Source organism: Astatotilapia calliptera, chromosome 20 (genome assembly GCF_964374335.1).
Source record: "Astatotilapia calliptera chromosome 20, fAstCal68.1, whole genome shotgun sequence".
Classification (NCBI taxonomy): domain Eukaryota; kingdom Metazoa; phylum Chordata; class Actinopteri; order Cichliformes; family Cichlidae; genus Astatotilapia; species Astatotilapia calliptera.
Window position 1 is genome coordinate 27,583,056 of NC_137441.1, and position 288,358 is coordinate 27,871,413.

Below are 288,358 nucleotides of genomic sequence, written 5' to 3' on the forward strand. Positions count from 1 at the left end.
GGTGTTTGCAATGAAGAAAAGTGAGCACAGACTTAAATGAATGTAAATCATTTGCTAATGGGTAAATCAATTTATGCACCTCCTATCTTCCAAAGGTGAACACAAATATTTACCCCAGTAATGAAGAGAATCCTCTTAAGCTGCTTAGGCAAGACTTTGTGCTGAATCATGTGACTTAAAGGATATCATTTAAAAATCTTTCCAAAACTTTTGCAGAGTATATGAGTATATAAGCATGTATGTAATTGTCTTCTCTTCCGGTGAGCCACGATGACATTACCTGGTGGATTACTATTTAAAACAGCATCACACACGCTGATCTTCAGGATGAATGCCCTCAGCAGCTGCTCCACGTGTGACAGCAACGTGTCTGAGCTGTGAAAACACAAATAGCAGTCAGTGACCAGTGTCACAGTAAAAATGTATTTCAACGGAAAGATGCTTCTTTTTAGTAAACATTAAAATGTGGAGGGCAACCTGATGGAGAGCAGTGGTGGCTGGGAAATCTCGAAAACAAATCTCTCTACTGGATGATGCTCTTTGTCCATGATGACCACAACCACCTTCTCTGCATCGTTCTAAGAGGCGAATGGAGGATATCAGAGCAGTAAGAGGAGAAATGAGAGTACACTTTGTGTGACATTGACCCGTCACTTTCAGGACATAGCTTACCTTTTCAATGAGTGGCTTTATACAGTGTAGTGTATCTTGGATATACTGATTCAGCTCTGGGTGACATGACATCTGGAATAAAACACACCAACAGAAGTCCTGTATTAGAGAAGCTAATATGCACACACCTAACAGCTGCAAACAAATAGTAATAACACATAAAACAGTACCTGCACAGGTACGTTGTACTTCTTTCGCTTCTGAAATATCCCAGAGGGATAAACCTCACGGACATACAGGATGAGATGAATAGCGACCTCCAGGAATTCACACAGAATGTCAGCAACCACTGGAAAACATGCGAACAATAAAACCTCTTGTGTTCTTGCTAATGTGACAAAGTCCCGCCAAACCCAATGCAAACATTCAGCAATATAGCGTCGCCTACTTAGCTCACTTTAATTCATAGTAAAACCCAGGCAGACAGTGACAGCATGGTTTATGTAGGTTCCATATGCCCATGACTTTGCAAGGGGGACAACTACCTATTGGAAAATTAACAGTAGTCTCGCCGAGCTGACCAGACCTGGTATATATATATTCCTTTAATGGCCTTACCTTGCCCAAAATTGAGATCTTGCCTCGTTAGAGTTGTCATGTTTTACTCCCCTGGTTCAGCAAAATTAAATTTAAATGCTTAATTTTCTGTACGACTTGCTAACTTGTGTAAAGCAGCAGTCTTACCGGTCCTCGTATTGATTTTAATGGTTCAATATCTCGTTTTTTGTTGCTGCTGTACCTGACAACCGAAGAGATAAGAAGTTCAGTTTTTACAGAATTTTACACGTGTTTAAAAAAACCCGCAACGGTCCACATGAAGACACCCGGAGACATTAGCAACCTGCCGACCCGAACCGCGGCATTTCTTTTTTTTTGTACGCGAAGCTTCGTCGCCCGCCGAGGTGACGTCACTCGTTGTTTACAATTGCGTACTCTGCCGTCCACTTGTGATGACGTGATATGGACCGTTGGTTTTATTTTTAGTTTCCACCTTTTTTTTCCGCAACAGTTATTACAAAATAATAATAATAATAATAATAATAATAATAATAATAATAATACCGCGAGGTGATTGGCAAAAAGCACTGAAACATTTATTTTTGTCTTATATTATATTATATTTTATTATATTATAATTGATAATAGGCTTTATTTCACTAATTAATTGAGTTCACAATTTTGTTTTGATAATTACCAATTATTAGATAATTATCAGATTTTTTAAAAGTTGGTTTTAATTTTTTAGTTATGGTTTTATACTTGCTATGACAGCTTCATGAATGAAAATATCCTTAATTATCAGTCTTGCCGAATGCAGGTATTCTGTCTCCTCGGCAAGGTTATGCCATCCCGAGGTGTCCCATTGCTCATAAATATGAAAACATACCAATTACGCATGAAACATATTGAATTAAAACAGTAAATCATATGCAGCCTAACTAAGGGTGACTAATGTTATACCTGGTTATTTAGACAATCACAACAATCTGTTTATTACGCTTATTCTTTTTCTTTTTACATTTTTTGGTTGTTTGAATTCAAATGCTAACTTACATCAAAAGTCCTCTTCACTCTCTCTTTTTTTTTTTTTGCCTGTCCCGTTTGGCTCTTTTGCCATCAGAATTATTGTCTAAAGGCGAAGAAAGATGCCCAACGGATTTACTTTACCAAATGGACGATCCCAGCCTTGCCGTAATGGTCTATTTGATTCACCTTTTATTGTTTATTTTATTTTTTATTTTCACTTGCTAGATACGGGACAGACTTGAATGAGGAAAAGAAAAGGGAGAAAGAAAGAGGAAAAAACAGCGGAGAAGAGGGACGGGGATAAAGGGCAAAAAACAAAAACCAACAAAATAAGCAGACAAAAATACATATATCAATCACCTGGATCACCTGTTGAGAAAGAAAAAAGAAAACAAGCATTTAACAAGGGATAAACAACATCATGATGATCTATGGGAACATAACAGTAAATACTAAGTGTTAAACATTATTGCGCAACACGTAAGATGGACAGTGCAGTTTGCTTTGAGGCAGGGCCGTGCAGAGAGGTTTAAAGGGGCGGGTGCTCAAAGTTAAAAAGGGGCACATTGAACCAGGTTGAATAACAACAACACACATTCATCAAGAATCTAATATGGGAAGGTCAGGGCTGTGTTGATCTGAGACTGTAGACATTAAAAAGTCCATAGGAGAGATGGTAGCTGATTAAACAAGTGTCATGAGATAATAACAAAATACAAAGATTGGTGACAGCGCTTGGAACCATAAGGCAACAAAAAACTGTGAGAAATAATTTAGGCTCTGCCTGTGAATCACTCTTTGCTTCTCTTCTTCCTTCCATCCCATCATTTCATATATCACTCTCCACTTGCTGTCTATCTGAGAACAAGGCACAACTTGTTATTGCAATAAACTATAATCTAATTATCCACACCTAACAACTCTTGCACTTAATCTATAATAAAATGATGACAGAAAAATGTTATAGCCCTGCCTTTAGCAGCCTCACACAGCTCCTACTGTTTCCTCCTCATGTCCTTACCAGCCATGTCTGGACAATGTTATATCATGAGTAATAATTTAAAAAAACCCATATACATAAAACACACACATGCACACACACACAGTGACATTTTAGACCTTCTTCAGAATACTGTATATACTATGAGCCACAATAATAAAGCAATGAGGAGGGGGAAGTAATAAATATGAAATAATGGCAAGGCAAGGCAAGGCAAGTTTATTTGTATAGCACAATTCAACAACAAGGTGATTCAAAGTGCTTTACAGAGACATTAGAAACAAGAACAAATAAAAAGCATGATTTAAAATTGAATAAAACAAGCAAATAAACTAACTAATTAACAAACAAACAAACAAACAAACAAACAACAGTATATAAAATCAAAACAGATAAAATCAGAACAGTAGATAAAATCAGTAGTTAAATGTAAGTTTTGAAATTTAAGCTTAAAGTGTGGATTTGGTCTTTATTCAAATGCAGCTGAGAACAGGTGAGTCTTCAACCTGGATTTAAATAAACTGAGTGTTTCAGCTGATCTGAGGCTTTCTGGGAGTTTGTTCCAGATATAAGGAGCATAAAAGCTGAATGCAGCTTCTCCGTGTCTGGTTCTGACTCTGGGAACTGATAAAAGACCGGATCCAGATGACCTGAGGGATCTGGATGGTTCATACTGGGTCAGGAGGTCACTGATGTATTTTGGTCCTAAACCATTCAGAGCTTTATAGGCCAGTATCAGAACTTTAAAGTCTATCCTCTGACGGACAGGCAGCCAGTGTAAGGACCTCAGAGCTGGACTGATGTGGTCCACTTTTTTGGTCTTAGTGAGGACTCGAGCAGCAGAGTTCTGAATGAGCTGTAGTTGTCTGACTGATTTTTTAGGTAGACCTGTAAAGATGCTGTTACAGTAATCAAGCCTACTAAAGATGAATGCATGGACTAGTTTTTCCAGGTCCTGTTGAGACATCAGATCTTTTATCCTTGATATATTCTTGAGGTGATAGTAAGCTGATTTTGTTATTGTCTTAATGTGTTTTTCTAAGTTTAGGTCTGCATCCATCACTACACCCAAATTTCTCGCCTGGTTTGTGGTTTTTAGATGTATAGATTGAAGTTCTCTGGTGACCTGTAATCGTTTTTCTTTGGCGCCAAAGACTATTACCTCAGTTTTGTTTTTGTTTAGCTGGAGAAAATTGTGGCACAACCAGTCATTGATTTCCTCAATGCATTTACCAAGAGCCTGTACAGGGCCTCGGTCTCCTGGTGACATTGTGATATATATTTGTGTGTCATCTGCATAGCTGTGATAGTTTATTTTGTTGTTGTTTATAATCTGTGCCAGTGGGAGCATGTAGATGTTAAACAGAAGGGGTCCCAAGATGGAACCTTGGGGAACTCCACATGTGATACTTGTCTGCTCAGATGTGAAGTTACCTATTGATACAAAGTATTTCCTGTTTTCTACGTATGTTTTGAACCAGTTTAGTACAGTTCCTGAAAGACCTGTCCAGTTCTCCAGTCGTTTGAGTAATATGTTGTGGTCAACTGTATCAAATGCTGCACTGAGATCCAGTAAAACTAGGACTGACATTTTTCCACTGTCTGTATTCAGACATATGTCATTAAACACTTTGGTCAGAGCGGTTTCAGTGCTGTGGTTCTGTCTAAAACCTGACTGGAAGGCATCGTAGCAATTATTCTGTTTTAAGAAGTAACTGAGCTGTTGAGAAACTGCTTTTTCAATGATCTTACTTAAAAACGGGAGATTTGAGATCGGCCTGTAGTTGTTCATTTGTGTCTTGTCAAGATTGTCCTTTTTCAGTATAGGTTTGATTACAGCAGTTTTTAGTGATTCTGGAAACACACCTGATAATAAAGAAAAGTTGACGATCTGTAACAGGTCTGACTGATTCCATTTGTTTCAATATCCACTCTGTGCAGGGCAAAGTAAAATACAGCGTGTGTTTTTTAATATATTATAATTATAATAATGCATAATTATGTGGACATGCATATTAGATCGTTTTTAGTGAAAAATAATCCCTCCAGAAAGGCAGGAAAAGCCCGGAAACTTACTTTAAAACTAAATATGTTTCTAAATACTTTAAAACTAAATATGTTCCCTAAAACGGTGACAGAGCTACAGACCCATGACAGCCTTACACAGGTAGCCAGCAGCTATGACCAGCACTACTTGTGCAGTTAATAAAAGGACAGGTAATGTTTGTCGCGCTGTTGCACACACAGCACGCTCGTTTGTTTCAATTCATCAGTTGCAACAAGACAGCTTACCAACGTGTACGTAATAAGCTAATACTCCTGGGTGCTATACACTACAGTTTACGCTGTACACCTACTTACTGGTTTTGTCGCATCAGTCTGTGTCTCTGAGTTAACTTGTGTTTCTCCTACAGCTCCGGACCGCTAAAAATGCGCGTGCTCTTTGTGAGCTCGTTCCCGTCTCGTAACTAGCGCGTTCTGCCGTCAAGGGCGATCATTGGTTAAATGTGATCATGTGACTGATGCAAGCCAGATCCTTTTATTTAGCAAAACTGTGATTAATAGTTAAATATTATTGTTGAGGGGCACAGACAGGACTCCGCACGCACACACACATAAAAAAAATACTGATAATTTTTTTAAAAAAGTTGCCCTATCAAAAGGGCACCTTGGGCACCCATCAGGAAAGGGGCGGGTGCTCAAGCCCCTCTAGCCCCCCCCCCCCTCCCTGCACGTGCCTGCTTTGAGGTAGGAGCCAAAAAGGGTGTAGTTTGTGTGTGTGAGCACCCGTATCCATGGGATACTCTGACCGCAGAGCGAAGAATGACATGAGTTGTGAACAAATTTATTCGTAGGATGTTACAGCTCTAAAGGTAGGCAAGGTGCTGTTATTTTTTTTTTCTAGAACTGGATATTAAAAAACACCATGCAAAAGAAGAAGAAGAAAGAACTGGAAAGCGAACTGTCCTCCTGAACACGCTATTGTATTTTAACCATTCCACAAAGATTAAACCTGGCTAAATTATAAGGTTTGGTTACCATTTACTGTTTTGGCAACCCTAAAAACCATCTTTTATGTTCATTTACTGAAGCATAATAAATGTTTTTGTTTGTCAGATGATCGTAAATAATAATAGATTGTGAGGAATGTGTGTGAAATGCCATACTGCCTTAACTCAGGCCAGAATCCATATGTTTGTGTTCTCAATCACTCCTGAAAATTCCATTTTCTGAGCCATGAAAAAAAATTGTTGTGGGATTTTCACCTTGGACTTTGATTTTGATGCAACCCCTATAGAGTACCATTTCTAAAATAAGTCACACATTAACCTCCTTGACTGCCAGACCAATCAGCTTCAGTTATGACAGCTGTAAAGCTGCATCTTTAGGTTTTATCTTTATGAGTTTTGAAACACTGTGGTTTTCTTGCAGATTTGAAACTGTAAAAGTCATGCCTCTCTTGGAATTTTTAGCTGGGAGCATTTCAGGTAGGAAAATCCTGTTTTTAAGAGAACAACAGAAAATGTAACACAGAGCAGTAATTGTCTGATTGTGGAGAAATAAAATGTTGTTGTTGGTTGTTGTAGGTGCACTGGGAATTGCAGTAGGACATCCGTTAGACACTGTGAAGGTTGCATGACACTTTGAAACCAATAAATATGACTTAATGCACAAATTGTTTCTTATTTTTTATTTTACATCTCTTCTTACATTTGTAGGTACGTCTCCAAGCCCAGTCTGTGTATAAAGGGATATTTCACTGTGTGATTAAAACATACTCTCATGAAGGGGTGGGTACCACATTTTTCCTACATTGTTTTGCAAGAAATACTGACGTGAAGTAGTGTAATGCTCCACTGGGATAAGACAGCACTGATCGTTTATGCTTTAATCACATCAGCTCCATGGATTCTTTAAGGGCATGGCATTTCCTGTGCTGACCACTGGCATCACCAACTCCGTTGTCTTTGGCAGTTACAGTAATGCTTTAGGTTACCTCACTAAGTCTCAGCGCAGTCGAGGCAAACCGGCCTCTGCTGCACAGGTCTTCACTGCTGGCTGCTTCTCAGGCCTGGTGCAGGTAAGATCACCTGATGTTCTGTGGTTGCACATGTCACTGCCATGCAACTGTGTATGCACAAAGCTTCATCTGTTAGAGCTGCAGGAGACCACACACGTTGCAAAAATCACTGCTCACACCAACATTCTAGCTGCAAGCCACGAGATACAAACATACCTACAGAAGAATCTCAACCAAGTCCGTTTGAAGTACTTTATCAGCCATTACTGCATCAGTGTGACTGCATTAGGACAGACTTTGGCGCTCACAAGCACCTACCACCAGCTTGGGAGTATTTTCCTTTGCTGAGGCATGCGCTGTGCAGCAATTTGAAACAGTTGCAGTTGCGGTATTTGTCCACCAGGTGGCTCCAACTATTCACAAAGCACATCAATTTTGTGGAAATTCATTAAGCTATTTTCTAACTCTGTTACACAGAGAACAAAAGAAAAAACAAACAAATAGACAAAAACTGTATTAAACAATTAAAGCTGGTGCTCTTGCCAAAGTAAATGCTGAAACAACAGGATTATCACTGCTTTCACAGAAATTCAGGTTTTCTTCATGCAATGTTACATCTGACCACAAGGGGGCCTCCGAGTGTTCACTGACTGCAGCTCAGAACCAGATAAGAGATTTAAGGAAATTAAAAACCAGCTCATGTTTCATAACTGAGATTTATTTACACTGCAGATCATGACTCGGCTTTACGCTACTTTAATCTTTGGGGCAATCTGTTTTCAGGTGTCGGTTTCTGCACCCATTGACCTGGTCAAGGTGCGTCTTCAGGGTCAATCGACGTCAACACGATATCGCGGACCCGTGCACTGCGTCGCTGTCATCGTGAGGGAGGAGGGGCTCAGGGGTCTGTACAGAGGAGGCCTGGCCCTCACTCTGAGGGACGTCCCCTGCTATGGGCTCTACTTCTTACCTTACGAGGTCACTCGTAAGGTTCTCACTCAAGATGGCAAAGAGCCAGGTCACAATCATAACATAATACTGGATATCATAGTGAGATAGTTTCTTGTATTCTGACAGATTTTAAAAGGACTTCATCTCACAAAAGCTGCTCAACTGGAATTAGTCATTTAAATCTTTAAGGCTTTCAGTTTGTAGCGCATGAATCCAGTAATGAGGTGAACACACATGATGAAGCTGAATATAAATATCTAGTTACTCATGAAAATTCATCTTTATTTCTTAAGTTACTTTTATGTTCAGGGATCCTGATTTTAAGGTCTCATTAAAATCTTCCCTGCACACATTAACCCACATGGATATTTTACTATATCAACCTCATATTTGGCTCTACGAGAGAGTCTGCTTTGAAAACCGTTGGCACATTTTTTGGCAAATAGTTTAATGAAAACTATTCGTTTAGAAAACTCCTCAGTATTGTCTTAGTTCTGCCTCTCTGTCCTCAGGCACCTTTGTGATATTGGTGGCAGGTGGATTCGCAGGTGTGGTGACCTGGTCCTTCGCCACGCCCATGGACGTCGTGAAAGCTCGGCTCCAGATGTCGGGGGCCGGCGGGCGGGAGTACGGCGGCGTCCTGCACTGCATGAGAGTGAGCGTGAGGGAAGAAGGAGTGAGGGTGTTTTTCAAAGGCCTCCTGCTGAACAGCCTGAGAGCATTTCCGGTCAACGCTGTCACATTCCTCAGCTACGAGAGCCTGATGAAGATTTTTTATCCACCACGAGCCAGTCACTCTTCACAGTAAAGGGATGGAGACACTGACTTCAAGGATAAAATATCTTTGAGACGATTTCAGTATAAAGAGTGTTCTCAGTTACTAAATGCTGTTTTTAAACTGCCTGTAGAATAAGTCAAAGCATCAGAAACCTGGGAACACTTTAAATTCAACCTACTGGTGAGGAAAGATTAGCTGCTGCCAGTGAGCCTCCTGCTACACGAGTATACACACTTTAGATCAAAACTGCTACAGTCAACATTTCTGCATTAACAGCATATCACAATAAAAGTGATGACTTGAAATGACTCCATAAAAAAGACCTTTTGAGTTTGTTTTTTGGGTGAGTGACAGATGTTGTATAAAACGTTGAGTCCACAAGTACAGTGCTTCAAGGATTGGCCCGAGAGCAGAAAAGGCTATGGCAAGAAAAGTAAATATTGGCGAGGAAAGATTTAATTATTACTTTAGGAGACGATGCTTTAGTGCTCTGTCAACATATTTCTCAGTGTTAAAATAACTATCAAGAAGAAATCTTGTGCACACGTGCAAAAAGTGGATACACTTTACATACCGGAAACATATCGATTGGGCAACGACCTGGAAACTCTAAGGGATTTTGTTCCAGATTGATGTGATAGCATCACGCACCTGCACATCCCTGATTTCAATCTCCCGTTTCCCCACATCTCAAAGGTGCTCTGTTGGATTGAGATCTGGTAACTATGGAGACCATTTAAGTGCAGTGAACTCATCGTGTTTAAGAAACCAGTTTGAGACTGTGATATTGCTTTATCCTGCTGGAAGCAACCATCAAAAGAAGGGTACGCTGTGGTCATAAAGGGATGGACATGGTCAGCAATACTCAAGCTTCTGTGTTCATGCCTAATTCTGGATCTGTCATCCGAATGTTGCAGTAATCTCAGCAATGTTTTTCCAGTTTTCTAACGTCCAGATTTGGTGAGCAAGTGCAAATTGTAGCCAGGAGTGGCCCCAACTATGGTCTTCTGCTTCTGTAGCCCATCTACTTCAACGTTAGACCTGTTGTGCATTCAAAGATGCTCTTCTGCATTCATTGGTTTTAAATTATTAGAGTTACTGCAGCCTGCCTATCCACTCAAAGTAGTTGGGCGTTCCTAATAAAGTGGCTGGTGAGTGCATTACCATAATCAGGATACGTGTACACTGTGTGTAAATTAACAGCACATGATACTATTAAACAGGCGGCATAGTGAAAGAAAATACTTTAATCTTCTGCACAGTGTCCATCAAACATTTTTACATCCTCTGCAAAATATTTTACACCTTTGATTTGCACAGTTCCAAACACAGCTCATCATTACCTCAACACTTTGAACCTGGTCAACAGCCTGAAAAAAAAAGCATCTGCATGTTGAAAATTGCCTCCTGAAGCAGCATTTCAAAGACTCAAAGTGGAAGGTTAGTATAAAAAGATCAATTCTTAACGTCTGAATGTTCAATCAGAGCCCACACGGGAGAAAAAAAAAATGTTTTCAATGTAAAGACAAAAAGTTCAAGTCAGTTAGCTCTTGTGGTTAAACTGTGGCCACAAACATGTAAGAGAAGAAGAAAAGCTGCTTCTCGAGGCACAGCAAGAACGGTCAAACTGGAACTGAATAAGACAGACATGTCCTGGGTACGGTCAGAACGACTTTCTACATACGGGTGGAGGAACTTCCACTTTCAGGTCGGATGCTGAAATTAGAAGTAGCGAGGACAGAAGGAGGAACTGAGATTGTGTAAATTTGTAGTGACAAGCACAGGATGACTTTTGTTTTTACTGCAACTTGGGTTTTATTTTTGTTGTTTGTGGGGTTTTTAAATGCTAGAAATGCAAAATGTGGAGTAAGTTCTACAGGAAAAGATCCACAAAGAAAAACAGAACGCCTGGAAAGCATCAGCTGTTTTCCACATATGGTAAATAATTCCTTTAGTTTGAGGAACAATCAAAAGTGAGCATTTACAAGTTTCTGTCACCACATAAGAGAACCGAGTGTTTACAACTGCAGCAAGCAGAGCCGAACCAGGAAGTTTGCCATGTTTACGGCAGATGATTAGCAGGCACACAAAATATGGTGCCCACCGAAGAGGTTCCGGAAAACTACCGCAGCTGTGGTTCTTTTATTAAGTAGTGTTTCATTTATTTCAGTTTAAAATTCATTTCTGTTTAACAACTCACCAAAAATAACAAGATGCATAAACATCTGTTAACCAAGTGATCAAAGGAACATAGTTACACTCACAGTAACGCCTCAAGTGCTGATTTTACAGTTTATTTAAAAAAAAATTAAATAAAAATACAGCTGGCGCACTGCTAGACACAAAGCTTGATAGCCACTGGCAAGAACTACAGAAATAAAACTCAAGTTGTAATAAACTGTTTTTTAAAAAGGTTATAAATGTATAAAAACAGCAGCTTGTCCATTTATTCCTTCTTTCAGTCCTCTTTTCCTGATTAGATTAACAGGGCTGCCGTCCCAGCGTGGATCAGTGGTCATGTCAGCTTTATGTGTACACAAAACAAAAAAAGTGAAAAAAGCTATAACGTTATAGAGGATGAGCATTCTCAGAATGCAATAATGTGGCATCCAAGTGTTTTACACATGGATTACTAATGTGTAAAGCAGTCTTAAGCTTTGGCTGGACAAGCCTCAAAAAAGGCCTCCTACCTCGGGCACTGGAGCCCTACACTCAGACGCTATTAAGATACATTTTACACTGGATTATACAATGAAGATTAACATTACTACAAAATTTTTAATCTTACAGTGTCCGAGCTTTGCAGTTCCCATGCGTTTAGTAGCTGCTATACCACAGATGAGAGATAAACTAGCCTGTAATGGAATGCAAATGTAGGAAAAACACCCTGAGCTTCCTTTTACTGACCAATAAAAGACAAAGAAAGGATCAAAAAGGCTTAAAGTGGTAATCCGGTCAGGTACAAAGAAATACTGGTGAGAATGTTCCACAGGATGACTGATGGCTGACTGCTCGGTCACACACCCACAGCTCATCAAGCCATCAAATGGTTTACTTCAACAGTGACACTGAAGGAACCCTGAAAGACAGAAGCTCTTGAACGGGAGTGAACTATTGATGCTTCCAGTTCATTTCAGGCAGCACTACAGCTTTAAGAGCGGGCTACTCAGTGAGACTGAGAGGCTTTGAAGTCCTGGTCGTGGAGAAGGGGTTTGTGGTTCTGCTCAGCAGCCATGGCCTGTAAGGTTGCTCTTTGGAACTGCCTGGCTTTGTTGTACAAGAAGACCCCGATGAACACGAGGACGGTCCCGGTGGCGCTGAGGATGGTTACCTGGTTGCTGAACACAATGATGCTCAGCCACACAGACAGGGCGTGCTTAACAGTACTGGCAACACTGAGGAAGAATGAGGATGATTATTACTGGGGCTAACAACAAATTCATCCAGTTTAAACTTCTTAATATGACTTTTATATGTTCATCCTTATGATCTGCATATAAATGTTAGAACGGTGAATTCTCAGATTAAACAGTCTCCAATCTTAATTTCAGCGTACATATAAGTTATCTTCATGACATATCAGACTGCTTTAAAAGCTCCTTCTCTCATTTTTTTTTCTTCTTTCGGCTCTGTGTGATGTCAAAGAAAGGAGCGATCCCTAACATGTTCTCCAAGCCTCACCAAGCTGCTGTTAGTGGGGCACAACCAATCAAAAGAAAAGGGCTAAATCAGGGGACGCCTTAGAGAGATGGAACTAAAATACCTGCACAAAGACCCGCTATAAACAGTGAAGCATATACAAAATAATCAACTCAAGCCCAAGGAAAAATATATGGAGCTGGAAATGGGCATAGTAGGCCCCCTTTAATAACTTCCAGCTATAGAATCTAAAAGGTCTATATTGGGAAATATACAGTGATATGTGCACGAGCTCATTAAGAGCATTCCCATACTGGGCACGCTCCGCCTCAGCATCTCTGCTGCTGCCTCTAGTGTTCTTGTGCAGAGCACGGTAAAGTTTAAGCATTTTGTGGTTTCACTGAAGCTATTTTGGAATCTGCAGCACACATCCCATCTGTCAGGTGGGATAGGGAGCCAAACACGCTGGACTTTGTGGATTCAGATACGCTCACTAATGGATTGGTTTGTCTATTGTAAATAGACAGCACTGAGGTGCAAATCGATGCTGTGCTGTACTGTACTAGTACAGCAGAGAACAGACTTTAGTCAGTGCCGGTGAGATGATAAGATAAGATGATACTGGTGTAACTTGAAAATCTGCAAATGCAACAAGTGGTTATCTACTAAGCTAAGCGTGGGCGGTTCAAATACATCAATTAATTAACTGTAGCAGGAACTATGGCCTCCAAGAAACTCATGGCATGCAGGATAAAGTGCTTCTGACTTTGTGTCCTACCTGAAAGTAACAGGAGAAATCCTTCCCATGAGCGCATAGGCAGTGACGCTCTGCAGGTGGAACAGGCAACCATCGAAAAGCAGCAACAGGATGATGTCCTGACTAAAGATCAAGCTCTGTCCGCTCTTCCCAACCGTGGGGATATCCTGGAAATTAAACAGAACCATCAAGAAAGTTACCCGCTTGTTTTCTTAAGCATTGTAGGGCCTAACAAGTCTGGAAATTAAGAACTTCTGTTTTGCCTCACCAAAAGGAACAGCCAGGCAGGTATGAGCATGATGACTGCTGCCGCACTGGTGTAGAACTGCAGCTCGGGAGGGCTGAAATAACACAACCAAGTTTAAAAAAAATAAAAAAAAAAGAGCTGTGTGTTTACCCCATCAGCCTTTTACAGCTTAGAGTCAAAAAGCTGCATTAAATGCTTTCACTGAAGTCTTTTAAAGGGTTTAATTATCCATTTTGCACTTGTTTTTCTTCAGTTATGATCATGTACAATGTGCCGTTTGTCTCTATTTGTATGTATGTGCTTTTTGTACACAGGTCTCTCTTGAAAGGCAGACCTCGCTCTCAGTGAGACTACCCGTTTAAATTAAAGCATGATTTTACCTGAATTTGTATGTGTCTCCACTTAGCAGTTTTTTGGAGAATACATTCTGTAAGCTGAGATCAGAGAGACAAGAGTTAGGGCAAAGTAGGGAATACACCGCTGGTGGAAAAGCTGTGCTGTGTGCTCCAGTACCAGTCCATGATGTTGGTGGAGAGAGCAGCGGAGAAGCCGAGCATGTTGAAGCTGATCTCGGTGGCTGTGCAGAGGCCCAGGCCGGCCATGACTGGGAACAGGGACAGATTCACCCACAGCCCTGCACACAAAAGGGATAGGTGAAATGAATCCCCGTGTTTATCTAAACTAAACCAGCAACCAGAGCTGCGGCTGCCTAACTGGTCTGTGCTGGCTTCAGGGCGTGTCTTTCATATGCGAAGGAACAGTGAACGCCTTATTGGTGTTGGCGTGCCCAGGCACGCCCTGAAGCCAGCACAGCAACGTGAACTTTACCCGTGTACTCCCCGAGGATCAGTCTTGACATGATGACTGTGAAAATGGGCGCCGAGCTCTTCACTGTTTCAGCGAATGACACGGCAACATTCTTCAGGCTCACCAAGCCCAGAACCACTGTGGTGAACCTGCAAGTGGAGACAATGATGGCGTCTGTGCTGAACTTGCAACAACAGTCAAGAGTAATTTCTTATCAAGCTGCACTTATAAAAAAAACAAAACACAAAATTCTCAATGAGGTCTATTTTCCTTTCAAATGCATGCATTCAATCTGTTATTAATCTGCATATTTACAGGATAGCAAACAATCTCACCTCATAAGTCCAACAAACAGCATAATCATGATGAAGTTGGAGGGGTACTCGTTTCTGGACTTGTGCTGGTACAGACAGCAGGGGACAAACATCTTTAAGCAGCCTATGACTGTGGTGGAGAGCATCTGAACAGCACCTAGCAAGAAAATGGCAGTTAAAAAACACAAAAAAATACAAAGGCAGACATTAATTTTCATGAGGGAGAAAACACTTCAAAATACTGCTGTAACGAATATGTTTCCTGTCTGACTATGAGGGTCCATTCATGCCAAAAATGCTGACATCAGACTGATGTGGGATAAACAGTTGTCTATTTAAACTGAACTTCAGATCACCTGATCATTTGTGTCACTGCAATTTCACTTCTGTCATCTTGTCACACTACCTTTCACTTGGCTGTGCTGTTCTGCACGTTGCTTTGGCATGTTGTAACGGCCTGTATAACAGCTCAGGCGCGGTTCATAGTTGAACAAACAAAAATGGTATGCACATGAACATACAGTTAGCACACACAGACAGTAGCGGTTTTTGATACGGGCGACACGGGCGGTTGCCCGGGGCGGCATCGTGGTGGGGGTGGCATCACGGGCATCGGCAAAAAAAAAAAAAAATTGACATCAGCCAGCGCATAGTGGGAATGGCATAGGCACCGATCGGTTTTCTACCGCCCATTTGCTGGGAGTAAGGGCGCCCTCCGTTTGCGAGGTGCGCCTGCTGCTTGCAGCACAGGGAGGAGAGGGCGGGGCGGCGGGGGATTCTCTGGCTGGCTGGAGCAGCATCTAATAACCAACTCGCAAAGTAAAACAAAATAAAAACAAACCAACAAACACGAAAACACCAGACATCATGATACAGACTTGTAATTTGCACCGATGTTTTTTCGAAATTCTATACGCGAAAAGTGAGCGCGAGAGCCCTCGGTGCGCCTGCTCGCTGCTGAAGTCAAAGTAAACTTTGTCATCTCCGCTACATACAGTCCAGTATATAGAGAGACGATACGACGAGGCTCCTGTTACAGCAGTGCAAGTAAACAAACAATATATATATATAAGAAGAGTAAAAAAATAAATATACACTTTAGGACCAGGGGTAAAGGGATCAATAACAATTTAACATTTAGAATTTAGAGTTTGATGATTTAAAGTCTCACACACAACCCCTCGAAAGGGGAGGGGCCCGGCTGCTTCCAAATAGAGCACATTTCATTCATAACGTTGTAAATCCAAGTCCATCATGTATTCATGATTTGAATCCTGGGTTGTGTGAAATGCCAGAAATAAACCCTAGACAAAGCGAATCTGTGAACTAAGGTGTAGGTTAGGTTATTAGGTTATGTTGTGGTGATTCTCGGGTTGGGGGATGGGTGTTCATACTGGAGCGCAAAATTAGGGAGTGCTCGCCCAGGGCGCCAAACAGGCTAGGACCGCCACTGCACACAGGTCCTCATTACTGGTAAATTAAAATCTCCTTGAATGCACCAAACCACCTACCCACAGCTGCACTGGTAGTTTTACAATCTAAAACAATAAGTATTGTCTCAGCAAGCCGTTCTTGAGTTTTATGTGAAAGTTGCCCTTCATCAATCTGAATCACAATGGCTTTTCATTAATCTTAAGATTCATGACTGAGGTGCACTTTTCTTATCTTGTGATTATTGCAGTTAATCAGTGTTAGAAGCAGCAGAATGATTTTACTACTTCTTACCGAGCATGCTGGGCTCTCCTTCCAGCAGCGACAGTATATATTTGTTCAGAAACAGGGTGCAGAAGCTGAAGAAGTACCAGAGACCCAGATAGGTCATGGAGCGCCAGTTGGACACCCCGGACTCTGCCTCGATCACCGTAGTCTCCGTTACCGTGATCTTCAGCACCTGCTCCCCCGGGAGGCTCTCACTGCGGGTCAGCACCACTCGCTCCTGGCGGCTACGTAACTGCGACAAGAGGCACCAGAGTGGCTGCTTGCTGCCCGGCATTATTCCTGCTGCCTGAGGGCCCCCCGCGGGCCCCACCAAAAGGGGGACTCTTAATGTGGCTCAGTTTTTTAGGGTTTGTTTGCTTGTTTGTTTTTTGGTTCTTAGTCCATCCTCTGAAATGTCCAGCAAGCTACCTCTCAGTCTTGCTGTGACTATTGGAAATCACTTCCTGTTTTGGTGTTTCCTTACTAGTCCTCTGCTGCAGATACTGGGGGGGGAAAAAAGGAAAGATCACAGGGAAGGGAAAAAATCTTTAAATAAATCACCCTGCTCTGTAATGCTGTGCCCTACTTTAAAAACCAAACAAAGCACATTTATCCCACACTGCTCCAATAGTTTACATAGAAACACAAGTGCACAGTGAAATTACTTCATAAACTGTTCAACACGGTAAGCTGTGTTATGTTATATAAAGGCAATTCACTGCATATAACGCGTATCTACTGTATCCTCCGTTGATGAAAACATGAATATAATCAGCTTGTTATTAATTTTTGCACGACTAACCTTCAGCGTTAAAGTCCTGCAAGTGAAAGGAGCAGCTGTACATGTGGCTAGGACTAGGACGGAGGACAGACGGTGAATGAAACCAGATCAAAGTTCACTTAAACCGATGATAACACTGACTTACAGCGAGGCTTCAAGGACCGCCAACGACACACAAACAAGGTTGACACGTACAAGGTTGGGGGTGGCTACTAGCTTCTTCCCGCAGAAACTCGCAGTGACGAGATAAAACTACTCAAAAATATCACGTCACGAGGAAGACCCAGCTCTTACCTCTCTCTGTAGCCTGACTGCCTAGGCTTGTACAGACAAATACTGAGAAGACAGTGGTTCAGCGAGGCAACGGACTTATCACAGGAGGAAGTTTAGGTTAGCTAGCAGCCGTTGCTGGTTGTTGTTGCTGCTGCACTGAATATAACAAGGCGGGCGTCACCCACAGAGGACGCTGCGCTCTCATCCACACCGGACAACACCCACATCGCAACACCCTTCCCGCTGTTAAAGAGAATTTACCTTTGTTTCTAGGTTACATACAGTTGTGCACCTGGCTTCGAAACATGGTTGCTAACAATGCGCATGCGTCAAGTAACATCGAAAGAGCCACAGATCAGAAGTTTCAAAATAAAATCTCCAGCGGCGAATGCAGCGGTCTTCCAGAGGGTCAGGAGTTCAAGTTTGTCTCATTATAAATATCTCTCTAAACGTCTTTTTCAAACTTATTTATAGTCTTTAAAAAATCCTGGCTTTTTCTGGAGAAAAAATAAATAAATAAATTAAATTGTGCTTTTAATTTCATACTGCCATCAGCGTGTTTCCGGTGGGGCTCACGTCACACTTGACACTTGTCAAAACATTATACATTCTCTCAGCTTTCCGTCGGCACAAGAGGAATGACTTCTGCAACAGCACACGTGGTGAAGTTTGTAAAATGTTGAGAACAACATATTTTTTAATCTAATTTCATTGGTGACTATTAATACAGACGTATTAATAACCAAATAAACAATAAGCAAATAACGCCTAGCACTGTTACCAAGATGGCTCGGGATGGACAATAAAGACAGAGAAATCGGCATATTTAGAAATAAACAGTGTGTAGGAAACAAATGTGTGGTGTCAACATAAAGAAATTTCCATATAAAGAGGTAAAATATCAAGTCACAGTTGACCCTGACCTCTCATTCAAGCTCAAATAAGGTCAAACATTCATAAAATGCTTTTTATCTTTAAAACTGTACTTGAAATTCTGCTGCCTTTGATTTTAATGACAACATTATATTTGACATCCAAATATCATGTTACATTTGACCGCTCACCTTTATATTACACATCTGCCTTTCTTTCAAGTTCAAACCAAAATGTGTTTTACCTTTGAAGGAATTATTCCCAAGAAAAATAATGAGCTGCCCAGTTAGTTAAAAATATACTGTAGTATAACATTACACAATAAGATATTTATTTCCATTTATTTACAAATCAATATCTATTGCCCATTACCTACTCCTCCATAATGTCTGTAATCAAAGTAAACATCTGTCATGCTACTGTAAAGTAAATACTGCACAGAGAGTGAGCTCCATTAGCGGATGTTTGTGCTCTCAAAGTGCTTTTTGTCATGAATGGATTCTTATATATGGTGTTTACAGCTTTAATATCAGACCTGGAGATGACTTCAACTACTTACCGTAATTAATGGATATCAGCATATCACATAAGTAGATTTATATTTTAACACACGTGGCTGTGGTAAGATCAGTAGTACTCTAGCCCAGTGGCATGTGTAGTTTTCATAGTTTTTGTGGTTTTGGTGGTTTTTAGCTTAGAACTGAATGAGCTGATGGGTTGGAGCTGACAAACAGGATATGGTATACCAACATGAAACCATGAACCCCACCTTGTTCATTCAAACAGTCCAGGTTGTTGGTGATGTAAAAGTGAGGGAAACCTTTTCTTGCACACACTAGGCCACTCCAGTGAATCATGAGTTAGAGGTCGTAGTATCTTGCTGGATGTGCTTACCAGTTCATCATTACTTTAAGAACTGACGATCAGTCAGTCCAGAAAATTACTAAAACTTTGAATGTGTCCCCAAGTGCAGTCAACCATCAAGCCCTACAATGAAACTGGCTCACATGAGGACTGCCCCAGGAAAGGAAGACCAAGAGTCACCTCCGCTGCTGAGGATAAATTCATCTGAGTCACCAGCCTTAGAAAAATCGCATGTTAACAGCACCTCAGATTTAGAGCCCAGATAAATGCCACACATAGTCAGAGTAGAGACACATCTCTACATCCACTGTTCAGAGGAGACTGCACGAATCAGGCCTTTATGGTCAAATAGCTGCTAAGAAACCACTACTAATTCCCTTTCATGCTCCTGCACTAATTGAAGGGTGTTTCTCACAAAGTGCAAGGCAATATGTCTGTGAAGGTCCTCAGTCATTCAGGTCACTGTAGTCTAAGGAGCTTGGAAAGAAAAGTGTCTGGACTTCTTTGAGTTTCCTTGAAGACGTTTCACCTCTCATACGAGAAACGTCTTCAGTTCTAAGAGCAATTGATGGAGAGTCCAAGATTTTTAAATCCTATTGGGAGTGTCCCTAAGAAGGTCATGGACCCCTGATTAATCCTATGCCTAATCACATGAGCGAAGGTGTGAAACTGGGTGTGGGTCACAATCAGCCAAGGTTTTGGGTGAAACCTAGCCCCACCCTATCATATTATTTACTTAGGTCAAATGGCCCAGGATGTGAGTGGGTGTTAAAGCGTCTGGCGAGGGATCTCAAATCTGGATTATAGATGGCAGACAGTTGGTGCCGTAAGCCACCCCCTCTGTTCAAAGATGGTCGCTCACAATGGCCATTCACACCTGTGTTCTCTGTCCAAAATGTGAACATTGGCATCTTGACAGGGCAAGACTTAGACTAAGTCTTAGAAAACCACTTCTAATTAAAAGCAACAAGCAGAATAGATTTGTGTGGGCTGAAAAACACAAGGAATAGACATTAGACCAGTGGAAATCTGTGCTTTGGTCTGATGAGTCCAAATTTGATATCTCTGGTTCCACCTGCCATGTCAAAAAAGGTGAACAGTTGGTCTCTACATGCATGGTTCCCACCGTGAAGCATGGAGGAGGAGGAGGTGTGGGGGTGCTTTGTTGGTGGCACTGTTGTGGATTTATTCAAAATCGAAGGCACACTGCAGCGGTATGCCACCCCATCACATTTTGTGTTTAGTTGGACCATCATTTATTTTTCAACAGGACAATGACCCCAAACACACCTCCAGGTTCTGTAAGGGCTATTTGACCAAGAATGAGAGTGATGGAGTGCTGTGCCAGATCTCCTGGCCTCCTCAGTCACCTGATCTAAACCCTGTCGAGATGGTTTGGGATGAGAAGAACCGCAGAGTGAAGGCAAAAGGGCCAACAGGTGCCCAGCATCTCTGGGAACTCCTCCATAACTGTTGGAAAACCATTTCAGGTGACAACCTCATGAGGCTCATCGAGAGAATGGCAAAGCAGTAATCAAAGCAAAGGGTGGCTATTTTGAAGAATCTAAAATATAAAACATGTTTTGAGTTATTTTGCACTTTTTTGTTTACTACATAATTCTAAATATGTTCATTCATAGTTTTGATGCCTTCAATAAGAATCTGCAATGTAAAAATAAAGAAAAAGCATTTAATGAGAAGATGTGTCCAAGCTTTTGACAAGCAGAGTATATAAATTATTAAAATATATATTTAATTCATAAAACATGAAAATGTGAATATCAATCTGTGCAAGCCTCTTTGTGGTCCACGAGGGGGCAGCATCACTTTCGCGCTGCAACAAATGAAGCAGTAGAAGAAGAATTTAGCCAGGCTACTGTTCCCGTTGTTTACACTGCAAAATGTGAAACTGAAGTTGTGTGGGCTGGAGGTGGAGACGAACTGAAAAGGTTTCGGGAATGTAAGCTGCTGCGCTGTAGTCCGCCAGGAAATGGACGAGATAAGGTGAGCAGCTTAATTCGTGCATTTAACTGTAAAAGTTACTTTTTATTTCTCTCTCTGTTAGTCACCGAGCTTTTGTGTCGTGATAAAATGTAATCAGACAGCTGGTACATGTACACCTTATTATCTCGTTATAACCGGACACACCCATTAACATCAATAAACGGGTTATTTATTGTTATTTATAACTGTGAGTCTTCACCTGACAAGCTTTATATGGAGTCTGAGCTAATGTAGAGGCTTTATGGTTCAACAAGTCTTCTGTATGTGGAGGACTGAACCTGGCACGGACGACTGTAACCTCTGTAGAAATATGAATAAAGTCATATTTATGCAAGCCAAATAAAACAAAGACAAACGACCAGAGGAACAAAACAGGAAAGACACATTAATGCTTAAAACGTATTTTGCATTCAGTCTTTTTAGTTGCCCCAACTAAGGGGCACGATTCATGTTCAGGTAAATTACTAGTTTTGCAATCCTCAACTGTAGAAATTCTTGGTAAGTCACGTGGTTATGATCAACTGTCTACAAGATGGTGTTTCTAGACAGTTTCCCAACCAATGGAGTAATTTCACCTGGCTGGGAAATATCTGTCTTTGTATTAACTGTTTAAGAACCTATATAAGCAGTAACAATAAGGACTTCTGCATTTTTATCTGTATATTTTTAATTGGGACAATGTAAGTACTTAAATATAAAATATTTCTTCAGCACCTTTCAAGATAAAACCAAATGCAAATCTAAAATTTTTTTCGCTGCATTTTGTAAGCGACCCTTGAGTTTACAGATCTGAAGCTCAGAGGGAGAGACTTCCAGAGTCTGGGGGCCACTGCTGCAAAAGCTCTGCCTCGTATAGTTTTCAGCCTGGCATGATGCACAACCAGTTGGCCCTGATGACATGACCTCAAGGCCCTGCTGGGGATGCATGAATGTAAACTGAAATGTAAAAGGAGAAAAGTTAGACAGATGTATTAAAGAGAAACAAGATAAAACCACCTCAGTGCTGGCAATTCTGGTTATCGATTGGCCATCTTTTTAACTGATATTTAAAAATATTGTATGTATTCTGTGTAGTTTGGTTTTCTATTTACCCTAATAGTATGGTAATGACTAAAAGGTGGAGGATCCAAATTATGTGAAAATTTATAACACATGTTTAACACATGAATATTTGTCTTATTTATAAATTTTCACATAATTTGGATACTTGGATTTTCAAAGCCACGTAAGCTGTGCTTCTGTAAAATTAAACAGTAGTGATAACAATAATGCTATTCTATTAAATATTTCCAATCTTCTGTTATATAAAGACTGTAATAGTTTTAAAGTATTAAAGCCAGACTGTGACCGTGTAGTAATACAATAATTAATATCAATTAAAAAATCACGGATGTTTGGTAGAACATTTCAGTTTCATTATTACTGTATGCATATATAACAACATCATCAGCAAAGAGTATTAGCTCCAGAACAAGCCAATCAATATCACGACAAAGCATGTTATAGACACGCCGGTCCACTGTGTCCATTTCAAATTTTCTTCTTCAAAATGTGAAAAGCACATGCATGCACAAGTTGCAGTGGGAGATAATACATTTAAATCCAAGGGGTGTGTTTGTCGTCTCCTGGGGTCCCTTTTTATAGACCTCAGCATTTGCTGAAGTAAGGTGCTGCAAACATATTTATTTTATGATCCGGTCGTCTGATAAGAAAACCTTTGATATTTTGTAGGAGGAAATGCACAAGTAGACACAGCTTTCACTGTGACACCGAGCAATCATTAATGTTGTTATCGAAACCAGTGACACATTCAAATGTTTGCTGTGATAAATATCTGTTATGTTTGTCCTCCTCTGTGGGATGTTTTCTGTATTTGAATGTGCAGCATGTAACAGGAAGAAGGATCCCGGCTTATTTAGAGTTTCTCTTTTTATCAGTGAGCAGTGCTTTTTTTAAGTTTAGTGACCTGAATGAATATCATCTTCTGCAGTTATGTAAAATTTGTTTACTTTCTCAGTCCTCTGTTGGGCAACCAGCCACATGGCTCGGACCTTCCGTCTCCGAACCTGAGGCCGAGACACCAGGAACTGATCCTGACACCATGTGGCCCGGTGAGATACTGGTGCTGCCGTGCCGGGAAGCGAAGCACATGTTTTCATTCCTGTCGTGCTTTGATTGTGATTTTTTTTGTTGTTGTTGTGGCTATCACAGGTTGTCTCACATTCTTTGTCCTTTCCATGCTGTTGCAGATAAAGCGCTGGTCGGAGCTGCCGCGCCTGCTGCAGGTCTATTTCTGCTTCGCCATACTGTCTCTGCTGGCGCTGCTCGGCCTCACCGTGTCCAGCCTCTACAAGCAGCACACGGACACGGACGTGTCCGATGAGGACAACTTCACTGTGTCGCTGATCCAGCTAGTTGGAATAGGTGAGTTTGTTGAGGGCAAGAAAAAAAAAGACATTTGCAGCATTCATCATCACCCCCACCGCCTCCTTTTAAAAAGCAGAAGTTCTTCTGTTGCAATCATATGATGAAAACTTCAGTGGAAGGAGCCAGTTCCAGTGGCTTATGTGTTCAGTGAGGATTTATGTCAACTGAGCTAGCTTTATTTCCTCATAGCTCAGGTTTACAGCTCGCTGAAGCATTTCCCATAAAAATGACTTGAGCTGCACTCTCTACCTGCCCTGTAGAGATTTGAGGAAATGGTGACTTTTGCTTAACCTCCTATGACCTTTCATCCACATATGTGGACATCACATTTTGGGTTATTTAGACCACAATACTCAATTTTGCTCTACAAGGGCCTGATATCCACTTACAAGGACATTATACTGCTACTGGTCTATCAAAATTTTAAACGAATATCCTCATATGTGGCTCTCATTTTTCTTAGAAACAAAAATCAGGTTAAAAAACATCAGGTAATTCTTTGTTTTTACTTTCATCAGGTCCGAATCAGCACAAATATCAAAGAGAAATTAAAAATACATGCTGTGGAAGAGTTTGGGTCTTAGGAGGTTAAAGTCGCTTTCGAAGCGTCATTTCCAACAAACACTGGGATGCTGTGAAAAACCGAAATAAAAGCAAAATGCAATGATTAGCAAATAAATTGTGGAGCTTAGTGCAGAGTAAACGTTACCTCTGAGGAGATGTTTGATGAACAGAGTAGCAAAGTAACTGATTTTGTTCATGATCATTAACATTTTTTACACAGAGCTTCATTAAAAGCTTTGTATCGTATACTTATATCCTTAAGCTATATGATTGAGAAACGGTGTGCACACACAGTACAAATACTTCATCTTTATTCAAAGTGCTTGTCCTGCATGTGAGCTCTGCCTGTTGTCTGGCCCCTGCAGTGTTCTGCATCTACTACATCATCCGCGGCGTGCTGCAGGAAAACCGACAGGAGCTGGTGGCGTTCGTGCTCAGCGTGCTGGTAGTGATGATTCGGTCGGTGGTCAACTTCTCCGTGCTGGGTACGAAAGGCCAACAGGAGCTGCTGGTGAGGAGTTTGGAGGGAATCGTGAATATTTCTCGTGCAAAAAGCAAATAGAACTTTGACTGATTTGGATTTGCAGAACAAAACCAGAAAAGATACTAATGTTAATATGAGCAATGTGAGAAAATGTAAAAAAAAACAACACGGTAAAACATCTTTAGCACGACAGAAGTATATTAAACTTCAAGATATTCCATAAGTCCTGCGTGACTGACCGATGGCTGCAAAAATGAGACAGTTGTTGTAGTTTTCGCTCTGTACACCACCACAGTGGATTTTAAATCAAACAGTTAACATGCCTGTGATTGAAGTGCAGACTTCATTCAGCTTTCTTTTCACAAAATATTTAATTAACTGTAAGAAATTACAGCCAGTTTTATACAGTTTTCTATTTTAAGAGGCCCAGCAGTGATTGGACAAACAAACATAATTTGAGATATATATGTTTTATGTCTTTTGACTTCCTGAAGTCTGAACCCACGAGCATCACCAAATGCAGATGTTCTTCCCAGTCTTCACTGCAGCTCCCTCCCATTGCTAGTTGCTGTGAGTCTCTTTGCCTTCAGTTTTGTTTTCAGTAACCGAAAACGTGCTCGGAGAGAGCTGTTCCAGCCAAGCACGCTGGGTTGAGATCAGGTGACTGACTTGTTCATTCAATAATGTCTCGTTTCTTTTCCTTGAGAAACTCTTGGGTTGATTTAGCAGTTTTGCAGCATTTGGTTGAATCTCAGCAGAGAGCACAGCCCTGTACACTTTTCCATTAATCGTACTCCTTGTGTCAGTAGTCATCAATAAACAGAAATACATGCCCACACTATGTTTGACAGGTAATTTGGTACGCTTCAGATCATAAGTGGTTTCTCTCCTTCTCCACACTTTTCTCTTCCCATCATATTTTCATCTGTCCAAAGTGTCTTTTAGATGTTTTCTTGCAACGTCTAATCTCACTTTCTTATTCTAGAGTGTAACCAGTGGTTTGCACTTTTCACAGTGATATCTTCTTGAGCGTGTGGCTTGCTTTGAGGTTATGAAGTTATTTTTAAACTCTAAGGAAAAATTTGCGATCATCCACTCTAGTTGTCTTCGGTGGTTGCTCAGAGTTAGCCCGATTGTTGATTAGGACACACCAAACGTTTTTGCTGTTTTTCTGAAAGCTTCCTTTGATTTTTCAGCCTAAAGATGGCCTCCTTCTGCTCCTATCAACTAGGCCTGTGCGATATGATGAGATATATCGGATGACGATATGAAAACATCTGTCAAATTATACGTTATTGTTTGTTTTGTGGTGTTGCAAAATACACTGTTTACAGCAATGTGTCTGTGAAGGTTCTCAGTCATCCAGGTCATCGTAGTCAAAGGAGCTTGCAAAGAAAAGCGTCTGGACTTCTTTAAGTTGCTTGAAGACGTTTCACCTCTCATCCGAGAAGCTTCTTCAGTTCTAAGGTCAAATGGTGGAGAGTCCCAGATATACACCTAGTGGGAGTATCCCCCCACAGAGGGACAAAAGGAACCCCTGATGATCCTCTAATCGCCTGAGCCAAGGTGTGAAACTGGGTGTGGGTCCCAATCAGCCAGAGTTTCGGGTGAGTTCATTGTGAAACCTGGCCCCACCTTATCATGCGAATTCCTGAGATCAGATGGCCCAGGATGTGAGTGGGCGTTAAGGCGTCTGGGAAGGGATCTCAAAACTGGATTATAGATGGCAGAGAGTTGGTGTCGTAAACCACCGCCTGTGTTCAACGATGGTCGCTCACAGTGGACATAGATGGCTTCTTTTACTCCTCTTTCAAACCATCTGTCCTCTCTGTCCAAAATGTGAACATTGGCATCCTCGAAAGAGTGTCCTTTATCCTTAAGATGCAGATGGACTGCTGAGTCTTGTCCTGTGGAGGTGGCTCTTCTGTGTTGTGCCATGCGCTTGTGAAGTGGCTGTTTGGTCTCTCCAATGTAGAGGTCTGGGCATTCCTCGCTGCACTGTACAGCATACGCCACATTGTTAAGTCTGTGTTTTGGCGTTTTGTCTTTCGGGTGAACCAGTTTTTGCCTGAGCGTGTTGCTGGGTCTGAAATGCACCGGGATGTCATGCTTGGAGAAAACTCTCCTGACTCTCCTCAGAAATGTCTTGTTTACAGCAATATTTTTTCATCGTTTTGATGGTCACTGTAGTGGCTATATTCATTTCTTAAAGTTCTCTCTTTCTCTTATATTTTATATAACCACACTAAGGATGGACGGACAAGCACCTGTTTTTATGCGTTGTGGTTAGCAACAACGTAAAACTATCGCGTGTCCGCTTGTTTATGTTCCATATAAACCTTTTACAATAAAGCTCAAGATCCTGTTGAGACTTTTCAAAATAAACTGAATCACGTGAAAGAGCAGATTATTTACGGATGAGAAGTAAAAAAGAGCCGCCAGGTGCTAAAATATAAACCTTAGACTCAAACGTTAGAACAGGCTTTTCCCCGCATCACGCCGTGTAATAAATACTCACAAAGAAAACAGCGGCCGTTACAACTCATGTCTAAAAATGTATAGTTTCATGCATCGGTTAAAACACTAGACTCCAGCTACATGACGCGCAGCTGGAAACACTGCCCACAAGACGAGCTGCCCGAGATTCACAGAATTTACAGAACATGTTACATTTTTGTGATTTATATCGTTATCGGGATGATAGAATTCTTATATCGGGATATGAGATTTTGGTCATATCGCACAGCCCTAGTATAGCCAGTAAAAATGAGGCAGAATACGTTAGCTCCAAACAGAAGGACTGTTCAAAACAAATCGAGGACCTTATTCCTAAATGAGGGGCTACCCCTGTAGCACGGACATGGTTTGGTTATGAAAGTATGACACGGACCAGAAAACTGTACTATGCAAATTCTGCCGCAAACCAGTCCCCAGCACAGACTCAACCACGACAAACCTCGACTACTACGCAAGAATCACGAGAAAGAGTGTGAAGAGAGCTTATGGATGAGAAGCAAAAAATAGCCGTCAGCTGCTCTAAATAAACCTTAGACTCAAACGTTAGAACAGGCTTTTCCTCGCAGCAGTTTCATGCATCGGTCAAAACACTCGACTCCAGGTACACCACTCCCAGCTGAAAACACTTGACACAAGTGGGGTTGCCAGAGATTCACAGAATATACAGAAAAAGCCCTATTTTGTGATATATATGTATATATGTTCTAAGGATGAGAAATGTCTTTTATCGGGATATGAGATTTTGGTCATATCAACATGCTTTCAGGCCTCATATTGAGAGATTTCCACAGGGAAATTCACCAAACACAAGTTAAACACTTGGAATGAACTCCTGGGCCCTGTTTCAGGAAGCCGGTTTAGTGCAAACTCTGAGTAAGTAAACCCTGAGTTAACGAAAACTCTGGGTTTTCGGTTTCACAAAGCGAGTTTAGATGAATTCTGAGTGAGTTACTATGACGACACACTCCGTGAAGCTAACCTGCCCCCTAGCAGGTTTACTTCAACTAACCTTGACTTTCTCCGCCTCTTTGTCAGAAACCTGACTGTAGGAAGTGTCAGACATGGCTTGCTCCTTCCTTGAAGAGCCAGTAGATGTTGAAGCCCAAATTCTCCGCAGAGCTCTCCACCAGGAGAGAGTGATTAGAGCACGTTCGGACATTTTATCATTTCCTGATGATTTCCTGTGTGAACGTTACCGTTTTTCAGCACAATCTATAATTCATTTGAATAACATCCTCAGGCCTAATATTGCTCATGTGACACATCGCGGACATCCTCTCAGTTCTGTACATATTATTTGTATTGCACTTCGGTTTTTTGCAAACGGGAGCTTTCTGTATAATATTGGTGACGCTGAGCACGTTTCCAAGGCTACCGTCTGTCGGGCAGTCAGGAATGTTACAGTTGCACTGAAACGTCTCCTGCACTCGTTTGTGGTGTTCCCCGGTCATAGACCCACAAGATTTATCAAAGAGGGATGCCACAAAATTGCAGGTATCAGGATGACCAAAACTTAATTCATGATGTGGTGATACTTGAACTACTACTTAAATTTTACATTTATTCTCACGGTTCCCAGGCGTGATTGGCTGTATAGATGGCACTCACATTCCAATCAGGAGCAATGTGAACAGGAAGTCTTTCCACAGCATTAATGTACAGGTACATAGTTCCCTGTAGCATTTCAAACTAACAAATTATGTCATTATAGTAATGGATGCTAATTTGTGTTCTCTGCACTGTGAAGATCATATGTGATGCTGCCAACATTATCACAAATGTGGAAGCCAACTGCTCAGCCTCTGTGAGTGGTGGTGGTGGAGGACCCCCACCTGTTTTTCGGGCCTCCGCTTTTTTTCTGTTGGCTATAACGGGCCACATTTGAGCATACAGAGTAAGCAAATATGTACTTGTAATGTGCTCAGATAATTGCAATAAGTGCTTACAGAGGGGAAATTAATGTAGCCTCTAACTGCAATTGATTTACATCGGACAAACAGACCAAGCACTATGGCTCATAATACAATTACACCTTACCTGTTTGGACTATATTTTTATATTTCATTTTTACTTGCTGCCAGGAACGTTTGGGGCCTGTTGGGTTGCACCTGCGCTCAAATCACATCACGAAATAAAATGTATGAAATAAAAAATAAAATAAAATATAATAAAATAACGTGTTAAATGGGTGGAAATCCCTAGATCAATGTTTAAATTAACACTCACGCATTGACTCTGTCGGCTATGTTTTGCCATGCATGCTCCCTTTCTTTTGCAGCTGAGGCTGTGTTACTTTTTTTCCGCGGAATTTGCATGTTATCGGCATATGCTGCCATCAGAATTTTGGCCTCAAGCGCTGTAAGATACATTGACCGCGCCTTCTTTCCCTCCGTCTCCATGGTGACTCGCTTAATCTGTGCTCCACTAATCAGGGCTTTATGTATCCTCGTGCGCGCCCTTAACTCGGGGTTAAAGCAACTCCGCGTTGATTGAACTAATTGTTATCAGCCTTTCTGAAACCGAATATTCCGAGTTGGACAGTTCGGGGTTACTCAACCCTGAGTATCGTTTTTCACTCTGAGTTTTCTAAACCGGCTTCCTGAAATAGGGCCCAGAGCTTTTATCTGCTCAGTTTAATTTTCCAGGTAGTTTTGACTCCTTCAATTAAAGCTGAAAGTCTGCTCTTCAAACATGCTTGATTGGACAATTTAAAATCCACTGCCATGGTGTACAAAAGAAAAAGGAAATCAAATTTGTGCCGTCATCCAAAATCCTTCTGGACCCGACTGTGTATACGTCAGCTCTGAATAGTGTCATCGTTGCTTCCTGCTGCTGCTGTTAAGACACGAAAGGAAACAAAATAAACAAAACAGGTGTCAGCAGGCATCGTGAACGATTACTTCCCGTTTAGATGATTCTCAGTTCCACCACTTGATGTCACTGTGACTGTATGTGTGAATGAGTGATCCAACGAGTGAATGTTGAGACTACATGTTGATGGTTATTGCTGTGTGTTGGTGTTTGCTGAACATACATAAAAGCTAAGGTGGTAAACCTGTTACAGCTCCACCAGTGTTCTGTTTAAAAGCATGCAAAGCCCCAGGAAGAGCAGTTCATATCACAGACAGTCTACATGCAGCTGAGTGTTGAGTTACTGAATAATGCCACATTTCTGCAAACTGAACCATCTTTTTTACTGGCGGGTGACTGATATGAATGATAGAGAATAATTTGATGTAATAACTGCCTTTAATTTTTCACCGTGCACAAACCTGAAGCACAAACTGAGTGAACAGCGGCGATCTGTTTGTGTGGCAGGTGCGTTTCGTGTGCATCGTCACCCTGGGCGTCGTGCACATCTTTTGCACCACGCTGCTCATCCGGAGACCGAACATGATGGCGTTCCGTGTGGGCGGAGCCTTGGAGTGCCTTCAAGAGCAGTATTTCCTGCTAAACCTGTGTTTCTCCATGGTGACCTTTGACCTGCAGGCTCAGGTACACGCACGTTCTCCTTTTGTTTTTTACAGTGGAAATTTTTGGCATTTCACGCGCGCAGCATGTCGCCCTGCACGTCGCCCTGCACGTGCTCCTCGTCATATGCTTTTTTTCCTTGGTGTTCAGCGTCCAACAGTGAGGTGAGTTTGTTTTTAACAGAGCTGATGAGCGGCTTCGTGACGTTGTGCTGTTGGTGTGACCTTTTCAGTTGTGCCTGTGTGCCCTGATCTTAACAACGAGCCTGGCGGCGACTGGTGCCAACAACATAATCGTGGGTGTCGGAGTGTTCTGGGCCATCCTGACTACAGTTGTGGGCGCTGTTGCGGTGAGACCTTTTTATACATCCTCTGGTCACACCAGAGAGTCACAAGCGACAATAAACCAAAAAGGACAAGAAACATAGATGCACTTTAAACAGTCACAAGCTGAAGAGCAGCCAATTGTAACCACTTGTTTTTGTTTTTTAGGTTTTAAAGGAAAAGAAAGTTTTGGTTTGGATCTTTATGGCGCAGAACGTTCCTCAGGTGGCATTCTTTGTGTATCTGATGTACACGGTAGGCTGAGATTTCCCTCATTTATTCAGATATTTTATTTAACTACACATTTTGTTGTTCCGTTTGTGTGAGTGTGCTTTATGAAGTGAGTCTTCCTAATAATAATCCTGCTTAGGAATGACTGTCCCAAAGTACGTCACACAACTCGCACTTCAAATATGACCGACCGGTGCCTTTGTTGGGGGCTATCTTTCTATTGAGGATCAATACACATTTTATCATATCTGTGAGAATTTATAATTTGAAAATTGTGCCAGTGTGACTCAGTGATGAGTTTTTTGGGACAATGTGGAAAATGTAAATAAAAACCAAATCCAATGACTTGCAAATCTCATGAACTTTATTTACAATAAAACAGGAAAGTTTGGACCTGGACAGCAAAAGTCTGTAAAAGTAAGTGGCACTAAAAAGAAACAGCTGGAGGAACATTTTGAAACTAATTAGGTTAATTTTCAACAGGTCAGTAACTTGATTGGGTATAAAAAGATATTCTTAGCGAGGCAGCGTTTCTCAGGAGTAAAGATGTGCAAAGAAATTGTATCTACAAGTTATTAAACAATTTCAGAATAATTTTCTGCTATGTAAAATTGTAAAGATTTGGAACATCTCACATCTACGGAACATAAAATCATCAAAATATTCAAAGAATTTGGAGAAATCTCTGTGCGCAAGGGACAAGGACTAAATCTTCGTCCGTCAGGCAGCACTGCATTAGAAACAGGTGCGATGCTAGCATGGAAATCACTGCAGGGGCTCAGGAGCAATTACAGAAAACTGTGAACACATCCACAAATGTGAACTTGATCCAGAAGGGCCACTATCTTCTCCTCGCCAAAGCTCATTTAAAATGGACTTATGCTCCCATCAAGGCAAGAGATTTTTCAGGGAAGGCCTTGGATATTTCAGCATAGTAGAAGAGTCTGGGTGCGGTAGTGACTTTCCTGCAGTCCAGGTTGTTCCCCAGTTTGGTACACGATGAAATAAAAAAATACAACTAAAAAGACCCACAACTGTGGAGGTGTTGTTAAAAGAAGAGGGGATGCTGTAGAGTAAAACACGGCTCTGTCCCAGCGATTTTAAGACGTGTCGCTGCTGTCAAATTCAAAATGATTTCATTTTCTCAGTTCAAACATCAAATATGATTTTTCTATTATGGGATTACGAGATTTGCAAATCACTGGATGTTTTTTAATTTACATTTTACACACTATCCAAAATTTGTTGGTGCTGGGCTGTAAAAGTCCTTGTAGTTTCATAGACTGTATATATCAGATGGCAGAGCCACTGATGTCACCTGTTAGTTTGCTGGCTACCTTTTTGAAGCCTCAAGGTTCAAATCTGGACATGACAATCAATGGATGATAGTAGATGTAAAGCTTGGGTAGCGGAGTGCACTGTATTATTAAATGGGATGCTAACATGGCTAGCATAACAGGTGACATCTTATACAGTCTTTCTGTCACTACGAAAGTCACTCAAAGCAGAGATTTCCTTTCACAGTGAGTCCTGCACAGCAACACAGTGGAAACAGCTATAAACCTTTTTTATTCCAAGACTTCAAATCCGTTTATTTGTGCTGTGAAGTTGGGCATTTGCTCATCAGGGAGTGATGTAGGTGCAGTAATAAATGCAGTTAGCGTAGCACTTGAATAGTTACTTTCCAGTGTTTTTCAGTATTTCCAGTAGACCCCCCAAAAAGCACTTTCTGACACGATTGCTGCTCACATCACAGAGGACAGCGCCTCTGTGATGTGAGGATGACGCCGCATGTTGTCGTTCCCTTCTTTGGCTGAGCCGTGCACTCAGATACAGGCGCCTGCGGGGAAACAATGATTTTGCTTTAATCGCAGGTGGCAGAGAAATGGTTCCAGGACACTACGTACACAGTGGAGGCAGCTGCTATAACCGGGGCTTTGATTTCACTGGTGATCAAAGTGGTTTTATTCTGGGGCCTCATCAGACTGGTACACAGCTTTGGACAAGGCCTGAGAGAGAGAAGTGAGTTTACTGCTTCAGTCCCTTAAGAGTTACTTTGAGCACAACACTAAACACACACTGCATCTGCAGAACACCGAGTTAGCAGTTTCTGTTTCTTCCTAAATACCCTGAATTTGTTTGTTCGAGATGTTGATTGTAAGAAAACCAGAGTTTTCCTGAATCTGCCAAACTTGAGCATCAGAATACTGAAACCCTTGTTTTTTATTGCTCTTCACAGTGTTTGCACATAACAGGTGATAAAACATCAGGACCAAGGAAACAGCTGCACGCTGTGGGCTTAAAGCACCGTGCTGCTGACCGCGAAGCTCACATTTGTATTCAGCATCAAGTGTGCCAAAATCATCACTCAGCATTGTTTTATTTTTCCATGTTCTGTATACTGTAAGAATGTTAATGTGTTTCTGGCTTCAGCGGCGTCCCTGTTTACAGAATTTAAATGAATTCTCAGGGGGTTTTTGGGTTTTTTTTTTTTTTTTTTTTATTTCAGTCAACAACAACAACACCAACAGATTATAATTTTACATAAAAGTACTCAAACAGTAACCGAAAAAGGAATCTGATCATATCAGATGCAAACATCTGATATGATCAGTCTGTACCTGAATACGTGCATGCATCATGACGTGCGATGCAGCTCTCTGTATTTAAGTCCTCACTATCCAGGTTGTGCCAACACTTTTATATTAGTGCATTACGTGTATTAGCTAAGCATGGCTCACTGAGTCTATGAGCTCCATTGTTTTTACCCCTGCTGAGCGTACGCTCTGTCGCTCTCTGTGGCACGACTAAAATATTTCCTTTGAATGTCGCCACGCAGGTAGATTGTTCTGGTATCCTGTCAACATGCGTTTGTAAACCAGCTTCATATAATCGTTTTTACACCAATATGCATTTTAACACCTAAATCGAGTTTTGTAGCGTTGCCAACATCCTCCACTTTTTAAAAAATGTGATTTCTTCCTGTAAATTGTATTCACAGTTATGACTGATTTAAGTTTGCTTTTTAAAATTAGAAATGTGTAAATTAACTCGTGCAGTCGACCACCACGACTAGCCGTGTTTTTATTGACATATTTTTTAAACTGTCTGCTGCACTTTCATGCGCTCCTGTTTTTTTCATCCAAAGTTCTTAATAAAGTATTTTAACAAAAACTTTGACATTTTGATTTACTGATCTTTTTGGGACATGCAGCTCTGTGCAAGTCTCGATCCACTCCTCATATTTTGCTTTCAGTGAGCCAGACGTTGTTGTACTTCTCCAAAGGGAGGGAGTGTGTAATCCTTCTGTTTGTCCGTCTGTTCGTTAGCAGTGTATCGCCCAGTTTTCAATATATCATTTTCAAATTTTGTGTGATGGTACATACCAATAACAGCTCGAGCTGATTTAATTTAGGGTCAAGTTCAAGGTCAGACCAAAAGTGAAAATCACTAATAACTTTATATTACCCACAATTCTTAGTGGATTGTTTTCAAACTTCACAACAATATACCAGGCCTTGTATTTGACCTTGACCATAATTGTCACTGCCCAAGAAACCATGTATCATATGAAAGGGCATGGAGAGAAGTACAACAACATTTGACGTCACAATAACAGGCTGACGTCAACGTAACTTTTTAAAGTGGTCTTTTCAGTCACCTTTTACACGAGGATTTTCAGAGGAATGTTTTTGTGTATGTTAAGCCACTTAAAACTGAATCATGATGAATCATTCAAGCATAAAAAACACCTTATCAAAGGATGAACCGGTGTTGTGTCTCTATAACAGGCAACTGGGCAAAGTAGCTATTTTAAATGGTTTCTTTAGGCTCCTTGTTGCTGGAAACGTCACAAAACAGAGCTATCGGGTGAAAACTTATAACTTGGCGTGATGTACTTGTGTACGTGTGTACTTAAACATTTTGGGGAAACTGGACAGGACGAAGGACAAAAAAGTGGCAGGACTTTAAAAATAAAATAAAATACTGATCTACAGCAGGTGAACATTATCTGAAAGTTACGTCCTTAAGAAAGAGGGGGGGAAAGTCAGCAAAGACCTGACACGGGACCAGCTGATCCATCTACTTCTCACTGAAGCCTGCACTTCACTCCATGGCGTTGGGGGATCTCGAGTACCATGTGACTCAGGACTGTACTTAAAGTAACTCTGTGCAAATGCCCGTGATTTTAATCATATAACTGGTTTCATTTGTCGAAGCACATGATCAGACGGTTGTTGGTTAACCCTGTTTATTAAATGTTTTGGGAAAAATATCAGACTCCATATTAGAAACATTAACAAGTGTACTCATACAAAATTCCCATTTACAAAAGTGAAAAGCACTTTGAGAGTTGACAATGCTTCACAGAAGGGTCGTCAAAGCCTGGTTATCTTACTGAACTTCGCGTGTGTGTTTTTAAACTGAGATTAAACAGTTCAGACCAACATTTGAAATAATTCTGCCACCGTCCACGTCAGAAATGACATTTTTCACTTTGTCCTGGAATGCATTTCAAGAGATATTTAACTCAGTTTGTACTTCTGTCCAATGACACCGTGCTAGAAATTCAGTTGGATGAGCAGAACTACTAAAAGCAGATTGGTCTTCATCAGTGAAACAGAATTTACAACCAAAGAATGTAAAAGAAAAAGTACTAAATAGATTTATTATCCATTAGTAATACATTAGAAACTGTTAATAAACACATGAACTTTACAAAATACATCTTATTCAAACATTACATTTATATACATACTCAAAGGTTTAAGGAATAATTAGCTGTTAGTGCTCGGGTGGTTTTTGTTTAGCGTTACAGATGAAAGCTATTCATCTTTTCACCCTGACACAGTTTGTTGAGCCAATTCACAACACATATATATTAACTTCCGGGCACTAAGCCCGAACAGACATGTAAGGCAGGCCACCTCAAAGTAATCACGAAAGGCAGCACAGGGGTAAACTGATAAGAACAGATCCAAAGTCTCACACACAGACCATTAAACCACCCACAGCCCACAGACATTGGTCTATAAAATATACTATGGCTTAAAGCACATTTTAAAAAGCAGACTTTAAAAATACAAAGTATGAAATACGAAGACTTCCAATCTGTGTTCTCTTAGCCTGGAATGGATACCGCCTCCTAGTGTTCACCCCGTGGTTGATAGTAGAGATATTACACAATGTAATAAATGACACAAACGAGTGACAATCAAGTGCTGTGAACAGCGCAGACAAACAGTCACAATGTGGTAACAATGAGAATGCACAAAAACACAAATCTGTGATTTTTGTTTTTGTTTTTAAAGTGTGGTGTAAACCTTGAAAAATATTACTTCTTTACATGAATGATACCAGTGTTTAAGGCACAGTCTGTAATGTTGTGTTGCTAGGTAGATGTACTTTAAATCTGCTCCTCCATGAGACGCAACTAAAAAAAAACTCTAAAAACAACATTTGCCTTTCATTGATAGCATTACATCCATATTTTTTTTTTTACCAGAGTTGGATCTTTCCTGGAAGGTGCAACTCTGCCGTCACCCCCACAGAGAGCTAGTTTTTACCCTGCCATCTGATTAAAAAGTGCTACGACACATCTGATAACCACCATCTGATAACCACAACTGACCTTTAAGTTTCAGTACAAGATCACTTCAAGTGTTGCATTTCCTTTTCATTTTTAGTCAAAACACTTTGTTAACAAGCTGAAGTTTCAACTTCAAGAAAGGAGAGGTTTTCACAGCATTCAGATCCTGGAGTAATAGTGGAACCAAACTCCATTCAAAAATCCATCGTTTTAAAAGTCTTACACACCTAATGTCCAGTGGGAACATTTGGGAAATTGTATTAATGCTTCAAAGTTCACAAAGAAAAAAAAAATTTATTTGGTTTAATTTTCTTTAACTAATGCTTTTAAAAATGCTCATTTGTTTTTATTTATTAAAGTCATATTTTGAATTTTAAGGGCATGTCGCAGCGTCCACATTTCAGCCAATTGCAGTCGTTACAGGAGCTTAGCTTTTTACTGTCGTGAACGAAATGTTTACCAAAAAACAAGAATGATGAAACAGTATTTTAGAAAGTAGGACTTAGTATTAGTTGTTTGTTTGTTTGTTTTTTTAATTAAAAGGACCTTGAATGCTTGTCCTTATTTTCTATCATATATGCACAGTGGTACACTGGTAGAGCTTCAAACTGCTCAGTCATTTTTTTCCTTCTAGTTTTGGGTATTTATGATGTCAGTGAGAACAGACAATCCCTAACCTTCTGTTTACAAAGCGCAGCCAATCAAAAGAAAGCTGTCTTCATGAGGGGGTGGGGGAACTAAAACTGTTGCCATGAAGGTGGATGAAATGAGGGGCTGTAGCAACCTCGTTTTACTGAAAACTATTATAACAGATTTTTTTATTTTTTTGAAGAGAGTTTGGTGAGACCTTCTATCCGTAAAAGATGGAAAAAAAAGAAAAAAAAATGGCACAGAGAACGGTCAAGCTAAAACCAAGACTTTAAGGAGACCCCGAAGAAGGCCTCAGAATTCCTCATCCTCTGAGCTGAGGTAGTTCTGCTTCTTCCTCACGTTCCAGTGTAAGCACTGGGCCAGGCTCTCGAACCAGTCATTAACCGGGTCCCGGAAGCAGATCGATGGAACGGGGAAGCAGGAAGTGGTGATGGTAATACTGGAGCAAGAATTGAAATGGGAAAAAAATAAATAAATAAATGAAAGGAGTTGTACTTTTTAAGGACTGAACAAGGAAAGAAAATGTTCATTGTTTGCAGTCTCAACAAAAGAGGTGTTGTCTTCAAACTTCCTTATAAAAAAAAAAAAAAGAAGAAGAAAACAGCAGGCACTTACTGAGGAATCCTGGCAGCTCTCTTCCAATAACCAGAAAGCTGATTATGTTTTTGCTGAGTTACATAAAGGAAGAAGCTGGATCGGACTCAGGAGACACTCATGGACTCAAGCCCATTAAGGCAGGTTGATAAGGTTACATAACAAAGCCTTTAAGTGTTGAGGCAGCTGCAGGGGCGTTAAACTTATCAAGTGTGTGTCTATGTCTATATCATGGCCTCGGCATCCAGACTAACCTGTCCCCGTGGCAGATCTCTTGTCTCTTTCGTCCATCAAACGACACCCATGCTGTGTTTCTGGCGTCACATGAGAGCATTATCTGAGAGGCAACGCAGAAAAAAAATGCAGAAGTCACAGAAAGAACATGCTTCATCTTTTGTGTGTGTGGCGTTACCGCTCAGATTCAAACGAGATCTACTTGTAAGACTTGCCTGTTTCTTGTTAAAACAAATAAATAATAGCAAATGCACGTGATGAATGAGCTTTTTTGGCAAGTTCGCCAGTACCTTGAGCTCCACCCCGGCCGGCACCACGATTGGTCTGAAGGAGAGAGAGTGCGGGCAGATGGGGGTGATCATGATGGCTGGGACGTTGGGATGGATCATGGAAGCTCCTGCTGCCACTGCGTACGCTGTGCTGCCTGTGGGTGTGGAGACTATCACACCTGAGTGGACAGAGATGCAAAAGCACATTTTCACTGAAGCCCAGGTACTTAATGCACTGAGCCATCAAAAGAGTGTAACGAAGGGCAAAGTTCAGCCTGCATCTCTGACTGACCGTCACCCCTTAATAATTCTTGTGCAGAAGAAGAACTTTGTGCAGAAGCTTCTAGACATTTTTCTTCCTAAAATAAAAAAGCCAAACCTTTGCAGTGACTCATGGATATCCTGAACACTTAAGAGTCCCAGAGAGCAGCCATTTGGCTTTTCTACCTTTAAAACCCACCATTTCTAATTCCATTGTTTTGATTCAAATTCCATTGTTTTCATTCAAATTCCGTTGTTTTCATTCAAATTCCGTTGTTTTCATTCAAATTCCATTGTTTTCATTCAAATTCCATTGTTTTCATTCAAATTCCATTGTTTTCATTCAAATTCCATTGTTTTCATTCAAATTCTGTTGTTTTGATTCAAATTCTGTTGTTTTCATTCAAATTCTGTTGTTTTCATTCAAATTCTGTTGTTTTCATTCAAATTCCATTGTTTTCATTCAAATTCCGTTGTTTTCATTCAAATTCTGTTGTTTTCATTCAAATTCCATTGTTTTCATTCAAATTCCATTGTTTTCATTCAAATTCCATTGTTTTCATTCAAATTCTGTTGTTTTCATTCAAATTCCATTGTTTTCATTCAAATTCTGTTGTTTTGATTCAAATTCTGTTGTTTTCATTCAAATTCCATTGTTTTCATTCAAATTCTGTTGTTTTGATTCAAATTCCGTTGTTTTGATTCAAATTCCATTGTTTTCATTCAAATTCCATTGTTTTCATTCAAATTCCATTGTTTTCATTCAAATTCCGTTGTTTTCATTCAAATTCTGTTGTTTTCATTCAAATTCTGTTGTTTTCATTCAAATTCCGTTGTTTTCATTCAAATTCTGTTGTTTTCATTCAAATTCTGTTGTTTTCATTCAAATTCTGTTGTTTTCATTCAAATTCCATTGTTTTCATTCAAATTCCATTGTTTTCATTCAAATTCTGTTGTTTTCATTCAAATTCTGTTGTTTTGATTCAAATTCCATTGTTTTCATTCAAATTCCATTGTTTTCATTCAAATTCTGTTGTTTTCATTCAAATTCCATTGTTTTCATTCAAATTCTGTTGTTTTCATTCAAATTCTGTTGTTTTGATTCAAATTCCATTGTTTTCATTCAAATTCCATTGTTTTCATTCAAATTCCATTGTTTTCATTCAAATTCTGTTGTTTTCATTCAAATTCCATTGTTTTCATTCAAATTCTGTTGTTTTCATTCAAATTCTGTTGTTTTGATTCAAATTCCATTGTTTTCATTCAAATTCCATTGTTTTCATTCAAATTCCATTGTTTTCATTCAAATTCTGTTGTTTTCATTCAAATTCTGTTGTTTTGATTCAAATTCCATTGTTTTCATTCAAATTCCATTGTTTTCATTCAAATTCCATTGTTTTCATTCAAATTCCATTGTTTTCATTCAAATTCTGTTGTTTTCATTCAAATTCCATTGTTTTCATTCAAATTCTGTTGTTTTCATTCAAATTCTGTTGTTTTCATTCAAATTCCATTGTTTTCATTCAAATTCCATTGTTTTCATTCAAATTCCATTGTTTTCATTCAAATTCCATTGTTTTCATTCAAATTCTGTTGTTTTCATTCAAATTCTGTTGTTTTCATTCAAATTCCGTTGTTTTCATTCTAATAAGCACATAGTGAAGCAAAACTGTTGTTAGCCTTATCAGCACGCAGCACTGATCTGATTTCACTGTCAGCACGCCCTGATTCTGGACGGCCTCGAAGTCTCCGCGCTCTCATGCCACTCACCATCTCCCTGCACCGTAGTAATGAGGTGTCCATCCAAGAACAGGTCTACGTTAGAGAGATAGGAGGAGGGTCCTCGGTCCACCACCACCTCATTCAGTACCTGCAGATTTGTGGGAGGGAGGAGAAAAAAAAAAAAGAAAGAAAAAAAAAAAAAAAAAAAAATAACACAATTCACACATCAAACGATTTTCAATTTGCCACAACCCCCATGTCTGCTGATATGATGTCACCCACTCGCACCACATTGTTGGATTTGTGCCAGTACAAATATTTGTCAGAAGCCATTAACCTCATACGTGCGGTCAGAGCTACATTTCGCTAATGACTCAGTTTGCTCCTGCCGCTCTTTAAACAGCAGGTTAACAGCCTGCAGGCGCCTTCTTTGAAGACGGCCGAGTCAGGACGAGCAAACTGCATTAGCGAGCCGTTTTGACCTATTTTTAGCGCGGGCTGAGGCTGCGAGGGGAGCTGGACCCTGCAGTTATGTGACAAAAACTTTTATCGGAGAACCAGAAGCTCTAACCTACAGGGGACAATCGTCTGTGAATCTGCATTCTGCAGCAGGAACAGTTTGAATGTCTATGTCCCAATGCGAGGTGGACACATTACCTGATACTGCATGGCTTTGCGGCTACTTTCAATGTCCCCGTTGGTCAAAATGATCCCCTTTTCGTCCACCCTGGACTTCTTTTCCCAGTTCTCTTTGAGCACCCGCACTTTCAAGCGACTTCTTAAGACAATGGCAGCGTTACCTGCAATCAGTACAAATGCTTTAAGCTTCCTTTACGGAAAATAACACACAAAAACTTTCAGCTACGCAAAAAGAATGGAAAGATTTGTACAAGTAGGTCATACAAACATGGAGGCTGAAAGACCAGTTAGAAAACATTCATTACCTTCAATAATTTGGTTGACCTGAGACTGGTAGTTTTCAAATTTGAATGGGGTCAGAAAGCCCAGGGAACCCAGGTGGAAGGACATGACTGGTGGAACGCTCTCCTACGATGGGAGGAGACGGTTATGTTTACAGCAGCAAAAGCAAAAACGCACAGAGTGCGGCGTGGGCAACCGGCTGAATACCTGGAAGAGCGAAGATGCGTACAGCAAAGTTCCATCTCCACCGAGACAGATTATAAAGTCTACACGGTTGGAGATGTCGTCGAGATCTAAGAGATATGTAGACAACAGCTCATTTAAATCTCTTATTTTAAAAAAAGAAAAGTTATAAACACTTCATGTAACTGGATCAGAGATGACTGGTGTCCCTACCTTCTCTGAAAGTGCAGAATTTCTTTGTAACGGCCGCAAAGTTTTCATCGCCTGAAATGGCTGGGTCCTCCAGGACTTTCTTTTCCACGTAAACAATCATGCTTTTCACCTAAATGACACACGACAATCGAGAGCCTGTTATTTTTACTGGACATGCGGTATAACATTAACACTCAGCAGCTTCCCACCAACAAACGCTGCCCCCCGCCCTTCGGTTTGTGGTTACCTCGGTGAGGAACCTGCAGAGCTCTTTGAAAGGCTGTAGCAGACTGGCATCTCGGATCTTCTTGATGACAAGGACACTTTTTGGTGGTTTGTTCCACGTCAGCCTCTGGCTGGCGGGATCCTGAATGTGCCTGAACAAAGAAACAGGTCCGAACAAAGACATCGTCACTTGGTGCAAAACGGCACCGAGCTGCATCACCGGCTTACGTAAAGGGCCTGGGACGTGAGCACCGAGATCTTAGTCAACACATCTTGTATCAGCTAACTGAAAATTCCTCTTGTTCATCGCCACCAAGGCTGCTCAGAACCTATCCAATTAGACATGTCGGCTTACTGTCTAGCTCTGCTGCCACACACTTGTGAATCTGTCTGCAGGGTTCTGACTCAACCCCATGATCATCTCGGTTATTAAAATCCTTACAAAACTGCAAAATATGCAAGAAAAAACAAACAAACATCTGATTAAAACGTTGAAGTAGAAACTAACAGGACGGATGAAACTCTCACAGGTTAAAAAGAGATAAGTCTGCTGACCTGAGTTAGTTACAGCTCTGCCATACATATTAGGAACTTAATGACTCTAGAATCAGCTGATTCTAGTTTCTGTACAAGCAGTTCCTATGCAAGAAGCTGGTTTTACAGCCCTGGAAATATATGCAATTAAAGTTACAGGAGTGGAAAGTCAGAAATTATTCAGGCTCCGTCACCAGTAGCATAACTGCACAGTCAAACATACTCATTATTTTTTATTTATTTTAAAAACACACTTTCATATAAGAGCTTTTTAAAATCCTTCCTTATTGATTTTAATCAAACCGCATCTACACATTTCAGTAAATCCTTTAATAAACGTTTGGATCAAACCACTAAAGCCACTTAAAATGCATGATACAATAGGAGTATTATGCACCGACCCAGCATTAGCTTTGAAACAAAATGAACATTAATTAGCTTAGCATCAGCATGACTTTTTGTGGGGTGTTGAGCCTCGTTACAGTCAGGTGGCTAAATTACCGAGAGGAATAGATTTTCACAGAACAACTTCTCCCTTATCTGTTATCAATAAAACTTCAACATTTCAATTTCAGCTGTAGAACGAGCATAGACCTCAGGAATGAAATAAAATCATGTGGCTATCCTGGTGCAAAAACTTCCAAAACTACTCATGACAAGACTTCAGCGCATTCATGGATACAGTTGGACATAATAATTATTAAGTAATGCATTAACCTACATGAGTATTTCTGTGAAATCAGCACTGAATGTGTGGGTGACCACAGGAATCAGACAAAGTACCAAATCATATCTGTGGTGCTGAAGTTGTTCCATCAGCCTGTAACGGTTCTTCCCTCCGTGAGTGTGTTGAGACCTTACATCTCTACATATAGTTTACAGCTTTCTGTCAACAGCAAATGCACATGACCTGCTATTTTTTTTTAATGCTAAAAATTTGGAAGTTGCAGCAACAACCACACTGACCCGCTTTTTCACTTCTTCTGAATCAATGTCACAGGAATCAACGCAATAGATTGACTCAACATCCTTAAAGCTTTAATCCTCACCCGAGGACATATTACATGCTTCTAAAACAGCTGCCACACTGTTAAAGCAACACACTCCGACTAACCCCATATGATAAAACAGTGACCAGTGTTTAAACCCCCCCCCCCCAAAAAACCCCCCACAGCAAACACACCTACGAAACTCCCACCATAACAGATGAAAAAGCAATGACACATTCAGTTCCCCTTTCTTTAAAAAACAAAAAAACCCTAAAATGACGTAAAGACAAAATACCCCCAAACTCAAAATTAGAACAATCACAGATTACTTACAAAGGCTGTGAGGGCTGGTACATTCTTTAAAACAAGAGGACTAGTTACATGTAGTAAAACATTTCGAATGATTTGGCTCTGACTGACCTGAACACACACACACACACACACACACACACACACACGTGTCCAAACATCTAAAACTGAGCAGTGCAGGCCTGCTTTTAAACACAATCACATGAGACAAAAGCAAAACTTCATTAGCATTTGAAGCAGCGACAAGCTGTGATCCATTCATGGACAGTTTCTCCTCTGACCACCTCAAAGCATGCTCAGCCTGACCTTCCCCTTTCAATCAGTAAGCCCGGCACACATAAACAACAACTTTTAAATGTTTATTTTTGTTACCGAGCCGCAAAAATAAAGTGGAATTCTCTGTCTAAACTTAAGAAGCAGTTTAATATTACCTACACTGCAGGTCACTGGAGTGCAACTCTCTGAACATCTGTCTGGCAGCGGTGGCATGCCAGTTAATATTTCACCTATTGAACATGTTCTCTCTGTTGAGAAAGACAGAAGATGCTAGAAAGCCTTCTCACCATTTCCAGACCCTGTTCTCGCTGTGGCTCGCAGGAGCGTCCTGCAGTACACACTGGTTGAACTTCATAACTGTACACATGTAACGGAGATGCTGCTTCAGGATGACTCAGCTGGAGAACGGGGCTCTGTCGTCGTGGCCCTTTCTGACAAAACAGTTCATTCCGCTTCTAACTACTTCCTTGAAAGCTGCACATTATAGCAGCTGAATCAGTTTGCTTCCTGAAGTCCAGTCGCGAGTCAGCCACCGGCAGTCTGAGAGGCTGGAAGTGTCTCCATGCGCTGAAAACAACTAACAACAACAAGCAGCAACGCCACCCCTGCTGATGGATCCTCTGTGGCTATATTTGGCCCAGCGAGGACTTAACACTAAACCTTCCTGTTGCATTCTGCTGCTGAATCAGACCTCTCACTCAATCTTAAAGTTGACTTCATCGCAGACTCCGCCCACTCTGCTGTACTGAACCCGCCCATTTCTGGGAAGGACCTTCCTTGTCAGACAGGTGTGATTATCTCAAACACTGAAACCACGCCGGTACAACTCGGAGCTCATAGACCTGGTACAATGCAATGAAAGGCCTCTTAGACCAATGGGCATGACAGATGACTAATGTGATCTGTCAGCTTAAGAAAGGAAACAATCAAACACATCAACAGAGCTTTTGTTAGGAAATTATGCAATTCTGGGTTATGATATTACACCAGGATCTATTTGAACTTCCTCATGCTCTACGGTAAGCAGAGAGAGACTTAAACAATATGGACTTTATTGAGAGGATAAACATTATAGCATAAAAATCACATTTCACACATGATATAATGGGAACCTACAGTGTGACTGTAACAGGAAACACAAATAAGTCACAAACCAAATAAGAAGTTGCCTTCAGACATTAGCTGTCCTTAGTCTCCCCGCTGACATTTTCACATCAGTGTACATTTATATAATTAGAAAAAACTGAGCTGAGTCAAAGTTTATGAATAGTACCTGCTGTAAAATATTTTTGGGGCATTTCTGGGAGTCCTTTAGAAAGTGATCATCCTCAATCTTCCACTAAAACCTAACATTACAGTAAATTTCTATGAAGCAAACAAACAAAAAACCCAACTAATTTGAACTCTTCTTATTCTCTGCACGCTTAATTTAGCCCGTTTTTGCAACAGATGCCCTTCCTGACAACCCTAAATGGATTTGTGTCTCCTCCCAAAATCACAAATGTGTAAATCACTACACCTGTTCACTGGTATGCTAGTAATGCACACTCTGTTTCTTATCTCTGCTTGTGTGAACTGCTCACGCTTGGTGCATCTCATTGGGCTTTACCTCAAAATAATATATTAAACATATTGTCACTACCATTGGGCCACTCTGGATAATTAAGTCGTTTTGATCACAAGGAATTAAACGTACTTGTAGATTTAATAAAAGGCCAGGTTTAATTTGGTTCAATTAAATCTCTACTTAGTGGGAAAAAAATTAACATAAGTTCTGATTATGTTTTAGCACATGTAGGCATGACATAAGCACTCTGTGTGCATTCAGCGGTACTTCGGATTTGACTACAGTTGCCTCAGCTCTCGTCTTTCAAGTGGAAGTCAACAAAGCAATGAGGCACAACACAGAACAAAGGGAGTAGCATGGCTGGTCTTCAGAACAATGCACTGTGAAGTTTTCAGGGTGTATTTAGGGTGTCGGGTATCAATGTGGCCACATGTGTCTGCAGTTCCCCGAAACAAGCCGACAATGAGTGAAACAAGGCTGCATCCATCTGCTTTGAGCACTCACAGCCTCACCCTTCCACAGAGTGTGACGTAAGAGGCGAGTTTCCAGTTAGGAAGGTCTAAACTGGTGCTGCTTTACCTTTAATCACATTTCCTTCTTCCTACTGCCCTAAAGCATAGCACCTACTGGTCACAGCAGCTGAGGGTCCACAGTAGGTGCAAACATTACACTTGTAAACACTGAATATGTGAAACCAGGTTATCCTGAAAAGAACTACAGTGCAGCCTTTGGAATAAAGATAGTCTGGTTTTGCTACTTTTAACCTGTCGAGCAGCTTTAAGGGAGCTAATCTGCCTGAACAAACGCAGACACTTATGTGATTGATCGAGTCAAGAGATCAACAGTTTGAATGTCAAGACTTTCCTAACTGCAGCACGATGAGTGATCTAGGGCACAATCAAATAAGGTGACTCGTGTATATGACAGTGATGCCACAGTGACTGTAAGAAACAAGTAGTGCTGACGCCTTGAACAACATTATCAAAATATGTTGGATTGCATGCTATCTTTTATGCAGAGAAACTACTGGATTCCTGTACATGAAAGTTGAAAAGGTGATTCCTTTGCAAATTGGTGAGCATCCAAGATTTGAGGAAACTTTGGCTTTTTAAAAAAAATGTATCAACAAAAAAAAATGACCAAGAGACTGACAGCAGAAAAGATGGACGTAACCACGGCGACATCACCCAATCTGAAGCCGTGACATGATCGGTCCTGCCGCCTTCATCTTTGGTTGCAAACAACAGGATGTGACAAAAAGGGGCAGGAATGACCACAAAGCTCCTACGCTTATTCGCTAATGGTTTGTGAGTGATCACCTTTTGGCCAGTGAGTGTGTAGATAACACTATTTTGAAACATAATGACAAGGATTTACAACAAACAGACTTCCTCTCTTTTTTTTTTTTCTTTTTTTTTTTTTGTAAATTGAGTGGGACGTTAAACAAGTGACCGAGCCCATAAACTCGCTAGGAAAGCGTTATGTTTTCCCACAGACGTCTATAGGACCACAAAGGTTTTTGCAGCCACAGCTATGACCATTTTTTGACCTTCAGGTAGAATGCAGGTTTAAGACATTTACACTCTGGCTGCTTTTTTTTTTTTTTTTTTTAATTACGGTTTATGCTTGTGTCCATGAAACCAGCCATTACCACAGGAACATAAGAAGAAAAAAAAGAAAAGCATGCTGTTGCAAGTTGTGTTACTAAATAGTCAATTAAAATAATTTTTAATGTTTATGGAGGCTCAGAAAGACACAACGGTCAAACGGTAACAGCTTAAACATAGTGAAAGTGTCACATAGCCAAGTAATTATAAAGTTCAGCAATGTGAAAGGGACCCATAACGCTTCTCTTATTCTGGGTATTTTGCTCAACACACAGGACACAAAGAACAGTGAAGCTGTTTTCAGCCACACGAGAAGAACTGAACAGAAATCGTTGTTGATATGCTCAATCTAAACAGTTGTAAAAGTCATTATTCGAACCTTCACGTTCCCTTCTTTCTATTTGACAACGCAACACAGCGTTCTTCGATGCTACACGTTATGTTTAAAGGTAGATGCGCAGCAGGACACTCACTTATCATCCAGACACGGCAACCAAGAAATTTATGAGGCCAAACAATCAAACACTCTTAAGTAGTCAAGGCACATGACCTTAAACCTCAAATAAAGCATGGAGTGATCTGAGGTTAAAATTAAAATAAAATAAAAGAATTAAAAAAAAAGAATTTCTCAAACCTGCAGCTAGTCTGCACTTTTTGCTTTTCTAAATTTGCATTTCACAGCACACTAAACCCAGCGTGCCTCTGACAGATTTGTCAGACAGATTCAAAAAAAGGAAAGCAGATGCGCTGATGTGATCCAATGTGTGATTATCACGAAGCACCCAACAGACTCATAAACACTAATAACCAAGCTCTGTTTAGAATGAAATCACTGATGACAAATTAATAAATGCCAACACAACAATGAAGAATGATGTTAGTGTAATGCTAAAGCTCATTTTGGATTCAAGGTTCCACTTTAAGCACTGAAACCGGCTGATAAAGACTAGACGTGAAGTACCAAACGATGTGCAACATGCTGCGTTTACACTTGGAAGTTACAAAAGAGGAAATTGGCACATTTACATGGAAGACTTGTTCTCATAAACTGATTATTTTAAAGAAGTGAATGATAATGATTTTTAAGCTGTGTTAACTAGTTTTACAGCAAAATTGCACTGGAGTTCAGAAACAATGGAGCATGTCAGTCATGACACCGACACATGCTTAACAGTATTTTTTCTACACTTGTTTCCTCATACTGGCGTGTCCTGCACAATGTGGACGGCTGATCAAGTTACTGATTAGTTAGTGTGCACATGGTCTTCAATCTTGTGCAGAACATTTAGCTAATCATTGTTAAAGGCGTTGGCTAAAAAATAAATATATATATATATATATATATATATATATATATATATATATATATATATATATATTCGGCACGTTGGAGTATGTGCTGCATGTGCACGCGTTCAACGACCTGAGCTCTGAGGAATTTACCTGCTTTTGAAGATCAGCATGAAAACAGCCTCAGAGCATCAAACTCAGCTCAGGCTTTATTCTAGATTTAAAGTAAAACCTGACTCGAAACATGGAAACCTAAAGTGACTGTGTATTAGCAGTCAGCTGTATTAGCCCTGCTTTGCTTGTGTTAAATCTGTCTTAAAGGATTAAAAACAGTTCTACTCTTTCATTTATTTTATTTTTTTTTATTTTTTTAACTGAACAGAAATGCATTTCTGTTTTTTGTTTAAAAAACAAAAACAGAAAAAAAAAATTGCTTTTTTAAGTGTAGAGTAGATCTATATGGGTCATTTAAAAAAAGAAAAGAGATCCAACAATAACTGAAATGAATGTGTACTTTATGACACTATGGTGTTGCTTTTATTATCAATACTGAGCCCACAGCACTTCCTTAGTGACAATCACTTATTTCAGATTATTTTTCTTTGTGCCTCTCCAAAAAAGGCCAGAAAAACAGACTCTGCTGCTAGCTTTAACTAGGCCTTAAAATCATCCAGATCTGAAAGGACTTGCAAAAGTTCAGATGGCACAAGTCTCACCGTGATGCTAAAAAGCTCCTTTATAGCCTTTAACGCTAATTTGACTGCAGCATTTAGACCCATTGTGCTACGAAAACTACACAAGACTGACATGCTAGATTAGCGTCAAAGTTAACTACAGGATTGCATAACTGAAGGTAAAAGAACTGGTCCAAAAGTTGACCACTCATGTCCTTATTGGCTATTGCAAATAAGGACATTAGCAACACTGCTCTTTTCTCTGCTCCAAAACCCTTTACAGGCCCAACCGGATTTCAAAGCAATGACACGATGCTTTGTTGTACAGGTGGGTTTTAGTGATGCAAAGACACACTAAACTCACTACTGTTCACTGTACAATGACTCACACTGAAACTAAAGCTTAGGAATGACTTCCAAAGGTGGACAACAATAAAAAAAATAAATTAAAAAAACTCTCCCTGTTTGACTTACATTACTGCATGTGGGTTCTGGAGCATGCATGCCTTGGGGCCGAATGTCGTCACAGGGCTCGGTCCATGAAGTGATTGAGTCCTCCTAAAAGACAGGATAAAAAAAAAAAAACATTCACATGTAAACACAGCAAGTAGTTGGGCAAGAACGCAAATGAAGACTCCAAGGCATTTTAAAATGATCTCATCTTACTCGAACTGCGCATAAGTTGACCCCACAACCTCTTCTACTGTCATCTGTTCGTTTACAGGAAACTGGAAGCTGAGCTCAAGACCAGATGATGTCACTCACCCTTTGATGCCGATGCTAGTCTCTAGAAATTCCCAAGTTACCAACTCTTTTTGTCAAAGTTTTCACCAAACAAATTACACTTTTAATTTCAGTTTTCAAGACAAAAAAAGAAGAAAAAAAAAAAGGGGAAGCGAAACAAAGGCTGTTGGAGACGTCTACAAAACAGAAGCGGAAGTTCAGAATTTACAGAATTCACAAATCAGCCGATATTTGCTTATTTTGTGTCTACTTAGCTTCGACACACCACTAGAGTCTCTATTTGTGTCACTGCGTCGATCTGGAAACCTTTCATTTGATAGGTGAAAGTGTAAACTGTGGCGCTACAGCCCAGTGCTTGAAATGTTCTTTGTTCAGATTTAGACTTTTTTGGGGCGTCTGTTTGTCGTAGGTGCAGCGTTAACAGTGCATCGGTGAAATTAAGCCCGACAAGCTGTTTTATAAGCCTTACTTATCCACTTACTTACTCTGGAGCTCACAGAAATCTGCTTTCTGCGCAGTGGAAAAAATGAAAATCTTAAGCACCTGTCTGTATTAGGCTTTGTTAACGCATTGTGACTGGAGTGTGGGGTCAAAAGGTCAGCGGTGGCATTCACTGACGGCGCAAACGCAGCCTTCATGCTGAATCACTCAATCAAATCCTCTTAGCCGTCTCACTCTGCGAATGCACCATCTGCCGTTTACGCGCTCTTAAAGCTGCACTGAACGATATTTTCATACAAACATGTAAAGAAACTAACGCGCAACGCCAGAGCCGCTGCTCACACTGACAAAAGCACTGACAGTTATCACCAAGTCTGCAACTCTACAGAGTCTGTTGCTGCTCTTGTTTCGCTCACTGCTTTGGTATTTGTCAGAACGCCAAAAAACTGGAGTCCAATGGGATGATGTGGAGAAAAGGCAAATGTTTTAAAGTGACAGCAGTTCGATCAACGATAAGCAGTCGTGAGCTTGTTTTAGGGTCATTTTTCCCCTCCAGTGGAGAAAAAACAAAAAGTAATGCAACTTTAAGACTTTTACATTCACCAAATGGGCAAAGGAAAAAAGAGAAGAGAAATAAAAAGATGAAGCTCTGACACTAAAGTACAAAAACAGAGTAAAGCTGTGTGTACTTTGGATTTGTGGTGGTAGCAACCAGAGAGCATAAAAAGTAAATGGCATTTAGTGACTTCAAGCAACTATGGGCAAAAAGACTGCTCAGGTCAGTCTCAGGTGAGAGACTGACGAGACTACCAATGAGACTTAAGCATATCGTTGATTGACATGTGACCAAACATAAGGCCAGGGGGACAGAATTGGCCTGGAAGGCTTTGGAAGATGCTTTACAGCTTTTCCTACTGACAAAGACCTCCACATGACCACTCATACCACACCAAACTAGTTAAGTGTTAGATAAACAATTAAATAATAGAAAGGTTCTCTATTATAGAAATCTATTTTTTTTTATAGTGGGTCCAAAAAAAATTCTGTGAATTAACCAAACCCGAGACTTGCTGCTAAAACTGTACTTGACCTCTGACTAAATGTTTAGTTAAAGGGCAGTTTCACTGGTCCGGCCCACTTGAGATCTAAATGAGCTGTATCTGACCCACGATGTAAAATGAGTTTGACATCCTTGCATTAGACGGTCACCTAGGTTACCAGAGCCTACAACGTCCCCAAGCAACCAGCTGTGTACGTAAGCTTTACTTCTGCGTAACTTCTCGAGCAATCTGAGAATGTATCAATATTTCAGTCCAGCACTGGATCACAGTGCAGGTGGAGTCACAACATTTTTTTAAAACTACTCCAACAGAAGATATTGTATTGCGTTGTATTAGTAAAATAATACACAGATACCAAACTGTGATCCGCTTATCGTAAGCTCTGGTCTTATTGTAAGCTTTTAACTAAACTCACGTTAGTTACTTTTCAGCCAAGGAGGTCCACTTCACTTTTTGCTTTGCTACAATGAAAAGGGTCCTTTCCCAATTAGGATAAATTCCTCCTAAATCTTAATGCTTCTGAAAAAAAAAAAAACCTTGCAACATGAACAGTTAGCAAACCAAAGAGGTGAAGTCAGATACCCACACAAATCCATTTCACAAAAGTCTCAGCTGCTGCAACTGTGATTGTGTCTCAACATTTTCCAATCTGCTTACAAGGTGGTAGCGCAGTAATGCAATCAGGTTAACCGATTGCATTACTGGACTATAGTCATGGCAACATGGACCATTTAAAAAAAAAGAAAAAAACATCTGGATGTTTCAGGCTGAACACTTGGCATCGTTACATGTAGCGGGCCTCTTCGTGGCTGTTTGTATCTGTGTATGTGTGTGACAGAGTTACTGCAAATTTAGTGAGAAGTAATGAATTAATATCTTGACCTTTATAGCAACGCTCTGTATGAAAGTGAGCTGACCAACTGGACAACAACTTAAAGCATATTGTAAATCCAGCAAGCCCTGGTTTGTTTGCTTAAAGGTTAGTCTGCACCAGGGTCACGTCTCTGATAAGCAGGAGGTTTTGACCAGTGAATCAGCAATTTTTCACTCACACTCACACGACCATAACCCTAAGGAAAGATAAAAACGAGGGGTTGAAGTTATAAGTAATACTGTTCTTCTGACTTTGCACTTTAAACATGGCTCATTACCACCTTAAAAAAAAAAGAAAATCAAGTTTCATGTGTGGACAACTGCTTTACCTGTATTCAAAGGAGGTGCTGGCTGAGGAAGTGCTCAAGCTGCGGACTTTTCTGTTTCTTCGAGTCAGGTTGCGGGCAGGCACCTCCCCTCCATCACAGGTGGAGCAGGAGTATGGGGCAGATTCCACTCGCACGTCCTTTCCGCCCTCCATCTCACACAGCCAGGCTGGAGGTAAACTGACATGACACAGCAATCTTTCATGAGTAGAGCGATCAGGTGTCACGCAAAGTGTGACACCTGATCTGTATCTGTATAATATACAGGATATAAACTGCGACAAAGGAATGAAAACTAAGTGACAATAAATGCTGGGCGATGACGCACAACTGTGTGAGGCTGGTCGAAGATGATTTTCAAAGCCTTTTGTTCAAGTTATTTTGAATGTGGGAAAAATACAACAGTATGTATGTTTCTCACAATCGGCTCAGAATCAAAAGAAATGTGCCAATTTATGTATTCATCCCCACTGACACCCAAAGAAAATGATCACACAAAAGAGCTGCTGAAATAACATTTAATCGCAGCCTTAACAGATACAGGGACTATAGCATAAGAACTTAAAAATAGACTATAGCTAGTAATATTTACCTAGTGAAAGAGCTGGCAAAGTTGCACACATAAAATATATTTGTTCTTCAATTGCTAAATGCCAATTTTTTTAATTTGCGCCCTCTCCCCTCAATCACACTCCTCCCATGAGGTGCATCAACAGCAATGAGTTTGTCCTGATCTGCTCACTCTGTTCATTAACACCCTAGCAACCATTAATCAGCTCAGCTGGCAGAAACAACCCCGGCTCAGTGTATTGGCTGCATGCGCCAAACTTCATGTAATAAAACCAGCTTTTGTACTGATGGTCCAAAAGAGGCAAAAACTTACAGAACATCATTCCAACTATTATATACATAAAGAAAACACGAGCGAGTCTACAGCTCGGGTCACATAAAATCTACTGACGCGCTCAAATATTTCTATTCATTTTATTTTACTTCTATCGATCTTACAGATTACATCTCCCAGTAACCGGCGTTCACCAAATTACATAAGGGTTAATATGCACTCTTTTCTAAGTCGGTATTAAATTGAAATAAAAGTTTTTGTCCAAACAGTAAAAACTTCAAGTTAAGCCAAAATTAAGCTTCAACTAAATTATATTGGCTAAAGTTTTTTCCTTACCGTCAGCCAGCTAGAGAAAAAGATGCAACCTAGCTTACACAGGTTAATGTTTATTTTGCGCTTAACAGCCTCGTCTTTGCGATTTATCACTTTTCTAATGGTCGAACTGTCCCGTGTGGTCTACAACAGGACCTCCACCGACTTGCCTGACTATATAAACGGATGAATGGTGGCGACCACAGATATATCACCGGTTAGGCAACTGAGCTAGTTCCCAAGCTAAGCTAGCAGTTAGCCGTCCTGATCACAGAGCGTCACATCATCCAGCTGCACGGCTACCTATTTACTCACAACGTCACGGGAGACGACGCAAATCTGGCGCGCGGCAAAATCCCGCAGGATCAGAACTTCACCATTATTATTCGCTTTGATAATAATATAGTTACACCATCTCACTACTCAGGAATCAACAATCGCCTCGCAACTTCCTCATACTGACCAGCCAATCACGGGCTCCCTCTGCGCCGACGTCATATTGGACTACCACTCCAGGCTACAGCACCACAGGTTATACAGCATTCAGATTATATTACAGGACCAAACTACATTGTAGGTAAAAAATTATACGGCAAAGACATAAAGTTATAGCTGCTGCATGAATTAAGGGATTATTTTGGATTAATGATTCCACTATAGCCTCCAGGTTTAAATTTCTATCACCCCTCTTAATGATTAAACCGCAAAATAACCTTTATTCCGCTTTATTCTGTTTCTTTCCATTAAACAGTACTGTGCGGGAAAAAACATCCCTCATTTCTTTTATATTTTCCTTACAAGGGACTAGACTCTCCTTGTCATTTTTGAAAATGGTCTTTAGCAATGGTTCTGGTCTTTCATGGTTTTTCTTTGGGCATTGCTTTTTTACTCATTTTCCAGTCCGAGTACCTCACCATTTTGACAGATGCTGATTTTTTGTTTTGTTTTTTAGCCATTTAACATTCATATAGTCATTCAGCAATAAAAAAAAAGCTACCTTACTTGAGGGATGTACCAGGTGATTCTCAATTAGCTATTATATGAAAAGTTAACATGCAGCATGGTGTGCATGGTGTCTTTAAAAGAACATAGGAAAGTGGACAAGTGGGAGAGAAATGATAATCCTTCAGCAAATGAACAGTGTCTAAAAGTTGTGTCTTTAACAAATAGAAAAATCCAATCTGGCAAAGGAGAAATGGTCTCGGTGGAAGGGTGGCTGTTAAGAATCCATTATTAAGGAAGTGAAACTGGGAGAAAAGACTTGATACAGAACAGAACAAAAGCCAGCCAACATCCAAACCAAAGCTTTGAATGTGCGTCAAGAATCCCATAGAATTCAGCCTATTCCTGAAGATTACTTAAAGAAATTACAAAAACGTATAATATTGACTTTCAAGCTCATTAGAATTGTACAAACTCCGGTTTTGCCTTATTTCCGTGTATGTTTGAAACATGTTTCAAAAATCGCTGCACCCATTTCCCATTTTCTTAGAAAAATATGAAGAAATGAGGTGTGGCTCAAGACTTTTGCACAAAAACAAAAAATAAAGAATACTGTGGCAATTGTTACACACTTCAGTGTGCTTCAGTCAATCAGTACAACTTTACAGAGGTGGGAAATAACGGAGTACAAATACTAGAATTCACATTACTTTACCTAACTTTATGTTACTTAGGTTTAACATGTTTGAGGGAAGTTTTTATTTCCATCAAACATCATTGAGCCTAAATGGAGGGAACAATAACACAGAAAAGACAATGCTGTTGGTGTAGCCATCCCCGGAGCTTATCACATATGCAGAGATAAAATACAAAAAACAACAACATATTATTTATGCATCATTCACAGCACTATACTTACCAGTGGCTAAAGTGGAGCCTGTGTTGTACTTCAGGATCTAGTTCGCACTACAGAGACACATGCTGCAGCAGGTCATTTCAAATGCAACATTTCTAACAGCTGGACAGATATCAGCACACACACAAGCCGTTTGTATGCAGTTTGACTCACGGTGTGTTGCCAGCTAAAGGTTCAGCTGCTGCATTTCCCAGGGAGCGAAAAGAAAGAAGCAAAGAAACCTCAGAGATGGAGAAAGATAAGAAAGACAGGATGGGAGGCAGAAGAAACGTTAGATTTAAAGGTAAGAACTGCTCAGTGACACCAGATTTAAAGATCATCATTTTAATCACATATTGGGTCCGTATATGATGGTAAGTTATGGTGTATAGCCTACTGTGTGTTATTCGAAGACTGAGCAGCTTAGTGCATATAAAGAGGTTGGCTCGCTGTACTGTGGTGAATTTAAAGTAAAGCACTGCTTTGGACTTAACACCACAGTGACTGTAGTGTTCATGGTCAGAGATTACATCAAGGGTACATCAAGTGTAGCAGAGATGAATTTAGATGTAAGCGATTAAGCTTCGATTCATTTACTGAATCTTTATACCAACTGTGTGCTGTGTAGTAAAAAGACAGTATAAACAGTATACCATGGAAATCAGCCAAGACAGCTTGTGAAACATTTGCTTTAATTCAGCTGTGTAAATCCACAAAGAGCAGTAAACCTCAGCAGCAACACACTTCAGCTGATCACAGCCTGTACACAAAGAAAATGCTGGAGATTACAACAGAAATTATTGTGGGGTGTGATTTTTTCCCCCCACCCTGAGCCACTACTTCCGATTTTAGATCCCCCCCTCCTCCCACGACTCTAGTAACAGGAAATACAGCGAATTTGAAAAAACAAAGCTCTTAAAAAAAAGTGATTTTACCCAAGAGGCTGAATCAGTACATTTTGATGTAGTGGTTTTTTTATCTTTATTTTTGCCACTTGTTTATCAAGTCCTACATGTCATCAGAAAGACCAGACTTGGTAATTTCTTTGGAGTTGTTACAGATGCGCTGACCATCTAGAAGGAAAGCTACTTGCTCATGGTCATGCATTCTCTGCCACATCCACACAAAATAATCTGTATTTGTATTTCAGATGTCTGCCCAGTAGAGGGCAGTAAACATCAAGGATTATTACCAAAGCATGTACATCATTAGAAAGGACTCTGATCATCCATCGGTGAAGCAGGGATCAGCAAGTGTGAGAATATACCGAGTAAGCAATATGCAAACTGCTAACACTGAGGGAAATGCTCTTTAGCAAGGCACGCCAGTTAAGATCGGCGTGTATAATTACGCTGATGTTTTCAGCAAGCGTGGACACGTATGCTGCTGTTACTCAAGCTGGGAAGTCAGTCTGCAATTTCATTTTTAGTCTTCACACTCATTCCGTAGAGTGGCACTACAAGAAGGTGCCTTTACACTCATTGTAAGTGCTGATGAACAAAAAGAGTTAAGTGAGTGCGTTAATGACTGTACAGAAGAGGCAGGCTGATTCAACAGTGGATAAGAAATTGTTTATTGACTTGAACATAATTACAAGGAAACCAAACAGTCTGCAACATTCTAGCTTCAGTGGGAAATGCTCTAAGTGAATCACACTCAACACAGTAGGTCATCTCAAACTGCTTTTTATTACATCTTAAATAACAGTACATTTTAATATAGTTTCTATCTTGCATCCAGCTTTCGGTTGTACACTGACTGACTTTAAAATTAAATACAAAAGGTGAAAAGGGAACAGTGGGGGTGCAGAGCTCTACAGTTATTTGATAGAGAAAGAGAGAAAAAGGAAAGGGAATTTAATTAATTTGTAATATTTTTTTTATTTTGTTTTATTTTTTGCCAACTCCAGGCCTAACGCACAATTACAGCACATTTTTTTTGTACAGAATGTCGCAGAGAAAAAAAACAGAATGGAAAAAATGTCACTACTGCTAAAGAAAGAGCGTTTGTTTACAAGAAGGGAACAACAGAAACTTCTGCCATTCAGATGCTGCAAGATTTTTTTTTCCCGTTTTTTTTTTTATTAAAGGACAGAAAAAACCTGTTATAAAATGTTTTCCTTTGTAAATGGAATTTCGTTTGCTACAGAAGGAATGAAAATTTTATTTTGTTCCATTGGAGATTGTGTATGTTTACGTGAATGAATGTACGTATGCATGTGTGTACAATTTAAACACTTACATTACTTTAATTTTTGTGGAATCCCTCCCAAGTATGGACCAAGTAACCGTTAATGTCGCAGGGTTTGCTTCTCGAGTGCATAGCTTTGACATTTTAGTTGAATCGTGTATGCACGGAGTAGCCAAAAACAAAGAGGAAAAAAAAAAGGAAAAAAGGAAAAAGAAAAATATAAATACCATCGTATTGATATATTCAACAGGTTATTTTCTCAAAGAAAAACATCAAAAGGACTTAATTTCATATGCACCTTTTAAGCAATTCTACAGCATGCGATTCTAAGAGATAACCCACCCATGGCAGACAACCAAAAAAATTTTTTTTTCGTTTTTAACTTAAAAAGTTTCAATATCATTATTTTCAAACATTGATTTATACAACATGTCATTCACAGAGTAGTAACTGCATTTCCAAGCACGGAATGGGCACCTCTGTTAAAAGAGAAAACGTCCGGATTGCAACCGGGCTAAAGTGGAGGTACTCTCTACCTGACCAAATCACATCACCGGTCCCAACCACGGGCAACAGAAACCAGGGGAAAAACAAAGGATAAGGAGGGGAGGGCATGAACAGAAAACAAACCAAAACAAAACGAGGGGCAGGGTGGATTATGATCTGATGGGTTAATCTTTATTCTACATTGTTGCCAGACAAAAAGGTGTAAGAATGGTTAAAATGTTTGGGTTTCTTTTTTTGTTGTTGTTGTTGTTTTCCGTTTTAAAAACGAGCATTCGTCATCATAAACAGCATGTGCTTGGTTAATTAACTTTTTTTCCTTTAGACAGTATATATGCAAAGTTTAATTTTTGTGCAAACAGATTTGTGGACTACACTGGGGTGTGGTGTGGGACAAACAAACAAACAAACAAACAAAAAAAAAAAAACCCAAACAAAAGACAGTAAAAGTATTACGGGGCTAAATATACAGAAGGGCCAGAAGTGGCTTTGAGGACTCCCTGTTGAAGCTGAATTCTCTCGCTTTGTTCTCCGGTGGGATAAAGCTGGATTTAAAATGACGCGATCTGGAGATTCTTTTATTTTTCCCAACTTAAAAACATTCTCTAAAAATGTGTAAAGACTAGGAAATAAAAGCTTTGATCCTCATTTTAAACATTAACTGACAGTTCACTGATCTACCTCTTCAACTAAACAGAAAAACAAAACAAAGAAACAAAAATAAACATGGTCAAAAAGCTATCAAAAGTTAGATCACTGCCATGTAATAACCTTCACTCAGACCTGTGCATAATGAGGACGCAGGACACATTTCGCTTGGTGATGGTGGTGGTGGCAGCGGTGGTAGGGTTTTTGTATTTTCAGTTATAACAATACCAGACCATGGTCGTAGGAGGAATGCACAATTTTCCCCTCAGTTCCACTCTGAAAGCACTAAATTCCCCAAGCTTTTTTTTTTTCCTTTCTTTTTTTGTAGCTTAATGAGTGACAGACAATTGTGCTCTTTTAAATGAGAAGGAGACAGAGAGAGAGAGAGAGAGAATTTTTGCCCTTGATAGTTTTTTGGAGGGGGTGTTTGGAGTCAGTATCATGGTGTGTTTTCGAAAAGATTGGATATGCAATAAAATTGAACATCGTGATGTTGGAATGGTCTTCCACTCAACTTTGGAGTCCGGATGCCATCTGGAAAAAACAAACATTTTATCGTTATTATTCTGCAAAGTTACTGACTGTGCACAAAACTAAAATCATTTAAGCCGGTGCCTGCAGTTTCAATCTAAACCCCCAGATGGCAGTAAAGATGAACTCTGAGGCGCTGGTGCTAACACCTACCTTCAGACTCTAGTTCCAGATCTTGAGGAAGCTGTCCCAGGACCCTGTTGCCACTGCCATGCCATCGTCAGTCACACCCAAGCAGCTCACCCGGTTATCATGACCGGCCAGGACACCTGCCAAGACAGCAGAGGATGAGACAAGGCACCAAACCTGCTCTGTCTGACGGGTACTGCAGGCTAACATAGACTCGAGAATAAAGATGCAGGTTTGGAAACTGATTACATGATGAAAAGGTGAAAGAGGGCAAGATGAAACTTGTTTCAAAACCATAAAGTGCAGAGTAGGCTATAAACCAGTTAGTAAAGGCTGATGCTGACCCAATATACTGATAATCAATACTCCATACACCAGTGGATCGATATATTTAAAAAAAGAAAAATTGTCTGCTAAGATGTTGGCTCACTCAATAGACCCCACTATGCAGTCAATAGATCAAGTATGCAGTCAATAGATCAAGTATTTATGCCTCCATGGGGGCTCTTCACTACTCGAACAGGGGATGATTCTCCTCTCTCAGCTGCTTACTATTGGCCTTGGGCTACAGTTTGGCTTCAGATCTTTAATGGGGAAATATTACTCCACAAAGTATTCACATAAAGCCAAACATGCTTAACCAAGACTGCAGATACACATCGATACAGACATATGATACACTAATAACAAACATGTTACACGTTGCACATTTGGCTACAAAATATTTATTCCCACTCTGCTTAAACTCGTCAGGTTTCACAGGGACAATGTGCAAGTGCAATTAGACCAGATTAGCATCTACCTTCACAAGTAAAGCATTGCGCAGGAGTAGTGCATTTATGCTGGTTTGCACCAATAGTGTTAGGTTTAATAGTCAAAGTCATTTCTAATAGGCATTTTAATACACTCTCTTCCTAGTTTCCCCAGAACGGCCTTATGATAGTGTCTCCCTTTATAGCAGCTCCTCAACAGTGTCTGCAGGCTATAAGGTTATTTGGTAGCTTGAACATATCCATCATTCCCTGACAACTACCACACAGTGAACGCTTCACCGCCATGTTGACAGAACTAAAACCCTCAGAATAGATGCAGCTGTATAAGCTGTAAGACAAATGCTACTTTTAATGCAACACAACAAAAGAACAAACATACTCCTATCAGTGTTTTCACTAACAGTTGCAGTAACTTCAACAAACTACAAAAATTTATGACGCCAAGACAAATCTTCTGTTTGCCACACAGCCTGATCTAGTGATAATAACAACTTAAAACTATTTAAATCACTTTATTGCTACACACGGTGAATATGTCAATACAATGGTGATTACTGACTCTTCAACAAGAACTAACTGTAAAAGACCAACTGACAAGTTTGTGCAGGTACTGGCCACACCAGCAAAGTTGCAAAAGTGCTGTTAGCATGCCGGCTACTTTCATAGAATAATGCTCGACATCAGAAAATTTTAATTGCAAATATTTCTGAAACTGAAGCAATGCCACAACAGGTACCTCCATATTGTGAATGAGGAGTCCTGACCTTACCCTTTTAAGTGCTGCCACTCTAATGCAGCACATGTGGAAATATTGACTTCATGGCATATTGGCAACTCGGCATCAGCAGTGAATCAAATCATCAGCAATAATAATTTTAGGTTTTGTTTTTTCCTTAAAGGCTTCATAATGTGAATATTTCAAATTATAGTGAAGTATAATCACATTCACACAGCTCCAGTCTTTTGCTCCGTATGGTGCCTACCTGCACGGTCGGCCTTCAAAGTGTCCCAGACGTTGCAGTTGAAATCGTCATAGCCAGCCAGCAGTAGGCGGCCACTCTTAGAGAATGCGACAGAGGTGATGCCGCAGATGATATTATCATGTGAGTAAACCATCAGCTCCTGGTCAGCACGCAGGTCAAACAGCCGGCAGGTAGCATCATCTGAGCCCGTGGCAAATGCGTTGCCATTAGGGAAGAACTGTAACAAAGGGCAGGGGAATCTAAAGTATTCTTACTTTTGTGCGATTTTTCAGAGTGAAGCTAATTATTTACACTTAAGGGCAGATATCACATACCAAATCTGTTTTTAGTCCGTCTAGTCATCACTTTTAGAGCAAAGCATACTGAATACTACTTGCAGTACTACTATGTACTATGAAATCAAGATCGTTCATTTAAAACAAAGTCTCAACAGTTAGCGTTAATTGTTTTTTCAAATTGCTCTGTCTCAGCCTTTTTAGAAAGAGCTTTAAAGTTAAACGTAGCAAAAAGGTCAACACAAACAGAGCCAAGTCATCCTGTCATTTTAATCGACTTGCTCAAGAACCCCAGACTTGCTGACAGATCTGACTGTAATCTGCTGAGTGGCTTTAAGACTTGACACCCTGACATGACTAGTATATAAGGTTTCTGTTTGTATCCTTACGCAGATGGCATTGATGTCCGACTCGTGGCCAGTGAAGGTCTGTCGGCACATTCCTTCTCTGATATCCCAGAGCTTGGCCGAGGCATCACAGGCTCCAGACACAAACAGCCTGGTGTCGGGCGCCAGCGAGAGACTCATGACATCGCCGGTGTGACCAGCAAAAGTAGTTGTCTGCTGGCCAGTCTCAATGTCCCACAGAGCACTGCAAGAAAACGCAAAGATGATTTACTGTCATTTACTCTGCAGAGTGACTGTTGACCTATGAGCAGAATCTAGCCCAGAAAGATGTATTAATTAGCCACCTTGTATTTAAACAGTAGCTCTCTAGCAGAAAGCACTACACGAGTGTATGAAATTAGGAACACTTGTATTTCCATAAATATTGTAGACAACCTAAAGAACTTACAGGCCAATGTGATGGCCCTGAAACCAGTAAAATATTGAAGCTCTTGACAGGTTGAAATTCTGACCCAACTGTTTAAAAGAAGAAAAAAAAAAAAAAAGTGTACTTGATTGAACTGATTGCAGTGGGTGCAATATCCCAACTCACCAGGAGGTGTCTCCAGAGCTGGTGACAATCTGGTTGTCATCCAGGAAGCGACAGCAAGACAGGTAACCTGAGAGGAGTGAAAGAAACTGAATCAAAAACTATAATATGATATATTATTTTGCAGAGCTATAAGACAAGTTTCCTCCCCTTATACTATGCACAGAGAAAGAAATCTCATCCCAAATCATCATCCCACCCTCAGAGAATGTTATCTGAGCTGGATGTGGGGGAGATGAATTGACTAATTCACAACCAGATAAAAAAAGAAAAGAAAAAGCTGTAGGGCATCTCCTGGTTCATGACTTGCTTCCATAATTCTTCCTTTACTAGTTGGCAGAGTTTATAAACCCCTCCCAATAGCGAAGGAACTGGAACTAAAATGCTGACACACTTCCTGCATCATGTGACACTGATCAGATGAATGCTCCGCGCCCAAGAGCTCAACACTTTCATTAGCTTGAGCTGGTATATGACACAATGAAGACAGATGCACAATATGACTAGTATCTTTTGGATCTGAAAAAAATAACTGGGCTTCCACAATTATATAAGGGCTACCTTAGCAACATAATGGCTTATAACCGACTGGTTGTTTATAGAAGGACTTGTATGTATGTATAAATATATGCATACATACACACACTTGTATGGCTACATCCTATATGGCTGCAAAGTCTTGCTTTGACAAAAGACTTGCCAAATATTCAAAAGCATGTTACCATGACCACACACCGACAGAATCAGACTCACAAGATGAAACTACCAGTCTCACAACCATATTTAAGCCCAAGCAACAAAAAGTAAAAAAAAAAAGAAAAAAAAAGAAAAAAAAAAGTGAGAAATATGAACTTCCATCTACTCAAACGGAGGGCCAAATTGAAACCTAAATGAGGAATGCAGTCTTAAAAATCAAGTGACTTGAGTCCTGCCATGACCTATACTGCCCTTGTCAGAGATTGCAGAACGCTGACAAATCAAAGCTACTTTGGGCTGCACTCTTTCACAAGGGGTTGCTGCAGCAGGTACGGCCACATGTTTCACTTGTCAGATTTTTACGCCAGATGCCCTTTCTGACATAACCCTTGAGGGATTTGTCTCTGAACGGGAGACTTTTCCCAACATCCTGGGACTGACGGGTAAATGGGTACAAGCTAATGGAAGCATCCTGCCTACCTGTGTGTCCGGCCAGCTCGCGGCTTACGCGCACATTTCCTTCACGGGTCTTCAGGTTGTAGATTGAGCAGATGTTGTCCAGGCCACCACAGGCAACATAGTTCCCAGAAGGGGCATAGGCGCACGTCATCACCCAGGAGGAGCGCAACGGGATGGCATGGACCTGAAGGAGAGGAGCAAGATTTAATATTAGATAGTATGCAGTGACAGATGGAAGAGAGGGAGAAGGGGCAGGCATGTGACAAAGTCTGTCTGCAGTATTAACTTAACATTTCAAGGGCACAGTATTCACTATAAATAGCATTACTTGACACAAAACACTTGTGAATTGTATTACAATGAACTTAACCTTTTGCAAATGGAAGTCTGGGAATTATCATTATTTCTATTCTGACTTGATCTTGGATGAAAGGGAAAAGACAACAGTTCATTTGGAAATTTGGTGAAGGATGACTGTACACATCTTATGTTTAGACTACCCCGACCTCATCAGATCTCCTGGCCCCACTTTATTGTGTTTTTCTGGGTTTTATATGTCCTGGTGACATCTAAAATCTTCTGCCCGTCTGTGTTTACAGCTCAAGATTAAAGGATGGTTAGCTCTGGGTCAACAGAAGTTTTGTTTTAGCTTTCTGGTTTTTGAACAAGCTAACCAACTATGTGACATTTTATGACATCATGTCATCATTTCACAGTGTTTTGGTGTTATCAGTTTTAAAATATTATTAGAATGTATTGCTCACTGATCAAACCACAAGGAAGAAAAAAAAACCTCCCATACCAACGTAAGAGAGGATGTGTGTCTTTCTTTGTACATTTCACTGGTTAAACACCAGGAACTTAAAAAAGCACCCCAAATTACTGACCATTTAAATTGTTTCAGTTACCTTGTTTGTGGTGTAGCTGTCCCAAATAATGAGTTTGCCATCCTGGGAAGCACTGACCAAAAGCCTGGTGAAAAGAAAGAAGAGATTAATAAAGGGAAAGACTGTCATCAATTTGAACTAGCAGAGTGTGATGCATATGTGTATATATAGTACAGTTTTACCCAGAAAATGTTTATCCGTGACCTTCACAATACAAAAACACTGCTTAACACACAGTACGCGAGGATGTGGCTTGTCTTACTTGAACATTTTTATTCTATTTTAAGGGGTTTGAAGTGATAGAACGGAACATTTCAGATGGTATTTAGACAGTTTAGATTTACTTTTTGAAGGCGTTTCCAATTTATTGCATCCATATTTTTGTTGCGCTTTAGGAATTAGGGGTAACAATGAGCCATCATTTCAGAGCCAACACAATAGGAAAGATATCACTTAACCATGTTTAGTAGTGTTGCCAGTGCTGTCACTTTCCTGTGAGCAAACAGGACAAAAGATAGGAACCAATGCAGGTCACATGATTCAATTTACTGTGTAAATTATGTGGGTGGTGAGATTCGGGGGGGCTTGTTCAAGAACCATCATGGAAGCTAAGTGTTGCACTGTTGAGCAAGTGAATAGACATTTTCTAGACAGATAAAAATAGATCCATAAGCAACCAAACAAATGAAAAAGCTTGTGATACCCGTCTTAAATACATTTACATAATTTTACATGCAGAATGGATGGTGCTAATCCCAACTGGACTGATCTAGCAGCTGAATTACACCAATACTTTCAAGTATGTTTAGAAGAGCATCTTTAAAACAAACAAAAACCCCACTGAGATATATCCCAGTTTTTGCTTTCAAGAGAAAGCTCCTCAGTACCTCTGTGACTGCTCTGCTATCTGGGTGAACCCAACAGGAGTAACCACAGTGATGGTCCCAATGCACACAGGACCAGGAAAAAGAGTGAACACACCAATGACTGCTGGGAATATGGAAATCTTAACTACTGTGCTGGCAGGAATATGCTCACATACGCACACCAGCAGATAATAAGTCGGGGACCGAAAGGTTTGTGCTGGGAATTCTAGTCTAGGAAAAAAATAATTACCAGCTTCTTGGTCTTAAAAATGACCACATTTGATCTGGGAAAAAAATGTTAGCTTCAGATCAGGCTGTGACACTGAGTGTGTTAGCAGACTGCAACACAAGACTTTGCCCTAACTTGAAAGGAGCTCAGAGTTCTGAGGGTTGAGAAGAAGCCACCAATATTTTCAAAGGCAAAAACGTGGTTTTTAAAGAAAACACTGAAACTATTTAAAAGTTACCAATTGTGAAACTCGTAGTTCTTCGGGTCAGAGTACATGTCAACTGGCAGACAAGCGCATGCAGCAAAGTGCACGTGTTTGGCAATTTTTTAGTACTCTTTATGAACAACTTCGTTTTCATGGCTTCCCAGTCATGTACCCACACCTCATTCTCATAAGATACACTTTTGTGGTTGTCTGATATGATACAATAGGAGGTCTGAAAATGCAATGAGCAGCAATAAGAAAGAGCCTAATATAGATGGGTAATACAGATGTTTTACATAAAACAACAAAATGATCCAACATGTGTTTAGGTAATGTGTTTGAGGATCGTCTTGTGGGACGAGTTAGTCACATTTGAGTACTCAGGATATTTCATAAAAAAAACGCAAATTGCTTTGTTGAAGTCAGTACAAACTTCTACTTTAAAGTTGTTTAACAAATTACTTTATTTTCAACATGAAACCAGTGCTTTGTGTTCTCACATGCACTGACAAAAAGAAAGAAAATATACGGGGATGAATTAGCTCTAAATTAATAACTGAGGTGTTATTCTAAGAACGTCTAATGCCTTAATATTTTGAAGAAAAAAAAAACTTACATTTTTGAGATGCATTTAGGCTTTTGAAAAAAAATATTCATGCTATTTCTGGGATTTAGCATCATATTCCTTATATTAAACTTTGTCTTACAGACTGCTGGTGTTTTATAACAGATTCATAATATACTGAGGACTGCATGCTGAAAAATTACACATTACTGGCTGGTAAATGAAAGTAAGGGAAGGCTTTCTTTCTCAAAGTGTAGAAAATTCACCCTAGTCTGGCACGTGAAGAACCAACTCTAGCCTAGACTGCAGCTCAAAACATCTTTTTGATTGGGTAAAATCCCACAAACACCTCTTGAGGATAAAACATTGAGATTCAACAAATAGTAAGCTCTTACAGTGAAAACACTGTGTTAGATTTTTTTTTCTTACTTATACGACGACCAGCAGGGTGATGAGATGAATGAGCACTTTGCAGTGGTCTCTCTGTGGACTGACGCACGGCAGCGCCACAGTGATTAACTTGTTGATTGCTGAGGTGAGAGGTGTGTACAGCTCTGGGGAATACACTTTCTGAAGTGAGGACTATTGCTTCATCTGCCATGGCTATGAGGCTCAACACTTGTTTTTAACAAAGACTGACTCCATTTTGAGTATTTTCCCTACCCACATACCACACCCCCAGTGCACACAAACACAGGCACAGCACAGTAGAAGCACTCCAAGATACAGTGATGCACCTGAAATAACCAGTCATGGTAATGAGTGTGTTAATATTGTGCATGTGCACCAGTACAGTACACCACTGTTAAAATTTTACAACCGTGAGTACATGGTAATATAACAGACTGCAAAAGACTTGCTTTGGGATTAAGAGTGGGGTGAGTTACTGTGGAATGCCACGGTTTGAAGAGGACCCTCAGGAGGAAGTAAGCAGCACAAAGACAGCCAAGCAAGCTTTTATATCCATTTCCTGCATTTAGGCAGTGGGGGTTGGGGCTGATGGGATAAAATATTTAGTTAATGGACAGAATGGAGTTGAATGAGATTACCTCGAGTCAGAGCCCCAGTGCATGGCATAGATTTTAGCCAGATGCCCCCTCAGTGTCCGTCTAGTGCGCATCTGAATTCGGCCAACAGGGTCAATGTTAGCTGTGATCTAAAAAAGGATCAAGATGAGAGAGAAAGTCACCTTGAGACCATCATGTATTAGTCAAAGTATTAAAACCTTCCAACCAAACATCAAGCATATTGTCTTCATTTAAGTTTCAAAATAATAAATTATGTCAAGTCAACATCATAACAACTATAGCGCTTACCTGAGACAGGGTAGCATCTGCACACGCTTTCCTGGCATCCTGAAAAAAGCAGCCAGTAAAATTAGAACGTCATATTTTATGTGCAAATGGCATGCTTTCATGTTTGGGGGTTCCTTACTTTTAAAGCACTCTGTAAAAAAAAATTAACTACACTATAAATGTCTGACATCTTAAATGCACTGGAATGACGACATCCATTTAATAATAGTAAATAATAAGAAACTATGGTGCAATACAAGTGAGATTAATGTAAATCAAGTTGGATTCCTGCTCAGTGGCATCCCACTGCAATGATGCTACTGAGGAACCTGAGCAAGCGTTGGCAGGCAGCTTTAACTTCTTGCCCACAGCAGTCATGTAAAATGTAGTAGAGGCTCAATGCAGAAATACTGTCATCCCACAGCTATTTTTGTTTGCTAGTGTTAGTGGTGCTTACGGTACATTGATTTTGATCATGTGACAATATGCATTACAGTACTGCTACAGGTGATAAAGCCTGTAAAAATGTATTGAAGCATTTTAGGACAAACCAAGAAGTACATAACCCCTATTATCACTACTAGTGTAAAACCTGGAGGTCACTGACAAATGTTATTTGGATTTATAAATCTACTTAAAGAAAACAAATGCAGGTTACTTCGGGGACTGAAGGACTTACTCTGATCTGGTTCTTGAGCTGCTCAGCCTCCTGGCGTAACTGATCCAGTTCACTCATTTTCCTCAGCTAATGGTGCGCTTCGCTCCGCCGCCTAGACTCTTGCTGATCTGAAGGAGACAAGCAACGAGATGCTCAACATACATTTCGCATGCTGCTTTTAAAAAAAACAAAAACAAAAACAAAAAAAAAAACAGTATTAACGCAGTCAGTTGTAATACAGTACATGTGAATTAAACATATGGTGCTGACAAATTACTTTGGCTAGTACACAAAATTTACATGTGATTCTGGCCAAAATGGAATTACGTTTTGTCTTCTCTAATGTATTTATGGACATGTTATCATTTTGTTAGTTACAGAAAAGCCGGGGATCACACAGTATCTTTTAAATCCAATCTGTGAGGCCCAGACAAAGTCTCAGGGAATCGCTTTCTAGACATCTCAAGACTTGTCCTCGCCAGCTTGAAACTGTTACCTAGCAACAAGCACTAGGCAGCTACTTTAGGCTTAAGATAACAATTTTGAGGATGATGCTGAATTTGTTCTCTCTCCCCTCCCAAACGACAGCAAACCCTTGGGCAAACATCTGGCCACAATGAGCAGCTGATAACCATTTCTTCAGAATCAAGGCAAAAATACATTAAAACAAACAAAACAAAAAAAAACAAACAAAAAAAAAAAAACACTAGGCCATGCAGGCCAAACACATACCCCCTACTGACTGACAAAACGGAGCAAGGATCAAAAGTCCAGATATCAAGAAAGGAACAAGACAGACCAAGAAAGCAGCAGTTTCACTGCACTACTGAAACCCCAAGGTGCTGAGATGATGGGCTGGGACTGACAAAGCTGTCAACGTTCTGGCCTCGGGACTCTAAACTCTCCTCCAATGTCATCCCTGTAATCCTGGGACACAGTTGATTCAGCTCCTCAGCCAAATCCGGTTAAGACAAAACCTGCTGATGATCCTAAAAGCAGTGGCTATCTTGCTGACCCCAATCCTCTGGTTAACACAGACACTTTCACTATCCACAGAAAGATGACAAATTCGACTTCAAAGAAAAATACTATAACAACAATGAACCCTAGCTCAGAAATTCTACACTGACAGAAGATTAACTGAAGTGATACAATCATTGCTACTTTCAGCACCAATAAAAATTTAGGTGCCAACACAAATCAGCAGACCAATTCACCTGCTTAGTGGGGAGGAAAACAAACAAAAAAAAGACCCCATTTCATTGAAATGTGTTATATTTCAATATGAAGTGATTGTCTTCATTAGGGTTTCTCCTATCTTCACTTCAAAAATACAAACTCAAGATTTTATAAAAATTAAATATTTAAAGACAACAACGTAAGCATCATTACTCCCTGGTGTGTCAAACAAGCTAACGAACACTACCATCTGCACTGCAAACACATCTTACCTTCCTGTTTATCTGGGTTTCGGTCCTTTGTCCTAAAGAGTGTCGAGACCTGAATGAACACTTTACCCTTCAGGCGCCTGACATCTTAGTAGCTACCTGTCACCTGATTGGCTAGTGCTGTAAATGGGTCTGCATCTAAGCAAGTCCTCTTAGCCCCCTAATCTTGATAAAAAGGTCTCATGGTAATATCACAGGCTAATTCTTGTCTTCTCTGCACTAACTCTTTAAGTAATCACAGGTAAAGAAACTAAAACTACCAGTGGACTTTTTGCAAAGATATTGCAAGTTCAGATTTTGCAACCTGAGCATAACTAAACTGTAAGACAAGCATTTGAAAAGCGTGAGGAGACAAAGGATGCATCCCACTGGTTGATAAAGTCTAGGTTATGGTTAGTGGATGCACAACTGGCAACACAGCTGAAGAAAAATCAGTCCAGCTGCGATTAACCTTCCTATAAAGCCTATGAATTATTTAAAAAAAAATTCCCTCCATTTACTTATTCTCATTTTAGTCATTTCTATAAAACCTCATGAAAGATCCAATTCCCTTTAACAGCTATTGCAGTAAAACATGGTGGGCACTGAGTTTAAAAGAAAGGTTTTTAGATTCAATCACTGCTGTTGGATCGTCCTTTTCTGACCCTTAATGTTCTATTTTTTTTTGTGTGCGTACAAAAGTGTTCTTCCTTTGTTCCTTTACAACAGTCAAACACCATTGTTGTAAATCAATACAATGAGCCACAGATCCTGCCCCCCCCCCCCAAAGAAAAACAAACAAAAAAAAACCCAAAAAACATACTAGCTCCACTGCTTTCCCATGGCCTAGGAACTTTTGGGGTGAGTCTGCTGTGTGAAACATTGTTGGCTGTTCACACGAGCCTTCTTGCTTCCAAATCATTCACAACATCTATTCTAGCTACAATAATTGTCCAGATTTTAAATGAGTGTAAGACAGAGGACAATCCGGGGGGGAACTCTGGAGCTCTTTGTCAATCTTTAACACATATTTTTAAGCAGTTTCTGAATTAACTTAACTTTGTTCCTGCACATTTTTAGATGGGAACACAGACGATGTAAACATATTAGCCTTTTTTCATAATCATTACAGTGATATTAAATTTCTGCAATCTAAAAAAGGAACCTACAGGTTCAGATTTAAATACATCCATGTAATCTACACAGTATACCGTTTTAGACTACAGATAACATATTACATAAATAATATGCCTGTATGTGTAAAATATAGAGCTGTACAAATATGCTAGAACCATTCAAATGTGCAAAAGCTTGAGTTTAGTCCTGATGTTGCTCTCATGTGAGGCCTACAGCTATTGTCATTTCTTTCTTTGTTTTTAGGGGCTTTCTGTCTTTAGCAAGTGAAACACGTGGAGTTGCCAGAGGTCAGGGGATCAATGTAGCGTGTCATGAACATTTCACGGTTTGATCCTTGAAAATTTTGTGCATGAATGAATTAAAATTTTGGTGTCTGAGCTCCAAAATAACAGCCTCTGAAATGCTAAATTTATTCAAATGGTAGAAATTTATAGAAGTCTATTGGCAAAAACGTAATATCAAGCACTAGTTGAGATTAGAATTAGCATAAAAAAGGTGTGATTCAGAGGACTCTTTTCCCTTTTGCTGGTGGTGGGAGTGTTGAAACCACTGGCAGCCCAACAGATAGAGCCTCGACTTCACTGCCTTCTCTTTCTGCCAGCTATTTTTAGAGAGGTGGTGGGGGAGGAGGAGTAGAAAGAGGAGGAGAGAAGCAGACTTCACATTTTCCAGCCACTCCTATCAGCTCCGACATCTCGAGCACAACACATTGACAAGGAGAGAGGAAGTGTAATTTGACTCCATACACAGAGACTTCATTGGTATTTCTTCTTCCCATACACAATGATCACAAATACAGCATCCATTTTCACAGCATACACATTTATAGGTCTTTATCAGATGTCATCTCTGCTGGCGTTTCATTAAACAGTATAATATACGATTCCCCCCCCCCCCCCCCTTTTTAGTTGGTAAGCCTATATCTCAAAACATTTCAAAAATATTTCTTGAGAAGGAACGAATTTGTGGATTTCAGAGAGCAAATTTGAGTTTGCTCAAATTTTGAGTCCGAGTTAAATTTTAAATACAAGAGTTACCTCATTAAAAAGGCCATCATCTTTTTACTCTTGAACATTTTTCCCTTTGTGATTTTTTTGGAAGTGACTATGGCAATATTAAGGAAAAAAAATAAAAAAAGTTGCTAGTATAATTTATGCCAATGACACTTAACACTAAATACAGAGAAAACTAATCAAAACATCTGATAAATTATCAAGTGTATATCTTAATTAAGACATAACAAAAAAAGTAAGGCATCACAGGTGAAGGGACATGCACAAAATGGTCTAGTGTGAGGTGAGGCAGCAGATTTTGGGGTAGACAAGATAACTCCGTGTGATGACAGTGTCCTCGTGCACAAGGGGATATAGACAAGAGAGGCAAACAGGAGGACAGAGCCAGATTAAACTAATGAGAGTGAACAAGCAGAGGACAATTGGGAGGGTAGCTGCTAATTAACCGCTTGGTAAAGGGGAGCAAGGCCCAATATGCTTCATGGCATCCAGGACTAACAAAGAAAGATTATACCTATCCAGCACTAGGGCTGCACGATTAATCGTTAGAAAATCGCGATCTCGATTCATACTTATGTGCGATCTCATTTCCAAATGACAACGATTTTAAACAAAAAAAAAAACAAAACAAAACAAAACAAAAACACAACAACAACAACAACAACAACAACAAAAACAAAAACAAAAAACAAAACGACGACTGTACCGCATTTTGATCCGGGACGTACTCTGCATGAAAACAAGCGCTCACTCTTCCTGCTCAACAAATGACAAGGGCGGAGCCTTATACCACGTGATACAGAAGCTGTGCCGTGTGATGCTAAAATTAGCAGGGAAAAAACAACGGAGAACACGTCAGGGATGACGAGAAAGTGACAGGAGAAAATCCGTTCCGGTCAACCACCCAAACATCAATAACGGGAACCTTATACACCGCTTCCCTATACCCGTCGAACTCAAAGAAATTACGGAGGCTATCACTTATCACCCGACCAAAGATTATGGCTCCCATCAACACTGTGCAAAACGAGGGATTTAGGAAAATGATCAACACCCTAGACAAACGCTACACAGTGCCGTCCCGCAACTATTTTTCTATTGTTGCACTACCTGCTCTATACACGCAGTGTCGAGCAACGGTGGAGACGGAATTTCAAGCAGTACATTTTGCGGCAACAACAAAACGTGAGACATTTGTTGTTTTTATGTTTATTTATTGTTTTTATGTTCAGTCTCAACTGTTACGAAGTTGATGTGCAGTTAATAAGTGCAATAAATATTTATACTGGAAAAGAAAATCGTGAGAGAATCGTGATCTCAATTCTAAGCCAAAAAAAATCGTGATTCTCATTTTATGCAAAATCGTGCAGCCCTATCCAGCACTGGGTTGGTTTTTTTTAATCTTTCCAAAAGCCAGATATATTCCTATAGACCTCATATTTTCATTCACAAATAAAATGCCAAAAAAGACAAGTGAATCTTATAAATAAAGACTAATGCACATATAAACAAATAAATAGAAACAATGTGGAAAGCCTGTACACTGGTGCAACAACAAAATACCTCTTCTAATTTCTTAAAAATGAATAAACAGGTATTCCAAATATTTAAAAAAAAAAAAAAAAATTTTTTTTTTACATTTCTAACTCTTGCCCAGCTCGGAGACCAAGACAAAAAGCCATGTATTAGGCACAAAGGCAGGGTGGTGGGCTAAATAATTTACACCCTCCTGCCTCGATACCAGCTGCCCTACCCTTTTATTCCTTCGGGGCTGCTCCCATCTCACTTGTCTGATTGTTCCTGCCAACTTGTCTCAAGGTTTTTTGTTTTTAAATTCTTGACCTTTAATGTGCCTCTTAGGTTGAGCCAGATTTGCTGCTAGTAGAAACAAACCGTATGAGCTGCAGCACGGTATGGATGGGGGCTGCTCTTGCTCGCAAGCCAGTTGGTAGCTGTCTAGCTGTTGCAGTGCCTTAGCTACTGATCATCTGTGTCAGCATGCAGCCTCCACCTTGATACAAATGCATAGATTCTCTAAGCAGGCGTTTCCTTTTTAAGGGTGTTTCCCTAGCTGTGCTCGTCTCTCTCTTCCCTTTGTCAAAACATTTAGCGGATGTGGCGACAGCACACACACACACTTACAAATACACTTGCTCGGTGGTTTCTTCTATTACAATCGTGTTTGCCATTGTCCATTTATGTTTTTGAACCAGGCTATGGAAACAGGTTACTCTGGAAATAATAACTGGCAGCATTATGCTAAAGGTGAATATAAAATCGAAGAAGAAAAAGAAGCAGATCAAAGAGACCGAGGGGAGGGTGGAGATCCAGCAGGAGGCAGTGTGTTGAGAGTTACAACACCAGAGGATAGGCTAGCACTTCACACAGAATTAGGTCAGTCTGACTTAGATTAGACCTGGCCCATGCTCGTAAACAAATAATCAAGACCGAGGATGCAGTGGGACAGGTCACTTGTAACCATCATGTCAGTTTCTGTATTTACTCTTAGCTTGGCAGCCCATGGACCCTTCCATGTAATGTCACAGAGTTATTATTGTAACAGCCATTACATTTAATGTTATGTTAACTGGCACTATAAGACCTACTAGTTTAGAATAGTGTAACCTGGATATTTTTTGTAACTATAATTTACACAAATGGCCATTAAACATCCCACATGCAGGACTAAACAAACAGATACAAATTAATATGTGTTATAAAGACTTCTAAAAAAGAAAGAAAAGACCTAAGATTGGGCTAGATTATTTTAGCATCCGCTGAGTCTAATGCTTAAAATCGCAAAGGAAATGTGCCAACCAAGGACTGAATTGTGTGTGGTCCATTTATTTTTCCCTTTTTAAATAATTATGTCTGAATTTTAGTACGTTTCCTACAAAAAGAGAATTTAGTAATGGTGGTGCATGCTGCAGCTATAATTCACACATTTTGCAAACACTTCCCATGCAGGTATGGTAGTTGTGAATAAGGAGGTCACCATTCAATACAAAAATTCTCTAAACGTGTTGTACTCATTTCCTTTGGTACTGTAGGCAGCATATAGGCAACAAGTCTACCAGAACTGAAGACATTTGGCTACAAGTGTTCTAAGTCTGTCCTTAGCTGTTGGAGGAGAAACCACACAGGCAAAAACTATACATGGAAGAATGCAGCTGCCAAGATAGCTCTACTCATTGATAAGTCAGAGTCTATGGAGGGACTTTGCTTTGGAGGGGGGTGGTGGGGTGATGAAAGTATGACAACCGATTCAAAAAGGCAATATACAAACGATATTATCCAGTACTTCAGATGAGGAAAGGAAATATTTTTAGCAAGCATTTAAAAGACTGGCTCCCAAACCTGTTCAAAGAATTTAAGCCGAGTGAACTTCAATTCACAGTAACAACGCCCAAATCCTCAAATCCAACGCCCCAAATCCAACGCCAGGTCCTCAGCACAATATCCAACATGTTTAGTGTGAACTGGACAGAAAGATTAATTAGTCCGATACTCAATATATGTAAGTGGTATTTGACAAATACTAATGAACGTTGTAATTTTACAACAGTAGAATGTGTAGCTGAGAGCATTAAGACATTTCTTTGCTGCAGTTTTATTCTTACTGGGTGACAATGTTACACTACAGTCAAACAGACTGAAGTGTTTGCATGAAAACACATGCAACATTACGCCAACAACCCATTTCCAGTTATGTGCTTTGCATCATTGTGTTTGCGGATAGTTTTACATTGCTAAAAATCACACCTGGTTTAAAAACGCAGGCTGTGTAAAAGAATGTCACCGTTGCTTCTGCACAAGTGTGTGAAACTAAAAATCTGAAAGTTAAAAAAAAAAGGAATATTTTTCCCCCTGAAAATACACACTAAATATGCATATCATACCAAACCTACTCCCCCCGAAAATGTGATTAGATCCCTCTCTGATTTCGACATTTATATCTGGAAGAAAGAAAAAAAAAGGTTATGTGGTATTTTATCTGGGTTCAAGTCAGAAAACGAAAATGGCAGATGGTTTCCCTAAAACCTGGGGAATGCACTTCTAGGAACAGCAACGGCTTTTAGAAAACTATGTGGAGAGGAGCTACCTTATTTCTTCCTGTCTATTCTTTAAACTTTACAGCATTTAAAAAATCCTAAACCTTTGCTGTTTGACATCAAGTTAAGCCATGACAACTGGTTACACTGTAGGAGATGAGCATAATAATTGAGACATGCTTCAAGACTAATGTTAAAGGCTTTGGGCCATATCAGAATGAAAGTAAAAGCAAAACTGAGAATTTTAACGTTCCACAACAGTCAAACATTTGTGTGACTGGTATGTCTACTGAAAAATGTTTGAGGATTGTCGCAACTGACTACCATCACAGTACATCTTGATTATTTCTAGAACATTTGTTTCATTTGGATAACCAAAAAACAAAACTTTATGAATACCAATTCAAATACGTATATAACTGTAAAACTTTCTATATTTAAATGTTATAGTTCAATTTGTTCGAGTATAAAAACAGGCAAAAGATACAGTAAGTGCATGATTTCTAAGTCTTACTGGTGGGCGAGTGCTGTGAGGTAGTGATCCATTGTAAATGTAACTGAAACACAACCAGGTCACAAAGGAAGAAAGGACAAAGGGGGTGATGATGCAGTAACACAAGACATAAGGGAATCGCTCCTGGACATTTTTTAAAAGCTCCACCAATCTCATCCACTTTGTCATTTTCCAACACACCATTCAGCTCTGAGCGGCTTGTTTACAAGGCAGCTACAGCACTGTGGAGCAGGAAGTGATTCCTTCCCCTTCCCTGACTAGCTAGCATCAGTATGAATGAATGCACTATGAAATGGTTTTCACACCGGTGACACGAAATACCAGAGTTTCAATACCATATTATTATTTTTAAGACCATTTCTGTTATTACTGCACTGTTGTAATTTATATGCCACATTCAACTTTCAAGGATTTAATAAAATGTATATAACTGTACTGACATCACATTTGATAATTTGACTTGGGAAAAACTAAAGTGAGATTTTTGCATTTTTATGACCATTCATTTTACTTTTACCAATATAGCCCACTGTTTTGTAACAGTAAAGGGACACTCCTTGGTTAACACAAACTGTTAAGCACCTTAAGTGCCTTAGTTTTTAAGTTGTTAATGTTTTCTTTGCCATTACCATTTTTTGAACATACTAGAAAATAAGTCAGAAGGTCATGTAGCATGTTTGAAGTTGAATACAAACATAAACCGCTGAAACATCAGCAGAGTCACTAGGGGAAAGAGGAGAAAACCCCAAAATAAAGTCAAGTGAATAAAATGCTTAAGCAGTTATAGTGAAACCCACGACCAACACAGGACTTGGTACTAGAAAAAAGAAGGGGGAGCATAACCACTTTTTATGTTTACGCAACTAAAATTAACATGAAAGATTAACTGTGGATATTTCTGCACTTTCACTTTATACTGTGCCACTAATGATATAAATTAGATGACGGGGAAAGGTTGACAAGATGGGGATTAGTACTTAAATCACTGTTTGAGAAGGTGGGTTGCAAATCTTTCTGAGTCTCAAGAATGGCTGAACTAAATATGAATAGCCTTGGGCCTCATAACCCATTTTGCTCCAATGAATGTAGAGTAAAGTCCTGAGGCTACAAATGAGTATGCATAAGATGGCACAGTTCTGATTAAGTGAGCAAGTGGAGGTGCAAAAATCAACTGTAAGATTTATTGAAAAGAAAAGAAGTACAGTACACAGACTTCAGTTACCCCAACAGTTTTGGAAATGTACCACAAATTCAACTATTCACTATTATCCATACTTTTTCGCCTCTGAAACACTCATACTGGACGTTAGGGCTGCCACGATTTGTCGACTAGTCACAATTACGTCGACTATCAAAATCGTCGACGACTGATTTAATAGTCGACGCGTCGTTTGAAGCTTTGTAAGATCCCAAAAGACGCAGGAATAAGTAGCAGGATTTAAGAGTGTAATAACGGACTGAAACAGAAGATGGCAGCACTGCATGTACAAGGATGCCAGCTGCCGTTAAACCCCGAAGAAGAAGAAGAAGAAGCAGCTGTGTCCCAGAATTCATAGCGTGGCCCAGCTCAGTTTCCAACAATGGCGGCAGCTAGTTAGTTTTAATATTACTCTTATTATTCTTTCTGGGTCACAAAATAAACGTTTAACATATTTTCAGCCGAGAATGTAGCTGTGTAAACCTCAAATATCGGCTCAGTTTATCAGGACACCACATATTTTCAAAAGCGCTCCGACGTTTTCGGAGACGTCTGTTACCCACTAGCTCGATAGCTAGCCGGGGGCTAGGTCACTAGCGCGGTGAGAACACCGGACTCCCGGCAAATTGTTTTCAAACCCACCGCCGTCTTTCGCTACTCAGGTTAAATATATATGAGTCACTTAGATAAATTAAAAATGTTGTTGTTTGGCTTTTTTTTTTTTTTTAGTATTTTATTTGTTCCTGAGTAAATCGGTTTGTCTGAGATTAAAGTTATAGTTTTTACACAGCTGAATAAACGTCAAGCAGACAGCTGATTATCAGAAGTGTGAGATGCTGGAGAATATACTCCGTTGTCCTGTTATATTTTAGATAGCAAGGAGTTTATTAAACTTCACCGAAACAATCTGTAAATTTCATTAAAATTGAATAAACTATCATCTTGTCTTTATTTTTAGTTAGCACCTTAAAAGCTTAAAGCTGTAAGCTAATGATAGTTATATAAGAGCAGATGCTGCTGGTGCAATAAGCTGTAGTTTTACGTCCAGTGGATGATGATCTGATTAGTCGACTAATCGCATAAATAATCGGTGACTAGTCGACTATCAAAATAATCGTTTGTGGCAGCCCTACTGGACGTACACAGACTGATATCCCCACAAACAAGATATTTCTCTATGTATGCTTTAGAATTATAATATGTACCAAGTCCACTAAAGCCAATTTTAGATATCAATTATTTTAAGAAACCCTCCCCCACCAATACTGTCAATGGCACAATGCACCATTTCCTTGCTTCTGTTACTCAAAGTATACTAATCAATGCAATCAAAAAACCAACACTTTATGGAATTTATGTTCTGCATGAGCATTACACTGTGACCAATCTGGAGAAGTGAAGGCTCTGGTAGTGTGAACAAACATCTTACAGACAAATTTTCTATCCAGCTTAATCTCTATAAGATAAAAATGACCACTGCACTACCAACCCATTTTGGGTGGAACTCAAGTTTCTATATCCTGGATTTCTGGCATGTAGACATAAGAATACCATCAATCACAGGGGGATGAACATGTGTGACTCTGCACAGCTGCCAAAAACAGATGGCTTTATGATACATTTCTATGACATGAGATGGAAATCCATAAGCACTCCATGTCTCAGGATGCTATGTCCAACAACATAATTAATTACTAGGTAAGCTATGTTATTTTAAAGCAACCCCCCCCCCCCCCCCCCAACAACAACAAAACACAGTTAAGTTAGTTGAAACTAAATACTAGCCCCATCTACTGCTTTCTTTCAGCCTGAATGCAGCAGTCAAAGTGTTAATCCTCAAGAGCACTTGGAGATTTTTTAAGCTAATTTGGATATGAATGAAATTTTATAAACACACCTTTTTGCATTGTAATAGTTTAGACTAATGTTCGATTATTGGCTCCAACTCCAGCATGATCAGCAATGTCTGAACTGGAAGAAAAAGCTCATCACCACATAACAACCCCACAGCAAACAAACGCTGTGGAGGTGTAATTACAGAGTGATGTTGAATAAAATGCCTAACCTTATTTCATTTGTAGAAAAAAGGTTTGTCTAATATCCTACACTTTGTTTTTTTTAGATCTTGGACAAAATCTAATTGAAATTTCACAAAATAAAAGTCTGAAAACCCCCCCCAAAAAACCCAACAACAGCAACTATGACGTCTGTAATAATTTGTAAAAAATTGTAAAGGAACTATTTTTATTATTATTTTTAATTTGAATCAGCTGAGAAAACTTTAGCATAATTGGCTAGCTGCCAATGTCTGTTGGTAAAGTTACTATTGCAAAAAAAGAAAAAACATCAGTGGGGTAACCCTAACCTTACTGAGTGAACAATCCACTGTTTACTGGAGGTTTGTGGTTTTAGGGTGCAGTGCTGAAAAGGGAAGGGGAAGCCTAAATTAAAAAAAGAAAAGAAAAATCGCAAGGCATAAGAAAACATATTTCCTTTTACAATGATTCATCTTATTTGCACAATCATTACAATGAAAAATTTACAACAATACAACTCAACCAATTACCCAGCCCTACATTTGAGTGTTCTTTATATATGCTGTGTGAACCATCCCTTTTACTGGACACGATTTTGTATGCATGCACCGTCAGTGTGGTTGGCCTGTGCTGGTAATGTCTGATGATAGGGGACATAACATCAATGCGACTGACAGTAGTGTTTAATTGATTGATTAGTGAAACATTCCATGATGCTGTGTGCTCTTTTGCTAGACAGAAAACATTGTTGGTAGAAATAGCAGGCATTTTTCAGACCACATTTCAGAACAAGATGCTCTCAAAAGGCAAACCTAGCCAAAAACAAAACAAAAACTCAATGCACATAAGCTGCTCTGCAATATAACTGATCATTACTAACAAGAAAACAGAATTCTAACATGAGGCTCAACCTTTAAAAAAAAGAAAAAAAAAAAAAAAGAAGAAAAAAAAAAGCTATTCCTAATGCTCAGAATTTTTTCTGACAATAGCATCGAGAGGAAAAAAAAATATGCCTGTTAAAAAGATAAGATTGTATATGTCAAGAAAGTTCATGCATTTTAACATTTACTTGCTACAAAGCTGCACAACCATCTTTTCATACTTGGATATAAATGAGTTAATAGTTAATTAAAACTGTAAGGGGGGGGGGGGGGGGGGGGAAGGAAAGGGAGGGAAGGTCAGGCTAGCCCAAAGCCAAAAGCATGACTTTATTTAAAGCATAAAATACACTCCTTTGATTGCATTAATAATCACACCCCTCCCCCTGTGTTTTCTCCCCAAGCTTCCAAGAGAGGAACAAGTGTGTGAAGAGTCACATGACAGCTACCCCACTCTTGCTCAAGTGACTGTGGCCTTTCTTGCTTTGAAGAGGAAGAACACTCACTAATAGTAGCTGTCTTTCCCAGTCATCTCGGGATTCAGGTTTAGTCACATTTTCCCTTTGCAGTCAAATATAAGGGCGAGAATGTAAATAGACACAGAGATGGTCTCTATTCAAACCAGATCAGGCGGTGAAATCCACATGCAAAAGACGGCCAGAGTTTGTTATGGGCTTGTGGGAGGGTTACGGTGTAAGTGATGACAGTGATGGCCAGTGTGTGGGTCACCAAGCGGCTCTGGTGCCACTTACTTTGAATATTCAAAACAGTGGCTAAGACCTTTGGGCCAGCGGTGACAAGTTATGTAAGCATAACAGCACCTACAGTCAAACTATACACAAATCTAAACAGTGGGAAAGGCTTAGGAAGAATTTTCGCTGTAATATTGACACTTGGGAGTGCCTGGAGCTATAAAAAAAAGACTAAGAATGTTTGCCAAGACACAGATTGAGAAACAAATCTTTATTTGTTACTGCACACCTTTCATAAGTAATCTGTTCTTGCCACTGCTTAAAACAATCTTTACTGATAAATCAATTACAGTACCAAATAAACTTTAAATGTTCTTTTATCCAATTGGTGAATGTTATATAACGGATCATGTTCAATATAACATAAATAATAATAAATTTGTTATGTTTAAAATTTTACAGTTCTGTTAGTGAGGTTAGCAGATGGCAACCTATGTCAATGATTCTGTTAACAAAAATGTATGAGACTTCTGAGAGGAAGATCTGAACTGAATAGAATACTTTAAATTGTATAACCTATAACAATGTATGGCATTAAAACCAACTCCAATATGCCTTTGATTTATTTATTTATTTTTAAACCATGACTCAAGAAAAGCAAATCATTTTGCGTTTAAGTTGTGATTGTGTTCAGGAAATGTAACATCCTGGTGTAAACCACTGTAGCTGCCACTTTAGGGTAGTGACACTTTTGAGAGAGCTGGCCTGCATTGCCACTAAAGGTAGCAGAACACACACACAAACAAACACAAAAATGTTCAGTTTGCAGTCTTAAAATTCATTTTTTAAATTGCCCTTTAAATTATAACTGAGTGTCCAGTAGTGTGTTTCCAATGATGGGCAAAAAAAACCAAACAAGAAAAAACAAAAAAACAAAACAGATGTTTGATATAAGTTACAAGTGCTACATTAGATAAGGCACTGGATTACCTGTGACCTGTTTCTGTACATAAAACAGGAAACTGGACTCTGGATGACATGGAATTTGCTTCATGTTGCCATCGCAGTTCTTAACGCAAACATTTTCTACATGTTGACAGTTTTCTCTGCTATGCATCAGTCACATTAATTATGGCAATACATTTAGATGCATAGCTCACTGAAAATACCTGGCAAGCAGCTGTACTAGCAGGGCGAGTAGCACAGAACAGATCTGGGTTTTGTGTATAAACAATCAACGACTACCGTACTTACTTCCTGGGCCATTACCAAGTACTACAACTTGAGCAGGGACTTTTTAGACAGGAAAATTGGCTCAGAAACTGAATATAAACCTAGGTTCCTCCAGATGACATGCGGGTAAAAGGCCCAAGTTTCAAAAAGGCTTTAATGGCTGATGAAAAATTCCTGCAACTAGAAAAGGCTAAAATTTTCCTCTTTGAACTATTCGAGGAACTTTTAATGCAGATGTTTTTGATTCTACTGTTGGGCTCCCTCACTATAAACCTTGCTGTGGTAAAGAGGGAAAGCCCTGCTGTTGTTGTGGGTGTGCTGGCATTTGCACTCAGTGCCAAGTTTCATAATCTTTGTGAATAGCTCTAAAATTTGAATTTGGAAGTTGTACATTGTAGCCTTGAGACTTCTATTAACACTTAGTGTTAATGTATGCCTGCATCTGTGCTCATATGTATATGGCTGAAACACATGTGTGGTGTGCATGCAATTAATAGTTAGATAACTTGCACCAGTGGATGCTAAGAAACTTATTATCTTCTGAAAGATATTGTTAGAACAAAGCTGTACTAGCACAGCGATCCCATCACAGTCTTTAGCTGCACATTTGCTTATGGATGATCAACACACCCTGATGAAACTGCGCTTGTGCTGCTTTCAGGAGCTGTATTACACAAAGAAGAAGAAAGGATTTAGATTTCTCAACCAACAAGACTTATGAGTATAGTAATGAAGGCATACTGCAGAGGCTGCGACTAATGGTCTTTTAAAATTAATATTCACAAATAATGTCGCTGATAAAGTCACTATTGTGGATGAAGAGAAATACTTATTCAAGAGCTTGGCATAGTACAATGGATAACTCAAGTTCCATGCCCATACTGTTGAGTATTTTCCCATCAACTCTTACATGAAACGGTCTTGTGTTAGAAACCAGAACCCCAAAATGCTTCGCAGAAAACTGATTTGTTGTGGCTTGTAACCAACAGTTAAATGGCATGCTACCAGTTTCCCTTAAAGGAAACATTTTACACAGACCCCGTTAAATGTGTCATGATTCCTTTTTATTTTGAAGAAATTGAGATGAATATACAGGCACAGTGAAGTTTTAAGTCAGATATAGGTAGATAGAAATGTAGGGTTGTTATGCAACAGGAAATAATTATTTACCCAAAAATTGCATCTTCAATTAAGTGCAAATAATGCATTATTTCGTTCTTATCTTGAATCTGAAACTCAAACTTTACATAATGTATCCTACGCTTTCTATCAAGCATTGTAGTATACCTGAATTTGCATTTGCACAACTAAGCCTTTTTGTAGTAATACTTGTGTGGCTGTTGGAAAACATCTGAAGTTGGATCAGGCTACAGTAGTTGTATACTTATAACTCCATAACTATATAAAAAAAAAGGGGCAGTTTTTCTCACTTTTTTTATTTTAAAAAACTATCATAAATTTGTACAGAATTTAGGAAACAAAATTTCAGTTTTGCAGCAGTACTGTGACTACTTGAATAACACTTGCAATGGCCATGCTAAACAGGACCAGTCCACTGGAAAACAGTGAAAAAGCCATTACAAAGTCGGAAGAGTTCCCCACTCAATAAAACCAAAACTCCTGAACATTCAGCCATTACCCATCAGCTACAACAATCAGGGAATTGCTCAAAAGCATTATATATCCTATATTAACAGGATATAAAATTATCTTGTTTATTAACATGCAAAAAACTTGGGGCTGATATGCATAACTCTAACTACTGAACCAAGGCAATTTCATTTCAATGCAGGCCTTTTATTTCAGTCTAGATGTGATAGGGCTTTACTGACTAAATGTATTGATTACCAACCATAAATGTTATTAAAGAACCATTATTAAACATGTTCTGTGGCACTGAATTGGGACTGGTATATATTCATACTACAGATCTATTAGGAACCTCAATAGAAAAGTTATGTTGTCATGGTGTTCACACTCACTGCTACAATTCTGGATTGAACCAGCTTGTCTGAAGCAGGTTTAAGTTTGCATGTTCTCCCTGGTCTTGTGTGGGTTTACTCCAGGGGCTCTGGGTTCTTCCCACAGTCCAGCACCATTAATGCTATTCTAATCTGTGAGTGCATGCGTCTTTTCATTGAGTAAAAGAAAACAAAAACTAACAACAACAAAAAAAACCAAAAACAAAACCTGAACCTACCAGATGCAAACCAAAGATGTGGAGACTGTCACTAACTAAGAAATCATAATATACCATAATGGTCAATGAGACAAAACCACCACCACGTTGGATCCAACCACTCTTGCTTTTTGGTCTCTTGGAGCCACAAGTATATAAAATTTGCATCATTTTGGTCTGGTCAGAAGTTACGTTACAGCCAAGGCTGTCACAAACATACAACACATCTTGCGAGTTCAGGTATCCAACACTTGAATGAAAAAGGTATTTTATCAAAGAGAGGGTAGAGGGGTAATCCTGTGAAGGTATCAATCACTTGTATGTACTTATATGTACGCCCATATTTATTTGGCCCCTCAGCACATCTGCTTTTTACAGTGGACAGTGAAAAGCAGGATCATGCCTGATGTGAAAAAAATAAAAATAAATAAGCACTATCACTAACCAAAGCCACATAATCCCAAAGACTGAAATCCACATATCTAAGAATTTAATCCCATTCATATACAGTACTCCCAGATTAAATGAGGGAAAAAATAAACTGGATGACAATCCCCCCCCCCACCCACCCACCCACCCAAATCCCAGGCCAACAGGATAATTATTCAGGTTTTAAACACATGGTCATTATCTTGTGGTGCTACTCACTCACAGCTAAGCTACTGACAAGCTACACTGTGCACAAACTCAGTCTCCAACAGACAATTCTGCAATTAATGCTTTTAGGCAGGCCTGTCGTATATGACTTGTTTCAAGGCAAAGTCATCAATAAAATGCTGGAGAAATTCATGCAGCTTTTTCTATTGCTTTCCAACAGGGCCAAAGAAAAACAGTGTTGGATATATTCAGGGTGCCAATATAGAGTGGGTCACATCCAGGTCATGTGAGCTGATTAACAATAAATAGAACAATGTTTTATGCTTGGTTTGATAACTGGATGCTTTTGGGCGTGCATACAGGTTGCGCTTAACCCAAAAGTGCTACAGATAAAACCTTAACTATTCACAGTATACTGTTCTGCATAAACTTCCTCTTTTATTTGTAGTTTATTACAGGTCTGGCCACAAGCCTAGAAAACCAGACCACTTCATACAAAAACAAATAATGCCATAGATTTCTCCCAAACTTAACTTCCATCAAATCAGTTGTGAGGTATGATGTGATTAGTATGAAGAGATTAGAACTGGAAGTTTTGGATCAGTGTTAAAATAAATCTAATTGTGACTAAGAAATGAATAGGCATGATTAAAAACAAATAGACAAAATGTGTCTGATATACAGGCACACAGAAACAGAATAAGTTTTGGAAATAAGCAGAATACCTGTTACTGCAACAATAACAAAATGTGAAAGAAATAACTTAAAAATCTAAAGAAGCCATTACATCTTTCTCTCTTTAAATTATGTAATCTGTTCTATCACATCCCTAAGCAGCTGTGAGGATTGAGAAGAAACATCCCATTCCCTAAGGTGTGGTTAAAAAATTCTAAAAAAGAAAATAAGTATAATATTAAAATCTAAATAAAAAATACATTTCATATACAGTATTTAAAGATATAATGTAATTTTCAGATCCCCTGATGTTCAGGTTCACAGTCAAGATGTACAACACCCCTTCCCCACCATGTTGTCCTGTAAGTGAGGTGCACATACTGGATTAATCTGACCAGGAATGCTATGAGAATGAAAACGTTTTTAATGAAAATACATTCTGCACATTTTTAGAATGAGGATAATCAATGAGATCTAGCTTGCCAAGCCTAAAACCATCCGATGCTCGGCAGCTGCCTCTCTCTGTCTGAGAAAAAGCGGTGATGAAAAAGGCTTTGAACGCCATCTTGTTCATTGCAGCTGCTTGGGCCCTGAATACAGGAACCCATTCATTCGAGGAGGCGGAGGGAGGGGGCACACTGGCAAAATGAATTCATCTTTGTGAGCCATTAAAAACGGCTAGCTCTCTTAAGAAACACCACCAATTTTCCTAAAACGGTTGAAAATAGTCTACGTGCGGTCACGGATTTTTCTAATGCAGTATCTCAATACTGCTGGCCTCAAAAGTCCGTATAAGCGCCAGGCTTCATATAGCTCGTCTCGGTGCTGTCGGAGGCGCACAGCACAGCTTCCTGCGACAGCACGTCCAACCTCGCCGCTGAACCCACTTACGAAACATTTCCCGCCGCTAAATACAACTGTTCCAATTCATTTCTATCTTAACCCTCTACGACAGTGTGCCGACTGGGATATGCTGCTTCACCTTTGAGGAAGCATGCCCGTTTTCCGGGCTAGAGCTTGAGATACTATGGAGCGGCGCGGCCCGGCTGGGCACGGTTACTGTAGCTGCTAACAACTTGCACTGCAATGGAGCCGTGATTGAGATAAACAGATTGTCTAATTGGATCTCGTCAATCTTGTTTCCACGCCGTTAAAAGAAGAAGTCTAAAATCAACCTAACTGTGTTCAACCTAACTGACGCTGGGTTAACTCTCATGAAACTAAAATGGCTATGGCCACAATCAGATCCACAGCCGTGCCTGCCCTTTTCCTCGCGATCATACAGCGGCCCTACGGCTTGGTAATCGATGCAAATTCATATTACTTTAACGCGCTGAGCATTATAACGAAAGGCCAAGCTGAAGAACTGGGTGGCTGACTGTTGATTAAACGTGGAATTTGTTAACATATCTGTGCCATACAGTTGCCATCATCTCCGGCGGTTTAGTTTCGATTCACTCACATAAATGCTTTTAGTTCAACTACCCCGTTTTAACATAGCTTTGCAAGTAACTGTGTTTAATTTTTGTTACATTATGTAAATAACAGTAAATGTTGCCTCTAAAATACAACCAACGTGCTTAAAAATCATAAATCAGCAACAGCACCAGTGTTCAAATTCATTATGGATACAGGCATGTTGTCGTCGCTGCCATATTCGTAATTCACACACCCAGATGATCCATACCAGGCTGCAAACGTAGGCTGTGGCCACTGCTGGCTTACTTGTATGGACTGGCTAGGGAATAGTGGGGGTGGTAGTGATTCTGTTGGTGAAGTAGCCATTTTTAGACTCCCTTCGTTGTCAGTTTCATGATGCTACGAATTTGCAGTATGTGTAGTGGTAAATCCAAAATCTGCTCACGCCCGTTTCAGTTGTGTAAGTTTGAGAAGTAGCATTGTGTTTCTTCTTAAACAGCTGGCCAAGGGTTCATCAACAATAAACTGATAGTAGCAAGTGTGCCACCAATTAGCCTATCAGGTAATCCCAGGCTACCCTATAGAGGAAATATGTGGGGGGAAAGGGCCCTTTAAGAGCTTAAAAATGCTGGTAACAACTGATAAATTTTACATCCCGATTGCTGAGGGAAAAATTGCTACTTAGAAGCAGGTTAACGCAGGTAGCTAATTTCTTCAACGAGAGCGAAAGATACCCGGACGTTGGAGAGGGGGTGCGGGCTAACTTAACGAGCTGTCACAATTCACCCTGCTAATTAAGGTTAGCATTGGCCATTAACTCCAACATTGCCGGACAAAGCCATTAGATATATATTATTTGGTTAAACGACACTTTGTTTGAGAAACTTAACCAGTGACCCCCACTCACCGTCTTGGCAGAAACGTCTAGCTAGCTGCAGCTAACTCTAACGAAGGAGCCACTCAACCCAGTTTAACCCTTTTCGTTCCCCGTCCCTGCTTGGCAGCTAGTGAACTGCAGACTTACTGTATTTCCTGAAGCGCATTTTCAAATATCAATACATTTCCTTACCCGCTTTCAATCAAGGGTATCCGTTGTTTATATCACATTGACTGGAAACAGCAAACTCTTGCCTCTCCTCTCTCCGCCCAGGCGCTCAGATTTAGCTTGTTTAGCCACCGAGGAGTGGCACTCCCCGAACCCAGTTTTTGACCCGCCGAGGGGGGAGACACACCGGCACAGAGGCGCAGAGACAAGACTGTGTTCACCCAGACAAGGCGTGTCAGAGTCCCGGTTTAACGTTCCTCCGTCTCAACACAAATTCCAACTCAAAGCAAAAAAATCCCTTCTCGTCTTTCCCACCGTCGTCGTCCCTCTTTTTCTTCCTTCACGCCAGGATCTCAGTCGCTTCTTCCTCCGGCCATCAAACAGCAGAGATGGGCGCGGTAACCCTGCATTCAGGTCTGGGAAACCCCACGTTACGGCAGCGTCACAACGCACGGCGGAGGGGTCGGCGACCACTTCAGATCAGGAAATGCTGCCATCTTTGGTATCTCCAACGTACCTAGAGGGAAGTTTACCTGCTAAAACACTGCTTTTAATTCTAAAACTCGATTAATGTGAAAACTTAAGATAAAATTGGAAAAGCGAATGAGAGTTTTCGAAACCAAGGCAAGGCTGAATAGTGATTTTCACCCTAAGAGAATGCAGCTGCTGAAAGGTACATGGAAAGTTGTGGGGCAACTAAAGAGTGTACATAAAGAGAAACGAAAGTACTTTGGAAAAAAGTAACATTTGAAAATGTCATAAAACAACAACATACATTTCGAGTGAATTTAAAACACTACAGTTGGAAGCAAAAGAGAAAGTTAACTAAAAGAAATGACTGAAAGATTAACCAGGCTTCAGATGATGTCTAAAGGGATTATTTTCTAAAAGCTATAAACAATACAAATAATCTTAGATTTATTGGCGAAAAAATGATGATTGAAAATTTATGTAATTACATATACCTTTCATAATAACTGATGTGTTGTTGAAGTAGAAAACAAAATATAGCATGATGGATATATAATGGCTAAAAGACCAGTTACACTTATAATAATAATGGATTGCATTTATACTTACTGGTCTTACTGGTAATAACGTAAATGCTAACTTAAGGCGATTAGGCATTAACAGCAATACAGCAGTGTTTATCTGGCAGGGCGAACAACCAACTACACGCCAGGCCATGCTTGTACCAGAGGATCTGTCACTTTGGAATACAAACTTGTACAGATTATTAGTTGCTTTATACTGAAAACTGACCACAAATTAATGGATACATTTTAGCAATAACATAAGTGACTATTGTATTCACTGCTATGTTGTTATACACAATGAGCAATGTAAAAAGTTCAAATAAATGTGCCCCTGGCATTTTATTAGACCGGATGCATATCCAAAAGTGTCATGTATTTGCAATATGAAAATGTTATCAAATTCCATTGAAATCTGACCTTCATGCCAGTAAAGCAGCTAGTGTTTCAAATGAACAACACGCTTTCATTTGCAATCCAAAACAGGCAAATGTTATGTTTACTTTCCTGCTAGCGTGCGTGACTAAGTACATATCACGATTTTGCTACACCAACATCTGATGTTTATATATGTTTAACATGTACATTTGACCCTGTATTTTTTTGTGTGTTTAACAAAAACTAAGTATCAAGTAATATGTTCTCTTCTGCTGATCTATCAGTAATGTCTTATGGTTAGTATAAGCTGGTCCTGGAAAAAATCTTGTTGACAAATTATATTCTCTGGGTATTAACTTCACCACAATTATATAAACTGAAATCATTGGGGGTTTGCTTTCTGCTCAGTGCTTATGGGTGGGCCATCACTGCAGCACAGAGATGACTTGATCGTTATCACCAGTAGTCTAGGTAGAGTGCTCAGAAGAGGGGGTTAATGCTCAGCGGGTTAAGGCGTTACTTGGAGACGTGGAACACTTTGTCGTCCTCTGAGACAACAAAGTGTGCACGGGCTCGGTCCGACAGGGGAAGACAACAGCTACTGTTACTTGGCTTGTAAGAGAAATGTTCCCTAGAGAGAGCTACTCTCTCTGTTTGTGCCAGATCTGTTTAGTGCTGTCTTTTCAAATGCACATTAAGTTCAGTTTAAATTCAGTTTAATTAAAATGTGAGCTGGACAAATGTGTGCATGTGTCACATTCATTCTGAAACACTGATGTATACTTTTACATAAAAACAGACTCTTTTGTATGAATGAGCTGATGGAGTTAGAAATGTTATAAGAGTAGTTGTGTCTATTAAAAAAATCAGTAAATATGCTCTTTAAAAATGTGAATTTCCACTAGTGTGTGTATTTGATTCCATCTCACTTTTGTAAACCCTAAAACCTGTGGTGGCGGGACAGGCCTGCTGTTCTGTGTGTACACTTTCTGCTCTCTGAGCACACATTAATTTCACAATTTCACCAAAGTAACCATGCAGTATTGTATAGAGATGTGATTTAAAACCCACCAAAAGCTTTCCTTCAAGTTCATAGGTGTACAAAAGGGCGATATTGGTATTAATTGTTATCTTAAGGTTATGGATTTGATATCTTCATTTAGATTTCTTTTTATGTAATAAAACGCATTGGCAAAGAGGACTGTCTGTCAGGTAGTGTTCAGGGTGTGGGATTCCACTGGGACTCATCTACCCAAGTTAATGCTGCTGAGATTTAGTTGCCCCTGGATACACCCCTGCCTGTCTCTGCATATATGTGTTGTGAAGCTTCTTTAGTAGTGCTTCAGAGCACCCAGGGGAGAAAGCTTATTGTCTGCATTCAGCCTTTTGATGAGGCGAACAGTCCAAAGCTGGATGTGCTTTCTGTTTCAAAACTAATTCTAATTTAATTGGGATAAATTGGACATGGTAAACAGTGCTGATAAGTGCAAGGATTGACAAATAATAGACATTTTAGTGTATTATGAAGGCATGAATTTGCCTTTAAAGCCCATTAGAAACACTTGTTAAAGTGGTTACAAATAACTTCTGTGGTGTTTTAATGTAGTCTAAATTGTAATTAAGGACAGAGTGATCTGTCCTGCTTCTGATTTGATTAAAAACAAAAAGTCACATTCATTAACAGACAAAGAGGGACACATGAACTCCACCCGTTAGCAGAGCAGGGACTGTAAGTAGCACTATCCCACAGTATTAACAAGAGATCATAGGAGAAATCAGATTAGAAAAAGAGGCAAAATAACAACACAAATATTGCCTAATATGATCTCATGCATTTCATAAAACGGGTGACATTACATGAGGCTAAGCTCATAATGACCTTGCTTTTTATAGGCAGGTTGGGGTACAGTAATCTGATTTAGCATAATCTCTTACAATCTCTGATAAATGCTTACAGCATGTATCTCTCAGAGAGGGCAAATCCTATTGGTCCACTGTGAGGCATTACTGACATCTGCTGTTCACATACAAAGGGCCTGCACTTCACACTGTACAACATCCTGTGTAGTTTATCAAGAGAGAGCTTGACTTGACTGTAACAGAGCAACTGACCGATGTGAGTGTTGATTATTCATACTGCACTGAGCCCGTTTACCTGCGTCTCAACTAGCACTGATTTTGAAATCCCGTGGATGCATACAGTAAGTGTTCGTGTATATTTCACAACTGAAGTCTGTGAAGTCTAAAGTGGAGAAAATGTTTGCAGGGTTTGTGCGATCTACTAGCCTAGCCGCAGGACAAACCAGGCACCTGCTATGGATTAGGTCTGAAATATACACAGCATTTAATAATTAAAGAATCGGTGAGCAAATCATAGCTAGTGCACTAATATCAACACTGATATTATTACTTGTGTGCTCAGGCACGGCATTCACCCGCACAAAGACACATATTACTATTAAGATGGATAATTACTTGGACAATTTCCAAAAAATAATGAATGAACGGTTAAAATATCTGGCTACAAGTATTTGATACACTGTTGGTGGATAAATGTTTAAAACACATTGCCAAAGAGCCGACTTAAACATTGACAATTTAACTGCATGAAGATGTTATTGTATTAGAAGAGCTGGTGGGAGTTGGTGCTCTGCAGTAAATCAAACCTGTAATCTGATCGTCTTTGACTGACCAGCCATCCTGATGCAAAATGAGTTTACTTGCTCTTCCTCTTCCAGAAAATAGAACCGCCTGTCATTAAGTTTAAAGTTGGTCGAAGATTCAGGTTTTCTTCGGTCTACATTCTTTTTTATCATGACATGTTTTAATTTTGTGCCTCAAAATTGACAAAACCCACCATCTAATATATTTATATTTGATATTCTGTTGCATATATAAATATCTGCGCCCTTTGCAGCTATTACAGCTTCAATTTTTTTGGGAAGGCTTTCCACAAGGTTTAATTGATCCTAAAGGTGATCTGTGGGGTTGGGTGAAGGCCAGTCAAGTACTTCCACACCAAACTCGCTCATCCATGTCTTCATGGACCATGCTTTTGTGCACTGGTGCACAGCCATGTTGGAACAGGAAGGGCCATCCCCAAACTGTTACCGCAAAGTTGTGCGGTAACAGTAGCAACAAATGTCTTGGTGTGGTGATATAAGGCAGGAGCTGATCAGTCATGAAATCACATTCTGTGTGTACTGCTTTTGAGCTACTCTGAAGGCCACGTTAAGTTTGGAGGTCTGTACTGACTGACTGCAGAAAGCTGACGATCTTTGCACACTATGAGCCTCAGTATCCACTGACCCCACTACCAATTCATGGCTGAGATGGTGTTCTCAATCACTTCCACGTTGTTATGATACCACTAAAAGTTGATTGTGGAATATTTAATATCGAGGAAATTTCATGACTGGATAGGATGCAGCACAGGCAGCATCCTATCAGTGTCATCATGCTGGAGTTCACTGAGCTCCTGAGAGTGACTGATTCTTTCACCAATGTTTGTAGAAGCAGTCTGCATGTCTGGGTGCTTGATTTTATACACCTGTGACCATAGAGCACCTGAACTCAATGATTTGGATGATTGAGAGAACACTTTTCATCATATCGTGTATTTTTGGATTGATGCCTCTATATACACTTGGCAAATAATAGCAATGCTACATTCACTTTTATTGTTACAACCACTGTTAATCAGTTAACTCTTCAAGTACTGTTCACATGCCCAGTTCTTAGTATCATTTTCATCCTATTTTATCATTCATATGTATTAATGTGTGCCCATTTAGATCCACTTTCCCTAATATGCTCCTTGTGTGACCTCGGTGTGAACTTGGCCTCCTTTCACTTCATGGGTGTAATACCAGCAGTGTTACTGAACATCTGCTGGCTTACATCTTCTGACACACCCTTTACCATGTTGGTTTTAACACAGCTACTTACTTCGTGTTACATACACCCCCTAGTGGTGAAAACAGGTGTACACTCAGGTGTAAAGCAATCGTTTAGATACAGTATATCTCTGCAACATTTTATGCTCTATTGCACTTTGTTTTTGATAGGTTTGCTTCCATGTTATATTAAGGAGAATTTCAGTTGTAGCTGTCCAGGACAAAGATACACGGGGCTGTAACTTGTAATGTTGTTGCTGTGGTACTCTACACAGGAAAATATACACATAACAGAAAAAGCAAAAGCAAGTGGACAAAAAAACTTTCCCTCATACAGATATTATTCTCTCAAATATATACTGTACATCTGGAATGTCCATATTTACATTGATGTAGTATAATCAGATGAAAAAGTTAAAAGTTTTCAAAACAACTCCTGTTCCTTTTTTGATTGTTAGCTTGTCTGTCAAAATTAGTCATGAAATGTGAGTAAAAAATACAACCTTAAATATTATATTAGATATTCTGTAATTTTCTGTATAGACAGGAGTTTACGACTGAAAGGTGCCAAGGGTCACAAGTCTTGTGGTTGTTCAGATGTAGTTTTGCAAAGCTAAGCTGTACTAATAAATAATGAATATGTGTGAAGTACAATGTGTCATCTGCTGTTTGTATTTACCCCATTTTAAGACCTACTAAGAAACAGATGATTATTAATATGCTCTAATATGTAAAACCTTGGAAGAGGGCGGTGTACCTTCTTTTTTATGTCTATATTTTATTAGACGTTCTATTTTTGGAAGTTATATGAGATTCTTAACACAAAAACTTAACAAAAAACTGAGAACTGTGTTTTTATTTTCTAATATGACAACATTTGAAAGTGGAAATTGCAATAATCTAGTCAATACTGGTTCAGTCCTCTACATCCATTTCAACGCAAAATGAAATCGCTCAAGTTAATGTTCAAACAAAACCTTTAATGATCTCATTATTTGTTAATGCTGGCTCTGCACACACACAGAATATGTGTATTTGTGGTTAGTCAGAGTATGTGTGAGCAGAATTCCTGCTGGCCATCATCCAAGTCCTTTAGAGGTCAATCGGCGGTCGTGGAGACCAAAGCCATCAGGGTGACTCTGTAAACATTCATCCTGTCGCCCTTTAAAGTGAGAGGCACGCACATCTGCACCACCTCATAAGGCTGAAACACACAGACGTAAACATGTTGTCAGACAGTATATACATACAAGTATATACACGTGTTTCACACAGGAAGACATTTTAAACCTAATTCTGCTGAAAGTCTTAAATAACACTTTTTTCTCGTGCTGAAATCAACAATATTCCCTCCACATTTTGGAACCCATTTTTCACAACCATGCTTTAACTTTGCTGTACTATTCAACTACAATTTGAGTTCCTTGGAAGTGAACTTTTATGACTTTTTTTTGTGATCAACAGCAACACAGATCACCAAAGACAACCAAAGACCAAAATCAGCACTTCCTTACATTGTATCCAGTGTGGGGTGTCCATGTGATCCTGATGGCGTGTCGCTGGCCTGTGTCCACATTGCCTTTGCTCGGCTCCACATTAAAGCCCTGCTGCTGCAGGGATGCCACATTATCCCAGTAAAACTCACCACCCTGGTAAAAACAGAAATGTCTCTTTAAACCATGATAGTGAATGCTGTGCTAATGTAAATTCAATCCCCGTGTTAAACAATGAAACCTGTGGCAGCAGTCGGTTTTGTTTCTGAAAGCTTCAGGATGCTTGAACATCAGCACGTTACCTTCTTACTGGTTTGTGTGGAGCGGATACAGCCCACTTGCAGCTCCCTGACTGCAGGCGTGATGGCACCCGAGCTACACCTGGCCTTCAGGGTCACCAACACAGGAATGGTGGGGCTCTCCGTCACCTCTGACTCTGCTAAAGAGAGGCATTTTGGAGGCTTTAGTTCTTTAACTACAAGTCATGGATTTTCTTACATCTCTTTAATGATCATACAACCATCAGGGAGAATTAACTCATAAACTTTTCTGTCTTGAATCACCTTCTGTGTGGTTAAAAAAAACTAAACAAAATTAAAGTTTTGCATATCTGGACTTAAATCAGGTTGAGGTTGAGATCCTTTGGTATGAACTTAAACAAGCCGCTCATGCTGAAAAACCCTACAATAAAAGTTCCTCCACAGCGATGTATAAGATACACTATCAGTTGTCACAAACACTTGATTGGAGTTCTTGCTGCTAAAGGTGGCACAACCAATTATAAGGTTTAGGGGGCAATTACTTTTTTTTTTTTTTACACAAGGCCAGGTATGATTGGATAAAATGTTTCCCTAAATCATTGTTTAAAAACTGCATTTTGTATTTACTCAGGTTATCTTTGACTGATGCTGAAATCAATCTGTGACATTTAAGTGTGACAAATATGCAAAAAGCGAAGAAACCACACTGCAAGTTCACACACTTTTGGCACATACTGTATTTCTGCTGCACAGAAAGATGACAAAATGTAAAATATAAAACCTCTTGCACTCTTTAAAAAGTAAAAACATGCTGTGTGAGCGTGCTCGCATTATTCCCATTTTATATTCTTTACATTGGCTCCCAATAGATTTTAGAATTCGCTTTAAAATTCTTGTTTCAACATATAGAGCACTAAATGGCCAGGCCCCAGATTATTTATCCAAGCTTCTTATAAAATACACAGCTGCTCGTTGTCTTCGCTCACAGGCTCAGAGTTTGTTCGTTGTTCCCCGTACAGGACTGAAGACGAGAGGGGACAGAGCCTTTCAGTCTGTGGCACCACGGCTGTGGAACAGTTTACCTCCACAACTACGTTTGGTTGACTCTGTGGAATCCTTTAAAAAGCAGTTAAAAACTTTATTGTTTAAACTGGCCTTCTGTTAATCAACACTTTTGAATTGCTTTGAATTTGCATTGTTTATATTGTCTATTTTATTACTTAATGTTTTCTTTATTTTAATCTTTGTGTACAGCACTTTGTGACTGCCTGTCTACGAAAAGTGCTTAACAAATAAACCTTACTTACTTACTTGAAAAGAAGAAAAAAAAGAAAGAAAACAAATAGCATATGTGTGAAAATTATTTAAACACATAGCTGGAAACGATGAAACTGTATAAATTACACCATGGCAAATTGCTACTTCCTTATTCAAGACATTTAGAATATGCACATTTCATCAAGTCAATTTTTGCTCAGTGTCAGTGAGAGGCGTTCAGAATGCACCAACACCTCTTGGACTCAGTACAGTTTACTACTACCTCACTGAGGAGGTGCAACTATTTCACACGTGGATTCGGTGGTAAAATATGATCTGACTGCTGGTGACAAGCGCACGGGCTGTCAGCAAGCTATGATTAGCATAAATGACTTCATCACATACGCTGGCCTTGCTCGCGTAAATCATAAAAAGTGTATGCAAGATATTAGTCATCTTTACAGTGTCAGTGTAAGATTTTCCCAGTATTTAAGAGCATATTGGAGAGAAAACAGTGAAATTGAATCATGCCACCTGTGAGCTGAGGTTCACTGGTTATGACTGGAGGGAGCAGGGATTCAACAGGCACTGTCAGCGGATCTCCGCCACACAGATACATGCTATGTGAAGAGGCTGCACCCTTCAGCTCCATCACACACACTTTACTCTGAGAGACAGAAATGGCACAGGGTTAAGGTTGTTATATCATCAAGACCAGAGAGGACGTCCAGGCTGCAGTAAGGACATCTAAATAACATGAATGCATTAGGAACAGTGTTTTAACCTTGGCCATGCGATCAGTTTTTATAAGCAGTGATTGAGGACAAGGACAGGGTGAGAGCACGCATGCATTCACAGCTGAAAGAGCGTGTAAATCTGTACACGTGTGCGCCCCTCTGACCTTATTCATGAGCTCTATGGTGAGTTTGTCAGAGTAGTTGACAGACGGGTGGTCAGGCTGAAAGGTGACCGTGAATTCTTGGCTCTGCCCTGGAGGAATGCTGCCCTCTACTGGCACCACACTGAACACACTCAACCCACTGTAGTTCTGAGTCCCTGCACAAGCCAGAAAACACGTTGCTAGGTCAGTATGAAAGAATTGAACTGTTGGAGCACATTACCCTCCTGTTTTTTTTAAGCAAATATTCTGACATTTACAGCATTATTACAGTTTCAGATGTGTTTGTCTGTCAGTGGGATTATGCAAAAACTGCTAGTTTTAATTTATGAAACTGTGGAAATTTAAACTATTGGGCTATTTGGTGCACATTTGTGCTCTCTTATACAATACTTCTAGTAGGTAATACTGTATTAAAGTCAAGTTAAGGTCAAGTTTAGTAGTATGTGTAGTCAAATACTACAAAAACGTCTACGTGAGCAGTGAAATACGGACAAAGTGTTAAAAATACAAGCTGCAATCTGTTTTCCCTTCTGGAGCTCCAAACAAATCTTACCCACAGCAGGGTGGACATGGGAGTTTGCATATTCTTCTAGCAGAAAGGCCACCCGGTCAGCTCCACCCTGAGGTCTGAAGGGAGAGAGACTAGCGAGCATCACCCTGAAGCTCACTGCCACCGCTGAGCTGTTCTGCAACTGCAGGGAGAACGAGATTTAATGCCAGTGACCGAGGCTGTTTTTCCCTCATTACTCTGTAGTCTAAAAATATCTTGCATGGTGCTGCCTTTGTTTTTCTTAATGGTGACGTGATGATGAAAATGAAATAGTCCAACAAATACGGGAACAATCTGAGAGGAAGTGAAGTGCAAAGAAGGGATGGGAGACTAGGAGAAAAAGGAGGTAGAGGAGGGTTAAGGAGAGATCTATATGGAACGACCCATTTGAAAGAGAAATAGAAAACACCCAACACGTTTTTAGCATCAGCTTTAGCTGTGAGTGTTTTCATATGGCTCAGAGTTATACTAACGCATCCATGACTATAACCATAAAACCTGTGAGTCTCCTCACTATGATTAACACATGAAAATGGCCCCTTTTACCATTTTTACTCGTTCCACTTAGTGTTTACATGAATCATAAAATATGTTTAAGTTAATGTACTTAAATAAAATTACATCAAAGTTAACCAAGTGAGTTTTTTTCAGTCCACTAAGAAATTAGTATTCAAAAGTAACTAGCGACAGTTTTTTGTTTTTTTTTTGTTCGTATTAACTTTCACACACCTTCACGACTTGTGAGGCAGTCTCCTTCTCCAGCACATAGCCAAAGTCAAGAACATCTCCATTGTGGGAGGAGGTGACAGCAGGGACTATTCCCTCCCCGAGAAGAGTCATTTCCAGGGTCATTTTCTGGCACCGCACCTCCAGCATGTCACAGCACTGGAACAGTACAGGTTAGATGAGTGTGTTCATCATTATACTTGATTAATTTTACATAAACAGGTACAAAGAAGACTCAGTGTATTAACACAGATGGTCGGCTTGTCACTCAAAGCTAAATTATAATATTTACATAGTTAACCCACCTTTTTTTCCAAAGTTGGACTGAAGGCGAGAATCAGAGTGTGTTTTTCTCCAGGTCTTATGGATCTAAGAGCATTGAGCAGGGAAAAGGGACTGTACATGTCCAACACCGACGAGCTCAGCTTATAAAGGGTTAAAGAAAAGCTACGGTGAATATTATAGTAGTAGAAGCAGTGCATTGATTTTGTTTTTTGTAATCTTTGATTTGTGGACATGAAAGTAAAACATGTAAAGAGCTGCCATTCATAAGGTGAAGTGGATTAAATGTCCAGGTACATCTGAAATGATGGAATAATCTCAGGTTTCACTGTAGAGTGTTGGTGGTGAAGTATTTACATACATGTAATCTGTGCTATCGGTGGTGATCCATTTGAACACATAACATCTTTTTCTTCAACTTGTTGTTGTTCACATGTCATCCCTGATAGGACTTTTCCAGATTGTTGCAATTTCTTTTTTATTTAGCATGAGCTAAATAAGATCTGTTTGTCTCTGGCAGAAAGTAGAGACAAACAGAAATTATGGTGAAACTAAGACAGGAAATGAAGTGAAACAAAAGCCCCAAAGCCAGACTAGAAATGTGGATGTTGAGATTAATAGTTAGCATCTTCAACCCCAGAGACACACCAACAGCCTGCTTCCATCCTAATGCAATGATGGTGAACAGAATTTCATTTATGATGCTGCTGGCAAATGTCACAGTGCGCACTATAAATAGTTTTCTCCAAACCACAGTCTATAAACCTTGTAATCAGTGCGATACCATGGTGTCTGAGAGTTTGAGAGATGGGCCATGAAATGCACCTTTCTCCAGATTTTGATATCCTCAAATCACCACCTGTCTGTGATGATAAATTCTTCTGGAGATAACAAAGAAAATGTGCTTTATTTGTCTAATTTGGGTGACCTGACTCTTTCATGCACAATTATTTAGTTCTGAAAGTCAAAATGGAACTTTAACACCAAATATCTGAATTCTGCTGTGTATAAAGCAACACAGTGTGCACATAATACACATTACTGAAAAATCCTTCACACAGATAAATTCAGAAAAGGGAAAAAAACCACATACATATGTATTATGAATATCATGAGTATCACAAATGTTTAAAGCTGTCAGCAAGGTAATTAATAGTTTTGTAAAAAACAAAAAGAAAAAGAAAGGATACATCCAAAGATTCCTGTGAAATGTTCTGAACTGTAAACCTTTTAATCACTCTTTCTCCTACAAATGGAAGACACAAATACAACAAGGTAGATAAGAATAAAAATCCAGCATTATTTAAGCGTTTTTAATGTAACTATACATTTTTTATAAACGACTCACCCACTGTCACCTGATGGAAGTTTATGATATTGCAGCCATTGTTGGATATCACCACTAGAGGGGGTTGTACAGCAGGACACTGAAGCTTCAAGTAGAGCGTATTGAAGGGACTGAGGAGGTAAAGGACATCTGATGAATGCAGATCCATATATGTTGTTGTTGGTTTTTTTTTTTTTTATTAAAATGAAGCTTAAATGACATAAGAGATGTAGAAGTGTAATATGATCTTCACCATAGAAGCTGAATACCTTCTTGTAATATAATTATTCTAGCACAAAACCAACCTAGAAAACTGAGATGGGGCCATTAACAAACTTTTTTTTAGTGGAGTATTAACTTTTTTGAAATGCACCTTTTTTGAACTATTTCTGAGATTTATACCAGCTAAAGAAATCTTCTATTTCTTGGACATACATGCTCCCTTAATAGACTATTAAAACTCTAGAGGCATTTAGTTACGCACACTTATTTGTATAAAAAGAAAAGTGGTAAATGCTCCACAGGTCAACAACCACATTTTGTCAGGTCTTGTGCTTGAAGTCAGATGTCAAATAATTTTGGTTATTCAACTTATCAAAAACTCCACATGGAAACACAGTTATCTCAAGGTAATGTCACCGTCACAGAAATAGGAAGAAACAGAGGTAAACTGGGAGCCTAACTGTTGTTATGGTTGTCATTTTAAGCAGTCAGGTGGGGGGAGCAGAATCAAACCCCTCACAGCACAAAAAATAAGTGACAACAAACTTGACAAATATTAAATCAGAGACACTACGAAACGAGGGCTGGTGTTGACGTTTGATATTGTGGGTAGCTTAAAAAGTGTTCCTTATATGCAATAGCCAGTTGTATATAGAAGGTTTGTTGATAATACAAAATAAGGTATGAATCTAATACCAAGTAAAATACCGGGGTCAGGATTGCTGATACCAACACAGATACTGATACTTTTAACCTATAAAGGCAAATTATATAGTGGAGACCAGTGTGTGATGATGTATGAGACCAATCATCATCAATCTGCAAATTTTTTAATGACCACTAAATAATTTTTTCTTTCCACAATAAATGGTTAATACAAATAAACACAACTTTAAACATTTTCATGCATTTTGAAACTAGGTTTTTGAAGAGGTGGTATGTCATTTAATTAGAAAAAAACAACACATAAGACATTTCAGTGGGCTACATACTGAACTTACAGGATAAAAACAAAGAATCGATCCTATTGCACTAGTATTAATCTGATATCTATATTTGGATGGATCTGCCCACCTCTACATGACAAAAACCTAACATGACGGGGCCTACAGTATGCTGTACACGTGTATATGGAAGCTGATTATTGACCTCCATGCTGGCTGGACTAGTTTGTCGTCCTCTGGAGGGTCTCCATCTGACACAAAGCAGGGAATGGTGTACTCTCTATAACGTTTCCTGAAGGAGTATAGTAGAGAGGCCTTGGCCTCCTCGTACCAACTTGACCTTAAAAGGAAAAGAGTAACAATTAAACATATAAAAAGACTCCTTGTTGCGAGCACTTTTTTTGTACAATTCCAACAAACCTTAAAGTCAATAGTTGGTATGCCCTCGTTTATTCTTGAACACAGCCTGAACTCTCTTAGAAAACCTTGTAGTTTATTTAAGTATCTTCAGGAATAGTTCTCCAGGCTTGAAGGAGATTCAACATCAGTGACACTAACTCAATATTTTCCATCTGGTCAAAAACTCGTCGTCCTCCCTGCAAGACTGACCGGGCTGTTGACCACAGTGTGCTGGCCCACCTGGCTAGATCAACTAAGCCTACTGTCAGGCATGGTAACTCCAGCATCAAGTTTGGTCTATTAAACATCCGCTCTCTCCCTGGTAAGGGACATCTGGTCCATGATCTCCTCTGTGATCGTAAGTTGGACTTTCTTTGCTTGACTGAAACATGGCAACAGCCCAATGACTTTGTTTCTCTCAATGACTCCACTCCGTCTGAGTTTGTTTACACCTGTCAACCTCGCATCTCGGGGAGGGGCGGAGGTCTCGCGATAATTCACCGGAAGCACTGGGAATTACTCCCTGTCTCTGCCCCTCCCTCCCATTCATTTGAATACATTGCACTACAGCTCCCTGGATCTACCCCACCATCATATGTACTGTTTATCGGCCACCTAAGCCAAATAAGGAGTTTTTAAATGAATTTTCTGCTCTTCTCACTCATTTCTCTGTACTTTCTCCAAATCTGATCATTGCTGGTGACTTCAATATTCATGTGGACAATGATAAAATCCCTCTTTTCAGAGATTTTACCTCCTGCCTGGAAAGTTTTGGGCTTCTACAGTACATAGAATTTCCTACCCATTCTAAAGGTCATATCCTGGATTTGGTCTGTTGTTCTGGCATTACCCCCACCCATTGTAAAGCCACATTGTTTCCCCAGTCTGATCATATGTTTATTTCTTTTGATGCAAACATAACCGCTTCCAAAACCTGTATCTCTCGTAATATCACTTTTAGGAAAATTAGTAATATCAACCCAGCTGTTTTTTCATCTGCCGTCCATGACCACCTTCCATCTATCCACAGCTCCTCAACCCCTCTGAAAGGTGCCCTCAAATAAAATGCATTATTATTATTATTATTATTATTATTATTATTATTATTCAAAGCTCTTCTTTGGATGTTGGCTGCTTTTTGTTCTGTTCTCTGTCAAGATCATTTCACACTGCTTGAGGTCTGGGCTCTGGGGAGACCAATCCATGACTGATAATGTTATATTGTGTGTTTTTCTATCTGTGTATCCTTTTACTCCATTGGCAGCGTGTTTTTGACAAGAGCTCAAACATCACAGACTAAAATGCAGCCCCAAACCATGACAGAGCCTCCACCATGTTTTACAGATGGCTGTAGACACTTACTGTTGTACTGCTCTCCTGTTGTCCTTCATATATACTGATGAATATTTGGACTAAAAATTTAAAATTTGGATTTATCACTCCATATGATCTGTTGCCCCTGATTCTCAGTGCAGTTCTTGTGCAACCTATTCCCCCTGTTTCCCTCCCTTAAGAATGACATCTTGACAGCGGACCTTCCACTGAGACCATTTTTGATGAGGTTTGGGTGAACAATAGACGAATCAGCTGAACGGCCAGATGCATCTCTCAAAGTGCCTAAAGATAGAATTTAAAACTAATCCTTTGTGTAGACACAACAATGGTTCAGTGGCTTTTTTATCCTTGAATGATTCATAAGTCAGTGTTAAGTGGCTTAACAAACACAAGTGCATTCCTTTGGACTGGACAGAAAATGAGTGAATAACCAACCAAAGTCTGTAGACAACCTTTGAAAGACCTTCATAAAGCCTGGAGAACTACTGCTCAAGTCCACTTTAAAAAATTACAAGAAATTCTGACTCCTTGTAAGGAAATGATGGGTGGTTCATGAATTTTGTAAATGAATATATTTTGTGATCACCGTGAATGAAAAGAAATGGGAATGCTGCTGAAATCAATTAGTCACTGGAATAAGAAGAAAAAACCAACAACAACAAAAAGAAAAAGAAAAGCTTTGTTAGTCGTTGATATTCTAGTGTTGTTGGATCTCAGAAGGTATTAATTAGATTTAGCCTTTTGAAAGGAAGTGCAATTAGAGAAACATTTTTTATTTGCAGTCCAGCAAACTGGATCTGTTTGATTAGATTGAGTAAATAATCTGTAGAAACCTACCCTGGTACTATGTTGCCAGGATCTGGTGATTCACTTTTCTTTCCTTTCTCTGCTTCATTGGACACCTTGCTGTTTTTTGGATTCACTGACGCCTTTTTCCCCTTACTAGGTTCCAGTGGGATCTCCAGTTTTGCCTTACAATGCACATGAACATGAGTGATGGGTTCATACTAAGGTAGATGACTGAAGGGACTACATCTTGCAAAAAAAATGTTCTGTGTGATTATGAAAGTAAAAAAAAAACCATTTAGTCACTTAAGATGTGTTCACATTTAAAAACCCTGGCACAAGCGGACAGTGGCTGGAGTGGGAAGGTGGGTGTGAAGCTGTACCTCCTGTTCAGCGAGTCTGTTTCCCTCGAGCTCACTCTCATAGAGCAACTTGGCTCGATGAAGATGACGGAGCGCCTCTTCTTTGATCTCCTGGTCCAACAGTCTGGGTTTGAACGTTACCTGGACAAGACATCTCTGGGGTAGAGGAGAGACGGTAATATGTCTGAAATTGCTCAGATTTAGAGGATAACACGGGATATTTCTGTGTGTTTCTTTCACGCTACAGTGTTCCTACACCATATCACTTTTTAACTTCAAACCTCTGCTTCATATTAAGGTTGAAATTAGCTTTCAGCAGTGTCCTGTTTTGGGGTTACTGGTTTGTAACAATTCAAGCGGACTGATATATTACCCTGGATCTCTGTGCCTTCTAGCACTTGTGAAGTTGTCACTGTAAATATATTATTCTTAATATCTTGCTTGGAAAATAAAGTTTAAATAAAAAAAATACTGGAGTCTGGAGGTAAGTGGTCATCTGGAAAATAAGACTTAAAATTAGACTGTCAGAACCAATAGAAGTGATTTTCATTGAGCTTTTTTCCCCCATTTATATCTATAAATAGTGGTTGTTCACTTCCATCAGGTGTCCAGCAGAGAGCATCATTACACTTATAATTCCCTCTGAGCACAGATGGTTTGGTTCCTTAGCTCTGTGCTTATTAAGATCATTTTTAACCAAGATGTAGTAAATAAAAACTAACCGCTTTCTCTAATGTTTAATTTCTTTATAGAAACAAAAGGTCACACTATCTTGTCCATTCAGGTTTATAAATGCATTCAGAAGGAGATTAATCTGTTTTTGGGGCTGATGTGAGATTTTGGATGGATGGAGCTGGATGATGTGTACTCTTAAGTGGTAAGGACAAAAAAAACAGATGGCCCACATTGTATTATTTTACAGATATTATAACATGAAATTATTCAGTTAATAATTACTTTCAGCTAACTCTAGAATAAGCTACTAAGTAGATTTAAATAGACTGTCTAACTGTTATAAATCTGAAGTCTTCTTCACACTAGCAACCTTCTATGTATAAAACCGGTGGTGTGTTCCTTTAACATAAGTGTAAGCTTAATAAGACGTGTTATACCGCACCTCTCCAGGAAGAAGGCGTCCTGCAGACGGACTGATGTCGATGTCTGAGTCCTCTGGCAGGGCGAAGGAGAACAAACGGGGCATTACAGGCGCCTTGACCCCTGGAGAGACTGGTTGTCTATTTTGGTCACGGCCCGTTTGACGGTTGCTCAGGAACAGCATGGCAGTGGACTGGTCACCTACTGCTGTGGCTCCAAACTGAACCAGAAAATGGGAGAGCTCCAGTGGTGGGTGGACACCCACTGCTCGGCAAGACAGCAGAAAATCTCTGATGACAAAATGAATGTTTTTGCTATGGATCAGTAGGTATTGGATTTAATTGAATAAACGGGATCACAACATTCAGTAAAGGCAGTGATTGTCCTATCAACAGGTAAGTACAAAAGACTGAATGTTTAAGCAGACACAATGATGCCATAAAGAGTAAATGTCCTTCATTTACACACAGTGTAGGATTTAAAACTAACCTGTTAATTCCAGACTTGCAGCTGAGCTGAAAGACGTACTCTTTGGCAGTTTGGGCACTAAAAATCAGATCAACCTCCAGGGTTTCTTGTGGGAGCAGAGTACCAAATCCATCATTGGGCTGAACCTCAATAAACTTGATTTAGAGAAAAAACAAAAGCTTTAAAGTTATAACTCAGGATGTTTTCATGAAATCTAACTTAGACTCTGATGCTGGTTGCTGTAGCCATTTAAAGCATTTACATTAAGTAATTATCCCTCCGTCTGTTGTTGCTTTTATTGGTAGCAGCAGAATCTGCCAATCCAAACACAGGATGCACATTGTCTTCTTAAGCACGGGGGATTACGAGGAAACAATGTAGGATAACAGCCTCTCTGTTTACTGTTCACTCTCTTTACACTATAAGAGCTATATAAAGTTACTGTTTATGCAAACCTAACAAATTTTAATAATAGGAGGAACCCTGTGGAATGGAACAAACAGTGAAAGTGGGATGTGGACTAAATATGATTCTTCCATAAACATAACATTATCTGCAAAGATAGCAATGCTTGTATCTGGATCCACGCAACTCTACCTCACTAACACATTAACACTTAATAGAAGAAAAGGTTTTCACATCATTCATGCAGTACCTCAGGCACACCCAAGAAGCCAAAGTCTTGGGGTAGGAGGGACAGATTGGTGAGGCGAATGCTGCTCTTGACTGACTGGTAAATGGAACAGTAGCCAAAGTCCACCTCGCTGTGGTCAAACTGCAGGTCTGAGGAGGTCACAATGGCGTGGACGGTGAAATGGGCAGGCTGCACCTGCACAAACATGAAGCATCTTTACATCTTTGTTCTCCAGACAAACATCTTTATATCAGTGAAGGTAAATCTGTCTTTCTTTTTTAAGTACAACATGGAATTTCTTTTAATTTCACTTTATCATAATATTGCTAACCTGCCCCAGAAAAAGTTTGGCTTATATAATACAACTCCACGGGCTGTCCTGAAAACTGTTCTGGTATCACTTTTTAAATCTTAATTATACATTATCATATTCTGAGTCAAAAACATGGGCATATTACAGACTGATGTTGCTTTAATTTACAAAGACTTCTCAAGTCTGTGAATTAACAGACAGATGCAGTTGAATTATCGAAAGAATCAAATTGATGTTTAACATCAGTCATGGCTAAAATCGAGCAATTTTTGTGCATTCGGTCATTTTTCATTACCCTGCACTGATAGAAATGCGTCTATGTTTGTGTGTGTGCGCGCGTGTGTGTGTGTGCAAGCCAAAACAGGGCTGTGGCTCAGAGTCGGCTTTACAAAGCACCAACCTAAGTACATTTTTTACAATTAGTTAGTCCTAGTCTATAATTTTTGAGGTCTGGTCATGTCTTTATTTCTCTTTCATGAACAGCTGAGCTCTCTAGCTTTTACAGGAAATGTTTCTCAGGCAGGAGTAAAACAGAACATTTGTTCGAGACTATTTTAAGCAGTGGATTAATACACATTTCATGCTCCAATGAGTATTCATGGAGGCAGGGTGATGTGTTTGAGATCCACTCAAAATAAAATTTGGTGTCACGTTTTTGTGAACAAATCAATGTGTATGAATTTGGAGCTCCTCGATGCAGAAAACTAAGTTTTGGAGCTCATTAGCCTCGTTAGCCTTATTCTCTGACAGCATTTAATTCATGTGAATTGTACTAGACAAGAGGCAATTTTGTTAAATTTTGTCAGGTTTTGTGAATTTTTCCCCCCAGCAGTATAAAGCAGATGAGCTTGTTTACTGCACCATTGATTTCCAGGCTGCTGTGATGTCTGGTGACCAGTTGGTGTATGTATGAATGTGTGTGTGTTTTCATGGTGTAATGCCAGGAGCTCATGACTAGGGGCTGGGGGCAACAGCTTTGGTGCATCACAGGAACATCCTGGCCCGCTCTTTGGCTTCTCGTCAGAGCTACACCCCTTCCATGCCCCAGCCCTCTCCTCTCCACGTCCCAGTAAAGTCAGTGAATAGTCGCTGGCTGGGGAGGTAGAGGAAGGTGACAATTTGGCAAGTAGACTGTCCAGATTTAGATTTACTGAAAAAAAGCTGGCAAAAGCACAGCACGAATGTCTAAGCAGCTGCTCTGTGTTTTTAATAAACACTGTCTGATGATATGAAGGAATTCAGCTGCAGTTTCATTTCCTCTTGAGAGGAATGGTCCAGAATTTCCACTTATATCCTTGTAAACAGTAGCTGCATTAATGTGAATATATAATGATACATTTATGAACTAATGTCTTAGTACAATCCCCCAAAAGAGTGACAAAACAGGCCAAGAGATCCAGTCAAATACTGCCAGATAAGTGATTTTAAAATCAAAATCACAGACACCTGAGTCTCATTTATGCATCACACTAAGTTACAAAAAACAAGCAATAGATAAGATGCTGGCATCTTGTCTGTAGCGAGCATCACTGAGGCTCATGAATATCTTAGTACGTCACCCCTACTTGCGGCCCATATATTGATGTAAAAAAATCGAATTCAATTTGGCCCATGAAGTTACTTTTTTTTTTTAGGGTGGATTTGTTTGTTGTTGAAGTTCTTACAAATAAGTTCTTTAAAAAGCAAAAACTTATTTAACATGAAGGAAATATGAGCAGAGAGTACAAACATGTTGAGGGATTGGCTGTGTTAGCGTTTTTATTTTGTTAAATACGAACAAAGTTATAGCAGAAGTGCTGCCACGTGTCTGGCCAGAAAGAGAGTACCAATGTGTTTATTTGGTAGTTCAATGAAAGGCTTCAGTTGATTAAGAGTGAGAAAAAAAATGTGTTCACATTTGCAGTTTTGTCTTATTATACAATATTTGAAATGAAAAAACAAACAAAACACTATATGTTCGGAAATATTTGTGGGTATTTTCTTGTTTGTTTTGTACTACTTGGACACTAAAGTGGCCCTTCAGTGAGATGACAGGGCCAGCAGTGGCCCACAGCTCATTTAAGTTTGAGATCCCCGTCTTAGTATGTAGAATCATGTACTAAACCAACTATATTTCCCAGCAAACAACATTCATTTATTCAAACACGCTGCCAGAGCAGAACCTGAAGCAGAAATGTTAAACTCATTTTACACTGAGGGCCACATACAGCTTGCTTTGGTCTTAAGTGGGTTGGACCAACTTTTTTTCTGTAAGTTGAAAGATGTTTAACTACGTGTTTAATCGGTGAGATATTTAATATAAGAAAAAGAAGTGTAATTTCAATGGTATGTCTTAGTTTTTGTAGATGATGTAGTCAGTAAAAGAAATCTGTCAGCATGACTTAAACTGCAAGAAATAAATGTTTAAAATGACAGAAAAAGCACTGGCATGTTTTTGCCTAAGTTAATTAACAAAAAGCTTTCTTTTTAATTTACTCTGAAATCACTGTAAATATATACAGAAATTTCTCTTTTAGATAATGAAAAAGTTTTCTGTCATTTGCTTATTTGCTTTTACTTAATTACAATGTTTTTGTATCAATTACCATATGGGAGGTCTCCCCTCCTTCACATTTCCCAAAGCACTGCAATGGGCTGGATTGGATTCTTTGCTGGGCCAGTTCTAGCTGCCGGGCCTTATGTTTGACACCCCTGACCTAAAGCATCAGAGTACTACATCAACATGTGTACTGCTCTATATGTATGTGATGAAATCAAGAAAGATGACAACTGCCTTGGCTGCTGGGCAAGAGGTTTTAAGGTAGTCAAATTTTGCGCACAACAGGTACTCCATAATAAAAGAAGGGGATAACAAATACATCTGAAACCTACTTTACCATTTTTGTGCTACTGCAGACAGTTTCAGCAAAACTATATGGGATAACCTTTATGCTTGGCTTATTAGTGTCCATGGAATAACTGGGCCTTGGGGGTGGGAGATAATTTTAGCTTGTTACAAGCAAAATAGGTTACAACCTTCGCTAGCTGCGCTTCTGTTTAGGACAAAGTAGGACACTAGCACTGCACTACACGTTCAAGCCCACTGCTTTCAGGATCACATTGCTCTTATCTGCAGTATACGTGTATAGTACGTAACATGACACAAACCTGGCCTGCTACTTGCACTGTCATTGGAACCTCCAGGACTCCTGTGTCACTGTCAAAAAACTTTGCATCTTTGGACAGGGAGCGTCTGTGAGAAAGCAAAAAGGAAGGCGTGAGGAAGTCGCCATTTGTCATAAAAACAGCTTTATCTTCATGTTCACAAGCAGAAAAGAGCAAAGACATCAAGTAGAGGCTGAAAACAAACACGTAATCGCAACAGTGATTTTGATGCGTTTTTATTTGTTTTGTTAAAATACAAAAAATGCCATCTGTCAAAAGCCACAAGCCAGTGAAGAAAGAAAGAGAAAGATTCAGACCCTGAAGACCCATTACTTTACTTTAACCCACGACTGTAGGATCGGCACGCCGGGGAAAGCAGGAGAGAGATGCAGAGCGCGCCTCCACACTACTGTAGGTTGTAGCCATGGTGATGGGAGACGTAAGTATGATTCAAAGAGGACCAGTAGTCATGCACAGGCTTATGTAAAACTCCAGTCCCTCAATATCCCTCAGTGTCAAGAGCTGCTCTCGTGCTAGCACCAGTAAAAAACTGCATATATGCACGTATGCAGAATTCATTAGCATGTAAAAAAAAGAAAAGTGGTCAAATGTCAAATTCTGTTTGTGTCTTAGATCCACCCACCACCTCCTCTCTCCTTCTCCTAACATCCTTCAATTTTCTTCTCTGCTATTCCTCGCTTTCCCTCCCTTTCTCTCCTTTCAACTGCCTCCCTCTGTCTTTTCCTCTTTACACTCTTAATGCCGGTTGAAGGCTTGAGAGCTAATGCTGTAAATGTCATTGGTTTTAAGGCTCCCCAGATGCTAGTGTGTCTTTTCAAAGCGCTACAACCACCCTCGCCTTCAGCAAATCTGTCAGCTTCAAGTTCGAGGAAAGGTTTGTATTTCGTACGTCCCAGAAACTGCTCTACGACAACCCCATTCATGACTCAAAACCCACAAAGGTCACCTCCTCACCCATCAAAATTAAATCTCTGCAATTACAAAGTCCTTTTTTTCCCCCTGTATAGGTTGACCAATGAGTGCAGAGGGAGTATTTAAGGAAGCACTCTTGTTCTGCCTGCTAATAGAATCGCTGCTGGAGAGTCACTCTTGAATTAGCTTGGCAGGGCAGAGTGGAAAAGCCTGGTGGGGCGTCGCCAGGCCCATATGCTCGGGAGAATTTTGTCGATGGATAGGCTTTCAGATTTGTCAGTGTCCTAAACAGATTTGCTTGTGTGCTCTTCCTCTCTGCAGCCAGATTATCCACAGTCCAAAAGCAATTCTCCTCTATAGCCTTTATGGTACTTCAGAGATTAGTAGATGCAGTAAAACTCAAATGGTTGTTCTAACTTCCGAGCCGCAATGCAAATAACCAGAGTATTTCAAGTGAAACTACTGATATAACCTGTTCAATCCAGCAGGTGGTTTTTCTAATGACCAGCTTTAATCTATAACAGTGAGGAGGAAAAAACCAGAAGGAAGCCTGTTTTTCAGGGGACTTTATGAGCTTACAACACAGCGCTTCCTTTCGCTTGAGTAAAAATAATGTATTCACATAGAAAATATATACATTCCTCTTCAGTCTGCACTCGTATTTAGACTTCTCTTCACCATTAAAAAAAGTGATTATGAAAGGGATTACAGATTAAGAGGCTTAAGGATTTTTCACTGTGCAAAAACGGGCGGACGAGAATTACAGTAAATGACCATTAAGTAAAAAAACATAATGATGGGAAAGAAATAAGTTACGGAAGTTATTATGTTTGCTTGTTATCTTGAAACCCACTGCAGTGTGAACGTTTCTGATGAGAGTCGTGCGTTAGCAGTTAAAGTGCTGGCAGAACCATTCAGTCTAATCTGCAGTAATCTATCCTTGTAATCTCCCTTTTATCAGCTGGAACTGCCAGGGTTGGAGACATTGCCTGCTCTTCAGAGATTACACCTAAAACCACTAATTCGAGTAGTCCTGTTCAAATGATCCTGTCATCAGCAAAAACAGGGAAACAAATTTCCATGAGTTAGATTGAAATTCTCCACAGGCACAACCTAAGAATGTGCTTTCCTTTTCTGTGGGACAGATTTTAGAAGAAGCCAAAATTTAGGACCAAAAGAGCCAGCTCACATGGCATGGTAATGCATCTATAACGGTGCGGCGTGTAACGTTTCAAGACATATTTAGTATGTTACAATAAAGTACAATATGTAAAAGAAAGGGAAACTCTCAAATTCAAAGCAATTTTGATTGTAGCTTTTGTGCTGGCAGTAAATGACAAAGTAAAAAGACTAAACAACCCTCCGCCGAACAGAAATGAGCTAACACGAACCGAATATCGGGCGGCACAAATGTCACGAAACAAAATGGCAATCACTCTGATTCCGTCAGCGTCCATCTGAATTCAAACGAGCAGCATTCCTCTTCATCGAGCGGGATCACAAACATGTGAACCATTAGATTTAGTACAGTACAGAGGGGATTATGCTGCACATGGAAGAATGTGAGGCAAAAGAGTGAGTGGGCTAGATGTGACAAATAAAGGTGGAGGAAGACAGGCAGCGAGGGCTGAAGCAAGAAGAGATGCTGAATGATGTGGGCAGGCTAAGCACAATCCCTCGGAGCAGGAAGCAAGAATGTGCTCACCCTCTCCCAAAAGCCTGAGGAGGGGAGGCAAGAAGGAAACACCTGTATAAAGAATGAAAGCTATGAGTCATTTGTGAATCCAGATTTAACAGTGTGTGAGTGTGTGCGCGGATTAGACAGTGAGTGAAAGCAGTGCTTCTAATGAGGATTTGGAAATCCAATGATAATCCCTGGCTGAAGGAATTGGCAATGCCATCTTAAATGACACACCGCCACTGCATAACACAAAAGCAAACCTACCAAAAATCAACAGATTGGGAGGCGAGATCCAACCATGACAGAGATGACACATACAGGGACACAGCTTGATGACATGCTGGAAACATACTTGTTTTCCAATCCCAGTGAGAATCATGTGAGTTTCTGCTGTGGATGAAGGACACTGTTTGGGTCCTTGGGGTATCTTAAAGGAGAATTAAAATCTTATTTTGTAAAGCTTTAGCCACCTTTTGAGACCATACTTACCTACAGAACGGGTTTATGTCTTTGAGAGACATAAACCCCTGATAATCTTTTAAAAACCCAGATCATCGTTTAATAAAACTCACTGGTGTTTTGAAGATACATACAAAACCCTTAAACACTCAGTTTAAAATTGTATTTCATGCATTTAGCTCACAAGTGGAAGTGAGACATATCTCTGTTTCCACCTGTGTCTATCACGTGTGTCCAAGGTGTCCAACTGACTACTCGTATTCAGTCTGTCTACGTCACTTCCAGTGAAAGGGCCTCCACGCACAGCCCTTTGTCCATCTGTCACTGGTCAAGCTCCAGATTTGTTTAGTAAGGGCTAAGCACTAATAGACATATATTCCAACTGCTGAGATTGTCAGGACTTTTTGTGACACATACCAAAACAAAAAAACAAGATATTTTCCTGATATGTCCTTGTTGGCAACACATCATAGCACAGTACAGTTCACACTACAAAAAGAGATGTGTCCAAATATGTCTCACAACACCTCATTAAGTTTTTTGATTGGTCTGATCATAAGTAGGGTTCCTACATATTAGATTTAAGACTTTTTAAGGCACTTTTTTTGCCACTTCGAATGAAACTTAGTGTCACGGACCCAGCTCTGGAGGACTCGGGGGTCCGTGAGCAGTTTGTTGTTATTATTATTATTATTATTATTTGGGGATGTGTGTTTTTCTGCACTATGCTGTGTTATTCTGTGTTCCACTCATTATATGTATAGGCAGGGTGTGGGTGTATACATGTATTACTGGGGGTGTGGCCACATGCAGGCCTGATGGGTGTGGCCCTGCAGGAGGACTGGCCACACCTGAAGTTCCTGCCACACACCTGTTGTTGATCAAGGCTCATCAGGGGGGAGCTACTTAGGAGAGTGTTGGAGCTCCCACTGGTGTGGGGTTGTCTTCTCAAGTTAGTGTGTGTGTGTGTGTGTGTGTGTGTGTGTGTGTGTGTGTGTGTGTGTGTGTGTGTGTGTGTGTGTGTGTGTGTGTGTGTGTGTGTGTGTGTGTGTGTGTGTGTCAGTCAGTCAGTCAGTCAGCGTATGACGGTGCAGTTCGTGTATGCCTGCCAGGGTTGGTATTAACGGCTGTTTCTGTGGTTTTTCCGCAGGTGGAAGAGTGGATCAGAACGGCGGCACGCACGGGGTGTGCGAGAACACAACAGCAGGGAGCACGAGCACAGACGGGAGTCAAGGGAGCAACTGGGATTTATTGTGTTTACAGCTCTCAATGTAAATAAATGCACTGTTTGCACACAGAGCTCTGCGCCTGGGTCCTCTTTCCCCATATCCCCACGGACTGCCAGCCAGACCGTGACACTTAGGGTTAGAGCCACAAATTGTTTTTGTACTTCACTCAACTTGCAATCTACTTGCACATTATACCAAACATGTCCTTGTTAGATCTGTAAAAAAAAACAACTAATTGAGGCCACTTGGTTGAAACTGCCGCTTCCAATTGCACCACACTCTTGCTACAAAAAACAATACAACATGCCTTGTATACAGCTGGCAGTCAGGTTTTGGCTATGCAGCAAAATCTTAAAAAATGCACATACCATCTGCTACCTATCAATGACATAATACAAGTGTACATTCAGTAAAAGGTGTATTCATTTTGTCTTGATCTGTGATCATATACCTTTTTCCTTGACAAAAATAATAAATAAACACATTTAGAACTGATTCTAAACAGGATATTACCTTGTTAATATACAGTCTGTGTATCAGACTGTGACATAATTACCTGAGAGAAAATAAGGATAATAAACACAGGATGTTAGACTGAAAAATGAAGCAACACAGCAAAACAATTTAATGCCAGACTTACACTTAGTGATATTCTGTTCTCAGAATTTACCGTGCTGAGCTTAATGTTCTAATAATGGATCTACAATCTACAAATAAACAAGATTTACCACTATGAGAACAGTGAAAACAGTGTGGGCCACTCAGAGCACATGGATCTATGTCTGGTGTCTTAGGTTATATAAGCAGATTCAGGACCATCATATAAGCAGTGGTGAATCGTGAATGCATTGAGGGATGAGAGGAGCTTGATACTAACAAAAAGAGGCAGAATAAATGCAGAGTTAGAGCTGGAGAAGTGAAAGAGCACAGAAACACAGAGGACTGCAGAGAGAGAGAAAAACCCAAAGAGAAAGAAGTATAATTAAGCACAGAGGTGATAGGCCAGGAAAAAGAGAAGTATTTTTGAGCGAGTGGGAGAAGACGCCACAGAAGCAGGAGAGAGAGACAGAGAGAGAGATAGAGTGATGAAGTGTGATACAGAGCGAGTAGGGAGGGGGTGAAGCTGTAGTTGTGTTAGTGCTCATGAAGGATGCACCATCTCAGCAGCAGCACAAGTAAAGCTGGACTCTAATCCTCGCATTAAAAACCTCTGCTGATTCGCTAAGCCAGATTACTGACATTTTCCCACTTTCCTCTACTGCCACCCTACTGTATGATGACCACTGCATGCCCTTAACTTTTGTCATTTGCAACGAAAATGACCTCCTGTTATTTATTTATTTATTTATGCATACACAAATGTCTTTTCAGTTATCAATACGCAAGGCTGTTGAACTGTGAAACGAGAAAAAAAAGGAGTGTGGGCAGAAGAATACTGACACCCACACAGAGTTTTTACCGCACGCCTCTCATATTTGCCCTGGGGGTCCCCTTGTCCGCTCTCCTGGCATTCAAACCACAGTTCAGCTCCTGGCTCTCCATCTAAATATAGAGCCTGTATTGTTCTTGAAAGAATTACCACATCCTTCAAAGTCATTAGAAACCATTATCACAAGCCTTCATGCCCCTGCGATTAGAGGGCAGGTGTGTTGTACAAACTCTTTTATACCTGCTGGCTGCTGACAGGCTTCAGATTGTTGCCTTTTGTAACTCTGTAAGACTCCTCCGTTTACTTGCTTTGGAAAAGGGAATTGTGTCAAAAAAGCGTTGTAGTAAACTAGTAACAATATCACAACAGATTTCTGTAGCCAGCCACAACACAGGGAAACACGATTTATAGACAAAAAGTAAGCTAGCATAAATTGTTGTGTAAAATCGACGCAGTGAGTGCTCATCACAGCTTCTTTAACTATTTTGCTCATTGTTTTCCGCCACAAAAGCTATTAAACCAGGCGGCTTAAACTGGCAAATGAGGGTTGAGATGGTGGGCTGTTATACTTAATAATTGTAGTGCACATTAATCCACTATAGCACTGACTGTGAGGCACAGATGGAAGCTAAGTTGCCCAGGGTACATGGATAGTAGTTGATAAAACAGAGTGAGAGAAAACCGGTAGTTTATTTCCCACTTTGCAGCCTGGAGAGCAAGAGAGCACTGTTAACATTGTTCACTTCAACAACCTGTGATCTAGCTTTCTATAATCCCTAGTCAGTGGGCATAAGTGGAAGGATATCAGCTAAACAGGTAAAGCAGTATTAAGTAATAAGATTTATCTGGTTCACAGAAATTGATATGCATGTTGACTTTTGTTGAACTGTTTTCGTATGTGCAAAATAGCTAACACCAACAGTAGGCTAATATGATAAGTTAGCTAAGTTAACAGTTGTAGTTTTTGTTCTTAGAAGCTTTTAAAATGAACATGAACTGTCCTGTCATAACAGTGTATCGATTTCTTCTTTACTATAATCACCTGCTTTTTTAAAACATTAAGTGTGCAGCGTACATAATCTACAGCAGCTTTTCCACAGAAAAACTGTTTACCCTTTTTAAGAAGCAGATTACACAAAACTGTAAGCCAGGATCAAAATATATTACAACTTCTCTTTGGGGTGAAACAGTTTGCACTTTCATAGAAGGCTGAGAGAATCTTAACAAGGTTATTCTAAAATAAGATTATCACTGCTCCAGTGGTTCCATTATCATTGCATCCTCTTTGTGTCCTTCCTTACCTCGGGATGAACTTCAGTTGGGCACTAAAGCTTGATTGAGCCTGGATGAAGCCGGTCTTTGGTAGGATCTCCATGTGCTTCCTCATGTCCTGACATACCTCAAAGGTCAGTTTCAAAGCTGTGCTGGCTCTGCCATGCAAAAAATATACATATAAATACATAATCCATGATATATAAAACACAGGCAACAATATACAAGAATACTTTATTTTACTGACATAAAGGTAAAGATGGCAGTTCCACATTATCTGAAGCGGATCTCAGATGTTAAATACTCAGAATGGACAATTAACTGTTTGAGCATCCACATAAGAAGCAGGGGCTGTTGTGGAGGACCACATTAAAAAGCTTATAATGAGGTAAAATTAATAATGAGCAAAAGTGAGTTGAGCTTATTGGTTCAGTCCTCCCCAATGTACATATATTTTACATTTCGCCCTAAAACTTCTTCTGTTTGAGGTTAATTCATTTTTTAGTTAAAAGCTAGATTCTTTTTGTTTTCACACTGTCACCAAGTGGTTGCTCAAAGGGGAATTGTTGGGTTTCTCTCTAAAAAATGGAGTGAATTGCACTGAGATATCCTGTATGATTTGGTGTCAGATGAATTAAAACTGAAGTTAAAGACTAGGCTGGGCTGATCATAATAAGGAATCCAGATTGTATTGTATCGTCTGTTAATGTAAAGTTTGTCAGGTAATTTTATAACTTCTAGTTTTTGGATTCCTCAGACAAACATGCCTCCAAATGAGTCCCTTTTTTTTGCTCTTTCAAGTGTAATAACCAAAAGTATGATGAAACCCTGTTTAAACCTGCTATCCTTCGAGGACTCAGCAGGTACTGAAAGAATTTGGTCTCAGTGACACCCACAGAAAATGTCTTTTATGGAGAAATCTACCCCAAATCAGTATAATTTAAGTGACCTAATTTCCACAAGCTTCAACAGATGGTTGTGCCCGTGGCTGCAAGCCTCAGTTATAGCTGAGGCTTGTGATATAAATGGCTCGTCACCTTGGGAATTTCTCCAACACATCCAATACAGCCCACACCTTCAAAAAACAATGACAGTACAGACAAGCTGAAAACACAGTTTGCTGGAGGTGACACGTGTATACATAATATTTTGTTGTGCTTGCTTTCATCTTCAAAAGACACAAAGGTGAGCCTTTAGCGAGCTGTGGCCAAATAGACTGAGGGACCCGTCATTATTTGATTCTCCTCTCAAAAGAACTGGCCCACTTTGAACAGGGAGGTCAGCCAGATGGTTGTTTCCCCGAGGCAAGGACTCACAGGGACACTTGGGGGATATTAAGTTGCTATCTTTATGCCAGCTAAATGACAGCCTTCAAATTGCTGGCAGAGGCATAATCATGGCTACATAACAATTTAGGGTAATTAGGGATTTTAATTAACATGGGCATTTAACTCAACCTGTCTTGATTTTACTGGCAGGCAGTGACCAGTTTATTTTTGAAGCAATGCTTAGTGGAAATCCACAGAAGTATTAATACTGTGTAATGCAGTGATATTTTAGGCAAAAAAGAAGTAAAGGTTTGCATGTTATTGCATAACAGCAACTTTAAGATGCACATGATCAATTTTAAATATGTACAACAGTTTGAAGAAGTGAAGGAAGGTCCATAACAAAACGGCATTCCCATTTTGCGTGAAAGAACTTGACGCACAGACCTAACCTCCACACTATCAAACAACATCAAACAACAGAGTGAAGACAAAGTGAAAATAGTGTTGAATATATGACTATAGATATGATATTTCCTCTGGGTTTGGTTTAGTTTATGCAGGTGGTCTCATGCATGTGCTGTGGGTTTAACAATAATGCATTCTTTATAACAAGTTAAATAAAAATCACTGGAACTACTTGCAGTTGGATGCCTGCCTGGGCTAGTTTTAGGCAGTTACTATATAAATTAATCTAGCTAGTAACTTTTTTCACGTTCTTTCACTATATTTAACATCAGTTTCTACTCTTCAGTGCCAAAAACTTTAAGCAAATGCTAGGTTAGGCGAATGGACAAAAGAGCTCATGTCTCTTATCAAGAATAATGCAGCAAAGAGAGGCAACATAAAAACACAACCTTTTACTGCCTTAGTGATTCACAGAAGCTCCAGCAGGCTATGAAACGTCTGTAAAAAACTCCCACTGTGACCCTTTGGGGGCTCCGTAAAAATAGTCCTAAAAAGTTAAACTTTCTTTTATTAGAGCCACATAATAATGCTACTCATTACAATCATCAAGGTTTAGTGGGAATGATATCAGGTCATGTTGCAGAGAGGTTACTCATGCTGAGTCTACATAGAGTGCTGAATAACCAAGTGCCTGGACTCCGAGTGCCCACGGCTGCAGCAGTGGCTCTGCCTTTTCTTAAAAGAGACAGGTGGCTGTGCTTGCATACTCCACATGTACTCCAAAGCCCCATGGGAGACCAAGCCTTCATGGCAAGCGCTCTAGGCAACTGTCCCCATAATGCAGCACTGTCTCCTTTTATCCCACATAATATATATAAATAAAACTAACCTGCCAGAAGAACTGTTTTCTTTATAAGTATTTACTGTATGTTGCTATTTTCACATAAAAAGTAAAGAAAAAAGGTTAACTTGATCTCATTCCTCAGGCCAAACTAAACAGGTCTCAGACTGAGACTAAGATAAGGTACAGTTGGCGCATTAGAAATATAGAAAAGGGAGAAAAATCAAGGACAGAAGGCTTTGCGAAATAAAGAAGCAGGGTGGTTGTGTTTTTGTGGCTGGGTTTGGGCAGGAACGCTCAACTCCCCATCTGGTGCCAGCAAAGGAGTATTTGAAAGTCGGGGCTGAGTGTTTGAAATATTAAAAAAGAAAACACCCTGCCAACTGTGTTCAGAGTATTCCAATCACCGGCTCACAAGCCAAAGTCAAACACTGCACATTTTAAAGCTTCCTAAAAAAATACTTTCAATTAGTAGGAGTGATATTCCAATCACTGGCTCACAGACAAGATGGACATATTCAATTATGCTTTGTGCTTTTCTCTTAAAAAATCTGTCACAAACTTGGGAGGACTTGTGGGATATCTACTAACTACTTAAAGAAAAAAAAAGTGACAAATTCCATGATGAAAGCAGCAGCTCTCCTATTGTTTTCCCCCCAAAAGCCTGCCAAGCTATTTTGTGTTCAAATTATTGTCTTGGAGGCAGAGTGACATATTGCACGGTTTGCTGGTGCAAGCATTAGCATTTTTTTTTTAACTTTAAAAGCTGCACTTCACACTGACACTGTCATCGTCATGTTGTCACACGTGCTGGTGTGCCAGCGGACCAGATGGCATTTGTCACAAATCCCCTACCCCCACACATGCACTACCTCCCCCACATGATGTGACACAATGACTGGCTAGGTGATGGACCTCACTGCTGCAAATGCTACTGCCCCTGGTGTATTCCTAACCTCATGTGCTCATCATAATGCATCACATCCATAATCAAAGAGGATTTACTTCTGTTCTGTGCTACAGTATCGGTCAAAGAGGACTGTGGCGATGCCATGCTTTGTTTAGGAACATTTATCCGTTAATTCATCTCTATTATATTTCATCCACGCGTTGAATTGTTAAATGTCTCAAAGCGCTACTTGGCTGTAAGCGTAGTTAGGCGGAGAGTTTGATGTTGGACTGAAAAGTAAGCGGGCCCTGTCAATTTTAAGGGATTTCCTTGAGCCGTTTTGCTGTGAAAATGTCTGTTTTGGCAGAGACTGAGTATATGAGGGAGTTTTAGTAGTGCATTCAGCAGATAAGCCAGCATGCTACATCAGCAGTCCACGCCACTTTCCAAACTCTATTTCAAGGATGTTTCTGAGCATAGCAACAAATAAAATGGGAATATGACATGCACCACTCATTTCTAGGTTGAGGGTTTCGTATATCTTGTTAAAAATATAAAGTTTAAGATGCATTTCATTCCTTCAGTTAAAATAATATTCTAACAATATAGGCAACAGTTAAGAGACTTATATGGGCTGGGTGGATGAAAGGGCTATTTAGTAAAAATCATTACCCTGCTGGCCTCACTCTTGTATGTATTTTGTAAAACACTGAGGGGACAACCACTTTTTAGGATTTGGTGTTCATGAATTTACTGAAGTTATGTTGTTTTTGTAAACCCGGGCAGTGTACTTCTTTTTGCATGACTTGTTTCCTAGAAACACATGTCTACTGGCTGTGCATTAGGCAATTTTCACAGTAATACGCTGCAGTACAGAGAAAAGCATTGGTTCACATCACACTGACTTTGCACAGCTCTTACAAAGACAGCTATGTGCTTATATAGTGCATCCACTGACTTTCAAAAAGATAAATTCCACGTGCTTTTTTTTTTTATCAGTCTGGGCATATATTTGAAAAACGTCTAAAGAAAGAAACACAGATCTTTCCCTCTATGTATTAAATGCCACCATAATGTTAATTGCATCACATACTGGAACAGAGCATAATCTGTTTCTCTGCCATATGCTGTCATGGCTATCTATATAGTCTTTCTACCAAATTAGACATTTTATTGTGATGAAGACGCTTTAACAGGCCACCTGTTGCATAATGTTGCATTGGTTAAATGTCTACAAAAGTGGCTATTATAATAACACTCTTAACTGACATGCATATAAACATGGTACTAAATTGTTTCATATTGCACTTTACCCAGAGACAGGTACCTTATATTGTCATATTACTATTGTATGTCTAAATCTGTCATATTATTGTTATACACTGTTCACACAGTGTTTAGGCTTTAGTCTCATGTAATTAAAATGACTTAAACTAGTATTACACACACACACACACACACACACACACACACACACACACACACACACACACACACCAGCCTTTTATGACTGAAGGGTAAAAGCCATTGTTTATCCCACGCTGAGGTCAGCTTCACAACTCTTACACTTAACTTTTCTTGAGACTCTAGTTGTCATTGGTCATGCAGAATAGCATGCCTTGTTAGCAATACAACACATAACGCTGATGATTATTACAAAGATATGGATACAAGTAGAGCTGGGCGATAGAACGATAACGATATGTATCGCGATATAACTTTTTCTCGATAGAAAAATTAAACTATCGCGATAGACATCGCCGCTCTTGTCCTCTTAAAAAAAAAAGAGCAGCCAATCCAAATTACGTACCGCAGAGCCGAACCAATCACAGCCGCAGCGTCACGTCACGTGACTTGTTACGCACAGCACAAGTGCCAAGCTGCACATGTGTATTTGTTTGGGAAGCAGCCAGCCACCATACCGCCCGGGTAATGGAGGAAATGAGTGTGCCGACTAGAAAAATCAACCGAGCGTGACCGAAGGTTACCGAAGAGAAAACAGATGATGGTTCCAATGCCGGAGAGATTGTCGAACGGAAGAGCCATAGAAGTTCCGTAGTGTGAAGGTATTTCGGCTATTTCAAGTCTGACAAAAAACAGAGTAGCGTGCACTGTAAATTGTGCCGAAAGCAAGTCTGGAAATACAATAAACTGGTGCATGCGCTACGTCCACACGTACCCGGGTATTTTTGAAAACGCAGATTTTTCTATGCGTTTGCACCTTTCGTCCACACGTAAACGGCGTTTTTGGTCACTGAAAACGAAGATTTTTGAAAACTCAGTTTTTGCATTTACGTGTGGACTAGAAAAACGGAGAAAACGCAGCGTCAAAGGTGTGCGCATTTTTTGACGTCACACTGTGCGCCACGTTATTGTTTCGGTGAAATGAATTTCTACAATACTGTTACTGTTAATTCTACTCTCTGCAGTGTTTAAATGCTTACATATACACACAGTTACTGTCCCTCCACACATACGACTCAGTTCTGCTTCTATGCCCCAGCTTTGTTTACTTTTTCCCACCGAGGCTTCTAGACTTCTGATTGGCCAACATTTCTGCACGGTTAGGAATCTAGCTCCACCTGCTGCTTTGGCATGTTCATAGCAGCGTTTTCCTTCATTTCTCCCTTTATGTGTGGACGGGATTATTTTTTAAAACGAAAACGGAAAATCTCCGTTTTCAAAAATACCCGTGTACGTGTGGACGTAGCCTCAGTCTCTGACTGGAAGCGCTAATTTGTCATTCGGCTTTTGTCAGACTAAAGTAACTGTTAAAACTGTTTGAAAAGCTCAGCTATACAACAAGGAGAGATTGAGAATTTCCTTTTAGTTCTCAGTTTATTTGATATTGACAAAAGTTAGTCAATTTTGTCTGTTCTTCTGTAAAACAAACTAAGATTTATTTTTAGAATTAATATTTTGTTTCTAAGTGGAATTGACAATTTAGTAGTCTGTTTCATTTGTTCTATTTTGAAACTTAAACGCTTTAGTGGCTGCCTTTTGTGTAGTTTGCAATATTTGCCTTTATTTATCTGAAAAAGTCTCATGTTCCTTAAGTACATCTACCCTGTTGAACTTATTATGGGAAATAAATATTTAAATAGAAACAAGTTGCTGATTATTTCACATTTTACTTGTGAGCAACGGCACATTTAAATCTTACAAATATAGTTATTTGGCTTATATCGTGATAGATATCGTTATCGCCTGAAATGAAAAAAACATATCGTGATATGAAAAAATCTTATATCGCCCAGCTCTAGATACAAGGGTGCTTTAGTTTTCTATAAACATTAAATGTCTCAGATACAAAACTATTTGAGATGTCCTGTACTTAACTGAACATTATTATCCTTTAAAAAAATGTATTCAGTTATGAAACTACTCTATAACATTTCCTTGTTAATTCTTACAAACTCTAAAGAGAGTGGGGAAAGTTGTAGCTAAGTTATTTTTTTTGCAAACAAAAAACAAAAAATGTGTTGTTTTTTTTGTGCTTTTTTTTTAAATACACGTAGAACTAAGATATAATGTAAATCTAATGAATTCTGAATTGGTCACTGTTTTAACTTCAGATGCAAATCACCTTGGAAACTAGTGATAACGAATGGTTTTATACATTTTGTTCCAATACTTAGCATTAAAGACCACTACATTGTGTAAGCATTCAACAAATTGTAATAAACTGTCACTTGTGCATAAGAGGTTGATGTGTAGACCTTCTGAATCAAAGTAATGAGCTCCTTCTAAATGTGAAACAGCTGGACATCAGCTTGACCAGATGAGAAGGTTTACAACCATCTCAGGCTCTGGGACTTACCTGCTTTGGACAATGATGGTGTCTTGATAAAGGCGGTCAAACATGCAGATCTTTAGGTCAATGTTGGGCTGAAGTACCCATACAGGCATGCTGACTGCCACACCTCTCACATGGATGGGTATCTGTTTGAATGAGTCCTCAGTCACATGCACTAAACATATCATTTGATTCATTTACTCTATGGCTTTGTAAACTATAAATGTGTCTGCTTCCTAAGTAATTCACAAGACTAAAAAACAAGCTGTTTCTTACTGGTTTGCTGGTTTTATCAGAGAATTTAAAGGAGAAGTCCAGTCTGGTCTCTCCTGGAATGGTTGGAGTGAAAATAATTTCCAGTTTGACACTTTCAAATGACCCGATCTCTCCCCCGCGTACCTGAACATGGACAGACATACTGTTGATACTGCACTTCTCTTACATTAAATGTGTAGTTACACATCTTTATACTGACAAAAGTTTAGTTTTACCTGATGACACAAAGGTATTCCTATACATGAAGGAGAAAGTGAAAGCTGTGGTGCAGTTATGTAACATTAAAAGGTATGCAGGCATACACTCGTGTACATACAGTGAAGGCAAACTGTCAAGGTGGTGAGAGCGTAATAAACGAAAATGAGTAATAAACCAATGATGCAGCAAGTGCCTCAGTACTGTGGCATCATGATAGTTTGATGGATAATCTGCCATTTAAGACACCAGCCTTCAACCACACAATGTGAAAATATCAGTCAAAATGACAACGATCGAGCCGAGGGCATGCAGGCGCACGCAACACACACAGTCGCAATAATAGCAGAGGGAGAGGTGATGCACCATTAGCCCCCCACCAGAGAGACGTAATGAACCCTGAAAAGTCTAGAATTTCACATGGGCCACAAGGCACACACAGCATCCTTGCTAAAAACAAAACAGAGAAGCAGAGTCTTTCAACGACACACAATAGTGACAAAATGTCGACTTTCCACTCAAAATTTTTCAGAATCTGGGCAGATTTCTGGCACCTCAGCTATAAAAATGCAGTCCCTTTATGATTTGACAAGAAGAAGATTCATGCTCCAAAGAAGATGGACCATTTTTGACTGACTCACAGCCCTCACCCTTGACTCAATACTTTAATTTAATTCAGCCTGTCGCTATTAGAACAGACATGCTGACTTTCTTCCTACAAGACTATCCTCAAGTCTTGTTCTATCTTCCTAAGAGCAGTCAAATATACAATGTTATTTACTGAATCTCAAAAAACAACATATTGAAAAACTACCAGTATATCATAGTCATGAGGGTTTTTTCTATGAAACCACAGAAACACCAAAGCTAGATTACATAACAGTACTACTACTAGCAACAATTGTATACCAGACTATAAATATTAATGTATAGCTGTAACTAGCCCAGGCAAAATGTGTTTCAGCACAAAAGACCGGGCTTCTTGCGACCTCGTAATGAGCTTTTGGGGTATGACTTTGCAAAACTCTGTATAGTTACCTTACTTAACAGAAGTCTATGCATTTTCCAGTCTATGCTATTTCTGGATATTTAATAGATAAAAGAATACTTTAGAACAGCGGTCCCCAATCCCAGTCCATGAGGGCCGGTGTCCTTTTTGAAGTAGGACTGAAAACTTACATCTCTTAGTTTTATGTCACTGGAGTCTGAGGGGGTCTGGTCTGTCTGAGTGTCCAAATCAGATGAAAGACAAGCTCCAGGAACAGTTTTCACACCCTCTGACACTGCCATACACACAGATAAAAGTCACAAATGCAAGTCATCTCAAAGTTTTATTGTTGAGCAGTTACTCTAAGTGGGCACCTTGTACGGACTAACACTAAAACAATAATGGTGAACCTGTAATTGGTTGATGGAAGAGCAGAGTAATAAGTGATAAGTAAGAAGAAGTAATACTTGGCCTCATTGTAGCAGTATTTTTAGTGTACGCTGGAGGAAAATTAGAAATATCATTTAAATCCAGACAAATAGGCCCTCTGACAAATAACACTGTTTTTCCTCTTGGACACGTGTGGAACATTTTTATGCCAATCTGCAATCTGACCTTTATTTACTAATCTGTGACACAGAAAACATATTGGACAAAATGTACTACAGTCAGCTTCAGAAAGGAACATCAACAGCCTCAAAATTGGTCCAACATCCAAGAGCCTTTCTCGACAATAGAGATAAAATAAAGAAACAGAGTCGGAGCCACTTCAACACAGAATTTCCAAAGCCAGCAGAGCAGAGGCAAAAGACTGAGCAGCTTATCAAAGCATCAGCAGCAGGAAGTGCTGAGTGCAGTGATGTAGACTTCAGATCCGCGAGAACACGAAAGAGAAGATGCCTTGTTGCCACCAGCTGTAAGAGCAAGGTGAACCCTCCGCTTTGTGTGTGTGTGTTCTTTTATTTTCGTTCTTACAAGGACTCAATGTCCTAACAGGAATAGAGAGACAGAGGAAAAAAGAAATCATCTACCACGAGGAGATGTTGTCAGTCCTCATTTTCCTTCCAGAGACTGTTTCAGGGTAACACTGTCTCTCTGTCTCCCACATATTATAATCACTCACCAAGGTGGTGCTGTGTTTGCACAGCATGCTAATGACAGAATACAATATACTGATTTAACCTTGTTCACCATCTTAGTTTAGCGCGTTAGCATGCTAATACCTGGCGAAAACAGTACTAAATACAAATTAGCCTAACTCTGTGGCTAATAATCAGAGTCAGAATACTTTGCATGTAAGGACATAATAATAATAATAAGATCATAAACAAATGCATTAGACAAAAAAAATGAGCTGATTATAACACTAGGGGAAGTTTTATCACCAAAAAGCAGGACTAGAGCACAAATTAACCAAATTAACTAAAATCATTACAGTCTCTCCAGTCAACATTGGGGCACTTTTTACTCAAAGAATCAAAAACTGCTATTCTGGTATTTTAGCATGTCCTGTGCTTATCATGAGTAAAACACACTGACAATCATTTGGGAAAAGAAAGACAGAGTGCCCAGTTTTGAATTCATGCTATTATGTATTGTAGTTTAGATTTCAGTTTTTCTAGTTCAGGACACAAACTGTGATGGATAATCATGTCATGTGTGTGTCCATATTTTACCTGATTGTTCTTGCTGTTCTCCTGCAGAGAGCTCCCGACTCTGTAGCTTTGATTGGACATCTTCAGCATCAATGGATTCAGGGCTGTTCTGGTTGTTAGTTGCTGTGTTTTGACTGGATGCCTTATTCAGATAAACAAACAGGCAAATATATTCATTTATTTTTACCCATAATATCTGGTATGGGCATCCTGAGACAGAAGCTTTGGAATTCTCTCATGTGAAAATAATGAATGCCAATTTTTTTCAGTGGTTTCAAAATCTTTTGCTTGTTCAATCTACAGACAAAATAGCAGTATAATGTATATGGAAAAAAAGCAGGAACAATTGACTTTTTTATTAGCTATATTGGAGTTTCTCCTTTAATGTATCCAAGAAACATTAGCTCTTACAGTCCACATAAACAGCTGACCTCATATGTGTTGGTAGAGACCTGTGGTGGCATCTGGACGTAGCTCGTTTCTGGACTGAGACATGTGGAGCTGTCCAGGCTGAAATGCGTGGCCAGTGCACCCTTGTTGGTCAGTGTGATGGTCCGTGAAATAGTCTGGCCCACAACGTGCGAACCAAAGTCAATAAACTGGCTGTCAACCTTCAGCTAGAGAAAGAGTATAGTCACATCCTGTAATTAGCAATGTCAGTGAACAGCTGCCAGGCAAAGTACATAGTTTTACATACATTAATTCACAGAAAGCTGATTAAATAAGACAGTGAGCAAAAATAAAAAGGCAGTCAGTGTTTTTTTCTGTGGTGTGACCATGCAGTGTGATTGGTTTAGCCACAAATTCATTTCCCTAAATAATTATTAGAGCTAAATTTATAAGGGTAAAAAGCTACAGCAAGACTGGACAAGAAATTCACATCACAAAATACACACAAGACGCAAGCTTATGAAATCAGAATTAGCAGTTATCTGTAATTACCAAAAACTTTGGCTATAGCTCACTACTCACAATACATTTCTTTACAGTGCATCTGATGGGCACAAAGAAGGGACCCAGAGCTGATGCAAACTGGAGCTCTCCTTCCAAGTCCTCGTTGATCTGCAGAGATTAGATAATGATTTTGTGGTAAGCAAAAACAAAGGCTTCATGTTTGATCAAGCGGCAGAAAATTTGATGCTAAAACAAAGAGTGGGGCAGTGGAGGAGTTGTATGAGTTGTTTGCTGCAAAGGATGTGGAACCAAATCTTAAATAAGATGACTCATCTTGAAGGAAGAACACAACATTTTAAGAAAGACACTTACAGAGAACACTTTTGCAGGAAAGATGATAGGATAATTAACAACCTCACGCCATTACGTGTATGGCAAATCGGGAAGAAGCTACTTTGGCCAGCAAAAAATATCCACCTGCTGTAAAAGACTCATTATTTAGCATGTTGTGTTTAAGTTATTCCATGTGATAAAACAGGGAAGATACCACACAATTAATCTTCAGAGAAATACTTAATTTCATCCCTATTATTGAGTATTTGTACAGTAAGTATGATTTCAAAAGTTAAAAACAAACAACAGGTGATAACCACTGAAATAGTTTTTGATGAAAATAAAGATTAAAGAAAAAAATAAGTATAGATGTTTATAGGCAGTGGTGATGCTACAAACCATTGGCTGGAAAATAGCCTGCATGTCAAATGACATCCCGGTGGATAACAAAGTAGGAGGCTGGAAGCTGAAACACAAATGCCAGAAAGTTGAAGATTATTTTCATTTCTTGATCACAGCTTAAAAAGTGAGTCACATTACAACATGATATTGGATATTACTGTTTAATGCAAAGCTCTGGTAGAGGTATAAAGAAGTGTATGATTAGCAACAAAATTTAAAGTATAACAGCATTTGCCTTGAAGGTAAAAACCCTACAATGATACAGAGGATACCCCAACAATCAAATGACTCCCTTTGAGCAAGGAAGAGAGAAAAACTCCCTTTTAACAGGAAGAAACCTCCAGCAGAACAAGGCTCAGGTAGGGGCAGCCATCTGTTGTGACTGGCTGAGTATGACAGCAATAATATAGTACAGCAAATTTGCTGTTTTCAACAAACAATTAGCAGCTCTAAATAAAATACTAAACTATAATGAATAAGCTAATGTCAAAAGTAAACCTGATGCTCACTTGACAAGCCAAAGAAAACAAAGTGAAACAAAAATCTACTATTCTATATGAAAGCCATGTAAAGTGGAATCCATAGTTAGACAAAATATAGCAGTTAATCCTTATTATATTGCAGGGGAAATCATACAAGTAAGTAAAAATTCTATTTCCAAATAAGAAAACAAACATGAGGACTGTGAGCTATTTCAAACCAACATGTGTATCTCACAGCACATGTTCGCACAAACCCTAATGCTGCCCCGAGGAGCTTGATAACTTGCTGCCCTTTGAGAGACACGAGAAGAGGCCCGATCAATATAAATATAGCAGGCAGGCGGCCAGGGAAGCAAGGCGAATTCTCAAAATTCAATAAATAAACAAGAAGTTGGAACCGCGCAACTATGAGCATAATTAGGAGTCAGCTACAGTTACAGAATATATACCAGATCCTAAACGAACTGTTGTTGGGCTTGAAAAATACTATGATCCTGTTGCTGTGATAGTAAACTTTAATCTACATTTAAAGACGTAGCTGGATTTTTGTTTGTAGATGAGAGCACCTTGGTGCCAAGTTAACGTCTTTGTCTGAAAAGAGAAGAGCTGAGTCTCTGAAGAGATTCATACAAGTTTTTCTCGCTCTGCCTCACATCCATTTTTTTAAGCTCTGTTAAAAAGCAGAATGAACATTACAGCTTTCTTTCTGTTGACACGAGGAGTACAGACCCAAAACAATAAGAAAAGAATATGGAAATAAGCTTATGTTGAGCTTCTAGTTTTTATAGCAAGTTTCATGTGCCGTTACTGTTTTGTTTTTGTAGAATATGTTCATGTTGTTTTGGTTGTTGCATTGCTTCGTGAATAAGAAACATAAGCATTCAAGCCCTTCAGCTTCTATTTGATGAACTAAAAAGAGAACATCTGTGTTTTTGTTTGTAGGATTGACTGTCTCACACGCACACACGTCAAAAATACTACACACAAAAAAACACAGTTAAACGGCAAACAACCTATAACCACAGTATAATAATGTGCACTATCATCAACTCCAGTGAGCAAAGGGACATTCAGTTTAGCTTAAGGCAGTTGTTTGAAGTTGTTGGTCCAGTTGCCAGGTAAAAAACTTGGAGCAGCCTGGCTGAAGCTGCCATCCAGCTCACCACTGTGATCTGGAAATCTATGAAAGAACTCCACCTGAGTAAATCTGGTAGTAAATGTCACATTGCACATTCATCTTTTTTTCCCTGGTCAGATTTCCTACTTTATTGGTGCTATTCTTCCTAGCTTCAAGACAGCTGGTATGAAGGGATATGAAGGAAAATAGAACAGTTCACTTGGGATTAAATTCTGAATGAGGCAGTCTTTGAAAAAGCCTGCTACAGCCCTATATAAATCGCTTCAAATGAGGCCATACTGTACAGTTTTTATCCTTTAATATCTACTGAAGAGGACTGAGGTGGTGAAGCTTTGTTATACAGTAGTACTGACTATACTCTCGGTTAAATTATACATTCTTGTCCTCATTGGCTTCTACTATAGTAAATCAATAAGGAGTCTCTGTCCATAATTCAGTTCAGCATAGCTAAAACACCCTCATAGTCACACTCAACCACTTCTGAAAGCAATTTACTGAGAAGCATGAAAACTCTGTCTCATGTGTGTCAATAGTACTTGAATAATCTTTCTCTCGTGCTAATTGTTCTGAAGTGAGATCTGGTTCTCTTTATATCAGGTGGCTACAAAGTACAATAATGCACAAATCTTTTCACAGTTTTAGACAACATATAAAAGCTGCAACTTTTTAAGGCTGACTAAATCTTTAGATTAGATTAGATTAGATAGAACTTTATTAATCCCTCGGGTGGGTTCCTCTGGGAAATTCGAGGCAGGTTATACTTTTTTAATCTATCAAAAACCAAAGTGAAGCTGCTTGAAAAGACACTCAGGCAGATGGCTGAAATAAATATGGGCCTGTCACAGAACTTAAGTCTAACTGCAGCGCTGACTGGTGCTCATATTTGGATGTTTTTAAATGGACAGACACAGACAGACTACCAAGAGGGCGATTAATAAAACAACAGACTCAGTTAAGTGCAGTGTGGTTTTCTCATGTCAGTCACTGAAATGAACTTTGACAGTTTTCAGGCAGTTGAGAAGACGAAACTAACTTTGTCAACTTGATGGTTTCATTTGGATACAAGCATAATACATAAGGCTGTCTAAGGATCTTCAATTATACAGTGTGAAAAAATCTTTTACAGAAATCAAACGGGTGATAGAGCCCTTTAGAAGAGCAGGTGAAACTCGAAGTTTGAGTTTAAATATAAGAAAGACTCCACGTTAATGTTCGACTGACACTGACGGCATTCTATAAACGTTGTTCTGGCATACAAACGTTTAAGTGTCCTTGGAAGATAAAACCTACTGACTTTTGTGACTTTTCACACCCATTGTCACCATACATTTGGCATTCATGGGTGACAGTGGGTGTAGGACTAGTTTTTGCTTCCGAGTCTGGATAAACTGTCCCCAGAACCATTGGATGATTTTCCATTAAGTCCACAGACATTTTTTGTCACAGCAGGATGTCTCTAATGAGTTGGCTCTCCGATTCAGTAACTTTTCCAGTGCCATCCCCAGGCCACAATTAAATACTATGACCAAAAAAAAACCTTAACTTCTGCAAATTAGACATTTCTACTACTTGCTTGCTTACCATCAGCAGGTTAGTTTAGACCTTATTAGTATTTGCTCAAAGATAAGTACTGCTGACTATGCACAGGTCTTAGAACCGCAGCTGCTCCTATACATGCATATACTGTGTGTGTAAAAGACAGAAAACTAGGCTAAAGTAAAAATATGCTTTCGGTAGCCTGCGTTGACAGCAGGACTGATTAATTACTTGTTAACAGGATTCTATGTTAGTCTTGCTGTGTTGTGTCTCAGGCTGCAGCCTGTTAGCGAGTGTTACCCATATGGAAAAGATATATATAAATCTTATAAAGTTTGCATCTGTCTTGTGTGAAACTTGTATGAAAAGCATACAAGAGTGAAAACAGATATAAGATCCCTTGAAAAATTATATAAATGAAATTCTTATGTTTTGGATACTTACTAAAACAATATATGAAAGTAATGAGAAAGTGGCCACTTTCATGAGAAAATCATATAAGCCTTACATGATTCACTATATGAAGTAGGCCACATCTTATGCAAGTCTTTTATAAGTTTCTTTTCCATATGGGTAATGTCAGTCATATGCGTTATGTTGAGAGCTACTGTTAAATGCAAATATAGTAACAAAAAACAAATGAAATCAAACCGAAGCCACAAAGGACCATATTTTATAGAAACAAAATGCAAGAGAATAACACTGAATACACCAAAGAGAACATATCACATCTATTAAGTAAAGTTCATTTATTAAGGTCTTTTCTCAGACAGCCAGGATTTTTTTTTCTTGGATCATCTTTTTTTTGTTTCTTAGAAAATGTGAATAAAATTTAAGCCTGGATGGACCAGGACTGCGCTGAATTTGATCTTACTGCGGTAGGATCCTATTTTTCCTGTGTAATAACTTTCCCTCTCACTCTGAATGATAGCTCTGATTGTATGCTGCTGTATGATAATAGGCACAAGAGAAAAATTAAGGCTAATGTTTCAATGCATGGGAAAGCCCAATTTGGCTCATCTGGACTTTCTCATATTTTGGGGGGTTTTTTTTGGTTTTTCCACAGAAGATAGAAGACAAAGATGCACATGTGCCTCCTAAACAGCATGAAAGCAAACTTTGCTTCAGAAAAAAGGAGAGAACAAGACAACAAGCAAACAAGACAAAAGCATAATATACAGTTAAACAATAGTACAGTTAAATCCATTACAATGCAGTGTAAATGAGACTTCAGGTTTTTAAAAACAGTTTGAGTCTAAATTGGGAAAAAAAAAAAGGTCAAATGACATATAAAGCAGTACTTTTTGATCTGGTTATTAATTAGCAGTGCAAGTGATAATGTTGTCTCTGTATTTATGGCAGTTCTTGATTTAAATAGACCAAATTTCAGTTTAGGTTTGATATGGTTTTCAGTGTTTTCATCAGATTGGGTTTATCAGGATTGAGGAAATCTCGACATTAAATGTAATTGCAGTTGGGCTTAAAGGGTCCTCTTTTACTTTGTCACCACTGTGAATAGTTTTGTCAGTAACAAACTTCCAAACGACTGAACCAAATGAAACAAACCGTACGTGTGATCACACCCTCAGTATCTGCCGAGTACCACCATTTCTACGACAGTCCACGGCTTTCTCTCACAACTGATCTCAGGAACATACACGCCACAGAGGGGTGTCTTCCTCTAAGCCAGTCATTTGCAGTAACATGCTAGGATGTGGCACTAACTGCAAAAACACAACTTCTATGCACTGGCTTTTCACCAAATGTGGCAAGCCCAGGCTGTTGTGGTTTTTGCACCAGTAGTGAAAAGATACAGCAGAGCCCATTGTGGCACAAATGCACCTACGCTGGGCAGGGGGTGTCGGGGGAAACGAAGCCAATTTTAGAAATTCAGGGGGCGTACAGGGAACCATGGGCTGGTGTGAAAAAGTCTAGTGTGTTCCTGGTTCCTGGTTCTCTCTCTAGCTGTGCTAATGTTTTTAGCTGGGTGAGCCATGATGATTTTTCAGTTGTCACGACTGATCTCAATACTGTGTGGTTTCATGTGTGAATAATTACACACAACAGGCACTGAAAAATACAGGGAAGGTGTATAACAGGTGCATTCATTCGTCAGGATGTATGAGCGTGACTCAGTTTGTAAAACCGAGGATTTCTGACACCACTTAGCATTTTTTTTCTAGGCTGTTTTGCTTATGATCCTGGTGCAGTTTGTGATTCTGATAAATACAGTGACAGGGTGCTTACAATTTACAGTAGTACCATGTAAACTTGATATTAAATTTAACGATCATTCCAACCATTTGATATCACTTCTGGGACTGCAGTATGATGTAACCAACAGTGCTGTAGTAAAATTTTTATTATAATGTCATAAAAACTAAGACAAGAACATTTTTTTGTTGGTGGCGCTTTAAGCAGTAGACGGGGGTCAGCACGGACACCTTGACTGCTCCGTAGCTATACAGCCCATAGACAACAAATTGTGATGCACTGTCTATTCTGACACTTCTCTATCAGAACCACCGTGAACTTCAGTAGCTTGTCTGTTAGATCGGACCACACGAGCCCACTCCCCTCTCATGACCCTGTCACTGACTCACCACTGTTTCTTCCTTGGACCACTTTTGTTAGATACTGAGCACTGCAGTGCAGAAACACCCCACAAGAGTAGTTTTAGAGATGCTCTGACCCAGTCATTTATCCAGTACAATTCCTGCTTCTAACACATCAACTTTGAGGACAAAGTGTTCATTTGCTGGACAAAATATATTTCACCAAATAATAGGTGCCATGATGAAGAGATGATCAGTGTTACTTACGTTACCTGTCAGTGGTGATAATGTTACGGATGATCAGTGTATGATAACATTTATGTCTTCACAGGTAAGGTACCTTTTGAGCATGTATCATTAAATTGCCAGAGAGAAAGTAATCTAATAATAATAATAATGCATTTTATTCCTGAATTGTAGGTTTAGGGTTAACATTTGAATGAATGAATTCGTACAGAGCCTCACTCCAAGTATTTTTATTGTTTTGCTGAAACTCTGGCCATGATATACTTTTACTCACTTTCTACCCCGTTGCCTACAAATCCCAAATATAATGTAAACTTATTTTATTTAGTTGAATTTTTTAAATATACACTCAACAAAAATATAAACGCAACACCTTTGTTACTGCTCCCATTCCCCATGGGATGGACGTAGAGACCTAAAATTCATTCCAGATACACAATATAACCATCCCTCCCAAACAGTGGTCACAAATCAGTCCAAATGTGTGGTAGTGGGCACATCTGCTATATTGAGATAATCCATCCCACCTCACAGGTGTGCCACATCAGGATGCTGATCTGACATCATGAGTAGTGCACAGGTGTACCTCAGACTGCCCACAACAAAAGGCCACCCTGGAATGTGCAGTTTTGTCTCACAGCAAAATGCCACAGATGCCACAAGCAATGAGGGAGCGTGCAATTGGCATGCTGACAGCAGGAATGTCAACCAGATCTGTCGCCCGTGCATTGAATGTTCATTTCTCAACCATAAGCTGTCTCCACAGGCGTTTCAGAGAATATGGCAGCACATCCAACCGGCCTCACAACCGCAGACCTCGTGTAACCACACCAGCCCAGGACCTCCACATCCAGCAGGTTCACCTCCAAGATCGTCTGAGACCAGCCACCCAGACAGCTGCTGGAACAATTGGTTTGCACAACCAAACAATTTCTGCACAAACTGTCAGAAACCGTCTCAGGGACGCTCAACTGCATGCCCGTCGTCCTCATCGGGGTCTTGACCTGACTCCAGCTCGTCGCCGTAACAGACTTGTGTGGGCAAATGCTCACATTCGATGGCGTCTGGCACGTTGGAGAGGTGTGCGCTTCACGGATGAATCATGGTTCACATTGTTCAGGGCAGATGGCAGCTGAGAATGTCCCAGTTCTTGCATGGCCAGCATACTCACCGGACATGTCACCCATTGAGCATGTTCGGGATGTGCTTGACCGGCGTATACGACAGCGTGTACCAGTTCCCACGAATATCCAACAACCTTGCACAGCCATTGAAGTGGAGTGGACCAACATTCCACAGGCCACAATTGACAATCTGATAGACTCCATGCAACGATGTGTTGCACTGCATGAGGCAAATGGTGGTCACACCAGATACTGACCGGTTCTGGGTCCCCAGACCCCCAATAGTGCAAAAAACTGCACATTCCAGGGTGGCCTTTTGTTGTGGGCAGTCTGAGGTACACCTGTGCACTACTCATGATGTCAGATCAGCATCCTGATGTGGCACACCTGTGAGGTGGGATGGATTATCTCAATATAGCAGATGTGCCCACTACCACACATTTGGACTGATTTGTGACCACTGTTTGGGAGGGATGGTTATATTGTGTATCTGGAATGAATTTTAGGTCTCTACGTCCATCCCATGGGGAATGGGAGCAGTAACAAAGGTGTTGCGTTTATATTTTTGTTGAGTGTAGTTTTGTAAAGAGCATTTACATTTTTCTAATTCAAAGATTCAAAGATTATTTTGCAAACACCAACCAGCAACTCCTGATCCAGGGCTTTCCGAGTATGTAACACAGGTTTGGACCTTATAACCACATAGCATTCTTCTATTTGTAAAACCACAAAAACAACACCAAACAGCTGTGAAGTAACTGCTATTTTTTAAACCTTGAGAGCTCATATTATTATTGCTCTGCATATGCCTGAATACATTTTCCTCACTTTATACAATAGGTTGCTATGCGGATTGCCTACCATCTGGTTATTTCAGATTTTCAGCTGTCTTCCTGTAACAAATTTAATGAGGCATCAAGTGATTAAAATGTCCAGGATTTGGGGGATGGTCATCCAACAGCATGACATGTAGTATCATGATGGTTAATGGGAGGTTAGCCACAATGAGTAATAGAGCATATCAGACCTTGTAAGGCTGTATTAACAGAAAGCCTGAATGTACTGAATTGACTAGAGCTTTGTGTTACAATTTATGAATTCAAAATTTTCACACATTCTTATTTTTATTTTGTTGTGATTAAAATGAACGAAAAGCAGGCGCAGCATTTATTATTTTAGTGCTGTAGAACTAATCTGATGTCTGCAAATGTGAAGCTAATGTGAAACTATAATATGTGCACCTACAAGTAAAATCAATAAAATCAAAGAGACGACCAACTTTACTTCTCTCAAATAAAAGGAAGATACTAGAAAAACAGTGAGTGTTATGCTTTGTATACAGTATGCGTGCATTTACCCATTTGGTATTTAAGTGCATTTTGTACATGTGAGTTTGCAATTGAGAACTCGCATGTAGAAGGTGATACGTTCAGACAAGTGGTCCTGCACTAAAGCTCAAGAACGGCATCAGTAGTGTTCAAGCTGACCCTGCTGTAGCCTGCGAGATTCTTCAACTCAGTCAGGCAGAAAGAAAAGAGATGAAGAAACCACATCAAGCCATGGGAGAGCTGATGGGAAAGTGATACACAGTGAGTGACCTGGAGAACAATGCATCTCTGCTCGGCCTGTGAGCTGCTGGCATGCTGATAGAGAGGAGATAGAAGAGACATGGACTGACTCATGTAGCTGAGCCTCGTAAGAGGAGCTGTGAGCGTGGTGATCCAAGCTGGCATCCATATGTGGGAGGATAGGCTTTTCTTTCACGACCACTCCACATCATATTTTAAAAAATGACAAGAAGTGGTTGCTAAATGGTGATGCACGACCAGATGTTTCAATGTGACAACTGAAGCGGTTTAATACATATGGGAGTTTATCACAACAGACCTTTAATGCTTGATTTCTGGAATTTTATCCGTTTCTGGTGCCACACTATCAGATGTCTGAAACCAGATTTCCCGACCACTTCAATACTTTAACCCGCAAACGAGCACAACCATGAAGCAACACCGCTGCGTTAATGCAGTCCCCCCCCCCGGTGTCTCTCTCATCTCTATGAGATAAATATATCTATTTTGTCCTCAGCTGGGATTCAGTAGGGGTTCTAGTGGGCTGCGTGATGCTATGCTATGTTGGTTTTCCCTTCAGAGATATTTACTTTGTCTGTCATGATTCGTAGAACTGGAGTAATTGGCTCTTCCTGAATCAACTTCAATATGGTAATATTGCCTATTGAGAATTTTAGAAAGATTTTCCTAAAATTGTTGCCTAAAACAAATACTTTAGGTCTTTGTTTACTGTTATAGCTGTTATAATTAATAAAACACAAAACTTACTTGATGGTGAAAAAGTTCTTCAAGTGAGGGGAGACCCCGAGAAACTTGCAGTTAATAACTGCGTAGCTGATATTAGTCAGGACAATTTTCTTCTTGTACATTTTTCCCACATCAAAGTCCTAAAATAGACCAAAACATTTAATATAATAATTCAGTTCAGTTCAGTTTTACTTATATAGTGCCAAATCACAACAGCAGTTACCTTATAGCACTTTATATTTTAAGGTAAAGATTCTACAATAAAATAAAGACATACATTTTTGTGTTTTGGGACTGAAAAAAACCCTCATACCTTGAAGAGGATGACCTCTGGTTTACTAATGAATGGAGGCCCTTTTAACTCTTTTCCACGATTTCTTTTAGCAGTCATATTGAGCTTTCCACTCGCTATTGGAGGTTTTTCTTGCCTCAGTTGTGTTTGCACCAGTGTAGTATTCTCATTGGGCATTTTCTGTAACCACACAAGCAAAGCAACAACTGCTAATTAGTAATAATCTACTATAAGATACTCAAAGATTGCAGCCAAATGGATCCACAGTACAAAAAAAAAAGAAAAAAAAAGAAAAGGGAGATCATTTTTCTGGATCATAATTTCTTATAATTTAAACCCAGAGTCGTCCTTCATTTCTCTGCCATGTAGAAAAACTGGGAAACTACTGTTGAAATTGCTCTTCTTTTTCTTATTTTAAATTATCTGAAGGATTAAATGTGGAGTTAAACTCATTTACACCAACAGATAGAGGAGTTTCATGGTCCCGTCCACTTGTAATATGTAAAATGAGTTTGACATTCCTGGAATAGAACATGTAGGAGTTTGTATGGTGATAAAACAACAGGTAACTTCATCATCCAAAAAGTTTTCTTAAGGTGCTTTTGTTATTCAATAGTTGGAAGTTTAAATCATTTTTAGGCTTGGTCTAACACATCCAACATACTGTATAGCGAACAGGTTTTTCTAGTGTCAGAAATTAACTTGGGCACAAGGTTATTTTAAAATACCTTCACCTTAGGGCACAGGCATGTACACAGCACTCTGGCTCCAGTTTCTCTCGCCATCAAAAACATGCTAAGTTAATTCTCCTGTCACTGTGCCCTTGACCATATGCTTACAGCTGGAGCACTGGCTGCAGAGGCACTGCCCACTGCTCCTAGTAAGGATGGATTAAATGGAGGGAATGAGTTGCTCTGTCAGGATTAATAAAGGATATCTAACCAAAACTTGATTTTCAAGAGTCATACTTACTACATGTTATCACAGTTGTCTAAAAATAGTGTGTGAGCTTTATGTCATAAATAATACCCTTCTCCCCCAACCCCCTGACACTGAATTAGATAATTGGTAGAAAACGGATAGATACTGTATCATTATGGATCAAGATAGTGGATTTGATACTAGTGGTATTGGTGTGGTTTACAAGGCTGCCTTATTCAGCGTTTTGTATTTTTATTCCGTCCATGCTTTATTCTGCACTGTAGAGCGCTTTTATAACTTTGTTACAAAGTGACGTGTTGACATTTAATCACTGTTCTCCCCCTCATGAATCATCTCATTAGCTTTATTGTATCGCTCTGCTCTGCTGTTGTGCTGGCTGTGTTGAAAAGTACCCTTTGATGAGGGCGTCAGTCTGATCTGTATTTTAGGAGGAGAGATCACTTCCACTTGGCTTGTCACTCGCTCAGACCTCTGAGCTGCAACGCTACGCTCGCTCTGGGCTCACAGGCACCGGCACAATGAGAAGTGATGTCCGTCGCCCCACATTTCAAGAGCGCTGGGGCTCCAGATTAGACACAGAGGCTTCTCATCTTCATGTCAGTGAGCTAGTGTAGAAACTTTCACCTTTAACGTCAACTCCCATGGAACGATCTCAAAATTGTCACTGTAGGCCAATGCTGATATGATCAACACAACTCAATTTGACTTATTTTATATATATATTGAAATAAATGATCTCTATATTAAAATATTAGCTAAGCTGTAGTTGTTGTCTAGAGTATGATGGATGGAAAGTCTTGCAATTGCTTATGTACAAATGGGAAAAAATTGGCTAGCTGTCGATTTCTAAAATGTAAACAGTGCTCTCTTTAATGTGACTAATCACATTAATGCTTTCAGAATCATTATTAATGCCAAATAAATAACACAAGTTTTCAAAAACAGAGCTCTACCTTGTTCCCTCAGCACTGAGGCCTGACTGCTGACTCTTTGTACAGAGTTTATGTGTATGTGTATGGCGTCTCTTTTCACCTGCCTGAAACAAGCTTCACTGTGACCATGCTGAGTTATTCCCATTCCAGTCTAATGCATATGCTCCAACCAGCAGGAGTCTCGAGTGCAATCTTTAGGATATTAATGTGCCTGCTGAATGGTACGTGATTTATGGCCATTTAAATTTAGCAGGTTGCATAGGTTTGCTTTCGGTCGGCTGTTGTTTTAGTCAACCTTGATGTGTTGGTCCCACAGTCCGGAGAATTCAGGCTCAGCCAGGCTGTCAGTAGGGATCTGGTGATTCACTTTCTCCTCGTTATCCTCAGTCCCCTCCAGGTCCTCAACATCAGAGCAAGCTGACGATGACGAGGAGCTGCTGGTGTCACTGAAATCTCTGAACTGTTGGACAAATACAAACACACACGAACGATTCATTATAAATTGCTCAAAATGCCCTCCAAGCAATCATTTCATAGTAGGCATCTCAGATCTTAGATTCCCCCTCACGATTGTGGCTTTCTCCTCAGCAGCTGATGGGGGAACAGAATCCAGGTAGTACGGGAGCTTCTCACTTGCCCTCCTCAGAGATAGGAACTTCTCAGTGGCTGAGGGTTTGGGCAGTAGCAGTGCCGGCTTCCTCTGCCTCCTATTCGTCAGCTGTTCTTCCTGAAGGATTTTTGAAACAATCTCCACTCTTTTTGACTTCTGGCTCTCCTGAAATTCCCTGAGAAGGGTAAATCGACAACACTGCATTATCCTGAAATGGGGTCATGCATTCCTCAGCACACAGTGAGAGAAAACACCCACACGTTGCTGCATGGAGTGGGAGTGGAGGACATGCGTGTGGGAGAGGAGAGGATAGGAGAGGAGAGTAGAGGAGAGGACATACCCTTCTTTACGTTTTGTTTCCTGCTGTTGTTTCTGCTGGTACATATGTTTCATACTGTTGATTCCTTGGGCCTGCAGGGATTCTCTCAGTTGTCTTTGTAGCTGCTCCTTCTTCTGGGCATTAGCTCTGGCTCTGCTTTGCTGGACCTGTAAATTCTCCTAAGGAAACAACGGCAGATTAATAAAGCTATACTCGACCACATGCAGCTTTAAGACTGAACTGACTGTTTGAAGGCAGAGACATCAGACAAAGAGACATTTTCTCTTTAGACACACAATTTGCCTTGAATCATATGTTTAATCAGAAAATACAGCAATAAACAGAAACAAAGCATTGTCAACAGTACATATCCACACACAACTCAAAGTGAGCCTAGTTGGATCACTATGACTTCATAGCTTCATTGCTAAATAATTCATAATGCAAATGTTAATTTAGGCACTTAAAATGATGTTATAGTAACCAAAAAGCACAGTAGTGATATAAAAAAATAATAACATATAGGCTTTTTTTTAATCTCATCATTAATGAAACAACCACAATGTTATGCTGTTCTTTTGCTTACTTGGGTTGCTTCTATGTTAGTTTTCAATGACTTTACAGCCTGTAACCTCTTTTCCAGTAACTCTTGGTTCTGCCGCTCCCTCTCAGCCTCCTGCTGATTCATCCTGAATGAAATGGGGACACCAACTAAGCACGCAAAATGTCAAATACAGCACAGAGAGAAAACAGCAAATGTGCTATTATTGCCTGGCATTAAAAACCCAAGGTTGAGCCAAATTTACACTGGTGACATCGTAAGTAGTACAAAAGGACAGAATTCAAGTCAACTTATAGGTGGAATAAACTTGGAAGTAACAGCAAATATTTTCAGATTATCTTCAGCCACAGACAAATACATATTTGGTAAGCATACATACAATTGTATGTGTAGTTTTTACAACCTTTAATAAAATTGTGTGTTCATAATGTATAAATGGGATTTCCACAAGGTCAACTATTGGCTTATTGGAGTTTTTATAGTTTTTGGCTTTCTAGGCACCAGCTATTTCTGTGTAGAATTTGTTTCCATTAACAAATAAAAAAATATATACAATAGGACCTATGATGGTCTCACTACATTTCCACAATGGGTTCAATTGAAGTGTAGATTGTGCTAAAATTTACATTTGTGAAATATCATGCAAAATTATTATACACCAGAACAGACTCTAATGGCTTGAGTAATTAGTGATTTTTAGAAAAATCAAGATTTGAATAGATTTTTTGTCTTCTCAGATCACTTTCAGCTAGATCAATGATGTATAAATCTGAGCTCTTTCAAGTGTCATGTCTACTCTGCTTGTAATGCAATTTGCCAGGATGTGCGAATGATCAATAGGACGTGCCAGCTCTCCAATGAGTCCTCTGAGATAATTCACATCTTTGTTTTACCCCTCTGACACTGTTTATTGGTTTGAAAGCTGATTACCTTTTTACAGTCTGTTTCAAGTACTTGGCAGCTATTTTGCGGCTCTCTCGGCCCTCTTCGATTTTCCTCTGACATTCAGTCTTCTCTTTCTTTAGCATGGCTGCCTGTTTACTATCAGAAGAGAATCACAGACACTTACACACAGAGTGTTATCATCACATGGCTATTTTTGGCTTGTGATAGAGGCTTCTCACGAAAATAATCACATGCTTTAAATATAATGGATACACAGGAACAAAATGTGCCTACAAGAGTCATTTCACTCAGGTTATGTGCAACACATCACTCTTAGTTATTCACATAATGACAAATCGCTTTGAATTGTCTATGCATAATAAGGACAACAAATCAGGGGAAAAAGCAAAGCTTTTAGGAGGGTAAATATGGCTGTTTTCCATACTCCCTCAGATTCTTCATCTTGAGTTGCAGGTTTTGGCTGGCTTCCCTCTCCTGCTGCAGCCTCGTTGCTGCCTTCTGGGCTTTAAGAACCTGGAAGAGCTGCTCCTCTTCCTGCACCTCCTGCCGGAGCAAGGAGCATCTGCCAAGCTCAACTTCCACCTCACTCAGCTCCAGTCTGAGGAGCAAGGACAAATGCATGCAGATGGAATAAAATGAATGGGAGAACTCTAAAAACACTAAGTATCTGTAGAGTCAATACGATGAATATTACCACCTCAATATCAGCCAGCTGTCAGCCCTGAAAACACATGCAATTAAAAATCCCCGATCCCTCTACTTTAAACTATAAACACGCCCTTTTCTTTCAATGGCAGTTTCACCAAGAGGTGACACTTTTCATACAAAGTTTTGACTTTAACAGTTTCACACTGTTCTGAGACATTTCATACTGACATTTTTTAACTGACTGAAATACTCTCATTACAAGCTGTAAGCTTATAGTCAGCTTGACCACGCAGAGATTTGCACTGCACTGTGAAACACCCAAAGTATTCCTATTCTATCCTATTTCTAAACTGTTATTTTTTTTTATCTTATAAATGTTGTTCAAATAAGAGGCCAGCTTAAACCTGGCTGTATGATTGTTTAAAAAGCTTCTAAACCTGCACTGAAACCATTACAGTATTTTATTTCCCTCTAGAAAAACCCACACTTCCTAACAGCAGAATGAGAAAGGATTCCTTACAGATTTTTTACACAGCAAAATTGTTTACAGCCTTTATTACTGTATTGAGTAACCAGGCTTTATGACTAAAAAGTGCACAAAAAAACCCACAAGGGGCTGCAGAGCTGTGGGTGTGTTTTCTAGGATACCACTGAAGTGCTGAAATACAATCCATGAAGACCAGTTAGAAAAATACATTTTTGAGTTTGAAGCTTTATCAGACACCCAAACACAGCAAATCCGTTTGGTTACATGCTGACAACTGCAAAAAAACCAAAACACAAATACACTGTTCTTGCAACAAAATTATCTGCCACCCTCTGTGTTTGCTCTCAGTGTCAAAGCAGTGGTATAATTGCGGCAAATAAGGGTGCTGGCCTTTTCTAGCAGTACTAATGCCTCTTAGATCAAGACCTGTTTTCTTCTTGGACTCACTCTAGTTGCTTCAGCTCAATGTTGATGTGGCCCTCGAGCTCCTCCTCACTCTGCAGCTTTTGACATAGGTGCTTATGCTGGGCTCGCAGTCGAAACAAAGCCACGCTGACAATTTTAAACAGAAAGACAAAAAAAATTAGTCAAAATAAAAGTACCAAAGACCAGTTGGTTTATTTTAAACTCACCTGTTGTCTGTTACCTTCTGTTGTTCTATCTCTCTCTCCAAGTTATCCCTCTGCTCCAACAAACTTTGAATATTCTGTTGACAGAGTTTTAGCTTTTCTCTGAAGAAAAAAAAAACACAGGATAAAGAAGACAAGCTGCAGTGCTGACAAACACCAAAAACGTGAACATTTTCAAGGCACTTAAAATAGGATGCGTACAGAGCACTGGCTAATGGATTTCCTTGAGGCCACTGCAACAACAGGGAGGTAATTCTGTGTCCTAACAAGGTAATCAAATGAAGATATTAGAAAGCTGAGAGTGGACACACACTGTAACAGCTTTGAATTGCCCAATGTTCCTTTTGCAGTCTAATGGTGTGCAACACAACAATCTGCGGCTGTGGCAAAAGACCGTCATAAAAAGAAAATTGTGGCACGTGGTATGACAAGGCCTGCAGACAGGTTGAAAGATAGGTGCATTTAGGTTCCCATTAAACACACGTTTACTGTGGCTGAAGTATAACTCCACGCTGACCGCTGATGCTCTGTGCTAAAGGAAGATGACAGACATTTTCCATGGAACTGCATCACAGTTCATCAGGTGCTCAATGGCTCATGGTCCAGACAAATAAAAAGACGGAAGGAAAGTGGGGAGAAAGGACATTATAAGAAATGTTCTGTCCTCGGCTGAAATCATTTTCTACAAATTGCCGAATCAGTTGGAACAGATATGATTGGCCTTGTGTGAAAAGGGCAGGAGCAGAAAAAAATGGAATAAAACAGGGGAACATTTTTGAAAAGACTGGGCAAAAGCCTGTGTATTTTTAAAAAAAATTCTCATAAAAAAGCTTTTCTACTGGTACTGGTTTGTGTGGAGTCTAGAAAGGTTCACAAAATGTAGGTAAGGAGCTTCTGTAGCTCTAGAGGTCTGTCAGTGCCAGGTTCAGACCTGGCTTTCAACACGTCATGCTCCTTCTGTCCGTGAAAGCAGTCCAGCTGGTCGAGGTTTCGTCTCAGCTTGAACATCCGTGCTGTCTCGGCATAACTCCTCTTCTTACAACCGTCAGCCATAGCCGCAAGGTCACCATCGTCAACACCATCATCCTCTCTTGGGGCAGATGCAGAATTACATTTAGAAAAGGCTCCTTATGTGATGCAAACTCTTAGATACACACACTATTATTCACAGACTGTCTTTCATGTATGGAAGTATATGATGTAACAGACTTTCAACAGATGCTGAAATAAAAAACAGAAATTGAACTTTATTGCTTTGTATAACAATATCTGACCGAAACAAGCACCGTGGTTTTGAATACAAGACACACTGCCATTTGGATTTAACTGCCCAATAGTTCTCAAAAAAAAAAAAAAAAAAAAAAATAGCAAACACCCACTCAGACAATTCTTCTAACCAGTCCAAATCAGCAGGCACATCTGACTCTTCAGCTTTAAAGGTTTCATCACTTGGATCATCTGAAATAAATCAGCATATCTCAGTCTCAAGCTAAAAAAGGGCTGTTTTATATAGGTGTAGTTATGGATAAAGTAATGTATATCTGTGAGACTTAAAGGCTTTTTTTTCTGAAAGCTACATGAAGCAGCAGGATCTGGTATTTACCATTTACTCTCCTCACCTGGACTGAGGTGGACATCCAGCTGTCCACACCTGTCAGGCTCCACCTCTGCGGGGCTTCTCCTGTCTTCTACCTCCATGTCACCTTACTTATGAAGGGCACAGGACTACATTACCGAGCAAGCCTTAATGATAACGGCATACAGAAATAGACATAGCAAATCTGTTAAATCCAGGTGAAGTCATTCAATGACGGAGAGCCAGTTCTTTCACGCAACAGGAAAATAAATTAATATTAAAAACTGGCCACTATTGCTGAAATTTAAATGTAGTTTTAAGCGGCTCTTTTTGGCGGTTTAGTAGGGTTAGGTTATATTTCCGTAGTGCCAGTGTAACATTTGTCCCAACCACCATAACATTCAATCAGAATAATCCTAAAAGAAAACTGATCTGTCTTTTATTCGAGCTGAGCTAGCTTGAAGAGCAAGAAAGTGGGGCCAGCTAAAGCAAATAATAATAATAATACAGTGTTTGCTCTGTGTCACTCTTACGATAAAAACAAAACATTAAAAAAACGGTTACCGTTTGTAGCTCGTCTTTCCTCTTATAAAAACGGCTTCTCAACATCACCTTTTCTCAAAGCAGCCATGTTTGCTGGTGTTTCCAAGGAAACGTGACGCGAGGGGCGGAGTCGTACTGCCCGCTGAAACCTTGCAGGTGCGACAGAAATTAACCGTTGGTGGCAAAATAGTACCGACAGCATCAAAAATCGATTTACCTGTCGAAATGATCCAAAAGAAAAGTCTGTCGTTGTACGGTAATGACATGGCAAACTGTGACAGACATTATAAGACTTTAATTCAACACGAAATATAAAAATGTAAAGGTTTTAATATCTAAAATGACTTTCTTTCGTTCTTACAACATTGCACATTGCCATTCACCGTCTTTTTTTCTCTGGCCTGACAACAGTCAAGAAGCCAGAGAGCACAAAACATCTCAGCTGATTTAGAGAGAATGATATGTCTGTGTTATGCAAAGTCTTTTGTCAAGCATGCACAACCCCACGGGAAACAGGCGCGCATTTTCTAGTAGATTGGTGGGTTATTGCACCATCACAAGGCTTCTTTTTCTTTTTGCCATTATTAAGCTTTCATCGAGCTCATCATAATTTTGAAGTGGAATTCACAAGAGGAAGGAGAAATGTGTGTTCTTACTGTATATCACACTGAAGTCATGTGACAGGCCTAGAGGAATAAGTTGTATTACCATAGGAGGCCTGGTAAATAAATAGTGTGAGGATGCGTGACTGTGATGAATGGGAGGGAGACTTTTTTTGTTTTGTTTTTTGAGATAAAGGGAAGAAAAGTGACTTGAGTAGAAAAAGGAGCTCGGCCGATATTAAGGAGGGATCAGCTGGAGAAAAACAGAAAGATAAGAGAGAGAATACATGATGGTGAAAAAAGGAGCCTAACAGGAAAAAGGAGGAGTTTATGGATGAGGAATCCAACAAATGCAGTCCTGTTAAATGCACTGTAGTGTGTACGACAACCTAACATTTTCCACATCAAAAGCCCTTACAGTCCAACTCCAAGAGAAGGGGTGGCCAGGAGGGTGGAGTGGATCTACAGCCCCTGGCCATGCTGACCTTTATGGTGCGGTTGACAATAAATATAAGCACCCACCTAATGGAGAGAGCTTGAAAAATAATTGAGTTACAAAACTTTGGAAAAGTGGACTCACAGAACAAAAACAACCACACTTCAGGAAAAATGTATCAACCAGATTCAGAAAGAGACTAATGACTAGTTCAACTTCATTAACTTGTATTTGATGTATATATTATCCTCTTAAACAGCATTGTTTCTGTTTTGTCTGCATGGCAAGGATTACTGCATCACATTCGAATCTGCTTTGCCTGACCATATTCGCAGTTGCTGCTTTGCTTAATGAGACATAATGAGTGTTTTTCCAGGAATTTTTAGAAATCCGTTACTCGAAAGTAGGTATGACAGGAAAGTAGAGGAGGAGCAAGACATGAGGAGTGCCAGTGTAGGAATCAACAACCTTTATTTATAGAGCACATTAAAAGCCTAGGCATACCAAAGTGCTAGGCTTTTAATGTGCTCTATAAATAAAGGTTCCTCATCCCTCCCATCCCTGTATTCTCTAATATGACTTTTCTGTCAACTTACTGTACTGATGTCTTATCTAATCTCTATTCAGTTCCTTTAGAGGCTAAATCTCGTGAAACTGTGGCCTTTGATCTCATACACCAGAAAATGTTTGATCCCTGAGAAACAGTCTGATCTGCATGTGCTTTAGAAAAGAATTATATAACAGTCTGGGGTGGAGGCGTGGATGTAAAAGTGTACATACTGTAGGCTTATTTCACAAAAACCTAGCAACACATGCAACCAGGTTTTGGAGGGCATATTCCAGATCCACTCTATAAGGCTTTTAACAGCTGGGTTTGCAACACAACAAACACAGTCTGTGATTACGTTTACACTGCGAGGGAGGACATTACAAGATTAAACTAAACAGTTGTTCTTTTATGCATTAGTACATGCATTTTGTTTTTGTCACTCCTATACATACAATATGTCTTTTATTTTTAAATTTCACAGTTAGAGAGGCAATACTCACCATAAATTCAATATGCTGAGCGAATTGATGGAAGGCCCCAAATTTTGGTGTTGGTCCGATACCAAGTAAGTACAGAGTCTATTGCATATACCAATATATTTAAGCTATAAAGGCAGCTTGTGTAGAGGAGAGCATGGGTCATGATTTGTGAGCTCATTTTTTAAAACTGTTTTTGTTTTTGGAGACCTGGAATGTTAAAGTTTCTGTCTCTAAAGCATGTTAGTTCAGCTTATGTGCTACAGGCTAAAATAGACATGACAGTCAACACAAAAAGTTTCAGACATTTTTCATAGTGCATGTTTGAGGTTCATTTCCAAGAAAAAACATTAATTACATTTAAAAAAAGAATAAATAATTTATTTAAGACAGTTGAGTGGGCTTCATGCTGAATTTAGAAAAGAAAAAGCAAAAACAAAGTATCGGTCCTATCGCGCTAGTATCGACTCGGTAACAATACTAGCGACACTATTGTCCACCTCCAAAGAAAGGACCTCTGCGCACACTTTGGGCAGCCCCCCTCCCAGTTTGATCTTATTCCAACAGAAAGAATCACAACTTTATGTGAGCCACTAATTACCTAATGGAGATGAGTCAAATGTGTCAAACATTACATAATATATTGAAGTCCTTTGCTTATGATGCCATTCCTGCCACCCCCCACCCACCCCCGCCTTCTGTGTCCAGATTCAATCTGACGTTTAGAGGCCAAGCGACGGAGGGATCGACAGATTAGCGAGTCTCCCTCCCTCCCTCTCTCCCACCCTCCCTCTCTTTCTCTCCCTCTGCCTCTCTCCATCCTTTTCTCTCTCACTCGCTTTCTGCGCTGTTGGTGGATGTCAGGCGGTGGATCGGCTCCTTGTTTCGGTCGGACCCGGAGTTTTGTCTTCATCTTTTTCATAAGCGCGCTCTTCTCTTGTGCGCTCCTGGACGCGGAGGAATCGGGGAGCTCACGACCATGGGGTCACCATCACCTTCACCACCACACTTTACTTTGTTCTCCGCGGCGCTGGATCTGGAGGAGAGCGCACTAAAATAATAATAACTAAAAAACAAACAAAAAAAGCTAACAAAAAAATCCTCTTGTGGGCTTTGTCGTCGAATTACATTGCGGGGGAACTTTTCTCTTAGCATTACGCATATATTAATCTGACAGCGTGTGGAATGGAGATCCCAACTTTCCTGTTTTCGAGTCTCGCTCTGCTCTTCGTCGGAGGAGATATTTTCACCAGGTGAGATCAGCTGTGCTTTTGGTTTTTTTTTTTAACTTCTTGCAGGTGTCTTATGTGCTTCCCACTGCGGAGCGCTATGAATATTCCGGAAGAAGTTAGCCGTCAAATTATAAACGGTGTTAATAATAATAAGAAAGCAACAAACTAGAACGATAAAACAAGGAAAGGCACTGTGATTTTCATCTATTTAGGAGCAATAAACTGCTCTTCTTATTGATTTAAAGTCTCGCGTCAGTTGAAGTCCTGCTTGTTGTGCAACCGCCTCCCACGACTCAGTGCTAGCAAAACTCACGTTCACGTTCACTCGTGGATAAACGGACTTCTACAGGCTTACATAAAACTACTTATAGACACCCACAATCTGAAGTCTGCTTTCTTCCCCGCTTGCATGAACCTGATGACACCATTTGCATAATGCATATGCATAGTAAGAGGTGATTGTTTTCTATCCCCCCTCCCCTGGTGATGAATACCAGCTGAGTGGAAGCGTTTGCGTGCGCGCGCGCGTGTCAGATAATGTCACGAACCTCCAGGGGGTGACATTATCTGCCACGTAAGGGATCAAATACATCAGATGATCCCATGATGCAGGCCTCATACTGCAGTAAACACAGTACATTTAAATAGAATATCACTAAGGTGCTCAATTTGGGAGGTTAAAAAAAAAAAAAGGTGTAGGTGCTGCTGGGAGCTTCAGTCGTGAATGCGTCTCTGAAGTAGGATTATTCCAGGTTGTGTATTATAAGGTAAAAAAAAAATCTTAAGACTGATCCAGTCCTATTCAGCAGCGGTTCAGATTTCAGCCATTTGAAAAGATTTATCAGGACCATTGTGCTGACTCTGAGGATAAATTACCTTCTCACCAAGGAGCAGGTCAGGTCTGTCTAAACTAGTTTACAGTGCTTCGTTTTTGACAGAGGCCTGCATTCATCGGCATTCAGTTCGCGGGATAATCAGCATCTACTACAGAGCTTCAGTTTCAGTACTTGCTTTCACACTGAAAAGGGCAAAGGGTGAAACTCTGAGGAAAATTGGGGAAATCACCTCTATTGTCCCTCTTGGCTGTTCACCAGTAGAGGGAGTAATAGCTATTGTAATTGGATTTTCCTGCCTCCAGTCACTGCTGTTATTATTATTTTGTTCTCAGTACAATGCAGAGTGTAGGCTTTTTCTTGCACCTCATTATGTGTCATCTCTCTCTCTTTCTCTCTCTCTCTCACACACACACACACACACACACACACACACACACACACACACACACACACACACACACACACACACACACTTTGCAGAGGAAACCTGCACGCCGCTTTCTTTCCTCGCTCCTGCTCTGCACAGAATCACCCTGATTCTCTTTTTTTAGCTCCTCGTTTATCCATTTCACAAAAGTTGCTTAGCTAAGTTGCGCCTCACCACCTTTGGTGTTGCATGAATTTCACAGTTTTTTCTTTACAGCTGAAGTGTCACTTACCCTTCACTTTACAGAGTACAATCTGCATCTAAATGGACTGTATAATGTCTGTAACAGAGGAGTGGGCTAGAAAACATGCTATTGCGTAGTAGAGAAAAGCATCATCCTTTGGTCATCAGTAGCCCGAGATAAAAATTGTCTTGAAATGGTAACTGTTAAATAGAGTGCCAGATATGTGTTAATCCATCCCTGAAAGTACTGCCCAGTAAATGCTTTTAAAAATCTATCATGCTTAATCTTTTCAGGGATGATCTTAGTCGTTTTAGAAAAGTAAAACTATAATGTACAACTTGTTTTTAAAGATTTAGGTCTTCGGGTATTTCACAAAAAGTGCCTGGTAGTATTTAAACCATTGCAAATAAGTTGTTGGCCTGTACTCTCTCACACATATCTCTCATTAATAATATCAAGTCACTTTAAGCCAGGGAGAACATTGCTGTCACAATGTAGAAGCTGCACTTTACTAAAGTGACATGTCTTTTTTACACATTTTTTATTTCTGCAGGTGAAAGTGTCACTGATATTAAAAGTGTTGTTTTCAAGAGAGATTTGACAAAGAGGGCAGCAGAAATAGGAAGAAACACAACACTTCAGTTCTATAAACGTACTTTAAGGCACCAAAAAGCGCTGGAATAACACACAGTCACAAAGATACCTGCGAAACAGCTCATTTTTTTCTTTCCTTCTTTATTTTATATTTAACTCATTTTGTCAGTCATGTTGTATACAGATATGTACCAATACAAGCAAATATATTAGACATAAAAACCACACCGAAACATCAGGAGTCACTTTTTGGCACGACACCTGGAATACAGAGTGAGTTAAGAAAGCGACTAACGCTAATCCCCACCTCATTCACCTCTGCCTCAGTGCACGAATATTGCAAATGATCGACTGTATAATTTTCTGCAAGTGTTGCATGACAGTTTAAATTTTCATGTCTACAAATTGCAGATTTTTGATTTTTGATTGGATCGGGCTTGTTAGCAAAATGCAGTGAACCTGTCATAATGGGCGATGCATTGCTTTCTTCCAGTGTGGGAAACATTAAGACAACTGTACAGAACTGACATTCATACAAGATGGCAGGGAGTTAATTTACCGCACTACACTGGTTGAGTTGATTCAAACACAGGCTAAGCCTTTTCATTAGCTTTTGTCACTATGAAAAAGGATTAATGTGTTTTAGTCTTTTTTGTACCAGCAAAGGTGTGACTAATATAATAATGGTGGCTCTGTTATATGTATGTCTAGTCATTAATTCCACCCGTGTTCTTGCTGCTGTCACAGTCCACAGTGGATTTCTATCACAAGGGCCAAAGATCATGTTTTTAAAAAGAAACGAAACCTTGAAAGGTCAGCTAGGTCATTATTTCAGAACTGACACTGACAAAAAAAAAAATCCATATACATGATTAACCTGACTTCCAGTGGTTTACCAGTTGTAAGACTTTATTGTGACGCAGCAGCTATATAAAGTGTCGAGTCTGCAGTGTTATTATAATTAGACTTCATTCAGCTCTGATTGCAGGAGATAAGTCAACAGCGAGGCTGCTATCTGGTCACAAAGACAGGAACATAAATCAAAACTCTAACCAGACCCGACTCCCGTGACACGCAGGTGCTACTAAAGATAGCTGAACATACCGACACAGGTGGCTGCACAGCCAGATTACACATAATACTTTCATGCATGTCGGTGTGTGGTTATCACCAGCTGACTGGAGGTTGAAAGGAGATTCACAGATTGTGCGCTACAACAGCGATATCTCAAAGACCAAGAAATGTGACAATAAGAGTGCGGGGGAGAAAAAAAATACTGATTAAGTCCAGCAAAGCTAATCTTTGAAAGAAATGAGGACCAAAAGAGATTTAAGCAGTCCTATTATGCATTACATTTTCTCCTCTCTTATTTATACTGGTAATTGTGGTGGATTCTCATATTAAATAATGAAGTAATGCACACATAATCCCTGTGAACTCAAAGTTTAGGCTTGATACTTCTCAGATTTTCTACTTCTCAGAGTTTAATGTCCTCATAGAGGGATATCCTTAATACAGTGTGGCTGGCTGTGAGCGCAGAAGACCCGCTGACATGCTGTTCAAACCTAGCCAATTGTATAAAAGTTAGCTTAAAGAGAGTGGGAAGTGAGTTAAAATGGATGATAAGGATCTGATGTAAGGATTAGTTTGAGTTGTAAATACAAAGCCATTTTAGTAAACTCCAAGTTATGAGCAAATGGTAAATGGATTGGTTTTCATGCAGTGCTTTTCTACTATACTTAAGCACTTAAAGTGATTTACACAACACACATTGTTCACTCATTCATACCCATGCACTTTTTTCTATATCTGAATGCTTTTCTGTCTAACATTCACACTCTGAACGCATCAGAGAGAAACTTGGGTTTTGGTATCTTGCCTGAGGGTACTTTGGCATCCAGACTGGAGCAGCCAGGGATCAAACCAACAACTTTGTGATTAGCAGATGACCTGTTCTACCTCCTGAGCTCCAGTCTATTAAGTATATAAGGCCTCCTTTAAATAGGGCCTTTGTTGTAAACGAAATGCATTAAAAACTGAACACAAATAGAACAAGAGACTCACCTGCAGGCTGACTAACCCCCCGGGGAAAAGTGTTGGATTACTGACAGAGCAAAGCTGAGTCTAAAGCACTCTTTAAGAGCCCAATTGTGGCATTTATGGACTAAAATGCACAGATTGTAAGGAGTGTGGGTCCATCCTATTCTCGGGGCCTTGCTGCAGGTCAACCTGGCCCCACGATGCAGCTAATCATATTTTATTTTAACTGCTAGTCGAGCAGTTTAGCTTAGAGCACACCCGGGAAGAGAATTTTAGTGTCATTATTTACCTTTTCAGAAGGACATGCACAGGAGGTCACTCCCCACCTTTGTTTTCATGCGGACGTGTAGTTTAGGAGCAGGTGGCTGCCCCTGCTTCATGCAGGAGGATTTAAACTCCACATTTTATCATCTTTTCTGGCTTGTCACACTTGTCCTTAAACCTGCACTCAGGTGAAGCCCTTGTCCTGACTAATCCGCATTAGAGACTGACTCAGCGGATAAATCCCCCCACCGTCCGGAGACTACATTTTCCAGTAACGCTGTGTTTTGATCATGTTCCCCCGGCTGCATGAGCTGGCTCCGAAGCCTGACTGTGAGCTGGCTACAGGGTGATGCAGGCACACCTCAGCGCCTCAGCTAGAAGCCGCCTACTCAATTTATGTTGACATATCACACGTAAATGGGAAAAGGAAACAGTTTAGGAGAGTTTTGCTGATTTCATTAATTTCTAGATAATTATACATGAATTTATTTAGCAGTTTGCATGTCACTTTGATAAGTATGTTAAACGCAATGAAATTAACCTAATGATAAATACCAGCAGTATCTAATCCCCATGAGAATGGACAAGGCTGTGATACAGCAGTTCTGCGTTGGGTATTTTGCACTGGTTACACTCAAACTGTAATGTGAGTGCTTTGGAAACCAGTGCGTAACAGAATTTCCTGTGCATTTCCTGCAGTTCCTTCTATGATCATTATATTCAAAGCAAATGTCAAAATGATTTGCTTTATTTTATCCAGCGGAGGTGTGATGTGTCGGCAACGTGATGTGTGACGAAAGCTAGTCCGTGACAAACTATCCGAGTTTGGAGATGTTCTGGGTCTTCGGGCTCTTTAAAATAGCGCAGGATATTCACTGACCTGAACGCGAGTCCTGCAGCATTTTCCGTTCAGATAAGGACCTCTCTAACAGCAGCACTGTACAGCATGATCATCCCACAGACTCCATCACAGTTTTTTTATTTTATTTTTATGAGAGGCAGAGACTGAAGCCCTGTGTTTAGAGACACCATTATGTAACTAGAGTATCAGGATTCATACATATGAAGTGCCCTTGAGCAAGACATCGAATCCCTCCCAGCTGTCTTGCAGCTGACCTTTGAGCTTCCTGCAGAGGGAGGAGAGCAACACATGTCTTGGTATCAATGAGAAGAAATGGAAAGGGTGCAAGGCTCACAGATTTAGAAACAGCAACTTATCTTTTTTTTGTTTCAGACATAAATTTAGTCTACCATAAATGATCTTTTTCTTCTTTTTCTATTCCTTTCGCTTTTTTTTTTAGCTTGGATAAACTTCAGTTCTAGACCATCATACAGGAAAGAGATAAAGTGAAAGATAAAGCAGTAATTTGTCCATGCATTACCTAATCGTTGAGGGTTAAAGGAACGATCTATACACGACGTGTTGCTGAATTATGTTTTTTGTCAAGTATACTAATTTTATTTTGTTTTATTCAAAGGTTGCATGAACATAGCAGGCACTTTAGCACATATAGCTCACGAAACAACTGTTTACATCTTGTAAGCTTCAGTTGGCTAATTCCACAAAAAGCAGTGACACTGGTGCACAGGTCAGCCAATCACAGCCTTGCAGAAAGACGGCTTTGTGACTTATAATTAATTCTTTTCCCCGTGATGCATGACTACACCTGATCTCAGTGTTTCCTCCACCTGCCAAACCCTAATTTAACCCCCAGTTATCACAACAATCCGCCCCACCAAGCCCAACTCTGTCTAATGGGGATAAATGTTGCTTTTTACCATCATAATGAAGAAATAGTTTTAATGATAGAATAATTTTTAAGCTTTCAAAATGCTCACAGTGATAAGCAAATAAATAAACAATGCCACACTCGCTAACACAAATTATTATTAGTATAAAAATATATATTCTTAGACATTAGAAACTTTAATGTTTAAAAACACAAATGTTGGGAGAAACTTGAATACTTTTAACAAGAAAAAAAAGAGAAGTTTGTTTTTAAATTTGGGACTCTTTCTTTTGAATGTACTCTACATTATCTATTGATACTTGTATTAAAAAAAATGGATGTGCAGAAGGAAATGGAGCACTCTGGAATGCGATTAAGACTGACAAACATTATTTGAGTGCAAATCTGGTCAATAAAACATCTGTTTGCCGCATGGCAGCGCAGCACAGACCCTTAATTATGACTGCTAATGCAGTGCGAACACCGTTAGAAACCCACACCTATAAATGTGAAGCAGCTGTTCAGTGATTTAACTATCTATTTATTCATGTTTTATTTAATATTTATCCCAGTTTGATTCATTTCACCACAGAACTAATAGAAACAGTTAGATCAGGGCGCTGATAGGTAGTCCAGGTATCGATTTGAGCGATTATACGATACTGATTAGGGTTGTTGGTGTGTGCTGTGCTTTGCATTCACAAAAAGACACCATAAATTTGAGTGAAGCCGCTTCTCTTTGTTTTTCTCCCCAACTGTTTAATGTTAGCTCACAAACAGACGGCAGATCCGAGCCCTGAGAGAGACGTTTAATGAAAGCGAAATATAGAAGGATTAGGAGCGTCTGCAAATGCACACCCTCTCAACTGCTTGTCATGGATGGAGGGGTGGGAAAATGAAGAGGCGCAAATGTTTCGTAAATCCAAGAAAGCAATCAAATGTTCAGACCGGTGCGTCTTTCAACAGAATACATTTGATTTTTCTTTGGAGAAGAAGTGAAGTTGTTTTTTCCTCCTTAAGCAAACTGATATGTTTGTAGAGAAGGAGAACATTTGGTGTTAAGAGAACAGCTTGCAATAAAAGCAATAATCTGTGGCAAATGTGAAAAATTATATATGTATATGTGAAAGTCAGTAAAGCCAGATTAATTGAGTCGATAAAAGCTTTTAGTCGGGATTTTGGACCCTTGGATTAACATTTCTTCGCATGTGTTTTACAGTAAATCGAAGCAGCGCTGCACACGAGCAGCCCCCATCATATAAAGAGGGAGAAAAATTAAAAAAAGATGCTGTGCAACAACCACACCATGACAGAAAAGAGTCTTAGTTATTACATACAACTCCTTCACACTAAATATTCACAGCTGTGTGGGAACTGCAGAGAATAAAGGCACCAGGGCCTTAAATCTTTAAATCCTAAAACAGTTAACAACTGTAAAATGAGTGTTAAATTGCAATAAATAGAGTTCTACTATAGGATTTGTGTGATATACATTTCCACCCGCTTTCTCCTCCTCTCCAGACAGAGGTCTGTTTGACCTTGGTGTGTTAACAAATGACTTGAAAGAAACGCTCTTTATTTCCAGATTTAGAAACTCCCAATTAGCGCAGAAATCCAGGAGTCACTTAGTGATTAATTAATTCACTCAGTGCTCCCATTTTTTTAGTCATGACAGTGATTGCCAGACTAAAAATACATCTGCCTCTGCAAAACAGATCCACCGAGAAAATGTTAATGGCATGGCAGAAATGTTTATTTATTTTATTTCATATTCAGTTAACCAGCCGTTACATTTTGGTGAATAGTTTCCGTATGGCATAATGCTGTGCTCTCGGGCACGTCGACTTTCTTCAAATGTCAGCCCGATTTCAAAGGTCAGCTCGCGGCTTTTCATTGTCGAACGATCTGAACACCTTCCACGAACCCCCCATGCGGTCCATTTCCCTGTCGATACCCCCACCGCCGGCCTTTGGATGTCAGAAAAATCGTATTTGTTTGTAGCAAAAACAGTCAGCACCTTCAATTTTGCACGATAGCTTTGCTTCTAACATTTGATTCATCTCCATGTGTCTTTTTCATGGTGATGTCTAACAAGCCATGCCTCTTTTCAACATGGACTTCTCATTTTTAAACTCCCCTCTAAATCTATGTGTATGGATCTGTGTATGAGTGTTTCAGAATACAAAACTGCCACCTGGTGGTATCTCAGCTGTGCTACGTTTGTGAAATCCTTCACAGAGGCTCCTGCTGTTGCTGCTCACAGTGTTACCTTTCTGCCCTCAGGCAGCACTAAGTGATTTCCGGATCCTTAAAACAGACAATAGCTTTAAATGTTGCTGTTATTCCGCTCCTGGCACATACACAGAGGTGGCAGTGCATGGGGGCAGTTTGAATTGAATGCAAAACAATGCATGCACAAAGGTATGTTGTTCAGAATAAAAGTCCACAGTGTAATGAGAGCCTATTTTCAGTGAAATACAGCGATTTGGAGGTTTGTGGAGTGAGGCGCAGCATTTTGTTTATTATGCGCTGTGTGGAATCTGAGGCTACGCTGTTAGATTTGGATCTGCTGTCAGACTCCTTGTGGACAAAAGCACGCTGTGGAAACACGACTGAGGAAAAATATGTCAGCCAGGCTTTAATCAGCGTGGCTTTTGAATGCTGAAACAAGCACAGACTTTTTAAAAAAAAAACTTTTTGAAAGGACACCCCTGAGAGATGTAATTTTGCGCTGACATTCAGCATCTTTGACATTCAGGATTTAATCATTTTCATGCAAAGAGGAAACAAAACAAACAAACAAAGGACGAGTTGCTTTGGGTGAAAATAAATGACCAAATAATTGCACGCACACGTTTTTTTCTTAATGTTTGAATCTTGAGAAAATGTGATTTCCTAAATCAGCGATGAATAATTCAAGGATGCAAGAGAGTTTTGGAAAACATGTTATTAATAAAAGTCGTGTTTTTGCGCTCCATCTTTTTCAAAAGCACATGCTGACAAGTTATAGGACTAAAAATGATAATTAAAGTGAAGGTTCCTTCATTTTCATAAATAAACACTGTATTTAAAGCAGCATCAGTCTTTTATAAAAGCACTAAATTAAAAGTAGAAGGTGTAGCCAGTATGGATGACTTCATTTTCAACTCCCTTAGCCTTTTCCTTCTCTCTTTTTCCTCTTTGTTTCCCTATTGTTTGCTTTAGTCAGCTAAAAAGAGAACTATTTCTGTTTTTAGCTGGTGGTAGCTGCTGGGGCTTGACTATTACCCTGTTACTCTATGTCATGTAAATGTGTAAACATCTGCAAACGATTAACAATTTGAGCTCACGTTGCTCTTTTTTTGGGGACCTTTTGTTACATCAAATATTTTCCCTCCAATTTTATACAGTTGAAAAGTAGAGATGGATATCACCGATATCACATATCGGTATCGGTGCGATGCTGACCTAAATTACTGGATTAGATATCGGAGAGAAATAAAAAATGTAATAATATCCATTAAATATCACAAAAGCACCTCACAAAACGTGCGACATGGCATAACTCAGCTCATAACCTTAGCACGTCGGAGGAGTATGCATCACGTGATAGAGCGGATGTGACGTGCGAGACCAGTCGGCGGTCTGGTTGAGCATTTAGAGCCTCGCTACCAAACCAGCATTTCATCTCCGAGAAAGTTATCCCAGAGAAGTAAAGCAAGTTTGTAAGTTCATCTCTGAATGTTTCTAAAGCATTCCCACGTTAAGCTTACCAACCGATACTGTATATGGAGCGACTGCCTCTCTCTCTCCCTCTCCTGCTGCTACTTCAATCATGAAACTGATCAATGATCAGCTGATCGGCTTTTCTGTCGTGACTCCCGTCTCTCTTGTTTGTTTTTGGCCCACTTTGCACCAGAAAGAGGAAACCAGTGGATACACAACAGCAGCACCTTTAAGCTTGATAAGCTGTTGTTAGAATGGTAACTGTGCAGGGGCGGGCCTAGCAAGGTTTAGCCAGGGGGGCAGGTAGGGCATTAACAGGGAAAGGGGGTCACAAAGAAATACTTTTCTTTCTTATTCTCATGTCTAGCTTGTAATAAATAATTATCTGAATCTTACAACCAAAGTATTCATCTGATGTAAAATGTATAGAAATACGTTATTGTATATAGTAACTATTAAGTCTAATATATACCCTAGTAAGCTATAGTACTTTTTCCTTTGGGAAGATACCATCTGTGCAGTCTGCAGTTCTGTTGAAGAAAGATGTTGAATCTAATTATTGTAGAAAAATAATTGATTTCTGTGCATTTAAAAAAATTTTTTAACACGTGCATTAAATTAAAGTCGATTACGTTAATTAAGCATTATTAGGTGGAGGGTGGGGTGTGGTTCCCCTTTTGTTTTGGCTGGGAGTTGGCAACCCTATTAGTTAGGTTGTACTCTTTAAAATACCAGAATAGGGAGGATGTTCAGGATTTAAGTTTATTAGATTGATCAGTATTGCTCATCTATGAAATATTTTGGGTGCAGTGTATTTTTTGCATACAGGTATAACAGAATAGCTTTAGTTTTGCTTGTTTTTTTAAAACTTGAGTATCAACTTATACAAAATGCAGCAAGATATTAAAAAACACACACGTTTTATTCGTTATAAAATACAAATAACTGAGTAAAAAATACAACGTCAGAAAAAGAGCATTTGTGGTTTGTGTGTCTGAAAGAATAAAAAATATTGGGCTATATATTGGAATATTGGCTTATAAATCACCCCATATAGGTACTGGTACTACAAATTGTATACTGGCCGGCCTCGATTACAGGATAGTCAACGGCTAACATGAATTCCTTCCATTAATCTGACAGATTCTGAACATTTCAGCTTCATGTCTGGATGCACGACCTGGTCACTTCTGCTGTGATGGACCTGGTGACATTTACAAACACAAAACTGAACTGCTGATTATGACTGGACATAAATCTCGTGCTCTGTATGAGTTGCTCAGCATAATTGTTTATGAGAGTGACATTTGATCTATGTTTTGCCATAACAGGGGGGCTTTCATCATTTTATATTGTCGTCAATTCAGAAGAGAGGGCTCCTCCTCAAGGAGCCTTTGTATGAATGTCAAGGGAAAGTCTCTCACATATTACAGGCACACACAGAGTTGCACAAAGAAACACAAAGATCACAGTGGCAATAGATCACAGATATAATTAGACATTTACAATACTGTGCAGAATTCTTGAATCATGCCTCACTTCTTTATAATTTGCTGTCAAAGAGCCAGACTTTCTAGTCATTTTTAAACTGGTCTTGAGCAACAATTCTTCAGGCTTCTTCTTCAGTCTGAAGGTCTTCTGATCCTTTTTTTTTCTTTTGCACTGTCTGCTTTCTGACTCATTTTCAGTCCAGTTCTTGACCTGAGCATTTTCAGAGGAACTTTCTTATTTTTTGTTAAGCCACTTAAAACTCACCTATGAATCATTCGAGCATAAAATTTAGCAAAGAGGCAATTTTCTTGCTAGTAGCGTGTCAGGATTATACAAAATATATAATTTGCTCCCAGTTTTTTAATAAACTAACACAGTTCAAAAGGCACGAAGTTGCATTTTTGCACTAAAAAGCTGATTCCCAAAGAGCTATTACATGAAAACCTGGCATATTTCAGCATAGAGTGCAGTGTGTTGTTAAAAATTTACTAGACAACTAGACAAGTGAAGGATAAAAGAAGAAGTTGCACGTCTAAAATCTATATACAGTAGAATACCACTATCTGAAATTCAAACAGGAAAAAATCTAGCAAAAACCTAACATGGTGGAAACTGTATTGTGGGCTAAGGTTCCATTTCAACCAGTGGTGTTAGGGATCCACCACCAGTACCATCTGGAAGGATCTGATTGACAAAGACTTCCACGATAATGGCAGCCAACATATAAAGAAGAGCTCAGAACGCCCTTCAGGAAGCCTGGAGAACTATTCCTGAATACTAGCTAAAGAAATTATGAGAAAGCCTGTCCAAGCCTGTGTTGAAGAATAAAAGTGGTCATACCAAGTATTAATTTTCAAGCATTAGAATCGCACAAATTCAATTTTTACCTTATATACTATATTTCCGTGTACATTTTAAGTGCACCTATGTTACGTTTTTCTGACAAACTTTAAAGAGATGAAAGGTTGCTCGAGATTTTTCCACAGCATAGTCAAGTGTGGGTACACTTCACTAGACACAAAGATCCCTAAGGTTCTCTGTTGCCAACACTGATATAAGTGTGACCTGAGTCTAAATTACTTTAATCAAATGAAATTCACTTCAATTAATTTTATAACAACAGTCACCTCAAGGCGTTTGATATTCTAAGGTAAATACCCAAAATAACAGAGAGCCAACCCCAACAATCAGATGACGCCTTAGTGACAGTGGGAAGGAAAAACTCCCTCTTAACAGGAAGAACCAGGCTTAGCGAGGATCAGCGATCTGCCATGACCAAACAACACGCTTTGGAAGATGGTCAGAGATTAATAATAAATAATGATTATTTGCAAGGTGGTGTATAAATACATAGCGAAAGAAAAAAGGTGAGTAAGGAAGAAATATTCTGTGCCTCGTGGGAAACCCTCAGCAGTATAGGCCTATTGCAGCGTAACTAAGGGTTGGTCAGGGTCTTCTGATCCAGCTCTAACTATATGCTTTTTTAAGATGGAAAGTATTAAGCCTAATCTTAAAAGTAGAGATGGTGTGTCTCTCCTGAATCCAACCTGGGAGCTGGCTCTACAGAAGAGGGGCCTGAAAGCCTCCCATTCTACTTTGAAATATCCAAGTACGTCTGCAGTCTGAGAGTGAAGTGCTCTTTTGGGATGATATGGTATCATGAGGTCTTTAAGAAAAGATGGAGATTGATTATTTAAGACCTGGTAAGTGAGAAGAAGGGTTTTAAATTTAATTATGGATTTAACAGGCAGCCAATGAAGAGAAGCTTAGCTAATTGGTGTGTGCCATCTAGCCTCATGGATCGACAAACCTGGGTATCATCTGCATAGCAATGAAAATGTATACTATGCCTTCTTATAATACTGCCTAAGGGAATCAAGTGTAATCCAAATAGACTTGGTCCTAGCACAGAATCCTGTGGAACTCCGTAATAGGAAAAATTAACGATTTAAATAATGAATCTTATTTATGTTTGAAAAAGTGGTTATTGTGTCAAATTTTGAGATACTTTTACGTATGCTACTAACTCTATCTGAAGTTCTGCCAGGCTTTTCCTGTGGACGTGTGACAGGACAACCACTGAAGGCTGCTGTGTTTGTTTTCTTTAGGGCCATGCTGAGTGACGTTGGGGACTATGTAGGTACAGACATTGAAATATCCTGGTTACCTAATCTGGATGATTTAATGAAGGGCTATGCCAGAAATTTTCGCCCTGGGATAGGAGGTGAGTATGAGATCTACTGCTTGTGGCGTTGGGTTACATTTCACCGCCTCACATTTACAGCCATCCTTAGCATCACCCAACCGAAGTCCTAAGTACAGGAGCATGGATTGCACTTCATCTTCCAATTCCATTATCCCGAGAGGCGCCTTTGGTTTGGCTTTTCCTGTACGACATTAAAACAAGGCTCTGTTTACCTCATACAAATACTAGGGGTGCAACGATATTCGTATCGATATTGAACCGTTCGATACAGTGCTTTCGGTTCGGTACGCGTATGTATCGAACAATACAACATTTGTAATTTATTTTATCAACTTTCCTTCTGACGATGCTGTCTGTGTGGAGCGCTCAGTGAATCTGCGTTCGACTACTCCGCCTAGGCTGCACTGTCGAGCGCAGATCCACTGAGCGCTCAACACAGACAGCATAGTCAGAAGGAAGAGCGCAGGGCACCTCCCCCACCCTCATTCAGATCTGGCGTTTGGAATTATTTTGGTTTTCATGTGACGTATGACCCTGAAGGTAAGCGAGTCATGGACTAAAGTAAAACAGTATGTTGGATGTGCCATGCAATGCTCAATTACATGGGTGGGAACTAGTGTGTTAGCGCAGTTAGCTCGTTGGCCGTCTAGCCCCATGCACGGGGCGATCGGCGGTAGCTCGTTAACGGAGATTTGCCGTGTTGTGGTGTTAAGGTCATTTCAACCAGATTAACCTGAAAGCACTAGTGGGAACACAACGAATATGACTGCACATTTACGCCGACATCATCCTAGTGCAAAGACAAAAACAACAAGCATGCTACTAACTTTAGCCGAGTCATTTAGACAGCTGTTAGCACATGATTCTCCTTATGCTGCTGAGAATATAACCCAGAAGAAGCAGATAGTATAGCTTTTATTTTGGAAAGAGACATTTCTCTGTAATAAACTCTCTTTTCCAAAGATGCATGATTCCTCAATCAGATACAGGGCTTGCAATATCGCTAGCCTGACGTCCTGGGGCTAGCGATTTTTTCAGTCGGGCTACCAAAATCTATCTCTTCCCTGCCCGTCGGGCTATTGTAAGAAGGAAAAATATATGTCAATGCTTTTGCATTCTTTCAGAAATGTAGCTGGGTAATTATGTCATTGGCATCGGTGAGCCACTGTCAATATGTGACATATTGAAATCGCGTTTGAATTTGCGCTTGTTTTTTTGCTTTCACTTTGCAATGTGCGAACTGTGTATAGAGAGCGACAGCACTGATCTGTGAGTGATGATAATTTGTGCACCAATTCCTCTGACATCGTCTTATTAATTGTTAGCTTACTATGCAAACATGACAAGTGAAATCTCCCGCAGCTTAAACATGTGAGAGGTTGATCGCGCAGAGAATCGCTGAGCTTATGTGAGTCCGTGTGTAAAAGCAGCAGGATTTATATTTGACTATGATGACCTGGATGACTGAGAACCTTCACAGACAGATATATATTTTAGTTCTGCTGAGCCAAATAAGACAGGTCAGGGTGAAGAAGTGACAGCCAAAGAAAAGCTTACCACAAAACGGAGAAGTTATGACAAATCAGACTATAAGGCAAAAAGAAAGTGCAGCTTTATGGTTTCATGGACAAAAGAATTTCTGTGGCTGCAATATGACGAGCTAAATAACCAGGGCTGCACATAAGTGGTCCGCAGGTGCGCATTCGCTGTCAAAATAAAAAACACGCACAAGGGTTAGGGTTAAATTTAAAAACTGTACTTTTGAGTTAAAATATATATTTATAATTTTAATAAATGACAAATTAAAAAGGCATGAACATTTTTTTTGTATCGAAAAAATATCGAACCGTGACACCAAAGTATCGAACCGAACCGAACCGTGAATTTTGTGTATCGTTGCACCCCTAACAAATACATATGCTGACAGGTGAACAGTTTGTTAAGGACACACACAAAAAACATTTATTAAAGAGAGGCTTTGCAGGAGGACACGCCGGAGTGGAGCGGTGGCACAAACATTGTGTGCTGCTCTGGAGAATTTGCTAAGAATGGCTGCCAAATGTGAAACATTCAATGACCACAGCAATAGATTTCTCAATCTCACAGCTTAACTCAGCTGAGGAAAGGTGAAAATGTGGGGCAAGAGTGCCGCTATCGCCACACACATACCACCCTGTGCATGATGCAGAGAATCATAATGCAACATCATGTGGTCACTGCATTTCTATTTATGTCACATTTTAATGTGTTGAAAAAGGAAGCTAAATGGAAGGCTGTTGTGACCACTGGGGAATCATGTCTGTTATTTCGGGGCAGTTTCTTTCACTCAAATCCCACCCCATGCTATTAATATGGAGCAATAACAGGGCCTTAAATATATGATAATTATGAAAAATGTTTTTGCAAGATAAATATAATTTGTAAGGATAGTGATGCACAAGATGTAAAGAAAAGACGTGACAGACAGATTGTTTCATAAAAAAAGCACAATGTATTTTTTTCTTTACATAAAATTTATGGATCTTGTTATCGCCTCACTTGAACACTGAATATTAGAAGAATTGATAACTACACAAAACCTGATTTGAAAGTTGAAAACCATATTATGAACCAAAGTGTCTGAATGTTTCCAATCTCACATCATTTTAACAGTAAGGGAGGATTAGTTCTGCAGTGGAAGTGGAGTCTCTTTTTATATAATGCAAGAAACTAATATACAGTAACAACTTTTCCCACTGTAAACATCAATATGTGCTGCCAAGGTTTCCAGAGTGCAAAGCCTATTTGCAAATGCAAAGTTTCTGAACTGATAATGCTGTAAAACATTTTTCTGGAATTTTAATCTATTTGCATAATTAGAGTGGTAGCAAACAAAATCAATGCCACGTTTCTATGGTAATGCTACACATTGTGCTTCATTCTAATATACAGCGAAATATTTTCTATTATATTTACTAACCAGAGTTGGTAAAATAGCTGTTTAACAAATGTTATAGTCATCTTTGTACCTGCGCTGGAGAATAGAATCACATCGCCCTCTAAACTCTCCCATTTACATCAACATACAATAAGCATACAACTGAAAACCTTTTCCCATTCACTTGCATTTGGTGTTGAAAATATAAATTACCCAAAATGGCATGGGGAGGTGTTGAATGATGGGAAATGATTCCTTAATGTTTAATATATTTTAAATAGCCTTTCTGTTCTGCATCACTGAGCCCCCCCCCCCCTGTAGTTTCTGCCCTCTAGCATTCGATGACTGCTGCACGCTCCATGCTAATCATATGGCAAACTGTTGAGTGAACGCTACAGCGTATGTGTGCGTGCGTGTGAATGTTGGCAGAAGCTCTCTCTGTGCAAGTCCATGAAAGCCCAGTGTTGTTTATGAATGCCCATTGTGTGATGTGCCACTTCGCATGGCTAAACTGGATAATGCTTAATCTCTATGCACCGTAGGAGTGTTTGGACGTGGGAGGAAGGTGGATGGGAGAAAAACAGATGGGTTATGGAGTTAGGATGGGAGGGACCAGAATGGGAATCAGAGAAGTGGCGTGGGTGGGTGTTTGAGATGGGGAGGGCAAAGGTTTGCCCTTTTTTTTTCTCACCATTTCCTCTGCAGGTCCGCCCGTGAACGTGGCCATGGCTATAGAAGTAGCCAGCATTGACCACATCTCTGAAGCCAACATGGTAAAGAACAGACACTCGCTCCTTCTTTCTGCACCGAGATTTTCTATCATCACTTCACAACTGTCGCAACGATCAAAGATTTACTATTTGCATAATCCTGACATATCCCACTCGAAGGTTTAAACGCATTCAGTGTGAACATTTGTGACACATCGGGCGAGTTGTTGGATAATTTCAGACTTTCATGGATTTTGTAAAGTGAAATATCAAATCCAATGGGGCAATTCATGTTTTGCACAAATATCATTTTGCGTAACCTTGTAATCGTGAGCGGCGCCATGTCTATCATGAAAGAAGGAGTTTAATCTTAAAACGCTTCAATTCAATATGTTTTTTTTTTGCTTAACATCTGAAATAAAGTCCAAAGTGTGGTAGCCAAAAGAGCAATGAAACTAAAACACAAACACAAAGTGCACAGTATTCAGGGAAAGGCTGCAAAGTAAGACAATAAAGCCAAGTGCTTTATTGCTTTTATGCTGTGAGGACACATAAAACACAACCGGACACTGAACTGCTGCAGTAATATCTGAATTATGCAAGCAGAATAGTAAAAAAGCACCACAGTAGTTACTCACGTCACCAGCCAGTGCGGCATGTGTGCTCCAGCATTGTTTGCTTCTTTTTCAGCCTCCTCTCTGGTGGTTTATGCTGTTTGATGCTAATTGCGGTATTTCACTCTTTGGTTGTGTTTTTCTGCATTTGCAGCCAGATCTGCATTTGTGTGGCTCACCAGGCGTTTGAAGATGGCTTTTTGTGTTTTCTTTTCTTTCTATATTTCTGTTTGGTAGGAAGTTCAGTGTCACATTTTGCTGAAATCTCTTGCAATAGGAAGAAAATATTTAATTCAAATCTACAATATAGTGACAAAAGAGTTATTATTCTTTTTCAATTTTGCGATTATAACAATAATTAACAGCATTTTAACGGTGATATCAGTTTTAGGGTTATGTCTGAAAAGAAATGTGTTTGGACCCTTTAATTAAATGTTGCATTCATCATTAATTGAAGGGCCAAAATCTCTTCTTACTAAAAATTCTTATTGAGTAATTACTTTTCTTTTCTAAATAATTTCATATTTTGACACAATCTCACCAACGATTTTTCCTATATAAATAAGTTATTCCCAAAACCGTCCAGAATAATGAAATAAATTAAATATATTTTTAAAAATACAAAGTAAATATAATTGAACCTAATATTCCTAACAGTCTGTCTCCCGTTTTACATTCCGTGGTGTTCCTGACAGGAATACACCATGACTGTGTTCCTGCGGCAGAGCTGGCACGATGACCGCCTGTCCTACAATCACACTAACAAGACTCTTGGACTGGACAGTCGGTTTGTGGACAAGCTGTGGCTGCCCGACACCTTCATCGTTAACGCCAAATCTGCTTGGTTTCACGATGTGACCGTAGAGAACAAGCTGATCCGCCTGCAGCCTAACGGAGTGATTCTATATAGTAGCCGGTATAAACAAACAGATCATTGTCTTCTCTTTCTTTTGCCTACAGAAAATTATAAGACAATTCTGCAGTTTCATCTTAGCACACCAGAAATTTTCACTGTCTTTCGTCATTGTTTTGATCAGACTGCACTGTTTTGGTTAAATATAACAGTTCTCATTAGCGCTGTGTTTGGATGCAGGCTGTTTTGAGCAAAAAAATAAAAATAAGAATGCATGAATAGTAACTAAATGGACTTTTCGTAAAAGAGTCAGATTTTTATACCAGGAGTTAAATAATGAAGGATGTATTGATGAACATGCAAAAAGAAGATAAAAGAAAATTAGTTTTTATTTGAAAAATGACAAATTGAAGAAACTGTAATAGCATCTATGTCAGGGTTTGATTAAGCGAGCCGTTTTGTTCCTAGAATCACTTCGACAGTGGCGTGTGACATGGACCTTACCAAGTATCCCATGGACGAACAGGAATGCATGCTGGATTTGGAAAGCTGTGAGTTGGGATTTATCTTAAATGTTCATTTCTTCTTTCCTACATTCATCTTTATGGGTTAAAAATGTTATTTCAGTTTATTGCTGAAACATTTCATTGTGCGAGCACGGTGACATTTGTGAAAGGTTACAGTGTCTGTGATAGGATGAAAATGCTAAATGTTGAGCGAACCTCGCACATCTGTGTCGGCTGGACGGGTAAATGTCTTTGTTGTTGTTGTTGTTTTTCTAGATGGTTACTCCTCAGAGGACATTGTGTATCACTGGTCGGAGAGTCAGAGACACATTCACGGTTTGGACAAATTAGAGCTTTCCCAGTTCACCATCACAGACTATCGCTTTGACACTGAGATGATGAATTTCAAATCAGGTGAGCATCCCTCTTTTGTGTTGTTTTGTGCCTGTATTATGTTTTACACGTATGTGGTGGTTTTGGACTTTGGTCCCTCTTGTATTGGAGAACTCTACACATACTTCTTGAAGCATGACTTCTTTTTTTCAACCAGAGGCACTTCTGTGGTTGTATTCTATTCGTAGACGAAATGCATCAAGGCAGACTTGCTGCTGAGCCAGGCAGGAGATTTAGGAGATGAGAGCAGTAGCTGCTGGGAAGATGCAGCTGCAACACCATTTTATGCGTTAAATCTTGAAGTTGTGCCACTAGGGGCAAAAGCGAGGCAAAAGATGTTGCCTAGCGTCAGAGCCTGTGAAGAACAATGGCCTCTTTATGATAAATAATTAGCATGTTTGGTTTGAAACAAAGTGACTTGTTGTCTGCTTCACAGCGGGGCGCTTTCCGAGGCTCAGTCTTCGCTTCCAGCTGAGACGTAATCGAGGTGTCTACATCATCCAGTCGTACATGCCTTCGATATTACTGGTTGCAATGTCCTGGGTGTCCTTCTGGATCAGCCAATCAGCAGTTCCTGCTCGTGTATCCTTAGGTTAGTATTAATTGGATGAAGTATATTTGAACATTTCGAAAGGGGTTATTTCAGTGAAGGTTGGTGCTCGTTCGTCCTCTGAAAGGTTAAACCACATAAATGACAGTTTTCTTTTCTTAGAGTCTTACTGCGTGTGGGGTTACATTCAAACTAATGCATTGTGGTTACAAGGAACTCATAGCAGCCTATTGATGACCATCACAGGATACAACATAGCTCAATACATGCTGATGTTAAAGCAAAAATAATAAATCTTTAATTCAGTTCCTGCACATATTTCTTCAGGTCTCACACAGATGTCCTCACAGGCCTGAATATGTTATCTCTACCCCCCAGATATAAGAAACATTGGTTCTCTCCCCCAGTTTAAATCTCAACTCAAAACCATCTGTTCAAATCTGCATATTCACTGTGAACCCACTGTTTGTTCATTTTATCTTGTGCTTTTGTTTTATTGTCCTTCATTGTGTCATTGTTCTATTATGTATTTTATCCTATTGTACAGCGTCCTTGGGTGTCTTGAAAGGCGCTTTATAAATAAAATGTATTTATTATTATTTTTTTTTTGTTAATTAAAAAGGATTTATGATTAAGTATTTTACATATGCCATGCAGCCTTACCTTCTGCTATGAAATCAGACGCACATAAGCCTTAATTTCGCAACTGAACTTTGCAGTTTCCTGTCTGAAAATTGCCCACCTGCCTCAACCATCCCCTCTGCTTGCTCATGTTGAGATTTTACTCAAAGAAGAAGAAGATATATATTTCTTGATGTAGTATGGATACAGCTAAAGAGCTTCTCAGTTCCCACCTCTCTCGATGGTCCTGTCTGTTTCAGTCAGTGTTAAGCAGCTTATTAACTTGCAGGTGCAATGAAGTTGTGCCCCTCTGTTTGGCTGCACACACTGGGGGACATGCTATGCAGACAACAGCTAGACAACTTGGTGGGCCAAAATATATCAAAATGCTAAATTTGCATGCAGGCTAAATTAAAATTTTGGGGGATCGGGCCCTCCGGCCTTGAATTTGACGCATGAGGACGTTCATGTCCTCTCAAGACTAAAATTCTGCAGAATGTGCCAACAGAATCACTGATGAGCTGCAAACATTCTAGTTAAAGCAAGAAAAGACAGCCTCATCAGACAGCCCGATGAGGCTGTCTTTTTAAGTTTAAATGGAAGATTTGGACCAGATGATGGGACATGAGCAACATTCACTCTGAGAGAAAGATGAATATGTACACCAAATATTTTTGAAAATCCTGTTCCTCATTTTGTTTAAAGCTACCAACAGAAAGGGGATAGTGTTCCCTTAGGAAACCTTAGATTAACCACCTAACTGACAGTTTATACTGTTGTCTAGACTACAGTAGGGGACCAACCAACCTACAGTCTGAGAACACTAATCAAGAGCCCCACATCCACAGGAGTCAAATTTTTGCTTTGTTTTCAGGGATTACAACTGTTCTAACCATGACCACGCTGATGGTAAGCGCTCGCTCGTCCTTGCCCCGAGCGTCAGCCATCAAGGCGTTAGATGTCTACTTCTGGATCTGTTACGTGTTTGTGTTCGCGGCCCTCATCGAGTACGCCTTTGCTCACTACAACGCTGACTACCGACTCAAAGAGAAAGCCAAGGTCAAGGCCAGCAAGCTCAGCTCCGAGGTGAGGATCACTCATTCGATCATTTCCGTCATGTACACCTGTCAGCAGACCTTTCAATCTGGAGCTTCGGGGCGGTAGGGTGGGGGTGTTGCTACTAAATTGTGCGCACCTCTTAAACATAAACCTAGGCCGGACATCAGGCCTTGGTGCTGACAAGCATCCATCCCACTGACCTTCAGCAGGACATGAATCTCTATAGACCATAATGGGAAAATAGATGATCGCCCCACAGGAAGCAATAGTGATTCTCATCATACTGTCAGCTTCTTAAGTTGCTGGTGTCCATCATAACTGAGGTAAACCTTCAGAATAACAGTGGCCGCACCTGCTATAAAACTATGAGTTCAGAAATATTAAACGTACCAGATTACCTGTCAGAGCAGTGAAGCGATTAAAATTAAATGTTGCAGTGGAGTGATTGTGGAAAAAAAGGAGCCAAACTGATATAGGGTATTTTACATTGATACTGATGCAGATATCAAAGTATTTTAAAATATAATATTACAATAAAATGGCCGATGTAATTTTCTTTCAAACATACGAAACATAAACAGATTTCTCAAGCCTTTGTTTTATTTAGTTATTTATTTACTTGTTTACCTTCCGCTCAACTCAGCTCAGCGCCCTCTGGTGGACAAACTATGCAACATCAACACTCAAAAAATGGTTGAAGTGCCTCTTCTTTACTTACATTTATATTAATTGTCTATTACAAATGCAGAAACAATAGTTTTGCAAATGAGCTGACAACATTGGTCTGATCGCTTATGCTCTAGTGAGTACGGTGTAATCAAAACTGCCAAAAGAGATGATAATCATTAATACCACACAATTAACTCTTACCTTAACCACTGACAGGGTTAGGGTTAGTCGTGTGTTTATTTAAAAAAAAATGAAGCATTATAAAATATAAAGTACCAGGATGGACCAAATACTTAAGAGCTTTTGCTTATAAAGTAGTTATAAGTTATAGTAGTAGACCTCATGAATGCAAAGGGGTTGAATTGTCACTTTTGCCAAATTTGCCAGAATAGAGCTCTGTCAGGTAAATGCTTAGATGCTTCTCTGTCTCCTCCTCTCCACAGTCTATTGTAAAGAACGGCAAACAGGCAATGGTTCTGTTTTCCCTGTCAGTCACCGGCATGAATCAGGGCGTGGTCATTTCCAGCCGCCACGGTCGAGCCCAGTGTTCCAGCAGCGAAATTCCCGGGGAGGGTGGAACGGAGGAGACGGAGCCGAGGCGGAGAAGATCCAGGCAACCGGAGGAGCGCGAGGAAGAGAAGAAGAAGTGCTGTTCCAAGTGTGTCTGCAAGCCCATTGATGCAGATACCATCGACATCTATGCCAGGGCCGTGTTTCCTTTCACTTTCGCCGTGGTGAATGTGATCTACTGGGTGGCGTACACCATGTGAAGAGGAGGCAGCGGGTCTGAGCGAATGGCTGCCATCCAGAGCTGTATATAAGAAACTGCTGGAGCTGTGCCACTTTAATGCTGGCAGACTGGTGCAGCAGAAATATACTGCAGCCTTCAGTAAAGGCGAGAACTCGTCAGACAAAAGACAAAATAAAGTATAATGGCCTGTGAATATGGAAATATGGTAATTACTGGAAGTACGTAGAAGTTTAAGAAGTTTTAAGAGGATTAAAATATATTTAAACACAAACAATGTCCTGCAAAGGCGAAGGACTATGTTGCCTGTGGAAGACATACAGCACACATTTAATACAGTTTAACTAACAACAAACACTTCCACATCGACCTGTTATATAAGCCGACTTAACACGAGACACCAGACCTCACGTCCACCAAAACAGCCGCACTGACCACAAGCTCTCCTCTAAACAAATACAAATAAGCATACTTAGCCTGTCTAACTCCACAATCAGTGAACCACTTGTTATCTCACAAAGCAAAAACACCACCCAGACAAGAGGATAACGAGATGAGGTGTACTGCTATTCTGCATGGCTGAGAACTCATTACCCCCTCTCCCCTCCCGCCACTGCTATCCCCTCTCTCTCTCCCTCTCCTTTGGTCCCCCACCCTTTTTTTTCCTGTTTATTTTCACGTTTAGGACACCGACTGGAGGGTCTTATCTCCCTCTGCCAGTTCTGCCTGTTTCCTTGCCATTAAAGGACTTCCTCCACTACCTGTGTGCGTGTGTTTGTGTTTCTCTCTCCTAGCGCCAAATGATCTCTTGAAAGCTAAATCCATGTTGGTTAGGTATATTCAAAAGAAGACGAAGCTGCTTGAAATCCCATCTGGCAGGTCCGAACATGCAAAATTTTAAGGGGTTATGAATAATTAACTTATCAATTATACTTTGCTCTATTAATAATTTCCTACTCGTGCCCGTCCTTTGTCTGAACTGGGAAATTGATTTCAGGAGACTCGTGGATTAGAAGGCACCACAGCTCTTTAGTTTTCTTATTCAGTCACTACATTAAATACAGTGTATTATGTGACCTCCAGTTTGAGCATTTCAGCTTCTTGAATCAGAATGAAACTGCATCTTTGATTAAATCATCAGTTTTCTTTGCTTCTTTGATGAAAGGTTCAAGGTGGACACATCAGCCAGTAACTGAATGTTGTAATCAGTTGTAACAAAGTGTGGTGTCCACAGATTTACAATACTGTACAAAAGTCTCAAGCCACACTTCATTTCTTTATATTTTCCTTCCCAGGAGCCAGACTTTCCAGTAATTTTTTTTAATTAACAGCAACAGTTCTTCAGTTTTCTGAAGGTCTTTCAAAGTTTTTCTTTGGATATTGGCTGCTTTTTCAAGCACTTGTACCTGACCATGTCAGAGGAAAGTTTTTTGATTTCTTAAGCCACTTAACACTAACCTAGGAATCATTCAAGCACAAAAATGGCACCTGACTCAAGGGATGAACCAATGTTGTGTATACAGATAAGAGACAACCAAGCAAAATAGCAGTTTTAAATTGTATCTTTTGGGACTTTATTACTAGCAGCCTGTGGCAAAAACAAAAAAAAATACCAACAGTAACACAGTTTGACAGACACAAAACCAACAAAGCGATTCCCAGAGAGCTAATAGCTGAGATCGTGGCAGAAGGAATTCAGCATGTGGGGCTGTATTTCAGCCGGTAGTGTTGGCAATCAAAACTGATGGAAATATGACCACAGAAAAGTACAGTCAGTGATCTGCCATGCCATTTAGAAAGCTTCTGATTGACAACAACTTCATTTTTCAGCATGACAATGATCCCTAACACACTGCCTGCCAGTCATGGATCGGCCTCCCCACAGCCTGGACATCAACATTATTGAAGCATTGACTGAGAACAGACCAAAAGGCAGCCAACATACAAAGAAGAGCTTTGAATATCCTTCAAGAAGCCTGGAGAACTATTCCCGAAGAAACTTTAGGAAATGACAAGAGTTCAGACTAAGTTGGAGAATAAAGGCTCGTTAGGATTGTACAAACTCTATTTTTGCCATATATACTGTATTTCCATGTATGTTTGTACATGTTTCAATAACACTGCACATATTTCCCATTTTCCTTGCAGAGGAAATGAGGGTTGGCTCAACACTGTTACACATTACTGTAGCTTCCTAGTCCGAAGAGTGGTGTAAACACCAACCCGATATCACTGCAAAGTGTGTGATAGACACGATGGTCCACAATATCCATTTCACATGTTGCCTTTCTAAAGTGTGAAAACGACACTCACATGCAGTAAGTGGCAGTACAAATATTTTATTTCAAGCCAACATGAAAATAATCACAGCAAAGCATTTAAACAGACATTATTAACACATTTACACGTAAAGCCACCAGCTTAATCGCTTCTGATGATTAAGGACTTTGAACGTACTTCACGCGTTTAGCTTGCTATCGACTTCTTGCCTTTACATTTATCATCTCCCCCTGCTGGTAATGCAACGTCTGCATGTGTCCCTTTGACGTTTTGGAGAGGCAAAGCGGGAAATTGACACGATGGACCGGCGTGTCTGTTACACGTTTTGCCGTGATTCTGGGTTATATTTATATATTTCTGCAAAATTTTGATTGACACGTGTTAAATGTTAGCCCTGCAACAGACCGGCAACCTGTCCAGGGTGTGTGGCCCTGTGGCAGCTAGGATAGGCTCCAGCCTAGGGAAGAGAATTAGGTCGTGCCCATCATTGTGCTCATCTGACTTTCTCCTCCATGACGATCTCAGGTGAGGCTCTCGGATATAACTGATAAAAATAAATAAATAAAGATAAAAATAAATGCTTGAAATAAATAAATAAATGAAAATAAAACATTTGAGCAGCCACCTCCAATGTATACTCCATCAGTCTGCTTACCACCAGCACTATAGATGTTCATACAATGCAATAAGCAAAGCCTCAGGAGAAGTGTGAATATCACTCATCTCGTCTCAGTTTTGGAACAAGAGCACGCGGTCTAGTTGTGTTTTTGTGCGTAGTAATCAGTAGGGACACACCTCGTAGCATCAGTAGTCAGTATTTTTACATTAATAAATATCAAATAAGATGATTAAATTCACTCCAATGACTCAATCAATCTGTCTTTTTTTCTTTTCAGCTCATTATTTTGGTCATACAGTCACTAACTTTGCATTTTTCATTTTTTCCACCCGAGATGCCGCAGGAAAACAAGTTCAGTCAAAAGTGATAGCCTCATATAAAGGCACCTACTCAGACCACCCAACCAATAAAGCTGATGAGCTGTTGCTGAATGCAGCGGCAGCAGCTTCAGAGGCAAATATTTTGGATAGAGATGGTAGAGCTTGAACAGAGAACAAATGTGAGATTTAATGATGATGATGATGAAACTCCAAGTGGTGCTAATGTTAAAACAATAGCTTTCTCAGTCCCCAAATAGTCAAACAAAACCAACCAAATGCTGCAGGTTTAAAAATGCCTCATTTGCAGGGAAGAGCAATCTCCTCTCTGTTATGATTGTCAGTCATCTGTCTTCGCTTCGCTTCGCTGGTTTAGTAGATTGACGTTCCTGGACAGCTTCCACCCACGCAGCATCCTCATTCTGATGCAACCGCAGTAACATACCCACACACTCCTGCAGTTGCTTGTTCAGAGGCCCATCAGCATCTCCTTTTCCTCTTGTTGCTCCATGTTTTTGTGTGCACAGAGGCCACGGAGTGGGGCAGTTATCAGGACCAGCGCTGCAGTTACAGAGCAGGCATGGGTGGGAGCAGGGCAGGGCTGCGTGCACTCCGAACAGGGAGTGCGACAGGCTGGCTTCTCCCAAGGAGATAACTTTGTTCTGGGCCAGGGGAGATGACATCATGACGGATGGCAATGAAGATGTGGGCGCAAGGAGCAGGAAGCTTTATCTCACATGATGGCACCGAGAGGATGGAGACACACACATGCACATAAACACTTGTGGATCACACTGCTCCTCGCTGATACTCCAGTGAACTCGAACAGTAGTCACTCCCCACTGAACACACATACGTACGTGCGGGAATACACACCTCTGACATGTTCACTCTTCCGCAGGGTCTAGGAGGTGGCTGTCAGTTAAAAGGCATAAATCAGACACAGAGGGCAGGTCACTGTGGGTGACTGTTGGGTTACTGTCACTTTCCACTGCACAGCATCTAAAACTTTTGGAAAATACACTGAAGAGACTGATCTCAAGAAGGACTCCCGGCTTATCCTGTAGGTTTGTACTGCATGCAGCTGCACAATACATAGTGCATGAATTCTTTTTCAAACTCTAAAACACTAACACACACGGCTCGGTTTTTGACACACACAACAACAGTAACACACTGACTGAGGCGAATGCATTTAATAGTTAAAAGCAGTCATACAAGTGTTGCTTGTATCCACAAGATAAAGACTAAAGTTTGTGAGAGACTCTGTACATTGTTTAAGAAGTCACATAATATACAGGCATATATATATATATATATATATATATATATATATATATATATATATATATATTCCTGTGGAAGGGAGGTACTGGGTGTGAGAGAGGGTCGGAGTTAAACCTGCAGGTATGGCATGATGCATCTTTATAACTACAAAACCAGGGTGCTCCCATTTTGGTACCACTTTCAAGTCATCACGATAATCCATGGCGATTCAGGGATCAAATTCCAGCAAGCCTGTGCAAAGCCTCTGGGAGTGCTTTAATATTGACTGCAGATCAGTTTGTCTAACTCTTCCTTACTAATCACTGCTTGCTTTGATTTCCCCCAAAGCTCAGAGGCTTTCATCCTCCTGGCTAACTAACTGACAGCGAGGGCTGTTTGCGCACATCGTGCAATAGTTACTGATAATGAAGCCTGAACTGGGTGATGATGAGCAGCGGTTAATGATGAGTGTGGTTAAGTGGCTTTTATTTCGCAAATTTTTCATTGCAAAAATCAAATTGTTTTAAAGTAGTCCATTCTTTACTCTGCAGGAACCATGTGGGACTATGATTGCATTCAAAAATGCAATAATAATGCAAACACAACACTGTAGAAGGTTTGAAACAACATTAAAGACTCGCTGTTGTAAACTTGTAAGCTTTTAGTTTTTTGTAAATAGACAAATGTAAATTTTCACTTGCAGCTGTTTTGTATATTTTGTGATTCTTTTTATTTTATTTTATTTTATGTCTCAATTTAAAAACATAATTTTTACAGTATTTTTTCCCCCAGGTTACTAAATCTAAGCTAATAATTTAAACCCTTAATTAGCATAATAACAAAGAGCGATCTTCAGAAAACCTAATGATGTATAATAAATGTAATAAATAACAACGTGTGAAGGGAGTGCGGAAAAAATACGATATTCATTGTCTAGTAATATTCAAATGTACATATGATAATAAAGTCACTTCTGTGCTTCTAAAGTGATCTTCTCTGCAGGTTTTCTCTGGTGCACCATGTGTCGCCTCCTGAATGTCTTGCTGGCCTTGCTGAGCCGCTTCCTATTTGCTGTCCACGGGGTGGTGACGGTGTGGCGAGTTGTAGCTGTTAAAGAGGAGCCGCTCTATTGGCTGCTGCTGACAGGCGTGGCTCTGTTGGGTGTGGAAATGGCCATCACTCTGAAATGCACCCGTAATGCAGAGTGGAAATGGTAAAACACATTTGACATGATTTTCCTTTCTGCATAACACACTGAGGCTCAGTCAATTTTAAGCCAGATGTTAGCCCTCTGCTTCTTCCTAAATAATAACAATAATAATACATTTTAATTTGTGGGCACCTTTCTAAAACCCAAGGTCACTGTACAAAGCACAGAACAGATTTGGGAGGATGGGGAGTGAGATGCAGGCAGACTTTATAAACCTGTTTGGTGTTAGGGAGTAAATAACTCCTAAACTTGTAGCTGCAAACTCTTTACAACCCATCTGCCCGAGGCGGCTTTTGTAAAGGCCTGCGATATTCTGTGCCACTAAATTCTCTCTTATCATCCGCAGCTCTTTCTCTCTTTCACTGTCCATCAAAGACAAACACATTCCTCTGCTGTATTACTGCTGTCTTTCACTGAACTGTATTATGAGCCTACCATCACATCAATGTCACAGCCTCTCCTATCCACTCACGGAGTAAATGTCTCCTTCTGGCTCGACTCATTTTTGACCAACAAGCTTTTTTTTTTTTTTTTTAAAGAAAGAAAGAAAGAAAGGAAAAAAAAAAACATCAACCGACTTCAAATGGATATGAGCATTTAGTGTCACACCTCATTCAACACCAAGCTATGTCTTATTCAAAAGCTCACGAACTGAACATCGTCAGATGCGAGCTTTCTTCGGGCCTCTCTCGTTCTCACTGAGTCTTACTTTGAAGTTCTGTCCTCATGGAGAAGGCTTTGCACTGTCAAGTGGGATTTGCATATATGATGAGAATAATTGCCTGTCTGAAATTCGATGCTTCCTATGGGGAAAAAGGGACTCTTTCTTCTTTAGTGGGTGGCAAAAAAAGAAGAAGCAAATTTCTATAAATAACCTAACCCCCTCTTTCCCTCTCCTTTGGTGATCCTCTTTTAGGTTCTCCCCCATGGTTTTCCTGTACCTCAGTACTGTCATCCCGTCCATTTGGTTTCTGGAGCTGAGCCTGCTACAGTCCAAGCTGCCTTTCAACAATTCCTCGGGCCATGAGCTTCATTTGCTGGCTCACATCCCGATCTCAGCGGTAGGCGTCCCACCAACAAAACTGCCCTGCCTGCCTCAACCCTCCACGCAGCCACATTAAAGCAACACCTGATATCAGATAAGATTTAAATCTAGCAAGGGGGTGGATAAACTATTAGTTGCAGGAAATGTGTAATAGACACACAGAGATGAAGTCCAGATAGGCTCCTGCTTGAAAAATTCTTAGATCTCTTCCCTTGTGAGATGGTCTTAGTGAAATTTCTTTCATGTAGGATTTGGGAGCTTTTTGCCCCATGGCTGTACTCAAGGCTGGGTGGCAGCTTTTGAAACGTGAAGATCTTCCCGTTTTGGGAATATTGTAGAATATCAAGGGGGAGGGTGGGTGCTTTCAGGATAAACGTAATGAACCTTGACACAAAACAGTCGACTTATATTAAAAACAGAGAGGAGATGGCTGGTTTATTTGATTATTCATTAACACTGAACCCTTGCAAACACTTTCAACATGACTAGACTTCCACTGTTTTATTTATCCAGGGGATTAAGGATCTGGACCCAGAGAACTGGGTAGCTGGCCTGGAGCAAACCATGCTGATAGTCTTGGTTCTGGGTCGCTGGCTCATGCCCAAGGGGGACATGTCACGTGACCAACTCTCACAGCTTCTCATGGTGAATGTGGGACTGGGTGCTGACATCCTGGACATCTTCGACACCTTCAAGGAGCCCGAAGTCAAAACCAACCAGGCAGTTGTCATCATCGGCTTGGCCCTGTTCTCTTGGGCGCTCATGCAGTTTCCTCTGGTTCTCACTCAGACACGACCCCCAAAGGCGGGGCCTTCTCAAGACAGCAAGGGTGGTCCCTTCTGCTGCTCCAGGGCTCCACCCTCATTCACCTCCTGCTGCTCCAGCGAAGTCTGGAGCTTGCTGCTCACAGTGGGACTCCAAGATGGCCCGTTCCTGCTCTACCGGTTCTACCTCATGGTGCAAGAGCAGGTGCTCAACCAGCTGATGATTTTCTTCACCTGCAAGAATATCCTCATTGTTCTTTTGGAGCTCTACAGAATATTTGTGGTGCAGTGTGAGCAGCAGGTATCTGGGCTGGAGAGATGCACTGCTCTGGTGCTCCAGTGTCAAGCACATGGGGGCAGCAGGGAGGAGGAGGAGGTGGAAGAAGAAGTGGGTAAAGACGAATGTTGGGAAGAGCAGAGCTGTCATATAGACATGAAGAAGGGGACCGAGAGGGAGGAAGATCAGAAAGGTGTCCAGGTATAGAAAGGCTCAAAATGCCGTGAGGCATGACTCCGGCCCCCAGGAGGGAGGGAATAGCTTTCACCAAGAATGAAGTCTAAACCCATCTGCCATCTCTTACATCTCAGCCTCGTTTAGAGACAGTCTCAGCTCTCTGGAGGTTCAGCGACTAGAAACAGAGCACAAGAAAAGAGAGTAAGTCCCCATTGAAAAGATCAGAGATGAATTTATGCAACTCCCTTTGATAAAAGTGGTGTTTCCATCACGGGAGTTTTCTCTGCTCGAGAAAATCAGTTCCAAAGAACTGTCAATCTCTTTAATAGTATGAAGCAAATAACAAGGTAGCTGAAACAAAATAAATACATCGGGGAACTTTACACTTCAACAAACTGGTCTCAATAAACAAGAGCTTAGTATATGGAATAGTATGACTGCATCATGATATGTCCTTGTGTTTTTAACCAAATAAGGTTGGTAATCATGGCATTCGATGTTCTATGTAATAATTTTTTTTTTTTAATTTGATGATGTGTCTTTTCTTGCTGGTGGATGAGCATTTTCTAATAAAGATATATGAGGAAAGCACAGTGCTGTTTGTTTTGTTCTGCTCGCCATGAGATGGCAGTGTTGCCAAGTCAACCAAGGCACAGCAAGCATCTGCTTTGTTTACTTGACTGTAACATACATGCTATAGTTACACAGAGGGAAAAAAAACCCAAAACAGTGAGACAGCAACACCACAGCAGCATCAGCAGCAGCGGCAGGAGGCATTTGTCTGGTTTTGGTATAATATCGTCTTCTTTGAGTCTCTCTGTAGGGCTCGATGGTGGCAGGACTGCACGTGATGAATGAATTAGAAAGATGTAGGCACCTTCGGGCAGCGGGCTTGTACTTAATAGTCAAATGCAGTCGATGTGGAGACGTTTCATAAAGAGTGAAGAGGCTTGCTTCACTTTTCAAGGTTTCATTTTCCTCTTGAGCACAATCAGACCATGGAAGTCTGTTTGAGAGCTCGGCGCATTTTTATTATGTCTGAAAAAGCACACTCGTGATTATGTGGGAGTTGTTTGAGTTCAACATGATTTGCTCTCGCCTTCTCTCTATACAGAGAGATGGAAGGTGCTTTTGAGATATTGCTCCACAGCCCACAAAAGAGAGACTGCTCTTTGAGAGCCTAAAAGGACAATGAAATGTTTGAGCTGAAGCCCAGAGTCTCAAGGTTTTCGAGCCACTTCAAGCTGGGGGGTTGACGGTGGTGGTAGGGGGGGATAAACAGCTGCACCCCTCCCCTCCTCACCCCCCCAAACCTCCCATTCAGACATTGCCTCTCCTGTGGAACGAGGTCCGTGATGACCCTCTCACTCCGCGCCTGCAACGCTGTGTTGCGCAGGTTGAGAATGAAGAGCGGCTGTGGCATAGAGTGGCAATTCAATCAGAGGCCTTTCCAGCACATGCCCCGTATCTGTTTTTCATCAAATTGCTGCACTTCACCTGGCCTCCAAGGTGATGATAGGAGCTGTTGGGGCTCTGGACGAGTTGGGACTCTTTGTTTTCAACGAGCTCTCGATGAAAGAGCGACAGAACCGTGAAGTGCTGGAGGAGAGTGGAAGAGAGCATTTGAGTGTTTTCCTCCCTCTGTTGTCCAATGCATAGATTATGAGGAAAGATTCCCTAAAACGATGACTGTGGGCCACCTCTGGAGGACTTCCTGTAGAGCGCTGCCGTATTTCCTCTGTGGCAGCGCTTCGGTTCAAAATATCAAAGGCAGAGTCGACTTTTAAGAGAAAAGAAGAGAAAATAATAATAGAAAGTTCCCACTGGGATGTTAATTCTGCCATTTATGCTTTCTAGTACTAGATAATGCCCGGTGTACGAAGTCACTCCCAGGCAAATGACATCACACAGAGCCAATGGGAGGGTGCCGCTCGTCCTAAGCACCTGAGTTTGGGGAGAATCCGATATTCCTGTGACAGCTTGATGTGGGCAATACAATAGGGTGATGAAAGCTTGGTTGTGATGAGAGTCCTTTTCCTCTTCAGATTAACTGCATGCTTTAACAAGATTGTGTGGGTGTGTGGGAGGATGGGGATGTCAGCTGATCCACGGGCTGCCCTACATAGATAGAGAGCGAGGAAGCGAGCGTGGCAACTCAAAGCCTGCGACTCCACTGCACATGGATGTATTTTTTTTTTTCAATTCAGCCCTTGCAAGCATTTAACTGTGTCCTGTTCACATGGGAAAAATGGGTGATGCACGTGGAATTCTTTGATTACATCCTTTCATCAGGTCTTTGCATGCTTTATATTTTCCCTTTAAGTCCTTTAAACTTACTTATATGATCATATTTCTGAGGACAAAGCGAAATGACTGATCGCTGACAACATATCATTTGGTGGAGTGATGGGCGTATTACTCACACCGAAGGTACTCAACCAGCGTTCGAGCACTAAAGCATTGTTGCTCTTATAAGCTCAGACTCACGTAATCAATGCAACTACCTGCTTTTACTTATTTATTCTGCAGAGGCAGGGACAAGGTGAAAATGAGCAAAGAGTTCAATGCGCACAATGTGGTAAGTTGTTACACCTTTTACCCCATTTTATCAGGATTTCTCTATTTTTCCTTAAAAAATGGTATTGATAGGTCTACCACAACATGAAGGCTGCACAAGTTCCACTGAAAAGGGAGAAACAGAGCGAGGAACAAGCGAGGCAGAGGCAAAGCCAGAGAGAAATTCACTCAACTTGAACAGGTGCATTTCCCATGACAGCGCCGAGCTTTCTCACCACATGCCACAATCTCCCTGTTTTGTGTCAACTAATCAGGAAGTCCAAACACGCCAAGGTTTGCCTCATCAGCCTCCAATCCTACAGATAAACCCGTCAAAATGCCACTGAAATGTTACAGCGAGACAAGGAAGAGTGAAAACAAAAGGCAAACTTCAAATGAACTCCCCCCAACTTTTTGACAGGTGGCTGAGGAGTCGGCTGACACTGCCTCGTGCACCACCGCCGATGGAAATTAATGAGCTTTACTTTGCTGTTTGTGGATCGGGGATGTTTGTCTTGTTTCCACATGGTGTAGGATTTTAAGATTGAATCAGCAGTGTGGCACAGAGGTAACATGCAGGTCTAATTTATGACAAATCGGTAACTTCACCATTTCTGCCTTATCATCCCTTCCCGATCCAGTGGAGATTAACATATTAATGCTGTTAATTATTAAGAACAGATGGTCTAGTAATAATAAAGCAATTAAACTTCTCCAGCGCAAAGAAACAGACACTAGATTCAATGAAATTGGTCATCGAGCTGTGGTAAACAACGTAATTGACAGCACGGTGGCTTTCTGTGGAGAGTGCACACCATAGATCAGCAGTCTGTGGGGCCCACATTGACTGGACACCAATAAGATTACATTTACCCTGAAACACAAATAACAATTAAAACGCTAACAAGGCACTAAACACGGCAATTAACACCTGCTGGATGAAGAACAATGACAGCCAGAAATGGAAAACTTTGTGATTTGCTACATCAGTGGTTTAAGTCTGGTGATTTTTCCATATCTAACCTTATTTTTTTTAACATTAGAATGAGACCAACAACACTATGCAAACAGTAATTACTTCTTGAATCACACACCATCCCTGATCTCCTTCTTAAGAGGCTTTGCAGTACTATAACTTCATTATAACAGCTCCTGACTACAGCTAGGTCAAAAAACCCTATTAAAGCTTCACAAGTGTTGTTTACTGATTAGCTAGTCTGACATCACACTGAAATGGCATTGCATCACACTCCTTTTCTACCTTGTGACACAACTGATTTCCTACTAGAGCCCAAGGTTTCCATCTAATTCTAACGTGATAGTAAGTAATGGAAGGCCCCTGTCTTTGCAAACGGCTTTGCAAGTCTTTTGAACAGCTAATTGTTAGTCTACTGCAGTGCACATCAATGTGAACCAATCGGAAGTTGCCCTTTCATGCCACGATATCAGACTGGTCAGTCAGCTTGTCTCTGTGGATGGTAAGGATGTGTGCAGCTAATATAAGCTTGTTCACAATATTTCAGGAGAATCAGATCGAGACATTATTTGAAAGTTTTCATTGTCAAATGTTGCAACTTTGGTAGTTTTTAGTTAAGTTTAGGCAGTGCACAGGAGGCAGGATTCAGTTGCTGTGAACAGATCTGACTGTTATCAGACGGCTCTCATATCATCGCAGATTGGCACAATCAGACATAACACAGAACTGGCAATAGTGAGCTGGCAGGCTCTGTACTGGATGTTTATGGTCTCACACGCATCTCTGCATGTGAGGGTAATGTGGTACCCATGTAGAAATGTTGGGCTGCAGTGCATGTACAAAAATGGCTTTAGGCTATGGCGTGACAATAATTTAACATCTCTTTGCTTAAAGCTTGAATATGTACTCAACTCAGTCATTCATTATTAACCTTACAATATTCTAACCAGTATAAAAGCAGGTAGTGATTAAGCCCATGTGGAATTAAATTGGTCCATTTTGTATTACAGGAAGTTGATTATTTTCAAAGGCTGACGGAAATTGGATAGGTAGAAAAGCCACCTGATTTTACAAGGAAAACTGGGGATTCGCTGCAGGGCTGGTGATTCATCTAAAGGTTGACAGATGTATAATAAAATCTAACCTTATTCTAAGGTTGGTTTTCGTCTCATAGTGTTTATTTGTACCATTGCTGGTAAAAATCCATCCATCCATCCATCCATCCATCCATCCATCCACCCTCTTCCACTTATCCAAGGGAACTGGAGTCCATTCCAGTCCTCCGCAAAATTGAATTGCTAGTTTAAAATAAACAACAGAAAACATCTGGTTCAGCTGAACTATTAAAAGTTGGACTCTGAGATTTCTATAATCACTGTGCAATCATGTCTAAAACCTCTTGAGATGACCATGGTTTAACTTTGCAGATCGCACTGGTTTATAATCTACTTTAATGTACTCAAAAACCGCCTTTGAAGGTGAGAACTTCAAATACAGAAATCAACTCTTGCCAGGTTGGCAAAAACAATTTTGAAACGTACTCATTACTCCTTGTTAAACAAGTAAAGCACACTTTTATGCTCAGTTTTGAGCATCATTTCAGACAGTAACATTTTGGCAATGGTTATTACAGCAACACTTTCAATTGAAAGTTAGGGCATTGCGTTCCTAATGACTTTGCTCTCTTCGGCACCTTTCAGATCCAAAGACAAATAAAAGTTAGAAAAGAGCATTTGCTCCTCAGGTGTGCGATAACTTTGACGTGTTGTCCCTCAGCCTTATTTATATTCATTTCATTTTTATCCCCAGTGTTAATTGTGTCTGTACCCATTTTTGTACAGAATGCAAAAATGAGCAATGGATGTGAAATCCCTTTCTAAACAGGGCATTGTGAATTCCAAGCCACATGGCTGTATTGGAGATAACTGCTCTGACAGCTAGCAGTTTAGTCAGTCAATCTCCGGCCACAGAGGGTGTATTGTTGAAATATTAATTGGCTTCCTCCTTTGCCATTCCCCAGTTCCTCTGAGTTGGGAGAGCTGCCATTTTACCCAGTTCCAATCTACAACATGGCCTCTGGTCATAGAGGCCAGGGCCTCGTCGGGACACCAGCTCTAATAAGGAAATACAGTCGACTGTCTGACTGGACGACATAATTAGGACAGTTGAGAGCACTCGATGAACAAACACATTTTTTGAATTCAGCTCAAGTTTTGTGTGAGCCATATGCCTCGTGCTGTCTCCACAGTGTGAAGCTGATGTCCTAATTCTGTCCCCCACGAAAGGGGGACTAGCTACTCCTGACTCATTTGGACTATATTTTACCAACACAGCCTACAACTTCTTCTCGGTTAAAGACTGCAGAGAGCAGAATATAAAGAAGTGATTGTAGGCTGAAAAGAAATTTCTGCAAATACTAAACAGAAAGATCTCATTCTGCCATTTGGACCAAGTACAAATACAATGCAAATCTCTTCATATGTGGGGTGAGCATTGCAGATTCACACAAAAACATAAAAAAATGAAATTGACAGACCCTAAGTGGGTCAAAAGTTATCTCTTTCTTCCTCAACTAGCAAACATTTGGCTTGGTTTTTGGATTTCTTCCTTTTTTTTTTAGTTTACATGAAGCAAACTGTGCTGGGAAAAGAAAATAACAGTCTGCTGCCTGTTTGAAAATCTCCTGTTGTAGATAAAAGTGCTATACAATCCCACAGGCATTATTTGGGTGCGATAAGAAATTTATCTGGAGCTGGGTGAGACAATGCTGTGAACATCACAAGGTCACTGGCTTTCTTGAAGTAATTAGGTGCAGCTGAGCATTAGTTTCAACAGACACAGGGCAGTGCCTGCGAAATGCTTTGTGACCTGGTGACAGGTTCAATCTGCAAGTGAAATCACACGAGAGAAGCAGGCCTTTAGCCGTGAGCTGTGTTTTATATTTTATTTAAGTTTGCTAAAACATGCATGGTTTTCCACACTGAGGTAAGAGACTGAAAACTGTGACCGATTGGGTGGCTGAGGCGGTAGCGGGGGAACCTACCAGTTGGCGGGTTGGTTATTTAGGGAATTTCACCCCAGACGGAGGTCTAGAGTGCTCTGGAGCAGATTATCATGGGGGACGTCTCTGTACATTGCTGCATTCATCTTTCCCTCACTCTTACTAGTTTCCCATTTCCTGCTGTGCTTCAAAGTAGGCATGATATTAACCAGGTGATGAGGACTGTCTAATTTCCTTCAGATTCTTCTTCTGATTCCTTCTGATTCTTGGCATTCAGGCCAAAGAGGTGCCCTTTGGCAAACTCCAGGTGGGATGTCATGTGCCTTTTAGTGAGGAGTGGCTTCTGTCTGGTCAGTCTGAGATACAGATCTGATTGCTGGAGTGAGAAGAAATGGCTCCCCTTCTGTCAAGTTCTCCTCTCTACAGACCAGAATGCTGGAGCTCTTTCACAGTGACCATCAGGTTCTTCCTGATGGTCACTCTGAAGGATGCTTTGATGGATGCTTTTCTACCTAGCCTTCCTGAAGTCTCTGAGGATTTCATGGCTTGGTTTGTAGTCTGACATGCACTGGGACCTCATATAGACATGTGCATGCCTTTCCAAATTATGTCCAATTAACTGAATTTACCACAGGTGGACTCCACTACAGTTGTAGAAACATTTGATAGATGATCAGTGGAAACAGGACCTGAGCTTAATTTTGATTGTCATGGCAAAGGCTGTGAATACCAACGTACATGTTACAGTTTAATTTTCTTCATTTGTAATACATTTTCCCACTTTGTCATTATGGCGTATTGTGCGTAGATGTTTGAGGCGAAAAATGATTTAATCCATTTTGGAATAAGGGTGAAACATGAGAAAAGGTGGAACAAGTGAAGCGTGGTGAATACTTTCCAGACGCACTGTAGAATAAAGTGCTGAAATAATGTGTGTGTGTGTGTGTGTGTGTGTGTGTGAGTGTGAGTGTGAGAGAGAGAGAGAGAGAGAGCGAGAGAGAGAGAGAGAGAGAGAGAGAGAGAATGCCATTTCATTTCCTACCTTTGTGCTCATGTTTATTGATTTCTGCTTGGGAGCTTTCATTACTAATGAGCAGTGCGTTCCTGTCCTGCCATTGTCAGATGATGCGGTAGTTGAGTTCTTATTTCTGTAAACCAGTTAACAACACTCTCACAGTTTCCTCAACTCAGCCACAGCTGTCAACAGTTTTCTGTCACCATTTCTCATGAATACCACCAGACATCTTGCAAGGTGAGAAGATGATGTCTCAAATTTTTGTTGCAACTAAAATCCTCCGATTACCAGAGTGCGAAACAACCACAAAATGCTGCACGCCGGACTTATTAGACTTGAACAAATTGTATCAGCCAGTATGTTTTAAATTATTTAAATTCATACCACTTCCCATTTTCCCATTCTTTCATACTGCATCAATAAGCCAGAGCTAAATAGCTTATAAATGAAACTGAAGTCATAAAACTGACAAAACACATCAGAAGAAATGACATTTAGCTATGGAAAAAGGCAAAAATTAGATATTTCCAGCATTAGCAGGAATTAGAGAAACTGCAGTGAATCATCATGCAATACAGAATTATCAATTTGATACCCTCCTCACATATACGTCATCTAAAAAAAGGAAACAAATAAAACTAAAATGAGTGCGTGTAAAGGAGGTGAGGCTCTGGCACGATCTGTTATGTGAACATGTAATGTGTCAAAAAGAGGGCTCAACAGTGAGAAAATGCTTTCACTTCACTTCATGTGCGCCTTGATCGACCTGACAGGCTTAGCTGAGGAAAAAATGCCCCTGGCTTTAAGGGCACCAATAGGTTATGATGCTGGAGTTTTGTATGCACGTGTATCCAATCTAACACCCTTTTAAAAATGCAACAATGGAAAACAGGGGGAAACGAGTACTATACCCACTTACAAATGAAACCACACTGCAGTGGCACAACTGTCGTCCCCAAGTGAGTCAATATAATCAATGGAGGCATCACAGCTGTGTGCGAGAGGAGCCTGCTCTTTTTAATGGCTCAGCCAATGAGCTGTGTTACAGACATGCTGGAATACAGATAAGACATGCAAAGCTGTTCATCCACCCAAAACCACTATTATGTTTCTCTTTTCCCTAAGAAAGCTGTGCTCCTCTCAGCCCCTTTCATTCTCCGCCCACATTTAGATCTTAACTGGATTTTAATATGAGTAACGCACTCTGAAACATGCATGTAGAAACTGTAGTGCCTGGCCTGCAATATACAGAGCATTAGTGGGATGTCTGTGTGTGTGAGATTGAGACATTATGGCAACAGTCCACTGCCTACAACAGAATGATGATCAAGGCTTTCAAGGGGCATTTCACGAAGAGTGAAGCACCGGTCTCGTTAAACGGACAGAAAATTGCTGTTTTGGTCTGAAGAAGGCAATCGTCTGTGAAACGAATACTTTTATCCATATAGAAACCGTTTTGATCGGTATTAAGAGCACACTCACACGGGCGCATGACGCGTACTGTGGTATTCATTTATAGCCCTCCCAGTGATTATGTAGCGTTGATTGCATGGTAGATTGCGTGGCGTGCGGGTTCTTTCTCTTCGTTTGGTTTACATAATTACATTATGTAGGACATGAGCAGCCAGAAGCGCTTTTTCTCTTTGGAACACTTCAGAGAGTGAATGGAGCCGATCTATTTCAGGAAGTGGGTTAGTGGTGAGGGGAAGAGGTTTGATTCAGAGAATAAACACATATTTTACTCATTAAGATATTTGTTATTGTAGCATGCAGCCCCTGGTGTCCCTGCGACTGTAGATGGTGAGATAAACTGTATCAGGCAAATCGCAACTTGGATAAAAAAGTTTGGCATTGCCTAAACTCTATGTTTACTGATGTAATCTACATGCGATACACTGTAGGCTTTACGCGATTACTTAACTATACTTAAAGACCTCTAAACGAAGACGTAAAGCATTTAATATCCTACCAGAATAAATGCGAAAAATTGTCAAAAGCAAAACTACTCATGATTGAAGTTGCAAGTCATATAAATCTGAAAAGATCAGAGGGAAAATGTCTGAAATGATCCATGAAAAATTGGATTTATGAATTTTTAAAAAAATTAAATACAGTTAAAAAAATCAAAAATCAAACATGAAGTAAAATAACTTAATTAAACAATTAAAAATGTGATCAAGTTCAAAGTACAATACATGGAAAGAAATATTTAATTTATGTAATAGCGTCTCACAGTTATATTTGTTGGGAAGGCATATGTAACACACTCAGTTCCTCAAATTAGAAACAAACTAATAATTACACTTATTGTGCACATGCTCATTAAAAAGTCTCTCAGCAGAGTTACTTCACTTCCACAGAAACTCAAGGAGCAAAAAAAATCTGAGACAAGGAAATTACGTTTTAGACTGACAGCTAACACTTTTTTTTTTAATGTCACCCTTGACCATTAGAAAATGGACACTAAATTTACATTTGTAAATACAATCAATGAATAAATACAACATTGCATCATGCATTACATCACACAAAAAGTACACAACTTCCTTCTGTTGCTCTCAAATAAACATGAATATGTTCTTTTATTTCATTGTACCCTCAAGGAATTGAAAGAACATTTGCCAAGTCTTCTTGAAAATCAGAAACAGACTTTTGCCTGTTGGCAAGTCTACAACGCCAGACATTGAAATAAATTTGAATAGGTAAATTTGAATAGGTAAAAAAATAGCACAATAAAATCTTATTTGTAATCTTTACTAGCTTAAACAAGCTATGATTAAGCTAGTAAACTTAAACTGGTGTGTTAGATGCGATATTATAGTGAGTTGAACTTAATATACTGCACCAAGGCAAGTGATTACTACTTAAAATCGAATTCAGTTATACATATATAGTTGAGCTGATTTGAAAATATAAAGCAACACAATGGTGCTGTGGTTAGCATTGTTGCCTCACAGCCTGCCACATGTTAAGAGTTTCAGTTTAAAAGTGTCTCCACAAAGCCTTACATTGGCACTAATTCTTTTCCTACAGATACTCTCTGTGTACAACACAGATTCTCATCTGAGGGACTACACTTTATTTGCAAACCTGTTAAGCCGTATGGGAATAGCTAACAGCTAACGTGCAGTTATAGTATCACAAACTGCACAAGTTGCACCGTCACAGCAGGATTTGCATGGTGATGAAGAACATGCAAAAATATGGTCCAGATACTGCTGCTAAGTCTGTTTAATACTGCTGGAGTTTCATCAAAATTTTAAAAAAAAGTGTTTATCAGTGACTATTAACATTTTACATCAAAATTTTTTTTCTAGCTTTACTTCATTGTGTGAATGTGTCAGATCTAAGTGCACTTCCTGTGTTCATGTTTAAATCAGGTTTAATGTTTAAGTGTTCAGTGGTGCACTGAGCAGTAAAGTAAACATATGAACTTAAATCAGTTATGTTGTTTCATGTCAGCAGCACGTGCTGCATTTTGCATATTTCTGCATATTTTTAAATCCTTCGTAACTCTCAGTGACCTGTTCCTCTTGTATGAAGTTGGAGGCGTTTGATTAGTCTATTTTGTGCGGAAGAAGAGTTAAATGACGTGTCAAACTCCTACTTTTTATGTGTGAGTGTAAAGCCTGGAGCAGAAAACCTGGGGAAACAAAGCTATCAGTGATTATACAGGATAAGATGTACCAGCGCCTCTTCTTCTTAAGGACTCTGAGGAAGAACCACCTGTCCTCAGACATCCTGGTGAACTTGTATCGCTGCACCATCGAGAGCATCCTGACCAAGTGTATAACAGTCTGGTACGGGAACTGCTCTGCCTCGGACCGGAAGGCGTTGCAGAGGGTTGTGAAAACTGCTCAACGCATCGCCGGAGCACCACCTCCTGTCATAAAGGACATCTACAGGAAGCGGTGTCTGAAAAGGGCTGGGAAAATCATCAAAGACCCCAGTCACCCATCACATGGACTCTTCACCCTCCTGCCCCTGTGGCGCTACAGGAGCCTCCGGACTAAGACCACCAGGTACCGGAACAGCTTCTTCCCCACAGCTGTCAGACTCCTGAACTCTGCCTCCTGACATCTGACTCACATTAGACACATGGACTGGAGATACAGCCACCTACACACACACACACAATGGACAACTGTACCCTCATACACACAATAATAACATGGACTGAACCACCACTCACAACCACTAGCACTTTATATAGCCTCTGTAGAAATTATTCACATATCTCACTTATCTTAACTGCACTACTGTATAATTCTGTGTAAATAATCATTCTGTACAATACGATAATTTTAACTCTACAACTGTTTATAACCTGCATAGTTCACATTTCTGTATAGCTGTATATCTCATATTTCTGTATAGTTTTTTTATTTCATATTCTGTATAGTTTTTCATATTTATATCCTGTTCATAGCCGGTACATAGCTTGTACTCACTATAGCCTGTACATACTTATAGTTATAGCATATTCATAACATATCGTGTACATTATAACATACCATGATAGACCCATTTCTGTAATATACTTACATATCTATATTATTGCTAATATATATTTGTAATATATCTATATCATGGCTAAAGCACTTCTGGATGGATGCAAACTGCATTTCGCTGCCTTGTACCTGTGACATGTGCAATGAATTCTATTCTATTCTATTCTATAAGATACTTTTTGTGTGCCTAAAGTTGGGAAATTTCTGTTCCTTTTACACAACAATAATATCCACTAGTGGAAATCAAGACATGCGAATAAGTCTTGAGCTACTCTTTCAAAGTTTTAATATTGCTCACAGCTAATAATGTCGTTTCTAAATCTGAGTTGTACACCATTTAACATAGATGGGCAATATTTTGTTGATGAAAAAAGCAGGATAGCACAGGCTCTTGACCTGCTTCTTTGATTGAACCAATGATGATAAAGAACAAAGATTATTAATCACAGCCGGAACAAAGCTGTCAGATGTTACAATGTTAAACCAAACCAACTCAATAAAAACATGGAATAATGTTAAGGTTTGACCTAAGGGACTCCATGGCAGGACACAGCTAAAAAGGTTTTAATGAACCTTTCAAGAATGTTTAACAATAAGTAGTGCCAAAGTTCAAAGACCAAGAGTTCACTAAGGGAAGTGCTCTTTAAATTAGGGTTCAGGTAAGTACTTCCATTTTTTCTTGTATGGACAGGCATTCAGTTTCCCATAGCATCCAGGACACATATGTCTCTGGCTGGGACAGAGCGGGAGTGGGTCAGTCAAGTTCCAGACAGGCACACCAATGGGATTTTAGTGAGGAGCGAGAAGAAAAGCAGGTAAGTGCACCTGCATGAGTCCTCCCTGAACCACGCACACACCTGAGCAAGATCAGCATCGCACACAACACACATCCAGACAAATGAAGAAGAGACTGAAAAAAAGAGCACAAGAAAGATAGAAATTGTGCAAGTGGAAGAAAACAGTTGGAAGGAAAATAAAGGAGCTCAACAAATATGATTATAGAGTGTTATGTGAAAAGTGGATTATAATACAATAAGGATGTCAACTTTAAACAAAACAAATACAGGTAGTGTGGTATTTGGTAGGAACGATGTTCTGTGTCTGTCCTTGTTGCCAGTCCAGTAAGAGGTGCAGAGGCCTGGAGATGCTGCACAGGGGTGGTGCTCTCCTTGTAGAAAAAGACACGAGACTAGTCCCTCAAGGTTTCTCTCTATATTGTTGTTGAACCTCAAGACTGAAACAAACATGGTACATATTTCACAAAATGTGGAACTATTTTTATAGATCCTGCATAAGTCAAAGTAAAAAAACCCCCAAACAAATAAAAATAACTTGGGATTGGGATTAAAGTCCTTGTCATGTAACACCCAAATAATCTGGCTGCATTAATTCCGTCATACTATTCTTAATATGCCGCCAAAGTATTATTGGATTTGTCCTTGAAACCCACTTACTGTGAATTGATAAGGCCTATTCTTTTTATGTCCCACTCAAACATCCTCCCATGCAATTGCAGAGTGGCATAAGACCTGATTTCCATTTCCATTGCATGATAACAGCCTCGCCTCATTCTTAACAAGCGACCGACAAGGATAAAAGCAAAATCAAAGCCTATCTCAAACAATCTGACAAGACTCATGTTCTGTGTGCAGATTTCTTTAACATGACATCTCGTGTTGCTGCAGAAAAATCCACCGGTAATCATCTGGGCGTTGCCGTAGTGTGCACTGGTTAATGCTTATTAATATATGTTACTCCAATTATAATTGATGGGCTGACTTTGATGCACCGGGATGCAGGTACACACTATGCAGAATCCTTTGAAGGCAGATCATCCAACATTCCCAGTGTGCTTGCCAACAACGGAGAGCAGAGGCACAGAGGAAAAGGAATGGAAGCCACATTATAGACTCAGTAATGTGGCTCGTCTCGCATCTACTCCTGCTGCGGCTCTAGCTTATAAAAAGGAAGGGTTGGGGAAGGCGACCAGGCCTCATATGTCACTGTCAGTATACTGGCCTACTTGAATCCAATATGTACAGCAATAAGAGACTTTGTTCAAAGAGATTATTTGGTATTGGATAACAAGCAAAGAAACCCAAAGTGCATTGGTATACGAGTGAGTCACTGCTCTTCTACACAGGGAATAAACCAGCACGGTACAATCTATTTACAAGAATATACAACCTGAGCGAACAAGAGACAGCAAACCAAAATCTAAGCTTTATTTTCAAAGTGAATCGTTTCCTTACAGGACATGCCATGACATATGCCTCACAGCAAGTTAAAAGATTGCTCCTTTATTTATTTTTCCTGATCTTTTGTTTTTGAGCAAATAATGGAATTTGTATACTTAACGCCTCGGGGACAAGAAGGAAGAAAGGAAGGTGGTGAAGTTTAGGAACCATGTCATTATAACTTGATGCTAGCAAAATCATCAGCATTGCTATAGTTTTGCCAGATTTATAATCAGCAGCACGCTCAATTGGCAGACAAAAGCAATGAGGGGGGGATTAGCATGAACATTTTCATTAATTGAATCTCAGGCTAATCAGTAACCCCACTGAACCCAAAGTAACATGAAGCGCAACTCAAACTACTTCCAAATCTACAACACAAGCAGAAAACTTTAGGACAGTGATGCAGTGTGTTTCTCATTGTTTTGGCACAAGCACACTGGATTTGAAATGAATCAGTGAATATGAGGTTAAAGTAGTGACCTTCAGCTTTAAGCAAACTCATATCCGGGAGAGGTTTAGGGCTCGTACAGAAGAAAAGGTCTGCAGCTTCGACACAGTTCATTAGACGTGGATGCAAAAACCCTTAAATCAAAGCTGAAAGTTAGAACTTTAAACTCATAGTCTTGTTTTCTTTGACCAGAATGGAGCCAAGACAAAAGAGTCACAGTGTGTAAGGACTAAATAGACATTGAAAAAACACAACCCCCAGGCCTTTGAAAATATTTTCATAGTTGTTTTTTTTTAAGGAATTAAAACATACTTTTCCAGAGCAGCTGAGTTTTATTATTGTTACAGTGCAGTATGACCCAGTACCGTGGGTCACTATCCCTAATTCTAATGATAGCCCTGGTAATAATTGTCTCAGATTTAATTATGCTTGTCCAGGCTGCACATAACCAAATATGCAAAGTGACTATACAAGACTGTTCCTGTTACACTTGCAGATACAACATGTGCGACATTTTTATCTGCATTTCAAACCCAGCTCCCAGGGGAGTAGTATCATGTTTCCAGCGTTCTTAATGTGCCCATCTGCATCAAGAAAGATATCCTCATCAGCTCTTCTGCAGCCCAAGACTTACTTTAAGGTGTGTGGTGGTGGTGTGGTCCCTGGCTCAGCTGCAGGGGAGGGGTGGTGCAGTGAGCTCAAGAGGGCGATGCGGGGGAGGCAGGTGAGGCCACAGGTGGTGACGATCTGGTTAATGAGATGTCTCTTTCCTTATAGTGAAGCTGGAGACTGGAGCGCGAGGTGTGTGCTGGAACTGGCTGCGAACAGAGACCTTACCTGTGAAAGTGCTGATAAAAACCCATAGTTGTGACAGTGTGTTGGGTCTGTCATTGCATGGTGTTTCCATACTTCTCTCAAGGCACAAACATGTCATTATAAACTGATGTGGTCATGAGGCTTCCTGAATTTTGGTACTGAGAAAAACCCAAAGGCTGATAGGAACCCTGAAGTAGATCTGACTATAACCTTGTGCAATGTGATTGCCTTATAAAGCACGTTTTTGCACAGTGTGCTAAGTAGAGCCCAGTGCAATAAGTGCCTGAAAATTATTTTTCTGCCACGTCTGATTTTTTTTTTTGCTTACTCTCGTGTCATTTCTCCTAATTGGAATCTGTGCACCTGCTCCTAATTGCATGACCAGATGCAACAGTTCCCTGTTGTTTCGGCTTCATTGTTTGCCAACTGTTGTTACAGCGAAGCAGAAATGATCATTTTTTAAACATTTGTGTGAATAACAAACAATTTATACCACAATTAAATCAACAGGATATACCCTTTATTTAACTTAAATATGCATGTGTGTGACAAATCCAGCCTTTGAGAGGCTTCATGTGTTCGTGACTTGTAGAGTAAAAGCAATCTGAACCTGCCTCGGATAACTATCTCCTGAGTCTTACACAAGTATAGAGTGGACAGACATATAGATCTTACTGACCACTCAAGGGTTTTATCAGTGCAAACCACATCCACCCAATATTTTTTAAATTCCTTGCACTTTGTCTCATATCTGCACCAATTTAAAATCTCCACCACAGTGGGAGGAAGACAGAGTACACGGAAAAGACCCGCACAGGTGCATAGAAAGGCCCCAGCCATCCAGCGGGACTTAAGCAGTAGCCTTCTTGCTGGAAGGCATCAGTGCTAAGCATTGCACCACTCTGCTCCCATGTGTGCAACCTTGCCTCAGGTTGGGCCCCAATATGAAACTGCCTACACTTTTTAGATGTCAGTTTAGACCTTTGCTCTTATGGAATATGCCTGGTTTTAGCAATATGTGCATGTACACAAATGGCTTCAGGAGGTAATTTACTGCGGGTTATTGTACTGGGAATAGTGGACAGACTCTATGGGTTTTTAATGCTTTCTATCATATCGCAGCTGTTGAATTTACTTCCCTGCCTCATTTGTTCTTCACCCCCACAAGCCTAAAGACAGTCAGTTCAAATGAGCTGAATTCAACCAAGGCTTCAGTCACACAGCCTTTAAGACTGGTAAGCCTCTGGCGACATCCAGTTGCTAGAGAAAAATGCATATTCCCTGATGGATTAGCGAATGGTTGCTTGAGTTTTCTGACTGACACTAGGTGGCACTAGAAAACTCCCGTGATTGCTTAGGTTGTCAGAAAATGCCTGCTGACGGGTGGTGCCACCATCTGCAAACAAGCTGTAGTTAATTCACTTTACTGACAAGCCAGCATCTTCCATGCAAACTACCTGTGACTGTGGCAACCACCTAAAGCAATAGCAAGGAAGCTTTCAGTGCAGCACTGTATACTTCTTTGCAACCAGTTGCATGCTAGCAGCCTCCAGCAACCATTCACCAACCAGTTGCAGAACAAACTTTTCCCTGGAGAGTGGTGATTATCAGGGGGGCACTGACTGAGTCTGTAGGCTTGTGTGAATGGGGCTTTAGCAACTGGTTTCACAGTGACTGTCAGCAACCACTCTCAGCCAATCAGGGAGTATACAGTTTTTGTGGTTGCCAGATGGTTGTAGTTGCCAGGTGCAGTCTCTAGGCCCATGTGACTGTTGCCTATGTAATCACTTGAAACCACTTTCACTCCTGCATAGAGAAGTCAAGTGTTTCATTTCAGTCCACTGAATTTGCTTTGTTTGGGGTTTTGTTTGCTAATTAGCTGCCATGCATTAAAGATTGTGAAGTTGCTGCTACATTGATTCTTACTCTACTATCTGGCAAGAAGTAGGTTTTAAAGTGATGTCTCTTTCCTAGTGATTGCCAAGCTATGAGACTGAGTCATCACAAATACATCACTGCCACTTTGGGTCATGGGAATATAAGCCTTACTTATTGCTTCTTTAAAATGAAAAGACTAGCTGAACCTCTGATGTAAAATGAGCAGGCGTACAGTTTCAGCGTATGACGGACAGCAAATATATCTCAATAACACAACACTTTGGAAGCAGTAAGGATTTTCGGAGCTGGGTCAGACGACAGAGGCGCTTCATTTTGCTAAGCGGGGGTACATCAAAGTTTGACAAGAGCCTTGTTTTTGATGCACTTCTCATAGCTCCCAGATTTGTGTCGCTCCAGTACACATGGTGGAGCTCCCTCAGTGGATGATCTAATGTAACACTTAAAAGTCAGCCGACTGGTTTTATAACCACATTAATCACTGCTGCTCCCGCATGCTCTGCGGCCAACCTCAGCCACTTGTGGAAGGGAAGGAACTCTGTGAGGCTTTTCATGAATTAAGACTCAAGCAGACCAGAGGGCAGCCAATGGCACATCCCTGTACCTCAAATGATTTCTCTCTGTCACCTTGCTGTAAAGTTCTGTGTTGCACGCCGAGGTTGTCTTGTCATTTCTATTTCATTTATTACTTGGCTCGCACTTGATATCTTTGGTGTCTTTCTTCTTCTTTACTTTCAAATAACAGAACAAGGACATAATATGGATGCAAAAGCACATTTTTATTTGCTCTGCATAGAGACTTCATATTTCATATTACCTGAGGAAAGTGTAGAGATAAGAGAAGCTTGCGTGAGATATTGTTGTCTCCATGTGACAGACAGATGTGAGTCCGATCTGGAACAGTGTCATGTGATTAGATAAGATGAATTTATTGTCTCCCATAGGAGACAATAAATTCATAGAAAACTATTCTGAATAGGGCAACTGCTGCACCCACAGATGGACCCACAGACCTTGAAATAAATATGAATGAATAAATAATAATGAAAAAATGTTGGTAGTCATTTTTCTTCCTTTTCATAGTACATTCTTTCCGGAAATTTGTTTACACCAAAACCTTGCTATATTTAAATGGCCAGCATATGTACAAAATTATCTCTGTGAGACCAAATCTCAGGTTTCAGACTGCTTTAAGTCATGACTGACATCATGATATCAACCACTGGTTTTAACGCTTGTAAATTTAAGCCAAAAAGTTAATGGACTGCATCCATCTATCTTAACTTTCTTGGTCAATATACTCTGATACTTTGTTCTTGGAGCTGTGTGATACATTACTAAAACGCTGCAATTTAACCAAAACTGGAATGCTAAATTTTCAGACTGGCTGGACCTTACAGCAAACTGTGTTATTTGTTAGATAGTTTCATTAAAACAGCTTAAAACCACAGCTTAAATGTCTAGCTTAGGGTCTTGAATTAGGCCGAGGTTTTAGTTTTGGCACACCAGTCAACTGAAATGACCACGCCCTTAAAATTAAGCCTGAGCAGAATCCAGGTGAAAAAAGTCAAGCATTTACGGTTGTTATGAAGGAGAAAATTAGCTATAAAGAATAAAACAGAAATGCTCTAAGCCTGTTAGTTTCATGGGTAAATTCGTGCATCCAATAATGCAATGATTGCAATAATTAAAATAGTGATTTAAGCGGAGAAGCCCCACCCACCTTCTCTCAAATCTTCTGTTTGAAAGGGGCAGCCAATCAGAAGAAACGGAAGGAAGAGGGGAGGAAGCTAAAATGTCTTGTTTCTGTCATAGCAAGCACAGCAGTTAAATGGGAGGTGGCATGTTAGGATTCCACAGGTAGCTGGAGTTGGAGGCAGGTGAGTATCAAGCAATTCCTTCTCAGAGATTGCACGGTACCGGAGAGTAGATGGTAGTGTAAGGCAGCAACAAACAACTTGCTTTGTTGTGAATCTTGGTGATTTTGTGTTTATGATGATCACATGATACATGGGGGGAAAAAAGCTGCCATTTGATCACATTCGCTTTCTAGGACATTTCATCATAGGTGTCTGGCTTGTGTTAAGATCATCATCAGCTGCCACTAATCAAAGGACATGAAACAGTATGCTGTTATTGGTGTGTGTTTTATAGCAGGCTTGATTACTTCCAGTACCTCTGACTGCTCTGAAAAGCCATTCGAGGGGGACAAATCTGAAGCTTTTTTAAGTGTGCACTTATGGGCATTGCATGCTTCCAGAGGGATCTGTGCTTATTGCAAGGCTTTTTCGAACATTCTTCCTCCCAATCCTCGTAACTTTTTGCGTGTCTCTCTCAGTTTTGTGGCCCTTTCACCCTGAAAATAACCAGAGACACCCAACTCCCTGATCGCAACAACTGTGAGTGCCTCTTTGTTGTCTCAACAATGCATTAAGTGTGAAGTGAATCCCCTTGGCTGCTTCCAACAACATTTCACCATAACCAGCTGGCAGACAGAGGCACTTATTGTGCTCTGTGTGGAGTCAAAACCTGAACTGTCTGATTGGCACCTCATTTATTCAGCCTAATGGAAGGAGGTGGGCCCTTGGGTGAAGGGGAACCACACAGGTTCACAGAGTGAGTGACAGGCCTGTTACATTGTTAAAGACAGTCCCCTGGCCTTGACTTTGTTGCACACACACACCAAACGGCTGCTCAAACAAGGAGGAATTAAAAAGAATTAGAAGTAGTGGCTTCTTAGTTGGGTGGAGTAACTTTATATGAAGTGTCATGTTGCCCTTCTTTTGTTGTCAGCACTAAGCTCTTTGAAAGTGGGTCAAAGACTAGGTTAAATGAAACAAATCCACTGGGAGATGTTAAATACGTGCGCTACAGTGTTAAAAAGTGTTTAGTGCCCATTCTGGAATCAATTTTTGGAAGTGAAGACATTTCTGAGGTGTGATTCTTTAAATAACACAGCTCCACGTGTGGCTCATGCTTCTCCTTTATCTCGTTTGATTTACGTGCGATCGGAAATTAAAAAAGGGAAATAATCACGATGCAGTTTGTTCCCTTTGTGAAGGTGGAATAAAAGCTTCACTTTGAGTTTGCGATTGTATAGGAAACTCTGACCTGCAGACAGGATGAAAAGACAGCTTCCTACAACCAAGTTGACCAATTAGAGAGAGCAAGTTGCCATGACGGAGAAGCAAGCACGGAGCTACCGGCTGTAGAACTAAATGACTACAACAAATAGCAGTGATGCGAGACAGACATCGCTGTGCATTTACATACACACACACACACACACACACACACACATACGGGTCTATGTGGTATGGCGGGACTATACTACGTCAATCCGCCCGGTGGTGGTTTAAGTGGACTACCCTTTTGAAAGGACTTAGAGCCAAGGGAGCGAGGTTAAAGTGTTCGAAAAAATCTGAAAAAAATTTGGGTCACTTCAGACCTCATACACTCCCTATAGAAGTCTAGATACACTGATACACACCAACCAGACTCTATTGTGTTTTCTGGAGACATTGTCCACTTGACAACAATGTGTTTTATGAGGTCCAAAAAAAGCAATATTGGGTCTTTAAAGGGACAATGATGTAATATGTAAATAGCTCATCATTACCATGAATACACATCTGACAGGACACAGGATTACTGGAACATCATTTTATTAGTGTTCTTGGATCTGAACATTAATTTTAACCATAAATAAAAAAAGAAATCTATGGACAAAAATGCCCACGCTTCCCACAGAAATATAAAAATATAGAAAACAGAAAAATTAAAAACATTTAAAATGAATTTTAATAGTTTAAAGGTAAATATTAAGGGGAGAAAATATGCATTTATAATTTTTTATTTTAAATATAACCCGTCAAAAAAAACCCTAAATAAATTAAATGTAAAAATTATGAAATACAAACTACTTCTGTATTTAACAAGAACTTTTTTTTCTTTAAACAGAACATCAGTGTTAACAACAATTGGCAATCTGACCAAGATGTAAAACCACAGCTCTCTAAACAGTTATTTTAGTTCATTTTTTTCTGCCTTTTTGCAGTTAATCCTCTGTTTCTTACAAAATCTCTTATGTTTTGAACTGTTCTTCCTGCCAACACCGGATCTTCTACCAATTTGCAATGACTGCATTCATTTTTGGTGGCTAGTTTCCCTTCGTTTATGTGGTCTTTCAAATGCCTCATCACTGCAGCAACCTCAGCCTTGGACCACATGTTTTTGGGAGCTCTTCGGGAATTGTGGGATTGAGCAGCATTTTTCTCTGGAAGATATATAAAGTAGTAGTAGTTAAAACAAACAAAAAACCAAACAAAAAAAACAAAAAACATTTGCTTGTTAAAAGAATGGATGCTACCCTGTACTAACTTCTGAAATGTGTTGCTACCATCAATATCAAAACGAGCTAAAATTCTGTTTGAAAATTTATCAAATTTCTAAAATGAGACAACATTTAGTGTTCCGCTGTGAATAAAAGACTGAATAAAAAGTTGAATAAAAGTCTCTTGATGCATGCTCAATCATCCAGGTAAGTAAATCCCAAAACGTTGATTCTGTTAATCTGGACGTAGCGTTTTCAGTGGGAGAAACATTTTGTCACTCATCCAAGTGACTTTTTGCCACCACTCTGCAGTTTGCCATATGTTGCAAAGTGATGAAACAATAATAAGCTTCGAGAACCAACTGCACCCCTTACCTTCAGAGGGAGCAGCAGTCTCACTTGCTGCAGGCATTGTGAGTAGTCCTTCATCTGCTGATTACACAATTTGATTAAGTTTTAATATTTGTAACAAACATTTTATCCACAGAAACCAAGCTAGTGGTAACTTACCACAATCTACAGTGTCTTGGGGCTGCGCTGTGTTTGTGGAATCAGCTACTGCATGTACAGGCTCACTGGTGCCACACGCCGACATTGTGAGTGATGTGTCATCATCATCTGATTCACTCTCACTGTCCTTTGTTTCAGCATCACTTAATGCAATTTCATCTGAGAAATTGTGGGGGAAAAAAACCCAAAAAAACCAAACACATACAACCCCCCCAAAAACCTCACATTAACAACGAGATATGACAAAAAACAGAGCAAATACTGGAAATTATAGTACATAGTTTTACTATTTAAGGCCTGCTGCTGGGTTGTTGCCCTCCTATGGCCTACTCCACATCCAGGTAGCACCTCCATGCTCTGGACACTACACTAACAGACACAGCAAACCTTCTTGCCACAGCTCACATTGATGTGCTACGCTAGATGAGCTGCACTACCTGAGCCACTTGTGTGGGTTGTAGACTGTCTCATGCTACCACTAAAATGAAATCACCGCCAGCATTCAAAAGTGACCATAACATCAGCCAGAAAGAATAAGTGCTGAGAAGTGGTCTGTGGTCACCACCTGCAGAACCAGTCCTTTATTATGGTGAATTGACTATAATTTCCACTTGTTGTCTACTCTATTTGCAAAACAGCATGTGAAACTGGTTGTCAGTGTTACTTCCTAAGTGAACAGTTTGATATAACAGAAGTGTGACTGACTTGGAGTAACATCGCATCGTTTAAGTGTTCCCTTTATTATTTTGAGCAGTTTATGTTATGGAATGGGGAATTGAGGACAATCCCAAGTATACCATTTTTACAAGGTCCTGCACCAATGAGGTAATACTACATTTCTTTAATTAGACGTGACCACCCATTAATTAAAAAGGGAGCAGTGTTCATTTCAGCTAGTCTTAACTTGTTGAACTCCATTAATGCTTTTTACTATATAATGTACCTATTCACTAAATGTCTCACCTTTGCACTTATAGCCAAGCCACTTGAGGGAGGAAACCAGTCCCACACACTGAATGCACTTGTCCAAAGATGATATTGTTGTGCACACCAGACGATGATTGTGACACTGTTAGCAAAATATTGCAACATTTATTTGTTTTGGACAGTTGGAAAGGTGAGGTGTTTTCAATTCAGTTGCAGATATCAACTAATAAACTTCATCCATGTAAATCACATCACACCCAGGTGACTGCCAAACACACACACACACACAGCATCCATAAGGAATGATGATAGATTAAATTATTAGTTCATTAAGTGGTACACTGGATTATATTTACCCTTTCAGGCTCTGGATGTTTCAGGTCCAGATCATTGTTTGGAAAGCTGTTTGGTTGCGGCTTTAGGCAGCTCACAGTCTTCTGAATCTGGCTGGTCTCAGTCTTCGTGTGTAACAGATAGAGAATGAAGACAAAAGAACAGTAATCTGACAGTTACTAAAAATGCATCACTCAAGAGGATGAATAGACCATTTCACTATTGGCAAATAGCGTAAGGTACACATCGTGCATGAGAAACATTCATTAAAATCTGTCCTAGGTCAATGTTACCTCTTCAAAATCTTGCACTGAAGAAGAATGCATGGCTTCTGAGTCTTGCTGAGGCATTTCTTCATCAAGATCCTGCAACAAAGAAAAGATGGCACAAAGATTAGACCAAGTGCTCTTCTTGCAACTGTACTGGGCAGGCCTGTGCTTCTGTTTTTAATTTGCATGTGTGTGTGTGGGGGGGGGCCTTTCCACTCAAGAAATGTTTTCTTCTGAAAAAAATACTGGCTACAATAGTTAACAACTGATTCCTTTGCAATCATCCATCCTCTTCCACTTATCCTTATCAGGATTGTGGGGTAGCAGTTTTGGGGCCTATACCAGCTACCATAGGGCAGTACAACCTGGACAGATCACCAGTCTAACATGGAAGGACAAGCATTTGCATTCACACCAAAGGGCAGTTTTGAATCACCAGTTAACCTAACCCCATAAGCTACATCTTTGGACTGTGGGAAGAAGCCAGAGTACACAGCCAGAGAGAGCCCATGCACTAAAGCAGTAAAAAGTGCCTAAAACAACTTAAGAAGTTGTATAGTACTATCTATCTTAATGTTCAAGCCTGAGTTTCAAAAAATTTCAACATAGAAACAAAGCACATGCAGTCAGTTCTGCATGCTGTAGGTCAAACTGTCAAGACATACGAGAAGACCCCTCCTAAAACCAGAGTGATGTCACCATGAAGCAAACTTTGACGGAGTCCCCCAATAACAGTGTGGTCCTCCTAAGTCACATTTGGGTGGTTAACACACACACACACACACTCAGATGTTATCCAGACTTGCACTTTGAAACAATGAAAAGGACCTACAAGCCACGGTCCATGTAAATCACATCACACCCAGGTGACTGCCAAACACACACACACACAGCATCCATAAAGAATGATGATAGATTAAATTATTAGTTCATTAAGTGGTACACTGGATTATATTTACCCTTTCAGGCTCTGGATGTTTCAGGTCCAGATCATTGTTTGGAAAGCTGTTTGGTTGCGGCTTTAGGCAGCTCACAGTCTTCTGAATCTGGCTGGTCTCAGTCTTCGTGTGTAACAGATAGAGAATGAAGACAAAAGAACAGTAATCTGACAGTTACTAAAAATGCATCACTCAAGAGGATGAATAGACCATTTCACTATTGGCAAATAGCGTAAGGTACACATCGTGCATGAGAAACATTCATTAAAATCTGTCCTAGGTCAATGTTACCTCTTCAAAATCTTGCACTGAAGAAGAATGCATGGCTTCTGAGTCTTGCTGAGGCATTTCTTCATCAAGATCCTGCAACAAAGAAAAGATGGCACAAAGATTAGACCAAGTGCTCTTCTTGCAACTGTACTGGGCAGGCCTGTGCTTCTGTTTTTAATTTGCATGTGTGTGTGTGTGGGGGGGCCTTTCCACTCAAGAAATGTTTTCTTCTGAAAAAAATACTGGCTACAATAGTTAACAACTGATTCCTTTGCAATCATCCATCCTCTTCCACTTATCCTTATCAGGATTGTGGGGTAGCAGTTTTGGGGCCTATACCAGCTACCATAGGGCAGTACAACCTGGACAGATCACCAGTCTAACATGGAAGGACAAGCATTTGCATTCACACCAAAGGGCAGTTTTGAATCACCAGTTAACCTAACCCCATAAGCTACATCTTTGGACTGTGGGAAGAAGCCAGAGTACACAGCCAGAGAGAGCCCATGCACTAAAGCAGTAAAAAGTGCCTAAAACAACTTAAGAAGTTGTATAGTACTATCTATCTTAATGTTCAAGCCTGAGTTTCAAAAAATTTCAACATAGAAACAAAGCACATGCAGTCAGTTCTGCATGCTGTAGGTCAAACTGTCAAGACATACGAGAAGACCCCTCCTAAAACCAGAGTGATGTCACCATGAAGCAAACTTTGACGGAGTCCCCCAATAACAGTGTGGTCCTCCTAAGTCACATTTGGGTGGTTAACACACACACACACACACTCAGATGTTATCCAGACTTGCACTTTGAAACAATGAAAAGGACCTACAAGCCACGGTCCATGTAAATCACATCACACCCAGGTGACTGCCAAACACACACACACACAGCATCCATAAAGAATGATGATAGATTAAATTATTAGTTCATTAAGTGGTACACTGGATTATATTTACCCTTTCAGGCTCTGGATGTTTCAGGTCCAGATCATTGTTTGGAAAGCTGTTTGGTTGCGGCTTTAGGCAGCTCACAGTCTTCTGAATCTGGCTGGTCTCAGTCTTCGTGTGTAACAGATAGAGAATGAAGACAAAAGAACAGTAATCTGACAGTTACTAAAAATGCATCACTCAAGAGGATGAATAGACCATTTCACTATTGGCAAATAGCGTAAGGTACACATCGTGCATGAGAAACATTCATTAAAATCTGTCCTAGGTCAATGTTACCTCTTCAAAATCTTGCACTGAAGAAGAATGCATGGCTTCTGAGTCTTGCTGAGGCATTTCTTCATCAAGATCCTGCAACAAAGAAAAGATGGCACAAAGATTAGACCAAGTGCTCTTCTTGCAACTGTACTGGGCAGGCCTGTGCTTCTGTTTTTAATTTGCATGTGTGTGTGTGGGGGGGGGCCTTTCCACTCAAGAAATGTTTTCTTCTGAAAAAAATACTGGCTACAATAGTTAACAACTGATTCCTTTGCAATCATCCATCCTCTTCCACTTATCCTTATCAGGATTGTGGGGTAGCAGTTTTGGGGCCTATACCAGCTACCATAGGGCAGTACAACCTGGACAGATCACCAGTCTAACATGGAAGGACAAGCATTTGCATTCACACCAAAGGGCAGTTTTGAATCACCAGTTAACCTAACCCCATAAGCTACATCTTTGGACTGTGGGAAGAAGCCAGAGTACACAGCCAGAGAGAGCCCATGCACTAAAGCAGTAAAAAGTGCCTAAAACAACTTAAGAAGTTGTATAGTACTATCTATCTTAATGTTCAAGCCTGAGTTTCAAAAAATTTCAACATAGAAACAAAGCACATGCAGTCAGTTCTGCATGCTGTAGGTCAAACTGTCAAGACATACGAGAAGACCCCTCCTAAAACCAGAGTGATGTCACCATGAAGCAAACTTTGACGGAGTCCCCCAATAACAGTGTGGTCCTCCTAAGTCACATTTGGGTGGTTAACACACACACACACACACTCAGATGTTATCCAGACTTGCACTTTGAAACAATGAAAAGGACCTACAAGCCACGGTCCATGTAAATCACATCACACCCAGGTGACTGCCAAACACACACACACACAGCATCCATAAAGAATGATGATAGATTAAATTATTAGTTCATTAAGTGGTACACTGGATTATATTTACCCTTTCAGGCTCTGGATGTTTCAGGTCCAGATCATTGTTTGGAAAGCTGTTTGGTTGCGGCTTTAGGCAGCTCACAGTCTTCTGAATCTGGCTGGTCTCAGTCTTCGTGTGTAACAGATAGAGAATGAAGACAAAAGAACAGTAATCTGACAGTTACTAAAAATGCATCACTCAAGAGGATGAATAGACCATTTCACTATTGGCAAATAGCGTAAGGTACACATCGTGCATGAGAAACATTCATTAAAATCTGTCCTAGGTCAATGTTACCTCTTCAAAATCTTGCACTGAAGAAGAATGCATGGCTTCTGAGTCTTGCTGAGGCATTTCTTCATCAAGATCCTGCAACAAAGAAAAGATGGCACAAAGATTAGACCAAGTGCTCTTCTTGCAACTGTACTGGGCAGGCCTGTGCTTCTGTTTTTAATTTGCATGTGTGTGTGTGGGGGGGGGCCTTTCCACTCAAGAAATGTTTTCTTCTGAAAAAAATACTGGCTACAATAGTTAACAACTGATTCCTTTGCAATCATCCATCCTCTTCCACTTATCCTTATCAGGATTGTGGGGTAGCAGTTTTGGGGCCTATACCAGCTACCATAGGGCAGTACAACCTGGACAGATCACCAGTCTAACATGGAAGGACAAGCATTTGCATTCACACCAAAGGGCAGTTTTGAATCACCAGTTAACCTAACCCCATAAGCTACATCTTTGGACTGTGGGAAGAAGCCAGAGTACACAGCCAGAGAGAGCCCATGCACTAAAGCAGTAAAAAGTGCCTAAAACAACTTAAGAAGTTGTATAGTACTATCTATCTTAATGTTCAAGCCTGAGTTTCAAAAAATTTCAACATAGAAACAAAGCACATGCAGTCAGTTCTGCATGCTGTAGGTCAAACTGTCAAGACATACGAGAAGACCCCTCCTAAAACCAGAGTGATGTCACCATGAAGCAAACTTTGACGGAGTCCCCCAATAACAGTGTGGTCCTCCTAAGTCACATTTGGGTGGTTAACACACACACACACACACTCAGATGTTATCCAGACTTGCACTTTGAAACAATGAAAAGGACCTACAAGCCACGGTCCATGTAAATCACATCACACCCAGGTGACTGCCAAACACACACACACACAGCATCCATAAAGAATGATGATAGATTAAATTATTAGTTCATTAAGTGGTACACTGGATTATATTTACCCTTTCAGGCTCTGGATGTTTCAGGTCCAGATCATTGTTTGGAAAGCTGTTTGGTTGCGGCTTTAGGCAGCTCACAGTCTTCTGAATCTGGCTGGTCTCAGTCTTCGTGTGTAACAGATAGAGAATGAAGACAAAAGAACAGTAATCTGACAGTTACTAAAAATGCATCACTCAAGAGGATGAATAGACCATTTCACTATTGGCAAATAGCGTAAGGTACACATCGTGCATGAGAAACATTCATTAAAATCTGTCCTAGGTCAATGTTACCTCTTCAAAATCTTGCACTGAAGAAGAATGCATGGCTTCTGAGTCTTGCTGAGGCATTTCTTCATCAAGATCCTGCAACAAAGAAAAGATGGCACAAAGATTAGACCAAGTGCTCTTCTTGCAACTGTACTGGGCAGGCCTGTGCTTCTGTTTTTAATTTGCATGTGTGTGTGTGGGGGGGGGCCTTTCCACTCAAGAAATGTTTTCTTCTGAAAAAAATACTGGCTACAATAGTTAACAACTGATTCCTTTGCAATCATCCATCCTCTTCCACTTATCCTTATCAGGATTGTGGGGTAGCAGTTTTGGGGCCTATACCAGCTACCATAGGGCAGTACAACCTGGACAGATCACCAGTCTAACATGGAAGGACAAGCATTTGCATTCACACCAAAGGGCAGTTTTGAATCACCAGTTAACCTAACCCCATAAGCTACATCTTTGGACTGTGGGAAGAAGCCAGAGTACACAGCCAGAGAGAGCCCATGCACTAAAGCAGTAAAAAGTGCCTAAAACAACTTAAGAAGTTGTATAGTACTATCTATCTTAATGTTCAAGCCTGAGTTTCAAAAAATTTCAACATAGAAACAAAGCACATGCAGTCAGTTCTGCATGCTGTAGGTCAAACTGTCAAGACATACGAGAAGACCCCTCCTAAAACCAGAGTGATGTCACCATGAAGCAAACTTTGACGGAGTCCCCCAATAACAGTGTGGTCCTCCTAAGTCACATTTGGGTGGTTAACACACACACACACACACACACACACACACTCAGATGTTATCCAGACTTGCACTTTGAAACAATGAAAAGGACCCACAAGCCACGGTCCATGTAAATCACATCACACCCAGGTGACTGCCAAACACACACACACACAGCATCCATAAAGAATGATGATAGATTAAATTATTAGTTCATTAAGTGGTACACTGGATTATATTTACCCTTTCAGGCTCTGGATGTTTCAGGTCCAGATCATTGTTTGGAAAGCTGTTTGGTTGCGGCTTTAGGCAGCTCACAGTCTTCTGAATCTGGCTGGTCTCAGTCTTCGTGTGTAACAGATAGAGAATGAAGACAAAAGAACAGTAATCTGACAGTTACTAAAAATGCATCACTCAAGAGGATGAATAGACCATTTCACTATTGGCAAATAGCGTAAGGTACACATCGTGCATGAGAAACATTCATTAAAATCTGTCCTAGGTCAATGTTACCTCTTCAAAATCTTGCACTGAAGAAGAATGCATGGCTTCTGAGTCTTGCTGAGGCATTTCTTCATCAAGATCCTGCAACAAAGAAAAGATGGCACAAAGATTAGACCAAGTGCTCTTCTTGCAACTGTACTGGGCAGGCCTGTGCTTCTGTTTTTAATTTGCATGTGTGTGTGTGGGGGGGGGCCTTTCCACTCAAGAAATGTTTTCTTCTGAAAAAAATACTGGCTACAATAGTTAACAACTGATTCCTTTGCAATCATCCATCCTCTTCCACTTATCCTTATCAGGATTGTGGGGTAGCAGTTTTGGGGCCTATACCAGCTACCATAGGGCAGTACAACCTGGACAGATCACCAGTCTAACATGGAAGGACAAGCATTTGCATTCACACCAAAGGGCAGTTTTGAATCACCAGTTAACCTAACCCCATAAGCTACATCTTTGGACTGTGGGAAGAAGCCAGAGTACACAGCCAGAGAGAGCCCATGCACTAAAGCAGTAAAAAGTGCCTAAAACAACTTAAGAAGTTGTATAGTACTATCTATCTTAATGTTCAAGCCTGAGTTTCAAAAAATTTCAACATAGAAACAAAGCACATGCAGTCAGTTCTGCATGCTGTAGGTCAAACTGTCAAGACATACGAGAAGACCCCTCCTAAAACCAGAGTGATGTCACCATGAAGCAAACTTTGACGGAGTCCCCCAATAACAGTGTGGTCCTCCTAAGTCACATTTGGGTGGTTAACACACACACACACACACACTCAGATGTTATCCAGACTTGCACTTTGAAACAATGAAAAGGACCTACAAGCCACGGTCCATGTAAATCACATCACACCCAGGTGACTGCCAAACACACACACACACAGCATCCATAAAGAATGATGATAGATTAAATTATTAGTTCATTAAGTGGTACACTGGATTATATTTACCCTTTCAGGCTCTGGATGTTTCAGGTCCAGATCATTGTTTGGAAAGCTGTTTGGTTGCGGCTTTAGGCAGCTCACAGTCTTCTGAATCTGGCTGGTCTCAGTCTTCGTGTGTAACAGATAGAGAATGAAGACAAAAGAACAGTAATCTGACAGTTACTAAAAATGCATCACTCAAGAGGATGAATAGACCATTTCACTATTGGCAAATAGCGTAAGGTACACATCGTGCATGAGAAACATTCATTAAAATCTGTCCTAGGTCAATGTTACCTCTTCAAAATCTTGCACTGAAGAAGAATGCATGGCTTCTGAGTCTTGCTGAGGCATTTCTTCATCAAGATCCTGCAACAAAGAAAAGATGGCACAAAGATTAGACCAAGTGCTCTTCTTGCAACTGTACTGGGCAGTCCTGTGCTTCTGTTTTTAATTTGCATGTGTGTGTGTGTGGGGGGGCCTTTCCACTCAAGAAATGTTTTCTTCTGAAAAAAATACTGGCTACAATAGTTAACAACTGATTCCTTTGCAATCATCCATCCTCTTCCACTTATCCTTATCAGGATTGTGGGGTAGCAGTTTTGGGGCCTATACCAGCTACCATAGGGCAGTACAACCTGGACAGATCACCAGTCTAACATGGAAGGACAAGCATTTGCATTCACACCAAAGGGCAGTTTTGAATCACCAGTTAACCTAACCCCATAAGCTACATCTTTGGACTGTGGGAAGAAGCCAGAGTACACAGCCAGAGAGAGCCCATGCACTAAAGCAGTAAAAAGTGCCTAAAACAACTTAAGAAGTTGTATAGTACTATCTATCTTAATGTTCAAGCCTGAGTTTCAAAAAATTTCAACATAGAAACAAAGCACATGCAGTCAGTTCTGCATGCTGTAGGTCAAACTGTCAAGACATACGAGAAGACCCCTCCTAAAACCAGAGTGATGTCACCATGAAGCAAACTTTGACGGAGTCCCCCAATAACAGTGTGGTCCTCCTAAGTCACATTTGGGTGGTTAACACACACACACACACACACTCAGATGTTATCCAGACTTGCACTTTGAAACAATGAAAAGGACCTACAAGCCACGGTCCATGTAAATCACATCACACCCAGGTGACTGCCAAACACACACACACACAGCATCCATAAAGAATGATGATAGATTAAATTATTAGTTCATTAAGTGGTACACTGGATTATATTTACCCTTTCAGGCTCTGGATGTTTCAGGTCCAGATCATTGTTTGGAAAGCTGTTTGGTTGCGGCTTTAGGCAGCTCACAGTCTTCTGAATCTGGCTGGTCTCAGTCTTCGTGTGTAACAGATAGAGAATGAAGACAAAAGAACAGTAATCTGACAGTTACTAAAAATGCATCACTCAAGAGGATGAATAGACCATTTCACTATTGGCAAATAGCGTAAGGTACACATCGTGCATGAGAAACATTCATTAAAATCTGTCCTAGGTCAATGTTACCTCTTCAAAATCTTGCACTGAAGAAGAATGCATGGCTTCTGAGTCTTGCTGAGGCATTTCTTCATCAAGATCCTGCAACAAAGAAAAGATGGCACAAAGATTAGACCAAGTGCTCTTCTTGCAACTGTACTGGGCAGGCCTGTGCTTCTGTTTTTAATTTGCATGTGTGTGTGGGGGGGGGCCTTTCCACTCAAGAAATGTTTTCTTCTGAAAAAAATACTGGCTACAATAGTTAACAACTGATTCCTTTGCAATCATCCATCCTCTTCCACTTATCCTTATCAGGATTGTGGGGTAGCAGTTTTGGGGCCTATACCAGCTACCATAGGGCAGTACAACCTGGACAGATCACCAGTCTAACATGGAAGGACAAGCATTTGCATTCACACCAAAGGGCAGTTTTGAATCACCAGTTAACCTAACCCCATAAGCTACATCTTTGGACTGTGGGAAGAAGCCAGAGTACACAGCCAGAGAGAGCCCATGCACTAAAGCAGTAAAAAGTGCCTAAAACAACTTAAGAAGTTGTATAGTACTATCTATCTTAATGTTCAAGCCTGAGTTTCAAAAAATTTCAACATAGAAACAAAGCACATGCAGTCAGTTCTGCATGCTGTAGGTCAAACTGTCAAGACATACGAGAAGACCCCTCCTAAAACCAGAGTGATGTCACCATGAAGCAAACTTTGACGGAGTCCCCCAATAACAGTGTGGTCCTCCTAAGTCACATTTGGGTGGTTAACACACACACACACACACTCAGATGTTATCCAGACTTGCACTTTGAAACAATGAAAAGGACCTACAAGCCACGGTCCATGTAAATCACATCACACCCAGGTGACTGCCAAACACACACACACACAGCATCCATAAAGAATGATGATAGATTAAATTATTAGTTCATTAAGTGGTACACTGGATTATATTTACCCTTTCAGGCTCTGGATGTTTCAGGTCCAGATCATTGTTTGGAAAGCTGTTTGGTTGCGGCTTTAGGCAGCTCACAGTCTTCTGAATCTGGCTGGTCTCAGTCTTCGTGTGTAACAGATAGAGAATGAAGACAAAAGAACAGTAATCTGACAGTTACTAAAAATGCATCACTCAAGAGGATGAATAGACCATTTCACTATTGGCAAATAGCGTAAGGTACACATCGTGCATGAGAAACATTCATTAAAATCTGTCCTAGGTCAATGTTACCTCTTCAAAATCTTGCACTGAAGAAGAATGCATGGCTTCTGAGTCTTGCTGAGGCATTTCTTCATCAAGATCCTGCAACAAAGAAAAGATGGCACAAAGATTAGACCAAGTGCTCTTCTTGCAACTGTACTGGGCAGGCCTGTGCTTCTGTTTTTAATTTGCATGTGTGTGTGTGGGGGGGGGCCTTTCCACTCAAGAAATGTTTTCTTCTGAAAAAAATACTGGCTACAATAGTTAACAACTGATTCCTTTGCAATCATCCATCCTCTTCCACTTATCCTTATCAGGATTGTGGGGTAGCAGTTTTGGGGCCTATACCAGCTACCATAGGGCAGTACAACCTGGACAGATCACCAGTCTAACATGGAAGGACAAGCATTTGCATTCACACCAAAGGGCAGTTTTGAATCACCAGTTAACCTAACCCCATAAGCTACATCTTTGGACTGTGGGAAGAAGCCAGAGTACACAGCCAGAGAGAGCCCATGCACTAAAGCAGTAAAAAGTGCCTAAAACAACTTAAGAAGTTGTATAGTACTATCTATCTTAATGTTCAAGCCTGAGTTTCAAAAAATTTCAACATAGAAACAAAGCACATGCAGTCAGTTCTGCATGCTGTAGGTCAAACTGTCAAGACATACGAGAAGACCCCTCCTAAAACCAGAGTGATGTCACCATGAAGCAAACTTTGACGGAGTCCCCCAATAACAGTGTGGTCCTCCTAAGTCACATTTGGGTGGTTAACACACACACACACACACACACACACACACTCAGATGTTATCCAGACTTGCACTTTGAAACAATGAAAAGGACCCACAAGCCACGGTCCATGTAAATCACATCACACCCAGGTGACTGCCAAACACACACACACACAGCATCCATAAAGAATGATGATAGATTAAATTATTAGTTCATTAAGTGGTACACTGGATTATATTTACCCTTTCAGGCTCTGGATGTTTCAGGTCCAGATCATTGTTTGGAAAGCTGTTTGGTTGCGGCTTTAGGCAGCTCACAGTCTTCTGAATCTGGCTGGTCTCAGTCTTCGTGTGTAACAGATAGAGAATGAAGACAAAAGAACAGTAATCTGACAGTTACTAAAAATGCATCACTCAAGAGGATGAATAGACCATTTCACTATTGGCAAATAGCGTAAGGTACACATCGTGCATGAGAAACATTCATTAAAATCTGTCCTAGGTCAATGTTACCTCTTCAAAATCTTGCACTGAAGAAGAATGCATGGCTTCTGAGTCTTGCTGAGGCATTTCTTCATCAAGATCCTGCAACAAAGAAAAGATGGCACAAAGATTAGACCAAGTGCTCTTCTTGCAACTGTACTGGGCAGGCCTGTGCTTCTGTTTTTAATTTGCATGTGTGTGTGTGGGGGGGGGCCTTTCCACTCAAGAAATGTTTTCTTCTGAAAAAAATACTGGCTACAATAGTTAACAACTGATTCCTTTGCAATCATCCATCCTCTTCCACTTATCCTTATCAGGATTGTGGGGTAGCAGTTTTGGGGCCTATACCAGCTACCATAGGGCAGTACAACCTGGACAGATCACCAGTCTAACATGGAAGGACAAGCATTTGCATTCACACCAAAGGGCAGTTTTGAATCACCAGTTAACCTAACCCCATAAGCTACATCTTTGGACTGTGGGAAGAAGCCAGAGTACACAGCCAGAGAGAGCCCATGCACTAAAGCAGTAAAAAGTGCCTAAAACAACTTAAGAAGTTGTATAGTACTATCTATCTTAATGTTCAAGCCTGAGTTTCAAAAAATTTCAACATAGAAACAAAGCACATGCAGTCAGTTCTGCATGCTGTAGGTCAAACTGTCAAGACATACGAGAAGACCCCTCCTAAAACCAGAGTGATGTCACCATGAAGCAAACTTTGACGGAGTCCCCCAATAACAGTGTGGTCCTCCTAAGTCACATTTGGGTGGTTAACACACACACACACACACACTCAGATGTTATCCAGACTTGCACTTTGAAACAATGAAAAGGACCTACAAGCCACGGTCCATGTAAATCACATCACACCCAGGTGACTGCCAAACACACACACACACAGCATCCATAAAGAATGATGATAGATTAAATTATTAGTTCATTAAGTGGTACACTGGATTATATTTACCCTTTCAGGCTCTGGATGTTTCAGGTCCAGATCATTGTTTGGAAAGCTGTTTGGTTGCGGCTTTAGGCAGCTCACAGTCTTCTGAATCTGGCTGGTCTCAGTCTTCGTGTGTAACAGATAGAGAATGAAGACAAAAGAACAGTAATCTGACAGTTACTAAAAATGCATCACTCAAGAGGATGAATAGACCATTTCACTATTGGCAAATAGCGTAAGGTACACATCGTGCATGAGAAACATTCATTAAAATCAGATCATTGTTTGGAAAGCTGTTTGGTTGCGGCTTTAGGCAGCTCACAGTCTTCTGAATCTGGCTGGTCTCCGTCTTCGTGTGTAACAGATAGAAAATGAATATACAGTGCATTTTTGAAGAGGCTTTTGAAACATTAAATAAACTGTATGAGAAAGATAAGTTTCAAGCTATTGTCTTTAAAATATTCACTGTCATGTATAGAGAATTTAAGGCCCTATGATTAAGAGACAAATAGTCAGTGTGATTTCTTTATTTTTTAAGCCATTGCTAAAGGAGTAAAACAATCACCTGTAGCAGCAACGAACTGTCACTAGGGCCCATTTATCTTCGAGGGACAAAATTTAAAATGAATCTAACTAAAGAGGCTACACAGCAAAATCTCCAGTGTTAAATTAACACTAGAGAGTGTCTATATGGGTCCACACAACACTGTTGAGTGTTGAATTAACACTTTTGACAGTGTTATATGTTTAAAAGTAACCTAGTCAGTTTTGAAGATTAACAAAGACTAACACTGAGCAGTGCTGATTTTCTAACACTGGAATATTTCTAACATTTTGAGTTATTTTCCAGTGTTAGAAAATCAGCACTGCTCAGTGTTAGCCATTGTTAATCTTCAAAACTGACTAGGTTACTTTTAAACATATAACACTGTCAAAAGTGTTAATTTAACACTCAACAGTGTTGTATTTAACACTCAGAGGTGTGGACCCTTATAGACACTCTCCAGTGTTAATTTAACACTGGAGATTTTGCTGTGTAGAATCACATTAAACATCAATCACTGTTAAAATTTAGAAACCGAAAGCCATTTTTTATTTCTGCATACCTGCTGATATTTTTTTAGTGCTTTTAGAGGGCTTTGATGTGGCAGCCATCACAATTGCCTGTTTTCCATTAGTACCTACCCCTGTTTTTCCAGTAGGTTATAGTACCATGTAGTTTTTCAGTAACTACTGCACCAAGGTTCCAAGTGATCCAAAGTGATCAGAAAATTTGACATAGACTGAATGCCACCAGGTGGCTGGTCAATGGTGTCACTCGATAAGTTATGAGTGCGCCTCCTTCGTGAAAATCCAAGCCATCATTTTTGAAACTCTGAAATGTTTGAAATAGCGACCAAAATTAACAGCGTGATCCCTGAATTGAACACTAAAGTATAGACTGAGCAGCAGGCATTTTGTCACCTTGACGTCCATGCTTGCTGTGGCATTTATATCACTGGATGCTCGGCTGCATTGCTATAGTTACCCCAGGCACAGTAGGTGATACTCAATTTCAGTGAAAAACTAGATGCCCTAAGTCACGTTAAGCCAATTTGAGTAGGTACAAATGTAAAAATGGCTTAGGGTATGCAATTTATCAGTTCCAAAAAGTACAATTGTAGAAATACCTTGCATCTCCAGAGCCAATCCGAGTCACCATAATTATAGTCTATTTCTTCACCTGGACTTATGTCTCTGCTTGCAAATAAGCATAGATGGGGCTTTCCATTGATATTTAATATTTTCATCTTAGCACTTGTCAACGACAACCACATCAGTCCAAGTCTGCCTAATGACCCATCTTCTTGAGATGCATCCACACTGTGGGGTTAGGCAAAAAAGTATTAGCTTAACTAGTTAGGAAGCTTTTTTTCATAAATCAAAAGCAATGTGTAATTTAATCTTAATCAAACTACACTGATATAATACGCACCACCAGAGTTTTCCATCAAACTTGAATTCAAACATGAACACCTTCAGGCTGTCATGATAAACTCTGTGTCTCCGCTCACATTCTTCTTTTGTTATGAGTTTACCTCTGTATTCCAAAAGAAAGTCTCCTTTTTGGAATGGAACAGTCGTGAAAATGCCCCGACCTGAATTGCAGAGGCATACCAAGTGAGTGACAAAAGACAGTGACAAACTCCAAATCTAATCCAAACTAAAGACCAACTTACCTTTGAAGGCATTTATGTAGTGGATATCAAGTCCCAGTTTGTCCCTTCCAGCAGAAACATGACAGACTGCATCCTCCCGTGGAGGAATGAGTCTCCTTCGCATGTTCTCCTGTACGATTGGCTGTATTACCAAAGCATATAAAGTATTACGATTATCGTCATCATTGTCATCATCATCAGTAGTAGCAGAACTAGCAGTAGTGTAGTTTACAGCATAAACACAGCTGACTTATTCATAGTGCTAATTTATGCCTTCTTTTAAAATGTTAAAGGCCTAGTACTCAAAATGGCGACATGTGACATTTCTGTAATGGCGACTGCAGAGAGTGATACAAGTACTGAGAAAGCTTAGGCATCAAAACTGTAAGAAGTTTTTTCTTCAGGCATATAAATAAATACACGACTAAATACACTTATACCCTTGCTTTTATTTTAGGGCTGTCAGCAGAATGGACAGACATTGGACAAACTGCCCGAAATTAGCTAACAGCGACATCAGGGATTTTGACTCAGACTGCGCTGGTTTAATTGTTAATCGCGTTAGTCGCGATGTCGGCATTAACACGTTTAAGCCACAATAATGCTTTAACACCGAGTAAATCCTAACACGGGTTAGCCCGCTTTATCGCGTTGACGCGGTTAGTCGTCAGCCCTATTTTATTTACTCAATGACAAACGCTGGGGCCGTTTTACTTCTTCAAAGACTCACTAACAGTCCATAAAGCATAAATTAAACCAGTTTAATATAGGCCTGTGCACCTATAATTTCATATAGTATTAAAGTCATGGTGCATTTTACATTAAAAAAGGCTTACCTTTGTGTTTTTAATCCGTCTTCGTATTGCCGTCGACATACACTTGTTAAAGGGCACGCGCGCGAAAGTTGTGGCGCCGTTTCCTGTAGGTACCGCCTATATATATAGCCTACCAATCACAATGACTTCCGGCCGTGTGTATTGAAAATGTGTATTAAATTGCAGTACCTACACACATCCACTCTAACTCGAAACGTCGCTGTGCAATACACTGGAATACACAAAAATCAGGTGAGGGGTATAGGTGGACTTTTAAGAAAATCAGAAAATCTTTTAATTATAGTTTAATAAATGAATTTACACTACAGTTTAAGCAAATACAGGTCAAAAGATAAATAATGACCTCATAAGAAGTAGAAAAAATTATTATTTAGACACTTAAAAATGCATTTACAAGTCATGTTTTAGGGGGACACATGAATACACAGCAAAAAGTCGAAATGTCCCCGGAGCCCAGGTACAGCGCAGGTCAAATGTCAATCCATACCACATAGACGCACTCACACACACACACACACACACACACACACACACACACACACACACACACACACGGCATAAAAGGCAGCTTCTTGGCTGCAAGTATGAACGAGAGCGACTCCGCACCTTGATCTTTGTCGATGTTTGCATGTGTGAGCAAATGTGTTATTAAACTCAGCTCAAACTCACTGCTGAATAAGGCTGCATTAAAAGTCTGAGGTGCAAATCCTTTACACTACTGACACTGAACACAATCCGTTACAGCTCAATGGTGAAAAGCCCTAAAAGCCATAAAATGAAACTGTATTTAACAGCTCACATTGCCATGAACCGCTAACACTTTCACGCCGCTGTATCGGTGCATCATCATGAGCGCTACCTTTAGCACCCTATCTAAAGCAATCTGTGAAGTCATCAAAGAAACCCAGCGAAGTGGAAGACTTTGTTTGTGCTGCTCTCTCTGTTAGGTAGGCTGGATCTATCTTTTTTTTTTCTTTTTTGCAAATGCTCTGCCTAAACAGACCGTCCTATTGAAGATTTAAAAAGCTTTTCTGACAGTTCATGCTTTATGTTAAAATTACCTCTGGCTTTCATCCCCCTGTGTAATTCCAATTCTGTGGCTTCCTTGCCTGCGTGCTACGCAAACAAACAAACACACACACACACACACACACACACACACACACACACACACACACAAAGGCACAATTTATGTATTTATTCATTTTCTTTGCAGCATGTTCAAAGCGATGTACACATCACCCCCTCTTGACGTGTGAAGCTCAGGTTTTTAATTATTCATTCGCCAATATTTAAAGCAGATATATTTCAGCACTTTTCTGCTGACAACCTGGGCTTAAAACAGAGTAAAACGGAGGATAGTTTGAGTGTGCAAACAGCTCCTACGGGGTAGTAATATCATTTCAGCTCCCTTGTCTCTTCAGTCTTCATCATGATTTTGAGCTCACTTTGACACGATGGAATAAATCACTTTACCCCCTAGATAACGCTCGCTTTGGCTTACAGAACATCACGAGCTACCTCTTCGTGCATTTTGACACCGCGAACACAAGCAGCGTGCTGCAGATTGGCTAAATTGTGGAAAGGAGGTCAAAATCTCCTTGAACCGCGTCACATACAGACAATTGTGGGGTAACATTTCAATGCCTCCTTGGACGTCAATGGTCTGGCGCCCTAATTCGCAGACTTTACTTCGCGTTTTGCCTGCAGTTCTTCAGCATTAGCTGATTACGAAGAAACGCATTTAGCAACAGAGATGTGAGTGACACACAAGCAAACTTGAGGACAACTGCCTGAGGCTAACACGTGTTCATAGAAGAAGGAAGAAAAAACAAAGAATAAACCCAAAACATAATTTTGTGCTCCCCCAGGTTGTAATCAACAAGTTGACTATGTTAAAGAATTATATCAGGAAAAAACAAAAAGCTCTAAAGAGTAGAACAACGGCTTCTAAAAGAATGGGTTTTTAAAGCTGCTTTGTCATTTGAGTCAAGTTAGGGGCAGTAGAACAAGCTGTAAATGCAAAACTCACATAGTATTACACTACAGAGCTGACAGCAGAAAGAAAACATTTGCATTTGTTTGTTCTGTCCATGGCCAAATGATGGATGTACTTGCATTACATACACTCTTCTCTTAGCTTCATCTTCCTCTCCACCTACTTATTAGAAGCATATATGTCCAACCGGTCGCTAAAATGTTCCCATCGCAGTTAGCTCAGCATTATTTAAGGCAGAAGAGATTTGTGAGTCCATCTGCAGTGCTATAGTAGGCATAGCTCTGTTCTTGGTACTCCACATCCTTCCATCTACACACACACACACGCAACACATGTTGCTGGCAAACAACAAAATAAAAAAATAAAAAAATCTATCTGATCGAGAAATCACTCATCTTTGGAAAAGAGAGTTTATTACAGAGAAATGGCTCTTTCCAAAATAAAAGCTATACTATATGCTTCTTCTGGGGTATACTCTCAGCAGCATATTAAACATATCAGGTCCCCATAAGGAGAATCACGTGCTAACGGCTGTCTAAATGACTCGGGTAAAGTTTGTAGCATGCATGCTTGTTGTTTTTGTCTGCTTCCACTTGTCTTTGCACTAGGATGTCGGCGTAAATGTGCAGTCATATTCATTGTGTTCCCACTAGTGCTGTCAGCGTTAATCTGAAATGACGTTAACGCCACAACACGGCAAATATCCGTTAACGAGCTACCGCGGATCGCCCCGTGCGTGGGGCTGGACGGCCAACACCTTAACGAGCTAACTGCACTGCCGACATACTGTTTTACTTTTGTCCTTACCTTCAGGGTCATACTTCACAGGAAGACCAAAATAGTTCCAAAGGCCAGATCTGAATGACGGTGGGGGAGGTTCAATTTGCCATGCTGCAATGGAGCTTAGCTTCTCTGTCTTGCTAGTTTGTGCTGCGCTCGACAGTGCAGCCTAGGTGGAGTAGTCGAATGCAGATCCACTGAGCGCTCAACACAGACAGCATCGTCAGAAGAAAAGTTGATAAAATAAATTTAAAAATTTGTATTGTTCGATACATATGCGTACCGAACTGAAAGCACTGTATTGAACGGTTCAATATCGATACGAGTATCGTTGCACCCCTAATAAATATATAAGTGGAAGGCTTAGAGTAAAGACACCACCAAGGCACCCAGCACAAAGCAGGCATCACTGAAAGAAGACATTCAAAAGGAAGGACCTGAGGTTTGCAAAAGGGTTTGCAGACATGGCAAAACTGTCTTGAATGAAGCTTAGATGGCACACCCCACATGAGATTTTGCCTTATCATTTTTGCTGTCCATTGCTATTGGAATTGGTCAGTAAATGCTGTGGTTTGTGATAGTGCAGGGGTGCAGTATGTTTAGTGGAGAATATGCACTTTCTGAGAGATGGTGATATATTGTTGAACTCACAGGTGTAAACCTGCAATCAAAGAAGGTGTGAAGTAGCAGGAAGTGGTGGTGATAGAGGCCGTTCACTTCACCTAGTGGCTCGTGTTTTGGCCTTGGGCCTTGTAAACACTATGCTTGCTCTTGGCTGTGCTGCATCTTGCCGTTCTTTGCTTTAGGCAGCTTGCATTATTTGGAAGAGAGCCTTGAGTGCCCTGAGTTGAAACAAATTCAACTCATTGTTTTTGTTTTGTCATTCCTTTTCTCTGTGCACCAGTTGTATTAATGCTGAAACGGGCCTTGAGGGGGATCTACAGCAGCTTGGACGTAAAAGAGAGCTGTTTTGTAACCGTTCTCCTGTTTTATATAATATTCGCTTAGCCAAATCACACCAACCCAACACAATAAATAACAGCTGGCCATGTGACTGACAGCAGATCGTCAGTAATTCTGCGGTCGCCTGGCAACAGTGAAAGAAAAACACACTATGAGGCTTGATTTTTCTGTGTGTAGGTTGCTTCCCGAGATTTAAAATAGTAATCTGTTTTATTTCTGTGGATTTCCAAAAAGTCAGTGCAGCTCACTGCTGGTGTTCAACCTTCAGTTTGTCCCGTGTGTGTTTTGTGTCTTCCAACACCTTATCTGTGAGCTCCTGCTCTGTTTACACTGCAACTGTCACCACGAGTAGTGGCTACATCACGGACAATTAATTACAAAGGAATCCATCAGACCTTTAGTGATTACTTTTTATGGTAATAAGGTTTAATCACCGTAATGCTATCTTAACTAAATTATGATGAGATGCCCTATTAGTGAATACATGAATACATTACATGTGATTATTAATTTTGTCTGCTGTACAATACGCCATTGTTATTTGTTTAATTCATTAATGTGTTCTTAAGCCAGCTTAGAGCCATAAATGTCTCATGATTGAATTAATTGTGTCATTTGAGCAGTCAATCAAATCGTTATTATTCTTTCATAGGTGCTAGACTGGCGTGCCCCATCTCACCCTATCCCTAACATCCCCCTTTTTCACACCAACCCTCTGCATTTCCTCCTTCGCCACATCCATCAGTTCTTTTTGTGGTCTTCCTCTTTTCCTGGTGAGAGCCAAATACATATTCACAACCATGTATATGTCAAAACCATCTCAACCTTGCCTCTCCAACTTTGTCTCCACATTGCTCAACCTGAGCTGCCCCTTTGATGCACTCATGTCTAATTCTGTCCATTCTGGTCACTCCCAGTGACATTTTCAGCTTTGCCACCTCCAGCTTGGCCTAATGTCTTTTTTTTAGTGCCACTGTCAACAAACCATACACCCTAAAAGGTCTGGCTACAGGTTGTGAATCTTCTCTTTCACCCTAGCTAGTATCCTTCCATCAAAAATAACCTGTAACACCCACTCCTCTCTGCCTGCACTCTCTTCTTCAACTCTCTTGTGCACTTATTTGCTCTGGAAAAATGACGCGAGGTGTTTAAACTCATCAATCTTCATTATTTTTAATCTTCACATGTTCACCTTTCCACCTGTCTCCCTCTCATTCACACACATGGATTCTGTCTTGCTTCTACTGACTTTCTTTCCTCTTCTCTCCAGTACATACCTCCACATCTCCTGGCTCTCATCCACCTGCACCCTACTTTTACTACAGATAAGTGTCTGCACAGCCCACAGAGACTCCTGCCTGACCTCGTCTGTCAGCCTGTCCATTACCAATGCAAAAACGAAGTAGCTCAGAGCTGGTTCCCTATGTAATCCCACCTTCACTTGAACACATCTGTCATTCCTACGGGACATCCCACAGCTTTCTTGCTGTCATACATTTTTGTACCACTCTCACATACTTCTCTGGCACTCCTGACTTCCTCATGCAGCACCACACTTCCCCTCTTCATTTGTTTTCTGTAGATTAACATCAAAGTGCAACTCCTCCTCACCTTCTCTACACTTCTCCATCAGCACTCTCAAATCCAACATTGCATCTGTAGTGCTCTTTTTTCCCTGCCATACCGATGCTCACTGATCATCACCTCTGTTCTCAACGTAACTTCAACAACCCTTTAACACAGTTTCATGGTGTGGCTCATCAGCTTTATTCCTCTGTTGTTACTACAGCTCTGTACATCACCCTTGTTCTTGAACACCAGCACCAGTACACTTCTCTTCCCCTCACCCTCCAAGTTTGTGATAAACAGTCTGGTCAAAAAGTCCACTGCTCCCAGACATCGCCACGCCTCTGCCTGTATGTCATCTGGATCAACCAACTTTCCAGTCATCCCTCTGCACTAACTTCCCTCCTACTAATCCCCTGTATTTCCCAATTCTGTCTTTCTCTCTCATTTTCTTCTTTCTCCCTTCACTCATTAGTATATTTCCATCCCCAATTACCCTGACCTGATATATATTGTTTCCAGCTAGATATCTCTGCTTACCCAATCAATACAAATCCTTTTCTCCTGGACACTGAGGAAGCAAGTAAGGATTTGAATTGACTGGCTAGGCAGTGAGATTGAGCAAACCCAATTCCAAAAAATTGGAATGGTCTCTAAAATGTGAATGAAAACAGTCTGCAATGATTTGGCAAGTGGATAAACACACTGACAATATAACATTGGAAACAAAAATACTGTTTAAACTGCAAAAGTGTAAAATTGTAAGAAAAATATTAGCTGCTTTTACATTTGATTCCAGCAACAAAAGGTTGGAAAGTCAGTGGTACTAAAAAGCAGGGCCGTGCAGAGAGGTTTAAAGGGGCGGGTGCTCAAAGTTAAAAAGGGGCACATTGAACCAGGCTGAATAACAACAACACACATTCATCAAGAATCTAATATGGGAAGGTCAGGGCTGTGTTGATCTGAGACTGTAGACATTAAAAAGTCCATAGGAGAGATGGTAGCTGATTAAACAAGTGTCATGAGATAATAACAAAATGCAAAGATTGGTGACAGCGCTTGGAACCATAAGGCAGCAAAAAACTGTGAGAAATAATTTAGGCTCTGCCTGTGAATCACTCTTTGCTTCTCTTCTTCCTTCCATCCCATCATTTCATATATCACTCTCCACTTGCTATGTGAGAACAAGGCACAACTTGCTATTGCAATAAACTATAATCTAATTATCCACACCTAACAACTCCTGCACTTAATCTATAATAAAATGATGACAGAAAAATGTTATAGCACTGCCTTTAGTAGCCTCACACAGCTCCTACTGTTTCCTCCTCATGTCCTTACCAGGCATGTCTGGACAATGTTATATCATGAGTAATAATTTAAAAAAACCCATATACATAAAACACACACATGCACACACACACAGTGACATTTTAGACCTTCTTCAGAATACTGTATATACTATGGGCATCATGGTGCTGATCCAGAATCCTTACATTATTATTTATTACTAGAGCTACAATAATAAAGCAATGAGGAGGGGGAAGTAATAAATATGAAATAATGTATTTGTTTCACTATCCACTCTGTGCAGGGGCAAAGCTTATTACATTTTTAAACTGTAGAGATACAATAAATTTTACTGCTGTAAAATCCAAATTTTGTCTTATTTAAAATATAAATCTAATATAATCTGCTTCTTAATGTATGTTCTTTAAAATACAGCTTGTGTTTTTTAATATATTATAATTATAATAATTATTATGTGGACATGTATATTAGATCGTTTTTTAGTGAAAAATAATCCCTCCAGAAAGGCAGGAAAAGCCCGGAAACTTACTTTAAAACTAAATATGTTTCTAAATACTTTAAAACTAAATATGTTCCCTAAAACGGTGACAGAGCTACAGACCCATGACAGCCTTACACAGGTAGCCAGCAGCTATGACCAGCACTACTTGTGCAGTTAATAAAAGGACAGGTAATGTTTGTCGCGCTGTTGCACACACAGCACGCTCGTTTGTTTCAATTCATCAGTTGCCACAAGACAGCTTACCAACGTGTACATAATAAGCCAATACTCCTGGGTGCTATACACTACAGTGTACGCTGTGCACCTACTTACTGGTTTTGTCGCATCAGTCTGTGTCTCTGAGTTAACTTGTGTTTCTCCTACAGCTCCGGACCGCTAAAAATGCGCGTGCTCTTTGTGAGCTCGTTCCCGTCTCGTAACTAGCGCGTTCTGCCGTCAAGGGCGATCATTGGTTAAATGTGATCATGTGACTGATGCAAGCCAGATCCTTTTATTTAGCAAAACTGTGATTAATAGTTAAATATTATTGTTGAGGGGCACAGACAGGACTCCGCACGCACACACACATAAAAAAAATAATAATTTTTTTTTTAAAAAGTTGCCTCAACAAAAGGGCACTTTGGGCACCCATCAGGAAAGGGGCGGGTGCTCAAGCCCCTCTAGCCCCCCCCTCTGCACGTGCCTGCTAAAAAGAACTTTTTGTCCCTAAGCAAGTTAATTGGCAGCAGGTCAGTAATATGTGTGGGTATAAAAGAGCGTCCTACAGAGGCAGTGTTTCCCAGAAGTAAATATAGGCAGTTTTTTTTTTTTTGGCAAGCTACTAATTGCATTGTCATTCCACATGAACCGGAAGTTTTGTCATAGTCCTGGTAAACATAAACTGTGACAGTACACCCATAGATTTACCTTAGATATCAAATATTGGTATTTTAAAAACAAATCTAATTTTTGCTTCACATTTCCAAAGTTCAGTGTTCTTGAGAGAAACCTTGCTTGCACATATTTAGAAAATAAACTAAAATATATATTAGGAAACTGACATTTTTAAAGTTATAGCTTTACTTATCTACATATATGTCACAGTACTGAGTCTGCGACCCAGTATTTGTGTTTCAGATCTTGATTTAATATTCTTTGATGATTGTTATTCCTGGCTTTGGTTATCTTTCATTTGTGTTTAGTGATCTTAGTTCTTCCTTCCTTTATATTTTTCTTAGCCTGTGTTTAGTCTCTGTCCCCAAGTTTTCTCTGTGCCTGTCCTGGTCCCACGTCTCATGTCTGGCCACCCTTGTCTCGGTGTTCCCTCTGTTCCAGAGTCAGTCATATCTCAGTGTGAAACCCTTGTCTCTGAGTCTGTCCTTGCGTATGTGTCGTGTTTCCTGTTTTACTTTGATAGTCCGTGCCCTATGCCAGTGTATCTTGTTTTGCTTCCGGTGTCTCATTATATCACATTAGCCCCAGCTTTGCTTTGTGTTTGGATGTGAAGTTTTCCAGCATTAAAGCTGCTGTTTTGAGTGCCACACAGCACACCATGACAATATATCGGTCTGTTGTGAGCAAATGGGTTTTTGTTACTTTCTCTGTTGTATTGTAATACTCAATAATAAAAATAGTAATTTTCCTGTATTCTGTAGAACTCCTGCTTTGTTTCTCCAGGTAATCCTGGATGCTTAGCCCTGGGGACCTGACCCTGACCCATTTGTTATACTGAAATAATGAATGTGCTCTTTGTTTTTTATGACTCATCATAAAATGAATTCTCAAGCATTTATACACAAATGTACAAGGTCAAAACAGCTACAGCAAGATTAAAGCTGATTTACATACCTTTAGCCTTCTGTACTGTCTTGTTCTTCTTTAACCTTTTGTCTCTGCTCTGGCGAGCTGTTGCCATATTTCTATTGTTGGTGTGGTGCATGATCAGAGGCCTTTACTACAAAGAAGGATCTTTTTTCTTATCCAGGTAACTTCAGGGTCAACCCTGGGTGCTAGGAAGGTGAATCATGTCTTACTAAGGTATACTGACATGGGAGCTATTGCTTCAGAACTAGCCTGCTCCGAAGGTTATGTCCTATATCAGACATCAACAGTTATGAAATCACCACCTACTGACCAAGCAGTTCTCTGGAAAACAGCATCACCATTCCTGGAAGATGATGAATGAATAATTACAAATTATTCATTCATCAGATTCTCCTTTGTGTTAACTTCATGTTGTATTTTAGTTTTAAAATAGACATGACACTGAAGAAAGTCTTAACTCTTCTTTTATTGAGTCAGAAATAAGTCATATACATCCTGAATGTCCCTTTTAGGACAGCGGTTTGTATCCGTGTGTGAGACGATTAGTGTAGCAAATTACTTACTTCACAGACTAATTAAACAAAGTAACAGTTTGTTTTTTGGGTGTGTTTTTTTAAAATAACAACAGCAACACCCCAAACTGAACCAACCTGTCAAGCTGTGATGTCAGATTACTCATGCCACCCTATATGAGCTTCTGCATCTGTATGAAATGAGGGTCTTTTCAGGGACACAAATCATCATTTTGGACATTTCTTTTTTGTTCAACATGCTTTCATCAGAGCAAATGTTTCTTTTTCCTTAAAATGATCACAAATAGATTTGGATGGGCAATTCAGATTGCTCGATTCTGATTTACAATGGCATTGTCGTGTATTTGGGGTATGCTGTGCTGGGGTATTGCCTGCAAAACAAATTACCCGACATGACTTGAGTTTACTCTACTCCGCAGAGCTTTTGTTTGTTGTTGTTGTTGTTTGTTTTTATTTTTTTTTGTTGAAGCTGAAATGGGGACATTTGTTGTACAGCTTGTTACATGCATGCAACACTCCAGATTTCCCCCCATTTGCTTCCAGACATGCAAGCTAAGGTCTCCAAGTGTTTGGGTTTATGGAAATGAAATGCAGAAGCACGGTCCTTTTGTTTTCACTCATGTTTTTCCCAAGTTGAAGTAAAAGATGAAACAATTGAAACAATGAAACAAAATTTGAAAGAAATATGCCATTTCTTTCAAATTTTGAGGACAAAAAGTATTTTTTAAGGAAGATGATTAAACAGCATGACTGTCGCACAAGTGGCCACTCTGAAAAGCAGTTATTAGACATATGCCACAAATGTTGTGAGTTTTGGGTGTGTGTGCAGTTGTCCACCAGATCTGCTGCTTGTGAACTGAATGTTTCATTTCCCTATCGTCAGCCTTATGCAGCGCTGTCTGAGTATTTGGCAGTACTTTCAACCGCCCTCGTGACCACATACCACATATAACTATGCCAGCCTGGGACTTTACCACATCCAGCTTCATCATCTGCAAGGCTGTGTGAGGCAAGCCACCTGGACAGCTGAGTCAATATTTTGCTGGCTTTTTTCCCCTCCTGCCTTCAAATAGCCTATTATATATCAGGCCTTCTCCAGTTTTGCAGCAAAACAATCGCTCACACATTCATGCAGTTCTTTTAATACTAAACTACTGCACAGCACTTTTCCTCTCACTCTCACTTATACTCACATCGGTATTTTGTCTGCAGCAGCTGTGTTGATTTCTAACTGTACTGTATGTGTACTTTACTATGGTGAAACCACATAGTGAGGTGATAACCAGCTTCAACCAGCTTATCCTGATTGTTAGCATTAGGGTGAGAGAATCCAGATAACGGAAAGCGACGTTAGAATTGATTAATAGTGCAGGGCCCAGTTTTTATTGCTCTGCTACCATTCAACAGGTCTAAATGCACACTGGTCTATTATATATAAACTAAGTGGTTGTTTATAATTAGATGCCTTTGCTTTGCCTGTAAATATAACTGTTGGCGCTGTTATCAACAGATTTTGTAAAGCTCATTTTCGCCAGTAAATAATGACATAATGTTTGTGTACTTTGTGTGTAATGGTGCAACAACATGCTAAAAAGTAAGACCCTGCGAGTGTGGTGTTAGCTTTGCCTACTGGCCTTGATAGTCAGTTACAGTGTTGCTGTTTTTTCACAATCGTTATTTTTTTGGAAAATGTAGATTTAACTGATTTTTAAGGGCAAATAGCTTTTAATATACTGAAAATATAAATCTCTTTGACTTGAGAGTCCTATACTCATTTACATTATGATTCAAAGCAAATGATTAATTTACATTTATATGCTGTCATCAGCACAGTATGCTCTAAATGAAACATGATCCCAGTGTGGCCCACAGTCTATAAGGGGGAAAACATAATCTAAATCCACAATGACAGCAAACATGTATTGCTTTCAAAATAAACCACGAAAGACAAAGAATATCGAATGAACTGACACCAATACAAAATTACACAGAAAGGTAAATAAATGCACAAACACATTAAAAAGAAACTATTGTTTAATGTTTGTTATTTTAACATAAATGTATACATGTTTTTCACGTTTTTGCTGAATTAAATGGCACATTTACTATTCTATCTAATTAAATAAGCTTGCATTTCTTTTACATCGCGCTTCCAAAACATACCAAAAGTGTGCAAGTGGTGGCCAAATATTGACTTTTAAGCTTGTTTGAATTTTACAAACTCTGTCTTTTCCTGATATTCTGTATTTCCATGTGTGCTTGCACATTGCAATAAATTACTAGACACATTTTGCATTTTCGTAGTAGTATATGAAGAACAAAAAAGGTGACTCAATACTTTTGCACAGTATTGTGCATTAAGTCTTATTGTAATGAAGCTAAAATAAACAAACATGGTGTCAGGAGGTATTGTACAGCAGGGATTATTATGACAAGAAAAATCTCAAAAAACTGACTTAAAAACTGACAGCTTAGTAATATTTCCATTTTACTGTCTATTGTGTTTGTGAATCAGTCATTTACGCCTTTGTCTCATTGTGGACTATTGTAATGACTCTGTTCAAGCTGCTCAACAAACTGTCATTGAAGAAAGTGGGGCGGGTAGTGGCAGCAAGAATCATCGTCCCACATCTGTCAAGAAACGAGGGCCATATTCAAGAGTCTGCTGGTTAGTTAAAAGGCTTGCTGTAAAGCTGTTGCCAGATTTTGAAATGTAAACTGCTGAAGCAGAAAATTCATGTGACCTGTGCTTTAAGGATGCGCTCATGGGGTTTAACACTTTTACATTGCTAAAGATCCAGATAGAAAGTTTAATTTTATACCTAGACAGAAACCTATCATTAAACGAATGATGGTGTTATTTATTTCTGCTGTATGATAATGTAATAAAAAAGCAACATTATTCACAAAGCACTTTGTCTTAATTCACCAAATTTACAGATATATATTTGTGTGTTATGCTAATAGCAGGCTATTGTAGCTTGAGCCTAGCCCCAGCTTGATGTTGGGTGTGTTTGCTTTTTACTGAAGCCACGCCCCAAGATTATTACAAGTTATGACTTTAGTGTAAAATGTAGACGCCCCCCCTCTCAGGGATTATTCACAAAGCAATTTGAGTATCTCATGCTAATAGCAGGCTAATGTAGCCTGAGCATAGCCCTAAGCAAGATATTGGGTATCCTCGGTTCTTTTGGAATTTAAGCTTCAAATTCAAGATCAATTCGAGTTATGCCTTAAGTGTAAAATGTAAAAAACTAACAAGAAATTCCCCACTTACATTATTCATAAAGCAATTTGTGTTAATTTACACGTATAGATTTGTGTATCTTGTGCTACTAGCAGGCTATTGTAGCGTGAGCCTAGCCCCAAGCAGACATCGGGCATGCTTGCTTCGTTCTAAATCCACACCCCAATATTACAAGTTAGCACTTACATGACACCTCTTCAAGCAATTGTAGTGCCTCTTGATGTGATTTGACATGTTTTCTGTAGCTCTCTCTAGAACCGCATGAGGCTTTATACTACAACATGCATATATGCAGTGTGTTGTAAATAAACTTTGATGTGTAAAATCTGTGGAGTTCCCCTTTAAGCTGCGGAGGTTTTGATCATTTTGTCCCAGCATATCTCACAAAGCTTATGCCTTTGGGGCAAGATGTGCCCCCAAAGGGGCCAAAAAACCTTTTTTCATTCTGGACAAACACAAAGTCTAAATCATAATGTGACTCTGACTGCACTCTCATGGTCATATCTCATTGTATTGCAAAAGCTTCTAAGACTTCTCCCATCCTTTATGTGTTATAATATAACGGCACACTCCAGTGATCAACCTCCCTTGTGCTTTCATATTGTTTTGAAACGCGAGGAACAGATGTGGAAAAATGATGGAACTGCTGTGTTTGCTCTGAAGATGAACAAAACAAAAAACTGCGCTGGAAGAAGTCAGCATTTCTCCGGCATATAGTGCCCTAGAGCGAAAGAAACCGAACACCACGGAAGACTGTGCATTTGATCTATTATTTTTTATGACGCAAACGCATTTAGAAGTACGTACTGAGTCATTCAACAGTGAGAGGATTATGTTGTCCCTCGCCACCATGGTGCTGAGCAAAAGTGAGCCCTGCAGCAATCAGTTCAGGAAGCTTTAGCATCAGCCTTCTCTAAACTCAAGATGTCCTGGACTTTTTCTGCTGGTGCCACACAGTGTACACACATCAGACCTGCCTGAACTGTGATGGTAATCCTTCAAGGATTTATAGTGGGAGAGCCACAACAGCCCTGCCACAGACTTCCTGTGGCCTTCAGCTTTATTCAGTGTCTGCGACTGGCACAACTCGTTTGCTATACAGGAAGAAGATAGAATTGGTCGTTTTGTAACACACTTAAAACAACCTGATGTGACAGCGTGTATAACAACTGTGGTGCATAAAACGCCAAGGAGGCATGTTTCATTTGATCTGTTTTTCTTTTTGGAAAATAGACAAACGCTGCCACTTAAAAGCAGCAAGTTAAAGCCCCAAAACTTGAAATTTGATACATTTAGGTCAGACTGTTCAATGATAAAGGAGACATGAAGTGAACCATTAAAGTGAAACTAATTTTCTTAATTGAATTTCATCAGCAATAAATACCGAAGACTAATCAGTTTTCTAATCTATGTTCTATTATCTGTAACACCACCAGTGTGAAATGTACTTGGCAGCAAATTAGGACCAAGCATAGAAACTTTCTTCTTCTTCTAATTCTTCTTCTCTTTTTAAATCCTGGTTGCCCAGCGTGGGTGGCTTTGTTTTAATCTAATAAAATAAAGCAACTGTTTTATTTGAAAAAGATAATACTAGAATATGTTCAGTGAATTCAAACATGTCCTTAAAATGCATGAAGGAAAGATTTAAAATTGTAATTCTGAATTGAAGCCCAGTGACAACTGAAATTGGCATGAATGAAACAAGCAGTTAGAAACCTTTCTCAATGATCAACTCATGAAGAAGTGTGGTAACAGAGCAGCATTTGATCCCAAACCTATAAACTGCTTTTCACAGTGATTCAAAAAATTTGGTTATTATTGTTTTTTTTTTTTACTGTGTTCCCACTTAAATCTTCTTTAAGTGACAAGTCAGTGTCTTACACCATGCTCAACAAATTCAAACTATGGTACCTTCAAGATCGCATTTAGGCCACTGCATTCCTCTATTGCTCTTAACCTGAAATCTTACTTTCAAGCAGCCATAGCCTGCTCACATGTAATAGGCCTGTTAAACCTGGACTACAAAGCTAAACCAGAAAGCTTCAAGTACAAAAACAAAACAAGTCCCCTGCCTTCAGATTTTGCATATTCATATATTCTGTTCAATAGATTCACCAGTTCATGCAGCAGGCACACATACCTACCTTTCTGTTGTCTGAAAAACAATGATAGAATCTCCCACTGCTGTTTGGTTAGGGCACACATTGACTAAAATATGGATGTGACCAAATAATCAAGGAAAAATATTATGTTTGACTTTAATATTAACTACACATGATTTGACCCTTTACTGCACTCAAATAGCACTTATGAAGCTTTCACAAAGAACACCACAACTTGAACAGTTTGACAGGGCAGGTGTATCAATGTGCATCACTTATGAGGCTTAAATTCGATAAAGTATATTTCCCTGCCTTAAATCACATGGTGTCAATCATAATGTAAGACATTAAGATAACATTTTTTAAAAATACACTCATTCAACACTTTATTAGTTACAGTTTGCTAGTATTGGGTTGAACCCCCTTAATTCTTCATGGCACAGACTCAGCAAGGTGCTGGAAACATTCGAACTAAATTCTGGTCCATGTTGATGAGACAGCATCACACAGCTGCTGCAGATCTGTGGGCTTCACATCCATGATGTGAATGTCCTGCTCTATTAGACTGAAACCCAGTGACAAAATAGTGAACTCCTTGTTGTTTTTAAGAAACCAGTTTGAGATAATCTGAGTTTTTTTACTTGGCACATTATTCTGCTAGAAGCAACATTGTGGGCTTACGGGGATACAGTGGATGCAGTCGGCAACAATACTCAGGTGGGCTTTGGTATTTAAATAATGCTCAGTTGGTACTGTAAGTTCCAAATTGTGCCAAGAAAACATCACCCACACCATTACACCACCAGCACCAAGAAGGCAGCATGGATCCATCCCTTTGTGTTATTGCTGTGAGGTGATGTGTTTGAGGTTGTGATTTGATGCTATATAAATACAACTGAATTGTTTCCACCAAATTCAGACCCTCCCATCCAAATGTTGCCACAGAAATTGGGACTCATCAGACCAGACATGCGTTTCCAATGTTTTCTTGTGCAGTTTTGTTGACCCTGTTCAAATTGTAGCCTTAGTTTCCTGTTCTTAGCTTAGAGAAGTGGCACACAGTGTGGTCTTCTGATACTACGACTACTCTTCTGCATACCTTGGTTGTAATGTTTAAGTTATTGTTGCCTTCCTATGAGCTTGAAGCAGTCAGCTCCTTCTCCTCTGGACTCTGACATCAAAAAGGCATTTTTTTACCTGGAGAACTGCTGCTCATTTTCTCCCAAGAGGTGGTTTTGAGAGAAAATCCTAGGAGATGAGTAGTTTCTGAAATATTTAAAGAGCGTTCATTGTGGCGTTCAAAGTCACTTAAATTTTTCTTCTCCATTCTGATGCTCGTTTTGAACTTCTACCGTACATTGACCTACATTCCTAAATGCACCCAGTTGCTGCCATGTGATTGGCTGATTAGATACTTGTATTAACTGGTGGCTGGTGAATGCATATACCTACCTATTGGAGGCTACGGCATATGAATGTATACAGGTGATTTCTTAACCCATCAGTCAACGGAAGTAGAATGGATTTTTCTCTTGGTGTGTAATGTAGTTTACGTGACAACAGCTGTTCATGTAATTTGGTGTAAATTCAGCAAATTAACTGTCCTGTAAGTGAAGCAGGTTATTACGGTCATCATTTTACTTTTTAACAAGGCTGTTCTTACAGCCAGGCACGCCGACTGGAGTTTCATCAGTTTCCTTAGCCCGATCAATCTTGATCAATTGATGCCTATAACGGACAAATTCATCTCAAGGTAATGAAGACACTTAACAATGTTTTTTTTTTGGCATTGAAGCGCCCCAAGAAGCACTCTTGAAAACAAAAATACTGCTTGTCTGGTAACTTATCTAATTGCCACGGGGCATCACCTCCGCGTTAGATTTCCTTTATTAGTTTTCCGAGCCCAAATGAGGCTCATTAGCTGGCTTGCTCTAATTAGAGGACATATATCAGAAAACTCTAGGGTTTCTCACACTGCATGCTGGGAAAAATGAAATGCCATTAATCAATCTAGCTTCCTGTTCAACATTTTGGACAGTGGAAACAAACAAAATGCTGATCGAGTCAGTGATGCAGAAATGAAGGAAGTTTGATGAACAGAAAAAAAAGAAGAAAGCAGTGAGGTATTACAGACATGCTTTGGTGTAAAGGTTCTCCAAGGTCCATTGAAGTCAGGAGTACTTTGTAGTTTGTTGCAAGAACGTTGGTATAAATGAGTTGTTTTTTTTTTAAATTGAAGTTAATTAGCCAGCTGGTTGTTAATATTTAAATATTTCCTGATATTTAGAACATTAGCTTAAAAAGTGTTTCAGGCAATTTAAAGGGACATACTTTAAGTGTATCTATGTTTTAATTGCTTGGCTTGTGAAGAGCTGTGAGAAGCCTCAACTTACATGGAGGGAAGGCAAATGCAGCCAGCTGCTGGGAACCTGGAGAGATTCCAGTTCCGTAAAGAGAGCAGAAGTCTTAGTCAAGATCATTGTATGCTTTCAATTTTGCACAGCCCTATGCGTTCATTTCCCCATGCCATTTCTGTTTTCGAAATGACACTCCTTTTGTGCAGCTTTTGAGACCCTCATGCATTTTAACAGCTCTCATGTCATTTTCTAAAACGATCTTGTTACCCTGCGGGATATTTGTGATTCTTTTAGTCAGTTGCCAAATTGAAAAAAAAAGAAAATTTCTTTTTAATCCACTGGACTAAAAAGAACTCATCCTATGTTTTAATGATAAGCCCGTTTTCTTTGTAGATTTGCAGATAAATATTTGTCACTTTCAAATTATTCATTTTGATTTTTTTTTTACATTCAGCGTTGGCTTGCTTTTGCCACAGGGACTGGATGTTGTCATTTGTGGCCACCATGTGCGGTACTCTGAAAGCATCAAAGAAGGTTTAAAAAAAGTTCTTTTCTGTTCATTTCTCACAACACTGCAAAGTAAATACACCAACAGTGTCTGCATCTATTCTGGAAGCACAATATTGCTCTAAACAGTTTGGTGGACAAGCATCATTTCCCTTCAACAGAATTGAATGATTTTGTTTCATCTTATTCTCATTTTGTGCATAAATATTTTCACACTTCAACCATAATTCATTATTCTCTCATTTAAAAAAAAAACGGAGAAACGGAGGTAAAATTCCACTGGAGAGAGACATCCTGAACTCACAGTCTATCTTTGGTTTTGTTATTTAAAATTAACTCTTCATTTACCTGCTTGCTTAATTTGCTCTAAGTAGTGGCTAACATTAGTTAACCATCCGGTCATTCTACGTTGGGACATGGTTGAAGCTGATGTGTACAAAATATGTCCATCTGCAACCTCTCCATTACGTAGGAGGAGCCCTTATCTCATTGTCACTGGTCACTGGTATGGCTTTGAGAGAGAACACTTCTAAGCCTTCTGGCAACCTCTAATGCACTGAAGCCATTGAACAGGCAAGGCAAGAGGGGCTGTATTGACTTTGATCTGAAATGAGCGACTTTCATGGTCAATTTTACACGGGCTGCTAACTCTGCGCATCAGTTCATCCCGAGCCTTTCAGCCACGAGGAAATGAGATTCTTTCTTCACTTGATGGTCTACTGCAGTGTGAAGACCAGACGGACTCTTGTCTTGACACACACACACACACACACACACACACACACACACACACACACACACACACACACACACACACACACACAACATGCAGCTGACCTTGCATTGCGATACTTGTGAAGGCCTCAGTCCCAATTTAGTCAGTCCATTACGGTACCCACTTACTCTACCAAACCTCCTCAACTTATTCTAATATTAAGTTTCATACCATTTTGTGAAATGGGCATGGATTTTGAACATTCATTTTATTCAGCAGAAATGGTATTACGTAACGAGAACTGTACTGTAGAGGACACTGGAGCTGCTCTCCTTGTGACAAGGTTTGATTTAGGGCAACCAGACTAACTTAGTCATAAATCAAGGATCAGGGAAGCACAAATGAAAAGTAATCCTCTAAACATATCTTAGCTGATCCTTAAAAATCCTGACTCTTTTTACCCTAAAGCCTAAAAATGCCACCTTCCACCACTATAGAGTGATATTTTTTCCCATTTTAAATCAAAGTCTTTTAAAACTACTTCAGCCTGAAATCTAAATATCAAATATTAAAAAATTTATAAATCTACTAAATATTATAGTTTTTGGATTTTAACCCTTTAAAAAAGAGGGACTCCAGCAGCGGTGGAGCAGAAGTTGCAAATGAACACACTGTGGTCTTTGCATATAAAATTCCACATGGTGCTCCCAACTCTTTTTATTCTGTTCATGCAAAAGTCAAACTGCCCTTACATTTGCTGATGAGAAGGGCTTGCAGCAGCACCCTGCAGATTTGAATTGATTGATTTTTTTTGAACTGTAAACTGTCCAAAATGAGCACCCCAGTGTTTCCCATACAGGTTTGTCATGGCCACAATTTGCTGCAGGATTTCATCCATCAGCAGCAGTGCATAGCGGGTGGCATGGTGTGTAGGTCCCGGGCTCAAACCTCTGGTTGCTGGGACATAGCAGAGCGTTGCAGTCTTTGTCAGAGGCCAAAATATGGAGATGGAGAAGTCCATCCTGTCACTGCTTCAACCATCTTCCCTCCACTCTCACCTTCAAATGAGTCATAGTTATGCTCTAGCTGGTCTGTTTCTTTGTCGGAGGCCTTCTTCATGTCCTTAGAGGAGGATGAGGCGGCATCTTCACACTCGGAGTGCACGATCATTTCCAGAGCCTCCTGTGTGCTGTGAAGTCTTGCTATCTCCAAAATGACTGCTCCAGCACTGCTCATACTTCTTACCATGGCTGCAGGGCAGCAGCATAAACTACCTGAGCGAGAGCCAAAATAAAGTCCAATTTTGTTTTTTATGATGCAGAGACGTGGCCTTCTAAGAGAAAAGACTTGAAAGTGGACATCACACACACACACACACACACACACACACACACACACACACACACACACACACACACACACAGATGCCTGTGCACACACTCACACACCATTGACCAATCTCAACAGTGGCACACACTTATCCTTTCAGTAGCATTCTTGGAGAAATCAAAAAAAAAGTGTGATATTTAACTGCATGCTTTGAATGGTTAAAAAGTAGTGCCACCTAGTGGGCAAATATAAAAATTAAAAATTGAAGGCGAGTAGTCTGAAATAAAATCTTAACATAAAGGCATGCGTTACTTGATGTCAAGATAAATGTGGGATCAAAAATGGTATTTTCAATGATTTTCAATGGAGCATTTGTGGCAAATCCATGACCGATAATGTTCCAGTGTGTGTTTTTTTTATACAGATATGCTTTTATTACATGTGTTTGGGATTACTGTCATGTTGAAAAATTGTTGAAAATCTGATTGTGCTTTTCTTTGTTCATAATGCCATCAGTTGTAACAACATCTCCAAGTGGTTGAAACGCAGCTCCAGACCATGACAGAGCCTCCACTGTGTTTTACAGGAGGCTGCAGACACTGTTGTACTGCTCTCCTGATGTCCTTCCTACATACTGATGATGATTTCATCCAAAACTTTAAAATTTGGATTCAACACTCCACAAAACCTGTTGCCCCTGATTTTCAGTCCAGCTCTTATAAATTTTGGCACACATATGACTAACGTCTTGACAGCCACCCTTAATCTGAGACCATTTCTCTGTTAATGAGGCTTCAGTGAACAGTAGATGGATAAACTACGATGCCACAGGCATCTCACAGATCCTGTATGAGGTCTTTGCTGGATTTGTCCTTAATTGTTCTTTAAGGACAAGATTTTCATATACTGTTCATGTGCTGTAGATAGTTTTTCAGCACTGCCACGTCTTATTTTGTCCTCCACTTGAGCAGTTTCCAAAATTTTAAAAATACACTTTTGGATAATAGGTCTTTGTGAATTGATTTGTTGATGCTAAAATGCTTTTATGCCTGTCACACTGTGTTAACTTACAATTTTTTTTATTCATTCAACAGAAGAAATTGGAACAAATGGTTTGTTTTTGCAAAGGTTTTTATTCTTTGGTAAGGTGTCTTTTAAGTGTGGATAAAACACTGCCTCTTCCATTGAGTTTTATGCCTTTTTTATACTTTAATGATTCACGGGACAGTATTTAGTGGTTTAACAAAAATAAAAGCAACATTCCTCTGAAAATGGTCACGTACACAGGATGACTGAAAAATAGTGAAAAAAAGAGCAAAAACCTTTTAAAGACTGAAGAACTTTTGTTCAAGACCACTTTAAATATTCTGTCTCCTTTGAAGGAAAATATAAAGAAATGAGTGGTGACTCAAGACTTTTGCGCAGAACTCTATGTTTTAAATTGAGAGGAAACCATTTGTTACCTGGGAGGTCGGTGGGATCCTGGGAATATGGCTACTAAATTGCATAGTGTTGCTCTTGTCACACATCGTAAATTAATATTCATCTATTTTCTTCCAAGTTTTCTCTCACCATTGTCTCCACCTAAAGAGATAAAATGTTCGAGGTAGCTGAAACCTAAGCCAGCGCATTGGTATGATGATAACACCTTCTAGATATACTGGCGGCAAACTTGGCTCAAAATGTGAAAATACTGAATTTAAAAATTTGATCCGTTTCCGTAAACATCACCTTCTTTTTCAGCTAGACTGCAAGGACATACCTTTGAAGATGAAATCCTCACTGCTGGTTAAAAAAGTAAAAATAACCCCTTTGATTCCTCCCCTTAAGGTTGCCATTGGTAATTCTATGTGACTAAATCACAGAGTAACATACATACACACTGCTGAAGTTTCAAACGAGGCCAACTGGAAGGAAGGAAATCAATTGAAAAACTTTACAGTACACTTTGGAAGATTATCCAAAAAGTCTGTGCTCAAAGAGACAGAGATATGCTGCCAACAAAAATAGACCATAAGGAAGAGAAAAGGAGGCACAATATCTGCTCTGAAACATGTCTCAATCTCTTAACTAGTAAACAGAAGAGACATATTTTTCTTGAGGGAATAATGTGCCTCTTGACGCTTGAAAAAATAGTCTGCAAAAATGGAACGCATTCAGATTTGGTAGCTAAGCTAATGAACTAAAGCATACAAAAGCCAATGATTGTCCAAAGACGAGGTCATGTATATACAGAGATAATTATATTTTAAAAGATTTCTATTAAAAGTAGGACCTGAACATTATCCTGTTATTTTCTGGTCAAAAAGTACAAGTCTCTCTCACACACACACACACACACACACACACACACACACACACACACACACACACACACACACACACACACACACACACACACACACACACACACACACACACACACACACACTTCTGATTATATATGGTTCCAGTTGAAAGGGGCTGTGTCATCTTCCAGCTTTTTTAGGAGCCATGCTATGTGGAGCATCTCTCCCAGTGGTTCGCTTGCTAAAGAGCTTTGGCAAGTGGGAGATGCAGTGGGGGTGAAGTTTAAGGATGAAATTAATTAAAAATGCAGGAGAACATCAGCAGACTCTTTTCTCAAAGCAGGCACTCTCACGCTCTCTTCTGGTACGTGTCACATAAAGTGCATTTTCAAATCATCTGCTGTACAGTACTGCTCTAGTCATTTGGCGTTGCAAGCTCACCGTTCCGTCAGAGGCTGGATAGGCTGGGATGAGATAAAGAAGAGAAGCATCTCCGATACTTCAGCGTGCTTTTGTTTTGTTACTGCAAAGGAACTTAGCGGTACGATAGTCTTTTAGTGAGCATTAAGCTCTAATTTCGCTTACTTAATCATCAGCAAGAAGAAGGGAAAACTCAAAAGATATGATTGATGCTAGGTTAACTGTTTTCCTCTCAAACCTCTCTCTTTGCTGATGGCATTGTCTTTTATTGTAACGCCTTTTGAGATCCAAAAATAACTTTGACTCATTAATGAATCAGCACGATGTTATTGCAATGATCATCAGCTTCACATGTGAATACAGAGTGAAGATGCATGTTTATACATATGCAGTCCTGTGAAAAACTAAGTACACCCCTATTGCCCGTAAGCTCACAGGTGCTGCTAGTCAGCTGCACTTGATCAAAGGATCATCGGCGAGTGTGAGCACTTCTATAAAAGCTGACGTTTTGGCAGTTTGCTGGACTAGAGCATTCAGGTGTACACAATATCACAATTTTCCCACTAACCCCAAGGTCAGACCGAGCAATGCTCACAGAAACTGCAAAAAAGCCAACAGCTACATCTCAGTCTCGACAGGCCTCAGTTGGCATGTTAAATGTTAAAGTTCAAGACTGAACAAAACGTATTCGGAAGTGTTGCCAGCTGAAAGTTTCTTCTTGCTAAAATCAACGTGGCAGGATGGCTTAAGTTTGCAAAGTTTTGTCTGAATAAAGCACAAGACTTCTTGAGCAGTGTCTTGTTGAAAAAATGAGACCATTATTTTTCTCCCATCTTATCCTTCTGAGTCAACTCTTTTCTTTTTGTCTCTAGTGTCTCATGTTTAGTTTATTTCCCTTCCTCTCTCATTGTCTTTGATTATTGTCACCTATGTCTCGTTACCTCTCTGTGTCCACTTCCGCTAACAACCTTGTGTGTATTTAAGTCCTGATTTTCCTTTTCCCCAGTGTCTGTTGCACTCACCTCTCAGTGTTTCGAGACAGTGGTGGCTTCCATTTGCTTTTCTGATGGACTTTTCACCCGCCAAAATCCAAAGCTTGCTTTTTGTTTAGATTGCCTGTCTCCTTGTGTCTGGATGTGGGTCCTAAACTCTAATTTATGATGATAAACATTTTTAAGCTAATAAAGGTATTATATGTATAGAGCAGCAGAAAAGCCAAAAGGAATAGTAGCATGCATACTGATACCATGTCATAACTATTGTTATTATAAACGTCCCTTTTTGCTTTCCCCATTGCCTAAACTAAAAAAAATTCTAAAAAAATCAATTCTGTATTATTGACAGAGAAAAGTAAAGTTAGTGAATCACTACATTATTTCAATCTTCCAAAATCTCAACCTATCTTTTCAAGGTTGAAATTTAAACTATATAGCTATAACCATGTTACCACAGGTCATTCAAATACAGCTAATCCACAGCAGTCAACATCAATAGCTTTTTTCTTTAAGAGCAACAAAAAAAAAGAAGTTACTTTTAATTTAACTTTTTCTTGGTGCTTATATACACAGACACATATGCTAGCATAGAAAATGAAGGCTTTTAATAGAATAACAATAGAATTTATTTTATCATAATCTGTTCCCAGTATAAACCAATTAATTAGCTTAAACCTGTTTATTTTGAAAAACCGCTAATGCTCTGCCCAGTGTTGGGACTAACTCGTTATTAAGTAACACGTTACAGTAACTACGTTATTATTGTGGTAACGAGCATGGTAACTAGTTATTATGCCAAAACCAGGAACTCGTTATTCGTTACTTCGTGTGGTGGCTATCGCTTCTACAGATTCAATAACATTAGCAAGTGGTGGAGGCCAGCAGGTGGATGAGGGAAAGGGGAGGCAAGAGGAGAGACCCGAAGCGGCCGCCCGTCCGAGTATCAGGTGAACTGAACTTCAGGTAAGAAGACCTGTAGTCTATCTGGGTCAGATACCAAGTTTAGGTGTAGTTTATTTTCGTTATGCTGACTTTTTCCGTACTGCGTGCTAGCTAGCATAACAGAGTTTCTATACAGCTGGGTGGGTGCTATGATGTTACTGATGTTGAACTTTATTTTGTTCATAAGGTTAATTATTAGAGTTGCCAACCATCCCGTAAAAAACGGAATCGTCTCGTATTCAGAGAAAATATTGCGCGTTTTCGTATTGAGGTGAAAAGAAACACAGTTTCATTCTCCCCCCTCCCTCTCCTGTTTCTACTTCAATCATGAAACTGATCAATGATCAGCTGATCGGCTTTTCTCTCTTGTTTGTTTATCGCCCACTTTGCGCCAGAAAGAGGAAACCAGCGGAGGTCACGCTAAACAACAGCAGCACGTTTAAGCTTGATCAGCTGTTGTTAGAATTTACTTTCTAGTATCAGCTGGTGTTTGCTGGAGCCACAGCTGTGAAAGCTGCTGGTCATGATGTCGGTTTGGTTATCTGATGAGAGGGAAACATGAAGATGAAACCAGGAGATGTCCTTACTGAATCATCAGAGCTGATGGAGAAACAGGTTTACCTTTTAGGTGACATGAATGAGTTGAAGGGAAGTTATGACCTGTTTCTGAGAGATAAATAACACCAGGATGTATGCTGTATGCAGCTCATCTGCAGTCTGGTGTTACCTACATCTTCCTATTCAGAAGGCGGAATTTCCGAGTCCTGAGTACAATCGAAAGCACCACGACTGCAGTTTTTGTGTTGGATGTAAAAAGCAGGCTAGAATCATGGCGGCGGTCAACGATCCAGGCGTGGGATTTCTCTTGTGGAAATATGCACATTATCTTTTCCTTTCTATTGATAGGTGGCACAGTGCACTTGTGGCAAGTAAGCAAGCTAGAAGACTGGCAATCTTGCTGGGTATCCAGTTACGGAAGCAACACATTAACAAGAGAATTCTGAGTAAAACCAAAGTTACTTTCCCTAGTAACTAGTTACTTTGAAAGTAACGAGTAACTTGAAGTAACTGAGTTACTTTTGATAGAAGTAACTAGAAATGTATCTAAGTTACTAATTTAAAGTAACTTACCCAACACTAGCTCTGACAGAAAACGTTAGAAAATGTAGTTTTTTGGTCACTGTCTGTAATAACAGTGATTGAGTAATATTCCTCTCTATGTCACCATGACTGGTTGCATTGTTTTTTTTACAATTTCATTTGGAAGATTATTATGATTACCCAATTGTGGCATCTTTAACAAGCAAGTTAAGACTAAGTTAAAAATCAGCAACTCGTTAGCTGAAAGTTTTAAGCTTGTTTTAAACACACCAGAAGAGGTCATTTAAATATGAGGTCTTTGAGATGGTTGAACTACAAACCAGTGCTTGGCCAGACTCATGAAATCTTCCTGCCAATCCTTTAGCACACTGAAACCAATCAATCAATCAATCAATCAATCAATCAATCAATCAATCAATCAACACCTATTGTCATGGAAATGTTAACATCCACTGAGGTAATCTGGGAAATGATTTGAGCTGGTGTTATTACCCCCATCCTTTTCCTCACCATGAAGCTTTAAATTTGATTACTGCAAATGTAATTAACAACAAACTCTGTGTTGACCTCAGAGATTAACTTTTGTGTAATATTTCATTAACTCTGTCAAAAGGCTGCGAGGGTTCTGTCACCCATGGAGCAGTGTCAATGTACAGCGTGCCACTCACTGAGGATTATGATTTTGGTCATGCGGTATTTTTGTCTGTACTCCTTTTTTTGGTCATTATCTAAAGACCACTGGCCTGATAATGTCCACATAACATTGCAAATCAGAGTGAGAGTCTGGCTGTTACAGTACTCTAAATCTAATCCTTTTTTTTCTGCCATTTTCTTGTGTATGTAAGCCTCAAAGACCATAAAATCAGAGACTTCATTGCTAGGCAACTAGTCTCTGCACAGAGATGGGGAGGGTTTTCTGTGTTTACTGCCAGAGATCTGCTGCTAGTGGGAGTTTCAGCCTCTCCAAAAGAGAATACATAAAGCAGATACCGGTGATTTATGAAGACTTTAAATAGTTCCAAGTAATTGCAGCATCCCACAGGAACATGTATAACTTGACCATATTAGAGGTGTGTCGTAGCCCATATTGTTTGACTCGGGCTCAAAAATGGCAAATGCAAGTCTTGTGGTTAGAGACGGCCTTTTGTATTACCATGCTGTAAATACTGGGCAGAGTATAGAGGGAGTGGAAGCTCTCTGGAGAATGGGAATGATGAGGTAATCATTCACCCTGATCTGAATTAATAAGGCCTCATTAGGCAGTCGGAGACACACTGCGGCGCTGAAAAGAACCACAGTGTGGATTTACCCTATCATCTCCTCCTGTTGGATTTGGCTTCTGCAGCCCGTCGGCGCACATCGTGTTCGTTGGAGAGCGCCGCGTCTCATTCGCACTTGTGCATTAGCCTGATCTAAGATACATGGGAGTTGTATGTCTGCTGCACGGACAGCCATGTGTTACATACTTGTGCTTTGTCACAAGATAAAGCACTTGCACACCGGTCTTTCAAGTGAAATAAAGATGAGAGATCATTACACTCAATTTTGCTACCGGTGCTGATTACATTACATATTCCATTCTGTTGTCCCGGTATTAGAATAGCCTGTCAGTAAGTCTTTGCTTTGAGTTTGCCAATGCAAGTGGCGGGTCAGTGTGAGAAGGCCCGGAATCTCCAAATTCCCAAAAGGCAACTTCAGCTGTCAGCAGTCTTTCAGGATATGAACCCCTTTGAAGTGAGCCTAAATGTGCAGACAAGCCCACAGACAATCACGCGGGGAGGGGGATAGATTAAATGGCCAAAGACCCCGTCGCAATCTAGATTTCATTACCCGGAATAAACACGTTGCATCAGGGCCTCAGCTTTTGTCTCTCTGCCAGTCTGTTTTGAAATTCAATAGATTGTAGTGGAAGATCTCTGAGGAGTGGCAGCGAGAATTGTTTCATGGAGTGGAAGCCTGTGGTTTTGGTTTTATTCCCAGGGAGTACTTGGTCGAGCAGACTGAAGGGCACTTTGGTTCAGAAAGCACCCCACCTCACCTCTGTCTAAGTGGATGTGACAGGTAGTCATGAAAAGAAAAAAAACAAAAAGATCGCAACAAAGACACAACAATGAAATTACTGACATAAAAACCCCTGACTGTCCTGGCGTTTTAAAGCTGAGCTTTTCTCTCTCCCTCTCTCTGCATTACACGTACATGCCAGGCATTTATAGCACAAGCAACCAGGAGAACCACGTGAGAGTGAAAATATGCAGTCGATTCATATAAAACGTGGCCAATCCATAAAACAAAATATTGGAAAAATGTATATTTCCTAAGAGTATCACAGACACTGCTTTTTTTCAAAGAAGCAGAAAGAAACTTGGGGGTAAATTATTGACGATTTAGTCATTAGCCTACTTCTGCTGTTTAGACAAAATTAGCCACAACTAAGAATAAAGCAAGAAATTAGGGCCAGACACTTGGAGACATGACTGAAATAAGCACATTGTGTTCAAATTTTATCCGTTACTTATGACAGGTGGCTAACAATAGCATTACAGACAATATGAACTGTGTCACTGATATGACGCCACATCACTTAATACTGTTTACAACATAACACAATAATGTGGCCGTACCTGGCAGGTTCTTACTTGTACAACTGCGAAAAGACGACGAAATTCTCAGTAGAGGGGTGATTTATAGGACAGAGCCACGCTGTCTTTCAGGGCAAGATTTACATCGCTGAGCACACTGAGAAGATGAATGCAGAGTCACAGAGAGGCCAAAAATGAATCTCTTTAAGATCGAACATTGAGTCAGCTGACACAAAGATGCCAGAATGGAGGCTAAAGCGAAGGAGGACAGAATGAAGGCACAACGGTGTGTTTTGATAGAATCTGGAATCAATATAAACTACTATAATCATGTTAGGCTTTCTGTACTGAAGTCTTTTAATGACAGTAATCACACATTGATCCAGAATATAGCATGTCACAAAGTGCCTAGAGACTCCTTTCACCCGGTTTCCTGGTGCAGTATCTATTGATTGCTTTCATATTGTGTCATCCTTCAGGCCATGTTTAAAAATATCGGAAATGGGAATGTATCGCACTTGACTGAACTCACAAGATAAAAATGATTAGTGTTTCTTACACTCATGCTGACCCCATTTTTCACTTCTTTAAATGAAAACATTGTCGGCACTGTCATATTTATCTCTCTTAAAGCGAGCAGCCAATTAGCTTAGCTTAGCACAAACCTGGGGAAAAAACGGGGCACATCTATCATACCTGAGTTAAAATTTGACATATTAGGGTATTATGTGCCTAATTTCTGCTCAAGGACCTGTGACTTCCTGGAGTCTTGCCAGAATGGCTGGCCTTTAATGCATCAAAACCTGCACTTCAGTTCTTTAAATTGTGCTAGTAAAATGTGGAATAGCAAGCAACTGAAACATTTTCAAGTGCACATGGAAATACACAGAGTTTGTACAATTTTAACAAGCTTGAAAGTCGATATTAGCTACAAACACCTTTATTCTTTGATACAGCCTGAACTCTCTTCTTCTAACTTCTTTCAGTAGTCTTCAGGAATAGTTCTCCAAGCTTCTTGAAAGACATTCAAAGCTCTTCTTTGGATGTTGGCTGCCTTTTGTTCTGTTCTCTGTCGAGATGACCCCACACTGCTTCATTAATGTTGAGGTCTGGGCTCTGGGCAGGCCAATCCATGACTGATAGTGTCCCATTCAGTATGTTCTTCTATCCAGGTATGCTTTTACTGCACTGGCAGTGTCTGTGAAATCATTGTGATGCTGAAAAGTGAAACTGCTGAAATGCTTTCCAGATGGCAGATCAAAATCTGATGATGGTTATCTGCGCTCATGCTTCCATCAGTTTTGACAATATTCCCAACACCACTGGCTCAAATGCACTCTCAAATCATGGCCTCCACTGTGTTTTACAGATGGCTGTATCTCTTACTGTATTTCTGTCTTAAGGCCATTTCCAATTCTTCTTTCTGAATCTGTTTGGTTAGGCATTCATTTTTGACACTCACCAATTGATGGCAAATCTAATGAGTTAAGAAACATTTTTATATCTTCTGTATTGGCTTGTGCAGGTTTTGTGTATAGCATTTTGTAATAGGTTTGGAATGCCAAGTCAATTCCCTCCAGGTCACTTTGTAATTCCCAGTTTGGGGATCAAGGACTGAGCATAAAGAATGCGTCATTTGCTTTTTACGAAGTTTTCTAGCAAGTAATTTTGTTGCCCTTGGCCCCGTTTCATAATATGATTGTCTCAAAAATTTGTATTTTTTTCTCTTCTTCTTCCTGATATATATCAAGAATTTGTTTTTTAATTTTCTGAATTTGTTTCAAGGTCTGGTCAGATTGAGTCTTTTTGTGTCTGTTTTCTAAATCTTTTAGTGTATTTTCAAGTCCATTTAGCTGATTCTCTTTAGCTTTCTTCAGAGCTGCACTTAGTGATATAAATTCAAATCATAATTTGGTTGTAGGTAGACTGAAAGAAGAGTTACCATTTTGCCCTCTATTTTACCTTGAATTAACACATATCTGTCTTCATTATCCTTTACTTGTCTGGTAAGTTCAAAATGTAGGGAGTTGTGTAACAATACCGCAACTCCTCTTTTGTTACCTGTTTTAAAAGAGCTGTAAAATGTATTTGTGAATCCAAACTTCTTTAACTTCTCATGCTCTGTTTGAGATAAATGACAAATGAATACACAATCTGTATTTTTTCCCGCTTTATCTTAGACATGACTTCACTCCTCTTAACAGGGTTGTTAAGTCCGTTTACATTCCATGAAGCTGCTCTACAGTCACAGTTACTCATACCGGTATTTCCAACCAATTACGTCGACGCTCCGAACATAGAACTATAAGAACAAAATAACCACAAAAACTGAACATATGTTACCTTGACTTCCACTCCTGGGGCTTTATAGTGCCCTGTCATTCTATAGTGTCCATTCTTACAATATTGGAGAAAAAATCCTACCATATGTAGGAGCTCCATCGCTGCATCCAGCAGCTTTCTCTTGTCTCTGAACATTTTAAGTATCTCTCTCGGTCCTGATCAACATAGTCTGTTTTACATGACACAGGTCTAACACAAAAAATGGTATAAAGTAAAATCGTTACGGGAGCAATGCGTACAATGCCAGCATATGGTAGAGGCATTTCTTTATAAATCTTAAATAGGACGCAATAGAAGGGCTAAACACCTCTTCCTCTATTATAATAAACTGAGATTAGGAAACAGTACTTACAGAGCAAAAACATGTATTTTAGCCGCTTAGTCCAGTGAGGCTTAACACAAGATAGTTTATACTTGTTGTCTGAGAAATCCACGAAGCCTTCCAAGGACACGTTCGGAGTGTGAGCTATCCGTTTTCTCCCAGTGTGCACTTCGGGTGAGAACCTGTTCCCAGTTGACGTCCCCGCAGTGTGGCAGCTCCACAGCGTAACCCTGCTTCTTCATATCCTCTGCCACTTTTGATGCACTCTTGTACAGGCGTGGACTGCTCTCCCAATAAATTCTCATTTTAGCTGGGTATGGTGTCTGGAAACGTATTTTTTGTTCTTTGAGGATCTTATATTCTTTGAGGTAAGTCGTGTGTAAATGTGATAGTTTTGCCCTCATAAGAAATTTTCTTAGCCCAAGCTGCTCTCAGGATTTTGTCTTTTATGTCACACACTTAGCATGTAGCTAAGTGTGAATGCTTACATGAAGTGAATTACAACTTCATATAACTACTAGCATGGCTGAAATCTCTGAGACATGAGCTGTAAAATGACCCCTCATAAGCTGTGCACGCTATAGATATCATTTAAGCTAACTGTTTACCAAAGGGACAACCACATAGTTTCACCTTTTTCTCAAAGATTAATCTTGATTAAGTCTGAAAGATTTATTACCAGGTGAAGTCTACTCTCAAAGGGCTAGTACAAGTTTAATAAAATGATTTATCAGTTGATTAAACTAAGAATGTGAGAAACAGTCACTTATTTAAATGAGAATATTTTTCTTTCTAGCTTTCTGTGAGAATTAGTATACCCTGAGGGGATTACTGTGGCTAAAACTGACTTTGATGAACTTCTTAAAGGAAGTACTGTTTTATGGATTAATATATAAAAATTACCCCCAAGAATTGTCATTTCTGATCATGAAGAAGAAAACAGTGAAATTGCTTTTTTTTTCATTTAGTTTCAAAAGTCATCAATAGGGAAATAAAACTTTAATTGATGTCATTTCTTGCCTGGTGTGAAAATTAGAATTCATCCCAGGGGAGATGCATTTTGGGGCAAAACAAATTTTGTCAAAGCACTGTGAAAGAGCTATTAGGCGCCAAGTGTTCAGCACATGAAGTGTTGAAAGTTTTATTAACTATGTGTGTTGTTTGGGAGGTTGGACTTTTCTTAGTATGTGCCTGAATGGTCTCAGGAGAGGAATAAGAAAGCAAAGCAGCTGAGCATTAAAGCTGCAGGCGGTGAGAATGAACAGTGCGCAGAGTAGGACGGCATCACGGCAGCCCTTTCAGGCCCACACAGTCTACACAGGAGGGATAGCACTTAAGCAAAAAGCCATTTATCTGTTAAACACACCCTCTGGATTATTTATCGCTGTCGTACAAGGCACCCATCCGCTGAAATCTCAATGTCCTCCCAGCTGCTGGCTCTGCTCAGGTAAATCAAAGTGACTTTTTCACTGAATGAGGTATGTAAAACCATTAGGACAAATTGCAGGAACCCATAGGACCTGCCGTTTTCCCCACATTCTGCTGAGAAGCGGTGGGCGTTGTGTATCACAAGAGACACATCAGCTTTGAAGGGGGAGTTCATGCTGTTGCGGTCGCTTGTCACATAGGCTGCTTTATATTTAAGTGAGAATTCTCAAGAGAGGCCTGACTAATGGCTCTATATCAATGCGCATCCACGTGCTTTGTCTCTCTGTGACCTTTCAGCATTATTGCTATATGCGTTGGCTGCTGGAGCATTATGCATACTTAACTGTTTTTTTTAAGAAGTGCCGGGGTCGTGGGTTTGACAGAAATGTTCATCATTGCCAGTGACTAAAGCTTTACCTGCCAACACGCTACTCAAGTTGATGTCCTTGTTTTGAAGTGATTTTTTTTTCTGTACAGGCAAAAAGATGCTGGGCAGATGCAAATCAGTAGGCTCCCTTAATTGACACAACATTACTCTAGGCTGGTACTGAGCGTGGGTCAGATGAATTAGAAAGAAGGAAGAGAGGTGTAAGAAGTCTGCACGTGTAGGAGCATATATGAATAGCAAATTGATGTTTTCTGCTGTTTCTGTAAGAAAGTGAAACAAGAGTTTAATAAGAATATCCAAAAACAGTTGTTCAGCTGGTTTACTTACTATTGAATGTAAAAGGTAGATGTCAGTTTGTGGACTGCTGTCTTGAAGACTCTAGTTGTGATATTAGCTACCAACTAATGCTAGCACTGGCTAGCTTGTTTGGTTAGCAAGGGTCATCTGTGATTTACAATGATATTAGCTGTGTCCAAATTCAGGGGCCGTATCGTTCGGAAGACCTGGCATTCACGGTCTACGTGGGAGATTAATAAACTCAGCCATCTGCTCCTTGCTATCTAAAATATAACACGACATTGGCATAAGTTCTTGACCATCTCACACTTCTGTTTAATCCGTTTTCTGTTTGACGTGTATTTAGCTGTGTGAAAACTATAACTTTAATCTCAGCCAAACAGAAAAAAGTCAAAGAATAACATTTTTAAGTTATGTAAGTGACTTATATATCATGTTTAACTTGAGTAGCAAAAGACCACGGTAGGGTTGAAAACACCAGCTCTAGAGAGCCTTGACCTCCCAGTCAGCTATTGAGCTGTTGGGTAACACGTCTCCAAAAACATCGGAGCACTATTGCAAATATGTGATTTCATGATAAATCGAGCAGATATTTGAAGTTTACAGAGCTACATTCTCGCCTGAAAATATGTTAAAACTTTATTTTGTGACCCAGAAAGAGTAATATTAAAACTACGTAGCTGCCGCCATTTTTGGAAACTGGAATTGGTTGGCCTGCGCTATAAATTCTGGGATAGGTTGGGCCACGAAGGATGCACCTGACCCATCCTTCAAATCTAGGGAAAAGGAGGACGCATTTGTCAGCCGCATTTGAAGGAGTCTACAAATTTGGACAGCCTTCGGCGCGTCGCTGTGACATAATCGGCATATAAATGCAGCCTCCAAAGGATGCGGCCCGTGGATTTGGACACAGCTACTAACTGCGACACTGACTGACCAATTACTTTATAGTAGTGTAAAACCTAATGCTGGAAAAGACCACTAGCACCTAGCTGTCACTCAAAAGGCCCACGTCCCTGAGTATAATGTTAGGCCTTGGGTTAAATAAAAATTCACTGTACTGAGCATCTTGGCCTTGGAAATTTGATGTTTCGGACGTGACAAGCGAGGAGCAGATCTGACTGAGGAATCAAGGTAACAAGGAAGGTCTGCCCCAAAGCATCCTCTTCTTTATCATCCTTTTTTGTTTTTATGTGGACCATCGTTTAGAAAATGAACATCATGTTTTATTCTAGCTGGTTCTCATTCCCAGGGTGTCAAATCTGCTTGGCTCATTATGCGAAAGGTGTCCTTCAGCTGCTTATCTTGACTCACAGAGTTATGTTATTGGTGAGGCAACCCCCTAACAATTCCAACCTTGTTGTTTTTTCAATGAGTAGGGTTACTGTTGTGAAAGGATTTTTTTAATTTTATTTTTTTACACCACAACCATTTTCAAGAGCGAGTGAAAATGCAGTGAACCAACACCAAACAACATATTGTATGTAGCCAAACACACTTGCTTGCCATTAGAAATAAAGACATTGTCATGCATTTCTGCATTTACTTGCATTTACTTTTATTTTCAAACTCAAAAGCCATGTCCATCTTTTATATACAGTCTACTTACAGAGCTAGCCTTCTCTGGCCATTCCAGGAACTTATGTTTTTTGCATTTTTGCATATTATTGTGCTTTTCCAATGCCTTTTTTTCTTTGTTTCTTTTCTTTTCTTTATTGCTCTTCTATTTGGGAAAAAAAAGGAGCTGTCCCAGTAGATACATACACTACATGCCCTGCTGGTTCAGCCAAGCTACAATGCAAAATTATGCACCTTATTAAAATTAAATTTATGAAAGAAAGAATTCATGGCTTTATTCTGGAGCTGCATGTCTTTAATAGTGCCCTATTCACCTCCATGGTTTTCAAGTCCTCAGAGCATAGAGTGTAGCTATTCCAAGGTCTGCTTGCTGAAAAACTACAGATGGATGGCAAATTAGAATAAAACATGAATTAATTAGTGGAGAAACACAGGCCCAATAAGTGCTACCATAGAGGAAACAAGGGTTCCCTGTAGAGTTTGATGAGTATGCAAGTGACGTGAATCATATCTGATGGCCTTCACAGTCACCAGATCTCAGCTAAACAGTCATGAACAAGTGGTTTAGAAGCATTTGTTAAAATAACCAAAGGATCTAATGTCAGTCTGGCTGTGCCGCTTCTTTTTACCCCATATTTTTATTTCACCCTCCCCTTGATTTCTCTTTGTTTTCTTTGTACGTCTTGCTGCCTTTGTGTGTTCGTGGTCGATGTGGCACTTCTTCTTCTCCTGCTCTATCAACGCTATTCCAACAAATGTGAGCATCTGTGGCTCATCAGCTCATCATCCTGCAGTGCATGTGGACTGGCCCTCCAGTTATCTCCACCAGGTCATTCTGCTATCTATTGTCGTAGTTGAGCCAAGGCCTTGTGCTCGGCTTAGTTTTAATTTGCTCCTCGTGTCTATTGCTCTGAACTAATTTTTCTCTTTTCTGTTTAAACCGGCCAACTCATCACCTGCTGCAGCCAAGCTTCTACTCTCCAGCACCTCTTCAGTAACATTTACCTGCCTGCCCCGCCACACTCTCTCTCTGCCTCCACCATCAGCTGCATGCCAGCTCTGATCATCCTGCTCTGGTTTTCCCTGCCTTCTTATCCTGCATGCTCCATCTCAAAAGACTCATCACATCCAAACCCGACTACTTGAGTGTTCACAATAACGGCCTTTCTGAATTGCCAGCCTGATTGTGCGTGCTCTGGCTTTGCCAGAAATTTTATTTATTTTCAACAGCCAACCCCAAATTGAGTGATTTTGTTTGTATCTTCTCAGTGAAATTACAGTTTGTTTTTTCTGGGAGCTGCTGTTATGTATTAATAACTTTCACTGGAAAGCCAATCAAAAACCATCATGCTGTCAGCGTCACAATGTTAGCAAGAAGCCAGAGCCAATCATTCACCTCACGGTTCATTAACAGACTGATGAGACTGGGAGCTATGACCTAGCGGGAAGTAAAGACTGAAAGTACAAAACAATGAGTGTAGCTGGGGCTGAGAGCAAGAAAGTGGGATCAGCCAATGGCCCAGTAGGAGCCTGCATGCTGTGACGTCATGGTGAGCAAACTGCTGGCAGTTAGTATTAAAGTGACATAAAAAAAAGAAAAGAATGTTTAAACTGAACCGAAATGCAGCGCTCCCTCTGTCAAGTGAACGATTACTACAAACAGAAAACCTGTATGAGATTTGTATACAAGTACTAGACTCTAAAAGCACCAGGGGGTTAGATTTTTTAGAAAATCATTTTTCCATGTAGTATAAAAAAGTACAGATGACTAATGGCCAAGCCCTTACTACATGTTAACATTTTCCCCCAAAATGATATCTACAAAACAGCAACAACAGGAAATTGAGAAGGGAAAGATAAAGGAAGAAATGGCAGGCCTTAAAGAAGAAGAAATATCTACAATAGATCAACAGTATGTGAAGAGATTTCCTTAAGAAATGGAAAAACAACTAGCACAGATGTGACACAGGACCCGATTTGTACATGTGACCCATCTACTGTTCAAAGAAATCTCATCAGAAAAAGTCTCAGCATAAGGATGGCTGTCAAGAAGCCATTCTTAATAAAGGAATACAGGGAGGAAGGCTGAGATATTTACACAAGAACTGCACTTACATCAGTGGCAACGGGTCTCATGGAGCGATTAATCCAAATTTTACATTTTTGTATCAAATCATCTTCAGTATATACAGAGGGCATTAAAGAAACTAAAAAATAACAAAACTCCAGGTACAGATGGCCTGCCGGCTGAGTGGTATAAGGCATTTGAGGTGGAGGTGCTTCCAGTTTTGCTAAGGTCATTTAACTGGACATTAGAGAATATGTCCACCCCCCCATCATGGTCTGAGACAATCATAACAATTATACCTAAAGACGGTAAGAACAAAATGCTGTGCAGCTCATATAGGCCGATATCAGTCCTAAACCAAGATTATAAGCTTTACGCTTCAATTATATCTAATAGGCTAAACTCGTTCATCCCAGATTTGATTGATGAAGATCAAACTGGATTTGTTGGGGGCCGGCAAACCCAAGACAACATAAGACCCTCTCTCCACATAATAATATAAGAGAAAATAATCATAAAGCGGTACTAATTAGTCTGGATGCCGAAAAGGGCTTTGATTGCGTCAGCTGGACGTATTTGTTTTTGGTCCTAGAAAGATTTGGTTTTGCTGAAAACTCCATTAACAGTATTAAGACATTATATTCAATGCCTACCGCGAGAGTCTAGATAAATGGATGAGTCACGGACCGTATAAAGTTGGAAAGATCGTCCCTTGTCTCCAACTCTTTTCGCTCTTTACATTGAACCTTTAGCACAGGCAATAAGAGAAAATATTAGTATTCATAAAATGATGCTGATGATGTCCTTTTGTACTTGTCGAATCCAGACCAGTCCATCCGGACCCTTTTAGATTTGCTGGGAAGGTTTGGGATGTATTCTGGTTACAAACTCAACATGGGAAAAACACAAATTTTAAGTTTTAACTATAGCCCGTTGAGTGAGGTTAAAAAAATAATTCTGTTGATTGGTCTCTGAAAGCAATTAGATATTTATGAGTATGGCTGACTAAATCGTTAGATGACTTGTATAAAAAAACCTTTGAGCCCGTGAACCAAAAGATTAAAGAGGACCTCACTCAATGGTCAACACTTGTTTTTGATTTTAGTGCGAGAATGGAGGTCATTAAAATGTCAGTCCTACCCAGACTACTGTATCTGTTTATGTCTCTGCCTATCAAAATCCCCAAATCTCAGTTTCATGACTGGGACAAACAAATATCTCGATTTATTTGGAGGGGGCCGAAATCTAGAATTAATAGCACATTATTAATTCATAAAGATAAAGGCGGCTTCTCCCTCCCAAGTCTCTGAGATTACTACCTTGCTGCTCAACTCAAAATAATTATACAATGGTGTGATGACACTTATGGGGCCCGATGGAAAGACATTGAGAATATGTGTGGGGTCATTCCAATTCAGGCCTTGATAGGAGATCAGAAGCTGGCCTACCAGAAAGAACTGAACCCTTTCGCATCTTTTACATTGCTTATCTGGTTTGAGTTAGTGAAAGAACTAAATCTAAGGAACCACATTCAAGTACTTAAATGGGTGGCTTATGACTCTGAGTTTAAACCAAACCAATTGGATTTACAATTTAAGAACTGGTCACATAAAGGCATTAATGTGTACTGTAAAATACTGGATAAGAATGGCCTGCAAAGTTTTCAAACATTACAAGAAAAATATGAGCTAGGAAAAAGTGATTTTTTCAGATACCTACAATTACGGCAATATTCGTCCTCAAAAGTGACTAAAGAAATTAATACACAACCCAATGAAATAATTAATCTGATTTCACAAACATACTTTAAGGGATGTAAGTCAGTTATCTCTAAACTCTACCAGGGCATATTGAAAAGTAGGGGAACCTCAACAGCTTATATAAAGGAAAGATGGGGGAGAGAGTTGTCCTCAGTTATAACTTCTGAGCAATGGGACAATATGTGTGAGACTGCTATTTCAACCTCATCCTCTGCATACTGGCGAGAATTTCGTTGAAAAAACTTGGTACGATTTTTCATAACACCAAAACAACAAACACTGGGAAATTCTGTGAGCTGTGGGCAAACTGTTGCAAACCATATCCACATATTCTGGTCTTGTCGAAAACTTTCTAAATTTTGGGAAGATGTTATATCCAAGATAGAACAGACTAAATCAAAACAACGGCCTGTCATAACATTTTGTTTAGGAGACTTACCCGAAGAATTAACAAGCAATGACAAATATCTCCTGAAGATTCTTACTGCTGCAGCAAAAAAAGCAATTACTCATAAGTGGCTCTGTACTGACCCCCCTGTTCTGGACGACTGGTTGAGCGTTGTTGAGGAGATTCATAAAATGGAAAAACTTACCTTTTTGTTAAGGCCGCAAGCTAATATTTATACCACAAGATGGGACAAGTGGTTGAAATATATTCGAAATTAGAATGTTTTTATTTATTTATTTTTCCTTTCTCTTGTTTGTGCCTACCCACATCTATATAAACTTCTGCATGCCTCTCCTAGGCTGCTCTTAATCTGCTGTCAATTAATGAATATAAAGTCATGTTCTCACTGCCAGAATTGCTTTGTGGGAAAAAGCTGTGCTTTTCAGTCGACTGCTCGTTTTGTTATTGTTGTTTTTGGTTGTTTGTTGTTTTCCTTTTCTGTTGTAAAAAATATGTAAAACCTTTATTAAAAACTAAGCAATAATAAAATAAAAAATGTAGTAACATGCTGCATCAAAAACTTAAAATAACACAATGAAAAGCTTAGAGACGTGTTTTGATACAATATTAGAGAGAATTTTAAATTTTGTAACATGACATTAACTAATAAACTACTGCTTTGGAAATATGAAAACAAATTTAATTTTAATTCAGTTTCTCCAGCTGTCCTTTTTTGTGATAGTAACTGTATAGTATACTCTTTGCAAAAGACTAGATTCGTCATCTGAAAACATCTGCTTAGCTTCTACGTCCAAGCTGTAGAGACAGTTGTCATTTCTACTAATGATCCTCATCATCAGACAGGTCAGTTTGACACTGAGGTTGGTGTTTACTGTGTGTCCATGGAGAAATCACAGAGTCACATTTTGATGATTTGAATCCAAAGTAACAACTGTACTAGAAATGGTCCAGAGGTGCAGAATAAGATGATCTTGAAGCAGAAATTGGTCATATATAAGTCACATATATTACAGGCCCAGAACTAAATATCCCATTGAGGACACTTATGGCACGTTTTTTAAACAAACTTTCTAATACAATTTTAACAGCTTCAGATAACTATAGCGGCGTCTGACTTGACCTGCTTTCACCAGTATGACATATGACTTTAGTTGACTCCCATACCTCTGCTTTCCTTTATACTGTACAGTATGCACACTGTTATTTTAAGTATAGGCTAAGATCCAAAATTTAGCTTTCCAAACAAGTAGAGAAAGAAGGCCAAATTGTGTTGCTGCTCTCCTCTGTTTTGGGATGCAATATGTGGTTTGTTGGACAGCTCCTGGAGCACAGATTAGGCTTGTGCTCCAAAATCCTGTCAGGAATATGGTCTGCCTTCACAGCACAGTGCTGAGGTACAGACTGCAGATAGGATTTGTGGGGTTATGAGGAATCACATCAATAGTCTTTTTTCACTCTGAATATGAATCAGACTTTTTTTTTAAAAACTCTGAAGGTGTTTGGCAGCATGTGCATTTTGCTGTGGCTGGACAAATACTGTACCACAGGAACAGTAATTGTAATGTGACTAATAAAGTAGTTGACCTACAGCATTTTATTTTAAGCTTCATTTGTGCCTTCATTCTTTACTTTATGAAACTTCAACAACTGCTATAATGGCTGCAAGGAAGAAACAGGGGGAGAAAGCACAAACAGGAACTAATCAGTGCACTGTGTCATAGTAAAGCATAGTAAAGCTACAGCTTTCGTTTTTAAAAAAAAAAAATAAACTACAGTATTTCCCAGCAAACATCAATGTGTGCATTTACTTTTGAATTGCAAAGTCTGTTCCATAAGGAGCTCTTTTAACCCGATTAATGTGTTTTATGAGTTTCATTGACAGAAATATCATGCAAAAAAGTGAAAGGATCCATGTGTTGCTAGCATAATGGTACCTAGCCAAAACCATCCAATCAACAAATATTAACAAAAGACAAGAAATGAACACCAAGTGATGATATAGTGAACAACACAGTATTTTAATTTATTCCTGTAGAACTGGAACATTCATAAATTTCCTTTGAAGGTCAGTGAATAGGAGACGTTATCATTAATCACTCTTACTTCCTAGTTTTAAATGATTCTGCTAAAGAACATTGGGCCCATTTTTTCTTTTTTCTTTCTTCTTTTTTTTTTTTGAACAAAAATGTAAAATTGGGCACATAAAGACACTTAAATATTTGGAGTTGTTCAAAGGTCAAAGCTGCTCTGGCTGCATGCTATCTTTGGACGACAACATGCCCCGAGCCTCGAATGAAACTGATCTTATGCGACTCATACAAAACACGCAATGGTTCCAATATGTTGGGCTGTGAAATTATTAATGGAGTTGATCTTCTTGATCAAAAAATTCACGGTCAAATATAATCAGTGGGCCTTCTAAGCTATTAGCTTATCCTGCCTGCCATCCACTTTCTCATTCAAGTTTCTATTAATGGTGAAATGATGTTCAGCGAACCTGCATATTAAAAGTCTCCTTGTGGTTAATTACTATGCAGGGGGAGATCAATCCAAACTACAGTCAGTTTAATGAGGGATTGCTGTTTGGACTGTAGTAAAACAAATTTATTTTGGAATAGCTTCAACAGCCACTTATTGATGAGGGCTTGTTGTTTTCATAGAGGAGTGACTGCCTTGTTAAGCGCTATGGGAGATGTCGGGCTGGAGAAGCAGATTGTGTTTCAGTCACTCAAATCAAGGCTTCATTTGTACAATGATCATGTGGCCATCAGCTTGTTAAAGCGGACCTCTCTCAGACCCCTGAACAAAAGGGGTGTCGCCGATAACAGTGAAAGGCGCAGGGTCTCTGAATCATCGGATTACTTTGACATCACGGCTGCTGTCTTTTCGTTTCTTCCAACAGATGCGACTAATGCATTTTCTCACCTATGCTTGATACATTTTCTAATGGCCTCAGACTGCCCCATTTCTTTTGGTGTGCTTTTACTTTCTTCCTGTTCAGGCAGTAATGAGAAAAAATAGCTCTTGCAGCACTGCCCCAATGACTGTGAATAGGAAAAGATGGAAAGGTGACTGTAAGAGAGCACCGCAAGAAAATTCAGTTGGGGATAATGGGTCCATTTTTCTCCGTGGGATTATCCGTCTTTATAAAATAAAGTTTATTTCTCGTGAAAATAACAGCCAAGAATCACGCAAACAAAAGGTTCAATAGATTAGCGCAGCCCTGTCAGTGTTGGTGATACAGCTCCAGGTTGCACATTGTATACTTTGCAAGATTAAGTCTTTGTGTGATGCCTAGCTGTGGGCAAGTTTTAACTGCAGTCCCAATTCATTCTCACAGCACTGAACAGCTCATAGTATGAACACAGTTCCTCAAACTTCCGCCCTAAATTTTCAGAGCAATAACTAAGTTGGAACTAGCGCACGTCCGACGCAATGGAAGGAAAACAATCACTTGACGGAGGCCAAGCGCATTGATGGGTTTCTCTATAGAGCAGCTTTTTTAATATGTAAAGCTCATGTAAATGTAGGATTTGTCACTTGTCATTTGAGGGCGAGCAAGAGTATCGACAGAGTGGCTTTCTGGATCTGCTGGAGCTCCTCTCATTCTGTTAGAGCTTTAGTTTGGTGGAAGTCAGACAGACAGACTTTTTTTCTGTTATCAGCTGGCACTGATATTATTTATTCCCCTCATTTAATTCCCACCCACCCACACACTGTGAATAGGATAAAGCCCACACGCATCAAGCACAAATGGATACATGGAAACCTTCAACCAAAATCCAACAATTTGCAGTGAAACTGCGAGGATTCATAATTAATTTTACACCAAATTGTTTTCTAATGTGCACTAAGGTATTTTCCTTCTGGTAATGCAACAGATGAATGCTCTCAATCTTCCATCCAAAGCCTCCAGCTGCAGATTAGGATTTAGCAAAGCACTGCCGGTGAAACCCAAGTGCCTTCTGGTGGGGGGAGGGGGACAGGGACACTCATAACATCAATTTTCATTTCCACCTTTTTTATCCAAACAACACCTGTCATTGCATAATGCTCAGCTGGAGAAATATTACACAAACACTGGTGTTATAGAGTTTCTTTTTCCAATTATGAGAGGAGGACTTGGTTTAACTGTCCTCTATTTCTATCTGAGGTGGAGAAACATCATTTAGAGAACGGATCCAAATAATTATCCTACAGCTAAACAACTCCAGAGAGTGCGTGCTGGATGAGCAGAAGCATGAAATAATTTTTAAAGACTTAAAATATCGGCACAGGATGGATCCACAAAATTCAATTTATTACTAAAAAGTGAACACCATAGTAATTACCCATAACAAGTAGGCTCATTTTTACAATTACTCAAGCAAACATGCAAAAGCAGGCGACTGAAAAATTCATACAAGAACAACAAAGATAAAGTCTGCGTGCCTAAACCATTTAAAAATACAGTTCTCTATTCATGTACAATAACTTTAACAATATTATATATAATATAAGCTAGAAATGGCAAGTTCATGTCCCGCGGTGTTCTGTGGAGCATTGTAGTGCAGAACTATGACTGTCCAGCACATTGTGGAGTGGGTGTGAAGGATTGTTTAATATTACCCATAACTTGCACAGCATCTTTCTTTCTGCCACCGCTGTCTGATTGATATACTAAACAATAGTAGGTAATCAGGCAAACTGGTAAAAATATGTGCCAGTTTTAGTCTGATACTGGTTCTCTAACATTCTCTAACTACTCTTTAAGTAGTTTAAATCAGCAAAAAACCACATTCCTGTCAAGCATTTGTCCATGACACTTTAGTCTCAAATAGGTTGTTTTAGGTTTTTTTTTAATCTTCTAAGCATGTTGAGGCTGAAGCTGTTGGTTGGTTTTGTGGATCATTGGTATTCTCATTAGCCATTAGGACAAAATGCTGGCACCTGGGCCATGTGGCAGCAGCGTTGTAGTAGGACTGTCCTCAGTAACTGCAATTATTTCTTGGAATTTAGGAGTTTATCATATAATAATTATAAATCAAAATGAATACATTAAAAAATAAGAACAGGCTTTTTGATTTTTAAGCCAAGTTTTCACTGCAACTTAACAAGCTACGTGTAGCTAGCTTGGCTATTAAGAACATGCAGTAATTTTGGGCTTATGAAAAAGAGAGTTTTGGAGTCACTGTGCGGGTCTACACAGTGTAAAAAAAAAAAGCATATTGGAGTATTTTGTTAATTACATAATGACATAAGAATAAAATATCGAGGGTGTCATGGTGGCACTGTCGTCCTGGGTTCAAATCCACCATCTGACTGTGAGGAGTTTACTTGTTCTCCACATGTTTGTGTTGGTTCTCTCTGGTACTCTAGTTTCCTCCAACAGGAAATGCCTCCAATTCTAAACTGGCCAAAGGTTTAATGAACCCCCCTCGATAAATGTGAATTTATGTATATTTATGTGACCTAATTTATATAAGAATTTACCCTTAGTTGTGAAACTAACAATGGGACTCTGGTGCATCTTAATTCTAGCCCCTACTCGTTTTGAAGCTTAACTGGAGTCCACCTGTGCATAATTAAATCCACATTATCAGATATTGGGACAAGCAGTTCTCTTTAGCGCCGGAACAATTTAAGATTCGAAATAACAGTAAAGTTCACAACATGATGTTTCCCAGTGTGACATGAACTACGCTTTCTTGGCACCAGTGCCAAATAACACCTTGTGTGGATCTTTGCATCATTAGTGGTAATGACAGAATTACAATGTTTGAAGATCTAGAATGAGGTGTTGATCACTCAGCCATTTGGGATGAAGGGCCTTAGCCCAAGAGATACCTATTAATCCAAAGGTCACTATGAATGAGTTTTTTTGTTACATGAATCCACCAATCTGGGCTATTTGATCGAGTGGATAAATGTCACTAAGAAGCACACTGTATTTGTCAAGAGGAATCTAAGTATATTTCAGATCATGAGATGTACAGTAAAGTCTCAGGTTGATGGAAGTAACTCTGAACAATTTGGCCACAGTTCCCAAAACAGTGTGTGTAGGAAACGAGGTGTGGATAATCGCCTCATTAATACCCAGACACAGTGGTGGAAGCATCATGCTGCGGGAATGTGTTTCTGCAGCAGAGCTGCAAAGACTAGTCCGGAGAGGGAAAGATTGATGCAGAAAATAAAGAGCAATGCTGAATCGCTTCCAAAGTGTTCGGTGTCCTCGGGAGAGGGGTGAAGATTTAAATCTAAACAAAAAGGTGACCAAAAGAACACAGCTAAAGAAGACGAGTGGCTTTAGGAAACATCTGTTGAGGACTTGTGGTGGGCCAGAGGTACAAAATACTTAATTTAGTTTAATTCAGTTCAATGTAAATTAATTAATTTTTTGCAAATTCTCATCAGACGCACTGGCAAATAGTTAAACTGAAAGGCTCATAGTGAAAGTTGTCCAATGCATCATTTTTATTATAGTTTCAAACGCTAATTATGTTCCCCTGGGTATTATTTGACGATAGACTTAAAAGTTGACTATGAATCACTTTAAGATTTGAAAGACTTTAAAGGTAAAATGAAAATTGGTCTCTGGAGAAGTCTTGATACCATTAGAGGTTGCACAGAATCATGGATGACTGGCTCTCCCTTTTTCTTAATGTCAAAGTTTCACTCTTGTGAAGGGGTTTGCAGAGTCATTCTCTGATCCTAATGCCATTATGGTCAAGATGAAAAATAGATTCTTAAATACAGATTACAGAGGCACTGTGATAAATCCCAGGCCAGAATTCAGCTGGGAAACTTTCACCTCTATGTAACCTGCACCTAAGTGGGGAACATTGATTTGCTATAAAAAGCTTCACATACTCTCTCCAACTCTTTTTCCCACTGAGCAGGCTGCAACATGTGCAAGAGATTGGTTTTTTTCAGGTTCACTAGACAAATCCATGGATGTTTGACAAGTCAGTATTCTTTGGCGGTCCTGCTGGAGACAAGGTGGCTTTTATCCTTTCTGCTATTGGCAGGTTGGTTGAATGGGGATGTCAGTATCTTCATTTCACCAGCACTTCTGTTCACAACTTGACATCTCATGCTCAGGCTCAAAGATGTTTTTGATATCTGAAGTGTGTGGCAGTCTTAAAGCTCTGTATTTGTGACCATCACAGAATAATCTTCGTAGTGTTAATGACCTTTGTAAGTTAATACTTTAATTCATGGAGACAGATAATAAAAGCTAGGAATATGTGATATGGATTTCATTTATTGGGGATAATCATCATCCTCAGATGATGAATCCTAATGATGTGTTAGCCCTGTTCTGGTCAAACGATGGACAGTCAGTCGGTCAGTTTTGAGGAATCATAGCATTTCTACAGTTACACTAAAAGAATAATTGATAAGAAATAATGTGAAAATAATCTAAAATAACTTTTAAATGAGTGATATTTTAATACTATTACCTACTATAAATTCTGCTTGGGACAGTGCCATGAAAAAGCATTTGCCCTCTAGTAGTTTTTACCCATTTTTTGGGGGGGGTGGAATCAATTTCACTAGCCACACTCAAGCCTGATTACTGCAAGATCTGTTGAATCAAGAAATCACTTAAACAGAACCCGTGTGACAAAGTAAAGTAGATTAATAGATCTCAAAAAACAACAGCACACACCATGAAAAATGGCATCCGTGGAAGATTTCCAAGGAGAAAAGCACTGCTAACCAAAAAAACACAACGGCTTGTGTTGGACTTATATTTGTCAGAAACATCTTGAGGATCTTAAAGACTTTTGTGAAAATAATGTATGGACTGATGAGACAAAAAGTTAAACTTTCTGGAAGGTTTGACTCGGTTACATCTAGCATAAAACTAGTACAGAATTTCATAAAAAGAACAGCGTACCAACAGCCAAACAGTGTGATGGTTTGGGGCTGCTTTGCTGCTTCAGGATGATTTGGTGGAACCATGAATTTTCCTCTCTATCAGAAAATCCTGAAGGAGACTGTCTGGCCATCACCTTGAGCCCTGAAGCTCAAACAAACTCAGATTATGCAGGATGAGAATGTTCTGAAAAACAGCAGCAAGTTCATGTTTGAATGCCTAAAAAAATTAAACAATAAATGAAGGTTCCGGAGTGGTTTTGTCAAATCAAGTCAGATCCTATTGAAGCTTGCCGTGACCTAAACAGACTCTCCAAAGTGGATGAATTAAAACTATTCAGTAAACAAAAATGGACCAAAATTCCTCCCTAGTGATAAGAAAAAGAAAGAAAAAGGTCTTGTTCTCATAGCTGGCAAAACCTGTTAAATCATCATTTATTTCTATTAAGAATTAAAAAACATTTTATTTTCCTATATATTTTTGCCTAACCCTTAAACAACTGTACTGACAACAAGTTTCTATAATAATTTTACATTAAATTTTGGTTTAGTGAGGGACACAAACCCCAGTCTTTGGGTGAGTATTTGACCCTTTCATTCTCTACTCTATGTGGGCTTTACGCTTCTTTAACTCTAAGTTGCAAGGCTGTTACATCTCAATATTTTGATATCATAATTTCACACCAAAATTCATCATAAATAAATAACTTGATGTCACGACTGCTAGCCCTAGCTGTACATCATTTTGAATGAAGTCTGCTTCTGTGGGCTGTTTTATGGAAGAGGTAATAATCTAAATTCTCGATTTGGAAAACTTCTGAAGTCTCGTTTTAGTTTTTTAGGTTTAGTTTCAATTTGTGGAATCCTGAGAGCCAAGAAAAATCCCCTCTAGTTACCATATGATACCAACATAATCATAATGAGAAAACATCTAAATTGCCAGATTGGGATTCTCTCACTTTCACTTTACTTCTGCTTCAGCCTTGGGGTCTTCTGCGATATTAGTTGGAAGAAATGAATTTCCAACAAAAACGGTTTTGTTACAATATGCTGAATGAAAATATAAAAAGTTTAACAATCCCCCCCCAAAAGAGCATTTTGAATATTTAATGGTTCAAAAGCAATTTGAGATGCACAGTGGAAGTATTAGCTGAAAGTTGTAGAGGATGCATTTGTGCAGATATTAGGGTCATAAAAATACTAGACTCCGGGACATAAAGGGCAGCATCTAAAACAGCTCACTATTGTGCACAATCAAATTTAAGCATTTAATTGTGTCTTAAATAATGCAGTTAAGCTGCATAACCCTCCACTGTGGATAAAATGATTTGTTCAATTCTTTATGAGCAATGGGAGAGTGAAAGTAGACTGCTGGAGACTATAGGCGTATGATAAATGAAATAAGCTGACTGCATTTCCATTTAGAGCAGACAGAGATTCAAAAAGACAATTCAATAAAACTGACCCTTAGAGACTGGCTTCAGTGAAAAGGAGTCACCATTAATAGGAGAGGTTAACGTTCTCCAAGCAATTATAAGGAAACACAATTGTGGTGGTCGTACCTAAACATCGTAAAGCGATAAGGAGATGTGGGATATGCTGATGGAAAGTACATTTTCAAGGTTACAAGAGAACGTCAGGCAAAAACCTGAAGGGAGGATATAGGGGAAAAAACATAACCAAATGGACTTCAAAGGAGTCAAAGATTATCAAGGTGAAATCCCCGTGCAGGGAGCGAAATATAATTGCTTATCATTAAAATACAAATTACCACCAAGAAAGAAGCAAGAATTTTGATAAGTGAACTTTATCTGTGTGGCCTTGTTTAATGGATCCTGTGGCACTGATAAAAATGTATGTTGCTCATGAAGAATTAATTTCCACCAAAAACTGAAAAGGCCATGTTGGAGGGAGTGTGGGAAGGGGGGGCAATTGTGCCTTTCCTTGGTTGGAGAGTGTTTACAGTGTTTAAAAAGAATCACACTTTTAACAGCAACTTTCCTTATGTGGAGTTTGTCACTTCATTAGCCACTGCCCTGCACCACAAAAGAGAGACTCCTCAAGGGCACTGGTCTCCAGTGTGTAGCAATAAATTAAAGAATCCTGACAATTGGTATGAAGTACTATTTTTCTTATACGCCTTTTTAAAACCTCACACATGGTCTAAAATACATCCTTTTAGCAGAGGAAGGCAGCTACCGTCACAGAACAGAATCATGGCAGAAAAATATGTCAGCATGTCCAAACACACTGCCTGAATCTTAATAAGCCGCCACTGCTGATCTGGATGTTTTGGTCGGTGGCAGGTTGATGTGGCGCTTCACGCTGTTGCCTCATGGTAAGAAGGCCCTGGGTTCAAATCCAGTCTGGGGAGTTTGCATATTCTCTGCATGGTGTCTGTGTAGATTTTCTTTGGGTACTCCTGCTTTCTCCCAAATAAATGCATGGGGATTAATTGGTGATTCTAAACTGGCCATTGGTGTCAATGTGAATGGTTGTGTGTGTTTGTGAGTTGGTCTTGTGACAGATTGGTAATCACCAGTGCTGCACCAACATTGATCAAATCATTTATTTCCCCCCCCAACCCTGGATTGGATAAGTGGAAGAAAATGGATGGGTGGATGATAGCATCCCTATAATCAATGGAACAGACTCTCTTCTCTTGGAGGACTCTTGGTAACATATATTCCAACATATATAATAATGACGTTCAGGTACAAACCTTTACTTCCTGCTGGCGTTAACTCTGTTTATCTCCAACCACGTTTTTTTGCCTGCCGCACCACATACTTTGTTCTGTGTTAAGAATCATTTAAATCCAAACCATCTTAAGTTTAGACAATTAAACCCCAACCACTTGTCCAAATAATGCAAAAGGTGCATATTGGGCAGTAATGCATTACTAGTAAAATGATAGGATAACCGCAACTCCAAGCAGTCATTTTAAAAGTCTTGCTAACTTTAGCCACGGGTACTTGTGCATTCTGGAGTCATCTAGATTCATTTAGAGATAAATGGTGTTTAAACTCCACAGTTGGGGTCAAAACATCTGGAGGGTAACATCCTATCACTGAAGTAAAGCTGCTGCTAAATGGTCAGTAAATCCCTCCAAAGTGTGGTTGTGATTGCTTGTTGGACCACCGCGTTTTACTTTTTATTTCTTGACATTTCAAATTCAAGATAGTGGAGACGTTAATGTAATGTAATAAATGATTGATTACTGTGTTATTGATTCTAGTGATTTGTCCAACACTGGTAGGTCAGACCAGTTTACTTTTTCTCTACCAGACCTGTGTGGAGGGAAGGGAGCCAACTGCAGAATTTGAAATTGAAAATAAATAAATAATGATATAAAAATCATTGTTTGCTGTAATATTGCTGTAACAGTATCTGCAGTTAAATGGAAAGTAGGTCCAACCAAACTAATTCTGATAAGAGTTTCTAACTATACTGTTTAAATTGGGCCAGATAATACAGTCTCTAATCTCCTACATGCATACTGTGAGAGGAGAAGAAACCTTTTTCTTTTACTTATTAGAAATGAAATACCCCAAAAATACCTATACAGAATTTATTTAGAGTCAAACCAGCCATGCTGGATCATGATGTTGTGTCTAGGTTGGATGTCAGTTTATGCCAGTTTCATTAAACTTCTGAAGTCAGATGCACCGACATGTCCAAATCACATGACCGATTTAAGACGAGGTAAAAGTGCTTACTTCAAACTATATGCCAGTTTTTATTCCTAACAGTGCAGCTCATGTGGATTTTATTGACAGTTTGATGCACATAAGTCCTACATCACAAAAATAGATTGAAGCCAACAAAATAACCATGCTTACATTGTCTATGTTGTGGACACGATGTTGTTGTAAATAACATAATACAGTGCATATTAATAACACTGAAGGGTTGTTTTTTTTTTTTTTTTTTACATATTTTATGATGTGATAGCAATGCTTTTAAACTATGTAAAATAAAACATACAAAGTCAGATTACAGTTAGTGTTACATTTTAGATCTCAGATATTTGAGATACAGGTATTTGTTTTACTTTGTTATTGCAATGCACCATTTGCCAGCAATGGTTGATGCAGTTCTCCCAAAGTGCAACGTAAGATTAGGTTTAGGGTTAGCAGATATGATGCTTAGACTAGCGGTCCCCAACCCCCAGTCCGTGAGCCGTTTGGTACCGGGCTGCGATAGTTGAGGCTCGGATGTGAAATTTATGGCTTTTAGGGTTTATATTGTTAACTCGGTTTCCCTGGGTCTTTTCCCGTGTTGTAGTTGTGTGTCTTATTTTGAAAGAAATAGTTACATGTTACCATAGCAACCAGAGAGCATTAAGGGGCAGATAGGAGGACGGTACTCTTAATGTTGTTAGCGCATTTCAAGAGGACGCTGCTAATAAAGTTACACAATTACACAATGAATTTGCATTTATTATTATATTTACAAAATACCACAGTTTTTATCTTGGTCGTATCATTTTATTTTGTTGTATTTACCCTCGACACTTTAAAGGCTGGTCCGTGAAAATACTGTCTGACGTTAAACTGGTCCGTGGCCCAAAAAAGGTTGGGGACCCCTGTCTTAGACTTCAGAAAGGGTTAATCAGAATATCATGACATGTAGATAGGTGGGTTAGGTGTTTGCATATTATTATCTTTACCTGTGAGGGTTCTCTCCAGATACTTCCTCCAACACTCCACCAACATGCACATTAGGTTAATTGGTAATTCTAAATAGACCATATTAATGAATATAAGTGTGGATGGTTGTTGGTTTCTATTTGTCAGCCCTGCGACAGTAACCAGGCAAAAATAAAACAGATGGAAGGATGAAGTTATACTGATTTTGTCTGCATTTTTTATGGATGTCTTCATAGCTAACCATATTTAATTATTTAACAGTGTGGGGCATCAGTGCAGGACATGTAAAGGTTCTATGCATTTCATTGGTGTAACTTATGTAAGATATTTTAATGTGCTTTGAAGCATTGCAACTTTACTTTGCAGCATTACTGTATTTCATGCCATAATAAAGGTCAAATCCAAAGTCACAGTAGGTCAAAGATGTCACAAGATTTGAAATTTCCCAATTGCAGATTATATTTGATGCAATTCCAAGTCAGATAAGTCCAGTTTCATAACCTGGATGAATAGTTCACAAAGAGTTTCCATCTGAAATTTAGATGGACAATTTGGACCATTGTTGTCAAAATTCAGGGGTCAAAATGTATTTTAGTCATGTCTTGTTTCGGTTAAGAACCAAGTAGTATACCACGGAATGTAGAAGCAAGCAACAATGTTAAGAATCACTTTAAGTTTCAGTGACCAGAAGTTATTAAAAGTTTGCATCTGTTTCAGACGCATTTGGCTGTAGAGCAGTTAGATCCAGTCTATAGAAGAAAATGATGAACATGGACTCAGATTGAGTCCTTGGAACAATATTTGGGTTTTGGCTGAGCTTTCTAATTAAGCAGCAATCTCTGCAGAACATACTCCTGCAATTTTTTGAAACAAGGGGAGAGTGCAAGAGGGTCGTTGCAGCTCATTAAGAACGGTTAATGTGGTGGCCCTTTTGGTGCTGAAGACCAGTAGCCAGTGGAAAAAAACCCTGATGCATGAGAACAGTTCTCTCCCTGACCCTGGAAGAGAGTTGCTCCCACACCATTTATTGTTTAGGATTCGCTCTAAAATTTCCCCTTCACTGTGTTTGAAATCACTACTGGGAAGGTATACAGCCCAAGAGCAGGTGGCCATAAGAACTATAGATCTACCTTAAATAAATGGAAATACTCTGTAAAACAGAAAAAGGTGAAGAATATAGGATTCTCTAAATACACTGCAATATATGAATAAATAAATACATGGAAAAAACAGGAAAACATATTTTCATGTGGTTTGAGCTATTGCATCCTTCAGAAGTTAATTTCTCCAGTCCATCAGGTGAGTGCAAAGACTCCGTAGGCCACAGGTGTCGAACTCCAGGCCTCGAGGGCCGGTGTCCTGCAGGTTTTAGATGTGTCCTTAATCCAACACAGCTGATTTAAATGGCTAAATTACCTCCTCAACATGTCTTGGGGTTCTCCAGAAGCCTGTTAATGAACTAATCATTTGATTCAGGTGTGTTGACCCAGGGTGAGATCTAAAACCTGCAGGACACCGGCCCTCGAGGACTGGAGTTCAACACCCCTGCTGTAGAACTTAAAGCACAGGTGTCGAACTCCAGGCCTCGAGTGCCGGTGTCCTGCAGGTCTTAGATGTGTCCTTGATCCAACACAGCTGATTTAAAGGCTAAATGACTCCTCAGCATGTCTTGAAGTTCTCCAGAGGGCTGGTAATGAACTAATCATTTGATTCAGGTGTGTTGACCCAGGGTGAGCTCTAAAACCTGCAGGACACCAGGCCCTCGAGGCCTGGAGTTCGACACCCCTGCCTTAAAGGTACAGCAAGTAATTTTTTTGAGATTATTTAATAGAGTATCTTGGACTTAATTCATTAAAAATACACAGGAGTGAGCTGGTTTGTGGAAGCTGCCATGTTTCCCCGCCATCATAAATTGGCCAAGATAGATAGCCATCTGCCTAATTGGGTTTTATGTATATAGCTAGAAAAGGATCACATACATAGCACCCCTTATAAGTTACTTTAATTTTAAAGATCACAAATACCTCTTTCAAACTACATATGACCTTTAACTTTTAATATATGTATATTTTCATCATCTGTTTCAGGGCTCCAACACACAAAAACGTGCACAAACATGCTTTTCTATTTCAGAAAAAGCAGATTGCAGAAAAAGCAGATTGGACACGCGACCCTCCCGCATGACAATAACCCTTTGACAAACAGTTTGATTACATTCTCACATCATGAGAGTTTATTCACTAAGAGCCAGACTTCAGTAAAGTTTGATCCACTTCAAAAGAAGTTTGGCCAACGAAAGCCAAACAGCAGCGCTTACCAACAGAAAACTTCAGGATAGCTTTAACAACTCACCTCAGTTTTTCTGTCATTAGAGAGATTTGAGCTTCACTGACTCATGCACTCATATTGGACTATGTCCACAAAGTTTTACAGCCTCCTCCAGAGTATATAGACATGAACACCTTGGATAATGACAGCCAAGGTAAACAGCAGACTGACAGCCTACGCTCACTACAGATGACCAGAGTTGTCTGTCCTTCAGTTTGCTCTACAGCGGCCACCATAGCTAGGATTATGCACTTGAATTGGGAGGGGAAAGAAAATCTACTGAACTCTACTAACGTATTTTACAATCTGTGCCTTTACAGTGTGGCCTCCTTCTGTGCTGCAAGCTGTAATCTATGATAAATTCTCTTAGGAAGCCTTTTCTATCTGGTAAATGCTGCAGTTCCAACATTTAACTTTTAAGTATTTGGTTAGAATTTATAAAGAAGAAATAGTTACACGTTTTCATGTTTAAGTGCCACAATTTAACATACCCAGTTAAAAGCAAACAGCCTAGATTCCATGTCTTACTTAAATAGAATTATTAGGCATTATCAGCAAAATCAATAAAAAAAAAAAAAGCAAGGTTCCGTTATTTTTGTATGTATAGATGGATTACTATTATAGATTATTAACACATACAGTGCAGGTGCCCTTGAGCCAGGCCCTTTATCTCCCACTGGGCTGCTGACTTGTACTGGATAGCTTGCAGGTGCGTGTGTGACAGCACCTCTCTCTATATCTATAAAGACATTTGTGGCCAGCTGGCTCAGTAACTACAAATATGTTTAACAGCTTGCCTTAAATAAACACAAATTTAGGATTGTTTTTTTTAAACTATAGAATGCTGCATATTTTCTGCTCATTTCATAAGTAGATACAACCATGTAGTAATGATTGTATCTTCTTTTCTTTTAATGGTAGAGTACCGCTTGGACAGGCTGCATTACAAGAAAAAAAATACTATATATAAAAACGTACATATTGTTCACCAGTTTCTGAAACATCAACTGTAAAATGCACACCTTGTTCCAGTTTGAGCTTTTTCAAAGGGCTCACCTGGTGCCAAAGGCCAGGAAAGGCTGTTGTTGAGGCTAAAATAAAGGGGAAATACTTAGCTGTGGTGTATTCGGTTAACTCTGTCTCATATCCAAGTGAATTTCTGTTAACCTTGTAGACCCTTAAATTTGTTTTGCTCACTTGAGGCTTGACCTGTGTTCTTTGTTATATTCCGGTTCTTTTGGATTCTTAGGCCCAAGAAAGACACGGCTCAAAAGTGGTCTTTTTACTTTAAAAAATGATCTTTATTTTACATATCCAGATATGGAGACCTTAGGACACAACACACAACCCAAGGTCTGAAGCACAAACGGAAGCCTAGTTATTTATATACTTGCTCTCTATGTCACACCACACTTTAAGTTTCGATCAAACAGCCTAGTTGGTTTCACTTTCACTTCATTCTAGCTGCAAAAGCACGCTTCTGCAAAAGCATGCAGTTTCCTGTCAGCACTTTTTGGCACAGAGTGTACTCAGAGTTAGGCCTTTCTTATATGAAGCAATCAGAGATGGGCAGTAACGCGTTACTGTAATCCGATTACTTTTTTCAAGTAACAAGTAAAGTAAGGGATTACTATTGCAAAAACGGTAATTAGATTACCGTTACTTTCCCGTAGGAACGCTGCGTTACTGCGTTACTAAAACCGTGATTTTTTTGCGAGAATGTCTCATGACAGTGACGTAAGCAAGTGCGACGTTTGTGAAAACAGCTGTGTGCAGATCAACAATGGATAATATATCGAGAGAGTATGAGCGTGCAGCGTTTAAAGCGTGGAAGTACTGACCTTACTTTAAGTTTGATTCCATAAAAAGTGACAAAAACATTAGTGTCCGTTGTGCGTGGGAAGAAAACTTCTTTTTACAGCGAAAAAAACCCCTAAACTTCCAAGCAAGCACCGAGTGCGCAACGACGTAATGGGAAACTCACAGAGAAACTCGCGGATTCTTTTTTTTTTTTTTTTTTTTTCCTTTTTTTTTTCCTAAATGACATCAGAAACAGCAGTATGCGACATTGCGTGATGGCAGAGCTTCAGTTCATCCTTTGTCATTTTTTTTTTTTTTTTTTTTTTTTTAATAAATAGGACAGGGGGAATGAATGAGAGAGAGAGGGGGAGAGAAAGAAAGAAAACCAAAGGGGAGAAGAGACGGTGAGAAGGGGGGGGAAGAGAGAGAAAAAAAAACAAAACTCCTGGGTCACCTGTATGGAGAAAAAAAAAACAAAAACAAACAAACAAAAACAAACAGAGGAGACAGCAAACAACAAAGAGCAACATAATAATAGAGAAAACAAAGCACCATCACAATAAACTAGCTAGTCATAGATATCAGTATTTACTAAGTAATAAACGATATTGTGCAGCACGCAAGATAGACAGCGCACAGTGTGCTTTGAGGCAGCCGCCAAGAAAGCTTTAGTCCGCGTCTGTGAATACCCATGTGTGCATACCTGTGTGGATCAGCATGCTTGCATTCCAAAGGTTTCTCCATGTAATGATCTGCTAGGGAGTGTGGGGGGGCCACAGCCCCGTCCTCCAGGGTGTGAAGTGGGTATGGAGGAGATCAAAACTCCAGACATCCAGAGGCCCCCAGAACACAAGAGACCATGGAAGACCAACAGAGGGGCAGCCGCACCACTGTCCCAGTAAGAGCTGAGGAGAGTCCCAGATGAGGGCTCGCCCAGCAGCCGCGGAGCAGAAGTCAGGGGGAGTTGCAGTGACGCGCCCGTGAGCTCCGCCGGCCCCCAGCTGTGCCTGAGTGACCGAGCCCTAGGCCGAGAGGCCGGGGGCACCCCACCTCCAAAGGGGCCCGAGCGAGCCCCAGGCCCCAGGCCCCGACAAGCGGCCGCCAAGGAGTGAGCCGGTGTGTACCCGGACGCCCACCCCCAGACACAAAGAACCACCAACACACCGACACCTGAGGGAGTCCGCCACCGGCAGGGGAAGTGGTGGTGGGTGGAGATAGGCCTCCAAACCTTGGAGGGCCTGAGGTGTCCCCAGAGAGGTGGCGTCTGATACCCAACCTGACATATAGACACAGACATACAGGCACACACAGACACAAACATCCATTCCCACCCTCATGCTCTCATATGCACTCACTCCACACTCAACCAACGTGGAGACAGACATAAAGAGACGCTGTACACACAATCACACTCCCCAAGCGTACTCTACAAACCGGGTCTAGGTACCCTTGCCCCTGGAGGGGGGAATTGCACCCAGACCCAGGTGGTGTTACCCTTTTCCCTGCGGTGGGGAGAGGCAGACCACCCCGACTCCGCAGCAGCAGGGAGGCCCCACACCCCAGACCGCAGTCGGACGGCCAACTCCTCCTACTAGCCCTCCCGCTCCAGCAGGCCGCAGAGAATGTGGGTGGGAGAAGACTCCAAACCTCCCTCCACCCGCTCATTGTAGTGTTGATGCATATGTGTTCTAAGGTGCAATTAAAACCCAGGAGGGCATGGAGCTACCTGCCAGAGAGCAGCAGGTAAGCGCATAGTCCCTCCTGCTAACCCTCAATGACTAAGTGTATTTAAAATTGAGAGGTGGGCAACGATGTCAGGGGTGAGGTATACACCCTGATGGTGATTTGGACTCCGTGATTGTGCCCACCCCCAAGATCCTACATGTATGTGTAATGAGAACTCGCGGATTCTTCCACTGACCGCCGCGGCACACCTGCACCAGGGTAAACCTCCGCCTACCCTGCTCCTGCTTTACAGGTGAAAATAGAGCAAAAGGACCACTAGTCTTTGATTTTATTTATTTTCTGCTGTGTTTTACTTGCATCTATTTGAAAGAGTGAGTGTAAACACACAAAAAAAAAATTATGTGCTGGAATGTGCAGAAAATAGGTTTAAATATTAAACAAATTTCTTCCAGTCAGAGAATGTTGCATATAATTAAATTTTTGCTTGATGCATAAAGTTAAAAGATTAAAACTAATAAAACAAGTTTTAAAAAGAGACTTTTCCATTTGATTACATTTTGTATGATGGATTATGCAGAAAAAGTAGAATTGGGCTGAAAGATCTATCACTTTATTACCTATTCAGGTTGTAAATCGTGTTTTTAAAAAGTAACTAAGTAACTAAGTAATTAATTACTTTTGAAAATAAGTAATCAGTAAAGTAACAGGATTGCTTTTTGGGGGAAGTAATCAGTAATTAGTTACTGATTACTTTTTTCAAGTAACTTGACCAACACTGGAAGCAATATAATCAGCATATAAACCTTTAAGATGATAAATTTAAACCTCAACAACTCAAGATAATAAGATGAAAAATAATGTGTAATAAAACAGCATTGAAAAAAACAAAAACCCCACGCACACACAAGTAATTATTCCCTTTATTATAGTGGCTGAATAACATTAAAGGAGAGGACATCAATCTCCTAATTGTTGGTGACCCTGCTTACCAGCTTCTACTCGCAGATAAAGTTTACACAAGCTCCCCTCGCTTGTTTACACAGCAGGAGTCATTTAATGTGAACGTCGGCTCACTGAGGTTGGGATAAGTGACCTTCGGGAAGCTGAAGTTGAGTTGGAGGGTATTTCTACAAAGACTTTAACTACACTTTGTGCCAGCCACTGTTACCGCATGCTGCACACTCCACAATTTCTGTCAGAAAGACGGAGATTATGTCAACAGGAGGCTGGCGACCATACTGCCATCTATTCTCAGCCTAGAAAGCCCGTCATTACCCCATAGCCTTTGGTCGCAGTGCTCACCACATATATATCGCCAACCACTTTGCCCTCCACACAGGCCATCAGCTTTAACAGAATAGTGAATAATCAGAGTGAGAGAAGAAAAAAAAACGACTGAGAGATAAAGGAATGACAATAGGGCCTTTACAGGGAATGGCATACACAGCAATGCTGCAGTCTTCTTGGGTTGGAACAAATGGCTGGGGCTATAATGGTTGTCACCCATAACCCCTAAAACTGACTGACTTTGAACCACTTTTGTCACTGTGAGTTTTAGCCTTCGAATAGGCGGCCTTTGAACTTTTCCAGCAGTTTTTGAGTTGGTTGATGCTTCCATGAGTTCTTGTTTCAGTTATGAAACAACTTTTAAACAACATTGTGGCTTTCTTTTAAGGTCTAGAAACATTTGCAAAAAGAACAGAGAAGTCTTGGTATTGAACTTGATTATCAGGTCCTTTTTTTGAAAATACAATTCTGATATACATAAAGAGGAGAATTTACCTTTTAAGCTTAAAGATAATCAAACAACACTACAGTGGAAAACATTTAATTGAGTATTAGAAGGATTAGTTGATATACTTAATTGTGAAATTCAGCAATATGCCCTAAATGCTTATGCATAATTAAACTCGTGTTAAAAAAAAGCTTAAGGGCATCTCATAAAAGTCTTTGTTTGCTACGGTTAAATGATGCTAAAGTGCTCCAACATACATGCATGCAGTAGAAATGGATCATGAGGTATAATAGATTATGTTCCATGCAATCAAGTCAAACAGAGAGAGACAGGCGCCAAAGCAGCTGAAAACAAGGACATCGCTGCACAGAGGGCGAATTCCTCCACAGTTGGCTGTTCCATGGCTCAGGGCACAGGCAAACATCTGTTGAACGTATTAAGATCTAAAACTGAGCCAATTACCAGAGAGAAACACAGCCCCTGGTCAGTCTGTCTCCGGCCCATTTCTGGTTAGCTGTTGATGAGTGCTGCTTCTACACCCCCCCTCCACCTCCTGCAGGCGTGATTGGCTGAGTCTAGTCCAAGGACGGGGATGTAGAGAGCTGCAGCGGCAATAAAAAGCCAACCTGACTGACTCATGTTGTTTATAAAGGAATCCATGCGGGAGTGGGTGTGAGGAGGTGGACCTCTTTTGTTTATGTGTGCATGCGTGTGTCTGTGTGCGCGCTTTTGTGTTTAATCTCTGGCAGCTATTTAACATCGATGTATTCATATTCAGAATGAGCTTCCAACCGCTGGGGAGTTTTAAGGATCTTTTTCTCCATATAGGTGGCTTGATCTGAAAGGAGGAGGCAATTATTCTTGATTGGACACAGATAAAAGGCTTTGCTAAATGGGTATGTGCCAGGTCTGTTCTGCGCTGTAGCTCGTTGGATTAAAATGACAGTAGGACTTTAGATAAGAGATCCATTGTTCATGTGACACGTAAATATATGTATATGCGAAAATGCATATATGTATTATTTAAATGAAGAGAGAGAAACCGTGGCTCAGAGGCAATTTCACAAAGGCGTTATATAAGCCTAATGGTAAATGGACACCTTCTGATATAGCACCTCATTCAGCCATTCATGCTCATTCATGCATTCTCTGGACGCATCAGAGAGGAACTTTGGCACGCAGACACGAGCAGCAAGGGATCGAACCACCAATCTTTCAATTAGAAGCTGTCCTATTCTACTTCCTGAGCTGCTGCCGCCCCACTATTCCATGTGACTAAAAGGTAAATCTTATAGTTGACGTAAATGTCATACCATCTTATACATAACTTCTTTAGAGAAAAGTCATGTCAAAAATGAAGAACTCGACATAGATGTATCTCATTCTTGATGGTTCTTCTTTGCTTTGAAAGTTGAATTTACTGTCATTTCTCCTCTTTTACGTTTGTGCCACACTGAGGCAGATCTTAACTTAATTTAAGAAATTCCAAACACATTTTACAGATTGTAAAGGAAATACTGATCACCGCTCCCAAGAGGATGGTAATGAGAACTTTTGGACATGGACTGTTCCATGATAGAGCCAAAAGGGGGGGAATGAGACTTATGTGAACCCTCCAACAAGGCAGTGATTACAAGCCTTAATTACCCTCGTTTGCAACTGACCAAAGCCCTTTGTTGCATGTCTTCCTCATTTCTATCCCATCATTTCCGCGCATATGCTCTCTGTTTTTAATTTCATACAGGACATTACTCTCTTAACAACAGAGGTGGAAGGGATTTCAGTCAGTTTCGAAAACCGTGGTTGTTAATGCACTCTTTGATGTGCATTCTGCTGGTAAATTTAGCTAAAAATGATCATTTAAAGCTCTTAAACTCACTGTGAAAGTAACGCATATATCACCGCACCAAGTGCTTTAAAAAGGTGTCAAAGAATAGGTTGGATTGTAAATGTAACCCACATCTGGTCACCAGGACCAGATGTGGGTTACATTTACATAAAACGCCTCCATTAATATATAAGCGTAAACCCAGCCTCACAATCACGGGGATACACCAGCCTCATTCTTTGTTGCTGATATTACAATACAGTCTAAATTGTATGCTCTGAAAAATCTTAAAATCTAACAAAGAAAATCCAATATAAGCTTCACTCAGCCTCTAGCGTGAGCATGAAAGATGTGTTTGGGGCCAGATGAAGTATAACCTGGTACACGGTGCTTTCTTTGGCTCTTCTCTTTACACGAAGGCTTAACAAGGCCACCTTTTAAATTCCAAGAAAACTGACAAGGCCTTGAGCTCTGGGAGCTTTAAAAGCCAGGAAACATCTGGCAGCAAAATAATTTAACGTACACATTTTACCTCTGCTCAACAAAGGATTCAGTAAACCCCCCCATAAGCGGGGAATGTTACTCCATTATTAAACATTTGTGAATTTCCCTAGTAAACCTGAAATACCCAAGAGGAGGGATTTTGTATTCTCTCTGAAGACTGTCTGAGCAGACAGTGCCCTGTCAAGCAAATGTTCAGACTGATTTAGTACTCTAGGCCATAATCCAGTGCAAATAGGATGACATGTGCTAAAGCAGCAATTCAAGTGCAACTGGGTTTGTGTACAGGTCAGTGGATGTGTGGAAAAGGCCAACATGTAACCATTTTCTGTCATTGTCATTGCTGACAGAAGACAGACATTTCTGTGTATCTGATGTGATTATCTTGGCAGGATTCCTACACAGTTGCCACATGATGTATATAATAGATGGACACAGCCGCTAAGATGCCACCCACCGGTTTCGCAATTACCATTTTTAAGAGTTACGTTGAAGACTTTGAAAATCACCAACTTTTTTAAAAAAACTGGACATGACAAATGCTGACAAACCATTGGACACTGCACGCTCATTAGGTAGATCCTTGTCAGTCACAAAGTAGCCATGCCATAAATTACACCCATACACCCTGCCTTACAATCTGCTCTGCTCCATTTTGCCAAATGAAAACCAAGCTGTATTAAATTTAGACCATAAACTCATCAACTGTGCGTTTATTGAGGTCATAAATAAGAGCTTATGGACTCGGTCACTCGTTTTGGGTCATGAATAAATAAATAAACATATAAATAAAAAATGTCTACTTTAAATTTAAGAATGGAAGATTATGAATCTGTACGTTGATTAGTTGTTAAGTTGTCAATCATAATACGTGAGCCAATGAACATGCAATGATGATGGACCAGTGGGTGATGTAACAGCAGAAGAAAACACAATATACGTTATATACTATTAATATACTTTTCTACTTTACTTGAAGGCTATGTCCATCTTTTCTATCTTTTGTAGCAACACCAACCAAATATCATCTTCTCAGCAAACATGCTATTATTATTATTGTTTCTGTTTTTGTTTCTATTATTATTAAAAGTGAACATAGTTTTAAGTATTATGACTTCACTCTGACTGAATACATGCGACTGGACAAATGAGGTTGAGGACGTGCCCGGGTGAGCAAGGCGTTGTTCGCCTCCCCGGCAATCCGCTGACATTTCTTTGTTTATGCTGGCCCAACACCGCTATCAAACTGCACATGCTGGTGTCTGTCAACCATATCAAACTCAGTTATACACTGCAAAGTCAGATACTTATGCTTCCACTGAAAAAGTAATTTCACACCAATTAAAAGCTGCAACAACAGAATTTACAATCCCGTATTGCAGGCCCCTTCCATCCTGCCTGGAGCGCTGACAATGTGATACAATGAGGTCAGTCGTAAGCTGAGCATGATGATCATAATAGCTATTTTTTTCTTCTTCTTAGAGGGTGGAGTAATGAAATGGGAAGGTACAATCTCAAGAAATCAGCTATACATGATAGCGGGGTGTCAGGAAAAAATGAGGGGAGGTGGGTTTCAGGAGATTAAAGAGCACTCCTTTAAGTGCAAAGTAAAATAAACACACAGCAGCTGTTGAAGGCTATCGTTGAGATAATTAAAACCTGCACAATACCTGTCTCTGCCCCATTGGGTTTTATAGCGGGTGTTAAACCGCCAGATTATATTTAATGGAAATTGGGTTGTCAGTGCAGCCTTGAAAGGTGAGGAAAAAATTAGCGCAGGTTTTCAAATCATCTTGTTGCTGTGTCATTGTTAAAGCCATTATTAAAAAAAAACAGATGCGCATGGAAAGAAGGGTTATCTCCCCTGCATCCATCATGGACTCGAGCATGTATGATGCTGAACCTGTTGGACTCCAAAAATCCGTTTATTACAATATGCCAGCGGGACGCGGCCTCTTATCAAATCTCTTATCCTATTGGACCTGTTATGGGGGATTTTCTCTGTGGGAATCATATTATTGATGGCTTTCTCATTTGAATAATTTTGCAATAACAAGAAAATGAATTTCCTGTGTCCCTCGCCTGGTAGCATTCGTGCAGCTAAAAAGTGTATCAGTGTTTTAATAGCTTGCCTGTGGTTGTTGTTGCAGCACTTTGAACACAGTGCAGGAAAACTATTTGAATGTTGTCTGCATGAAGATAATCTTCTGCTAATAAGGGTATTTGTCTGTCACAATGGTTTTATTTGCTCATTATTAAATGCATAGTTTTCAAACATTTACCCCATTCCACTAGTATAATTCCAGTGCCGTCTGCTTGAGGGGATTTAATGCAGAAAACACAGTCTCAGCTTTAATGCAAACACATAACATACATCTCGGCTGCTGGAAAAATAACACTATGAAGCAATTAGCATAAAGCAAACAAAACAGAAAAACACAGGAAGCTGGTGGTAGCATGCAGATGTTCTCAATAAATATAGCAACACAAATGTAAAAGGATTCAAAAATCCAAACATCAGAAATAAAAAAAAAAGAAGTCATGTGATTATATATGCTATGATTATACATGCTAATGTTAAAGTGCATGAATATAGAAGCACCATTTTTCACATAGTCATTATGGAGTTAGGGGTCTTTAGCAATTCATGAATTTTCTAACATGAAAAACAGAAAATACTGTGATTCTGCATGTAGAATCTGTCGCTACTTTTGGATCCGTCTGTGGAAGTTGGGTTAGGAAGACTTGCACGTGCACATCTGCAACTTCACTAAAGATCACTAACTTGCCCAGAAAGCAAAAATCAACTTCTCTATCATGCTGATCTGACTTTCTTGTTGTGAGACATCATCACGGCAGAAAAGTCAGCAAGATGTGCCCTCTGAATTCACCCTTCAGAGTCCTTACACACTGCGTGCGTTGCAATAAAATGACACGAAATTCTGCTTCTTTTTTTTTCTTTTTTTGAAGAAACCTGTCGTGTAGGCTATGTACGCACTAAAAATCTTTGGGGTTTTTTGCAAAAAAACCCCAAAATCGTAATAAAAAAATACACCGTGAAAAAAGTTGACATCAAGCAGCGATGAGCTGGTCTTAAAGATTCTTTTTTTTTTTTTTTTTTTTTTTTTGGCCTGTCCCGTTTGGCTCTTTTGCCATCAGAATTGTTGTCTAAAGGCAAAGAAAGATGCCCAACGGATTTACTTTACCAAACTGACCATCCCAGCCTTGCCGTAATGGTCCATTTGATTCACCTTTTATTGTTTATTTTATTTTCACTTACTGAATACGGGACAGACTTGACTGGGGGAAAGAAGGGGAGAAAGAAAGAGGGAAAGAGAAACAGCTGAGAAGAGGGACGGGGGAGAAGGGCAAAAGACAAAAACCAACAGAACGGGCAGAGAAAAAAAATGCATATATCAATCACCTGGATCACCTGCTGAGAAAGAAAAAAGAAAGCAAGCAGAAGAGAACAAGAGTAATAGAATAAACAACATCACAATGATATATGGGAATATGACAGTAAATACTAAATGTTAAACATTATTGTGCAGCACATAAGATCAACAGAACACAGTGTGCTTTGAGGTAGGAGCCAAAAAGGGTGTAGTTTGTGGGTGTGATCACCCGTGTGTACACCTGTGAGCTGAGGAGAGTCCCAGATGAGGGCTCACTCAGCAGCCGCGGAGCAGAAGCCAGGGGGAGTTGCAGTGACGCGCCCGTGAGCTCCGCTGGCAGCCAGCTGCGCCTGAGTGACCGAGCCCCAGGCCGAGAGGCCGGGGGCACCCCACCTCCGAAGTGGCCCGAGCGAGCCCCAGGCTCCAGGCCCCGATAAGCGGCCGCCAAGGAGTGAGCCGGTGTGTACCTGGACGCCCATCCCCGGACACAAAGAACCACCAACGCACCGATGTCTGAGGGGGCCCGCCACTGGCAGGGGAAGTGGTGGTAGGGGGAGATAGGCCTCCAAACCTTGGAGGGCCTGAGATGTCCCCAGAGAGGTGGCGCCTGACACCCAACCTGACATATAGACACAGATATACAGGCACACACAGATACAAACATCCATTCCCACCCTCATGCTCTCATATGCACTTACTCCACACTCAACCAACGTGGAGACAGACATAAAGAGACGCTGTACACACGATCACACTCCCCAAGCGTACTCTACAAACCGGGTCTAGGTGCCCCCGCCCCTGGAGGGGGGAACTGCACCCAGACCCAGGTGGTGTTTCCCTTTTCCCTGCGGTGGGGGGAGGCAGACCGCCCCGACTCCGCAGCAGCAGGAAGGCTCCACACTCCAGACCGCAGTCGGACGGCCAACTCCTCCTCCTAGTCCTAGCCCCTCTGCTCCAGCAGGTCGCAGAGAATGGGGGTGAGAGAAGACTCCAAACCTCCTCTGCACCCTGGTGACATACCCCTACTCCAAGGCCCTGCATGTGTGGGTGGTTGTGGTGGAGCGGGAAGAGGGAGGCAGCTGGAGATGGGGAGGGAAGGAAGGGAGGGGCAAGTGACCCCTCCCTGGGGCCAGCTCCCCCGCTGACCCCAGTAGGGGAAAGGGGGCCCAGGCCCATCCAGACCGGGCCCAGTGCAGCAGCGCCGCCCGGCCCCACAGAGCCCGGGACAGTCCACCCAACCCCACCACAGAGAAAACTGCACCCACCCCACCATCCACTCATCTTCCAGACTACATAAGACAATAAACACCCAGGCTGAGATCTTCCTCCACCTCTCCTGTATCTCCCCCTCCTGCAGAGGGAGCTCCTGAGGAGAGGAAAGCTCCTGCAAGATGTGACAATCTCCCCCACCAGTTGAAGAGCCCCCCAGGTGGCTCGACGCACCGGCGGCACCCTGCTCCAGGGCTGGGCCCCCATGCACCCACCCGCCCACAACCCCGGCAACACACCAACCAGGACCCAAGCCCCCGAGGCCCGGTCCGGGTCCCAGCCCAGAGACGGAGCGCCCCCAGAACCTCACGCCCATCCCGGACCCACCCAGGCTACCAGGTCAGTAACCCACGTCCGTCAGCACAGACCCTCCCCTAGCCCCGCTGCACGCAGCCGCGAGGAAACAGTCACCTGAGAGCCAACAGAGCCCCTAACCGGACATGACCGCTACCCCGGGTTGAGCCCCCCAAGGAAGATGCCTCCGGGGAACCCTAAGCCTGTCCCTACCCCCACACCAATCACAACAGTGAAGGCGGGACCAAACTATGACCCCCCACCCCCACTAGGTGATGGAGCTGATCAAAGGAGCCCAGAGCAATTGATCTGATGTGGTGGCAGAGGCTGTATCAAGACTAATGTAATCTAATAGATTATTTCTATATTGGTTAGAATTAAGATTATTTTTATTTTTCCAGTTCATGAGGACTGTTTTCTTGGCTATGCATAGGGCAGTGAAAACCATATGGGCGATATTCTTTTCTGAAGTGACATTATCTAAGCTGCCCAACAAACACACTAAGGGGGAAGTTGGAATGTTACATTTCAGACACTTCGATAAGTCTTCACATATCTCGCGCCAAAACTTCTGAACTGGTGGACAGAACCAAAGAGCGTGGATATAATTGTCCGGTGAATTGGTTTGGCAGTGTGAGCAGTTGTTGGTAGACGTAAAGCCCATCTTGAACATCCGATGACCTGTATAGTGCACTCTATGTAATATTTTGTATTGAATTAATTGAAGACTGGGATTTCTAATTAGATGAAAGGTTTTTAAGCAAATCTGAGACCAGAAGTTTAGGTCTAAGTTAACTGATAAATCCGCTTCCCATTTTGCAATAGGAAGTGATATTGATTCATCTGTTTTAGAAAGCATTCTGTATATTTTGGATAGTAATTTGGGGGGTTTAAGAGTAAGAAATTGAACCACACTTGGTGGTGTTTGTAGTTCAACTTGACCCGGTTTAAATTTCTTTTTTACTATGGATTTAATTTGTTGATATTCTAAAAATCTTTTCTTGTTGATCCCATATTGTGTAACTAGTCCGTCAAATGAAATAAATTCTGTTCCTTCTAGTATATGTTCTAAATATTTGATTCCTTTATCTTAAAGATTCTAAAGAAGAAAAGGAAGAAACAGTTCATTCCGTTGTCACAAGCAGGCAGCAGTAGGGAGAATTTCATGGTTTGATCCAGAAATTTAAGTTCTATCATGTCCACTACCGAACATATTTGAGGTGGTCAGGGGGGTAGTTTGAGCTCTTGTTGGTGGAGTTGGGACCACATCTAAGGAGGTAGAGCGCTAACTAACCCAGAGCAGCATCTAGCTGTCTGTATGAGATTTTACATTCAGTACCGAAGTCCGTTTTGAGCTATGAGCGCCCTTGCTGCCAATGCAGTGGTAAAATCCAAACAAATAAACTGCACAAATTCATCCTGCTAAATTACGTGGTTGCTGTCAGCGGCTGCATTAAAAACAGGTGAGTTTGAAAAATATTGTTAATGCACATTTGCGTTAATGTGTAAAGACCTTTAGGCTGTCAGCAATTTCTACCATAATGTGATAAGGCATCTGCAGAGGACCAACTCAAAGTATGGCATTTTAAGTTTATTAAAGGTGGTTTCACAGAACCTCATGATCGCACTTTATATGTTCTCAAATGGAAAGATATCATTAAAAAGTGTAATTTAATTCAATCTTGTGCTTGATTACCATAAAAAACAATTAAAAACTCATTCTTTTTTATTATGCCTGTCAATATTAATGGAAACATCATGTATAAAAGTAAAAGCAACAACGTTCAACGTCTTACTCCCTCAAACAGAGTTTTTAAAAATAAATTCTTCAACTTTTACAAACCACTGAAAAACATAAAAAACAACCCCAGATGCAATAAATGGATGTTATAACAAACCCACTGTCTGATGTCTTTCCCTCTTTGTATTACTATGTCAACTGATCTTGGTGTTTTTTGAACAGAAAACAAATTCCCTTAATCAACCACAGAAGAAATGTTGGTTTCCGAGTCCTGCGAGTGCCTTTGATCACTCGTTCCCTCGGTAACAGGTAGCTTTCGCGGATCTA

The 288,358-nt window shown here is 40.0% G+C and overlaps 10 protein-coding genes and 3 long non-coding RNA genes across 30 annotated transcripts in view; 5 read left to right on the plus strand and 8 right to left on the minus strand.

The window, feature by feature from the left end:
• mad2l2 (mitotic arrest deficient 2 like 2) overlaps positions 1-1,671 on the minus strand; it is a 5,007-nt gene extending 3,336 nt beyond the window's left edge. Inside the window, exons 1-5 of the mRNA XM_026155066.2 lie at positions 1,231-1,671; positions 843-961; positions 673-744; positions 478-578; positions 281-375 (exon numbers count right to left, since the gene is read on the minus strand). Of these exons, the coding sequence (XP_026010851.1) occupies positions 281-375; positions 478-578; positions 673-744; positions 843-961; positions 1,231-1,270 (427 nt within the window). The 5' untranslated portion in view covers positions 1,271-1,671. The remainder of the gene's footprint in view (positions 1-280; positions 376-477; positions 579-672; positions 745-842; positions 962-1,230) is intronic.
• Positions 1,672-2,293: 622 nt separating this feature from the next.
• On the minus strand, positions 2,294-5,818 carry LOC145423059 (uncharacterized). The gene is made up of 2 exons (XR_013904171.1): positions 5,561-5,818; positions 2,294-2,568 (listed from the first exon to the last, which is right to left on the minus strand). It is a non-coding gene; the product is annotated as an uncharacterized LOC145423059 (long non-coding RNA).
• A 115-nt stretch (positions 5,819-5,933) lies between these two features.
• slc25a45 (solute carrier family 25 member 45) lies at positions 5,934-9,269 on the plus strand. The gene is made up of 7 exons (XM_026154260.2): positions 5,934-6,072; positions 6,632-6,687; positions 6,787-6,830; positions 6,919-6,990; positions 7,101-7,280; positions 8,004-8,238; positions 8,684-9,269. Exons 2-7 carry the CDS (start codon positions 6,651-6,653, stop codon positions 8,977-8,979), a joined length of 864 nt encoding a protein of 287 aa, XP_026010045.1. The 5' UTR covers positions 5,934-6,072; positions 6,632-6,650; the 3' UTR covers positions 8,980-9,269.
• Positions 6,876-7,563, minus strand: LOC145423060 (uncharacterized). Its single transcript, XR_013904172.1, has 2 exons — positions 7,437-7,563; positions 6,876-7,327 (listed from the first exon to the last, which is right to left on the minus strand). It is a non-coding gene; the product is annotated as an uncharacterized LOC145423060 (long non-coding RNA).
• Positions 9,270-11,227: 1,958 nt separating the features above from the next.
• On the minus strand, positions 11,228-17,824 carry LOC113013620 (solute carrier family 35 member E2A). 2 transcript variants are annotated; one of them, XM_026154664.2, is made up of 9 exons: positions 17,727-17,824; positions 16,439-16,914; positions 14,735-14,870; positions 14,421-14,548; positions 14,106-14,226; positions 13,973-14,026; positions 13,614-13,686; positions 13,367-13,512; positions 11,228-12,344 (listed from the first exon to the last, which is right to left on the minus strand). In XM_026154664.2, exons 2-9 carry the CDS (start codon positions 16,704-16,706, stop codon positions 12,116-12,118), a joined length of 1,155 nt encoding a protein of 384 aa, XP_026010449.1. In that variant the 5' UTR covers positions 16,707-16,914; positions 17,727-17,824; the 3' UTR covers positions 11,228-12,115. The 2 variants fall into 2 exon arrangements, with proteins under 2 accessions (XP_026010449.1, XP_026010450.1); XM_026154665.2 differs by having other exon boundaries at positions 17,487-17,727.
• Positions 17,825-21,047: 3,223 nt separating this feature from the next.
• LOC113013651 (uncharacterized) lies at positions 21,048-34,397 on the plus strand. Its single transcript, XM_026154725.2, has 9 exons — positions 21,048-21,206; positions 23,224-23,317; positions 23,456-23,630; positions 24,563-24,708; positions 30,517-30,693; positions 30,902-31,018; positions 31,161-31,247; positions 33,098-33,245; positions 33,463-34,397. The coding sequence occupies exons 1-9, from the start codon at positions 21,193-21,195 to the stop codon at positions 33,480-33,482; spliced, it is 978 nt and encodes a 325-aa protein (XP_026010510.1). The 5' UTR covers positions 21,048-21,192; the 3' UTR covers positions 33,483-34,397.
• A 3,209-nt stretch (positions 34,398-37,606) lies between these two features.
• On the minus strand, positions 37,607-54,460 carry nadka (NAD kinase a). Of its 5 annotated transcripts, none has more exons than XM_026154273.2 (12): positions 54,376-54,460; positions 52,760-52,936; positions 49,786-49,869; positions 42,088-42,217; positions 41,862-41,970; positions 41,673-41,758; positions 41,489-41,591; positions 41,202-41,344; positions 40,593-40,692; positions 38,583-38,740; positions 38,313-38,395; positions 37,607-37,903 (listed from the first exon to the last, which is right to left on the minus strand). In XM_026154273.2, the coding sequence occupies exons 1-12, from the start codon at positions 54,408-54,410 to the stop codon at positions 37,756-37,758; spliced, it is 1,356 nt and encodes a 451-aa protein (XP_026010058.1). In that variant the 5' UTR covers positions 54,411-54,460; the 3' UTR covers positions 37,607-37,755. The 5 variants fall into 5 exon arrangements, with proteins under 5 accessions (XP_026010058.1, XP_026010059.1, XP_026010060.1 ...); XM_026154274.2 differs by having other exon boundaries at positions 54,228-54,384; XM_026154275.2 differs by lacking the exon at positions 54,376-54,460 and adding an exon at positions 53,937-54,104.
• Positions 54,461-57,418: 2,958 nt separating this feature from the next.
• LOC113013015 (guanine nucleotide-binding protein G(I)/G(S)/G(T) subunit beta-1-like) lies at positions 57,419-89,087 on the minus strand. Of its 3 annotated transcripts, none has more exons than XM_026153537.2 (11): positions 88,698-89,087; positions 68,600-68,706; positions 67,942-67,980; positions 67,675-67,781; positions 64,782-64,845; positions 63,895-64,057; positions 62,722-62,788; positions 62,172-62,373; positions 61,508-61,724; positions 59,776-59,891; positions 57,419-59,625 (listed from the first exon to the last, which is right to left on the minus strand). In XM_026153537.2, exons 2-10 carry the CDS (start codon positions 68,654-68,656, stop codon positions 59,785-59,787), a joined length of 1,023 nt encoding a protein of 340 aa, XP_026009322.1. In that variant the 5' UTR covers positions 68,657-68,706; positions 88,698-89,087; the 3' UTR covers positions 57,419-59,625; positions 59,776-59,784. The 3 variants fall into 3 exon arrangements, with proteins under 3 accessions (XP_026009322.1, XP_026009321.1, XP_026009323.1); XM_026153536.2 differs by lacking the exon at positions 88,698-89,087 and adding an exon at positions 70,030-70,163 and having other exon boundaries at positions 58,596-59,625; XM_026153538.2 differs by lacking the exon at positions 88,698-89,087 and adding an exon at positions 69,311-69,451 and having other exon boundaries at positions 58,596-59,625.
• A 2,990-nt stretch (positions 89,088-92,077) lies between these two features.
• On the plus strand, positions 92,078-97,082 carry LOC145422703 (uncharacterized). Its single transcript, XR_013903992.1, has 3 exons — positions 92,078-92,286; positions 95,446-95,633; positions 95,747-97,082. It is a non-coding gene; the product is annotated as an uncharacterized LOC145422703 (long non-coding RNA).
• cfap74 (cilia and flagella associated protein 74) lies at positions 94,820-147,418 on the minus strand. Of its 7 annotated transcripts, none has more exons than XM_026154617.2 (39): positions 147,291-147,418; positions 146,770-146,857; positions 146,530-146,608; positions 146,082-146,240; positions 145,154-145,252; positions 144,969-145,073; positions 143,811-143,984; positions 143,411-143,521; positions 142,505-142,607; positions 141,940-142,097; positions 141,558-141,774; positions 141,285-141,449; positions 139,137-139,295; positions 138,845-138,963; positions 129,425-129,491; positions 128,771-128,860; positions 128,251-128,415; positions 127,820-127,940; positions 126,335-126,438; positions 124,961-125,083; positions 124,709-124,830; positions 117,512-117,640; positions 110,483-110,567; positions 107,044-107,217; positions 106,410-106,543; positions 105,943-106,210; positions 104,847-104,981; positions 104,515-104,648; positions 102,149-102,283; positions 100,799-100,908; positions 100,641-100,696; positions 99,474-99,593; positions 99,172-99,327; positions 98,446-98,584; positions 97,893-98,047; positions 97,526-97,658; positions 95,777-95,913; positions 95,496-95,630; positions 94,820-95,185 (listed from the first exon to the last, which is right to left on the minus strand). In XM_026154617.2, the coding sequence occupies exons 2-39, from the start codon at positions 146,846-146,848 to the stop codon at positions 95,081-95,083; spliced, it is 4,959 nt and encodes a 1,652-aa protein (XP_026010402.2). In that variant the 5' UTR covers positions 146,849-146,857; positions 147,291-147,418; the 3' UTR covers positions 94,820-95,080. The 7 variants fall into 7 exon arrangements, with proteins under 7 accessions (XP_026010402.2, XP_026010401.2, XP_026010399.2 ...); XM_026154616.2 differs by having other exon boundaries at positions 95,777-95,910; positions 128,230-128,415; XM_026154614.2 differs by having other exon boundaries at positions 128,230-128,415.
• A 2,761-nt stretch (positions 147,419-150,179) lies between these two features.
• gabrd (gamma-aminobutyric acid type A receptor subunit delta) lies at positions 150,180-174,442 on the plus strand. Of its 3 annotated transcripts, none has more exons than XM_026154184.2 (9): positions 150,180-150,586; positions 163,945-164,060; positions 167,665-167,732; positions 168,979-169,199; positions 169,605-169,687; positions 169,919-170,056; positions 170,472-170,627; positions 172,081-172,292; positions 173,378-174,442. In XM_026154184.2, exons 1-9 carry the CDS (start codon positions 150,519-150,521, stop codon positions 173,702-173,704), a joined length of 1,389 nt encoding a protein of 462 aa, XP_026009969.2. In that variant the 5' UTR covers positions 150,180-150,518; the 3' UTR covers positions 173,705-174,442. The 3 variants fall into 3 exon arrangements, with proteins under 3 accessions (XP_026009969.2, XP_080150572.1, XP_080150571.1); XM_080294445.1 differs by having other exon boundaries at positions 150,370-150,586; positions 163,945-163,976; XM_080294446.1 differs by lacking the exons at positions 163,945-164,060; positions 167,665-167,732.
• Positions 174,443-177,496: 3,054 nt separating this feature from the next.
• On the plus strand, positions 177,497-182,230 carry LOC113013553 (transmembrane protein 26). 2 transcript variants are annotated; one of them, XM_080295306.1, is made up of 4 exons: positions 177,497-177,961; positions 179,167-179,377; positions 180,291-180,435; positions 180,933-182,230. In XM_080295306.1, exons 2-4 carry the CDS (start codon positions 179,184-179,186, stop codon positions 181,665-181,667), a joined length of 1,074 nt encoding a protein of 357 aa, XP_080151432.1. In that variant the 5' UTR covers positions 177,497-177,961; positions 179,167-179,183; the 3' UTR covers positions 181,668-182,230. The 2 variants fall into 2 exon arrangements, with proteins under 2 accessions (XP_080151432.1, XP_026010344.1); XM_026154559.2 differs by lacking the exon at positions 177,497-177,961 and having other exon boundaries at positions 178,240-179,377.
• A 20,514-nt stretch (positions 182,231-202,744) lies between these two features.
• Positions 202,745-220,860, minus strand: LOC145422704 (uncharacterized). Of its 2 annotated transcripts, none has more exons than XM_080294371.1 (29): positions 220,311-220,860; positions 219,496-219,616; positions 219,252-219,414; positions 218,947-219,139; positions 217,301-217,402; positions 216,364-216,435; positions 216,094-216,195; positions 215,147-215,218; positions 214,877-214,978; positions 213,944-214,015; positions 213,674-213,775; positions 212,737-212,808; positions 212,467-212,568; positions 211,530-211,601; positions 211,260-211,361; positions 210,313-210,384; positions 210,043-210,144; positions 209,108-209,179; positions 208,838-208,939; positions 207,903-207,974; positions 207,633-207,734; positions 206,698-206,769; positions 206,428-206,529; positions 205,493-205,564; positions 205,223-205,324; positions 204,903-205,008; positions 203,940-204,098; positions 203,805-203,858; positions 202,745-203,372 (listed from the first exon to the last, which is right to left on the minus strand). In XM_080294371.1, exons 1-29 carry the CDS (start codon positions 220,347-220,349, stop codon positions 203,125-203,127), a joined length of 2,925 nt encoding a protein of 974 aa, XP_080150497.1. In that variant the 5' UTR covers positions 220,350-220,860; the 3' UTR covers positions 202,745-203,124. The 2 variants fall into 2 exon arrangements, with proteins under 2 accessions (XP_080150497.1, XP_080150496.1); XM_080294370.1 differs by having other exon boundaries at positions 203,805-203,861.
• Positions 220,861-288,358: the final 67,498 nt, after the last annotated feature.

Bases quoted from the DNA above. Each gene is read 5' to 3' on its own strand.
- slc25a45 (XM_026154260.2), top strand. From the start codon at position 6,651: ATGCCTCTCTTGGAATTTTTAGCTGGGAGCATTTCAG. The intron at 6,991-7,100 runs GTGGGTACCACA...TAATCACATCAG, and splicing joins AAACATACTCTCATGAAGGG to CTCCATGGATTCTTTAAGGG. The intron at 8,239-8,683 runs GTCACAATCATA...CTCTGTCCTCAG, and splicing joins TCAAGATGGCAAAGAGCCAG to GCACCTTTGTGATATTGGTG.
- LOC113013620 (XM_026154664.2), bottom strand. From the start codon at position 16,706: ATGCCGGGCAGCAAGCAGCCACTCTGGTGCCTCTTGTCGCAGTTACGT. The intron at 14,227-14,420 runs GTAAAGTTCACG...TTTTGTGTGCAG, and splicing joins GATCCTCGGGGAGTACACGG to GGCTGTGGGTGAATCTGTCC. The intron at 14,027-14,105 runs GTACTGGAGCAC...CTCTGATCTCAG, and splicing joins TCCACCAACATCATGGACTG to CTTACAGAATGTATTCTCCA.
- LOC113013651 (XM_026154725.2), top strand. The intron at 23,318-23,455 runs GTGAGATACTGG...ATGCTGTTGCAG, and splicing joins TCCTGACACCATGTGGCCCG to ATAAAGCGCTGGTCGGAGCT. The intron at 33,246-33,462 runs GTGAGTTTACTG...TGCTCTTCACAG, and splicing joins ACAAGGCCTGAGAGAGAGAA to TGTTTGCACATAACAGGTGA.
- nadka (XM_026154273.2), bottom strand. From the start codon at position 54,410: ATGACGTCGGCGCAGAGGGAGCCCGTGATTGGCTG. The intron at 41,971-42,087 runs GTAACCACAAAC...TGTGTCATTTAG, and splicing joins TCTGCAGGTTCCTCACCGAG to GTGAAAAGCATGATTGTTTA. The intron at 41,345-41,488 runs GTAATGAATGTT...TACTGATTGCAG, and splicing joins GGTCAACCAAATTATTGAAG to GTAACGCTGCCATTGTCTTA.
- LOC113013015 (XM_026153537.2), bottom strand. From the start codon at position 68,656: ATGAGTGAACTGGATCAGTTACGCCAGGAGGCTGAGCAGCTCAAGAAC. The intron at 62,789-63,894 runs GTAGGCAGGATG...CACTCCTCTCAG, and splicing joins CGAGCTGGCCGGACACACAG to GTTACCTGTCTTGCTGTCGC. The intron at 62,374-62,721 runs GTGAGTTGGGAT...GTTTTCTTGCAG, and splicing joins AGCTCTGGAGACACCTCCTG to TGCTCTGTGGGACATTGAGA.
- cfap74 (XM_026154614.2), bottom strand. From the start codon at position 146,848: ATGGAGGTAGAAGACAGGAGAAGCCCCGCAGAGGTGGAGCCTGACAGG. The intron at 107,218-110,482 runs GTTTGTGTCATG...ATGTTTGTGCAG, and splicing joins CAGTGCAAGTAGCAGGCCAG to GTGCAGCCTGCCCATTTCAC. The intron at 102,284-104,514 runs GTAGGTTTCTAC...TTTCCTTTTAAG, and splicing joins CCTGGCAACATAGTACCAGG to GTCAAGTTGGTACGAGGAGG.
- gabrd (XM_026154184.2), top strand. From the start codon at position 150,519: ATGGAGATCCCAACTTTCCTGTTTTCGAGTCTCGCTCTGCTCTTCGTC. The intron at 150,587-163,944 runs GTGAGATCAGCT...TGTTTTCTTTAG, and splicing joins GGAGGAGATATTTTCACCAG to GGCCATGCTGAGTGACGTTG. The intron at 172,293-173,377 runs GTGAGGATCACT...TCCTCTCCACAG, and splicing joins CCAGCAAGCTCAGCTCCGAG to TCTATTGTAAAGAACGGCAA.
- LOC113013553 (XM_080295306.1), top strand. From the start codon at position 179,184: ATGTGTCGCCTCCTGAATGTCTTGCTGGCCTTGCTGAGCCGCTTCCTA. The intron at 179,378-180,290 runs GTAAAACACATT...ATCCTCTTTTAG, and splicing joins CGTAATGCAGAGTGGAAATG to GTTCTCCCCCATGGTTTTCC. The intron at 180,436-180,932 runs GTAGGCGTCCCA...TTATTTATCCAG, and splicing joins CTCACATCCCGATCTCAGCG to GGGATTAAGGATCTGGACCC.
- LOC145422704 (XM_080294370.1), bottom strand. From the start codon at position 220,349: ATGTCGACGGCAATACGAAGACGGATTAAAAACACAAAG. The intron at 213,776-213,943 runs GTAACATTGACC...TTACACACGAAG, and splicing joins CAGTGCAAGATTTTGAAGAG to ACTGAGACCAGCCAGATTCA. The intron at 210,145-210,312 runs GTAACATTGACC...TTACACACGAAG, and splicing joins CAGTGCAAGATTTTGAAGAG to ACTGAGACCAGCCAGATTCA.